The 266,908-nt window shown below is 40.6% G+C and overlaps 6 protein-coding genes across 14 annotated transcripts; 2 read left to right on the top strand and 4 right to left on the bottom strand.

Annotated features, from left to right (window-relative positions):
• Positions 1-587: 587 nt before the first annotated feature.
• On the bottom strand, positions 588-33,550 carry ep400 (E1A binding protein p400). 7 transcript variants are annotated; one of them, XM_084360562.1, is made up of 54 exons: positions 33,378-33,550; positions 30,329-31,686; positions 30,105-30,212; positions 29,899-29,983; positions 29,523-29,642; positions 27,447-27,841; positions 27,035-27,334; positions 26,443-26,628; positions 26,190-26,330; positions 26,028-26,106; positions 25,822-25,859; positions 25,672-25,729; positions 25,431-25,514; positions 24,939-25,052; positions 24,639-24,826; positions 24,369-24,546; positions 24,127-24,263; positions 23,863-24,032; positions 23,358-23,532; positions 23,114-23,250; positions 22,458-22,644; positions 22,040-22,209; positions 21,727-21,914; positions 19,785-20,069; positions 18,250-18,420; positions 15,851-16,003; positions 15,541-15,611; positions 15,136-15,425; positions 14,619-14,821; positions 13,997-14,166; positions 12,871-13,067; positions 12,675-12,786; positions 12,256-12,561; positions 11,503-11,577; positions 10,722-10,856; positions 10,588-10,632; positions 10,274-10,427; positions 9,848-10,080; positions 9,559-9,732; positions 9,421-9,468; positions 9,183-9,319; positions 9,009-9,065; positions 8,835-8,913; positions 7,277-7,453; positions 7,143-7,188; positions 6,956-7,062; positions 6,593-6,791; positions 6,369-6,508; positions 5,519-5,758; positions 4,444-4,618; positions 4,025-4,173; positions 2,988-3,146; positions 2,808-2,885; positions 588-1,591 (listed from the first exon to the last, which is right to left on the bottom strand). In XM_084360562.1, the coding sequence occupies exons 2-54, from the start codon at positions 31,649-31,651 to the stop codon at positions 1,277-1,279; spliced, it is 9,441 nt and encodes a 3,146-aa protein (XP_084216688.1). In that variant the 5' UTR covers positions 31,652-31,686; positions 33,378-33,550; the 3' UTR covers positions 588-1,276. The 7 variants fall into 7 exon arrangements, with proteins under 7 accessions (XP_084216688.1, XP_084216689.1, XP_084216690.1 ...); XM_084360563.1 differs by having other exon boundaries at positions 18,259-18,420; XM_084360564.1 differs by lacking the exon at positions 29,523-29,642.
• A 1,061-nt stretch (positions 33,551-34,611) lies between these two features.
• Positions 34,612-50,312, bottom strand: ulk1a (unc-51 like autophagy activating kinase 1a). Its single transcript, XM_084360355.1, has 27 exons — positions 49,852-50,312; positions 49,659-49,751; positions 49,531-49,572; positions 47,797-47,829; positions 47,670-47,706; positions 45,822-45,995; positions 45,652-45,725; positions 45,456-45,557; positions 44,374-44,432; positions 41,688-41,770; positions 41,550-41,600; positions 41,363-41,451; positions 41,099-41,255; positions 40,938-40,998; positions 40,631-40,720; positions 40,343-40,468; positions 40,112-40,251; positions 39,061-39,155; positions 38,729-38,850; positions 38,397-38,512; positions 38,025-38,132; positions 37,739-37,893; positions 37,475-37,650; positions 37,252-37,370; positions 35,870-36,027; positions 35,629-35,764; positions 34,612-35,477 (listed from the first exon to the last, which is right to left on the bottom strand). Exons 1-27 carry the CDS (start codon positions 49,939-49,941, stop codon positions 35,434-35,436), a joined length of 2,730 nt encoding a protein of 909 aa, XP_084216481.1. The 5' UTR covers positions 49,942-50,312; the 3' UTR covers positions 34,612-35,433.
• A 1,614-nt stretch (positions 50,313-51,926) lies between these two features.
• On the bottom strand, positions 51,927-98,611 carry adgrd1 (adhesion G protein-coupled receptor D1). Its single transcript, XM_084360826.1, has 25 exons — positions 98,247-98,611; positions 98,101-98,137; positions 97,473-97,589; positions 95,633-95,755; positions 95,353-95,529; positions 93,676-93,936; positions 91,359-91,426; positions 89,828-89,977; positions 89,627-89,677; positions 87,475-87,598; positions 87,038-87,145; positions 85,013-85,088; positions 81,501-81,642; positions 62,568-62,641; positions 61,899-62,022; positions 59,802-59,905; positions 59,007-59,118; positions 58,070-58,223; positions 55,836-55,902; positions 55,542-55,608; positions 54,730-54,821; positions 54,493-54,619; positions 54,357-54,398; positions 54,145-54,237; positions 51,927-54,066 (listed from the first exon to the last, which is right to left on the bottom strand). Exons 1-25 carry the CDS (start codon positions 98,319-98,321, stop codon positions 53,971-53,973), a joined length of 2,661 nt encoding a protein of 886 aa, XP_084216952.1. The 5' UTR covers positions 98,322-98,611; the 3' UTR covers positions 51,927-53,970.
• Positions 98,612-101,477: 2,866 nt separating this feature from the next.
• stx2b (syntaxin 2b) lies at positions 101,478-115,816 on the top strand. Of its 3 annotated transcripts, XM_084358933.1 has the most exons (12): positions 101,478-101,523; positions 101,611-101,786; positions 101,891-101,965; positions 102,053-102,152; positions 104,858-104,932; positions 105,049-105,122; positions 106,006-106,114; positions 112,451-112,524; positions 112,695-112,832; positions 112,997-113,107; positions 113,227-113,335; positions 114,622-115,816. In XM_084358933.1, the coding sequence occupies exons 2-11, from the start codon at positions 101,757-101,759 to the stop codon at positions 113,320-113,322; spliced, it is 882 nt and encodes a 293-aa protein (XP_084215059.1). In that variant the 5' UTR covers positions 101,478-101,523; positions 101,611-101,756; the 3' UTR covers positions 113,323-113,335; positions 114,622-115,816. The 3 variants fall into 3 exon arrangements, with proteins under 3 accessions (XP_084215059.1, XP_084215058.1, XP_084215060.1); XM_084358932.1 differs by having other exon boundaries at positions 101,486-101,786; XM_084358934.1 differs by lacking the exon at positions 113,227-113,335 and having other exon boundaries at positions 101,486-101,786.
• An 8,240-nt stretch (positions 115,817-124,056) lies between these two features.
• rimbp2b (RIMS binding protein 2b) lies at positions 124,057-240,049 on the top strand. The gene is made up of 28 exons (XM_084359010.1): positions 124,057-124,235; positions 125,091-125,222; positions 143,446-143,583; positions 184,922-185,005; positions 194,328-194,417; positions 197,804-197,926; positions 199,310-199,414; positions 202,994-203,044; positions 204,656-204,676; positions 208,085-208,289; positions 211,265-211,413; positions 213,239-213,318; positions 214,013-214,122; positions 214,670-215,542; positions 220,473-220,624; positions 221,400-222,083; positions 222,406-222,555; positions 224,330-224,491; positions 226,669-227,448; positions 228,557-228,665; positions 230,516-230,793; positions 231,699-231,867; positions 232,032-232,094; positions 232,323-232,426; positions 234,642-234,668; positions 235,193-235,264; positions 236,462-236,596; positions 239,653-240,049. The coding sequence occupies exons 1-28, from the start codon at positions 124,182-124,184 to the stop codon at positions 239,842-239,844; spliced, it is 5,292 nt and encodes a 1,763-aa protein (XP_084215136.1). The 5' UTR covers positions 124,057-124,181; the 3' UTR covers positions 239,845-240,049.
• A 1,979-nt stretch (positions 240,050-242,028) lies between these two features.
• piwil1 (piwi-like RNA-mediated gene silencing 1) lies at positions 242,029-265,108 on the bottom strand. Its single transcript, XM_084359402.1, has 21 exons — positions 264,998-265,108; positions 264,307-264,399; positions 262,348-262,450; positions 260,744-260,872; positions 260,427-260,641; positions 258,781-258,902; positions 258,436-258,516; positions 257,225-257,422; positions 256,960-257,068; positions 256,540-256,666; positions 255,357-255,474; positions 254,748-254,862; positions 254,461-254,642; positions 249,270-249,342; positions 248,930-249,130; positions 247,191-247,294; positions 246,925-246,995; positions 246,666-246,819; positions 244,614-244,739; positions 244,382-244,529; positions 242,029-242,844 (listed from the first exon to the last, which is right to left on the bottom strand). The coding sequence occupies exons 2-21, from the start codon at positions 264,373-264,375 to the stop codon at positions 242,728-242,730; spliced, it is 2,562 nt and encodes an 853-aa protein (XP_084215528.1). The 5' UTR covers positions 264,376-264,399; positions 264,998-265,108; the 3' UTR covers positions 242,029-242,727.
• Positions 265,109-266,908: the final 1,800 nt, after the last annotated feature.

Raw genomic sequence — 266,908 nt, 5'->3', positions numbered from 1 at the left:
CTTTAAAACTTTAACTAAAGTACTGTTCGTCTAGGTTACTGATTTTTGCCAAAGTAATATTTTAACACGATATCTTTACTTTACTCGAGATGGAATTCTGGGTACTTTTACATCTCTGTTGATGGTTAACCCGCAGCTCATCTGCCCTTTTGTCTGACTTGCTCAGCTGACATATTTTCCAGAGTCAGCAGCCGACCAGGCCAAGCAGACAGTGCTGAGCAGGGCTTTCTAGTCTCGTTGCATCTTCAGACTGTCGAACAGCAAGATGTGTAAAAATCAGGATTGACTGCATGCCAACGCAAAACTGTGACTGAGGAGCTACAGCTGCCTTTGAGAATAATTTCATGTGTTCTCGACACCTGAAACCGATAGCTCCAGATCCCGTCTGCCTCCAGGAGTTTTTAAATTAATGTCTGAAAAAAGCAGAAGTATTAAATGATTACAACCTCCAGAGTCTGTAAGAACAACTGGCGCACTGATCATTCCAGCTCAGTGTTGAAACTGTAACAAACCCAGGAAGCGTGTTATAAGAATTCACAAGATTTCCAAGGACTTACAACAGATTTAATGAAAGGAAAAAAGATGAATGTGTATAAAAACAAAACACTTTATTACAATTAGGCTGAAAAAACCCAATGAAAACACGACTACTTTACAAGTACAAATGTTTTTCATTGATATTTACAGTTTTTTTTCTCTTGACATCAATAAAAAAAGACAATTTATGAGAAAACACAAAATACTAAAGTACATGTTTACAGTGTATTTGCTGCAATAAAAAACAAATGACTAAAGGAACGTGCATTATTCTCCATTCAGTATCTATAGACAAGGGAATTAGACATAAAAAGGACTATTTATGAATACACTTACTCTAATCGACAACACAGAATTACCCATAAGCCTCAGAGATCTGTTAGGAAACAATATAATCATCACTTTGAAGGCATGTCTGTCATTTGTTGTTTTGGGTTGTGGTTGGGGGGGCGGGGGGGGATTTTTCAAGAAACATTCCACATTTCAAAAAAACAAAGAGTTGAAGTAAATGTTGACTCAGTAAAGCAAAATTTACGATCCCACCAGGTTTATTATTGGCAGCAGTGCTGTGATCGATCTGCCAGGCTAGTTGAAATTGTTCTGTGTTATGTTGAACACTGTTGTAATCAGGTGAAGAAGAGGTAAAGGTGTGGTGCGGTCAACAATGTGATGGGGAGTCTCTGGCATCAGCTGATGTGGGATCCAGAACTTCAGTACTGTCAGAAAATCACTTGTTTCATTAGCTGCTCCCCCCGCTGGGCTTGGCAGGAGTTTTGGCCCTGATGCCGCCCTGGCGAGCTTGACCCTTGATGGGCTGTTGGGGCTGAGTGGGCTGCTGCTGCACCGGGGACTCAGCAGCAGAGGGTGTGGCGGGCTGCTGGGCGGGGCTGTGAGGGGGAGGTGTCTGGATCTGGGGGGAGGTGGCTGCAGTCACCACCTGCTGCTGGATGATCTTTTGCCCGACAACCTGGGCGGTCGTCCCAGTGGGAATCATTTGCACCTGAGCAGGAGCTGACGTGGCTGCCTGGGTCAGAGTCACAGTCTGAGCCTGGATCTGAGGAGAAGCATTTACTAAATATTTATCTGTCCTGTTTTGCAGGTTTGATGTGATCTATTCCAGTGCATTTAAAAGCTCTCTGCTGCTTTTACAAAGAAGTGACACATACCTCAATAAATGTTAGCTTGCATACAATTTATTCCTCTTTTGTCATGATGTTATTTCAAAGTGTATTCATCTAATGTATCTTAAATGCATGTTTGATGCTTTCATATCACATTAATAACGCTTTCACTAACATAAGGTTGGAGACCTAATTTACCTGTTAGACCACAACTAGCAGTTAGTCTGAGATACCACTGTTGTGTAGATATTAGGGGTGTCACAATTTCACATATCTACAAAATGCAAACAAACCGCGAATTGTTTAACCTCAAGAGACTGTTGTGGTTAGCACAACGTCACAGTAATGCAGTCCATAGCCTGTATCTAAAATGAGTGGCATTGGTATCAGCTGGCTGTAGACATCCCGACCGTTAGAAATAAAAAAAACCCAAAAAAAAACCCAACTTATCTTATTTACAATAATGACTGAAGTTCTTCATCTGAACACCCTGGATGCAAGCTGTGAGAAGTACCCTATCACAGACCTCATTCGATATTCAACTCTCTTTGGCTGCTGACTGTACACGGCTGGTTAGCTAGTCTTGTTGTTAAACATACCGTCAAATTATATTTATAGGTTTGTCAACCTTACACAATGTTTCTGACTCTAAATATTGCTGAGCAATTATCTCCCACTGCTAAGTTGTATCTGAGGTTCGTCCCATTTACTACAGTAGTGAACAATGTTTTCATTGAAAAAGAAACTTATAGGATGGTAATGATTGTTTCAAGTATTAGTCAAACCCTCAGTTTTTGCCAGGGAAAAAAGGTTTTGAGAAATGGAGAAAATATATACATTTTAATTGAAAATCATGAAAATAAAAGGTTAATGGTATGTCATGTCCATAATCAGGAAATAATGGACACCTAGTCTGGCATTATCCCTGACTGAAAAAAACTATAGAAAGGCAGCATATAGTTTAAATGATGAATTGAAATGAAAAGTCTAAGCCTTGCCTCAAGCAGGGCAGGTAGCTACATTTAATCTTAAACTTGGAGTATAAAGACTCAGCCCGAGGATGTGATACAGCTTCAGGACAGAGTTCACGACATGTTCAGATGAGGAGGCATACAGAAGTTCCCTTCAGAATTCAGCTGAAACCCCTACCTGCTGAGGAGAAGACACGATCTGTTGGAGGTTGGCCACAGTGGATTGCTGCTGCACTATTTGTGGGAGCTTAGCCACCTGATAAGAGAAGTAAACAGGAAAACTTCACATCAACACACAAACCCCAGTGTTTACCTGCAAATATTTACTTTGCGGTATTGACTGCCAATGATGATGTACCTGGATTTGTTGGGCTCCGGTGGGTTTCTGAGCCTGGGCGATGGATGTAGTAAAGAACTGGGTCTTGATTCCTGTTTGGAGTTGGGTGGTTGCGTAGGTCACCTTCTGCTGCTGCTGGGCCGGTTGGGCAGCCTGCACTGTCACCTGCTGGGTGCCGATCTTAGGGAAATAGCACCGCTACAATTACTACAGGAACATGGTTCTCTTTATTTTTATAATCAATAAATATTTCCACTAAACTGATATAATTAAGCTAGACAAAAGATGTATATGCTGTATATGAAAGTGTGTATGATGTATATGAAAGTGTATATGCTGTATATGAAAGTGTATATGATGTATATGAAAGTGTATATGCTGTACATGAAAGTGTATATGATGTATATGAAAGTGTACATGCTGTATATGAAAGTGTATATGATGTATATGAAAGTGTATATGCTGTATATGAAAGTGTATATGATGTATATGAAAGTGTATATGCTGTATATGAAAGTGTTTATGATGTATATGAAAGTGTATATGCTGTATATGAAAGTGTATATGATGTATATGAAAGTGTATATGCTGTATATGAAAGTGTTTATGATGTATATGAAAGTGTATATGCTGTGTTTGTTGCTTTGAAATGTTGACTGCATGAGTCACTTTGCAGCCTTAGATCCATAGGTGGGGGCCCTTCTGACGGTTTCAAAGTCGAAGATTAAATGTAAAGGTGCAAAGGTATGCTTTAGAACAACCTACCTGAGGAGATAAGGCTTACAGCTTCTTTTAAATCACTCCTCAATACACATTTTTCTAGACTTGCCCTTATGTGATATTTGTTGTTTTATTCCTTTTATTCTTCCCATTGTCTAAGATTGTTTCTATTTGTCTTTTATTTTGTAATATTGCCTTCCTGAGTATCCTTCTTTTGCTGTGTCTGTCAAAGCACTCTGAAGACTGTTTTTAAAAGGTACTATATTATTGTTCCTAAGAAATTTGTTGTTAGTTGTTAACATTTGAAACTCCAGTGTGTGTTTCTGCAGTGTGTTCACCTTCTGCTGTACAGTGGTCTGTCCTTGCTGTGGCTGCCCTGCCTTTTGTTGGGCAGCAGCTGCTGCCTGAACTGCTGCCTGCTGCTTCTTCATCTGAAGCAGCTGCTGGACCTGCATCTGAGGGAAGGACGGCGTCAGCACAGGCCCACCTGACACAAAGGAGAAAGAATAACAGGAACTTTAAGACGCTCACATACAGTGGTGTATAAATACTACTCAAAATTAGTTAGGTTAGTTAGATTATTATATGTCACAGAATAAACAATCAGGTGAAACACTAAAATATCCTTATATCCCTGACGTATTTTGAGTAGTCTACTAGGCAAGAACAGACACATGATTAAAATAACAGCAAGTGATCCATGAGCAACATGGGGAGCAACAATCATGTCAAAGTCATAGAAAAAAATAAAACACACCTGTTTTCTGGGCCTGACCAATAGCCACACTGATGCCTGCTACAGTGACTGGCAGCGTGGTGACCCCAGCTGATGAGACCACAGCTGGCACAGAGACCACAGGAGGCTTGGTGAGGGTCACCTGGGCCGTCTGTCCTGCTTGGGCCTGAATCTGGCCCTGAGTGGGCACTCGAGTCTGTGAGAGGAAACACAACCAGTGTTAATGCTGCCACAACCTCCAACAACCTCCAACACCGACATGAACAGAGGAGAGAAAGGGACATGATGTTCAGAGGAGCCTCGTTTCCATTAACGTATTTTATGTAAAGGTGTCGCATTAGAAAAAGTTGATGGAAGCAGCTAATTTTGTCGAAAATGCTATGCTAGCTTGAACTTGTTTTTGCCTTTCCCAAAAAGAGTTAATGCGCTTAATGAGACACGGAAACAGGTTTTCTGAATAAATTCTGATGTAGCAAATATCAAACTCACATGAATGATCCCCTTTTTTCCCACTCTGAGAGAAGAATAAGCCGTTTGTTATACTACCATAACATGTGAAAACATGGCTAGTAGTAGTGACAGGTATCGATGAGGGGACCAAACAACTCCTCCATGATAATCCATCCACTTCTTATTCTTTGACATTTATTGCCAAATGGCAAACAACTGGTTTTGTTTCTTGTTCGCAGCCCTTTACTTCCTCTACTTGGTTTATTATAGTCCTGTGTAATTTAGCCTATTCCACCAACTGCTGATGAAACTATGCTTTGTGTAGCCTAGTTTATTCACTCCAAGTTGATGGAATATTTGATGGATTTTTTCTTTTCACATTTTTGCTTCAATTCCCATGATGATTAGATGGAAAAACAGCTAATATTTTTGCTGGATAGGTGAACAAAAATACACATTGATGTTGACATTGATGTTGTACATTAACAACAACTTTATTAGTTTTAATAATACAATTCATCTCATCTTTTCAATTATTTGAGAAAGACCAATAAGTGTAAGATTCCCAAATTATTTCCACAACTTCTTCTAAGTGTTGTGATATCTTTATAGATGTATAATCAATTTATTCTTATCACAGTCTTACCAGTCTGGCCACCTGCAGGTTGGCCACGGTTGTGCCGGTCAGCACAGCTCCAGGTCTGGGTGTTGCCACTGCTAACTGTGGGTTGGACTGGGCAGCCTGTGCAGGCTGCACCTGAGTGGCCTGCTGGGCTCCTGCAGCCTGTTGGCCCTGAGCTGCTGCTGCTGCCACAGCTGCTGCCACCTGCTGCTGCTGCTGTTGCTGCTGCAGCTGCAACTTGTGCTTGTGCAACTTTAACAACTCCTGTAAACACAGTTTACCAGTTAAGGACATGTTAACAGTACACATGTTTTTGCTACAATCCTTACCCTCCTTTATTTTGCTTACTGGGTATATCTGAAATATTTCAATCACTGTGATCATGCTGACAAAGAATATGTCCGATGAACCTGCTAATATGTCGAAGTAACCGATTCCTAGGGCTGTCACAGTTCTCTAAATCCCTGGATTGATTTGTGTATTTGTTTTTAAATTCACAATTTGATTTTATTTTCAATTTAAACAGTAGTCTTTCAGCTGCTATGCCATTGTAAGACTATCACATCTGGATTTGTCAAGATCAACAGATCATTGGTTTAAAGCCCTAAGAACTGTCATATACATTTAAGATTCTTCTTTTAAAAGACATGGGTATTTTACAAAAACAGCTTGACTTCATATTGCTGGCTTTTTTCAGGTTAAATGTAGGCAAGTTCAAATCATACTCACCTTAAAGAAACATTACAGAGTCCAATAAACTCATTGTTTGCTACAAAGTTTGGTTTCTCAAATCTGTCCTGAGTAAACCCTTTTCTAGAATAAATCAAAAAAGGACCTTTGAAAAAGAAGAAGAACCTTTTTATTGGTGGTGTACCTGTGGTTTGCCGACACCTTTGATCTGCGGGGAAGCCGCCTGCTGTTGCTGTTGTTGGTGCTGCTGCAGCTGCTGCTGACGGATCATCTGCAGGTGGGCTGGGGTCAGAGGCTTTGCTTGTGAGAGCGGCATACCTGTGGCTGGATTGAGGGCAGCGGATTAGACAGATCTGAGAAACACTGAATCGAAGGATGTCTTTCAAAGAAAAGTGTTGAGTTCAGAACCTGCTGTGACCTGAGTGACCAGTGGACGAGTCTGTGACTGCACTGGGCTCAGAGTGGTAGAAACTACTGCAGATGCTGTCACTGGGGTAACGGCTCGAACACCCTGACCCGTAGCTATGGCGACCACTTCGGCAGGGGCGGCAGCAGTGACGGCCCTCTGTTGTGCGTGGACCACCTGGGCTCCAGCTCCAGCTGCAGGCTGGACCAACAACAAAAAAAGCACAATGAGCAAAGGTTCCAACACTTGTAACGGCCACTCTGTCTACAGGCTGTAGTAGGTGTACATTCTGCGTCATGAATTCCTATTAGTCAGTAGGCAGCAGAGTTAAGCCAGAGCAGCAGTGATAAATGAGCATGACTCACAGACAGGGTGCCTGGGATGACTGGAGATGCCAGGCGTTTGTTGGCCTGGAAGGGACTTGGAGGAACTCCAGCAACTGTGTTCACAATCACATTCCCTCCTACAGTGGCTGGAAGAAACAAAGAGAAATGAATTAACTGCTGGAACACCAACAACTTTGTAATGTGAACCATATGTGTGTCAACGTACCAGCCTGGATGGTTGTGCCAACCGTGGCATTTTTTATGGCTCCAGCCTGAAAAACATTAGATGTGTGTGTAAGAGTCTTGTTTTGGATCATTCTATATGTAGAGGCATTTAAGTGAAGGATATTTAATTCTCACCAGAACTGCTGCATTAGGCACAGCAGTAGCTCCGGTTACAGTGGCAGCCTGAGGGACCTGAGCCTGAGCCTGGCCAGCAGCAGGAGCTTGAGCCTGGCCAGGTGCAGCCTGGGCCTGAGGTGCTCCGGCCTGCTGCTGCTGGGCCAACTGCTGAGCCTTCTGCTGCTCAGCAAGGGCCTGCAAACATACATACAATGCACAAAAGCAAACATGTCAGTAAATATAAAAAATAAGCACTTCTTGGATATGAATCCCTAACAGATGCTTCTGATTCACGCTTCTATTGACTCTGAAGAAACCCAGTGTAAAATCGATATGTGTTGGTCTTATTTTTTACTTTGGTACTTTAAAAATCAGTGTGCCTTGAATTATTGGGGAGATCCAATTTCTCTTCTTGTGGAAAGTACATGTCAGTACTCATAACAGTATTTACCCTACAACTACCTTGAGGGGCTGTATACGTCATTCAAAAAGGGAAACCAGAAGAAAAAACTGTTGTTACGATAAAGCAGCTTAAAGTCTCTCACTAATATAGCTGCTTCTAATCAGGATATGACTGCTAAAAAGTCGCAAAAAGCACTGGTAAAGAGGTAGAGGTGAGAAACAACACTAAATGGGTGAAATCATGGATACTACAGCGACAGACTTAAGGGGCATTCCATTTCCTTTTCTGTTTTCTTCTCATGCACTGATTCGGTTAGTTAAACAGCCAAAGTGATTTCTCTCACCGAACGGCACTGTTGCAGATTCAACAAGCTCAGTTTGCCAAAAAGCTGGCAACAAGGGCCAACTAGCACAACCAGTGGAGGGCACACTGTAACAACTAGGGCCACAGACAGTCACTGCTGGCCAGGTCTGTCAGTGCCCTTAAGCTAAATGGGTAGTCTAGCTAGCTTGCGTTGTATTTCCGTACAGTCATGCATGCATTTGTTTCTCTGTGCTTTATTTCTGAAACTGGAGATTTATTCACCACTGTGTCGTACAAGTTGTAGTACTGATGGTTCTGTGTACTCTGACTGGATCCCTGTAACTTAGCTGCTCCAAAGTTGTCAACCTCAGAGGAACACCGCATAATATAACATACAGGCATAAAACTGTACTTGAATGGAACAGTTGCAGTCTCAAAGGGACAGACAAATATGTGTACCATATTAAGTGAAAAAAGCATTGCACACTCTGGTGAGAGTGACTTAGATGACGTTTCTGCCCTCAGGCCTACTTCAAAATCTACCTACTTCAAGATGTTATCACAATCCAGAAAGGATCCTTGATGTTGAAAAAGGCCTGAGAATGTGCAACACTTTTTTTTATTTCTAGTCTGCTGTCAGTGATAAGCACCTCATTAGGGCCCTCTGCATGTGTGTTACCTTTCTATGATAAACGACTTGTGCTTTGGCATATCAAATGTGCAGGCTGTCACTCCAAGTGAAGACTATAACAACAGATTTCTCTGTTAACATTCAAACCAAATGCTATCTTGATTCACTGAAATAAGATGTATACTCCTCGAGAGCCATAGCACATGGTTGACTGTGTCCTACACATTGCAGATGATCACCTTTTTCTCCTTGGCAATCCTTTCAGCACGTTGTGATGCCACCTGAATGGGAGGTAGGGGCTTGTCGTAGCTGATCCCACTGAAGAGAATAAAAGCAGCTATTAGACTTTTTCTTTAATTCTGGATAAAGGGTTTAGGCGGCCAGCTGTACAAAAATGGCAACATTAAACACACCTTTCTGCCAAGACTGAGGCATGTTTGGGATTCTTCTGGAATGGATTCATGCCAAGCCTGTAGGTACAATAAAGTTAAAAGTTAAGTTATAAAGTTAATACATTTAAAAGGACATATCCAGTTACAGTGAGACACATTCACTGATAACAGACTCACAGAATCATCAGTACTTACAGTGGTTTGATTGGTGGGCTCCTCTTGCTGGCTATGATCTTCATGAGTTCAAAGCGGCTATTGTAGAGCTGAATGTGTGTGGCATGGTCGTCCTGTGTGTAGATCTGACAGGTCCTCAGAGGACGGCTGTTCTTAGACTGAGTGTGGAACCAAACATGAAACAAAGAAACAACAAAAGTGAGGCCACAAATTCAAGAGCACGGAAACATTTATTAAATACTAAGACCAGGTCAGGTACCTTGTATATGCTCTTGGTTTTCTTCTTGGGGTTTGCCTCATACACCAACTGAAAAAAAGTTAAAGACGTGGTTTAGACAAAACAGTACAAGGTGAGTAAGTCATTTTTACAGCAAAGCAGAGTGGCTCTGTCAATTACCTTGCCCTCTTCCCTGGGAATGATGACATTCTCGTAGCGGTTGCGACACTGTTTGGGGGAGCGGTAGATGCGGCTGCAAGAGTTCACCACATCGCTCACCAGATCCCAGTTAGGAGTGTGGGCAGGAGACACGATGGTCAGGTTCAGAGGCAACTCCAGCAGCTGCTTTACAGCCTGTCAGACACAGAGTGTAAACATGGAATGTAGATATCATAATGTACATTGTGACATGCAGTCCTAGATGTATTAATTTCCATCGCATGTAACTTGGAAAGAATGGATGCAGTACCTGAAGCAGAGCCCAGTCCTCACTGATAAGCCACTCTGGGTTGTCCTGGCCGGCCTCCATGGCAGGTTTAACCAGCGATGGAAGGGGCTTGGCAAAGGGTGCCTGCTGCTTGAGGGAGAAGTTCTTTTTCTGGTCCTTTCCCTCACGGCGAACTTTCAGCATGCTGGCCTTCTCGAAAAGGGAGCGAGGAGGAATGACCGTCTCTCCATGGCCCTTCTTCTTCTTTCTGGCTGCTGGTTGCACAAACAACCTCCAGTAAGAATAGACATACCAAACTCACCTGCAAAGACACTACACACTGCATGCATCTACTCTTAAAAGGTCTTTTAAAACTCTTCCTTCTAAAAAGACACATTAAGCCAGTAAAGGTAATCTGACATATTGTTGTCCGAAGGAGTGAAGACCTTAATGGCTGATCGGCCTCACCTGTGGGATCCATCTTAAGTCTCTTCTGCTCCTTGCGGATGTAGACAGGAGGTAGCTTGGACTCGGGCATGGGTGTGGTGTCGTACATCAACATCATCACAGAATCAATGTAAATGTCGTTGTCATCCTGTGGTGGTGTAGGTGGAGTCCAAACCTGTGTTGGAAAATCACACGTCAGAATATAGCCAGAAGACAGAGCGCAACTTGGTGATTAGGGACACTGGTGCTGTTCTTACAAATTACTTCAATTTCGTCACTCAAAATAAATGCCAGAATTAATTTTTTTCCCAATTATATCACATTTGCAGTCTTACCGGCATAATTTCTGTGTGGCCGTCCTCTGCATCAAACACATACTCCTGTTCAAACGCAGAAAAATGGTTAATGTCAACTCACATTCAACACACCAATACTTGTTAGATTAGCAGAGATCACTGTTTCCACCCACCATGTTGTAGGCATCTTCTCTGGTGTAGGTGAAGAGATCTTCATCTCCCTCCATTATCTGCCGCTCCTCCTCCTCCTCCTTCAGCTTCTGCAACTGCTGCAGCTCCCAGCCTCTCTTGGAGCACTCCAACTGCTCCTGATGAAAATAAACACAAAATATGTCAGTAAAAATGCACACTGAAATACCAACACAGCGAGAGAAATGATTAGTTGATTAATGGGTGTCCATTAATCAACATTTTCACATCTATACTGATCCCTACTCTACTGATTATCGGTATCAGTTCAGGTAGAGATATTTCAGTTACAACATCTATCTTACTTGGTGATGAAAGAAACGCTTAGAGAAATAATTCTGCTAATTGTACAAGCAACCCTCTAGCCTAGTGCACATGCATTTCAACAAAGGAAAAAAACAGAAACTTTCACATTTTAAACAACCTTTGTGGCCATGTGAATATAGATTTCAGCGTTTGCCAGGTGCATTAAAGTGCACTTCAGTCTGTGTGGAAGACAGCCTTGAGAGAGTTCCTCACTAAACAGAAAAATCTACCTGCATTTTGGCACTTGACAGGTCGGACCCTGACAAACATCCACAATAAAAGGCATATATTGAAATATCTTGTTATCAGATCTGTGATATCGGATCACTCAAATTAAAATGGATTTGGATCAGAAAATCGATCTCTCAAAACCAGTCCTTTATACTACAGTTAATATGTATCGCAAATATACATAAATAAAAAAAAGAAATTGTTTGGTTCTTTTACAGTTTAAGTTACCTTGAGAACAGCTTCATTGTCACTGATGTGGAGGTACTCCAGGTAATGTAGGGCATACCTTTCAATTGGTGTGAGCTGTTTGAGGGATAAGGAATGCAAATATTTAGTCAGCAAGACTAAACAGACAGACAAATAAAAAACAGCATTTAATTATTAATCTAATTCAGGGCCGGCTCTTGGCATAGGCCATATAGACGGTCGACTAGAGCACCACATGCTGGAGGGGTGTTGCTGATGATTTACTGACATGTCGATGATATTTCTTTTTTTTTTTTTTTATGAAAAGGTCCAAGCCTTCAGGTGCGCAATTTAGAAAATGGAGGAAAGAGGAGGAGAAAAATAAATCCCAATAAAGAGGAATGTCATCTTTCTTATCATTAGAAAAAAATACTGTGTTGTATAAAGAGGTTTCATTTCTACTAGCAAATAAAGCTTAACTAGCTAATAATGCTAGATAATTAAACTATGTTAGCTGCTAAGGATGTTTACGAATCATCTGAAAGTGAAGTCTGTTAACTTATTTGGCTAACTGTTGCTGCTGCTGGCTGTTTAGTGTTCCTCCTCCTACTTAGAATGTTAGACATTGTGCTGAAATTCACTGAATGTGGACAATTAATTACACATATTGTTGGGCATGTGTAACAATTTATAATAAATAGGCAAATCTCGAAATCTTAATCTCACCTAGGGTTTCCTAAGGTTTCTTGTATTTGTTCTCATTTCCCAAACAGTATATGAAAACAGAAAAGCTACCTGTTCCATGACTGCATTCAGCTCCTCTTTGTGAGCAGGCTCTTCTTTCACTTGGCTCTCTGACTCCTGGTCATCTTCTGTTGCATCTTTGCCTGCTAATTCCTCCTGTTCCTCCTCCTCCTTCTTCTTCTGCTGCTGCTCTTCCTGCTGGGCATCCAGGTTTATGCTGTGGAGAGCCTGGATGTATGGTCTAGCCACTCTGGGAGAGATTGCTTCAGAGGCCGAGGGCTCCTGGTGGAGAACCACAAACTCCTCCACTTTCTCCCCTGAGCCTGCCTCCACCTCAAACAGATCCTGGATTGTCCGCTACAAACACAAAATATCAGGTCAGTTACTATATGTTGAAATATATACATATAGGGTTATATAGATCAAATAAATGTAAAAAACAAACAAACAATTAACTGAGTTCATCTTACTTGTGTGAGGAAAGCCAAGGTGTAGTCAGTACCCTGGGCAGCCACCTCTCTGATCAGGTCCTTGGTGCCGTTCTTCAACAGCTTCTCTTCAATGGAGTTGCCACTCTCCAGCCTGAGAAACATACAACCAAAATTAGCACCAAAGTCTTTCAAAAAAGAATAACTAAATCAGATTATCCTGTGCTGATAATATCACCTGTATATGTGTATATCCTTTGAACGTCCGATTTTGTCACACCACTCCTGGGTGCGGGCATCCATGCTGGGATTGAGATCTGTGTCGTAGAAGATAATGGTATCTGCATCGAACACAGTCCCAACTGCAGCGCAGCAGCGGTTGGTCAGGATGCTGCAGAACACCTTCCTGTTCCTGTTAAATTTCTTCATACTCTCCTGCAGGGATACAGAAGCAAACACATGACCATACTGGGACAAAGGATACGATTTTAAAAAACATTTTTATTAAGATTTTCTTTGCTTACCTCAGTGCTTTGTAGCAGTACACTATTTTATTTAAATTCCCCACAGGGTCATTTAAGTTTAATCTCATCTTTATTATCCATGTTGATGTGACTGCTGTGGCCATTAGTTGTCTGCATCTTTATTTCTTACCGCAACACCAGGTCTAATTAACTGACCCAGAAACAATAGGGACTACATAATAGACCACAGGTTAGATGAGGACAGGAGTATTTAAGATTTCAATTTTACAAGTGAGACAGACTAGAAACATTTCACAATTGGAAAAGGTGTGTAGCAGCAAATAGTAAAGACTGTGACCACTAATGTCTGCATCTCTTAAGGCCCAGGAGGAACAAAATCCAGCTGGGAGGGAAGAGACCAACATAGTTTGTCCCTGACACCGGGAGGTCCCGGTGGTAGGCACTGTGAGGCACACAAATGTATGGTTACCTATCAAATCTGGATGTACCTGTCTGACTTTAGTGACAGTGGCAATTTATGTTTTTTTGTGGTTCAAAATAATGCTGCATGAATACAGAAAGAGCCATCTTAAGTATGACAGGGCCATTTATATAACAAGAATGTTAATGGTTTTATGTAACATGTGACCCATTCTTGGGTCTCATATGACTACTGGCTTTAACACTTGACCTGCTCATATGCAAGATAAAGGATTAAGAATGTTCTTGGATCACGAGGAGGAAAGACAGACAAGCTATATACTCTCTTGCCCTAATTCTACATCTCTTTCCAGTCTCACAACAGTACATTTTTTATGTTAGTAACACTGACTTAAGTTCAGCTAAAAGCTTGTTTTCAGTATGGGACGTCAGAACCAATTTGAAAGGTGGAGATTTTACCTGTCGTTCACCAGGAGTGAAGCTTTCATCAACCCGCACATAAGTGAGCTGCCTGTGATCAAGGAAGGCTTCCAGGATGTCAAGCATCTTCACCATCTGAGTAAAGATGAGGACACGACGGCTTTCTGACCGAAGCTTCTGCAGCAGAATGGCAAGAGCTTCCAGTTTACCTTTGGAAAAGAAAGGATTGGAAGTTATTCTTCTTTGCAGGGTGAAATGTTTCAGTTTGTGGTTTTCAGCAAGAAATCAGCAGCAGTAAGGTTTTTACAATATACTGATTGAGAATACAAGAGCATGGAAAAACCTAATCTCTAAACCTTACAGCCCCACTTTTTCATTGTATTTTTCCTACAAACTGCCCTGAAGCGCAGACAGAAGATGTCAGCACTGTTTCTGTTAAATTACATTGAAATATTGTGAGCACTGCAGTTAGTGTCGAAGAGACGGTTGTGTATGGAGAGCGTACTCCACAAAATGTGGGATGAATTATTCAAGCTGTGTAGGCATAAATATTACAGTGGTGTATTTTCTAACATGTAATACATATTTGGTATTAGCTATGTTGTAGTTATTCATAAAGGTTTTTAGATCTATACGTTTTTCAGTCCCTTGTTGGGCTAACCTGAATCCATCTGCATTAGCTGCATGTCAGGACAACGGAAGAGATGTCTGGAAGCCAAGTGGTGAATCTCAGCACTGTGAGGGGCAGATGCATCCTGTAGCCGGCGTTGAAGAGACTTCTTCTCAAGGCTGTAGGGAACCGGGGGATTGGCTGCATACAGGTGAGGAGGTGGGGCTACAGCTGGAGGCACCACACATACCAGCCTAAAACATGAGAATAGAAGTCAACGCTTATAAGTACATATATTTACATCACATAGCCATTACCTCGATTAAGAAATAAAACAGATGGAGTTGCAGTGTGATAAAACACTGTTAGGTAAGTCATTAAGATGGTGGAAGAGACGATTTACTAATACCGGATAAAAAGTGCTTGTTTCCCAACTAATGGTATGTTACTAAGGTATTTATTATGATGTCTAAATTTCCCCCTGGATCAATAAAGTACCTGTATATATTCATATATGCTGGATAGTTCATTAACGAATACAGGAGGCTTTTATTCTGGGCTGAAATACCTCTTGATAAGGCTGTTGGCAGCCTCCAGGCGGTCCTCCACAGAGAGCAGAGTGGACTGCAGTGTAGAGGTGGTAGCCACGCAGGTTCTCTGGGCCCTGATGCAGCTCTCTCTACCCACCCACCTCCAGCCTTCAGCTGTCAGGGCAGAGTGACCGGGCTCTGAGCTCACAGTGCATGCCTGCAGCAGGTCTGACCCATACAACACTCTACGGCTACAGCGCCGCTCATTTGCATCTAACAGACGTCTCAAACGCTCCTTCAGCTGCTGCGTCTTTTCTTCTGAAGACTCCTGGACAGTGAGAGATGTTGCACGTTATTAAAATTATTCATTTTTATTCAAATATTTAGTCTGTATGTTGTAAAATGCTTGTGAACATGATTCTGCTTAAAAGTAATGTACTGACCTGAGAGCCAGGGTGAGTTGTAGTAGTGAGCTTGGAGGGGGATGATGTGGCATTTGTAGTTGCACCCAGTACTTAAAAAGAAATGCACAATGTTAACAGAAGAATAAATTCCATCAACTTACAAAAGTTGTTTTTACAAATATGAGTGTTAAACCTACTGTGCGGGAAAAGGGTATAATTGTGAAGATTTTATGTCTATCAAAAATGCATTAACTTTCAGCATTATAATAACATATTGGAATAGGATGATGTTACTAAATAAAGGGCAGTTATTCAGAGATATGTAATATTTTCACTGAAGATGACTCACTTGGTTGGGCTGTTGAGAGCGCAGGATGAGGTGTGCCAGGTGTTGCTGAGGCATTGGTGGCAGGAACAGCTTGTGGCATTGTTTGCATAACCATGGAACCCTGGGGCCTGATGATCTGCTGCCCTGGAGCTGACACAATCTGCAGGATGTTGCCTAAATCCACGACAATTTAAACAACAAATTTAAGAGGTGCCTTCTCAAAACCCAACACTTGCTAGAATGGCTTTACAACACAAAATCTGAATTTAGGTTTGTGCTACAAAACAGAAACAGTAGTACATCAAAGAAAGTTCCACAACAATAAAACTACTGACACTAAAGTCCAACTACTAGGAATAATCAAATTTAGTCATTCCTTTTTGTAGTCAAAAATATTGTCATTGTCGTGTTTTAAACGTTAAATACATCATGTTTTTATGTCTGATATAGACTGATATAATAACAATAGTTAGGAGAAGGAAATAGGATCAAATAGGATCATTTAAAAAAAAATAAATATTTTTTTAAATGTAACACTGTTGAAATTGAACATCTTTGGTATTAACTTTATTGAACTGTTAAAGTGAACATAAGGGCCCTCTCTCTCTCCCCCTAGTCCCTCCCACCCTCTCAGTGATAAGTTACTGTGAAACTCGGGCTTTGTTACGTCAGTGAAATAGAGTAACTTTGGAGATGTGCACGACACAGTTACATTGTTAATGGCCCTCTTACAAACCATTAATATTTGTGCATATTCCCAGGGTAAGGAGGATCATAGGAGTAGAGAATGCCACATTGGTAAATACAGTATTAAGTAATGTAACGTTAACAGAATGGTTTCTTTTCCTGCCTGCCTGGCGCCCTTCAGTGCCCTGTCCCTATCGTGGACAAGGTGATGGTGTGTCGTTATATATTCGAGACTAGTTAACTTGTTGGGAGAATAAACTGACAACGGGTCAGATGAGAGGGGTCTGGCTATGCAAGACTAGATATGAATTGAATGCCACACTTGTCAGCCTCTGGTAAAATCAGCTGTTCCAACGTTTAACGTTACCCCGGGACCACAATGTTTTAAAGCTAGCCCATATTTTCCAACTCTATCATCAGAGTAATGCTTGGAAGATAATTTCATGGAGTGGAGAATTACTTTACGAAAAAAATACCTCTGATGTAACGTTAGTCTCGCCTAGTCTACATTGAAAAACGTGACATTGATTAAAGTCTGTTGCGCATGTATGGCTAACGTTAACTTACAGCAGTTACCTGTCTGTGTCAGTTTGTTTACTTTAGATTAAGAGGGAGATTAAGAGGATTTAGATATTTTCAGCTGAATGAATAAGCTGAATGGCTACTTGCCTCTAAACTCGAACTCAAAAGTTTTTACAGGTCCAGCACTGACATTCTACCTCATTTGAACGCACTACATTTTATGTTTACACAAAAAATGGCAAAGGCACAAAGGCAAGCCATCTATATTAAGTTTTGACAGTGTTTTTTATTTTTAAAAGCAGTGAATGTCTACTCCCTGCAACAGTGGGGCCAGCAAAAGAGCTGCAGCACAAAAGGAGTCACATTTAGCTGACTGACAAGACGATGGCGGCAGATTTGTTGTCAACGCGTAAAGCAAACTGTTGCCTGTTTGGCAACATGTCAGATTTCAACTCATAACAGGTAACCCAATAACATTGATGAGGGAGAAGTTGTTACCTTTCTGATAAGTTGGAGATGTGCACCGATGCCTGAAGCTCTTTATCTAACAGCTCCTTCTTGTCCATCACTTCCACAGACTGAATATAACTACTCCAGTAAAATCTAAATTGATCCGCTGGGGCGGAAGTGGCCCGGGGGCCGGCAGTTTGAGACCCCTGCACTATGGTAAAATGCTGTCTCACTATTGCACTATAATGCTGCTGCTGCTTCCACCTTGTGGTAATAGATTGCACACACTACGAATTAGGTAGTCATCAATATGACAGTCAAAGGGTAACACAGGACACGTGATAAACAGATTAACTGCTGTACTAGACCAAAAAATGCCATTTAAATTCAGTTGAACTTGTTTATCTTTCACTGTATCCAAGGCATATTACATTTAAAAAGGACATTTTTGGCATTCAGACTTTTACTGACAGCTGACAACAGAGGTCAAAAACATGGGGAGAGAGAAATGCAAAAATGTCCCCCGCCAGAATGAACCAGGGAAGTTGCATCGATATGGTAGGCTACCTGGAATCTTCCAATTACTTGAGCACTTTCAGACAGGTAGAATTAGCATCCATTGTAAGACATTAAGGTCTAAAAATTGGATACTACTATGTGACAATTATCAAAAAGCAGGTGAATAACACAGGAATGTCAAAAGCACACCAAGGAAAGAATGAAGAGAATTATGTTTAGTGTGACAATGGGATGTACATTACCGAGTGTACCTTGGAGCTGCAAGGGCTGCCCAGTGGTGAGCTGGCGAAGCTGGCTGGGGGACAAAGTGAACTTGTTACCCTGAAACTGCAGAGTGACAGGAGTCTCTGGTTGGGAGATACGATTCTGACTGCCTGCTATGTTGGCCAGCTGGGCGATCTTCACATCACCACCTTCAATTCAAACGAAGAACAGACACTTCATCAAAGACAGCATCAAGAAGTAACTGACTTTTTCACAGTTATTAAACCAATAAACTGCATCAGTTAGTTAAAGGGTGAGAAAGAGACAAAACATGCAGAACCAGGGTGGATTAATCAGAGGAACAAGCACAGCCGCCCTCCACAACAGAACCATAGCAGCTCCTACTTCAAAAAACCCTGAAGGGGAAAGAAAATGGCTACAAGGGTAATCCTCAGGTGAGACAGAGAGCCTGAAACATACATATACGTATATAAAGCACTGCAGTTGACTACCTTTTCAAGGCAACACACTGGTCACCAGCAAGTAAATTTAGGTCAAACATTGGCATAAAAAACATTGATAATATTCTTCAGTTTTCAAGCTGTGGACAATTGAAATGGTTCGCATATACCTCTGATATACTGCAGATTATGGTTGTTAAACAACGCAGTTTTTGACATCTCTTAATAGATTGTTTCTGTTAATTCCGTTAATTCATACACACAACTTATCAACTGAATTAAGGTATGTACAAATGGCTAATTATCGGTGTACACCTGCTGGGTTAAAAATGATATTAAAAACATATTTACTTCAAGAATCAATTTTGGTTCTGAAACGCAAAATTAATTGTTGGAATTACAAAAAATGTTCTCCTTTCTATAAATTTAAATAGTGTGTGTTGTTACTGAAAAGGTTTCTCTGTTCACATTTGAGGCAGAAAGGGTTTTCTTGAGACCATTTCCACATGCTTTGCAGTGATGCTCAATATCAGAGTGAAATCATAACATCAGCAAAGAAAAAAATGAAACAACCAAAGCTTTGGGATTTCTTCCTGCAGCTGGGCTGATGCAAGAGACAAAAGAATATTAGTAAACTGGGAGAAAAAATTATTAAAATGAAGGGGGAGGACATTATAATTAAGTTAAATAGTCTAGTGATATGTGGTGTAACATAAGTGGGTTGTTCATAGTGTGCATGCAGGCTTTGAGAAAGAAACTGGAGAATGCTGAGGGTGTGGAGATGCTGCTGATATGTCTACTGATCTAATATTAAAGGGACCTTAATTATGTTTAAAAAAATTTTTTTTTTTACCATGTTTTGTAATAATTATTGATACATGATACATGGTGACTCGCCCATTACCAAAATTGTTGCACCACCTAGTGCAGTGCTGCTACCACTGCACGTATGTACAAAGCCATTTCTCTGGAGGAATATAGACTGAACACATATCAGCAGTGCCCCAAGTGAAGGCCTCAGTGTAGAGCAGTCCATTCTGTTGTGCCAGAGGTGGATGGGGAAATACTCAGGAGGTAGGGGAGGGGAGGGGAGGGGAGGGAAGGCCACTTACTAGGCAACCGTGCCTGGGCCTGAGATGTAAGAACCAGCCTCTGGGACAGTAAGCTGGGCTGGATGGCATGGCTGGGGGCAAGAGCTGGCCTGGGGATCTGTGCTAGTCCAGGTTGGTTGATAGGGGCTATAGATCCCATAACTGTGCCCAAGGCCACAGAGGCAGCCCCCAGCACATGCTGCCCAATGCCAGTGTTCCCAGAGGAGGCTACAGTGGAGGCGGCAGTGTTGCTGCTGCTGCTGACAGGAGGGGTAGTCTGGGCTCTCTGAGTAGCTGTTCCAGCCGCTGTGAAGTACAAGGCAATGGGGGTATGGGACTACATGTTAGGGGTATCCCAAAATTTAGTCAAGTCATCAGTACGATCAAACAGTTTCCTCCATCTATTTCCTCAGCAGTGGTGGGCCGACACAGCAAGCAAGGGTAGAAATGTTATTGATTAGCCCACTGATAGATTAATAATAGCTAACAGTTTAATAACAGCAGCAACTACTACATTTTTTGGGGGAAAAATCCTCCCAAAAGATCCTCCTTACCCAAGTTCTCTGATTCTAGCTTATTAAGTATGCATATTTTCTGGTTTCTTTACATCTCTATGGCAGTAAACTAAATATATTGGGGTTGTAGACAAAACAAGACCAGTAAGGGACCTAACAACCTGGCATTTGCACAGGGGCAGCGCCTTATATCCCACATCACACAGAGTGATGCGCCACTGATGCGTGCTCTTGTCAGCTCACACTGGGTGTCTTGTCACTTGTAACTTTAAACAGAGATGATTTTTTTTTAATATTTTGTGATTATCCCTTTTTGTGTCCTGTGTGAAACCAACATTGAATGTTGACTTATCACTTTAATACAAATCATGATCTTTTATGAAAATTAACCAGGTAGTCTGCTGCCTAAACCTAACCTAAAAAAAATGTATACAAAAATTAATATATCATCTGACTCCCTGAAGCCTTTCTGGCAGAAAAGATCTGGCAGGATGTACTGCTACATCCTATAAAACCCCATTCATCAAGGTGAAATGTCATGTTTTTAGTGAGACGCATTTCCGGACATCATCTTGGGCTTTGGGAAACACAGATCATCATTTTCACCATTTTCTGACAATTTACAGGCCAAACAACTATCAATTAATTGAGAAAATCATCGACAGATTAATCGACAATGAGCCCCAAATTTGATGGTTGAAAAATAAATGACCTGACAATGAATGTCATTGCTGTGACAGTATTTAGTGCATCTCAACCAGTAAGTGCCTTTCATCTGCAGTTCTTCAAATTTACTATGTCTATTTCTTCTTTCATTATATCCTCCTTTGCAATTTTACCACTTGCATTACTTTTCAATCATTTTCAAATGAATAAGCAGTTACAGGAAATCACGGGGAGTGAAAGCTCTACCTGCCTAGCCATGAAAGCCTTACATATAGCTTTTCCCTGATGGCTGTGCTGCCATAAAGGGAAACACTGTGGCCAGCCCACCACTGCTGCATGGAAGTAGAAATGTAAGCAAAAGAAACCTTTGTGACCTGTGAAACCTGCAAATGAAGGTGTCTCAAACCTCTTCATAACATTTGGCAGCACTGTGCATAAATATGAACATACTGACTGTATATGTATTTAAAATGCACTGCAAAGACTAAAGTAAACATGACAGCATGGGTGGTTAATGATTTTTTTTCAGCATGACACAGTAAATCATATCCATTTAAATCCAAACAGCGCCACAATCATGCAGCATAACATTGTATAAAGCACACATCACAAGGGTAAAAATAGCATAAGCACATTAGGTAAAGGCACTGATAAATTACAAATTGGTGGTTAGGTTTCTCTTTTAAAGTTTATTGTTAGACAACAGCGTCCTGAATCTGTTAACCACTGTGAAAACAAAATGTCCTATGCTTTACTGAGTACTGTCCCAGAAATGGTCTTACCATGAGAAGTGGCTGTAGTGGTTGCAGTGCTAACCGGGGACTTGCCCCTGGGCTGGGCTGACTGGCTGTTGGTGGAAGCAGAGGTGCTCGTAGTTGGAGAGCTCGTTGGAGGACGCTGGCCTACCGTGCTTGTGATGGCAGCCAGACGACCTTCTGGCTTTGTTCCATACTGCACTGGCTGGAACAATCTAAACAGAAAAAAAAGTCAAATCAAATGATCATGTTGTTTAAATTTATATTTTAGAGCAATTCGTGAACGTCCAAAGATCTCCACATCAACCATGTCATATTACTTGGAGATTTCATTACTGACCTCATGGGTTTTATCGGGTATGGCTTGGGTCGTGGTGTTGGATCTGGACCAGTGTAGATTTCCTCTATGAGCTGCTGAGTGACCTTTAGTTTGGGAACTGCCTCTTCAGTCTGATACCGAGTTAGTCTGTTCTCGTTATTGATTAGATCAAATATGGACATGCTTGCAATCTAGGATAGAAGATAATCAGATAAAAGACAACCGCAGAAACAAATCAATACAGATTGATTCAACATATACAGGCAGGCAGACACACTCATGGATACATTTTCTGTTCATTAACTAACCGATTAATCCTTTCAGCACAGACATTCAGGGCCTTTACCAATTAGGCTATCATCATATTTGAGTTTATACAATTAAACAGGACCAGTGAACACTGTGGTGCACAACAGCAATGCAAAGCACAAGTGTATACCTTGCTTGAGTCATTCTTAAGAGCTTCCAACACCAGCATTGGGACGTTGTATTGTAGAGAGGAGCTAAAGTAGGAACTGCTGTTCTCTCTGGGTGCCACCAGTTCAGGGTGGTTACACACTCGCTGTAGCTGCATCAACACCTGAAGCACGCTGACAAAATGGCCCGTCTTCAGCGCCTCCTGGGCTCTATGGGAGCACACCGTCACAGAGGACATCATTACGAAAGACAAGATGACAAACAACCGAAAGAAGCAACGGATATCATGAAACATGTATTTTGACATTATACCAATTATAGTATGTAAAATGGATAATGAAGGTCTTTCCCATGAAAACTAATGTGTTACACCAAATTTTAAATACTATTTTGGTAGTAGTGGTAAGATCTGCACCATTCAAAACAAGTGAGGAAAAAATTAGAAAAAAAAGGATAATTATAGAATTGACTTTCGATAAAATTAAATGTGCTGTCTGTCACACAGCCATAAACACATTGTAATTAAGATTAAACTGCTGAAATTTCCTCATTTAAAGTAGAATTTAAAGTCCAGTATGTGTGTTAGGTCAGATTCAGCTGTGGTAATATTTTCAAACATCAGGGACAACCTTACTTGGATATCACAATATAACTATCCAGGTGGTGGAAATATCTCACCCTGGTTGAGTGAGGATATCCTCATAAAGGCTCTTCTGTCTGCTGGAGAGACGGCATTTTAGGATGTGCTCGTACTTCTTGGGCAGCTGTTTCTCCACATCCCGTTTGGAGCGCCTCAAGATGAAAGGCTGGATCATCTACAGTTAAGATTAATGTGCATTTAAGGACTGCAGGCAAATCATGCTTCTGATTTTAAATGTGACACAGTTAAATATGCAGAGGGATTTGCAGACACAACACCCACCCTGTGCAGGCGGATGACCAATTTGTGGCAGTAGTCCTGGTTCTGGTCTGTGCCAGCCTTAACCGGGAAGTCAGAGTAGGATCTGGTGATTCCTGGCAACAGGAAGTGGATCATGGTCCACAGCTCCTTTAGAGTATTCTGTAGAGGAGTGTTGATGAGGAGAATCCTCTGCTCACTGGAAGATAAACAGAAATATCTCACTTTATCAGACAACTTTCCTGTTTTACAAGCAGTCGGCAGGATATTAAAAATGATTTCATACAGAAACATAAGAAATCTCTGACGTGGAAATGATCCCATGGGTGAAATAATTTGGTAAAATAAAACTACTTATGTAATATCTGGACAATATGCACATGCATATCCGTCACTCCCTAACAGCTCTTAGCACTGTGATCATAAGAATCACACAATGAAGCATATAACAAATTAACTAGCAAGCCTGAAAAAATAAAATCCTTTTTCTTGAGAGACTAGTTAATATAGTATTCATCACGCAGCTCACCTTCTGAGAGCAAAGACTGTTTCCCAGTGTTTCTCAGTCATGCTTTTGAGAAGCTGCACCTCGTCCAGGACCAGGTGCCTCCACCTCCTCCTCAGAAAATGGCTCTGGTCTTTCATCAGCAGCTTGTAGGATGTCACACATACATGGAAGCTGTTGGCTTCCCCCCACCACTGTAGATCAGTGATCAGATAATATATTGTCACATTTAAAGCAATTTATGAAAAAAGGGCCATTTAAAGTGATGTCATCAATACTTCACCATACCATTCTTTTAGATCTGCGCTCCCTTCTGTTACCAAGGTACAAGAGGATCTTCAGTCCAGGACACCAGCGCTTGAACTCCACCTCCCAATTTAGCAACTTGCATGTTCTTACTACAATAAGGTGGGGTCCCCAAATGCCTGTGGACAACAACAGACTACGTCTTCATGGCATTCATTAAAATATAAGAATACCAAAAAGTTTCCCGATTAAAAAGTCACGTATATCTTTGAACAGAGGCATACCCTCTTGGCCAGCTAAGTGGGCCATGTAAGCCACTGTCTGAACGGTCTTGCCCAGGCCCGTCTCATCTGCTAGAATGCCATTGAGGTGTTTCTTGTGAAGATTTGCCAGCCAGTCAACACCGATTTGCTGATATTCCCGCAGCGCTCCATGCAGTAGAAAAGGGGCTGGGCTGCGGGTCTAGTAAAATAAAAGATCAGTTGAAAAATGATGAAAGGCATCTTTTTTTGTGTATGTTTGTTTGTGTTTGTGTGTGTGTGTGTGTGTCTTACTGAGGAAGTGGTCCTTAGACTGCCCTTGGGCAAGATGAGCTCAGTGGCAGCAGCCACTTCAGCTATGTCTCTGGCAGGCTTCCTATCAGAGTCAGATGATGTGGCTTTGTCAGCACGGTACTGATCAACACTGAGTAGTGAGTCAATCAACACTGCCTCAGGTGGACTACCTGCAGGACACTCCATTTCTGGAAAATAATAATAAACATCAACTATTTTAAGGTCACATCATTCATAACCATCAGGTCAAACAGGTACGACGATGAACATGACAATTTCATTCCTCAATCACAAAGTCACCTTCTGTCTCATCCATGTCATCCTCATCACTCTGAAGACTAGGGTGAGGCCACTCAAAGCTGTCAGCGTAGGCGCCAGCGTACTGCTTCATCAAAGCATCTAGAGGCATCTCGGCTAAAAGCCAAATAAAAAAGCATTTTAATTAGCAATACAGACACAAAGACAAGTAATTCTGCTACTTGTGATTTAATTAACCAGCAAATACTGAAATATTGTGTAATAATTTGTATTGCTTTGTAATAAGTTGAGAAAAGAAGATGATATAATGTCTGAGAAGAATTCCTAGTATAAACACCAAATGTCCCATTTATTTTCTTATTATATTATTTAATCTAAGCTGTATGGATTGTTGTACAGTGTGTATAATATCAGGTGATGAAAATGGATACCACTTAAGCCTTGTACTGTTACTGATAATATCCTAAAAATGGGGTTTGGGATTAAACCCAATACTCCCCCTTAAATCTCTCTCCAGAGAAAGCAAATACATACCATCTTTGGCAAGGTCAACCAACTCTGCTTTATGGTCTGTTTCACCCTCTATGATCTCCTGTTCCTCTATAGTGCTCTCTTCATCTGGGAGTACATTAAAGGTAGTCAAAGAATGAACAGATACAATTAATGTTTCATAGTTAAGGCAAATGTAAAACATAAAATGTACAGACTCTTAACATCATTGTCATAATTTTTGGGATTTATTTGGCCATATGAACCTTCATAGTTAGACACTTACCATCTTCATCAACCAAGGATGAACTTAATTTTCTTTTTCTTGTTGAAGTCGCCACCTCCTATAGCAAAAAAAAAATATATATAAAAAGTTTTGAATATGATGCAATACGTGCATTTGCATAGTCATTCATTACATTGTCAGTGCACCTACCTCTTTCTCAGCCTTTACTCCTGTTGACTGACCAGGTACTGTAACACAAGTAATTTAAGTTCAGTACCAAAAATCTGGTCATTACGAAAGCAGTTACAGGAGATTTAAATCAGCTGAGTTTAGCTTTGAATTAATGATAAGTAAAAGTTCATGAAATGGAGAATAGAAATTGTGTTTATTTTTGGTAGTTGCTCAGTGGGACGTACCTTTGGCTGAGGCTTTTTGTAAGCTGAGTGATTTGAGCCTCTTCTCATATATTTCAAACTGGAGTTTAATTTCCACAACCTGACGGAGAAAGACACCTCGTTCAACAAGTAATATTTATAAACCATGACATAATTAAGAAGCATAAATACATGAATGAATACCTGCTCAATGTTAGACCAGAAGAATTCCACCTCTCGGGCAATTGTGCTGGCAATGTGACGAAGATGAATCTCCCTTTCTTTCTTCGACCTCTCTTCACTTTTCTTCTGCTCTTGATGGTAGCGTGCACATGTGCGAACAAGCTGAGAGACACACGAGACAGTTTGGCTTTAGTTTCTGTAGTGACCGCTCCTTTTGTTGTGCTGATGTGTAATTTCATGTTTCTCTCTTTGATTTATTCAATCTCTGCCATACCTTCTTAGCGGCAGCCTCTTTCCATCTCCTTTCCTGGGCAAAGTCAGCTGCCATCCACTGCATCTCCTCGAGGAGGTAGTCCCAGTGGGACTTTGGACGTGAGGCTTCCACAAGCTTGGGGAGCCTACTGGCTGACCACTGGCCCTCCTTTCTTAGTTCAGAGATGCGTTGATGCACTTGACTCTCCTGGAAAATAGAAACCGCATGTGACATCAGAATAGAAATCAAGATTGTTTCAGTAACTACAATAAGAGACGGGGCGTTGAAGCCAAAAATTAAAACTTTACTCAATGGACATATTCAAATACAAGACAATGCACAAAAGCAGAACATATAAAACATCTGCCGCTTGACATTGTCAATAACCTTTTGAGAATTATTCACATTTATCAAATGTCACAATGTCATTATGAATAACTATGAGCAAGAGAATGCATCTATGTTTTCTTTGAGAAAAAATGAAAAAGAAAAAATACTGACAGTATTGAAGATTCAAAGGCAACACATATGTGTATCTGAGACATTTCAAGGCATTCAATTCAGGCCAAGATCATTGGCCTGATTGAAAACAACATGTGCTTAGTGAACTTACCAGTTTGGCCTGCTCAACTTGCTTATCTTGAGAAGTCTCCTGTGAGGACTGCATGGTCGCATTTTGACCAAAGCCCCCCATTTTGACTGTGGATATGCCATTGGTTCCAGTCAATTTGGACTGGGTACTTGGGTTGATGTTCGAGCCAAGAGGCCGGAGTGGATTTGCAGTATGGGGGGCTGGAACAGCATTAGGAGCAGAGAGGGGAGCAGAAGACATAGATGTCATGGATATTGAGTTGGTCATGATTCTCTGAACTGGCTGGTTTGACTCTGTACCGGGCCGAGCAAGTGCCACCGTCTATGAAAAAAGGAGAAAAAAAAATATTGTTAATAAAACAGTTACCAGTCTAACCATTTATTCACAAACAAACATGAAAACTATATTTATACGTTATATTAGGTAGACTGACCGCTTGTCCTGACTGTAGTATGGCCTGGGATTGTTGCTGCTGTGGCTGCAACTGGAGATGAAGACCTGGCTGCATCTGCTGCTGCAACTGTGCCTGGAGCTGTGCGTGGGGGTTCACTGTGGCCAGGACAGGTCCACCTCCCTGCACCTTCACCTGTGCCTGGAGCTGACCAGCAGGCTGAGCTGTGTTGTCCACTAACTGAGGCTGCTGAGAGAGTGCCATGGGCAGGCCTGTCATAGGGAGGGCACCTTGGGGTAACCTGCCAGGCAGCTGGGGAGGAGGGGTGTGCAGACTGGCTGCATTCTGCACCGGAGGACCTTTAGATGGGTCGTATTGTTGCTGGTTCTGCTTCTGTCCTGCAATCTGGACCGCTTGAGGAGTAGGCGGCATCCCGCCTGTACACATAGTAACCAAATTATAGGACAAACAAAGGGGTGGTACAGAAAGCAACACAAAGACAGACAGTAAAAATCAAGTTGTCAATCTTGCCATCTGTTTTGTAAACGCTTTTTTGTGCTCTCGTTATTAAAAAAGGTTTTAAATGCCATTAAGTGTTTGGCAGCTTCCTCTTAATATATATTTGAGAGACCCCTTTCAACAAGTTACATTTTTAAAGCAAATAAATGGATAATGAAATAGTACCTTGAAATTTTAAATGACTGTTTGAGCTTCAGCTATTAGAGCTTCTCAGAACCTTGCCTTAATGAACTAGATGTACTTTATGAATCAACAGTAGTGTACTACATCCTGATGATCAGAGCGGAAACTAATGAAAGTCATACAGCAAAATGGTTACAGAAGAAATGAAATCAATGTGAGAATCTACATGTCTCTCAAATAAAATACTACTTTGATTAATGCAAAACCAAAACATTGCATTTTAAATGCTGAGAGAATGTGGTTAAAAACATCAAAATTATGCGTGCAATAAGAGTTTTTTAAGAGGAAAAATAGAAATGTTACAAAGGAAAATGAAAAGAAAAATAACTTCTGAAAATAAAGAGACAGGGAGAAGAAAGGGGAAATAAAAATACAGGGCAGACACTCACAAAAACACCATATGTTTGGCATGCATGAAGCGATGTCATTCTAGCGGTAACCAAGGCATCTGGATGCCTCACATAGCGACAAAGCACAGAGGTGAGCAAAAGGACACACATGGGGTCTTGCAGACAGCAGGCCTGAGCAGAGCTGTGCACACTAAAGCAGCGCCTGCCTTACCTCCCTGCACGGCACACCACCTTGCCTAGACGCCATCAACACCTGGCCCTGACACACCCACACCACCACAATCGCAAAAACCTGTGTCGTGAACGCAACTCCTCCACATGATTCCCCTCCTACTTAGACTGAGGGAAAGAGGCCAAGTCAGAACAAAATGCCATGAAATAACATGGAAGGAAATTAACTAAATGTGAATATGAGATAAATAAAGACACTCTTGAAGATGTAACGAATGAATTTAAGACTGATGATATTGACTCCTTTTTGATGATACAAGGACGGACAATCGGAGAGGAAAAGACTTGTGAAGGAATGACAATGGTAAACCAAAAGGACGCATGACACGTGGATTCATAAAATGGGAAAACAAGCAAAACCCATTGGAAAGTGAATTTATTCCCACAGGGTTCCACCTTTCTGTGATCCACCTCCAAATAAGATGAAAGTCCATCAGCACGAGAAGGTCTGTCCAAATAAAGATGAGTAACAGGAACAAACTTCAGAAAAGAAGAGATGGATGACGACGGGTGATCAATAGATAAAACAAAAAAGGAAAATCATAAGACATGGCATCTTCCCATTGAGTGGCTACTCTTCTTCAGACTTGGATTGTCTTCGTCCCCATTTTTCCTGACAGAGAGAGCTGGTGCTGGTACAGCTAAGCCTGAACTTCCTGTGGACTGCTGAGAAAATCCAGCAGATGGATGAAGATCTGTTTGTTGATGCTGCTTGAAGTTTGTTTGTAGAAGATGAATATTGTGATTCACTTTTTAAAATCTCCTTAGTTTGAGAAGAGGGTTCGTCCAGCAGCATCGAACAGAACACAGAGCGGCCTGGTTGTAGCACTCCTACCTTGCGCAGTTGGCATAAGCTGCTGGAGTGGAACGCCAGGTGATCCTAAAGGAGGTACACCAGGATGCTGGAAAATCAGCCCATGGCGACCAACGTCAATCCGGGACCTCTTAGCCTGATCTGGGATTTGAAAACACACAATACCCTCATAACGCAAAACAAAAGCACTCGGCACAGAGCAATGACCTTCTGCAGACCTTACAGGTCACCTCTCCTTCCTCGAGTTAAGACTTCAACACAGAGCGCTAGTAGAGGATGCCAAATATCTAAAAGCAGAAGCAATTAGAGGGAGAAAAGAAAACAAACAGAAAACAAAGCAAACAGGGAGGAAACAAAGCAACATAACAGAGACAGGACTCTACGATCCTTGCCCTACCTGCTTGCACCATAGCCTGTTGCCTCTTAAAGGCATCCATGTCTCCAGGGTTTGTAATTGTGCCAGCAGCAGCTCCTAGTTGTCCCTAAAAAAACATCTCAAGGAATTAGTGAGGGATCTCCTCTTACAAAATAGAATTCACGAAGAAATTAAATCTATAGATAATTGCACTATAATAAGTGCTGAAAACAAGTGTTGCCTCTCACCTGAAGCTGCTGCTGGACAGAGAAAGCTGCAGAAACATTAGGAGGAAGCTGAGTTGCTATGGCAACTGGTGTCACTGCCTGGCCATCCTTTCCAGTAACAACCTTTACCTGAAAAAGACACAGATTTAAAAGAGGAATGATGTTCACTGGATTAAATGAATACACAGTTTTACCATTGTAGAAGTTCAACTTGATCTCACAGTAAAAGCGAGCAAATGTAATACCTCATCATTAATGACCTCCGACTGTTCTTCTTCTTCCTCCTCTTCTTCAAGGTCTAAGTCGTTTTGTCTCAAGTAAGTATACAAGGGAACACAGGGCTTCTTCTTAAATGCTAAGTAGTCCATCATGTTCCCTTGGAGGTGCTGCAGAAAGAAAAGCTCAATCAGGTATTCTTTGAACACTTCTTTCAGGCTCTCCATCTTCTTAGTGTGATGTTCCAAACACTGTTTTCTCAGCTGGGCAATCTCTGGCGTAGAAGGAGCAATTTCCTCCAACTTCTTGGGAACCTGCTTCTTCATAGTGCACATTGCCATGCTGGTGGGTGCAAGGGGATTGTTGGGCATCCCTTGTGTTGGACTGGTGAGAGATGGGCTAGAGGGTGGAATGGAGGAGGGTATACTGAATGTTGCTGTGGCCGTGGTTCCTATTCCAGCAACCACACCTTGCGACGTCTTCTCAAATATCATAGGGCGCGCAAGCTGTCCTTGAATGATGCTGCTGATCTGTGGAGGTAGGTTGGAGGTGGTGATGTGACCAGGGCTGCCCAGAGTGGGGAGAGCAGTACCGGTGGCCACAGGACTTTGAGGTCCGAGGTGGTGGATGGTGCCTCCAGTCTGTGAGTGAGGCTGAGAGAGCCGACGTTCCCTCACAGAGCCTGGTGCTCCTGGAGACGTCAGCTGTACCTGGCCAGGTGTGGCCTGGGCAATCTGGGCCAGTCCCGTCCCCTCCTGGTAAACAAAGTGTCCGCTTCCTGATGGACTGCCTAAACTGATTTGCCGCACTAACATACCAGCTTCAACAAATCGTGTTGGACTTTGCCCGCAAACACCCAACGTTGCTGCAGGTGCTCCTGGCCTTGTCACACCTTGCAGAGGGACCGGGCTGTGCTGGGTGGGACTTTGGGGCTGCATGGGCTGGGGCACAGGTGAGGTGACCTGGATGTAGGAGGATGGAGCATGCTCAAACCTCCACTGAGGTGTAGTATGCTGAAAACCAGGGGATGCTGGGTTCTGGATGGGGAGTGGGGTCAGGGTGATCTGCTGATTACCAGTCACCATCTGTCCCACATTTTGTAATGTGATGTTCATGTTCTGCCCAGTGACTGGGCTGCGACTCATGATAATCTGATAATTGGGCGACTGAGGGGCTGAGGGGCTGGCAGCAGAGGAAAATGTGGTCACAGGAGACTGAGGATGGTTAACTGTAGCTTGTTGCTGTGTAACTGCCATTGTGGGCTGCTGCTGATCCTCTGCCTCAGACCCACTGACAGACTTGGATCTCTGGAGCTGTCGTTGCATATTCTGTGATCCACTTCCATGGTGCATTGCGTGACACTGTTGCTACGTCTAAACACAATAATCTGTGAAAATAGCAAAACAAAGCATGGCAATAAGTGAATTTAAAGCATTTAATGTGATTCAAAACTGCTCAAAAGGCTTAGTCTGATAGGTCAACAAAGTATTGCATATACTAGTAATGATTACATACCCAAATTACATCTAATCTGGTCCCATCTTAATGAATTGTAGTTGCCTAATGTGACAGTACATAGACAATATAAATGTCAGCTGTGAGAGAGAAGGTCATGCCATTCATTCCATATAAATAGATCAATATCTTGACATTAAATGACATACACTGAGATAGAGTATTTTCTCCATATCACCCACTAGTAGACATTACCAGTCTTATACATACACACTACGGCTGGATAATATGTCAATATTATATCATGATCATGATATGAGACTATATATTGTCTTAGATTTAGGATATGGTTACTCTGTAATATGGCACAAGTGTCACAGTACAGTAAAATTATGTAATTTTCTGAACTTACCACTGTAATACTTGTCTTTACAGACTTAGTCTTTATATCCACATTATTGATGGTTTTTTTTATCAAACATCTCATTTGGTTATCATTTTATGAAAGTACCAAAAGTCGTCCCTACATTTTAATAAATCTGGTCAAGATTATTGTGATATTTGATTTTTTTCACACAGTCCTAACATTTATGGATTACTTTTAAAATGTCGAGATAGATAGTGTATTTGGATTTTGCCAAAATATATTGTGATATTAAAAGCCATATCGCCCTGCCCAAATAATCACATACACACCCACAGATCCAAATACATTTGCACTAAATATGTAATCTAAAAATATTTTTGCCAGCTGCTGGGCAATACACTTCAAGCTTGACAGCTGGCACACCACATATTACCCTCTTCAAGCTGGACAGCTTGCACATCACATACTACAATGTGACCATCAGGTAAAGAAAGTGAGTGTTAATGGTAAAAAATGGTTGGTTTTTTTGCCAGGGCTACTACATTTAGGCGCAGAACATACACCTTGCAAATTAAGAGTAAAGACGTTTTAACTGTACATCTTTACCGTAACGTAGCCACAACCCATCTTTGCGCATCTTTAAGCGGCGCCGGAAAAAAATAAGCCCAATGTAATATCGACAGTCCTGTAATGAAAATGATGGGCTTGATCTATTCTTATCTGCGGATCTGTGTATCAGCCCAAGCCTACCTGCATTTTAAACAAAGGTTATGTACCGATGCTTGTGATGGTGATGTGCACTGTTGCCATTAGCCTATTACAGTGAATTATAACGTTAGCGTTGAAAGATTAGCAAGTTAGCAGCAAACCACTCGTATTTACGCCGCAATAACGACATTATATTGACGACCAAAATGACCCACATAAAGCAATTTTCATTGTTTGTCATGGCGTTAACGTTAGCGCTCACTTCCAGTTTTGGTCCGGGGCGTAACGTTAGCTAGCGCTAGCTAGTTTGTAGCAATTGTCCTAATAATAAGGTATTAGTGTATGGCTGGGTAATAAATATACTGAAAGTATGTTACAAATATCAAACTGTAACATCCGCAATACTGCTGTCTGTGCCATTTCGTTAATTAAACTGATCCTTGCCACGGGACGCGTGATAGCCAATGCTAATGATGTTAGCTTGTTATTGCTAACAGGCCAGCTGCCAATGAATAAATACATTTTATCAATTCAACTGTGTTACTTACAGGGAATGGGGCTTCTGTAGAAGTTTCATAAATCCTAAGTCATATTTACAATAATTTTCGTGCTCTAACAACTGTTATTCCACGAAAAAATAAAATATCGATATTGCTAGCGGCTATTCAATGTTTTGGAGCTAATTTCATTCAGCAACATGGCGACCGCAGCAACCTTTGTGTAACCCGGATGTCGTTCCCACTCTCCAGGAAACGCTGCTAAGGCTGCATAAAGGCATTTGTTTCAGTCATAAAGTCGCACTTTTTGCAGTGTTTCCAACATATGCATCTAGCACCACGTCCGTTTCTGAAATGTGACCGCCGCTGCTGAATTTGTATTTCTTCACGAGAGGAGGAAAGTGGAGGAGAAGAGAGGAGCGGGGGGTTGGAGAGGGTTGTGTTTATCTTATAGTTAGCCGGTATTATTTTGCGCTACGGACGCTTCATATAGCTACAGGTCAGTTAACACACCTGCAAGTAAAAGAAGCATATCATATTCACCAACACCAACACTTATAAATAAACCATAGAAACGGAAGGGACTCTGTCTACTAATGTTGGATTTTTTCTCTCGCTACTGACGCTTCATATCTAGATCAAGTCACACGCACGAATAAAACATGAGGCATTTAAACGAGGAACGTTACGCTTACCTGGATATGGACTTACTGTGCGTGAGGGACACCGTGGTGCTACAGCTGTCAATCAACGACCTTTGATCCTCAGATAATAATGATTATTTAGACCATATTCATAAAAGACCGTTATAAATTATTATAGTTATTTTATCACTGAAAATGTTGATGGTTATTTAAATCAGCTCTGTTTATTAATACAACTCTGTAGTGATGCTAGTTAACTCTAGAAAAAAGGAGTTAAGAATGAATAACTTCAGACTAACGGACAACTAGCTAGCCACACCCAGTTCATAGAAACGGTCACTTAGTGAGTGACAGGCGTCACACATAAAATAATAGGCTAGCTTGTTTGCTAAATCACATAGGCGCAAATCCAAGACCCCCCATCCTGGGAAAAACATAATTTGAGCCCCCTGTCCTTACAGCCCTGATGCTATGACCGAGAGAAACACCGCTGCTACCACTCCATTACAGAGGGATTAGTTGGTCTAATGGTGACCAGAATGGACAACATTGTATTTCAAATCAGATGTAGCAAACTTAACTAGGCTAAGACATACTGATGTAATCATGTAAACTGAAAACGAACTGAAGAGGATCCAAACTTCTAACAATAAATATTATTTATTTTCACCACACAGTGTTTAACAACTCATTTTTGGCAAATGTGTCCAGCAGTCATAAAATAAAAGTAAAAAAGGCACTTTGATAAAATCTGACAAACTTCTGTTCTAACACACTGAAATGCACAAACATTGTTTTTACATGTAATTGTAATAACCTTGTGTACAGCCAGACAACAATCATGTACAAACTCATTCATAAATCAGCACGATATTTTGACATTAACCCAAACAGCTGAAAAATTAACTAATGTCCACACATATACACAAGCAGCAGATAAACATGATCAATGTGGCATGCTGTGATGAAAAATATACAAAAAGCAGGCAGTTTTACTGTTACTGCTACACATTGCTATATTTGGTCATCTCATCCAAAATATTCTGCCTCCTGTTGGCTAGTGAACTTTTCCTACACATAACACAAACACTTCAAATACAAACAATAACTACATAATCTTTGTTTCAAGTACAACAGATTTTAAATCGGTTATTATTTAAGCCTATTATTTCAAGTGCAGAACACAAAACAACTTGCTTACATAAACAGTCTAACAAAACAACACAAATACTGAAAACAATTTACCTGATCAGAGTTCAAACAATCATAACACAATCTGTCTTGTTTGTGCATTTATGTAAAGATTACAGACTGGGTGGTGGGAGAAGAGCAGATGCTCTAGTGGTCGTTTCCCTTAAGACAGATCAAAGTGCTTGTGTGTACTGACAGTTAAGGAGGATCCATCTACATTGAGTAGAGATGGATGAGGCAAGATAATGCAGTTGTGGAGCTTATGGATACTGTTAAGTCTGCAGAGCAGAAAGGCGTCGCTCGATACACTTCTTACCTGTAAGCAACAAAAAGATTGAAGATTGAAGTTTGGATTAAAATATAACAAGTCAAGATCACTTAACAAGTTCATTCATACAGTATGTGGTCTGATTCTGGCATTTTAAACTTTCAACCTGTGGTTTGTGTGTCAACATGCTACTACATACATTTATCTATGCTGTCAATGTCCTTTTGCTCTGTGATGATCCGGGACAGACCCTCCATCAGCAAAATGGCTTTATGGTAGCGCTGGACTGATGCTGTGCCATAGTGGAACATCTCATCTAAAGCAGCAGACTGCACCTGAAGGCATGAAGAAAACACACATTAAGATTTAGATCAACATGCAGGTCGGATAGAATCTGATTTTGAGTGAAAATCAACATCACTGCTGTGAGGTAAAGTCACCATGTGCACAGTGTGGCTGTAGATGAGCTTCTCAGCTGTCAGTCCATTGAAGCGGTCCATAAGCTTCTGTTTGTCAAGCAAGAAGGTCTGCAGTCGATGGTTGAGGGAACGACAGTATGTTACACAGTTCTTGTACAATTCATTCAGTTTCTTGATCACTGCATAAAGGAAAAGTAAAGACATTGAATTAATTTATATTAGAGCCCAACCAATACAGGATTTTTTCTTTTATAATCTTTTATTAGATATACACTGCTCAAAAAAATAAAGGGAACACTAATCAGACATCAGATCTTGATGAACTAATTATTCAAGTTGAAAATCTTTACTGATGTACATTGTATAGCTTGTTGAGAACAAAATGACGGAACAACGGTCAGTGGAAACCAAAATCATCAACCCACTGAGAGCTGGATTCAAAATCACACTGAAAATCATAGTAAAATATTGAAATCACAGACTGATCCAACTTGTTTGAATTTTATCACAGCAACTCATAATGTGACTCAGTAGTGTGTATGGCCCCAAAGTGCCTGTATGCACTACACACTCTGGCCACATGAGCCCGGGCATTGTCCTGCACCAGGAGGAACCCAGGGCCCACTGCACCAGAGGAAGGTCTGACAGTCGCTCTGATGATTTCATCCCAGTACCTAACAGTAGTCAGGGTACCGTTGGCTATGTCATGGAAGTCAATCTCTTGTGCTTCCTAAATGGACAGACTGATATCCCTGAAGTTTAACTGACTTGGTGTTATACTGTGATGATTAAGTGTTCCCTTAATTTTTTTGAGCAGTCTATATACACAGAATATATACTGGTACATGAAAAAACGTGTGAATTGTGACGTTTATGCAGCATCTTTCTCCAGAATCGCTTTAAAAGTCTGCCTACATAGTGTTGCCAGAAAAAAAAACAAAAAAACAACAACTTGCGTTTTATTTATGTTTTGTTTTCAAAATTTTTTACTCAATTTTTACAAATGGAGCCAAAGGTTTTTACAGCATGTGGAGAAGATTGTCTACTTTTGTCTACTCTTTTTACTACTAAAATGTCCAGCCAAATATACCTGGATGGCCGTCCCAAGTAAAGTGTGGGAAAGGCTGTATATGTAATGAAGGCAGGATATTTTACAGTTTAACAATAAACTTTCTTGTCCAAAAATGACGTACACATTACCCCACATTAGCCCCAAGACCCTATCCTTCAACATATGGGCCGATACGAATATGTCTGTGATCAATATATCTCTAATTATAATAATTATGATAAATATAAACCGACTCTTGTCATCAAGCTTCAACATGAAATGCCAGACTATATCTAGCAGACTTTCAAGTCTACATTAGGTGAGTATCCTAAACCAGAGGTCACTGTCTCACCTTGTTTGACTGTAGTAGAGGGACAAAGTTGGCCTTGTTTGATGTTCTCTTTAGCAGTGTGCAGCGCTGATGACAGAAACTCTTCAGCCTTCATGTACAACACTAACTGCTCTGCATAGCTGGAATATGCAAATAAAAAACACAAGTCATTCATGAGAAGATTTGTGAAGGAAGGGAGCTGCTGTACATTTTGAGAACATGTAAAAAGCTTCACGCATCTCACCTCCATTCTTTACTCAGAAGGCTGATCTGATCCGTCACCAAGCTCTGCTCTAGAAAAGAGACATCAGGACTGTTGATGGCACTCAGCCCCAGGTCCTTAGAAGAAGCCAATTCCATGACACAGTGGACAAAAGCCAAGGTGAAACGCAGCTCACTCAGAGCATCAGTATGAGCCTGCTGTGAAAAGATAAGATAAAATAATGAAACGTGTGGATTTTCAATTAGTCTATTCACCTCAAACTATCATCATAGTATTTGTCTGTACCTCCATCAGTGTATCTTCAGGGAGCGCTGGAGGGTTAAAAACCAGGCTGCTTTGTGGAGTGGCATCCATGGCTTCAGTCTCACTATTTCTGCGGCTTCCTCCCTGGAGACGGCGGCTGTTCAGCAGCCAGGCTGAGTTAATGTAGTTAGGTGAGCCTGTGTTTAAGACAAAGACAAATAAAACTTAACCCTCAACAGCTCAAATACAAGTAAAGGAGAGAGCATGGGGATCACTGATGACACATTTTAGGTTTACAGAAAATATTCAGGGTAGTTAGAAAGGTAACCTGTGAACACCGGAGGAGAGTCTCCTTTGGATGGAGAACCCATTGTGAAGATTGTAGGAGGTGGGCTGTCTGAGTACGGAGAGCCTCTATGACAACCAGTAGGAGGAGCTGTAGGAGCAAATAAGAAGAGTTGCAGTCAAATGTCACCTGAACTGCAGCCCAGTAAATTACACGGTTAAAATATGTGTTTATTTCCAAATTGGCATTGATTTCATTATTACATAATGCTTTCCCTCTGCATGACTTAATGGTGGTGTTAAACTGGCCCATACCAGTAGAAGCTTAACCATATTTGGCTATGAAATATATATACCCACCATAGTCTTGTGATGAAAGACAAACAGTATCAGTAAGAAATCATTGGACTGATACCTGTTATATCCATGCTTCTCTCGCAGTTGAGGCTCTCATCACTTCCCTCTTCAAAAAGGTGACCTCCAAAGGCCGCCTTCAGCAGCATGTCAGACAGCCTGCCTGTGCTCAACGATCTGGACATTCAATACAGCCACAGACACCATCGAGAGAGTTTAATAATTTATCAGATGGCACATCTTTGATACTGTGTGACAGGTGCCAGGTGAAAAGCATAGTCTCAATTAGATTTGGATTATTGACACACACTATTGTCATATGATTTTGCAGGATTATTATGTACATATGCTTGTTTTATTCCAGTAATATAAAAAATATTATACTGTTCTGACCTTTTAAAAGGGCCCTTTTTATTGGCTGATTTCCTGCTCATGTTTGTCTGGGAAGCAGGAGATGCACCAAGGGATTGCAGGTCTGAAACTGTCCTGTTTCGGTTTGGCATTCTTGACTGAACCTGTTGAAACAGAAATTAAGGATCAGAGATATATTATTGCTAACATGTATATTGGACAGTTAAAAAAAAATTCTACTGTGTGAGTTGCTTGTAGTTATCAGTCACTTTTCATGTTTTGAAGAGAGATGTGCACATTGTGAAACAAAAATGTGGACTGACATGACGCTTTAGATGTCCTGTTTCTGTAATAAGGATGTTTTAGAAGCTGACCTTGGGGCTTGACTGCATGTCAGGAGAGCCAATGAGCAGTCCAGTTCTTGTGCTGAGCGGGAGAGTCTGCTCCGAGGTCTTTGGGGTCATTCCCACTGAATTAATTAGAGTTTTATAAAGATTAAACCATTAGCAGAAACAGGCCTGTTTAGTAAGTCGTCAGTGCTCATAACAGTATCACTAACACTGAATGAAACAAGCTCAGGCATGTTCTCTGGGTGTTGTCATAAGGCTTGAATAAAAGGCAGAGTATAAGTGGTTACAGAGAAAATCAAACATAAACACTTCACCACAAAACAACTCAGAAAATTTACTGAATGTGACATATTTCAGATGGTGGAATTTGTGTTAACACCCGTAAGGCCCTGGTGGTCAACAAGTGACAATCAATTGACAAATTCCCATGTAATGTCTAAAGCTGTGGCAGTGAGAGCTGCGAAAGAGCTCTGCTTAAAGGAACAGTCCACCCAAAAATTAAAAACAGTCCATGCCCATGGAAAGTCAGGTGAAGTGTCATGGTCCAACATTTCTGGAGATACAAAGCAAAACAGCGTAACAGCATTCCCTGATACAACTGAAGTAGCTCGAGTGGAATGGATGATTTAAACATAAAAAAACAACTGAAAATAAACATAAAATGGCTTCATGCAGCTCATCCTGCAGTCCTCAGCTGAAAGCGTTAGCACGCACCCTGTCACCTGTAATGTGTCATGTAGTCAACCAACCCTTGGGATCTTGGGGCTTCCAGAGACTAGTATTTCATCGGACGAGCTGTTTGGAGCCATTTTATGTTTTTTCAGTTGTTTTTTATGTTTTAAAACAAGTCCCTAGCTACTTCAGTTGTTAAGGAGAATGCTGCAATGCTGTTTTGCTGTAAAGCTCCAGAAATGTTTTGCAGACTACAAAAAATAAAAACTATAAAACTATTGAAACTATAAAAAAAAAACAATGTTTCATCGACATGAGTAGATAATGACTGAATTTTCATTTTTGGGTAAATTGACCCTTTTACAAAAACTAGGTAAAATAGAAAGCTGATTGAGATGCCCACCTAGCGGGGAGAACTGGTGTGGGTGAGCTCCTCCAGTTACCAGCCTTGGGGAATTGAGAAGAAATCCTGGGCCTGAAGCTCTACAGCCTCCACATTGTGGGGAGTTTTCCCTGCTGCTGCCAGCACAGCAGAGTGTGACCCTGCATGACAGGAGACAGAGTCAGACAAAGACAGAAGAGAATAGTAAATAACAAGACACTGAGGCGGTTGCAGCTGAGGGGCTATACATGCCTGGTGGAGCCATGCAAGCCGGCAGGTTGCAGGTTCTGTTCCATTCGTTGGTAGTTTTGGATCTGAGTTGGGACAGGAATGGGCACTGTCTGGCTGCACTTACGGCCAACAAATTCCTCAGGCTTGCTGCAAGGATGAAAGAGGAAGCAAAAGAATAAGACACACAGGAATGTGCAGTTAAAAGTGATTTACACTTAGCACAATCACTTATTCTTAGCTTAATCATCTATCTCAGAACACTTTTATCTTCATCCCACCAGAATCTAAACCTGCTGGGGTTTCTCTTACCTAATAGGCTTGGAGGGAGAATGCAGTAGGGGAGAGGGTGGAGGTGTCTTTCCTGCAGCTCCGGGGCCTCTCTCAGCCAGTACTGAGCACCTACAGAAAGATATTTGTTAGCTCTGTCTACATAAATTAAAAATATTTAACAACATTAATTTAGCATTGGACTTTTAAACAACTCTGCATTCTTTGTACAAATGTGAGATGATTGTTTTTTTCTACAACATAGCAAGGAAACTATTTGTTTATTTTTTCAAAAATGAACACATTTTAAGATATATAACTGACGCAATATTGTGGTGTGACTACTCACCCACTGTATATCAGGCAACTCTCAAGGGGTGACCCGACTTCCACCTCACATGTGTACTCACCTACAAAGCAGAAAGATTGAAATAGTCAGACCCCTAAGTGCTGATGTGAAGACCTGCACAATAAAAAAAAGCCAGATATCTGTAGAGTAAGACGTCTTACTGGGAAACTGGGCAGGCACCATGACGTATTCCTCTGTGCATGATGAGGTGCTCCGACTGTCTTGATTGGGTATTTCTTTCAGCAGGAAGGCGGGGGGGATCTGTGTAGGGGAATAGCGTGCTTTCGGCTGAAGTTGGTGTATCTCTCCATCGGAATGCTAAGAGAGTTGAAAATAAACTACGATAAATTACAGGGAAACAAACACATTTGGAGTGTGCTGTATTTCACATCTTTTACAAATTCACAATATAAAGGTCTACCCACTTGAGGGGAGGCCAGGTGGGATGCGGAGGAGCTGCTGGAGGAACTCCCCGAGCCTGAACTGGGGTAGGAGAGCAAGGGAGCTGGAGAGCCTGTCAAGAAAAAAATAAATGTGGTTGTGTTAAGACCCCGGCTACATCATCTTTATTGATTCTAAGTTGCACTGAGACAAGTGAGATGCACTCTGTACTTTTCTTTGTGGATGAACTCGTCTCCAAGAAAGGATGGTGGAAAAACTCATCTGTAAATGTAAAGATTCAGATGTTAGGGATTGAATCAAACGTAGTTATGAAAAGAGGTTCTGAATGTTAAAAAGCAGCAGGCTCACCAAAGCTGATCCGCTCTCTGTGGTTTCTCTGTAGCAGCCCCATCAGAAGGTGTCTTAAGTTACAAGAAGTCTCCTTTGGGATGCTGGGAAAGTACAAAGGTTTCCTATTTAGACTGACTGTTTTGATTGGCCAGAATAATCCTGTTAAAATAAATGATGTGAAAAAAAACAAAATGCTGTTGACCAAACAAGATATGTGAGAGGCTCATCCCAAGAATTTTAGATAAACAATACAAATCCAGGAAGAGAGGAAAATCATCAGCTGGGTTCACCTCTGCAGCAGCTTTGTACAGTGTGTTGAATGTGTTCATGTTGATAGAGCACGCTAAGGGTGGGAAATATATTGATATTATAACTTTATTGTGATATGAAACTATATATCATCTTAGTTTTGTTATATTGTGATATGGCATAAGTGTGGCCTTTTCCTGGTTTTAAAAGCTGCTTTATTGTTTTATTTGGTTTTGTAAAGCACTTTGTTACTTTGTTTTGAAAGGTTTTTTTTAAGGTTGTCGCAATATCCCAGTATAATATTGTGTGACTAATCCAGCACCGATTTCAGGCCCTGTGGATCTTTTGTTTATAAGCTCATCTGGCTGCCTTTTCACTATTCATTCGGGGTAATTGTTCTTTATGTGCACTTTTTATACAGTTATAGTTGCAGACTCTCCCTCCACAACCCCCCACATGTGTATTTTGAATGTAATTTATATGCCAAAAAAAGTCAACAAAGTTTAAATTAGATTTGGCTGACATTTTTTTTTATCATAGATATCGCACTAATATCATTATTGTGAATTTTTTGTGAATTGTGACAGCCCTAATTCAGATATATATTGTGTATTGCTATTAGGGTTGCAGCAATATAGCGGTTTCAAAGTATACTGTGGTATGAAAACCAATGGTTTTGTCTGTCAGGACATAATGTTTTGTACAATTATAGTAAAGCCTTTGTTGAACTAAAAAAACCCTCTGTTTTAATGCCTTTAAGGGTCATTGAAACTGAAAATAATAATAATAATAATAATAATAAATGTGTTACACTGTGTAACATGATACCCTGAAACCCTGGCATTTTCTGACATGGTTATCATCCATTACAACCCTAATCAGGATATAGCCTAAAAATATCATGATATTATTTCAAGGCCATAGTGTCCAGCAACAGAACATGCTAATACAGTCCAGTTCCAAAGTGTGGGTAGCAGCCCCCTGGTTGGGCCGTGAAGGTACAGCAGGTGAGCCAACCTCAATCACAAAAATTTAAATTTTGTAATCAGGTTTGAAATTACTGTTAAGTATGTATGATTAAATATTAATATTTAAAAAGTACTTTAAAAAAACCTAACCCTATCCGGTGTGGTATGAAGTCTGTTTCATATTGCTATGTGTGCCATCTACCAATCATAACCTGCACCAATGGATGGCACTGCAGGAAAAACAATTCTGACTGGAGGGCAACATTATTTAACAGCTTCGACACAACTTATATTGCGTCAGTGAGGGAGAACTGTAACCGAATGCGTTTGTGTAATTTGCACTGCAATGTCTCTGGCTCATGTTCATACAGAATTGTTATGTTTTGTAACACTTTATCTTGGTGTGTTTATCAGTGTTTAGGTGCAATTTTTCCAATTTCAAATTGGGCTGCGTCATTTTTAAGCTTGTTGAATGGCTGTGCTAATATTTTGAACTTGCTGCTTCAGTGTGGTCCCTGTGTTTGCATTTTGTTGCAGATCTAAGTGGTGTTAAAGGAAATGATATTTAGGCCATTTGTGTATCATAAGCTCAGAGTGAGCTGTAAAATATGTGTGTTTTTAATCTGTTTTTATGGCTTTAGTGCAAAACCTCAGGGCGTCATGACACTCAGTGCAGACTGTATTTGTGTGTGTGTGTGTGTGTGTGTGTGTGTGTGTGTGTTTATGTCTGTGTGGAGCTATGTGGGCCATGTGGAAAATGATAGCCGTGCAGGCCACAAGCTAGCAGCTCAGGGCACGTTATATATAGAATGACAAGAAAACAACAAACCGTGGCTCCTCAAACACATGCACAGTCTTATCGTCTGGCTTTATCACTGTGAAAGATAAGTATGGCCACGAGCCAAACACAGGCTGGCAAAGTGCACCATGAAAACAGTGGAAAACAATCCATAAATTCCTTTGAATGCTTTCCAAGTCCAAGTTTTAAAAAGCCCCAGATGTCAAAATGACTTAAAATAGAGAACTAAAGGCATTTGTCAATGAAAAGACAAAGAGTTTCACATCACACATAGTCAGCATCTCATATATAGAAATATATGATAGGCAGGAGACTAGATATAGCATCATGCATCCGTTACATTTCTAAATATCATCTATGTGAGAGCAGCTGGTTGAGAAAGTTCTAGTTCTAGAGCCTGATCAGCCTGATCAGGTGCCTGTATCTGTTTCTTCCACATTAGGATTATTCTTAGGACTTATTGAGTGGTAATTATATATGCGTGCGTCTGTGTCTGTGGCATGTGATTCGTCAACCGTCCATGTGCACACCGAACATCATTCACATACACACACACTTGAGTGTGAGCCCAGAGAGATGACCAGTCATTCATCATATCTCCATGTAACACCTGTTTACACCTTCTTCCTGTGTGTGTGCAGTGTTTATGTATCAGTAGTTTGTGTGTGTTGGCGTGGGCTGCACTAACCTGGGTAAGAGGCTCCTGTTGGTTTCATAAAACAAACGGAGCTCCTGTGGTGTACTGGCCTGAACACAAACACAACAAACATGAGTTAAGCTGGAAATAGAACATGCATACGCAAACAAACAAACAAACCAGCAATCCTTACAAACAAGCATTTAAATAAATCATTGTGGAAAGTTCGATGGTTAATTTGATAATCTAATATAAAAAAATTGTTATGTCACAATGTAAACACAGATAATAAGTGGCTGTTTGATGAGCCCACTGAGGGCAACGAGGAATGCTTGGAAATGCCAGCTAAGCCAGCTAAGTAAACATCATCATCAGCAGCAGCAGCAGCTCACCTCACACTGACCCTTGGACTTATGTCAACTCACTGACCTGCCTCGCAGAAATAGTCTCTCCTCTCATTCTCAGGGAATATGTTTTCAAGGCAACATAAATAACCTCAATAGGTAGAAAAAGTCTAACAACAGAATGTTTCTTCCCCTTCAAATGCTAAACATGAGGATAAAAGTGTATTCCTGACCAAAGAAGGGACAAAACATTGGCACGTGCCTCTACATATATCACACCTGAGGCAATCTGCAAATAGCGGTGTCATCTGAGCAGCCACGTGAACAGTAAGAAGTAATACCCAGGGTTGTGAAGCAATATTTACTTTGGGTTCAGAAAAATGGCTCGCAGCCATTTCCACATGCCCCTCATCTGTAAACAAGACTCTTTCCTAACAAGTGGTCAGGCTGTTCCAGCTTTTTCCAACTAGTAACACTGGATATCAGAGAGTGTCACCCAGCAGGCAGGTGATGCTTAGTGCTTCTGTTGTGGATCATGTTCTTAGTGTTGTGAAAGGGGTGCATCATGTTCAGTTTAGTGTTGACAATAATGAGTCAACCCTTTCTAGGTATTAGGGCTGAAAAATAAATGGAAATGTTATTGGCCTACAAGTTGTTCTAACTATGTGATGGATCTTAGTGAGCATTTGTTTGGCGAATTGCTAAACCCATTTACTGAATCTAAAAGTTTAAAAAGAGTAAAGCTACAGCTTCTGTATCTGCATGTATGTGTTTTTAAGTTCCACTCACATGAAATGGAGCCTTTCCAGTCAGACATTGGTACACAATCGTCCCTATGCTCCACAGATCAGCCTTGGCATCATAGTGCTGGGACATGATGACCTCGGGAGCCTGTGTCCAGACAAACAGCTTACAGCTTAAAGAGACACTCTGACATTACACCATGTTGGCACATTAAACTACAGTGAGAGACCTTAATACTTACCATGTACATGGGAGAGCCACACAGCGTGGCTGCCATAGTGTTTGTCTGGAGATGACGGGCAAACCCAAAGTCAGCTGGAGGGCAAGAGAATAAGTGTGTGATGACTCCATCGTCTTCCTTAAACCAACACAGATGCTACATTCAGCTTTGTTTAGACTAGAGGTCATTACCTATCTTGATGCAGGTGTTAATGGGACTGGACCTGCGTCCCTCTGGGTGGCAGAGCAAGATGTTCTGTGGTTTGAGGTCTCTGTGGAGGATGCCTTTGCTCTGCAGGATCTTCATGGCCTGAGCAATCTGCTGTAGGAATACGCGGATGGTATCCTCGCTTAACGTGCCCTTAGCTGAGGGTCAGAGGGATGAAATACATGAGATGAGACTTGAGGGAGTGCATGGCAGCATATAGATGTAAAGGTAATTGTGTCATCATCCACTACTATTTTGACTATTAATCAGTTATTAAAGGGCAACTCCACCAACTTTCAGCACTGAAATGTGTTTACTGGTCTTAAGGAGTACTACTGCATATGTGGAAAAGTAGTATAAAGCTGTTTGTGGCTCCAGAGGAAGCTGCATGTAATCTGATAAGTTGCATTGTATGTAATATAATAAATTGCAATCACTAGTGACAATGTATCAGATATCCAGCTTCCTCTGGAGCCACAAAAGGCTTTAAACAACATTTGTCACATATGCAGTAGTACTCATCAAGATCTGTAATAACACTTTAATGTGTAAAATTAGTGGAACTACACTTTGAGTCACTACTTTTTTATTTGGATTTGGATTTGGATGTTTTTAACGCACTGGTATCGGATCAGTCCTCGGTATTAGTCGATATGCATGTTCCGGTATTGGAATCAGCATCGGGAAGGAAAAAATGGTGTTGGAATATTTTCATTGTTGGTCAGACAAAGCTCATAATGTATAATGTAAGCATGTCAACTGGGACTTTGGGAAATAATATAGTAATAAATAAGTAAATCGGAATTTTTCACTATTTTCTAACATTTTATGGACCAAATAATGAATTGGGAAAACAAAAACAGATTAATAATAATAAACTGTAAGCTGCAGTCGTTTATCTTACGTAAAAGTTATTTATCTCTAATATGATGTAAGGTGAAGAATCTCGTCACCTCGGCGTGCGTCACTGCTATCATACTTCGTGGAACAGAATTTTGTTTACGATGTGGCTTCATTTGGAAGTTAATGCTAACCCCCCTCCGATTTCTTAGTATTTATAGCTGCAGTGTTTTTCCACCGGAGGACAGGGGATAAGTGAGTGACAGATGGGTGAGGTCATGTGGGTTCTCCGTGAACTGGGCCAAGTGTGACTGTGAGTGTTGTGCTGCAAGTAGGTGGATGTTCCTCCTTGGCAGGGACACAGAATGGGCAAGTGTACAAAATAAGAGACGCTGGCACGGTGGCAGACGCTTCACATCAGCATTTAAATAGACACATTGACTCTAACGAGGTAAATATATCCAGAGAAAGAAAATCAACTCCATCAACTCAGCTGCGTCATCAAATTTTGAAACAGGGTTTGAAACTTTAGGAGGGTGAAATTTCAGTCTGACAGTCAAGTGAGAGACTAAATGTGGTGAAATCACAAGGTGCATGGTTTCAACATAATTTATAGGAAAATCCTCACAAGCCACTTCTAGAGGTTTTATTTTATCTGGGTTAAGCACTTGGGAGTATTAAGTGATAATTTACTCAATGGCCTGTTGGAAACTTAAACCTGAATTCTGTGGTTGTTCTGCTCTGTCTCCTCAAAATCCTATTACTCCTTCAAAACACTGAAAAAGCTTAGCCAAGCCTCTTAATTAAAAGCCAAACTGGGCAGCCAGTACAACAGTAAGCTGCTCCAAACATAATTACAAGCAACAAACTGTGAATTTGATCCTTTAGTGCAACAGTAAGGAGTGATGTATGAATGTCTCCTTTTATGCTTTGAAATGGAAAACTTTACGGTTGTGATCTATATTAAACCATGCAGGATGTAGCGCACTTACAGTGAAGGTACTCTGCCAGGTCGCCTCCATTGCAGTACTGGATAGACAAGAAAGATGAGCATTAATAGAAGCTTTGAGATTTGCCTTGTTAACAAAACCAGACATAATCATTTCTAACAACGCTTACCTCCATGACGAGATACACACATCCCCCCATTTCCTGTTGATAAAATCAGATATAATGCAAATTAGCAATGGAAATATGCAAGAGCTGTAATGATAAGGAAATTAGTAGCCAGCTTATTTGATATTCGATTCAGCCTTTATCAAAAAAAAAAATCAAATATTGTCTTGTTCCAGCTTCTTAAATGTGAGGATTTGGTGCATTTCTTTGTCTTTGATGACAGTAAATGAAGAATCTTTGGGTTATGGACTATTGATTGGACAAATAAAAGCAATTAAAACAAGTCACTTTGGGCTCTAGGAAATTTGACGAGCATTTTTCTCAATTTATTTAAATTGAATAGACTTAACATTTACTTGATTAAGCGTAAAACTGATCTGCAGATGAATGAGAGAATGAAAATAATACTAATAACAAATATCAGATCCAAAGTTACTTTTAAACAGATGTGCTTAATGATAATAATACTGTACATCACATTTATTTTGTGTAGGGAGATTGGGAATTAAAACTAGATTTGCATAGAGTGCAACAATTAGTCAATTAAGCGATTAGTTGAGCAAAAGAAAAGTATTTGCCGACTATTTTGATAACTGACCAAAGACATTTTGAGTTTTGGACTGTTGGTTGGACAAAAGAAGCAAGTTAGAGATACCGCTTTGGACTTTTTCACATTTTTTTTGACATTTTATAAAATAAAAGATTCCTTGATTAATCATGAAACTAATCTGTGAAAATAATCTACATATTAATCAATAATGAAAATAATTTGTTGCAGCCCTAATTGTGGTTTATACCAACAATCCTTCGATGCCCTAACAGATTGTGCCGTAGGTTAGTGACACCAGCTCATTTCCTAGACTGAGTTCATTCTTTTTTGGCCAGTCATCAGCGGTGTTTCTAGAAATTCTGGGCCCCTCCCCAATTTGGCTCCCTGCTCCTTTGCTATTGAAAAGGTCACTAATACCGCTTTTCCACCAAACTAGCGGGTCTACACAGGTTTTTAAACATGGGTGCACACGCTAAAAATCACCTATTGACCCCATTCGCACCTCCCGCAGTATTTGGTGTATGTATGTACCTAACGAGTGCCTTTTGTTTGTCTTTTATGTCACAAAGTTGCAGCCAGTAGGGGCTGTGTACTGGTGTGAAACTTAAACAGTGTTAACCACTTGTCCATTATGGCTATTATGACACAATAAGTAGGTAGGTAGTACAATAGGTTGTAAAGGTAAGCAGGTAAAGTGACACGTTGCCGTCTACAAAAAGCCCTTGCAGCCTGACCTGAGGTGTATCATCAGCATCTCACAGCAGACGCACACCGTGTCTGCTGTGAGATGCTACTCAGACTCTTTGTTTGATAAGCCACTGTTTGACCGGCTGCACCCTGCCATCTGTCTGAAATAGTGAGAGATCAGCTCACCGGTGTCTGGCAGGTGTCAGTAAGATGAGAAGCAGAGAGCTCACACACTCACGCAAACTCAGATACAAGCAAATGGTTAATGTCCTGTGTTACACCTTACAGAGGAATCATTATCATGTTTAGATTCAGGATATCATATTAGGTGTTCCAAAATTCTACTCATCTTTTAGAGTAATTTGTTTAAAGTATCTCAAAAGAAATCTTCTATACAATATCAATTATATCAAAGTTTATTGCATGCATGTATTGCTGTTTAGATGCTGCTGATGAGTGTGAGTGAGCGGGAAGAAGGAGAAAAACAAAACATTGTTTACCTGAAAGTCGAGCAGTCTAACAATATTCTCATGTTTGAGTTCCTAGAAGAGATGGGAAAACATTGTAGTTAAAGTCACACAGACAGATTGACACAGTGTGTGGCAAGACATGAAAGACAACTTCTTACCTTTAATATCTTGATTTCTTTACCAAGCAGAGACTGTGATTTGGCCAAGTTTTTCTTGTTGATACACTTTACGGCAACTTCCCAGTCACGTTTCTTGAAAAGGTTCAAATAAAAAATAAAAAAGCAGGACATGAACACAGCAGAGAAACAATGACCAGGCAGATACTGATTTGTCTCAAAAAGTAAAAGTTACCTCTTTATGTCTGCCTTTGAACACAACAGCAAAGGCACCGTGACCAATCAGGTCTTTCCTGTTGAACTCAAACTTCCCAACAGACTCCATGGATAACAACAATAAACGCTTCAAAGTATCCGAGCAGCTTCAGGACGATACTTTTCCGACTGAGACACACGTACAGTCCCACGAGACGTCCCTCGAACCGGTAAATCCCATTTCATTGACGAATAATACTGTCTCGACGCGTGACGAGCTTTATAACCGAAGGGAATATCGATGACAACATTACGAAGTTTCCATCAACACAACAAGCTAAAAACAAACAACTGTATTTAAACTAAATATTAGCGGCACCACGTGCTTATTTAGCGGTTTAAATGAGTCCCGTTACGTCTATAGAAGTCAAAAGCCCACGTTCGTGTTCCTCGCAGCTGTTTGTATTCAGACACTGAGCTCAGATATTACTGTCTGCTTCACCTTTCTGCAGTTATTCATATCTCACGGTGAGCATGCGCAGACGGGCTGGCAGATGTTTGATGATGGCGCTTTCAGGGACAACTCGTAAAGTCGTAATTCAATGCCTCATTTTAGCAAGGACTTATTTTTAAGTGCTACATCAAGAGGGACTTATTTTCCAAAAGTAGTGTAAAGGTTGTCAGCGTGCAACACATTTTGCAGCAAATTATACAGTGATGAAATGTAACTAAGTAGCCTTCATTTACTCAAGTACTGAACTTACACTGAGTACACCTTTGATAGAGCATAGTAGCATGTATTACCTTTTTCTACTGCATTGTGGAGGCAAAAATTGTGCCTTTTACTTAACTACATTATTTGATATTTTAGTCAGTTACTCAGAAGACTGCATGCTTCAACAGAGACCATACATTTTTCAATTAATGTATATTTATGGGCAATATTATTTAAAAATAAAAATAAATGCTGAATATTAGTTCTGATAATTGGCCAAGCCGATAATCGACCAACCTCTAGTATACAGTATATGGGCTACATTTAAATGCCAGAAATGTATTGCCAGAACATTACTTTTGATACCTAATCAAGTAAATTCAGTGTCAGATACTTTCAGTTGAAACTTTCACCTGTACCAAAGTAGTATTTAGCAATCTGCAATTTGCACAAATATGATTTTTGGGTACTTGTCACAATACTGAAAATATATATGCTCAAAAACTCAAAGCTCACACAAATATTCAAAAGTAATCAAAACAAACAGTATCCCACATAGAATAAAATCAATCATATTTACTGCCAATTAGCAACATATTCATGTACAATTGTACCTGCCAGTGATGGTTCCATTCTCATAAAAGAGTAAAAGAGCTCAGTTAAAGTTCCTTCTGAAAAACAAAATAAACTATTTTCATTCAGTCTGAGGATATCATGTTTGTATTTGCCTATCGCGCTCTGGACTCAAACAGTGCATTATATGCATTTATGGCCCATAGTCTCATAATCCACCAGTGTTTAAACATCACAGAAACGACCATGGACACCTGACACTTTTTTTTAGTGCATTTAAAGGATTGGTTTAGAACAACTTGGTTTGCAAATACGCCTGCCACTTAGCAACAAGATCACTGGGTCAATTTTAGCTCGGGACCTTTGTTGCCTGTCGTACTGCTTTGTCTCTGTCCACATTTCCTGTTTGCCTCTTCCCTATCATACTGTCCAAGAAAGGTGAAAATACCCTAAAAATGTTGTGAAAGGATAGGTTAATCATTCTTCAAGTATGTCTTAAAGCTATGTCATGTGCAATGGCTGTGTTCTTGCTGCAGCACTCCAGGGTTCGGTCCAACCTGTGGCCCTTTGCTGCATGTCTTCTGACCTCTCTTTCTCTCTCATCCCAATTTCCTCTCAATCTACAGCAGTTCTATCCAACAAAGCCATGAAAAAGACTAAAATAATAATAATAATAATAATAGTAGTAATGATAATAATAAATCTGTTACCATTTCAGTAACTTGATATTCTTCAAAGCCACACTTATCAAAAAATGGGTTAATAATAATGTGATTCACAGGTAGACGCACAAGTATCAACCAAATAGTAAAAGTTGTATTTGCCAGCAATCGATACAAAAGTGAATATAATGCGGAAACTCATGTAAAAAAGATACCACTGATTTTTTGTCATAAACATTTTATAGGTAAGATAATTGGAAGCACAAACCATAGTACCACAAGACAACAATCAGTTTTTGGTCATACAAGCATAGAAATACTGAAATATTAACTTTAAATCAGACATGAAAAGTGAGCGCAGAGTGACTTACAGTAAATTCTGTTTTAGGAAACTTAATGCTGGTACAGTGTAGGATCAATGACATTTTAAAATGTGTCATCTCCCTCCATTCTCACAGTATGTTAAGAAAAAAAAAGCAATAAGTCCCTCCATTTCAGAACATATTTAAAATTTTAGTGTATAAAAATGTATGAAAATTTAAAAGAAATTAGCAACAGAAAAACAGCTAAAGACACCATAAAACTTCACAGAATTGTGTCCAAACCACAACCGGTATTTATTCCACTGAGGCAATGTGATTGTGATTTTGGGCTATATAAATTAAATTGATTTGATTTGATTTGTTCCTCAAAAAGTGTAACATGGTGCAGCAACTCAGATGTGAGGTACTGCAAATCAGTTTATTTCAAGAGAGAAAGCACACAAATAGACACAGAATTTAACACGAGAACAGACGGATTGTTGAGCTTTGACATTTTGCGGAAGACATGATACAGAACTCAGAATCACAAAATAAATAAATACATTATCAGAATTACATTGGGTCCTTTTCACTGCTACACTGCTGGTTGTTGTGTCGTCCCCAAAGTTAGATTAAAGCTGTACGAATCAGGGGAATCATTGAGAAGTTCATCTAGATAAAAAAAGCAATTCATTTTTTGTGGAGATGATGTAAAGAGCAGGTGAAATGATATCATTATTTTAAGGCATACATCTAACGCCATACTTAAGCAATATATACTGCTTTCCACGCTTTTCTATCCATGTTTGTGAATTTGTACCCAACCATACTTAAAATATTCACCTCAAATGTTACCATGTTACATTCTCTGCAAGTAAATTAAAACTGATGTAACTTTGCTACTCTATTGTGTAAGACGCATATTACATGCCAAAACACATCTCTGTAATTTAAAGGAAAATCCTGACATTTAGGGAAATACGATTTTTTTGCGTCTTGCTGAAAGTTTGATGAGAAGATCGCTGTGAAGCTACAACTAGCAGCAGATTACTTTAGCTTAGCTTAGATTCAGGAATACTGCTAGCTTGGCTAGCTAGTCCAGCACATAACCGTAAAATCACGATGTGTCATCATCACACTGTTTTTGTAAATAAAATAAAGTTAGCCAGCATCAGAGGTGCTAGTAGGTGGATTTTTTTCAGGCTTTTAGGCTAAACTCTGCTAACCAATTGCTGGTGATAGCTTCATATTTACTGAACGAACAGGTAAGTTGTATCAATATTCTCATCTAACTCTCAGCAAGAAAGCAAATAATCGTATATTGCAAAATGCGGAACTGTGTTAAAGGCACAATATGTAATTTCTGCCACTAGGGGTCTCTCAATCAAAACAAAACTTAAGATGTTTGATGACTGTTGTGTGGGGGTGGGTCAGGCAGAGCCAGGAGCAGAGCTGCTGTTTAGCAGCTTCGAGCCAGCCCTTTGGAGGAAGAATTGATTTGCAGTAGTTTACTGATGATGTGTGTCGTTGCTTGCTAGCCTATGGCTAATGCACAGTAATCTGTTTTTTGGGGGGTTGAATAAACACTCACGCAAGTAAGGCGACTGAACACAAATGATCCCACAGTAAAACTTGGCGAGTAATGTGGGGATACAACAATTCACTTCACTGACCTTCTCAGAAATCCCTGCTTTTGTTTTGGGGACACAACTTATGTTTTTATAAAGTTAAGGCACAGTCCTCAGAGTCTGTTTGTCTTTAAAGGTGAAGCCACACCTCCTTTGGTATCACTTTCACTTGAGCGGAAGATTGTCCAATTTAATCCATTACAAATATTCTGGCCAGTGTTTGTCATTCTACACTAGTGAGTCTCAGACTGCCACAGAGCGAAGTGACCATCTGTGGCTCTACACGGCGGAGAGGTCGATACGATTAGCCGAGTTGGTGCTTTTGTCCCATGTGTTCATCTTGGTGGGAGTCACGCCCTCCTTGTTTCCATTCATCTAGAGGATAGGAAGGAGAATGTTAGACTCAGGCAGATAAGAGTTGTGAAGGTCATTTTTGTTAAAGCAAGCACTCACAATATCAGAGTTGAATGGCTTCACATTGATGTTTCGAATGGAGCTGCTGGTCAAAGACCACACCTTGGTTTTGTGTTTGAAAGCAGCTCTGACCTGTAGAAAGAAGTAAACCCATAACAGACAATGATGTCAGGATTTATCAACATAAATCAGGAAAATCGCTTCCAAGCAAATCAAGACATTAATTATGTGTGACATATTTTGCACCATACCTCAGAGTTGAGAAGACAGTGAAACAAGAAGACAAAGAACCCCTGACAACAAAGAAAAAATGTCAACTTTAGGGGATTTTTCACAAATGGCTGTGAGCATTTTAGAAAAATAAAGATCCTGTACAGGGGAACTTACTTGTAATGAGTTGAATACAGCAAAAATATAAAGGAACGGCAGAGAGTGTGTGTTGACAGCAAGAACGCCAAAGATCCAGGAAATGCCGAGTATAGGCAGGAGCACAGCCACTGCCTTTGCAGTCAGCCTTGAAACAAAACAAGAGACAATCATGTTTATATTATAAGCTTTTATTAAGCGCGAGACATTTAATAATTAAAAGTGCACTGATCTGATCCCGAAAGCGAATAAACTCACTTGACTGCATTGGCGTCCCCATGAACCTTGTAACTTTCTCCACTGATTCGTGATATGATCCTGGTCACAGATATCAGAATGCCAATGTTCACCTGGTAATCAGAAAGAGGGGTAACTAGATTGAACACAGTTAAACTTTCCTCCTCGAATAGAATACAAGTTTACAATAAATACAGATTGAAGGACGAGTTCACCTATAAATGAAAATTCAGTCATTATCTCTTCTCCCCAGTCCATTGAAAAGGGGGTGAAGTTTCATAGTCCACACAACATTTCCGGAGCTTCACAGCAAACCAGCATTGCAGCATTCTCTTAAACAATTGTATGTATGGTTCCGAACAGCTTGTCCACTGTAATCCAAGTCTCTGGAAGCCCAGAGATCCCATATTGATTTCATAAGACGTTTTTACATCCTACATCCTGCGCACCAACTTCAGACAGGGTGCATTCTAATGCTTTAAGCTTACTGTAGCAGCTACAGTGAAGATTTTGGCTAAAAAACTGTTGTAACTAATGTCTTTTCAAGTCAATTTAGGCCGTCTAGGCTTCCAGAGACCTGGATTATGCCCGACGAGCCATATTTTTCAGTTGTTTTCTTACATTTTAAAACAGGGCCCCAGCTACTTCCGTTGTTTAGGAGAATGCTGCAACTCTGTTGTGTTGAAATGTTTTGTGGATAAGGAAACTTCACCCGATTTTCAATCGGCACAGGAGCGAGTAGATAATGACTGAATTTTCATTTTGGGAGATCTTTTCCTTTAAATTGTAGATCAGATGACGCAACAAAATGGGAACTGTAACACATTTCTCACCACAATGACAAACAGAGCTGGTGCCACAAATGCCCAAATGGCTCCGTTCTTCAGTGACAGCCAACAGCTGGGAAAGAGTCAAAAATCAATAATCACACTGTGTTCCCTTCCAAATAAAATTCCATGATGCTGTAATGTAAATATGGAATGACATATGTGGTGATTGTTAACCTAAAAGCTTTTAAATAACAATGAACACAGTTGATAGTTCCAGTTTCTTCCGCAGGTGATGTCATTCTTATGCAATGTCACCAGCTTTGATGGAATTAAATTATATCCATGTGTCATACTTACTTGTCCACTTCACCATAACTGTCCAGAGCTGATGTCATGGACACCACACATATCACCAATGGAGAGCCTGATAATAAACAAAGAAAAAAACAAACAAAAGGCACATGTTACACATTCACTAAAAATGTCACACTGTCCTCATGACGGGATTAACATCTTATGGGCCTCTGCGGTAAAAATCTGATCTCTTTGCACTGTGCCTGGACCCTGTTGTGTTTACGTACCAGTAAAGTGCAGTGACTGCATAACGCAGCCTGATTATATTTGCTGTATTGATCCATTTGTGGTAATTACAGTATTTATTTATGGGTCTGCACCACGTCACTTTGTTCTACTGGCCTTGCGGTTAAAACGCATACTATATAGTGTGACTGACCTGGCTGATTCAGGCCAAGGAGCTTTGCTACATGACATCATTTCCTACCAACTCTCCACACTAAAATAAATGCAGCAAATGCCAGAGAAAAGCACTGAGTAACATAAACAATCATATATGCAATCATTACTAGATTCACAGGGCTGATATACAGTACATGTCAGGAACAAGTGAAAACCTAAAGTCTATAAACTCATGGAGACTGTTTACTGAGGTAATAAATCCAGTGAGAAGTAGGGTCATTTTCTCATAAGCCTTACATACAATCAGACTTCCTTTAATGTCGCCCCCTGCAGGCCACAATAGAGTCTGCAGGTTTGAGGCACTTCCACTTCAGACCAGGTAGCTCTGTTCATATTTTATACAGCTGATGGTCAGGGCCTCAAGATTAGGGCCTCTGTGGACAAAAGGGGTATGAGTAACACCGCCTCCTGTCATAATAATGTCGATCTGGCTAGCGTATGCATTTGTTTTGAAACCAATTGAAAGAAAGACGCAACTTATTTTTATTACTATTTTTCTTTCACAAGTATATCTGTTTGCAGGATGAATGATGAGGAAGTGATGTTTGCTTGCTATCAGTCTTCTTCCCCCCTGCTTTTGTCAGCACATTGCTATATTTTTTGGTGCATTATAGCCACCAACTGTCACTCAGCAGTATCGCGTAAAAAACAGGCAGGAATGTGTATTGCATCGCCTTTTTGCTTGTATCTGTGCATGTCATCATGTGAATGAAATGGGAACCCACTCTTTAAGAACACTGCTCTATAGCGCTACCTGTGGTCACAAACTCAACGGGGAACCTTTAATCAAAATACCACAAATAAAAGTTGACACACACGAAATCTGCACCCCTGTGGAGCTGATCACATAGATGACAGGGTTGCTAATGCAGCCTTGTCGCTAACAACATTCACACAAGTTGCCAACACTCATTTTCTTAAGTCTTAATAAGATTGGAATCAGCCCTAGTACACCGTCAGTCTTTTACCAAGGCCACAGACACATGACAGCTTTGGGCCGAACAGTGATAAAACATAATCCATACAGTATTTTAACCTCCATAGTGTTGTCCAAAAGTGTGCCTCAGTTAATTATAGCAAACAGTCCTGTGGCCCTCTTAAACACGTGACACTTTTTTCCATCCTCCCATTGTAGCACCTGTCTTTGCACACACTTTTAAACCCAGTGGTGGTTTTATTCATCTACTGTGCTGCTAATTGCTAATTTCCCTGGAAACAACTTAGATTTTTTATATTTGGCTCACCATGCCAAAGCTCAAGCATAACTACAACTACACTACAGGTGAACTTTAACTTTAAAGGAGGAAATGAAAGATAAAGTAGTAAACAGCCTTTATCACAGCTAATAGCAGCAGTACTTCATTATAAAAATGTTTTACTTTTTATGTATAACTGTCAGACAAGTCTCCAGCACATAATTTGCAGTTGGCCCCACAAAATGAAAAATTACTCTGGCGAGAAGAGAGGAAGTAATAAAAAAAAGGATCATTTTTCCACTAATGGGTTCAGCATGTGAAGGAGAGATTATGCATTCCTCACAGCAGTCAAAGACAGTATAATGTATGTCCCAGATTCTTTTTATCTGTCCATCAAACTCTGGTTCACTGAGAGCAGGAGAGACCATTGTTATACTGAAATGTAACTCAAAGCATATTTATTGAACAGGGTCATTGTTATTTACAATATTTGGCCAGAAGATGAGATAAAAAGTTACAAATATCAACCATGTTAACAACATTGTCTTGGTATGAGGTGGAGGCAGGGTACTGGGTGAAATTGAGGACAAGCTTTTTTCCATCTAAATTTAGTAATGAGAGACTGCAGAGCAGACCTACCCCAGCCAATGCCATAGTAGTAGAAGTGCTTGCTGCCCTCTGAGCCAAACACCTTCACCACCATACTGTAGAGGTGGAGGCCCTCCACCAGCATCCAGGCGAAGGCGCTCAGAAAGAAGAAGTGAAGCAGGACGGCCATGACCTTACAAGGCAGCTGGGACGGGGGAAAAAATCAGACTTTTTTATTATCTTCGCCATCATAATATGCAATATGGCCATAAAATAATATTACAATATTATAGACTACCTCTGGATACACTATATATGTATATCGATATTTTGAAATCGCTTCAAAAGTACTTCATAAAAGCTCACACTGGGAAACAAAATCAAATATCACATTATTGATCAAATACCTTGATATTGGTATTGCAACAATATTGTAAGGATGACTATTGGTACTTTTATTGATGAATAATCATCTATAATTGGGATATAATAACTAAGTGGGTAAAGGTAGTATAAGAACAAGTACAACAGTCTGGTAAGTTGAGAAAATGACATGACTTTGCTGTAATGCAGCCTTTAAAACTGACCAGTTGCTTTTAGTCGTCCCAGATCAAGGTTGAAACACAGAGAAAATTGCGCCTTTGCAGTTGCAGCCCCCAAACTCTGGAACGAGTTGCCTCTACAGGTTAAGCTGGCCTCTTCACTGCCTGTTTTTAAATCCTGTCTCAAAACACATTTTTTTGAGGGTTGCCTTTCTTCTTCTCATGTTTTTTGTGTTGTTGTTTGCTATTTCTGACTGTTCAGCACTTTGGCCAACTGTTGTTGTTTTGAATGTGCTATATAAATACATTTGGATTGGATTTGGAAAACCAGGAAAAGATAACACTTGACAAAATAACAACATCCAAAATCTAAAACCATATAAAGTCTCATATTATGAGAATGTCAACCCGTATGATCATCAATATAATCTATACTGTGTACCCACCGTGCCCGGGTCGAAGCGAGCGCTGATGAGCAGTAGGATCTCAGCCACCAGGATGGCAAAGGAGAGGTTGGCGTGGATGTGGTAGCGTTGGTTACGGATGGTGCTCACTGAGCTGCAGAGGACAACATCATATATCATCAGTGCTTTATAGCGCTTTAATCACAAGAACATGTAGCATTTAAAACATAAAAGGATTTGAATATTTGCATTTAATTTATGATCATGTAGACTTTATAGAATGTACATAGTTACATGGAATATAACAAAGTACATTTACTTAAGTACTGTACTTAAGTAACATTTTTGAGTACTTGTACTTTACTTGGGTTTTTCTATTTTCTGCTACTATATACTTCCACTCCACTACGTTATGGAGTCAAATATTGTGCTTTTACATTTATTTGATCATTTCAGTTTCTAGTTACTTTGCATATTTGCAGATTCAATAAAAACTACAAATGTACAAATATTTTCATCCTTCACATACAGATATGACCAAGAAGGTAATTGCACAGAATAACTGCCCTCATAATTGTAATATACTAAAAAAGTATAAAAAATGTCATTAATATTATATTAACATAATTGCAAATGAACGATGGATTGAATAGGATACAAACAGGAATTCCACAGGATAGTTGTGCAGTGTAAATAAAAAGGTTACTATACAGGCAGATATATATAACATGATTAAAATATGATATGTAATCAATGTAAAAATTGACTGATGAAGAGTGTGAAATGTTAACAATGTTCTATCAAAGGTTGTTAATGTGATGAACTGATAATACTCACGATAGAACAGCAAAAGTGACCAGAGTGATGGCGAGACAGAAGATGGAAATTGAGCAGCCGACATAACCAATGGTTGACAGTGCCACCCTGTGGCCAGTAGTGAGCTGTGCAGAGAGACACAACATTATCAACAATGGACAAGACCACATGTAATAACATTATTACTTAGCCTACATGGTGGGTCAGTACAGTGTACCACATTCAGCCTGTATCAGACACTCAGAAAGCTACAGTGTATGATGAACACAATACTGACAATACTCATTGTAGTTCTACTCTGAAAGTATGGGCATATTGTCATCAGAAATCAGAAATACTTTATTGATCCCTGAGGGGGAAATTGGATACACTACAGTAGCTCCTTCTAGAATAGAAATGTCACAGTAAGATTATAAGAACAGATAAATAGAGAAAAGATACGTTAAAATAAGAGTAAGTAAGAATATAAAAATATAAAATAACTGAAAATATGTGCATTAAAAAAAGGATATGCTACAACTATATACACATAAATAAAAATAAATACTATTAGAAATAGAGATGACACAGACACAGACGATCTCAAGATCTCATTAATGACAGTGTTTTGTCCCTGTGTTTTATTGATAACATTTTATGCTTTGGTCAAACTAGTTCTTTCTCAGTTCCTCAGTTTATAAGTTCCTGTTTTTTATTGCTTGCTATATATATGTGTGTGTGTGTTGTTTAAATTGTGACAAAACACTTTTAGTTACTTGATTGATTGATTGATTGATTTCAAGTAATCTCACCAAGCTAATTTTCACTTGTTGTGTCAGATTTTTTTTACTTATCAAAGGCAAAAACATCTTGTATTCATTCTTTCTCTACTTATTTTGAAGCTACATTGTTTTCTGTATGTACTTTTTTTTCCTTTTTTTGAAATTTAACAGTTTTTTAGGTTGTATGGAGTCAATGTAAAAGTACAGTCAATTACCTGTTTTTTGTGATTTTGGGATAAATGTATATATTGTCTAATAAGCGATACTTGTGTTTCTCCATATCCACATGGCATACAGCCCGCTGCATTGGTGTTGTTTTGGAGTTCAGGCTATTTTGAGGGTTTGGGTTTAATTCTCCATTAACAGTCTTCACATGTGCCTTGTCATTACGAGGGCAGAGGAGTCTGAGCCTCCCAGAAAAAGGGATCAGTGGGATGTTCCCTCGCAGCTGAGGGATGAGGCAGCCCACTAATTAGAGACTGGCGAAGGGAAAGTATAGCATCAAATAGACTTCTGCTCCTTAAATACAGCGCTGGCCCACTTAGCTCGTCTTTTTTATTTAAAGAAGCCATCGTGGATGCTGACCAGTCAATGCAATGGCATATATTCTTAGATAAGAAAGTACACAGGTTTGGAATTCAGATCGAGCTTCATGAGGAAAATGTACATGTAAAAGCGTGCAGGAAAGTGTTCAGAGAAGGGAATGGTTGAGATGTTTCATAGGGACAGTTGAAGGAATGGTTTCAAGTGCAGACTGTGGTCCTTAAAGGAATGGACCACTGACCTGTGCAGTGACCCAAAAAGAACCACACTTAATCATAGTTGTCTGAAGTGCTTCAGTATAAAACCACCAGTGAAACCGACATTGTGACTGTGTGGGTCTGCTTACAGTTGACCTAAGGGGTGGAACGATAAACTGTCCAGAGGCTGCAGTGGGGGCTTCTGGTTGATGGGTTACTGTGTGGTAAACCACTGTTTCCTGTCCAATTATGCTCCTGAAAATCTTATTAAAAAATCTTTCTTATTTTGTGACAAAGACACAGAGGGAGGGACACACTTTTGAATACCTAAAAAGGAGTGGGAGGTTTACTGTTCTTAAAAAATGACCTAGTAACAGAAAAGCACAGAGGTGGAAATCATCAACAGGCATTTTTCACAGAAGATATTTTAACTTGTCATAGTTACAGCCAAAGATAGCTACAACAAGCCGAAGTCCCGCCCATCTGCTGGACCCAATAGGACCTTATTTCAGACCTTGTGTAGTCTTTGCCATTACATATTTTCACAGTCTTTATTAGTTTTATGAAAAGCTACGACTTTCCTGACTTGGCTGCTTTAAAGAGTCGCCAAAACATACCTTTAAGGGCACCACTTGCATAAGTATGGCGAAGTTGGTGAGATGGTTGCACAAACACACGGAGTACGTCATGTTCCCATCTGAGCGTACACAACCTTCATTGGACCATATCCCCTCATTTGAACTGAAAAAGATGACAACTATTATTATTTACAGAGACAGTCAGGAGGTATATTAATATAAAGATAAAAAAACACACAAAAATTAGACTGCTGCAGGGATGACTCAACATGATCCATCGTGGGAGGCACACAGAGAGATTTCTTCGCTAAATGTACCAGGGCAATCTGACAGGGCAATCCAATAATTTACTTCAGCCTCAAGGCAGAGGGGAGTAAGGAGAGGAAGCCTTTGAATCCAACTAAAACACACTCCCTTTAGAAATGATTTATACTTTCTAAATTGTGTTTTGGCTCCATTTATCAGATCACCGGGGCTGTTGCTCAAGACACATAAAACCGAAACAGCAACACATGCAACACTGGATGTTTTTGATTTGAATGAGAAAAAGGAAACCCACCTTTTCCAAATCATTGGTAATTTCTTATGATTTAAAACCTTTAAGACTTGAGCAAAAGAACATGCAACAATCAAGATAAAATCTCTCTGGCTCTGCATCTGAATGAATAATGAGGACATGCCGCATCTGATTCACAAACACAAACCCACCTGTAGTCCAAGAAGGCACAGTAGAGGAAGACTTTGTTGCTTTGATTTAGAACTTGCTCCTGCTGTTCTTTAGTCTGAAAAAGAAAAGTGACATAAACCTGAGATCTTAAATTGTGAGAGAAAAGAATGCGATACCACATTAATGGCACATTAAATTGCACGCTTTGTTCTCAGAGAAAATTGTTTGGGATATTTGCTTTAATCAAGATGAATTATTATTTTATTTTAGACACATCTTAGCAGCATTCTTTCCACAATACTCTTTTGCTTTATTTCCATCCATATGCTCAACAAAAGCATCACATCTTGATATATTAGATATTTTAAAGGAACAGCTCAGCAAAATATTGTCATTATCTACTCACATGCATGGAGTATGTGATGTGTATGTATGGAGCCATTTTATGATTTTTTTCAGTCACTGGCTGCTTCATGTGTCAAGATAATGGTGCACTGCTGTTTTGCTGTGGTTTTGTGGACTACGAAACTTCGACCAACTTCCCATTTTGGGTGTGAGAAGATGATGACAACATTTTTGGGTGAACTGTTCCCTTAAGACTAAAAAACAGTTTTGTATTTAGAGAGGAGCAAACTGCTTTATTCCTTTTGCTTCTGATACAAAAGGGTGTTTAAATGTCTAGTAAGAAGACTTGAGCTAAAGTGCTGTGAGATCATACTTGAGGACAGACAAGACGTAGAGCGACACTCAGCAAAGGTGATTATTACACTGAGAGAAAATCCCTACTGTCTTCAAGGATCTTATTTGATTATAACTCACTTTTTCCATGTCATTCCTTCATATGAGATCTGGACTCCCGAGAGACAGTGAGCTAATGGCTACGGAGCAAGAATGCAGTAATTGGGGCTTGGCCCTAGTTTCAGGTCAGTCAACTACCCTCCTCAATCTGTCATCCGAAGAAAACAACACTTCCATTGGCTGCTTGGGTGTATACTAAGAGACTGCACACCTCTTCTCCTTCCCCGAGCCTCCACTCTTAGACTGAATAAGTGTATGATTAGATGGACTGCGTCTGCACTGTTTCCTTCTGGAAAAAGTGAGAGTGAGAGTGAAACTGACAGTCAGGCTGTCTGTTTCCTGGCCCATAGGCTCTGTGATTCATATTACAAAGCACAATACAACTTCATTCAATTCAGACTTCATTGTGTAACTAAATCGTTGCTCTCATTCTGTCTGTTTCACACATGCAGCTCTTTAGTCATCATGTATTGTGACCCTGGAGATGAATGCAATGGATAGATATTCATGTTGCCCATTAGAGCAGGCAGCACATCGGCTCCAAGAACCACGAGAGCGCTGTAAATGCATCCCGTCATCACGAGCCTGCCGCCAGCTTTGAGGAGCTGCAAGTAACCCTGTGGGTGAGTTTACTGCTCCTTTGTGGGCTAATAACTCACATTTCTTGTTGGGTGTAAATGAAAGCAGATGGAAGAGAGACAAACTGTAATTGGCACACTGTAAGGCTTGCTTTACAGTGTCATATTTGTTCCCTACAATCGCTGAGCCTTTAATGTTCCTGTGTAACGAAGGAAGACTAATTAATTAAGCATGAAATGTAAACTCTGGCTCACGGGAAACGAGCCATCATTATCGTACCATAATATGCATCAGACACAAGCTAAAATACATCAACAAACTGGCTGGCCACACTGGCTGCTTGTGTCATGTGTGGCGGCTGCGCTGCTGAGCTGCTGCGGATCACTTGCATGTGTGACTCCACATAGGCAGTGTTGCTCCTGCAGCCCAGCTCCTGCCTGCCCTTATCTGTGTACATGGAGTTTGCATTTGATGATTATCAATAAATATGAAAACGTGATTTTCCTTAACCCCATTGAAAGAGCCAGTAAGCAGGAGGGGGAACGAGAGGGAGGGAGGGAGGGAGAGAACAAAAAAGGAGTGCACAGGGATGAAACTGCCCTTCACCTGTTGTGTGTACTCTCTCAATGTCTGTGACATATTCTTCAGAGAAAGACTTTAGAACTAAAGTGAAACGCTGGCATGATGTCGATATGACTGTCTACAGGTCGTTTTCAGGTCTATTTTTGCTGAGAACCGTGCACGTGTTCCACATCAAACAGGTGAGACTCCGAATGTCTAGATGACCCGCTGCTGCAGCCTCAATTGACACGCGTGTGAGAAGCACGACTCAAGCCGGCAATGTGGCTGCTCTTACCTGTGGACGTCAAAATGAAAAGCAAGACATTCTGCCACGTACAGCTCATGCAGCCAGTGTTGCCAGCCTGTTACCATCATACATATAAGGAGAGCTGTTTGGCTGTGCTGTTGAAATATTTCAGGTGAGGTGAAGGACCCTGAAAGTCACTGGTGTGAGTGTTAAAATGGCACTCAGAGATCTGGCCGAGCTTTGCGCGCACTCCGTTGTTCCCTCGGTGCCCTGAGGCCTCAGTCACCATCCAAGACTGGAGCTGGTGCTCCAAATCTTTATTAAAGACAGAAGGCCGGCTTGGAAATCAATTTGAGCCCCGTAAAAGGAAAAGACGTAGAGAGGAAGAACAGAGTGAAGGATAGTGACAGGAGAGTGATGCAGAGTGACTGATAAAGGAGAGGAGTCAGAGAGACAGAGGCTGATAAATCATAGATAGTCAAGCTGTTCCTGGTCCTTCGATGTTTCTATGGCGCGCTAGATGCAGCTCCACCTACAGAGTTTACTCTAAACTCTTACAACAACTTAACCTTCAACGTAGTGAAACTGTCCAAAATCTTCAACCTCCAGGTTCACCAACAGCTATCAGTGTAACAATGTACAGATACTCCATTACAAGTGACGGTCCTGCATTCAAAACCCCCCTTAAATGAGAACTTTACAGATTTCCATTCAGATTTGAATCACTATAATGTTGGTAGTTTATTCAAATGAACAATGGTAAACTTCTCTTAATTTCGCTTGCTTGGGAAACATCTGCCCACCTTGCAGTATACAATGCATTTGGGGGTTTTGCAGGTGTTCTACCTTTTAAACAGAAGGGGATACCACAGCCATTTTTCTCTGTTTTCTCTGCTTTCTACTGCATAGACAGCCCACTTTTATGAAAGGGCATCTTTGCAGTGAGAGCATTGAGGTAAAGGTTCTGTGACTATCATGTATGACATAATGATGCTTAAGTTTAATGTTGTAGCTGGTGACCAAGCTATTTTATATAAAGTTAGTAGCTAGTTAGATGGTTTAATCCAGTAGTTCCCAACCTAGAGGTCAGGCATCCTCTAAGGGTTACAAGATAAATCTGAGTGGTTGTCAATAATTAATGGGGGAAGACCTTTTCTCAAATCTTTGCTTTTAGTGAAATATTAGATAACTTTACTGTCTTTGGGATTCAAACTGTTATTTAAATGTAATAATAAGTTTAGAGGTTGGAGATCACTCTTTGGTGGAACTACTAATAACTTATAGACACCTTAAACGTGACCTCATCTAGACACTGTCCCTTTTAAGCCAAAAATGTCGGAACTACTGGTTTCATTTTTTAATGTGGGTGTATTTTAGAAGTTTACAATTTTTTTAAATGTAACATCTCAATGTAAATGGCCAGCTACTAACTATATAAGAAGGTGTTTATATGAAGTCAATATTACAGGGTAAATGTTTCATATTTGAGATGTAGTGAAGTAGAAAGTGGCATAAGATGGAAATACTAAGTACAAGTATTTCCAGATTTTAATTAAATGTAAAATCTGCAGTGTTGTAAAAAGTACTGAAAAGTCATACTTGAGTAAAAGTCGAGATATTGTGAGAAAATATTACTATAGTAAAATTGAAAGTCACCCATATGAATAGTACTGGAGTAAAAGTCTTAAAGTATCTGATATTGAATGTATATAAGTATCAAAAGTACAAGTAAAAGTAAATTATACACATACTCGTATGTAATGTATGTATATACTGTTCTTTGGGTCGACTGATTATTTGCCGGGTTGATTCACTAATCCCATTTTCAGCATTTTTGTGATTATCAAAATCAGTGTTGATGTTTTTTTTTTATCTGATTGCCGAAAAATAAATAAATTTATCAAATTAATATAAAAAAATGTGGTGGAGTAAAACGTATGTAAAACGTAAAGTAGCAGAAAATGGAATACTCAAGTAGAGTACAAGTACCTCAAAAATGACTGTACTTTCCAACACAGGCAGCTATAATATGTGGTGAGAGTCCTGTGTTTTATTAACAAACATTTCAGTGAAAACAGCTGCAGGGGGACAAAATCACTGTAAATCATGATGCAACTATTTTGGAGGGAAAAAAATTAGTTGCCAAAAGTGATCATCATCAACATGAGAAGCACTAGCTGCAGTCTGAGGTGTGCTAACCTAGAGCACGCCTCGTCCTTCTGCTGTTTAATGAGTGTGTTGAGCCTGCTGGGTAAAAAGATGAGGGATGAAAATAAACACTCTCATGCTTCACAAAAGCATGTAAGTCATAGACAGAAAGAACCCAGCAATTTGTATGAATGCAAGCTTCTCTGTCCTTTGTGGTGTCTTTCAGACCTTCCATGATTGGCAGAGTTGGAAGCCAGAGCCTTGCTGTGGTCGAGCTAGCTTCAGCAAACGTCGACAGCATGTGTGTCTGCAAATCCCAAGACGTCGAGCAACTCTGAGCCAATTTAAATCTTAGCTTTTGACAGACGGTTCTCAAGCAAGGCGCTAATAAAGAAAAGATGGACAGAGCTACACACCGCCCATCATCCTTGTTGCAACAGTCAATTCGAAACAGACAGGCTAGTACTGGTAGTAATACAACCCAAAGAATTGATGCATACACACAAACACACACACACACACACACGTACTTCTGTCTGAAATAATTTAGGTAACACTTTACAATGAGGGACACAAAACTAAGTTGTTACTAGGGAACAAATAAGGAACTAACTGCCAGTTAACCATAAGGTAATGAGTAACTCCTGATCAAATTCTATAGAGTAGCTAATGATTAGTTAATGATGTGAGTTGAAGAAACAAGTGAAGAACAAATCAAGAAGGACTTGATGAATATCTGTGAATTGATCATATTTACAACTTTCTAGTTGTAATAGTTAATAGTTTTTGATTGGCTCTGAAACAGCCCGCAAATGTCACAAAACTCGTAACAACTTTTTTATTACTAATTACTTAACCATTAGTTACTGTCTGGGTGCAGGTGGTGATACTGAATACTAAGTAGTCCCTTATTACTTCATTATTATCTTTTTTGTGTCCCTCCGGGGAAAGTGATGCATCGTCCTGAGTGGTGACTGAGGACAGAATCATTTCTATGAGTACCTGTCCATTAGTTGACAAGTCTCCTTATCATTTTTGTTCCTGAATTATTCCTGACTTGTTTCCCAATTAGCTACTCATTAACTAATGCTTAACTAGAAGTTAGTTCCTCATTAGTTTCTGATTTGTTCCTGGTAACTACAAAAGATTTTGTGTCCCTTGTTGAAAGTGTAACTATAATGGATGTTTTTTTTTCACGTTTCTGAGGTTTTTAATTTTGTAATTTTATTTTTTAGTGGATAAAACATGTAAAAGCTCATTTAAGGTCAACTTTAGATACGCATACGGACAGAGCCTTCTGTCTGCACGATGCGTTCGTTCCGTCTGTATTTCTGCTCATTTTCTGAAAGTTTACAGATATGGACCAATGGAGCGTTACCTCTGGAAGTCATGGGGGGCAGTGTAGCAGTGTAGCCAATAGTTCAAGCGAGACATGACCACAGGTGATGAGGAAGGATTTTTTAAAATGGCATAACTTTTTGAGCATGCCAGTTGGTGAGAAGTTTTAAACATCTGTATGATGTTACTTTACCCGGGCACAGAGACAAACAGTTACTAAAGAACTGCTGGGAGGAGATTGGACAGGATTGGACGGTGGCGAAGGAAATGTGGAGGTCCGTGCAAGACCAATTTGACTCTGAGCAGTGGCCTCTACTGGTTGTATGGTCTTCTTATGGCTGATGTCCAGTCAGAGAACAGGAGCATGGATATGGTGCAACTCAGGCTTACTCAGCAAAAGGAAATCAGAGACTGCTGTGCGCATATCTTCACAGAGACGTGGTTAACCCTTAACATCCCGGATTAAACTATTTCACTGGATGGGCAGACCTTGTTCAGAGCCGACAGGACTCCGGTGAGAGGATTTATGTGCCTACATAAATAATGCTTGGTGCTCAAACGCAATTCAAGTGGATGGACAGTGGATTTTTCCGAATTACTGATGCAAAGACAAAGATGTCTGCGGCATGGAATAATATGAATTTTCAAAACACAGCAGACGCTATGATTACTTAATGCTGGAGGTGTCTACTCTGTGCAGCAGCAGGGCCAGCAGCAGAGTCACAGCACAGAGTAACAGGAGTCACATTCAGCTTTTAGCATGGAGAGAGTTAGGAGAGCTGACTGACAAGACGATGGCGGATGATTTATTCTCAAAGCGAAAAACAAAAGTGTCTGTTTGGCAAAAAGTTGGATTTAAATTCAGTGATGATAGAAAACCCCGACTAACCCCCCAGCCTGAGTAAGATCATTCCCCAACCATAAGGCTTGAATGTATTGAGAGGTGAGGGCTCTTTTCAGAGCCAAAAAAGCTGCCTTTCGGTCAGATGACAAGGAAGCATACAAGCAAGACTGGAAGCTGGCATCAAGGAGGCAAGTGGGAGACATCAGCAGAGCCTGGAGAGGGACTGCAACACCAACAGCACTAAAGCTGTGAAGCAGGTGATTCAAAATGTCAAAGGCTACAAAAGCAGGAGCGTCCCCATCATGTGTGAGACCACACTGCCGGATGAGCTGAACACATTTTATGTTTGTTTCAACAAACTATTTTATGTTTGTCTCAACATAGACTCAGTTGTGAAGTCTTCTCCGCCTCCAGCCGACCAGCCACTGTCTGTAACCACAGCGGATGTGAGACAAATCCTGTTGAGAGTGAATATACTGTAAATAAAGATGCTCATATACTTGGCCATGTACTGAAAACATGTGCTGATCAGCTAGCTGATCATTACATTTTTAACATCTCACTATAACAGAAGAGTTCCCTCCTGTCTCAAGACAGCCATCATCATTCCTGTACCTAGTCTTAAAAATTACCGCCCTGTGGCTCTCACCCCCATCCTGATGAAGTGCTATGAGAAACTGGTTCTCCAGCACATTAAAGACAACATCCCTGCCAGCCGGGACCCTCACCAGTATGTTTTCAGAACCAACAGATTCACAGAGCCATTTCTACTGCCCTTCATTCAGTCATCACACACCAGGAGAATAAGAACAGCTACATCAGGATGCTCTTTGTTGACTTCAGCTCAGCATTCAACACAATCTTACCTATGAAGCTGATTGGAAAACTTAACACTCGGATTGGCAGTCACACCTCCTCTGTGTTAGTGCTCAACACTGGAGCCCCCCAGGGCTGTGTGCTCAGCCACCTCCTAGTCACAGGAGCTCTGATCAAGGAGCTCATTGTTGATTTTAAAAAGGAGGCAAAGACACACACGTCTGTCTACATCAGTGGAGCTGAGGTGGATCAGGTGAACAGTTATAGGTTCCTTGGAATTACCATCACTGAGAATCTATCTTGGTCATCACACATCAACACCCTGGTTAGAAAAGGCTCTACTTCTACAGAAACTTAGGAAGTCTAAATTCTGGAGCAAGATTCTGGTCAACTTTTAGAGAGGACCAAAAGAAAGCATCGTGACTGGAAACATCACAAACTGGCATGGTTCGTGCACAGCCCAGGACAGGATGGCTCTACAGCGGGTGGTTAAAACTGCCCAGAGCATCATTGATACCATCTACAAGGCATCAGTGACACCGGTGAAGTGAGGTGTCTACGCAGAGCCCACAGGATACTTAAAGACATCACCCACCCCAGCCACAGTCTGTCCTGCTGCCATCTTGCAAAAGATACATAAGTATCCGCTGCCATACCACCAGATTACGGTGCTGCTTCCTTTTCAGGCTTTGAGACTCAAAGAAACTCATCCTCAACAACAACACTCAACACTAAAATATATATATAGCAGGACTCAAATTATTATTATTATTATTATTATTATTATTATTATTATTATTATTATTTAAACCCTTGTTCAAAAATGAAAAATAAATTTACCTTGTACCTTGAACAGTAGGGATTTAATGATACCAAAAACTCATGGTCCAATATCATCACAATATATGGTCCAAAGATAAGATAAGATATATAAGGTAAGATATTCATCACAATATTTCCCAAAAAAGAGAAAAAAATGACTTGAACAATGTCCTTTAATAATAAATGTGATGTGTACAGCATTTTTTATTCATATACAATTTGTTTTTACTTTTTACTTGATGTATTTCTGCCTTCCTTCTATAGTATAATAAAAGTAGCCAGCCATCACTTGTGCATGCGTAAAATGTCGCCATTGGTATATGTACAATTACAAAACATTACAACAGCCGGTATCCAGTAGCAATCCCTCCCTCTGATTATACTGGGGGACAAACAGGGCATCAAGGTGGAGGTTACACAGGAGGACAGCCGAGAACAGGCCTGCAGGTGGCGCAGCGAAAGCACAGGTTTTCCCATTCACTTTAATGAAGTAAGTCCGTTTTGGCTGGGGTGGTGCATGCCGCAGGGGGCTCCGGAAAAAGGGCAGCCGGCTGCGGTGAAAAAGTTAAAGCTGACTCATCTTTCGGAGAAACACAGGCCGAGATCACGTTGCGGTGGCTAATCACAAAAGCTGGTGAAAAGACTCGCAGCATTTACGACTGAAACCACAGTGGATTGTAATGTAGTGTGTCATGTGTATTCACTCAGTTTGGCTTTGTACACCAATTTAAAACACATCCGTGGATGCCGATCATCACTGTTGGACTGGCATGCTAAACCTATTGTGGCAAAGGCAGGACAGCAGATCAGAGGCGGAGTAAAATAGTGTTATGTTATTTAGCATGGCTAAATGCTACAGACAGAACATTTCTCTGTGTAGCGTGATGTTTTACTTATGATCACTCTGTTTGGTCTTGTGCCCCAGTTTAAAACACACTGTAATTTTCTGCCTCGCATCCTAGTTGTTTGCTGTTATTTTTAATCCATCAGTGAGGACAAACAGTCACTCGTTGCACCAATACAGCAGCTTCGCCTTTCGGCGGACTGATCAGCGGGGTTCCCAACACATCACACACACGGACCATGGAGTGACCCTCCCACCACCTGTGAGGAAACGCTGCACCACCGGATTTGGTCTGAATGTACTCTAACAGTTACACAGTCAAGTACAGAAAACAGACCGACAAAGCCAACCAATCAGAGGCAGAGTAGGGCTTTCATGACAATGACTGCATCCTTTGCTGTACAAACAGAGCAATACAATGACAAGGAGACACAGGAGAATGCATTCATACTGATTTTCCTTGTTAGTTCCACAAACTTTTCTCTCTATAGTGTGATATTTTTATTCCAGAAGAGCAACTGTTACATACCCAATGTTCCCCCGGGGATCAATAGAGTATTTATGATTCTGATTCAGATAAAGCATGCTGCAGTGAAATCAGTTCAACAGTAGGGTACTGTAAACAAACTTAAATGGAGATATATAACTTTCAGTCACAGCAGAATCAAATCTGATCCAAGTTCTGGTCGAAAGAATAAAGAACCTTTAGGGAAACAGTAGTTTTAGTCATTTTAAGAGCTTTTTCCAGAGCATTATACTAGTGTGAGAACATGAGATGCAGTTGAATGCCACATAACGGGCTCAAGAATGGACCTTGACTTAATATGAAATATCATTTGTAGAAAAAAGTCCTGCACACACCCACACATTCCACCCAGCACTGGTATGACAATATCCAGCCACAAGAGCAAAGGAGCAAAGAAGTCTAAATACAGGCTTTGGTTGTGCTAAATTTAAAAAGCAGCAAAAAAATTACAGAACAGTGTGAGTGCATAAGTAAGCAATCCTCTGCTTTTCCCTCAAACGTTCCAAATATTTGAGAGCGCAGCAAGCCAGGGTGTAATTTGGACTGTACTCTCTCAATTTGGTATAGATATCAGTTTTTAACAGTGCAGCTGCCAGCAGAGTCTCAAAACATTATTCAGAGCTTCCATCATCGTGTGTACAGTAAGTGAACGTGATAAAATCTGAGTCAACAGAAAGGCTGGCTGGGGTGGGGCCAGGTTTTTACAATGACTAAATTGTTCTGCATAACAACAGAGGCCATCCATGCATTTCTCAAACGCTACACTGCTGTTAAATTTAGGCAGGGAAGGAAACACTTTATTGCAAGTATGTCTGGGAAAGCACACTGAGGTATGGTGTCACTTTACTCAGTCCAGCAGGCTCAAAAAGACCAACCACAGCTCAAAACTTGACCTGGAGTTTGAGAAAAACCTGCCTGTTGAACCACTTTAAGGTCAATATATTAAAGCATCTGACTGACACAACCTGCGACTCTGATGGAGTACAGATCTCATCTGATCCACATGCAGAATGTGGAGTAACACAACTGGCCTTTAGTGAGATCATGCTGTCAGGGGAAATGTAATAAGACATGCAGCTGTGGTCTCAGCTCAGTATCTGAGATGAACATAGAAAACAACGAGACGTGTTGAGAGGTACGTAGGGTGTGAGGACAACTGGGGACATTTAAACAACCAGAAATTACAGAGTTGTTTTTGTTTTGTTGAGTGGTTGACATTCACAGAAACACTGCACTGTGGATTTTACTACAAAACAACACATACAACAAGCTATTTTTCCTTTTAGAACTAAACTCACATGACAGCAGGAGAGGTTCTCCATGCATAAATTCACATGTGTTCAATTCCCAAAGGCTTTCATATGAGGCCACTAAAATATTTCTCTGGTTTCTGGTCTGTTTCTAGAAACATGTTTGCACTCAGAAGTTAAGGGCTGTAGAGAAATTCTAATGTGGAAAATAGGGTGATAAATATATTCATCTGTTGTAACCATGAGTATTGAGTATAAAAGTCAAAATTCTTTGATTCCTGCTTCTTAAATGTGAATATTTTCTGGTTTCTCTCCTCCTCTATGACAGTTAACTGGATATCTTTGGGTTGAGGACACAATCTTAGGCTTTGGGAGACAGTGACATTTTTTACCAGCTTTTTTCTAACATTTTATCTCACTTTGTTCACATTTGAGAATGTCAAAATAAAAACTTGTTTTGTGAACATCTGTTTACTGAAGCAAAAAACTGTGAAACTCAAAGTTCCCACACTGTGTGCGATACTGATGTTACACATTAACATGCTTTTAAGCTCCAATCATGAATTTTGTTACTTCCTTCATAGTCATAAGGACCACATTAAACGGACTTTTCTTTTTTAAACTTGCTGCTTTAAATCTTACTCAGAAGTTCACAAAAGAGGGCTCTCCAAGAGTTCAATTTAATACGATCACACTGGAGTATGATCGTAAAACAGGTAGGAGTTACAGTTTAACTTATTCAGATGGGCATGTCCTATTAAGACTGAAACCAAAGATTAATTTCATTATCAGTTCATACATAATTTGGTCTGTAAAAACATCAGAAAACAGTAAAACAAATCTTAGCTCAGTTTTGACAATCACAGTTTTCTAAAGATGACCTTGTTGCTTCATATCACTTTAAGGACACAACTTGTTTTGTTTGATTAAGAAGCCAAAACCCAACCATTTTTATGTTTACTATCATAGAACATTATGAAAGCAGAAAATACCCATATTTGAGTAGCTGAATGTTGAAAAATGACATAAATGATTAATCACTTGTGAAATTGGTTGCAGATTCATCTGGGTTAGGTTTAGACAAATCGTCCAAGAATGCGCCTCTTTCAGTATTTCTCGGTCATAACTTGTGATGAAAGCAATTCAACCTGGACTTGCATAAGCAGCAGAATATGAATTAATGAATAAAATGATTAATTCAGTTGGGTTCATTTAAGTTTTTTGCAGAAAAAATAACACTTCTTCCTAGCTGCTGTAGCTAGCACGAGTACATGTTCCTGACTAAAACAAAGAAACAAAGGGCTGGGAGATATGGCATTTAAATAACAGTGCAAAATCTTTAGAATATAACGCGATACAAGATATACATCTCAATCTTTTTATCTTTTTATCAAACAACAAATTCTTTAATCTCGATAATGCAACAGTATTATAAGGATGACTATTGGTACTTTCACAAAATATTAACACAGTGAGATTTTTCAGTAATGTGTCTATAATGACTAAGAGGGTAAGTGTTTAACAAGTGGAACAGTCTGTTCAGAAAATTACATCACCTTACTGTAGGACAGCTAAAACGTTCTTGATGCTGCAACAACTGCAGGAACTGAAATTCTTTTTGCCTTTTCACAAGCTCTAAATCATTTTTTACCCTCCTGTGCTGCCATAGAAAGACTTTTCTATGGCAGCACAGGAGGGTAAAAAATTAAGATTTTGCATCTTGACAGAATCAACAGCAGGACCTTTTCTTTTTGCTTGACATAAGCTCTGCTCTGTTCAGAGCAAAGTGAGAGGTGGTGGTCGAGGTTGGAGGGGTGACAGAAAGGGGGTGTTGTGGGAGGGGCCCTGAGGGAAACTAAATCTTTTGGCAAGAGAGAAATGGCTCCATCTGTGATTGATCAGTATGTTGGCTCACACGGCTTGTATTTGTATGTGTGTTGGTGTAAGGATGGGTGTGGGTGTTTGAGAACGAGAGAGAGACGGAGGAGAGATTTTGCCCACAAGGTTTAAGCTGGGCGTGTGCTGGGAGTTATAAAAAGACTTGCAATAAAGAGCGATTATTATTGTGGCAGAAAGGACTGATACCAGCACCGGCCTACAGAGCGTTAAGTAACCTTTGCGTGTTTATTATCAAAGCTGCTGAACAATTAATCCATTATTTTCCACACGTATAGGAAGCTCCGACAAGTCTAGATGTCTTTGTTAACACAAACCACCCAGTTGATCCTTTCTGCCCCTGACCTCTTTACTCAGTTCCCACCACATGCTCCTACATGTTCCTTAAATTTTGGGTGGGAACCGATGAATACAGCTGCACAGAAAACTTAGTCACAACAGTTTTTCAGTCCAGTCACTTGGTTGTTATTTGGGTTGAAAGAGTAACGGTAATGTAACCTCAGAAAGTGGAAATGATGAATTCAGTGATCATGTTGTTAGCCCAAAAAATCATGCAATTATTCAGTGTGTGTAGAAAAGATTTTTCTACTTCAACCATAGGTGAGTAGTAGAGCCAGAACAACACTACATTTTTGGGCCGAAGTCAATACCATTATTAAACACAGTGACAAAGATAGGTAACGAAGGCAGGATATTTTAAAGTTTAACTATCTTAACTTTCTAAAATGACATTACTGAACTGAAACAGTGAATGTCACTGGGAATTTAATTATTATAAATCACCTCAAGCATCTTTTTCTGCATTATAATCTCTAAAATAGTTTTCATATGGTACCGATGTATTTGTGACTGTTTCAGTTGTGTTTATGTTTGTTTTTTTCCTGACTTTCCTTGCATTGTAGCCTATAGGTGTCACAGGGTGTTATATTTAGAAAATTGACTTCCTGCCTGTGTCGATCGGCTCTGTGCAGCTTTAAAGTCCCTGACACACCGGGTTGACGGTCGACTGTAAGGAATTGCGTTCATGGCTCTAGTCGTTGTGGTGTATCTTGCATCATTGGCATTAGTTGGCCCTTTGCGGGGGCTTTATAGAATTGGCGGCAGAGAAACCGCTCTGATTGGCTGTTCAGGTAAGAAAAGAAAATGGAAAACAAAAGGGAAAGCCCCTTGAGCGTGTTGATGTAGTATCTATGATTTCACCCATTTAGTGTGGTTTCTCCTTATTTTTCTCCTCTTCCTCTTCACCAGTGTAATATAAAACTTTTTATTGGACATATTCTCGATAAAAAGTGTCTATACTCGCAAGAGTGGTGTTTAAAAATGCTGCTTAATCATAACAACGATTTATATTTACCCGCAGAAAGGTATTTTCCCTCATGCACGCGCAGAATGTACAAGCTTGTTGGCCGGGTTGGTGGGGGATTTTGTTTTAGTTTACTTTGTACAGAGCCAGGCTGGCAGTTTCACCCTGTTTCCAGTGTTGATGAAGGTTCTCAGTCATCCAGGTCATGGTAATTCTAAGTGCTCTTTTGAAGGCAACTGGACTTGTTTCAGTTTGTTGAAGATGTTTCAAGAGGCTTCTTCAGTTCTAACTAACTGGAGGGGCGTTGCAGGCTTTTAAACTGTGTGGGAGTGTCCTTACAGAGTCGTTAAGGACACGTGTGAGCTCTGAGTTTCAGAGTCATTAGGGCCACTGTTTCCAGTGTTTAAAATAAGCTAAGCTAACCAGCTGCTAGCCATAGCCGTATATTTAGCATACACATATGAGAAAGTTGTCAATCTTCTAATCTAACACTCTAGCAAAAGGCAAATGATAAAGTGACAAAGAATTTCTTTAAAGGTAATGATCTGTAGTTCAAAGGCTACAACTTCTGGTACATTAACGCCTAGTGTCCGCGCTCCTCCGGCGTTTCAGATCCTTACAATGGAGCTTTTTGCAAAAGCTGCTGAGTTGAGTGACTTTTGGAAACAATGACACCAACACCCATGTTAGCTTCCTGATTGGTTCTTATCAGTCATGTCCTTCCCTGATTCGTCACGCTCCCAACATGTGACCCTTTTATGCATTTTTTTTTTTTTTAATTCTTGACTACCAGTGGTTAACTCAACAAGGACAACAAATTACAGCCGTTGATGACATCATAATCTATGCTAACAGCTGTTGTGCAGTGAAATGATGCATTTATAAAGCTACTAAAGCCTACATACTCATATCATATCATAATCATATATAAAACTTATTATACAAGTGAACTGAGGGACAAATACAGACCACCAGCGCTCTTCCAGTGCTGCCACTCTGTTCCACCCTTGCCTTGGCTCTTCTTATGGAGCTGCCAAACTGACATTCTGCTTTATGAGCCTGTAAAGTCAGGCCCTCTTGTCAAGATCTGTTTTTTAAATCCTCTCAGTTTTGACCCCATAAATCGCCTGCTCATGAAATCAATCTTTCCATTCATTCATCTCATACCAGCAGTGTGATGCTTTGACGGAAAAAAGAGGACATGGAGAAGGTTTCGGCCTTTTTATGTATGTATTAATGTTTAACTGCAGACCCCAACGCTTCCCACCCTCCTTTTTCTTCCCTTCTTCTCCCCTTCAGTTAGACAGCTGTAATAAATCACTGATGGAGCCAGGGTCCAATCAACACCCGGCCGAATGGCGTGAGAAAGCATGTGGGCCTCCAGCAGCCTTGATAACACCTTGTCTGGGTATCAAACCTGCTCCGTTATGCCACATAATGTGTGATGGCGGGACCTCGGATCTGACTGAGTCAGCTGGGAATGGCGTGACCTCACGCTTCTTTACAAGTCTGTGGCTCCATTAATCCACCGTAAAACCATTTTATCATGGCAGGTGTCAGGTAGTGAAAATGGATGACACTTGGGTCCGAGCCATGACAGTAGGTGATTGTTTGTACAGTACAAGAGACGGCACACTGGCCTTGTTGTAACCATGACAGCATGAAAAGACAGATGAGGAGGCTGACACACTCAGTCCTCCCAGGTTGAGGTTTTAATGAAGTTACTGGGTGCTTGTCTTGTTTCTGAGGATAAACAGAGAGGTCAGCTGCAAATCAACTAACTCCCAGCCACTGAACCGGTGCCATGTGAGGACATCTTTGAGGTTTAACTTGTGCAGACAGTAAAGAGCAACGTAAACAATGATGGAAAAGGTCTGCCACATACTGTGTGTGAGCTGCCCTCTCTGCCTCCAAGCGAGGGAGGTGATTATTATCCATCAGGTGCCAAACACATTAAAACTCCAAAAATAGTCACTTTTTTGACTAAAACCAGCTCCAGGTCTGTGCAGCAAACCAGTTATTTCAAAACAATCCTTTTTGTAGGAGCCAAAATCGCTGCGTGCCAAATTACGTTGCAGCTCCTAAATATAAATCATCGTCCGAGCTATGCAGCCTTAGTTAAGTTGAAAAGAGCTTGCATGGTGCGTTCCAATCAGTATGTGCTAGTAATAAGTATAATAGCTTATTTGTAATGTGCTAGAGAGGAAAGAATGTAAGAAACCTGATTTTACCTTGCATCAGAGATAAAGGCGAACAGAAATAGAAACACCTCGATTCAACAGACAGCAGAGCTGCTGAGCATCTCCAGCACTCCTATAACAAGGGAGATTATAAGCCCTCTCCCATGGTGTCAGCTCAAACAAACACAGTAATCATTGTCACAGGAACCAAGCCAGATAATTGCAGCATAAACATTTATTTCACCAGGGAAATGAAGGCAAACAAATAAATATTGCCATGGTTTCATGAAGCTGCCTGGGTTTAATTTATGTGTGAGGAGAAAAAAAATGTATTGGTAATTCACTTCAGAAGAAAGTGAATCACGCTTGTAAAACTTGTAAAGTAAACAGAACTACACTGTTCTGGTTTAGTCGGCTGGTTTTGTTAAGTGCCTTATTAATGCTACTGGATAATTGGCTGTCATATAACAAACCCTCATTTAGTTACACTGACATAATTTATGTGTACAGTGTGTAAAATTTCGCTTACTACTTCAAAGGAACAGTTCAACAAAAAATGTAAATTCAAGTCAAGTTACTTCCAAAATGTAATGTATTGCATCTTACTAGTTACTATCGTTTGAAAGTAATACATTTCCTTGTACAGAGTAATGGGTTACACTACTTGCGTTTTGCTGGGCATTATACAAATGGAAGAGGGTAATATTGTTTTGCTTCTATAGCCTCAGATTATCCTGGTCTCTGTTGACGATAAAACCTTTGACTATCATTCAAAACGTATTGTTTATCATCAGTTTGTTGTTTTGAGTTCAGCTGCGTTTCGAAAACAGACCTGACCAGGCATAGCTGACTTCCAAACTGAGAGCACTTGCAATACTCGCTATGGCTGATCTGGGAAAAAACTAAACAAAACTAAACAGAGAAACATGGGGGCTCTGTCATTTTGTAAGCAGCAACATAAAGAAAACAAACATACAACGGCACCAGGCAGGAAGAATAGAAAATATGTCTCCTGTAGAAGGAATTTATGTTTTTCTTTGACGAGCAGAGTTAGCAGACAGGGAGCGATGGAGCTCACAGGACAATATTCACAACTTGGATTAATTTGATGAAAAGCCCTTTTTGATTCTTTTGATCAGTGGACCCTTACGGACAAAAGGAATACAAATTATCAAGGTTAAGGACACAAATTAGGACTTTATGACTGCTTCAAAGGTAGGGAGTCACCACTTATCTGAATGAATTAATATTATTATCTTCTGGTTTCTGTTAAATGAACTGAGCAACTGAATTGTGGAGAGTATAATAGATCTAACCATGTATAACATGATCATATTGAAAAAAGTTAAGACATTTATATAGTTACACGTCTCATGATGAGCTTTAACAAGCTGCCAGCAACCTGTAGGGTCTTTATTATCTTTTCAGGTGGTAACGCGTTCCTTGGCTAAGTAACTGTAGGTATATTACCACAAATCCTATTAAAACGTGTAATATTACTCCATTATGCTAAAGGTAATATATTACTGTAACATAGTGCTTTTGTAATGCGTTACCCTTAACATTGTCATCTCTGAATTTTCACAGTCCACAAAACATTTGTGCCATTTATGTTTTTTTGGATCTTTTTTACTGTTTTAAAACAAGTCTCCAGCTACTTCAATTGTTTAGGAGAATGCTGCAACACTGTTTTGCCGTGAAGCTCCAGGAATGTTTTGTGGACTATGAAACTTAACCCGACTTTGGATATGCATTGGGGTGAGAAGTGACTGAAATTTCATTTTTGGGTGAACTGTTCCTTTAAGTTGCCGTAATACAAGGAGAAAAGAACAGAAAAGTGAAAAAACTGTTTAGATACATATCTCGGTCCATGCCTTCTAACAGATTTCCTTGCTCTTTTGTCTCCATTTTTGTTATTTATTTTGTTTTATAAAACATTTTTTTCTCTTGATTTGCAATATGAAGGTATTTCTGTTGTCTGCTGTTTGTGTTTGATAATGTTGCATTATCTTAACGAATGCTGTTAAATTGTATCCCTATTTTTGTGAATGACTCTTTTTTTGTTTTCTGTATTGTCCTTGTGCTGAATAGAGAATAAAAAATAATGCTATTGACTGCTATTGCTATTGACTTTTAACACAGTTATTCAGGTGAAAAGAATGGTTTCAAAATCCCATCAACGTGCAGAAAATTGAAAAAAAACCATACATGCATGTGAAGTCCACTGCCACATCTCTGAGTTTACAGGGAAACAAGCTAATGCAATACACATTTTAGTGTTAATTTTCATTATGAGCTTCAACTGCATTTCCCATGGAAAACTGGCACGGCCCCCGCCATAAAGCAGCAAAGAAAAAATATGTTGTTCATAAAAGAAAGTTATTGTTCCTTTCAAAGTGCCCTGAGCCTGCAGTTCAAATGTCCATAATCAGTTTGCTTTCTGGAAGCCACATGCTCCGTGAGGAAAAATTTAGGCAAGCTAATGAAAACCAAAATATGCTTTGCTCTCTCTGTGCTAGTGAGTGCCCAGCTGCACAGGGCCTGCTCTGTCAGTGATAGACACTCATCTTCTTACATAAGAGAACGCCAAAAATAGAGCTGACAGATTTCATGGGGTGGATCCGGCGGCTACTGTAGCCACAGGCAAACCGTGGCCCTCTTTCCTCTGATAAGGTGGGCGTCTCACACTCAACAACTGTGTCCGGCAACAGCAAAAAAGCACTCCAACTTCCCAGTATGACTGACTCACACAGAAAGTAGAAGGCTGATAATGACATGAGTCAAATGAGGAGAAACTGGGACATGTGTGTGTTGATTCTTACCAGGACATGGGTGAGGACGATCTTGATGAGTGGAGCTCCAGAGAGGTTGACTGACAGGGCCGGTGAAGGCTCCACTTTCAGGGAGATTAGACAGCTCGCTACTTGGATCTTATGATCCTTGAAATCAGCTGCTTCATTTATCCTAAGAGACAGAATATAATAGACAGGGATGCAAATTAAATCTTCCATTGATAGTCAGCTGCCGTAACAATTCACTATCTGTTAATCATTAAAAATATATAAAATATGTAGGAAGTTTTACTGATAGAAAACAGTTTTATCCTCTTATAAGCTCTTTGTTCGATGCAAAATCAGAGTAGGTTGTATTTGGAGTTAAAAGAAGAGATAAAGTAAACCCTGAGTTACTTGAATGATAAACTAAAAAAACATCAAATAATTGCTTAATTTTAATCGCGGGACTCCATCTGTTGTCATCCAACAAAATTCAACCTGTGCTGAGGCTACTTAATGGCTAAATATGTAATATTATCAGTTTTTTAAATGTTCTCTTCATTTTGATATATGACTTTTTTTTATCATAGAAACAAAGATTATATCAAATTTCTCACAATCAATAACTGAAAAAGGCGAGGGCTTATTTTGGCTTCTATCCTATAGCATCCTTGGAATCACCTAGAATATCAGCAACACCAAAGAAACAATCAAATAAATTAAATCCTAAATTGGTATCCTTAATCATTTTACATTTTGAGGATTTTTTGAAACCTGACAAAGAGCCACACAATTTCCAGAGGGCAGAGGACATCCTAGGCCTTCCGGTGTGCTGCTCGGCTACAATCCGCGTTCCTCAGCTGGTCATTTAAGAAATGGCGAATACCAACTTCTGCCCTCCATCAGGCAATTTAGAGTCCATTTAAACATAACAGGCTGGAGAATTATGTATTACATTATTATAATTACATATGTTTTATGGTCATGTGTCTAAGTCCATTCCATAGTTTGACTCCCTCACCTGTGTATGTAACATTGGTTCTCGCTTTGCTTATTTCAAAGAAAAACAACCCTCTTAAATTCTAATTCCCTTCTCTTAATTAAAAAAATTATGAATACAGACATGAAGGCTTTTGTTAGTAGCTTGAAAGAATGTCTACAATGTTTTTAAAGCAACATTATGTAGAAATTGTTGAACTCACAGTTCTTGAGTGCAACACCACTGTCGTAATACACAGCCCAGGTCTGTAATTTGTCAGATATAACGTAGGTGCTAACTACAAACAAAACTCATTACATCATAACAAAGTTATGTGTTAAAAACTTGTATGTTGACATGAACATGTATATAACGCTGTGATCCTACCCTCTCACTAAAGTTACATAACGCAGGAACAAGTGATAGGGGGCTGAGACAGAGACACCATTCACCCTGTTACAAGACACTGTAACATCAACATGACTTTGAAGCTGTTATTATAAGTTTAAAAAAGTTACATAATGTTTCTTTAAATATACGATATCTGGAAATGTTAAGGTGCAGGACCCTATAAAAATTTGATTCATAGATTCACTGTAGCAAACTTTATTCATTTTTATTCTAACAGCTCTTTGTATAATATATCCAATAAGCAGGTATTTCTAATTTGTAACACGATACTTTTGATGTATTTCTGCCCATCTCTGATTGTCTGGTTAATACACCTTTAATTAAATCATTTATTAAAAGGAATTAATCGATTAATCAATGATGATGATTATTGTCATCCTATTGTAAGAAAAGTAAGGTGACAAGAAGACAGAGAGTCAGAGACACAAAAAGAGGTCAAGAGTGACGTTAACAATACAGACAGAAACACTCACATAGACACATAAGTGCTACACACCGGCCCAGAGTTGTAGCATTTAAGTGGGACTTTGATCATCTGTCTGTATAATTAATCCTGCTGACAACCAGTAGTCTTTCAAGGCGATCTGATATGTTACAGTGGGATCACACAAGCATCACCTCTCTATCATAATACAGAGGGGTCAGGAAGCTCAGGACACATTAAAAAACAATCTCCAAATGTTCTGTCACATATTTTACACTTTGTACTTGAACCTCCCTGAAGTACAGAGAGGGGAAAACAAGTTGCTTAATCGCTGCTATGCCAGATTTGGTAAAAATAAACACTGCAGCACCAGTGGAACAAGCTGGTCCAGCGGTGAGACATTAACTGAGACATATGTGAAGCTAATAGCAGGGTGTATCAGTCAGTGGAGGTTGAGTGGTGAGATGAGAGATAAGCGGGAGGACAGATAAGGCTCTGGCCCCAGGCGGCAGCCGTTCCGTGCTTCAGGAAGCAGGGGCGCCTTTGCTCTTGTGGACCCCCCACACAGGAAGTACAAAGTAAGGCTGACCGATAATAAGGATAGTTTGGAGCAGAAAAAAAACAATAGTCAACTAATCAGTCGATGCGAACATTTCTATGCTATGCTTGCTAGTGTGAGGTGGGGTGTATTTTTGTGGATATTTATTTAATAGATTATCTTATATCTCAGGCTAATGAGAGAAATTGAATGATTTAATTAATGGTAACTACATATATGTTGTATTCTGTTCCGTTTGAGAGATTAGGGTCTACATGATATAGTGCATCATGCCTGTTATATGAGTGAGGGTTCAGATTGGCAAATTGATGTAATGAAGTGAGGTGGTATATCACATTTGTTGTCAGTCTTCATTTTCCTACTGTTGAAGAGCATGTCCTCATCCAGACAGGAGTTTTAATTCAATGACAAGTTGATAGCTAAGGCTTAATGCTCATATATGCTCCCTCTATGTCCGAAAATAGATGTCACTACCCACATACTTCAATGCTTCTGTCACATTGGCATAGATGTAATGCAATACAACCACTAGAGGGCACTGCTTTGAGTCAAATTGGCCTCGCATTGGACCACTTAACCTTCGCCATTGTCCAACTCACATTTAATGTACGGCGAATCTCCTCCTAGCTGTTCTGTTGTAGTTGTTTGTCTCTGTACCTGGGTGAAGTAACGTCATACAGATGTTCTCACCAACTTTTAAAACCGTGTCCTCTTGTCCTGTGGTCATGTCATGCTTTAACTATTGAACTATTAGTTGTTCAATATTGAACCCTGAAGCCCTGAGATCCCAAACAGATTAAAAAAAAAAAAAAAACTTTTTTGGTCACGGTCATGCTCATTCATCCACATCAGACGGGGGCTGCGCTAACACTTTTAGCTTAGCACCCACAGTGAAGATTTCAGCTTAAAAAGGGTGTAAACATCAACTTTTCAAATCAGTTTGGGATCTCAGGCCCTCCAGGGAATTGGATAACGCCGGATGAGCTATATGGAGCCATTTTATGTTTTTTTTACATTTTAAAAGTCCCTAGCTTCTTCAGTTCTTTAGAAGAACGCTGCAACACTGTTTTGTTTTTCAAATGTTTTGTGGACCACGAAACTTCACCCGACTTTCCATCAGCATGGGGGTGAGGAGATAATGACTGAATTTTCATTTTTGAGTTTTCAGAATCGTCCCGTCGTCTTACCTGGTCTTGACAGGGCTGATCTCTTTGTAGTAGTTGTGCATGTTGTGGTAGAAGAGGCCAACAATGGTGGTTTGAGCTGAGGAAAAGAAGACAGTAGTTGAACGTGGCAGTGGGCTGGGAATGTAAAGCAATGCCGCTAAAATGTCCACAGAGAAGGGAAGTTAATTAACGCTGCCTTGCCACTGCACGCTGGCACTGGCAGACTAATGGGACGACCGTAAACTCACACAAGGGTGAAAGGGAGAGGGCTGTACCACCACATGGATGATGGGAAATCTTATGAAACCAGCATGACTTCACCAGGAGAACAGAAGGTCTGCCCCCCTCCCTTAATCTGACCTATCATCCAGCTCGGTCCCACCTCAATACTGCAAGATAAACAATGAAATCGGAGGAAACCCTTAATGGTCCTGTTCCTCCTTTCAAAGGCCCTCTGCCCGGGCCCCGCTGACTGCGACAACAAAAGCTTGCTGATTTCAAACAAATGTGCATTACATGTGTAGCAGGAGAGTTTTGAGCTTTCCAAGAAATACTTTCGACAGAATGCCCTCCATTAAGTCCCACTAGAACTCAGTTATAACTCATAAGGAAGAGAGAGAATAAGGAAAAATATAATAAAGTATCCAAACACACCAATGTGTTGCATGCTTTTTACTAAATTAGGGTATAAAACCTCCCCTTGAAGCATTTCATACAGCCAGGTATTCAGAGTTAATTTGGTCCTGGCTCCAATGTGTCAAGCAATAACATCTTTTCCACTTCTGATAACAGTCCTTCAATGAATTATTAAAACAGTTTATTCCAGTGATTATACTAAAACACAGTGCTTGTAGCAGCCAGGTGGAGCCAGGGGAATCTGACCTGAACACAAAGTCAAACAAACAGAGTTTTAATGCCTGCCGTAATTACCGCTCCCCCTGACTCTGTCCATTCTTTTTAATGACAGAGGAAAGTGGAGAAAAAGTGCTCTCTCTCTCATTCTTTCTGTTTTGAATAAAAGGGTAACTGCCAACATTAAAGTCATAGCTGGATTTCTATGGCGCACCATAAAGTCACACAAAAGCTCTCATGGAACTCCTGTCCTTACACTGTATGCTATGTTAGTGGTCTTAAATCTTAGTATAATAAATTACCGACCAATAACAAGAGCCTCCCAGCTGGACAATTTTCTCTTGGCAGAATCAGAGCACGACAATGTGCAGGATTCACACTCAACCTGGAGAAGCTACTACATTTTATACAGAGAATCCCAACCCAGTCCCCATGTCAGCTAAGTGCGTTTCTGCAAAAGCACAGATAAGTTAACACGCTATGTTTTTGCAGCTTTACCTTTGTTTAAGTTTAATTTTCTGTCTCTCTTGTGACAACGCTGTGTTTATGCTCTGGTGAAGTTAAGGCACAAAAAACACTTTTTGGTCACCACAAACATGGCTGGAAATGTCCCATGGTCTCCTTAAAAACACTAAATTCTGTCGCCACAGCCACAGCTGGAAATAGTCCCGAATTCTCGTTGAAAACACCCGGTTTTCGCCGCAATCATCTCTGGAGATGTCCCAAGGTCTCCTACAACACACCCGGTTTTGTCGCCTCAAACGCGGCTGGAAATTGTCACAAGGTCTCCTTACAAATATCCAGTGGTGTCACGCTTACAAATGTTGAAACGCCATGGTCCCTCGTCAAAAATAGCAGAAATGTTAATTGCCTGCCGACTGGGCTGGAGAATCCACAAGTCTACCTCAAGATTTAAGGTTAATGTAATTGTCATTATGCAATAAAAGATGGAATTACAAGACATTTTCGTTACTATACAGACTAATTAGTAAATAACAATCAAGTCAGAAAAATGAACTATTCATGGTGGAGTGTTGAGGATGAGTTCAGAAGTCTCTCGGCCTGAGGAAAGAAGCTGCTCTGTAGTCTTGTGTTGTGGTACGGCAGTGGATACGGGGTGGCAGCAGGGTGAACAGACAGTCATGTCAGTATCAATCAGGATATGGCACTGTATTTAGTAATATTTTCACTTACACTGCATGGTAAAAGCCTCTCCAGGCACAGAGATGTAGCTCTTGCCCTGCATAGGGAAGCGGTAATGCGTCAGGTTGTAGTTCTGTGGAAATTTCATCAGAGAGTAATCTGTGGGGGTCAGAGGTTAGAAAAGCAAGAATTGTTGATGAAAACAGACTGAGAAACGAGCAACAAGACCCATCTGTTTTATTAGGGGTGGATGAAAGATGTGTGGGGACTCTTGGGAGAGCAGGCTTAGTGGGAAAAAAATTATTATACAAAAACAAGAAGACCCACACCCACAGAGACCTGTGTCCACTGCTTATCTGACCCGTATTTGCCCCCTGAATAAGAAAACTAATGATGTCAGCTGGATGCTCCATGTCCTTCTGCCCCAACTGTGTCCACACAAACTACAAACAGTGAGTCACCTCATGGAGAGCTGACAGCATACTGACCTGCAACAAAAGACGTTCCACCAAGGGAGATGAGAGAGTTCAGGCTGGGCTCCAGGTTAGTCACCATATGTTCCATCACTCTGTCCACTGTCTCGATCAGACCGCTGACCACAGGGGTGGACTGCTGTGCAACAATGAGCCAAAAGAGCCAAAAAGGTTTACAATCAGGTCAATAGCCACCATTACTTAATGCTGACCAATTGACGAATATAACATCTTTAGAATGATCGATTTTTTAGATTTGTCTAGTTTACAAAAATTTAAGGAGGTACTCATCCAATTGTATACACAAAAGTCAATTTACTTCTAAGAAAAAAAACGTGATGATGTTACACAGTAATCCAGCCCATCCTTATCAGAAAAACGGCTTTATAGGTCGACTGCGGAAGCCGCTTGCTACAACCAATATTTATATTTGTTGTTAGGCAGGGACCTCTTGTGGTCGTAGTAAATATTATGGCAGCAAAGGAGGAAGTCAGGTGAAGTAGTATAAAGAGCGACAAATTCTGCTTAGGAGGAGGTTGGGATGGGCGGTTGGATTAAAGAAGCCCAGGACTGTCACCGTAGGACTGCTCTCTGTGTCCAGTGTAAAGACAGAAATCAACAGTAATTTACTTCACTACAATACCAAGTGAGTTATGTCACATAACGTATGTCCATTTGAGACCGAAGTCACTTTAAAAGGGTAGTCATTTTAACCCAAACCAAAATTTTTGCCCAAACCCAACCAAGTCGTCAAGATTGCTGTCCTGTTCACATTACAGAACTGCCTGCCTTGTTATCAGCAGTCTTGCAGTTGTTGTGGTTTGCACGGGAGCCAAATAATACAAGATCACACATGCGGCATGGGAATGATGCCATCCATGCGGTCTGAGTTGTTTGTGAGCTGATTTGCAGTGAAAACACAGGGAGGAAAAAGAAAAGAATTTGGGTGAGGCAACAAATCCAGATATTTAGCCTGCCAGCAATTCAGCTGCCGTCCGTGACACGTTAGCAAGCTGTCCCCAAGCTGTCCCCAAGCTGTCCCCAAGCTCCTAGATCGCATCTTTGAACAGTTCACACATACCAATCACCATCGATTTTGCTTCTGATCTAGGGCTTTTGGTCTGCAATCTCCAAAAGAAGTTGGTGAGTGAAATATCTTGTAGTGTGAAGTTGACATGAACGACATCACCGGAGGTAATTGATCAGATTACATGCAGCTTCCTCTCGAGCCAAAAAAGGTATTATAACACTTTTTTCACATATGCAGTAGTACTTCCCAAGAACTGTATACACACTTTAATGTGGAAAATTGATAGAGTTTAAATTCTGCTAACATTAGCCACCATAGATTGAACTGAGCGATTGTACGGTTTGTTTCATATGAATTCAACTTGGAACATTCAACAAAGGAACGTTTTATTTGACCTCTCTAACATAGTCTCGCCTTATTAATGTAGCATGTGTTATATTACATAAACATTTCGATCCAGATGTTGTACAATGGTAATAAAAATCTAATAAATTGTATTAAATTTAATTAGATCAGTAACAGAAAGCAAATAAACTTAAAACAACAAACTAACAGGCTGTGTAGTTTAAGATTAAAACTCATACAGAAACTTAATAAAGAGTCAAATCTTCTGACAGTCAGCATGGATCTGATCAGAGAAGGTAATCACAGGGGGCTTTAATGAGCACTGTATCTACAGTCCAAGACTCGCTTTCTCATACATCAACATCTGTTTCAGCTTGTTGCTACAAAAACAAGCATGCTCGCTCTGAGCACTCACTGTATCCAGAGCACATGCTCACTCAGAATGTCTTTCTTCTGGCAACAATGTGTTTGTATATAAGAGCCTGGAGATATGGCCGAGATGAGTGTACAGTACAGGAAGCTGTGCATTTACAGTCAAAGCATTGGCTTGTAGCTCATAATCAGCAGTACTGCTGTATACAATCTGAACCTGTACTGTACTTGATTACACACTGTAATCCTGTTTGCCTACAATGCCAGGTACTGTTAGTGCTGCTTGTACAAAAATATACTTTGTTAAAATCTCATACTAATGGATCTCCTAAGTGCCTTGGATTAAACTATTCAGCAAATTGCATATGTTACATTATGTCATGTTTGAACATTGCACAACACCAGTGTAAACTCATTTACCTCTGGCAGGCCGGGAGAGGACAGCACTTCTTCCACACTTTTGAGAAAAGCCTGTGTGGAAGAAAATGGACATCACGGAACTGTTGCATCATGTACACATGGGTGGGCATTGTGTGTGTGTGTGTGTGTGTGTGTGTGTGTGTGTGTGTGTGTGTGTGTGTGTGTGTGTGTGTACTGGTTGTGCAAGTGTGCGTGAGTGACCTGTGTGAGATTGTTGGCAGTGTTGTGAGGAATGGTCCTATTGGGCAGCCCCTTCAGGAAGCCCAACACTGGCATGGACTGCGAGTCCTGGGAGCTTTGGACCTCCTCAAGCTGGCTGATGACGACAGGAGGACTCACTTCAGTGGCTCTCTGGGGAAACAACAAGCATCAAATGAAGTTACTATCAGGAGGCAAACGGTTCCAACATACACAGGATGTTTGGTGACTGATTTGGCGCCTGAGTTTGGGAAATACTCTTTTTCAGCCTGGTGCTCTAAAGGGAGCTATTTTGTGCGCAGTGTTGAGCAGCTGTCTCCACTTTCTTCTACTTCTCTATCTGTTCTCTACCTCCAAAGCCCATTAATAAACAGGACGAGTCCGTTCACATGTGCTCTCAATATCCTTTTTTCCAGCTATTCTATCTTCTAAAGGAAACAAAGGCTCAATAAGAAGTGAACTCTTTTCTGTTTATTCAAGCATCATGCCCATGTCTATTTTAAAGTTGTGCATATTTAAGCCCACAAACTGTATGCAATTTATTCTAAGTGAATGAAAACACTTCATACACTTAGGCAGTGTTTGAAAAAGTACCCAAAAGTCATGTGTCAAAATGTACTCAAAATATTTGGTCAAAGTAAAAGTCACCAATACAAATAGTACTTGAGTAAAATTAAATAAGTTTCTGATTTATAATGTACTTCAGTACCAAACGAAACATTCTGGCAATAAATGTACTTAAAGGAGAAATTCACCACATTTTATGTGGGTATCCCAATCGGTGTTGATGGTATATGTAGTTAATTAAGGCAATAAATTCTTCTGTGCATGGTTTCTTGGACGAGAAAGCTGCTTCATGACCACTTTGTGTATTCTTTTGTGGTATTTATAATGATTAAAAATAATGACCAAAATACACTCACTTACAGCTGCATTGTGCGGAGATGCTGCTTGGTTCTGTGCATGCTGGATTCACCTCTCTGCGTCTGTAGTGCTTTGAATTTAGAGGCTTTGTGTTTAGTAATTACAATAAGCTTTAGTGTGTGTTTTCCACAGACGCACACAGCTGTTGCATATGTTTTGAGAAGGTAAACTGGCGACCTATATATATTCTAAATATATTTAAATGTTAAAAATGTCATTGTTTTCACCATTTTTGTGATTATATTTCTCTGGAAATATATATATGTATTTGCATATTTCATATATTATTAATGATTAACTGATAATCAGTTGTTATTTGCTAAGAAATTGCTTAAAATGTGCAAGTAGAAGTATAAAGTAGCTTTAAATGGAGTTACTCCGGTAAAGTACAGGTACATCAAACTACTTTATGGTCCAACTTATAAGAATTCCAAACTTGTCAAATACGGATGCTCGGGGATGGCAGCCAACCCTGACCTACATTCCCCAAATATCAGTATTTGACGAGTTGGAAATAAGACTCAAACATCAACTTTCTAACAAAAGGAGCTTTAAGTTCAGTACTTGAAATGTCCTTAGTTCCATTCCACATCTGTCTCTGTTGACTTACGACTGTTGGTGCAGTTGAAGTGTCTTCTTTGGAGGCTCTGGGTGTTGTTGCAGAGACCATGGCCTGACCTAAATAAGAAAATACAAAAGGCTCTATTATTATATTGAACCACACTGCTTAAATATATGACATTGTGTTACATTTTCCAAGTTGGGAAATCCCTTGCTTTTATATCTGAGAGGCATTTTTTGTGATTTTGTGATGAGATCCTTTGTTGAACCCGACCAGGCCCTGCTGCTGTGATGTAGCTGGATTTTATCAACATACAGCTTACAGTTTATGAGGCTGAACCATGCCAAGTAGTGAATGGAGATAGATTACAACATCCACAGAACTGGGATAATCAACCACATAATACTCTGCCCCGAGCTTCTGTACAAGGCTAAGATACATTTTATGTCTTTGCTGTCATTTAATAAAAACAGCACTAACTAGCTACCAGACAGCAGCCATATATGGACGTACATTAGAGGTATAACCATTCCTGCTCTTCTTTGGTTCAATGCAACATTTTATATGTGTGCTCTGGAGGAGTAAAAATATTTTTCTGTAACCATAACAGTGAGGCTCTTTGCGCCTGGTAATGGTCTGTGGAATATATTGCTTTTGGTAACCACTTCTGAGAAGAAATCAGGGCAGTTTACGCTTCACACATCGTCACCAGTTGAAGCTCTAGCAGAACACAGAACTGTAAATACTTTTCATACTTTTTATATATATTACCCACACACTATGGAATGTATTCATGCACACTCACTAATGTTGCATTCATCAGGCTTCAAACATTTCTCAGACTACCATGAAATTTGGGAAGAAACCACATTTTCGCAACAGAATGATATTATTAAAGGGCCATTTCACCCCAAAATGAAGATTCAATCATCATCTTCTCAACCCCATGTGGATGGAAAGTCAACTAAACATTTCTGGAACGTGAAAGCAAAACAGTGTTTGTGGAAAATAAGTAATAAATGGCTCCATACGGCTCGTCTGGAGTAATCCAAGTCTCAGCACACTCGGCAGGATGAAATGTTGGCAGTTAACATTTCTGCAAACCACTGATATGTTCACATTTCTACATGTCAAAGGCCTGCATACTGTACAAAATTGACTTTTCCAGGAAAAATGTCATATCATGTTCACATCACATGTTTATGAGCATGACCTGGCTGTCATATCAGAAGGTGGAGGGGATGGTGGTAGAGTCGGCCATTGTGTTTCAACATTTTAAGTGTCAAACGACTGCATATTTTTAAGGCGACCTTGGGACAATTGGTAGCTGTGTATGTGGCGACCAAAACAGTTATTTTAAGCCAAAATATAATCTTTTACTAACCCTAACAGAGTGGTTCTTGTGCCTAAATCTAACCAGATCATGAGCACAGCATTTTAACTCTAAAGAAACGGAAAGTTGCAAAATAAAGAAATGCAAAGTTTCAACATATCCATTGTTTTGCTGACTTGATTGGTTGGTTCCACCCCCACGCACAGTTGAGCTCGTACACTCACTTCAGACAGAGTGAACTTTGAGCTTAGCAACTACAGTGAAGAAAAATAAGGGTGGAAATAACATCTGCTACAAAATTTTCAAAACAATTTAAGGTCAACTGAGAAGGGCTTCTGGAGATTGGAGTGTGCTGGGTGAGCTGTATGGAGCCATTTTTTGTGTGTTGTGTTTTATATTCTAATACAAGTCCCCAGCTACTTCATTTGTTTAAGAGAATGCCGCGACACTGTTTTGCTGTGAGGCTCCAAAAATGTTTTATGGACTACAAAACTTCATCTGACTTTTCATCTGCATGAGGTTGGGTAGATAATGACTGATTTTTTATTTCTGGGTTAACTGCTCCTTTAAAAACTGGTAGGTTCTCATAAATGTCAACAAGTTTTTAGCCTTTTATGGCACTCTTCTGACCAAAGGAGGTAAACACTTAAGAGTCTAGTGTTTTTGTCCTCGCGTCTTATAACCTCTCACATTTAATCAAAATGATCTGCCCCCTGCAACCCAGCATGCCTCTGCACTCTTATAAATACTTATAAGGCAGAACTATGTGAGCCTTACAGTATATGGTGGAAGGTCATGACAGTGTCTTTTGCAAGAGGAGCTGTTTGACAGGGAGCTGTGGTATATTTGTATAGTTTAAAATGTTGTTGTTATTCATGAATGCTGTGGGTGGAATGGAGTGTGGATGAGGACGGAAATTGCTTTTTAACCCCTGTTTCCTCAGAGCAGAGTCAAGAGGGAGGAATCATTATAATAGATATGCCATGTGCTAGAATGACAGGAAATACTTTCCACTAGAGCGTGATGTCCTACCTATGGCTGCGCTGTAGTAGAGCAGGATCTCTTTAGGTGGAAGAGCTCTCTCCCAGATGACAAACTCATCAAAGGCTCCCGTTACATAGTGACCATATGCCCTGTCGTTGCCAGTTCCAATGACGAGGTCAGGGTAGGGGTCCCCATAGTACTCTGTGACGCTGCCACCCTCTGTGTCCCCAGCAGTGAAGGTCCCGTTGATATAGACCTTCAGACCATCATTTTTTGTCCATGTAAACAGAATGTGGGTCCAGTAGGGCCCTGAAAGAAGAAATTATATAGTACTTGTGATTTATGAAGCGTAGCAGCTTCATAGAATAAACACTGCAAATGGGACAGTTCACCCTAAAATCAAAAATACACATTGGTGTGAGTTTGCATTTTGGAAAGAACACTGCTCACAACAAGGTCTGTGGATTATCTTGAGTAAAATCCAGAGGAAATATTTGCATTTTGGATGAACAAGATTAGGAGTCCTGCCTGAGGCATATCAGTGTTTTATTTGAAGCTAAATGCCAGCCTCGGTGTGCTAACATGCTACACAAACAATGCTAACATGCTCAAGTTTTGCAGGTATATCCTCTTGGATTTTTGCCATCTAATGAATGAATCCAGTTTTCTTTCAGCACTTTGTTTCATTTGTCTTTCTTATTTTATTCTTTTTAATTTTACAATAGTCTACATAAATCCTGTTAGCCCGTAGAGCATGAGGCCAGAGTCTGTTGCTCTGCTGCCAGCTCTTTCCAGTCAATTGTACAAAACAATTATCTTACTTAATCTTGTTTCTCTTAAGAAAACTGACCCAATAGGCATGACAATAACTGTCTCAAAAAAACACTTCTGCCAGAAGAGCAAAACAACCAAAACACATCTCATTTGTGGTTAGAGTATAAACCATATGTGCTAAAGTCCACCCCCACTTAAACATGTCAGCCCTCTCTTTCTCCTCTTCATGTATAATGTGATATTCTCAGCCTTCACTGACAATTATATCGGTCACAGGGCACCTCAAAGCTTTCCCTCACATATGTGGCACGCAAGAGAAAGAACTGTCCCGAGACTTTGACATGTCACACTGTATGAGAACCAGATGACGTTTGATCCTCTGTAACCTTACCCTCAGATCACAATTGAGTTATGACGCCCGGTGAACACAACCTTGAGTAATCGCAGCAAAAACAAAGATGACAGAAGTAATCCGAGAACAAAACACTCATCTGCAAAGGTTTCACATAATGTTAAGCCTTTTTCTATTTTGTCAAAACAATTTACCAAATCATTTCATCTCATTTAAATACACCTTTTTATTTTCAGAATTGAATTCAAAGCATTGGTCACAGTCTGACCTGTATTATGTTTCAAATGTCATCTAAATTAACCTCCAGTATTCCCCAAACATTATCGTATTAAAGAGGGAAATGACTGCATCTCATTACACATCCATGATAATTGTATGTTTTGTACAGCAAAACAGTTTAATGAAATGTATCCTTGACTTGCCAGAACAACACCCTGCAGCTACATCTGGTTTCAGTCAACCGAACCATGAATGCAATAACATAACTAACAATTTATGGTTTAAAACAACAAAAATGTATACTTCCAGGACCAAAGTGCATTCCTCATGGGTACTTATGGGAAATTTAACTAAAAGAACTATAAGATCAGCTGCAATACCTGGAACCTTTATGTTGACCTTCCATCTGTGGTTGTTGCCTCGAGTATAAAACTCCACGTATCCTACGAAGGGATTGGTGTAGACAGAGAAGCCATTGGAGATAACCTTTCCTCCAGAGGCTACAGCGAAACGGGACTCTGCCTCGTGGTTCTTCCAAAAAAAGGAGAAGGTAATCCCTGGAGAATGATTAAAAATCAATCAACGCAAGAGGCTGAAATGGTTTGAGATGAACTTGTGTTTTGCACAAATGATTGTATGCATAAAGTACAGTGCACTCACCCTCAGGACCACACAGAGTAGGGTCACTAATGCAAGAATTCTGGTAGTTTCCAAAGTGGAGAAAGGTGCCGCCGTTATCTCCGTTCAGATAGATGCCCTTGTTGACCATTCCTTCAACAATATCTGAAGCAAAGAAATCAACTGCATCATTTCACTGCAAAACTATAAGCGGTAGGTCTACTTTAAGGATAAGTTCACCCAAGAATGAAAATTCAGTCATCATCAAGTCAGCCTCATTCTGATAGAAAGTCAGGTGAAGTGTTGTAGTCCACAAAACATTTCTGGAACCTCACAGCAAAACAGTGTTGCAGCATTTTCCTAAAAAGCTGAAGAAGCTGGAGACTTGTTTTAAAACTTTAACTTAACTTTAACTTAAATGGCTCTATACAGTTTGTACAGTGAGTCTCTGGAAGCCCTGAGATCTGAGGGTGTAAAAAAAACGTATTTTCATAATACTTTCAGGGCTTCCTGAAAGGTGGCATTAAGCCAGATGAGTTGTATGGAGCCATTTTATGTTTTTTTGGTTGTTTTTCACTTTATAAAACAAGTCCCCAACTACTTCAGTTGTTAAGGCGAAATACTGCAACACCGTTTTGCTGTGAAGCTCAAGGAATGTCTTGCGGACTCCGCAACTTCACCTGGCTTTCCATCAGTATGGACTGAACTTGTCTGGGTGAACTGTTCCTTTAAGTGCTATAATGTTCCAAATGTTCAGTTCTATATTTGTTTAATCAAATCATGCAGCTTTCTCAGTATCTTTGTAAAATAATACAAAGGCATTAACAAGTGGCTTAAATGAACATTAATGATTTATTAAAAGGCCAAGAATTCCTCATCTTTAGTTATGCAGCATTTATTGTTTATTTCTTTGCACCACTTGTACCGTCATACCACACAGAGCAGTTGACTTGTATAGACCTTTATAGTGTTTTTTCACATGGTATTGTGCAGTGCAGGCCTGACCTTTCACTATTATTTAACTTATTTGTTCAGCTTTCTTGGTCCTTTTTCCTTGCTGTATGCCTATTTATGTATAAGTACACTGAGAGCAGCATAAAATCGGAGTCAAACTCTTTGCATGTGTTCACATACTGGGCCAACAAAGCCGATTCTGATTTTGATCTTTGGCTGAACAAGGAGAGAAGTGCAAAATACTCAGCTGAACAGATCCAGAGAGGACAACAGAGAGAAGTGGGTGATGCACACATGAATCTCAGTGAGCAGAAAGTGATGGATCCTCACCTACTGTTGCAGAAATGTTAGTGTAGGTAGAGTCATTGGTATACACATAGGAAGAGTTATGGGAGGAAGGGAGCACAGTGTGGTTGTGGATTCTGACAGCTGGACAAAGACAACGGAGATAGACATTGATTCACACCTATATTGACACATAACAGAAGAGAACAGTGAAAGGGAGACAACAGGAGGGACGTGGTGTGCAGGTATGAGACAGAGTGATGCTGAGCGCAAAGAGGATTTTCCTGATCTCAGAGTGACTCCACACATCATACTCAAGTCTATACCTGATCCCTCTGCAACTTAAACATTTATCTGAAAACTTGCATTAACCAATGTGGTGACAACATGGCCGCAAACTCAATGTGGAAGAAATTAACTCTCATTAGTACTAATCAGATTTATGATCATTCCCTGCATTTTGTCAGACTTTCACCACCTCCAGATGATCAGATACTACATAATAAATAACAGCAGCACATTCAAAAAAGCATGATGATGGCTGGAAGGTGGGTGGTGACAAACAGCTCGAGACCATGCAGACAGAGACGTTTAGGTGATGCATTCCCATGAGCGTGTGCAGTCTGTTTATGTATGCACATACTTATGTTGCTTCCGTTAACATAACCTGGTCTGTTTCCAATCTGGTCCCACAGCTCATGGATTCCGTCCACAGCGTCGAGAGGCCAGTAATGTGAGGCCGTGGCCAACACCTGCAGGCCTGGGCGGACAGAGTTCACGGGTAAACAAGCATCAAGAAAGATCATTACTTTAAATTTATTTTCCTGTTGCCCTTTTTGGGATTTTGTGGGAGATTGAAAGATTAATGAGTAGAGCCGTAAACAAATAAATAACATCCACTTATTTGAAACACTTGTACTGATCACTAGAGCTGCAACAATTAATTTTGATTTTATTTGTAGTTTTATAATCGCTTAAAAAAAATTCTTCGGTTCCAGCTTCTTAAATGTGATTATTTTACGGTGTCCCTTTCTCCTCTGTAACAGTGAACTGAATATCTTTTGGTTGTGGACAAAGCAAGACATTTGAAGACATCATCTTGGGTTTTGGGAAACACTGATCTACATTTTTCACCATTTTCTGATGTTTTCTAGACCAAACAACTACTCAATTAATCTAGGAAATAGACAGATTAATTGAAAATAGAAATAATAGTTGGTTGCAGCCCCACAGTTTGCAATATATTTAAAAAAAAAAAAAAATCATTTTACCTGGATGCTTGGCAGGTTGTACCACTTGTGCGTAAACCTGTAAATAAACCAAATGTATTTATAAAAGCTGCTATGATCAGACTCTAATATGAGAGGATAGGACTATAGTTGTCAAAATATGTGTTTGGTTTTTTTTGAGAGCTTACCTTAATACAGGAGACAAAAGCTGTAAAAAGGTGAATTCGCAAAGACAATTCCATAGCTTTTGTAAAATGTACCATACAAGTTTTTTTTTTCTTTTCTAAAAACAGCTGTTAAATCCCCAAATGAAGAGCCCAGGAGGAGTCACTCATAATTCCAAAAACTTCTGATCAGTCCATGTGTCCAGGCTTAGAGATTTAGATAAATAATGATGCTAACAGTGCAGCAGCAGAAGACAAAAGGAATCAAAGTTCTGGCATGAGGCAGACAAACTTCACAGTCTGCCCTTTCATGATACAAATCTGAAGCTTCCACTTCCACGTAGAAAATCCGTGTAATCCTACAGTGAAGCAGCCTTTGTTTCTTTGACTTTCTGTGCCTGCATCTGGAAACAAGGAGAAGAGGAGCTCCGTGGAGGCGTACTGACTTTCTGGACTGAACGTGGGAATTGCAAAACGTGATGTCATTTTTTGGATCTTCTGAGGAGGGGCGTTATGGAGCCGTGCGTAAATGGCATTATTTGTGCGTAATTGGAGATTGCGCCGGGAATGAATGAGATTACGATCTGTACAGTGCGGTCCAAATACTGTTTGGATAAAAGATACGTGTTAAACATGTGATCTCATGATTAGTTTGGATGTTGGGTTAAATTACAGGACTACACCCCGGAGAACAACAGGGATGCTGCTGAGATTGGGTGGTTACTGAAAGGCGGGCAGACGAAGAAACCACTGGAATCACACAGTTACAGTATCTGGATTACTTACTTTAACTTTGTATGAGGGACACGATGGATTGGATTAATTACGCTTTAACCACTTAAATGTTTTACCAAATGAGATAACTCACCTCACACTGTGCTACGATCTAAAAATCCTGCATGTGCCAAATGAGATGCTTCACAGTTCGTCTTTTCTTGTGCTACTTTCGCGTGCTCGTTTGGAGCAGCACGGGGTTCCCGACCTTTACCGTGTCCCTCCATTACATAAGTCAAACTGGGTGCTGTTCTACTACGTGTTGCTCATATAACAGTGGACTACAGTATCTTCATGGGCTGCAGCTGCTAGTGTTTTCGGTCAGTTTGGTCAGGCTCGCATTCGTGTCAAAAGCTCCTTGTTCCTTTTAGCCAGTGATGGAATGTAACTAAGTACATTTACTCAAGTACTGTTCTTGAGAACACTTTTCAGGTTTTTGTACTTTATATGAGTATTTTAAATTTCTGCAACATTATACTTCTACTTCACCACATTTTGGAGGCACATATTGTACTTCTTCCTCCACTACATTTACTTGATAACTGTAGTTACTAGCAGCAGACTGCGTGCTGCATCACAGCCAAAAAACGCTTTTTAAAAAAAAAAAAAAAAAAAAAGAGAAAATGCCACATTTTGGTCCGATAGTCGCTCGATCTGTAGTTTCCAGCATAGACATAAATGTAGGCTAAATATATGTAACTATAATTGTGCTTTTGAGACTAAAGTACGTTATTAACAGAAAATTACTTTTGACACAATTGCTTTACTTTTACTCGAGTATGATCTCTGGGTTGTTTTTACAACACAGCAATACTGCCTTTAAGAGCGAGTTAAAGCTATGTGTCATGTAACACCTCCACTGATTATTATAGCGGACTTAATATATGGATGTACACACATCATGTACTGAACTTCGCTCAGATTAGTTGAACTAATGACACAGACCCCTGGCAGCTGCAGGGGTGCCCGGGGTCGGGGCAGGAGGGGGAGCGGGGAGTCTCCAGGAGCGCTGCTCGTCCCGTCACAGGCTGCCGGGGTCAACCTGAATATATATCCAGGTAAACAGCGCCACCGTGTGGCCACATGACGAACAGTCTAGTGGCCACCCAGGTATGCTTATCCATAATTTATGAAACCCTCCCATATAACTGCTGCTGATGGTGTGTTTGCCCTCAGAGTCAAATGAATCATCTCATAGGCTACTGACTGAAACATATAACAGGAGGCTCAGGTTCAGCTCCGTCCCTTGATTTGTTCCTGTCGGTAGATGTGGTTGGCAGAAGAAGATGAGATTCATCAACAGCACAGACAATAGGCAGACATAATAAAACATGATAAAGGTGCTCATGACTCCTCTTATTAAAGATATTATATAAATAGCGACAGGAAGTCATGTTTAACCATGTGAGTTGGAGTAGCATGTCCCAAGCAAAGGTGGCAAGTCCCAAGCCTCCTCCACAGTTCAGTTAAATATCATCTTTGTATCTCTGTCATTTTGACATATGGGATCATACATTTAAAATGGCGGAGGATTAATCCGCAGGCTGATTTTAAATTTCAGAATATTGTACAACTGAACAACAAAGAGTCCAGCTTGTCCTTGTGAAAATGTCTTCTCTGATCATGTTGTTGTTAGTTTGCTGTGGTAACTTGTGCTGAAAGAGCTGTGTGACCTCAGTGGGACTAACCTGGTTAAATACAGGCTAAATGTAGTAATAAATTAACAAAAGTACCTGTGGAATAACTGTTGTGTTATTCTCAGAAAACCAGAGAGGTTAAAACATATTTTTAAAAGTAATAAAATATTATATTTTCATGTACATTTGTATTTTCTGTGACTGAAAATACATCCGTCCACTCCACTGGACGTTACGCACCAAACGGTATATTCTGTTTCTCCTGATTACCACCTTGTTCTGTATGCTTATTTTAGATTATGACCACATTTACACTTGAACAGTTTCGTTGAACAACAACATTTAATAGTCATCAGATTTGATCTAGAGAGCCCAGTAGACAGAATAGAGGCTACCCATTGGTGCATAACGTCCCTGAGTGGACAGATGTATAAAATCTGTTTAAAAGTATTTCTAACACCTCATGAAGTTTATAAAGGTAGTTGTTGTTTTTTTTTTATTTTATTTTTTTTACCTGTCTGGGTATTGTGATAATAAAATGACTTAACAGTTATTCCTGAATATCTTTTAGTTCTGTTAATGATTTACATTACTCCTTCAAAATAAAATATTGAGAGGAAAAAACGGTTATTGGCACGATTGTTGTTGTTTAAGAGGAAAAAACAAACGTTAAAAATAAAAAAATATGACATTGTGATTTAATCATTCAGATAAGAAAGGTTTGGTGTTTGTTTATCATGAGATCAACTTTAATTGAAGGTGGACTAGTTAGTGGTTTCTCCCCCCTAAGGCGGAGGGAGGCAGGGAGGGAGGGGGAGACAGAGAGGCTGTTAATAGGCGTGTCCCGCGGACAGACACTGGATCTGTTACTGAGCCTTCACGCTTGTGCGGTGAGTAATATCGACCCAGGAAGAGCAGCAACACAACCACGTTACATTTGACTTTCAGAGCAGTTTTAATAGCATTGAAACTTTTAGACCTCTTCCTGTTTCATCGTCTGCTGGTGCGAGCCGTGCGCAGTGAGGTGGCCTCATGTTCCTCTGCATGGACACTGACAGTGACAGGATGACCCGGCGGCTGCTTCTCTAGAGTTATCCTGGCAGGAGACGAGCTGATCGGTGGGATGAAGGATCGACTGGCAGAGCTGACTGCGGTGAGTGTCTTCTCTCGCTTTTTTTTTTCTTTTTTTTTTTCTACTACACCTTGACAGGTAAACTAAATAAATAAATAAGTGAACATTTGTTTTAATCCGTACAGAGCAGGACCCGAGCGGAAGAGGATGTTGCAGTCGCGGTGGACAGAGATGGCTTCATGGAGGGCTTTTTCAGAAGGGTGGGTATCAAGCTCAACTTGACATGCTGTGAACATGAAGGTTTTGGGGGATGATTGGAGAAACTGACGCGTTATTGGTTAAATCAGGTGGAAGAAGTTCGAGGACTCATTGATAAGATCTCATACCAAGTGGAGGAGGTGAAGAAGATGCACAGCATGATCCTGTCTGCACCCAACCCAGGAGACAGTAAGTTCTGACATGTCTGCAGTTTTCATTAGTCATAGTCAGTCATTTAGCAACACCAGGGTAGTAGAAATGAATGGGAGTTGTAGTCCCTTTACGCAGCATAACAAAAATGGTGGAGTGTTGAGGACGGTTCAGGAGTCTCACAGACTGAGGGTGGAAGCTGCTCTGTAGTCTGCAGGTACACCAGCAGATACTTCTGTATCTCTTGTCAGATTGCAGCAGGGTGAGCAGACTGTGGCCTGTGTGACTGATGTCTTTTCTACATCTAGCCTCACAGATATCACTGATGCTTGGTAAATGGGTACCAGTGATGTTCTGGACGGTTCTAATCACCCGCTGCAGAGCCTTCCCTGTCCTGGGCCGTGCAGTTTGTCTGCTTCCAGGGTTGTTGTTTCAAGGGTTAAATGGTGCTTTCAGTTAACTTGGCTGGAGTTTGACTTTTGAGGCACAAATGTCTCACTTCCTTTGTTCATTGTAAATGAATGGCTGCCTGGTCCGGAAGCCTGTGAAGGAAACAGCTCTGTTTGCCCCCAAAACTCTGCAATGGTTATTTTGTCCTGCGATATTAAAACTATCTGATTCCATATTTTTAACATGAGTACTTTCTGGTTTCTTTAATCCTCTATGACAGTTAACTCAGCTGGCATGTTTAGAGGGTTGAAGAAATGTTTTGACATTCCCTTTTGTGAAGGGTTCTGCAGATTACCAAAAAAACTGCATGAGAAACACAAACAGCAAGGCAGTTTATGTATCCAGAGCAGAGGTGGCAAAAGTACACCTTCTTTACTCAAGTAGAAGTACAGATACTTGTGTGAAAAATGACTGGTAAAAGTAGTTGTACTGATTCAACCTCTTTACTTAAGTGAAAGTAATAAAGTACAGGCTCTGAAAAGTATAAAAGTAAAAAGTATATCTGAAGGACATTTCTGCCAGCCATTCTGTACAAAGCTAACTGAACCTCACATCATATTAATATAAGTCAAGGACTATTAAACTTAAAGGTTGTATCAGTAGGGTTTGTCCCAGCTGTTTGTAAACGCACAACAAAGACAGTTGATTGTTGAGTCTCATTCCCAGGATGTCGTAAACCAACATTTTGGGATTTGGTAAATCATCCCGAGCGCAGCAAAACTCAAGTAATGAGGCTGTTTTGAAAATGTAAGGAGTAGAAAGTACAGATATTTGTGTGAAAATATATGGAGTAAAAGTAAAAACTTGTCAGAAAAATAAATACTTAAAGGTGCTATTTGTAAGAAAAGTTGATTTTTGACCCCAAAGTGCCAGTTTTTGACGAGTTGGGACTCGCCAAAAACACCTTTTAATAGCACCTTTAAGTAAAGTAGAAACCTGAAAAATCTTTGTAAGTACAATGAAGTATTTGTACTTTGTTACTTCCCCCTTCTGATGCAGAGGCAGCAAACCAAAAGGAATAAAGAGGAGTAACACTGATGGTTTATATTAGAATATTAATGGAGTCAGACAACTGCAAAGGATATCTTGAGAGAAAAAGATGTATGTGGTGTCCAAACAGTTACAGGCCCCTGTAGTTAAATTTACAACAGCCTGATTACCAAAATGTCAGATAACATGAAGTCTGAATGATAAAATAGTTCATCACATCCAGCAACAGCTGCAACAATGAATTAATTAGCTGTCAACTATTAAATTAATCAGCAGCTCTTTTGCTAATTGATTTATCGGTTTGAGTAATTTCTAAAAACAAAAGTTTAAATTCTTGGATTCAAGCCTAAATGTGAATCCTCTCTGGTGTCGTCCCTCCTCTGTGACCGTAAACTGAACATCTGTGGACAAAACGAGATGATTGGGGATGTCATGTTAGTGTTTGGAAAACACTGATCGACATTTTTTATACTTTGCTGACATTTTATAGAACAAACAACTTAACATTGAATTGAGAGAATGATCGACAGAATAATCATCAATGAAAACAGTTTGTAATTTGCAGCCCTAGTAGAAAATATATAGACCAAGGAAAGGTAAATAAGATCTTTAGCAGATGTTCAGTGATAATTTAAAAAGTCTGTGCAGCACCCTTTTGTAATCGTGTTACAAACTGTAACTTTGAGAATGCCAAAAGAAAAAAAACGCTTCTGTGAACATCTGCAGACTCAAAGCAGAAAAAAACCCAAAGTTCCCATGCTGTGTCGTCCCTCACCACCATTTTCTGACATTTTATCGCCCAAACAACTAATCAATTAATGGAGAAAATAATCAACAGATTCATCTACAAGGAAATAATCATTAGTTACAGCTTTACTTTTAACAGCCAGGGATTCAATCATGCTGTCATTTGCAGATGTTTGCAGGCTCCAGTGCATAACGTACAAATCAGGCAAAGTATTTCTAATGATTTAAAGATGTGCTCTGTCCCTGGCTCTGTTCAGTGCAGTGTGTGAGCTGAGGCCCGAGGACCCTGCACGACAAAGAGTCAGTTTACAGTGCCATGGCATCACCAGTGATTGTGTTTAATGTAACACAGTACAGTGTTTCAGGATCCCTGACGTGGAACTGGTCACCAGGGAAAGAAACAAAGGGCCTGTGCTTTGTGCAGTATTTTCTCAGGGTTGTTGCCGAGCTACAAGGTGAAATCAGAGTAACTCCAATATTTACAGGAGAGAGTCACAGTGATTAGCTGGATGACATTATTTTTCCTCAAGTCTGACGTCTTTCCTATTTGTGTGAAGGAACCAAGGATCAACTGGATGCTCTGACCAACGATATCAAGGGAAACGCCAATGTGGTGCGAACTAAACTAAAATGTGAGTCGAGCCATGAAGTGATTGTCACACTTTTATATATTTATTGACTACACCATACAATAGCTGATGTTGGCTGCTGTTGTGTAATGTTGTATTGTGACTCTGTCCATCTGAAGCCATGGAGCAAAGCATGCCAAAAGATGACACAGCTAACAGAGCCTCTGTTGACTTCAGGATCCAGAAAACACAGGTCAGAAAACAAACTGTGAACTGTGATTGTCATCACATATCTGTCAGATGTACTCAAACATCAGAAGAGAAGCTGGGATAATGTTTTTGTATACATTCCTCCACGAATATTATAGCTAAACTAAAAATTCTGTCATTATCTACTCACCCCCATGCCAGTGGAAAGTTTGGTACTCCACAAAACATTTGAGGAGCTTCACAGCAAAACAGCGTTTCAGCATTCTCCTAAATAACAGAAGTAGATGGGGACTTGTTTGAAAATGTAAAAAAACAACATAAATAAATAAAAAAGAACATAAAATGGCTCCGTACAGCTTGCATGGTGTAATCCAACTCCAAAGTCCCAAGATCCCAAATTGATTTGAAAAGACATTATTCACACCCTTTTTTACGCCAAACTCTTGACTGCAGCTGCCAAGCTAAAACCGTTAGCATGCACCCGGTCTGAAGTGGAAGCACTAACCCGACCGCACATTAAAGATGTAAATATTGTCTTTACTTATGAGTTTGGGATCTCAGGGCTCCTGGCTACTTCAGTTGTTTATGAGAACGTTGCAATGCTGTTTTGCTGTGAAGCTCCAGAAATGTTTTGTGGACTTTCCATCAGCATGTCGGTGAGGAGATAACGACTGCATTTTGACTTTTGGGTGAACTGTTCCTTTAATTCCCACTTTACTTACCACATTCACTAGTTTATATGTTTGCTGATTAGAATTGCATTTCTTTTGTTTGAGTATAATGTTGAACTTCATATAGAGATACAAATTATTATCTACTGTTAATGTAAGCATGTTGTGCAGAACTGCTTTGTGGATTATCCTAAAAGTTTGCCGCCTGAAGTGCCCACACTCACCCTCTGTCCTTGTATTCCCACTTGTCCTCAGCATACAGTGCTGTCCAGGAAGTTTGTGGAGGTCATGACACAGTACAACGAGACGCAAGTGTCCTTTCGGGAAAGAAGCAAAGGAAGGATCCAGAGACAGCTGGAGATAAGTAAGTGACACATAATGGACCTCCTGGACCCTCATGAGGCCAGGAAACAAATCTTTTTTCTGTTTCTGAAGCTTCAAAACAATAATTATGGATGTAAACTGCTGCTACAAGCATGAAATACTCATTTTTGTAAACAAATCAATGGCTTGGACTAAGTTGCACATTCAAAGTTGTAGAGATAAAAGAGTGACAAATAAAAGCCTGAAGCTGTGTTCAGACAGGATCCAGGAAACAGACCACACCGGTTTCCTTTCTGCTTCTATGGAAACAAACAGAACTGTTGATAAACAGACAGCAGCAGCGTGGTAGTTAGGAGTTTTTCATGTTTCTCCAAGATGTCATGGTTCTTTTTTTTTTCTAGTTATTTAATTAATACACATGATAGAAAAACTTAGCAAAGTCAGATTAGAGTAAATGTGACCCTTTACATTCAACTTGTGTAATAGAATTTGATGGAAAATGTACATATTTTTCGAGTGTATTGACAAACAAGAATTAATAAAAAAACAGCAGAATCGACATTTAGTCATTGTAAGATTTAGCATAATGAATTAATAATAATATTTAATAAAAAATAATTATAAAATGTAGGCATTGCTAATTTCATGCATTTAGCAATTTAAACAAAATCAAAGATGAATAAATGAAATAAAATGGGAAAATAGAATGGCACTCATACAGTGAATACCTTCGCCAAGGCCCAACAGTCACCTTTAATCAATCCCTGAGAAATAAAAAAAAAACGTCAAAAAAACACTCAATCTCCCAATGTTTATCCGTACCAAAAGTTAATTGGGTCTATTCTGGGCCGAGAGCCATCCTCCAGTCTAGTTTCCTGAAAATTCATTGAGTAGTTTTTGTGTATGCCTGCTGACAAACCAACCAAAAAAAGGGACTCGGGTGTTAACATAAATTTGGCAGAGGTGTAAAAGTGAATAAATAGGGGGATTAATAAAAAGATAATTAAATACAGAAGCAAAATAAAAAGAAATCATCATTATCTGTCACATTATGTAAATTAATTAATCCCTACATTTATCTTTAATATCATTATTGGCACATTTAATACTGTATAAATTATTTATTTAGCCATTTATTGAATTATTTTGATATGTGCACTTTCAATCCTCCATGTTCTGCCATCTCTGCTCAGAATTACAGTGACAAACAGGTGTAGGAGAAGTGTGTATCAGGTGCATTGTATTATGCACATATGAATAACATGAGACAATTGCGAAAGAGAAAAAAATAGGACTGTCTCACACAGTCCCTGAGGCCAGCATTAATGAGAGGCTCCAGTTCTCCACGCTGCACATGGAAGAGCCTGATACTGGAGACGGCTAGCTGTGTTTGTGTTGCCCGGGGAAACGGGCCTGTGTAACAGTAGTTCACCTGTCTTTGACATGGCCACATGAACCTCTGCGTGTGCTGACGTGGACTTAAACCATCCGTTTATATAATTCAGAAGTGAAACTCATTTTGTTGATGTGTATTGAGGAGTCGTAACAGAGGTGTGTTTTTCTGTGTTTGGCTCTGTCTCTCTGAGGAATAGCAAAAGGTGTGTGACATACAGTAAGCACCCGCATAGAGACCTGTCTCCCCAGGGAGGGTGTTGTACACCAGGAGGCATGGCTTCGGGAAGAGAAAGCTTTCTGTTTATAGAGTTTCAGCAGCTGTTTCTCTGTGAGGGATCCTTTGTTCCTCAGGCACTTGTAATCTTAATCTCGACCCTTATCCATGAATAAACTGACAACCACAGCAGGAAGTGACTACAATTAAACATCTAATTATCAAAATTAGCACTCCACTGATGAACGCTATGCTCATCTGTACTTACGTTGTACCAGCACAATGGCGGCTTGGGTTTAAAAAGGTTTGTTACGTATGTAATTACGTATGTGTTATGTATGTGACTTCAGTTTGCTACATTAGTAAGTTTAAATAAATCATTGTCGTCTTTCGGTTACAAACTGGACGCAAACAGCAGTCTCCTGTGTGAAAGTCCTGTGCTTTACTTTGTTGGCCTTTATTCTACTTCACCTGACTTCCTCCTTTGCTGCTGTAATAATTACACCTACTAGAGGTCGCCGAGCTGAATGTCAGGGAGTCTGGAAGTGGTTGGAAGCCTTGCTTTCTCACGTAAGGCATCTTGTAGGCTAGGTGGGTCTCCTGGAAAGGAGACACTTGGGGCCTGTCGGAGGTGTCGAGAGTCTTGGTACCCGTCAGCTCAGAAAAAATCTTTGGCTGGGGGCTAGCTGGCTCTGGAGCTGATGGGAGGCTATTTAGCTGGTGGCTAGCAAACACTGGAGCTGATGGCTTGGGCTAGTAGCTGGTAACCTGGGGCTGGTTTCTTCCAATGAAGTCTCTTGTAGCATAGCTACTTTGGACAAGAGCTCTGCTATGCCTGGAACTTCTCTCAACCAGGACTTAAAGATCACCTTCTTCTTAAAAATGGAAATGGCCTTAAGCTTCTCCACAAAGTCCATGTTATTATCCACACGAGACAACAAATTGTCCCATATAATGTCCATTAATTGTGAGCTGGTGTATTGGTCAGATTGTTCTGAGGTTTTGGTTTTTGGTCGGACCCGTAAGCAGAGACTCGAGGAGTTGTGCATATATAAATGATTTATTTAAACAACGGGGGAAATGACGAAGAGTTAGCAGGCAGCAATCTGGCAGACTGGAGAGGGTGATGGCACGGGAGGCTGAGCAGGTGGACGCAGGTAAAATCGGTAGATGCGGGAACCATCTGACACTGAAGAGAGGCGAAGACCAGGGTTGAGGCAGGTGATGTGCCTCTCTGCTGCAGCGGAAAACCACGCCCACCAGAGCACACACACACACACACACACACACACACACACACACACACACACACACACACACTGGAAGGCGAAGGGTAGGGAAAAGGAGGGGGGGAAACAGGTAGGGAGAAAACAGGAAAAAACAACAACAAAACAAGCTGCCACCGCACATCGTGACAGTTTTCTCGTAAATAAATTATCACGTCATCTTGAGAAATTGGCCTTCTGTTTCCTGGAGATAGCAAGATAAATTACCAGTTATCATGAGAAAAATTTGCTTTGTTATCATGAAATAACAAAATAATAACCTCACTATCTCAAAATAATGTCATGGTCCATTCTCATGAATCTTGTGAAGTCGTTTTGTCATGATGAATTATCTTGTTATCTCAAGATTTAGGCCTTTTATTTCTCAAGAGAGCGAGATAAGTTAACCCAGTATCACCAGAAAACGAGCTTTGTTATCTCAAGACAAAGGCATTCAAGAAAATAACTGCAAGCACAGCTATTCTCGGCTTCTGTAAAACACATTACCAGTTTTTCATATTTGGATCTGAAGCCTTAATTTGTTGTTTTACCCAACAATTCATCTCTGTACTTGGGGAAAAGTCAGCATTGTGTTTTTGCAGCAGCAGCGTCCCCATGGTGGATAACAGCGATGTTATTTTTCTGTCAGCTCAATCGATAGAGCAACAATGAGGCTTCTTCTCCTCACCCAACACTACCAGACAAATGTATTATCCTGGGATTAAACACAAAACAGTATATATTGTACCAGGGCTAAGCATAGACATTTGTTGTTTTCATTCTTGACATCAGTGCAACACTCACTGCTCTGGGAGTTTTGTCCATTATATGACAGAGTTTGTATTGTCTTTAAAGCAAGATGCTACAAGGATGAACACATCTCTAATTACAAGAGGGTTTTCTTAGTGCATATTTTAATGCCAGATACTGAGTCAGAGGTCCAGGGTTAGAACAAAGGTGCATGAGTCGGAGTGGTGTCCAAATTCGTGTTACGATTAGTGGGTGTTTGTAGCAGGACCCAAAAGCCGACAACCAGAATGGGTTTAATGAATTTATTGAACATCTGTAGAGCAGAGTAGAGGTGGCTGTGGATGGCTGGTGGAGAGGAGAGGCTCACGGTGGAAATGGTAGTGGCTCGGTGGGAACATTCATTCCAGAACTGGTGGGGATTGTGAGTTTGTAGATAATCAGTATGCAGTGAAAGGCCTCTATTCAAGTAGCTTTTCACAGCGCGTAACCTCTAATCAAATTCGGCTTGCATTTTCCTAAATACTATTTTCAACCCTCCCCTCAGATTTTTGTTCTGACTACTTAGATTTTTTTCCCTGCTGATCAAACTAGGGTTTGTATGATTTTCTTAAAACTTTATGCTGATTAATTTCTGCTTAACACATTTGTTTAATGCTGTATAGATACAGCTACACAAACTGTCATACCATACATCCAAGCCAATTTGGCTATTCTTAACTTGCCCCAATTGCTCAATAAAGTCCAGCATAATGGTATTACTTTGGTGAGAGGACAAAAATGAATCAGGGAGACACCTGTGTAATTCACTTTTTCATAGTTAACCATAAAAGTGAATCTGCCTCAACAAAACAAGGTCCTACTTGCATCTTTACCATCAGTAAAGAGTGGTCATCATCTACTCTTTCAATTAACTAATTTTGAAGTTAAATTATCTTTACCCAAAGGTATTCTATCGTTGAGCATTTTGCATGTCTCAAAAACTCAAAATAATTTGCCATAATTGTTAACAGTGCTATCTAAATTATTTCTGGTAGGAATGTTATCCACATCACTTATACAGTCATCAAGATTGCCAATACGACTATTAAAGTCCCCTCACACATAAACAGCATCCACTTCAGACAGGCTAGTCATCTCAGCTGTTAAATGTCCAAAAAAGGAATGAGAGCTAGATCTCATGGGTCCCTCTGGAGGTAAATAGCAGGAGAAAATAACAGTAATACAACAATACCCTGAAGACCTATTCTTAAATCGAAGTGCTAATATCCTACCACTGAATTGTCTGTTACTTTAACCTCGTAAACCTCAAACAGTTTGTTCCTAACTTTAGAAAAAAAAAAGAACTCTCCAAAGAGATTTCCCCTTCAACAGAGGAAAGGCCTTCGATGATGATTGACGCGTGCGAGTGGAATTTGAAGGACGGGCGTTTTGCTTCCTCCACTTTTGCCTCCATCCTATCCAGTCTTGCAGAAAGCTGTCCAATATCCAAATCTAGGTTATCTTGGATTTGCCTTAATTTAATGTCCAGCTAGGTTTTCAGCTCTTCTCGGTTTTCAGCGATGAGTCATTCAGGCCCTCCACTTTGCATTCCACAAGTTTTTTTAGGGACGTGTGCCTCTCATTAATAGTAATAATAATATAATCTTTGATTTAAGAGAGTTGCTCTGTGATTGAAGTGTATTCAACTGCTCATGGTGTGATCTGAGTTCCACCGGCATAGCATTCATATTGCTGTTTTCATCTTCTTTATCTTTTTGACTCATAGAGCGGTCTCCTGTAGTCTCCCTCAGTCATACTGTATACAAACATTAAATCATATATTTACTCTTGTCTCCCAGCTTGTTAGCAACTTTCGTCCACACGCTGCAACACCTGCTCCTATAATATGAATACATTTGTTTAAGGTTTAAAGATGAAGATGTAGTGCACATGGAGTGCCGACTCCATGAGCATCAGTAGCTACATTTTAGAATCAAAACTGGTGGAAGAAGTATTCAGATCTTGTAAAATTACTCACTTGTAAGTAGCAAAAGTAGCAATACCACACTGTAGAAATACTGATACAAGTAAGTCAATTTTAACTAATGTAAAAGCACAAAAGTATTAGCATCAAAATACACTTGTAATACCAAAAGAGCACATTATGCAGAATGGCATGTTTCAGAATAATATATATTATATTATTGAATATAATTGCAATGCACTAACTGAATATAATTATTGATTAATGTGTTCATCACTTTAAATCTTGCTGGTAAAGGTGGTTTAACTACTGTATATAGTTTATCTGCTGGGTAGTTTGTGAATTTCCCCTCAGGAATGAATGTAGTTGTATCTTTTTCTACAAAATGAATCCATCCGTTGATTATATTCTGTGTTTAACTATTTAAGTAGCTAGCAACTAAAGTTGTCATATAAATGTTGTGCCTCAGAATTGCAGTAGAGTAGAAGTATAGTGTTAGAGAAAATGTAAATGATCAAGTACCTCAGACTTGTACTTGAATAAATGTACATCTCAGCAAAGAAAACAACAACATGGCTTTTTTTGCATTCCCACCATTAACACAACCTTTATGTTAGTATAATACTTTAAGAACCAGGAGCTGACTGAGGATAAAATGAACAAGCATATCAGCAAACCAGGACCCATGTTTTCATGGCCACTAGTGTGTTTACTCATAAAGTGATAAATCAAATAGAGGTAGGTTTGGTTCTTTGCTGGATAATCACTGGATGCTGTTTATTATTTTAGCTGGAAGATTGACCACCAACGAAGAACTAGAGGACATGTTAGAAAGTGGAAATCCATCGATCTTCACCTCTGATGTAAGTTATCTCCTGCTTTACTGTGCAGTTTATTATTATTACAGGGTTTAAAGCCGTTACTGCCATCTAGTGGTGGATGAGGAGCACTATTTGGGGTGTGGTAGTGTCTTGCCTCACAGCTGAGAACATTTCTCTCACTTCATTTGCGTCTCTTCATCTTTCTCCCTCAGATCATTTCTGACTCCCAGATCACACGGCAGGCCCTGAATGAGATTGAGTCAAGACACCAGGACATCATGCGTCTGGAGTCAAGCATCAGAGAGCTCCATGCAATGTTCATGGACATGGCAATGCTGGTAGAAACTCAGGTAACAGCAGGATCCAACTGGAAAGTTTCATAGTAATGTCTACTTTGTGATACAAGTGTACCAGCATGTAGCCACTGTCTTCTTTATTATTTTACTACCAAGACAAAATCAAATATAAGATGGAGTAAATCTACTTTAGAGCATTCTGATTCTGTCATTTACAGGGAGAAATGGTTAACAACATTGAGAAGAACGTCTCCAACGCAGCCGAATATATTTGTAGTGCGAAGGAAGAGACCAAAAAAGCAGTGAGATACCAGAAGAAATCCCGGAGGGTATGTGTCTTTCTAATTATGCATCTCCAATAAAAACATTTGCAATTATGCAAGATCTCAAACTTCAGTCACGTGTGACCACTTGAAAGTGCCATAACAACCTGTTCTTCACTCGGCAGAAATACATAATCCTTGCCTTTGCTCTGTTGATCCTGCTTGCTGTCATTGCACTTATTGTTGGCCTGTCTGTTGGACTAACCAAACCACCTGTATGAGAACCACTGTGAGGTAACACTTCATCCACAGCTTCCATTCCTAAAACCAATTCATTTGTTCATTTGTTCATTTAACTGCTGAATGGTTAAAGGCTTGGCACTGCACACAAAAATGTCACACATTTTTCATGCGGTTGTACATTTTGAGATTTTGGGCTGTATTGCTTCCTTCGCACATCTTCCTCTGGACCAAGGAAACTTCCAAAATACACATTTAGGTGCTTATGCCTCATTTGCGTTTTAAACATGAACAAAATTCTGAAAACTTTTAATGGTTTTAAAAAAACTAATTGTCTGATGTAAGTAATCAACTAGGAAAGTTTCATGGTAATCTATTAGTTAAATGTTTTATCCTTTTTACCATTTTTATTTAAAAATATGTCAGGACAAAAACACTTTCACACACCAACCTTCTCACCTGCAATCAGGGAAATTTAAAGGTAAAAGAGAAAAGGTACATTTATGTCGATTTTTTTAAATCACAAGTGTTTGAGTCCTTTCAGTCCTACATCTACATCTTTGGAAAATGGTGTATTGATGATGAATTGAGGAGTCTCACAGCCTGTTGAATGAAGCCGATCCATAGTCTGCTGGTACGGCAGCAGATACTTATGTACTTATGAACACATTGTGTTGTGTGCTGGGATGGGTGGTGTCTTTTAGTATCCTTTGGGCTTTGCACAGTCTCCTCGATAGTAGCATTTCATTTCATTTAAGATAAAGGGACTTGTTCTGATCATTTTTTTTCATACTTATTTTTTAAGTGGTCATTGCTTTCCATTTTATTGAGTATTTTTTCACACTTTCAGAGAAACTTAGACTTCACTTTTATTCCTATCTATATTCTGAAGGTTCATATATCACCCACAACCTGATTTATAGAACATTTTATTCCTAAAAACATGGAGAATTTTTTTTTTTATGGCTGTTGACATTGTCAGCGTATTTATGGAGTGATAAAAGAAATATCCAAAATTCCCTCTGAAAAAGAAAAAATCAAAAAGGAAAAATAACCCAAAATTTTGAGCTGGCTTTATCCAATGTTCAGAATTATTTTCTGGAAATGTATTAAAATGTTTGCATATTTAATTTGAAAGTGTCCCATTTGCATATTTAAACATTCAGTTTCAGAAAACTTGTAATACAAAAAAATAATTCTCTTAATATATGTAATCAACTGGGAAAGTTTCATAATGATATGCTTTAGTTAAAATATCTACCCTATTCACCTGTAGTGTCTTGTAATGCATTTCTTCACAGTCAACAGTTCTGACCCCTCTGTTCTTGTCATATCGACAGAAACTTCTCTGCCTCGCCATGTGTGGGGCCGCACTTCTCCTCCTCCTGCTCATCATCATAGTTGGAGTCTTTGAATGATGGGTTTCAGGGTTCACAACCTCACAGCTGCAGTCAGCTCCCAGAGTGATGACACTCAGATCAACTTCAAAATAAGATAACAAGTCATTCACTATCCAACAGCATTACAGAGAGGACCACAGTGAAGTAAAACCTGTGTGATCCACTTTGCACCAGTAACATCTGACCTCATGATACACTGTTCTGGATATAGAACATTGACAGCACATCAGTTTTATACAGTTGTGTACGTTCTGTTTTGCTGCCATTTTTTCAGGTTGGGTATAATTTTTCTTGGTCTAATAAGTCTTAAGAAATAGTTTGACATTTTAGGAAATAAGCTTATTCACCTTCTTGCTGAGAGTTACATGAGAAGATACATACATCTCTTAATTCTGTACGTAAATGTCATCAGCAGCCGGATAGCTTAACTTAGCGTTATGACTGGAAACGAAGGGCAACTGCTAGCCTGGCTGTGTCCAAAAGTAATACTGGATAATGCTTAATGTTGGAGAATTATGTGTCAGATGAATCAACCTCATCAAACTCTTTCCAGGAAGGTTAATAAGTGTTTTTTTCTTCTCAAAATGTTGAACTATTGATTTTTATATTTAAAATATATTGTGACAATTTTAATGCCCTTTATAAAGTTGCATAATTTGTGTTTGCATGTGTAAGTGTATGCTCTGTATCTTCTTGTTCTTTTGTATATTTACTGTAATTCATGTGAATTGAATGTGAAACTGCTAAAGCCCAGGAGTCCGTTACAGATGGAAAAATGTGAAGAAAAAGAAATTCACTGGAAGCATTCCTCGTAAACTGTCTCAATCAGAAGAAATATTTTTAGATCAACGAATCAATGAATGGAATTCCTTATTTTGTCAATAACTCAACATCAGCGAGCTAACAAAAGTGCCTTCCTGACATTGAATATGAAACTGTTACTCATGGAATTGTATTTATTGGAATCATGGTGTGTGATGAGAGAAATATTAGTTGTGAAAGAAGTCTTGGTTATTTCGAGAACACGTTTTCATTTTTATTCGTTTGATTCATTGTTGTATCTTAAGTTATATCTTGTATTTTATATCGAAACAGAACAATTAAGATATGTAATTAAACAATAGTGTAAAAAGTCTTTGCAGACTGTGTTGTTTGTGTCCTTTCATAGTGGAGGTGGTAACATTGAATTTATTGGCGATGAATACAGGATCACTGTTGGCATATTAAATTAAAACACCTCAGAATTTGTCAGACTGAATCAAGGTTATTTTTGAACACAAACATTTGGAGGTTTGGTTTGTTTATAGGAAAACAGAAAGAAGCAGAGGGTGCTGTTTACTTGAGGACTAATGAGCACTTTGCACAAAGCACTTGACTTCCGTGTAATCAACCAAACAAGATTAGTGAAGAAAGTGGAAGAAAGTCCCCGAGGCCGAGTTCTTTTCTCTCTTTGAATTAGATCAAAGGAAACTTCAGAGGTGCACTTAGACTGAAATGCATGAGAATGTCCTTAAAATCTGTACATGGGGGTGTTTTCAGGTCACTGGGCAAGACACCCCAGATGTCAAGTCAACTGATATTATGAACTGTGACTGAACTTGGATGCTGCAGTTAATTTGCGAGACTAATTTCTGTTGCAGTTGTAGATGCTAAAAGGTTTGGTAAGTGAGAACAAATGTGTAGAAATCATAGTTTGAAATATTATATACTGGATTACATAAAGGGAATTGTTTCTTCTAATGAGTGTATTTTTGTTTTGAACAATACTATTATGTCATTGATTAGTGAACTTTATGATCCATACTGTAGTCTGTGTGACCCACCAGTCTGTTTGAATTTAACTACATTTTGTGGACATTTGTAATCTTGCATTGTTCACATTCTTGTCTTCTTCTTTGAGATTGTCTGGCAATTTATATTTATGCCTTCGTGCCGGTGACAGCTGTGGCTGGTGGCGTAATGTTTTGGGGTTGTCCGCCCGTCCTTACATGTGTCTAACCTGTCCAACCAACATCCACTTGGACTAAAGGATGAACTGATTGGAATTTGGTGGTCAAATGTCAAGGTAATTATGATCTCTCATCCTTCTCATTCTCAAACACACTATCTCAGGAATGCATTGAACAAATTTCTTCAAATTTGGTTATGTCCACTTGGACTCAAGGAATAGCTGGTTAGAATTTGGTAATCAAAGGTCAAAAGTCAAGGTCACTGATCCATCCATCCATCCCATTCTTGTGTATGCGATATTTCAGGATTGCCTGGAGGAATTTCTTCAAATTTTGGACAAAACATTGTTCTGATTTCGAACTTCAGGTGATTGTCGTTGCATCATGTGGTGTATTTCTCCATTAGTCGTCTCTACTCCTCTGTATAAATAGTCTCTAAGTGAAAACAGCATGTTTCTCACTGGAAATTATTCACTGGAATTATACATTATTACCTTCCATTTCACCAAAGACTACATTTACCTTTTATTAATTTCCTTCATAGTCTTTCTAATTTTCCTTTAACCATAGCCACAATGGCTGGGGGACAGGAATTACATACATTAGGACAAGATTAACCGTAAGCAATAAAGACTCCATTACATACCTCTGATATTTTCTACATGCGTGTAGAGGTGCTGAATAACTTACCCTGCAGTGACTAAACACTGAATGCTCTGCTTGCAGTGAATAACTTAAGCCAGCAATGGCTAGAGAACTACAATGGCCTGCTTTTGATGTATAGCCTTTAGTCAGCAATGGCAAACAAATTTAAGGACCGCCAACCAAATTGAAAACACAATGAGTGATGTATGTGGTTGCATATATTAATAGATAATAATTAAAGAAACGCACAGAAAGTGTATGTGAAGTTGTGTGTGTGATTTATCCCGGCTTCATATGGATTTAGCCAGAAGAGGTCAGCAGTGACCTGGATGAGAATGGGGACAGGAATTCCATACATGAAGAATCAATGTTACCTGGTACCTATAGCATTGCACAGATTAATGAGACATGTAATTCTCCACTGAATTAATTTAGCCCAAAAAAAGGACAGCAGTGACCTAAAAAGCTTAGCCAGCAATGACTAAAGGACATAAAACTGCAAAAATATAAAACTTGGATTTAGCAAATTAATCACCATTACCTACCACCTGACTATGACACGGTTGCTGAATCAGCAGTGCTTTATTTTAGCCAGCAGAGATGAACAGTGACCTGGATGAGAATGGGGACAGCAGTTAGCCGCATGCCTCAATAATGTAGCAATTAGTGGAATGCAGTGGTGAAGCAATTGAATTACAGTATTTACTGAAAAACATTACTGATGCCATTGTCAATGATTTAATGCTAAATTAGAGAACCTATAGCTTGTGAATGATAAACTTGTAAACTGATGACATGAGAAGCAATGAAGATGTAGCCGTTAGCAGATGTGCTGATTTTAGCAAGTGATAGACGTGACAGCAATGTAGCAATAAATAACGACAATGCAATGACTACGTGAGAGCCAATCCACAAATGATTAAGGCATACAACATTTGCTGATGTGTGACTGACATGGTTTGCAGAAGAAAGAAATCACATTGCAATCCTTAAACAGCCCCTACAGTTCAGTAAATATCACAGCATAAGTAAGCTTTTATTTGTTTTTGTCTTATGCCTTCCAATCAGAGGAGGGCATGCAGGTAGCTGGGAAAAGCCCTTCCATGGAAGGCCTACCGATAACTCAAATCTGATGTTAAATAAAAGTCAGAAGGGTGGATAACTCCTGTTGCAGGCAAGCATTCAATATGGTATTAGTGATTCCATCGCTTGATCTATAAATTTGCAATCAATTGGTATATGCCGATGTTGGGGGTCTTACTCACCTTAATTCTATAGACTTTTCATTTCAATTTGCATAGGTGTAGATTTTGATTACTAGCATGAGCATTTAACAAACAAACGGAATAAGATTGAAAAGTAGCTTTGATGCTAGACATGCAAACACATTTACTGAATGTAGAAATACCGCCTGTCTGGGTATGCCTTTAAGTAAATGCCTGAAACCCTTGCAGTTGAGGCAAGTCAACGTTCAGCAGCTATTATAGAATTTACGGCAATTTCCTCACCCCTTGAGATGAGGTTTAAAAAGATATTACAGCATTTATGGTAAACGTTTCAGACAGGTGGACAACGAAACAATGATTCAGTTCTGCCAAGTGCCCCGGAGGACACATGGATACCGGACTGCATGCGAGGGTTGAGACGGCGAAGTTAGTAGGCTGCGACAGATCAGATCGATGCAAACATTTAGTGATGAGTGAGATTTACATCAGGATTTTCCTGGGATGGAGTGTGAAGCCAGTTGTCCCTCGCCAGTGCACGGTGCACACCTGTGTGATGCTGAGCGCGGAGGCCGGAGAACGCTGAACGGCGCGGACATCAGGCGGTGTTGCGCGGCCGCACGCACATGGCAGCGTCAGGCACGTGGTTGAACTACTTCGAATGAAGACGTGTGTGGATGGATTGGATGAAATGAGTGCGGAGGCGATCAGGTTGTTGACCGCTGCGGGTGACCTGGAAGCCGATGAAGCCGTGCGTGAGCCGGAACGGATGCAGAAGAGACGTTTCTCCTTCAGGCTGGATGATCGGAAAGCAGCTTGATACTATGACGAGAAGTTGGGGGGGGAAGGTAGGAGAGTGTTGGATAATCGCGACGACTTGAGCTGAACTGACAGTAAAAAGTGTTGGGTGGACGCGCGCAAAACAGCAGCATGAGCGAACAGGAGGCAGGAAACAAGGTATTTAAAAAGACTGCAGCAACGTGATAGGCTGACGGTGAAGGTGTATCGCTGTGTAATTGGATGGATGTGCCTGCTGATTAGAGCAGCTGATATCAAATGATTAAGGAATGAATGAAAGGATGGTGTGAGAAGTTTACTAAGGACTGAGCGTGCCAAAGAGGAGTCTTCCTGTCTGAACCTTCACTAGAACTTCATTTCAAGATAAATCAGAAAATCAATATAGGACAGCATGTTAATGAGCTAAACATCTTTTTCAAGTTATTCCTGTGAGGATTATCCTGATGATGGAAATTCCCATTATCCTCATTGTCCTCATTGTTTGTATTGCAATCCACTCTAAATTCTTAGAGAAGGAAGGACATAAGTTTTGGGTTGGGTGTGGATTGATGGTCAAACCTGTACAACTGCGAAGTTTCAAAGTTTTGTGACAACATTTTGTTCACAGAGGTGAAGCTATCATGTTGACAAAAAAATCTGGCTACAAACAGACACAGACAAATAAACGCGTGACAAAGTTCTCAAAACTGCTACGATAGGTGTCTCCAGAAACACTCTTTGCCACGATGACACACACAGTCACAGACTCACATGGTGAAAACATTACCAGCCAAGACTGTCACGGCTGCTAATCAAATCAGTGTTTGCAAAAAAAAAATACTGTGCTTAATCTGAAACAGTTCCAGATCTACTCATGAATGTTTTAATACTCAGACTGGTCTGATATCATAGTTGGTCAAAATTCTATATCATGCGCTACTTATATCTTCTTGTGCCATACAATGCCCTGTCCGACTAAAACTTGTGTCTTGTTTCCTTCTACTAGCACGTCTTCCAGAGACCCATTCTGTTGGATGACTACCTCCGTGTCCATTTAGTTGTTTCTCATGAAAGCACAATGGCCTCTCTCCTGGCTTAACTTGGTGTGCACACACTGGTGGAGTTATTTCCATACTCTTTCAGAATGTAATCATACCTGAGTTTCTTTCTTGTGAATCTTTTTTCCACTGAAAATTGAAATCCCCCCTTTTGTCCCTCACATTTCAACTTGATCAATTCTGTATTGTATTATTGTGATCTTTCCATATTCACCAGCATATCAACACATATATCATTTATCATAACAGAAAATAGAATAGGACTTACAACACCCCCTGAAGTGTTCCACTTTCCAAATTTATGATATTTCTGATCCTGTTTTAACCTGAATAGTTCATCCTCTAATAACCCAATTGAAAACTTTCCAGCCGACTCCCGTTGAGGGTCATTTGATCAGCAGCCATCTCTCCATAACATGTCATATGCTTTATCAACAGAAAAGAACCACCGCTGCCACTGTGTCTTTATTTACTTGAGCTTTTCTTATCTCACCCTCCAGACACAACACTGGATCCATAGTGCATCTCTCCCTCTCCAATCCACTTTGGTACGTAGCCACCTTAAGTCTCCTCTCCAAGAAATACATTAGCCTCTCATTAAGCATCCGTTCCATCAATTTACAGACATGAGATGCCAGGGCAATAGGTTTATGGTTTGCCGGCTTACGAGCATCTTTCCCAGGTTTCCTTATTGGAGTAATGATCACTTCCTTCCAGCTCACTGGGATTCTTCCTTCCTCCAAAACCTTATTTAATAATAATAACTTCCTCAGTTCCTCCGTACTCCAACATTATATAACATATCGCCAGCGCTTTTCTTTAATTCTCCCATGCTAAATGGTACATTTTGTTAATCCTCCATGCTATTCTATCTCCTCACTGCCTCCATGTTTGCAGATTTGATTTTCTCTCCACCTCTTCTTTCCTCCTCAGAGAAATTATTGGAGCTATGTATTTTAATGTTAATATTTAGGATTATGATGTACGCCTTTTTTTCTAACCATCTTGTGAAGGGCTCATTAAATGGGTGGGATATGGTCTAGATAAAAAATGTAAAATGCAAGTCTCCTCCGAAAAACAATTCAAGGCACCCTGTAGGATTTGTGCAAAATTAAAATCCCTTATTTTGTATTTATTTAAGATGACAAGTGCATGCCCAAATTCCTGGCATTTAAAACAACTCATATGTTTTGGTAAGCCTGTGTTGTCTCTCTTTCACAACACAATCTCAAACTCTTTTAACTAAACTATTTGGCCCCCTCAGGTTCTCCACTCGTTTCCTCATAATAACTCAGAGATATTCCAATAATTACCTCCTTACAGCTACTGAACCTCTGCTCCCCATTCTTTGGTTACTTTGATGTTTCCTCCTTAAATCATCTTCTTTACCTTCTCCATCTGCACATCAATATTACACCCTAGCGAGTTTCCATCCACCAAGCCTCAAATATTTCACTTCTCCAACTTGTCCTCGAATTAATTTTGTCAGCTTCAGCTTGAATCTTACCATTACATTAAGCAATCCTGCCTTAAGGTCCTCCGCACCCTCTCTCCCCTCAGTCCTCATTCCACCTGAGCTGGCTGAGTCCTTTTTCTTATTCTTGCGGCTACTCGCCCTCATGCATTTACTCCCTCGTACTCTCCCTCCTCTCATCACTACAGTTTCTCTCCTGCTCACTAATCTCCATGGTGTTGCTGTCAACATCTGCCCCCCTATCTGCCATTCTGTCAGTTTGTAAGATACAGTGTAAGAGTATTGTTCCAGAACTACGCAGGCAAAACTTCCCCACACCTAATCCTGCATCTATAAGGTCCTGATGGCCGCCAATCCAAAGGCAAAGATAATTAATCAGTCAACAATTATGCCAAAAACTGGTGCAGCAACATACAACAATTCAAACCTTCCACAATGATGACCACTCTTGTCTAGCCAAGACCTTCGTTTGCCTTTTTGATGCATTACATCCACCTGTAGTTCAGTGGAATAGTGAGCAGCTATAGTGCTGCATAAATTAGACATGCAGATGTAAATTAGCTCTAAGCTAAATCTGGTACAATGCATCAAATGGCAACATTTATGTTTAATATTGTACATGGTTCCTCTACAATTAAAGATGAATGAGTCCTAAAACTTGCAAATAAGTCGGCATTTTGCACTTCAGGTTCCCTTGTCTCAAAGTCAGTGAACTTGTTTTGAGTGGGTTTTTGGTATGATGCCTGAAACAAACAAGAGTTTCACATTTTGTTTTGTGACATAAAATACATCAGTATGTACCCACTTGTGAAAAGTGTTTTGACATGCCTTTAAAAAAAAGAAAAAAAGGTGGCTGCTGACAAGTAGCTAAATGAGACTACAGAGGTTGTTGGGGACATTTAAAGCCATCAGGCCAAACACGGAGCCTCGTCTACTCACTAGTCCGTCTTCTCAGACTTTAATTGCAAACTATTCAAACTCTAACTCACAACTAAAAGACTGATCAATTTTATAGGAAAGTGTGTCTAGTAAAATGTAGTAAGGAGCTTAGTGGTGGTGACGTTATAGATGTATTTTTCTTTTATAGCCTAAAGTTAGCTTTTTATATCTGGTGATTGCACCTATGTCTCATGAATCATTAAAGAGTGTTTATTTGTGAAAATTATCTTGCTGAACAAAAAATGTAAGTATCATAAAGTTATGTTTGCCACAGAGATTATTTTCTGCAATAATCCAAAAACCAATTCAAAAACCATGGGCTTTTAGTCAAGAGAACCAGGGCGATGCTAACTCCCTGGTTAGCCTCAAAGAACCTAAAAAAGAGGAAAGGATCTTTGCGTCACTAAATCCTGCTTTGGGGCCGGACTGTGGTGATGGCTGTATTGAAGTCAATGGGTGATGCATGGAGAAACTGCAGAAAATGAAAGAACACTCTTCAGAGAGCAGGTTTAAAGTTTTTTAATGAACACGTTGCTTGTCCCTCAATTTCATTTGGGAAAGGCTCCTGTTCCAGTGTAATTGCAGTGTCAGCAATGATCTTTGGTCGGACCTGCCCCGTTTGATCACAATATTATAAGCCCTGTCAATCATCAAGGGAAAAAAATCTGTCAAGTGTCTCAGGCAGTGTGGACAGGCTGGGTGTTTTGAAATTGCCGATGTTGATTCAAAACAGCCTAGAATATGAACTGGTAACATGAGTCATATTTAAATGTCTAAGATTTTGGCTCTCATAAAGGAAGGGCTCTAAAGGAGGGAAGTAGCCTTTCTCAACACCTGCTTGTTTTATAAGTCTGTAAGCAGGGCTTGAATTCAAAAGAATGCATCCACTTGTTACGTTTCTTTTCAGACTCTTCTTTTCAGCGTGAAATACTGTTAACTATCTCATGTTCTGGGCTTTCTTACTGTACAAACCCAGTTACACTCTGACTGGGTCCCACATTAGAGCCTTCTCCTGTATGTGCAGATGTAATGTTCATAGGCCCGAAAAACTCTCCCAAGTCTCTTGCATAACACAATACAGAGGACTGTTTGGAATGACTAAACAGGCCCCAAATATCTCTCTGACCAATGAGAAGAAAACTGGACCTCATATTGCAGGAGGCGTCATACTACTTGGCCTGTGTAGAGACGACTCATAGCATTCGAAGGCAGTAGAAAGATATTTCTGTTCCTGTGTGCACTGTATGAGACATGTCTCTGCTCTTAAAATGATAACAGTGAATTGCAGACTACAATAGACTGCTGGGTGTTAGTGGAATTGGAGCTGACAGGGACGGAAAATCCAACATCTAAGAATTTCTACTGCAGTCGTTCTGGAGCACACTGGGCTGGATGACCCAGAAAACTGAACTGCAACTGATGACTGGACCTCTGGATGTTTCGATTGCAGTTTAATTTCTGCTGGAGTATGGCTTATCTTGCAACAGAGGTGGGTGGTAGTGAAATATTCAATGAATTTCCTGGAGTGTAATTAGTCAGTAGTTGAGTTGTAGCTCACAGCTACTCTTTTTACCTTTTTAAAAAACAGTTTGTAACGAGCTACGAGTATTCTATATTCTTTCTTCTTTATCTGGAACCGGATAAGCTGCCACAAAGTGGTTGCTCTTCTTCCTAGGACCCATACAAAAACATCAACAACAACAATTTAAGATCACATAGTATAAATAAGATGAGAAAATACAATATATGCCAAATGACTTAATCACCATCGCCACAGACACATGGCATCGAAGAATAAATAAAGCTAACAGAAGGTTCAAAAACAGCAATAAACAAGAAAACGTCTACATAGGATTCATCAAATTTTCTTAAGTGGCTTTTTGTAGGTTTATCACATGAATGTGACACAATAATCTCTTTAGTTACATGAACAAAAACTCACAAAATGAGATACTTAAAGAATAAATAAATGTGTCGCTTAAACATAGTTGTTTTTTTTTTTAACATGAAGGTCTTTATTAAATCCCCAAAATGTAATTGTAGATGGTTTTATAGTTTTACGTATCTCCTGTGGCAGCTGGCTGTCTTTTCTGTCAGTTTGCGCTGACAATAATCCAACATCCATTATTATGTAACTCTGCTGAATACAGATATTTATAATCTGAACATGCTGGAGAGTTATGACATCACCCGGCTCAGCTGACCATGACAAGCGTTTGGGGAAGCATGCAAACCGTTCTGTCATGGTAGGTCACTGCTTGTAACAAACAGGAAATATATCACTGAGATGTGATGTGATTGATGCGTGACCTAACTTGATATCTGTTTTTACTGTATGTACCAGGGGACAATGGGCTGTCAGAAGACTTGCAAGGTGGAGAAACTCCTGAAACAGTCTCAGAGGGACGTGGTGTGGAGCCAGAGACAAAGGTCAGCCGCAGTGAAGAAGAGCAGCCGGATGAGAGGCACAGATAAGGTGAGCGCGCCGCGTCGTTCGTCTGTGTGTTGTCCGTAAAGCTTTCGATGAATAAGCTTTGATTCAGCCGTGTCGGGGCACTAGCGGGATCATCACTTGTTGATGCCTGCAGCCATAATCTGACCTCAGCCTGCACTCCTCAGCCACGGCTCTTTACTGTCAACAAGGCTCATCATTAACAAGTGCAACAATATGTGGCACTCAGTGATTGTATTTTCATCTCTTTTCCAGATGATTTAGCTATCAAGCAGACAAGATATTGTAATGCTTCATTATTAGTGGTATTTTTTTAAAGCGATTACCCAACATACCATTATGTAATATGCATTTAACTAAATCAAGCATAACAAAATAGCTGTGGTCAGGGTGTTTTACATATTCCATGTTTTGCATTTGACTGTAATAGTAAGTACCCAGACCTAAACATGTATTTTAAAATTTCGTGGAAAACCTATGTACTTACTTTTTAATCTTGTTAGTTTTAAAAGTGCAATTTGTGAGATATGGTGAGAATTTTAGTTTAAAACATTCAAAAAATGAACTAACACTATCAATAGTCCAGGCAGACTCTAGTCAGCTTATAGTGCTTCTGAGCTGCACGACTAACTGAGCTACTTGCCAGCCCCTTCACTTTTGGAGCTACCTTCACCAGGTGGCCCTATCACCTTCACAACATTAGACCTTTAAGTAGTTCTGTTGTTAAGAATATAAATTCTTTCTGAAAACCAAACATAATACACCCACAAGGACAGACAAGAAGCGTAGAAACACTGAGATTTTACTTAGTGGCAATGAACCACCGGTAAGGGAATTCTGTGTACAATCGACTCGCAATTAAGAGTCAGTTTCAGAGAGCAGAACTAATTTAAGATTGCTGTTTTAAGCAAAGGTAGTACAGAAATGCAATGATACAAAATGAAATGCAGTTATGTCCCAGATGTACAAATGCAGCTGGGTTGATAAATAGCCTGAGTAGCTTTAATCAGTGTACATGTGCAGATTAAGTCATCAGTCTGTCCTCACATGTTCGGGCTTTTTGCTTTCATATTGTGTGACTATGTAAGAACCTGCTCGGGGCTGTGGCATTGGTATTTTGGAAAGGTACTCAGTAATCATATTACTGATGAATGTGCTTGCCATTTTCCTTTTTTTCTCAGTTTCAAGAGTCAGTTCTTCGTTTGACATGAAGCACTTACAGCTGCAGCTGCTCCTGTTGGAGCCTCTTCATCCTGGAATTAATACAAAGACAACATGTAAGGTTGTCGACAGTGACTCTGTTCAGTTACAAGTGTGGACAAGGAGTAGGTTCTGTGTCGTCTTGCTCTGGTTCTGGGCAGATATTGACGGAAAGTAAATGACTATCCTGTAGCTCGAGGATGCAGTGTGGAATTGTACAGTTTGAATGAGGTTGTGACACATGGTTGTGACAGAGGAACAGCGTCTTCTGTTTGGTGTTTACTGTATTTTCTCTTGTCTCTACTGTCTTAAAAGTGTTATTATTATCAAGCTCATTATTGTCCCTCATTGCGTCATATTGCTACTACATTGAACAGAGCATGATCAACACACATGCAACCATTTGCTCATATGGCCAATAGCAGAGGAGAGTCTGGTACCTGCAGAGAGAGTAGCAGGGATTTTTAGCTTGCTTTATAAAAAAAAAAAATCCTCAGTCCATTGAGAAATGCGTGTGCGTCATTTCAGCAGACTCGCCTCGCTCATGGATGCTTGGTTTGAAAACAGAGCCAAATTCTTCAGACAGGACTTTGATGTAGAAACACGAGGAGTGCAACTGCTCGGTGGATACTGGTACGGACAGCATCAGAGTAGTTCACTCTGCAGGCAAACAGCAGGAGGCAGGACAGGGCCTGCTGTACAAGGCGATTCATGATGACTTAAAGAAAAACTTCACCCCTGGAAAGACGGCCCTTACATAAAACTGGGCTGTCTATGCACTAGAAAGACATAAATTGGTGCTACATGACCAGAAAAAAAGGGAAAAAGGACTGTGGTATTACTACGACCAGAATGCACTGTGCGGCACTGGACCGATAAACACTCCTACTGATGGGTGATGTACTGTGAGTTGGGTGTTGCTTGGTTTTAGCCCAATTTCCGTTTTCGTTCATTTGCATATACTACCAACATTGTCATGATACAAAGCTGGTTGAAAATCTGAAAAAGTTCTAGTCAAAGTTAGAGCCACGTCAGGCGGCTTTTACCGAGGGCTGCAACTAACATTTATTTTCATTGTCAAGTAATCTGTCGATTATTTCCTCAATGAATGGATTGGATGGATTAGTGTTTCCCAAAGACCAAGATGACATCCTCAAATGTCTTGTTGTGTCTACATCCCAAAGACATTCAGTTTACTGTAAAAGAGGAATCAAGAAACCAGGAAATATGTTTATTTAAGAATCTAGAATCAGAGAATTTTGTCTTCTTTCTCCTTGAAAAATTACTTCAATTGGTTAATTGATTCTCAAAATAGTTGGCGACTAATCGTTGCTCTACTTTTATGCTTTTGAATGGTGAAGAAGGTGGATGTAATGAACTCCATATTTTATGATGACGACATATTATCTGAGATTTTGGTAATCAGGCTTTTGTTAATTTAACATGAAAGACTTTTACCTGTTTTGGCACCAAATACAGATTTTTGTCTCAAGTAAATCTCATCTGACTGCATCAATATTTCAAGTTGAAAGTGTTGCTGTTATTTATTCTTTGTGATTTGCTGCCTCTCAGTATATAAGCTGCTTTAGGTCTTGGTGTTGATGTTGTTGCACCTCACGCAGTTTTGTGTTAATCTGCACAACCCTTCACAAAAGGGAATGTCAAAACAGGTCTTCACACCTCCAAACGTGCCTCGGCCAGCTGATTTAAGGCAGGCCTGGAGCTCCTAGTCCGCCTTCTGACATCCTTTGACAGCTGTCTGAGCAGGTTTGGTTCCCTGTAACATTCGAAGGTAGGCAGGCGTCCTCTGAATCATTATTTTAAAAAAAACTGAACCAGCAGCAGCACCAGCTAGTTGATGCACCTTACATAGCTCTGTCCTCCCGAGTATCTCACTTAGCTCAGAAAATTTGCAGCTTGACATTAACAATGAATGATTTTAACAAAAAAAGACTCTGTCAGTCTTTTGTCTTTGGCCCGAACTTTAAAAGCACATAGTGACATTATTTGACCCGTGCAGTTTGAATATGTCTTGGAAGGGAAAATACAATACACACATTAAATCACACATTTGAAGGTCATTCATTACATCTGCAATCAAATACAGATGCATGAACACAGATTTGTTGTAGAAAATGTTTAAAGAAGTGTAATGTTTGTAGCTCCGCTTTTAATCCCGCCGTGTTATGGCGCTAGTTAATTTACTAATGGCCCTGAAGGAGATCTAAACCACAGTGCAGTTGCCCATAGCAGCTGGCGCTCTAGTGAAAACATCAGGTGTGCTTCCTGCTCATTGTCAGAGCTTAGCACCCTCCCCTCAGTGTTTACACACCAGGTAGAGGACATGGGCGGGAACAGTTGACATCGATCGTGTGTGATGTCGCGGTGCCTTGAGTCTTAAACAGCCGCTGAGCAATACAAGCTCTCAGTTGGGATTGCAGAGAGGGTCCCGCTGGAGGGGGAGGGGGGCTCTAAACAGAGGTAAGGAGCTGCTGTGGTTGCTAGGCATCCACGCTGAGGAAAGCATATCTGTTTTGGGCCCTGCTCCTCCTCTCTCCTTTTCCCACAACAGGGTGCAGCACCGCGGTCAGCCACAGAGGGCAGCCATACTGCACACAATGTGCTGCTCCCCTCCACATCTCCTCCTATAGTGAAAAAACCCAGGATGGCCCAAATAATCCCCTCTAATACCCTTCTGCACTTGATTTCCCGATCTCTGATTGGACAGTAATGTTGTTGCTGCTGTTTGTGGTAGCCGATTGGTCTGGCCCACCATTCAGTGAGTGAGGGTTTGTCAAGCTGAGCCTCCGGGGAGCCTCTGTGGCATAATGACCCATGACGAGGCGAGGCAGAGTCCCTGTATCAGTTTGCAAAAAATAGCTGAGAAGCACTGCAACCAAACTGGGAGCAAAGACCGAGGGGGGCGCCAGGGAACCTCACATGACCTTGCCAGCTTCAATCATGGCTGCTCATCAGTGGTGGTTAGGTGGGCAGGCGGTGTGGTGGAGCACGTGGCTGGAAGGCTTTATTGACAGGATTGTCTGTGACTGCTGAGAATAAGACCGAGAATGACCAGTTCTGATTAAGGAAGACGAAAGACATCCTGGAGAGGGAGCGCTGCTCAGTGCTGCTGCGCACTGCACTGCCTCTGCACTCCTGCGTGCCTGTGTCTGTGTGACTAAGCAAGTGTGTGTGTGTGTGTGTGCGTGTGTGTGTGAGAAAGTGAGAGAGAGAGAGAGAGAGAGAGAGAGAGAGAGAGAGAGAGAGAGAAAGGGGGCGTGTTGATGTGTGTGCTCTGCTGCACAGCCACGGTAGTGTGAGCTGAGTGATGCTCGCTGGCTGTCTCTCTCTCTCTCTCCCTGCGCTGTGCCTCTTTCTGCCGAGCATTGATGAACCATTTTATGCTACAGAGCTGCCATAGCCATCGTACCGCTCCTGCTGCTGGTTGCTTTTTTGTCCTTCCATTGCAGGAGGAAACAACTGCCACTGCATCGGTCCTTTCCCCACTGCTGCTAAGGTACTGTACCATCTCCTGCCTGCTGTCAAGCTGTTTTTCTGAGCCAGGGATTGTTGTGCTGCCTCTGCTGCAGGATCCTTTTGCTGTTGCTGCTGCTGCTGCTGCTGCTGCTGGGGAGATAAGGATGATCATCATAACATGTCTTAGTGTCTTAGACTCTTGGCGGCTAGGGTAATTGAAATGTACTCTTCTGCTTATCATACACATGTACTCCCCTGCCTTTGAATGCATTTCTTGAGAGATGGATCAGCCTGTTTTGAGCTGTCCTGCACAGGAGTGCAGAATATCCAGGTTGGATAGCACTGAGAAGAGCCAGAGGACATTGCACATCATTTGCATGCAGTAAGGATTCACTGTCATATTGTTTGAATGTCTCATCCTAACTGCAAACACGCTGCAGTGTGTTATGAGAATACTAGTTGCCGAGACGGAGCACTGTGTTTATCGTCTCTGTGTGATATAGCATGATTTGGAGTGTTGACGTTAGTTCCGGTTGTCACTGCCATGCCTGTCAGAAGGCGCTTCATGTACAGAGTCTACATGCAGAGGAGGTATGGCAGTTTTTAGTTGAGACAGATTACTCCGGTAAATGAAGTTGTATTAATGAATTGGAGGGATGAGTGCTAATTGGTAGACAGCAGTCATCTGATATTGATCAAACTGCTTGCGTGGATTTTGTCAAGCATTTGTGCAGATTATCCATCAGTGGTGTAGATCAGTGTTGACTGTGACAACAGCTGATGGTTGGTGTTTCTCACAGAACAGAAAGATGTCCTTGACCGTGTGTGTGCATTACAAATTGACACTGTGGGTTGCAGAGGTCATTAATGGATATGTAAAGGATGTAAGTGTTTCTGTGTGTTGTGTCATTAGCTACACAGCTCAGTGTGCAATGAGACTAGATCCTATAGGTGGCAGTCATGAGGGGCACAGGGTGGCAGTGGGAATAGAGAGTGAAGGCTGAACTGTGTAAAAACATGTTGTCTGTGTGTGTGCGTGCACGTGTACACAGGTATGGATGTTCCTGCTGCCTCCCAAGGTCACTCATTTGAGGAGTTTCCATAATTAGGGCTGTCAGTCTGGACCCACACCTCGAATATGAGCGAGTACTCTGGCGACAAACTCCATTCATGCCGTGGCTCCTCCTGCCCACCTTGACAAGCAGACACGGCCATTCATCATTTCACTGGTTATCCCTGAGCTGCCAGCAAGTGACTTTTATCTTCACTATGTACAGGAGACGGGGATTCATATTTCTTGCCTAAAATTTGTTTGCTCTGCAATGACTTGATTGCGAGAGAGGAGGTGGGCGGATGGTGGTGGGGGACTTCAAGGGGGGAGGAAGAGTGCTGTTGAGCATTTCTTAAATCCAGCCCTGGGTCAAATAATATTTGCATAAGATTCTTAATGTTTCTTCCTCCTTGTGGTTCCTTCCAAATGGACGGAGTTTACCGCAGCGAGAGTTCAGACATTTTGTTTTCAGTCAGCGTAAACTTAAATAAAAAAACGTCTGCTCACTCTATTTATACCATAATGAAGCCATCTGGTATTCACCCATATGTTCTATGAGGAAGACTCAAGCAGACTGGATTTTTGAAGTGTTAGAAGTGTTAGTGTAAAAAAATGCATATTGATGTATTGGCTGGTGTTTTGCAGCCTAGAAACAAATGCATAGTTTTTATATTTAAATTTGTTGTTAAATATTTGTGACCAATTGGGACATTTAAACTTGTATTACTGATTTTTTGGCAGCTTGTCCATTGGTAAATGGATGCATTTATAAAGTGCTTTTCTTGTGTAGCTGCTACTCAAAGCGCTTCACATCACTTACAGTCACATTCACACATTCATACACTAATGGCAAAGCTGTCATGCAAGGTACTGACCTGCTCATCAGGAGTGATACAGCGCTTCCTAACCTATGCTCAGCCCTTCACACACTCACACACCAGTTGAACAGCTATCAGAGGCCATTTGGGGTTCAGTATCTTGCCCAAGGATACTGCGACTTGCAGCCAGAGGATCTGGGGATTGAACCACTGACCTTATAATTGGACGAACCCCTCCACCTTCTCACCCCAAAGCTTACAGCACTTGGTACACCCATTCAAGCTTCCGAGATCAAACATGATTGGGCGTGTTTGGGGTTGTTTGCCTGTAAGCCACACAACACTGACAGTTATCAACCTTTAAGCTAATATGGTGAGCTTGTTAGCGAACAGTTTCTTATTTTTACACCCACCAGGTGCAGCAACATTAGCATTAATTTGGAGTGCACTTGGCAAACATAAATCTAACTTTCAATCTCCTTTTAGCTCTGTTGTGGTCTCTACCACAGCAGGTAGTTTATAACAGCGACCTGCTGTGTCTGGAAATGAAACTGAAAACAGTAAAGTTGTGTGGGCAATAAAACAAAACAATGAGCTGAAAAGTGCTAAAATGCTCAATAGAGGTGAGAGGAACTGATTCTGATTCTCACTACTGTACATGTGGGCCCCTTCAACATACACATAGACTTTTGATGACATTTGTTTATATAAAATTATGAATTCGGACAGCATTAAGTTGAAAAATAAACTTGGTGGACATTTTTTGTAGTGGAGGAAGTTTCTGAATTACTTTAAACATCTTTCCTCAACCTTTGCACACTGATTTCCACACACACGCAAATAGTGTTTAATCTGTGATAAGCTTAAATAAATAAGTATAATGACAACGGACAAAACAATGAACTGCCGAATATTAATTGTCACAGGGAATTAATGAATCGTGGTAAGGTGCCTGGACTCGTTGGGATCCCTATAGAGGCAAATCTGAGCTGATCGGTCTGATGTGTTTGGACACAAAAATACTTTGTAAAGCTTTGGAAAGAAGATTGGGTCCACACCTTATGATTCTTATGCAAAAGGATCAGGATTGTTTTGTACAAAGCTGTCAAGAATTCTCATTATATATTACATGACAAAACTGGTGCTAAAGATACACCAATAGTGTCATGTCACCTTTTTAAATTATTACCATGATGATGATTTTTTTTCTCAGATGGATTCTCAATACAAACCCAGTGGCAGGGATTTAAGTATAACATCACCACCATTGTGCATCAGTTTGGCTGCGAAGCAAATTCCCTTTCAAGCAGATCTATATGTTGGTATAAAACAGTGTAAGAGCAACATTGTGCAGCATGTAGTGTAGAGTTTGCATCCTCAAGTAGTGACACAATTAGCTACACACAACTGGGGATTGTAGATGGTGTGCACAGGTAGCAGTTGGCAATCAGACTGAATGATGGACAAAAATGTATATTGAGGTAGGGGTGTTCCAATATACTGGGACTGATGTAATCAGTATGTATCAGAATATGTTGTGTCAATAATACACTCATGATAATATTGTATAAATAAACCAATAATCCTCACTTTGTCATAGTAGATGGGGCTGGATTTATAAGAAGAACTAGATACCAGATGCAAAGACGGCGCCTTTTCAGTCCAGTGAGAATTGCTCACCTCGCATATACGCAAAGAAAGTTGTTTCTAGCTTCAGGGTCTACTTCCTGGTTAAGCAGCCCACTGAATATATGCAATAATGTCTCTCCCGCTGGCTCCGCCCACAACTTCCTGCCCATAGACTTGTGATGACGTCACAGATTATTAACTGGCTTTTCTTGGCTCAAGGAAAGTTGTACAAGTACAAAACCTCCATGGATCAAAAATTCATAATAGAAAGCGTCCTAATTGATCTTGTTGGCTGTACAAGTCCTGTCAACAGTTTTACAGAGGTCCTTTATAATGGTGGTTGATGGTGAAAACACTTTTTAGGCTGCAGGGAAATTTTTTTGCTGCAATACGTGGCCACTGGGCAAAATTGTAAGCAAGGCTGAACAGCTGCACTGTATCCAGGTCTAAAAAGTAGATTCGTGGGTAAGGCACCTTAATGCTGTTTGACACCACCACAAAACTGAAAAAACAAAAAATGAGGAAGACACATTAACTAGCTTATTACTACCACAGTGTGTGGCTTCTGCTACCGTGTGAAATCATGTAGGAAGCGATGACAGATGACAGATGACAGATGACAGATGACAGCATGGTCTGGGGTTTTTAGTTCAGGTATTTTCTGTTTTATTTTGTAGCTTTTCTATGTCGTGTCATGTTATGTTATTAGTTTCACCTGTCCCTTATTAGTCCTTGACTTTCCCTCAGTCTTTGCCAGTTCATTTTCGTTTTCACGTCTGTTCCACAGTCCTGCTTTGCTTTGTAGTTAGTTAATTTTTTTGCCCTTGGATTCTTGCATTTGTTTCCTGCTATTTATTCTCCCGCCTTTGCTTTTTGAATTCAGCTTGTTTATTAAATCTAGCTTTTTGTTTCTGCAACCCGCCAGGCTCGAGTCTTGCGTTCGGGTCCTTTTTTGCTAGAACATTGCAGTGACACGCTCTACCTGTAGTGCGTGTATAAATCACAACCATATCCTTATTGTGAATCCTTTTGGATATGATAATTGTGAAGTGAAATTACGATATGACAGCCCTAATTTGAAGATGTCTTTACACTACCATGCCTCCTTCAGTATGTGATTGGGTTGCACACGTGAAATCCCAAAAGAATGAATCGGTGTCTCCTGTGTGTACAGTGGGTACATTGCTTAGTAGATAAGCGGAATAGTATTGTTAGTATGAAGCATTGTCTCCAGTGTTAGAGAGACCAAAGTGAATGAATTAGTGCTGAACATGGCTGCTCAGTGGAGGATGCAGCAGCGGCAGTGTAAGAGGAGCATGGCTCGGCATGCTCCTGAGTGTCTGAAGCTAGGCTGTAGTAACAGCTGGAACACTGCTGCTGCTGGCGCCTGGATGTGGCCTGGATAAAGCACGTGACCCGGCCACAGTGTGAGGCATTAGTGATATGAACAGCAGGGTCCACGGCCGCCGTTACATAACACCATCTTCACTGGGAAATCTCTGTGAAGATGGCTCCGGGAGACTCAGTGACAGCGGAGTGAAAGTGCATTATCATTGTCAGTGACCGCATCACTTGCTCTGATTGTTGGACTGACCCATGCATGACAAAGCAAGCGTGTGTCCTGAGGGTGTTTTCATGCGAGGGCAGATTTATGTTTTGTGCTATATAAGCCTGCGGACTAGATCAGCTCTAAACACATGTTCAGTGTATTTGTGTACATACTGTCCATAGGTATACACTTGTGTGTGTCTTTACAGCATTGTGTGAGTGCTGCAGTTCTTATCTTTACATATGTGCGTGTATATGTTTACATACAGCACGTTTGTGTTACGCCATAGCTCCTGCAGCTCAAATGCAATGTGAGTAGATGTGTTGTGCCAGCTGTCTTCATGTCGGCAGTTTGACTGGCTGCTGTGTTCGTGCTCAGACGGCCAGGAGTGCCTGGCTGCTGACTTCAGTGGAGGTCAGAGGAGAGTAGCCAGTAATCACCTCGGGGATCTGACTGCATTCATAATTGATCGTTCCTGGAGTTGATCAGGGCTGTCCACTCAGTCAGATGGAAAACACTGATCTGGTGTGAACAGGACGAGATTAGATGAGACCCTCAGAAATTAGTCGGTGTGGTTTGTTGTTAGAGTAACTCAAGTTGAAGGAAGTGACTACTAGAGGTATGAATCTTCACTGGTCTCTAGATTTGATTATGGTTCAGCTGTCAACAATTAGAATGCAAAACGATTCTCGATGCGTCTCAGTGTATGGCATCATAAGTTTTCTATATTTATGCACACAGCATACAACAGTCTACAATATAAAAGCTGCATCTTTTCAATACTGGTATCTGTGTGATCACCTCTGTACAAAAACAAACCATAAATCCATCTGCAGTGCATTACATGTGTGCTGTGATCTACACTAATATTATTTTCACGTAGCAGCTCTAAGACACACATCACAGACACGACTCTGCTGCACACACCTCTCTCTGAGTTGGAAAGCAAAGTTTACAACGCCTCCTAAATTCATGGCTCATCAGCTGGGGTCGCTGGGTTTCTTTGGCTGCAGACATTAGCTTCAGTTGAAAATGTCTAATAACATGGTTCATAATTGTTGTGAGTCAGAGGTTAAACACAGCGTGTATCTCGTCCAGTTTGTGTTTTCCAGCAGGTTCAGAATGTCCGATACGTGCCCAGATATGCACTTTCAAAATACTGCGTCCTTTTTTTATTATTTAAATCACTTCCTGCTGAACTCTGCCTTCCTCTGACATAATGTTTGCCTCATGTCCGCCCACAATTCAAAGCATGAGGGTGACATAACTTTACAATGTTATCGGACAGTTGAAGCCGGACAGTCAACAATCTACATAAACTGCAAACCTAGAAAACTCTGGATTATGCTCTGTCTCTGCATGGGCACAGAATCTTCAACGGCCGCATCGGGATGCATCTTATAATCGAGACATTTCCACACCTCTAGTTACAATGGCTGCAGTTAATGATTATTTTCTTTGTTGATTTAGGTTTTTATTAGTTTCTCAAATAAGCGTTTAGTTCTCTAATCTATTAGGTGTCAGAAAATATTTTTTCCCCAAAAGTCCAACGTCCTCCAATGTCTCGTTTTGTCCACAACCCAAAGATGTTCAGTTTACTGTCATAGAGGAGGGAGAAACCAGAAAATATTAAGATTTAAGAAGCTGGAAACAGAGAAAAAAATATTTTTCATTAGTTGCAGCAACAAATGTTTGCATTGAAAGCTGCAGGCTCTACTCTGGTAGGATAAAGCTCATGCTAATGCTTCAGCTTCATCAGTGTTATATTGTTATGGTTAGGTCATTGATTGTCTTTGGTAAGCATGACGCCAAGACACAGCACCTGTCCTGCTCATCAGCATGATTTTAGCTTGCAGTAGCCTGGCTAGACAAACAAAACTCATAAAACTCAAAGCATACACACAAATCTTAACTTTTTCGAGATGTCTGTGGCTCTGTCTGAGCTGTCAGTCTGTGTTTGTGGTCAGCTCAGTGAGGTGGAGGGCTGTTTGGATCCATTCTGAAAGGTGGACAATGTCGCCTCAGGGCGGGGGCCGGGGATGATTATGTGGATCTTGCCAAAATCCACAGTCAGTGGTGATTATTTGTCTGGATTTGCTTTGTAATAAAAAAGCTTATCTCTACAGGTTCAATCTCGGTCCCTGTATTTGTCTCTGCCTTTCTCCTTACAGTGTCTGCTTATGTCCTGACTGAACTCAAAAAATTCAGTATGATGTTGCATACATTAATTTGACACAAATCTGCTAAATGAAATTATTTCAAAAAGGCGATTCATAGTGATGTGAACCCTGGTTGGTTTGATTCTTTCAGCTTACACTTACACTACAACAGTAGACCATGTAGTTCAACAAATATATCATTTTGCCAGTACTATCAGCTGATATTGGCCTAACACAAATATGTCAGCATTGGTGTATTTGTTGTCCGACATGCGCTCATATAAAACATTTTTTTAGAGTTGATACTGCAGAAAAAGATGCTTGGGCAAATTTATAGTTATTAAATTGGCAATAGACAAGTTTTCATCTTCAACGTATCATTATTAAGTAAATGTTGATTGCACAATAATGGATATAGATTAATGACACAATCTGCGTTTACATTGGTGCCCTATAAACCCTGCTATCACTACATGATTTTGTCTTAACTGGTGATCCATTTCTGTTATAGAATAAATGAATAAACTCACGTTTTTGTGATTTGTGAACATGAGGAAAGCGGTAATGATCCAGTTCTTTGCAACAGCAGCGCCAACAATGCGATGATGCCATTTTGAAATGCTACACAAGGAGAGTTGTCCCTTGCTGATTTTCAACCACCTTTGAACAACTGAACAATGTTGAACTTCCGTTTTATCTGCACACAGCGCACCTCTCATTCTGACAAATGACTGGATTTTGGGGCTGTTGTGTCAACTGCAGATTGTACTTCAATATTTTTGTATGCCTGCGTCCATGGACACAAAGAGTTTAGTTGGATCTAGGCAGTGTGATAAACTATAAACCAAGATTCTCACCTAACATGCTTTCAGCAACATATTTCAGCATACCGTTTAGCTGCAACGGAGAAAGTCTGGAACTGGAGGTGGCCGCCATATTGTTTCCTGTTTTGTGAAAAATTGAGGCTGAAGAAACGCAGACCACAACAAGGCAGTGACGATCAAATATGAAGCTGTTCATTGTCTCTTTTTCTCGCCAAACTCAAGCACTGCCCAACCCGCAGTATGTCACCCATCAGCAGGACTGTTTATTGGTCCGGTGTGCCGGAGTGCATTGTCCTTGTTGTAGGTTTTCTACCTTTTAAGCAAAAGGGAATACCAGTTTTATACACGGAACATCTGTCCAGCGGTGAAATACTTCATTTAGTTTTGTTGTAAAATAGCCGGTCTCCTTTACGTATCTTTGTGTTTGATAACCACATTAGAGCGATAATTGCCAAAAATGTGTGTATATTATTTACATGTGTGTATATCATTTTTTGCTCCATAATATTAGTATCGGCAATGACCCCAAGAATTGAGTAGCTGTCGAGCTCTGGTAGATAAAAAGAGTGGGATCCTCTGATGTCTGAGGTGGTTGTTGAACATCGTTGTCCAATGTCCATGTCGTTAATGTGGACACGCTCCACTCTGTGTATTGCCCACCATGCTGGAAGTTAATTGCGCACTCTTTGATAACATATTATTGGCAGGCAGTGCTACAGACACACTGTGCCAGTCAGTTCAAGGCACACTTGCTGTTTCTGCAGCACTTTTAATGTTGAGGATGATTAATGGAATGCTAATGTGCTCCAGAGTTAATGCTTTGTGTTTATGTGGGGATGTAATTGATTCTAATGTCCCGATCAAGTGGAATTTCACAGCAGATTACAAGTAAAAAAGCTCGGCTGTGCAGAGGGGGCTGCAGCACAGTGGTTCTTCTTTTTGAAGTGATTCATCTTTGTTAACTGTATGATGGGGCACGTTACATTGTTGCTGTGCTGTCCAATCCACTGCCTCCATGTTGGCCCATCAGTGAACAGGGGCACAGGGTAATTGCATGAAGAAGCTGTAATAAGGTGGATTAAATTAGCTTTGACCTGGCTAAAATGAATTAAAGAGGTCATCATGACAAACAGACTCCCAAACTGACTCATTATACCCGCTCAGTCAAATATATCATAACACAGTGTTGTCTTAGAGAGGATGACAGTTTACGACTGCAGCCCAACATGATGCCTGTGTGCCGGAATAACAAACAGTGTCTAATTCTACTTAATTAGACATGCCTGCATGATGCAGTATTCTGCATGGTCCTAATACAGATGAAAACAGAAAGCTTACCCTAGACCCTGACAATTATCACAAATAATGAGCTCATGCTGCTCTGAAATGTCATTCAATCAGATCCTGCGTGTCTGAGCAGGCCAGTCACGCACACACCGACAAAATGTATGTGAATGTCACTTAAATTGGATTCATAAATAAATCTATAACTAATATTTGATAAGTTAAACTATTTTGGAAAACAAAAAATACTGAACATCGCCTCGGTTGTAAGTTGCTTTTCTCTGACTCATAATTTAACAAAGAATATATGAAGTGTCGGCCAGACAAATCCCTAACCCTAACTTCGTGTAACCTTCTGTAGTACAGTATGTGGACTAGGGCAGAAGAATTTATTGAAATGTTATTGAAATCACAATATCCAAATCACAGAAGCTGCATTTTTTTTTTTACTAAAGGAAAAATGTGTGAAAACAGCATTATACAGAGATGTCCTGACCTACAAATCTTGTTCTCCAGATGTCTGAACACATGTTTGTTTGGTACAGACCCTGACAAAAGTCTCATCATCATCATCATCATCATCATCATCATCATCATCATCATTTGAATAGAATTTTTGTTGAAAATGAAAATTGAGATGAAAAAAATGACCATTCCCACTAATCTTGAATCACATCCCACATTATGGTCACTCCATGACAACTCACCTGGAATTCAGAACATTTTCTATGAAATGAATGGGACTATCGCTGTAATCTCCACTCTGAGCTAAATTTAGTCATTTTTGTGAGTCTTTGTGTGTATTCTAAGCCTCAGCAACTGCTTATTTTTCACTGGACTGGATGGAAATTAGTTCTGAACATTCAAGAAATGATTTGCAACATGTATTCATTCAGTAGTTGTTGCAGAATGTTTAAAGTAATCAAAGTAATATCAATATTTTTTATCAGGACAAAGAATCTTTCACTAAAAAAAAATTGCTCTCTCCAATAGTTTTCACTTTGTCGTTTCACTTTCATTCTGTGTAGTATTAATGTTGTTGTATCACATCTAGAAGTTATTTGGTCCTGCTTAAAAAAACAAGATTGATTAAGATGTCCACATACAAAGAGCCGAGAGCAAAACAAAAAAGTTTTGACTTAACTTAAAAAAACAACATGAACTGGGAAGGCCTAGGTGTGTTGGTATGGAATGGCTCAACTGTAATATCTGTCTCTGTCTAACGCAGCCCTGATGTGGCCCTTTGACAAACAAGTGTTTGAGCTTATCAAGGGTTAATCTGTGCTTGTATCTGAACACAGGACAGTATCATTTTCAGCCGATGCCATGACTCATTGCATGATGTGGTAAATAAGTTACCTTATTTCCAGAGCGAATGGCAGCAGATGTTTGGGAGAAGAGCTTCTCGGCACCTACGAAGGTCGAGGTGGATGGAGGGACTGTATGGCTTTAGGAGTGGTGCCTTGCAGCAGGGGTACAGGGCAGGACGGAGACAGCCTTTGTCCAGATGTCTGCTTGCGTTAGGGAGGTTATGGCACTGCCTCCCGCCATTAGGAAACAAACACTAATTGCCCATTGGCCCCGGGTTGGAGATGTGCAGCTGGGGACATGTGGCTAAAAATAGCACTGCTTGTTCCCATGAGTGGCGGGCACAAAGCACCATAGCATTAGTATTCAGCACTAAAGCATGGCATGGACAAAAAAGGTCATCTTCTGGCCATGGCCACAAATGTCAGGGTGGGGTAAAAAGCGACACCAACACAGGGTGGTTGAACTGCAGGCAGCACCTGAGGCTTCGCCCACATTTGGACCAACCTACTGAACCACCGTCCTCTGCCTGGAAATGTCACATGGAAACAGCCGAGCGAGTGTCATGACATCCTGTGTTTTGTGTGGAGCCCAGCAGCGTGCGCGCTTGTTCCATGAAGGCTTTACCTCCATGCAGCGACGGCCTTCCACGCTTGAGTCGAGTTACAGCTCTCCCTCTATGACACAAAAGCAGCATCTGGTTCCACCTGACTGGAGCCATGAATAATTTAATAGGGGGCATTATTATTTCCATCCAGCTCCACTAGCTTGGCAATAACAAGCAGTTTAGGTAGTGCTATCAGCATCGCTGGCTAAGTGGTTGAACATGGAGAGAGGATGTTATTTTACCTCGTTGGCATCTTATACTCGTGTGGGTTTGTAAGTATCTGGTTGAATGAGTGCTTAAGTGTTATTTTTCATTGATACGGCCCGTCAACATGTTGCTTGGTTTGTTTGCAGATTTTTGAATGTGAGTAAACAGAGATGTGTGAAGCATCTGGGTGACTGTGATAATACAATTAAGTCACCATTATACCAATCACTTGATGTCTTGTCATGTGCACAGATTGACAAGCAGGAATTTTTATTTGATTTTACAACAAATCCATCACAAAAAATAAAAGATCCCCTCCAGACATTGTGACACTGTTATAGAAACAGTCTGCTTGGAACAATAATGTGCATCTGATTTTTTTTCTGCAGAAAAAGTATCATTTCCACATTAAAATGTTAAAAGGATAAGTTCACCCAAAAATGAATTTCTGTCTTTATAAACTCACCCCTGTTTTGTCGTCCATAAAACATTTCTGGAGCTTCACAGCAAAACAGCATTGCATCACTCTCCTAAATAACTGAAGTAGCTGGGGAGTCGTTTAAAAACGTAAAAAAAAAACAACCACACCAAAACAACATAAAGTTTATGGAAGCCCTGAGATCTCAAGTGGATTTTCAAAAACATATTTCACTTGTGTACCCACTTTAAACTGGGTGCAGCTTAGTAGTTACAGTGAAGATTGTAGATGTATGGAGCCATTTTATGTATTTTTTTTTCAGTTTTGTTTTACCTCTTCCCTGGAGGTTATGTTTGCGCCTTTTGTCAGTTTGTTGGTTGTTTAAGGTTAGGTCTGGATAAAGGGATGGAGCCAGGATTTTTTTTCTCATTTTCTTTAACATTTGTGAAGTAGGGCATTTTATGATGTTTCCGTTAAATCCTCAGGGAACAATGCATGGATCTTGATGAAAAAAATCTGGCATGTTTAGGTGGTTGGTATCTATGAGTGAGTACAATTTGATGTGGATTCTAGATCTGTTGAACTTAAATAACGTTTTTTTAAGTTAAGGATGGTTTAAAATTTAGAATTTTATGTTGGATTTAGCTTGATTGAATTCAAGGTGACTGTGGGCCTTGGTGGAGGTATGCACTCTACAGAGTGCCTTTCTATTTTCTTAAGTTTTATAACCAACTAGTCACCAACTACTTCAGTATTTTAGGCAAATGCTGCAAAGCCTAAAGCTCCAGAAATGTTTTGTGGACTATGAAACTCAACCAGACTTTCCATAGGCACAGGGTTGCGTAGAAAATTCCTGAATTTTCATTTTTGGGTGAATTGTTTCTTTAAAATGACACCTACTCCTTCTCCCTCATTAAAATCCAGAATATATGATTATGCAAGTATTTCCATTTCATAGGTTTAACTGCTGAACACAAAATGTCTCAAGACAATATCTCTCCTCTTACTGTACATTCCATTCTCAGTGTATGTGCACTGGAGGATTCAGGTTTTCACATCACACTTGTGTTTGCTGAATATTGAACCAGGATTGGCTTCTGAACTATCTGTGATGTTACATATCATGCTCTTTGGCCCGCCTCTTAAAATCTGATTTTCAGTGAGCATGGAGAAAATGTACACTTGGAGCACTGCATATGAAAACAGTCTTCTAGTGTCAAGCTCCGCACATACATCATACAAATAAACTGAACTGAATATTCGACTGTAGGAACGACAAGCAAAACACAGTTTGGACTTGACGAGGATTACATGGTGTGCAACCATGTAATCAAAGTTTAGGCTGTGTTCATTGTGCGCTCACTGCAGCAGATGGGCAGGTAGTCCAGTGGGCTATTCCTTCTATTGTCAAACTGAATCTGTGAAGATCAGTGAAGGGAGAGCACTGCATGAGTGAGCTGTTAGCTGTTTTTCCACTCAGACCACCTGCTGCCTCTGAGCAACCACTCACCTACACCTAGAGATGGAGCGCTAGCAGATGTCATAACCAGTGGTGAAGGGTTATTTTGAATAAATAAGCCAAGAAATTGCACAAACAAACTGCCATTGTGCCATTTGTTTAAAAAGAAAATACAAAATACTATTGTCACTATATCTTTTAGACTGAAATACTTTCACTGACTGCAGCTTTTGTGTTCTTTTCCGTCCCCCCCACAGCTGAGAAATGAAGTTTCGCCCCTCCAGCTCCAAGGTGTGCAGCATTTGGACAGCTTTCGTCTTCTAGAGGACAACAGCCGAGCTCTCAGCCTTAGCCCGGACGCTCTGAGTCACCAAAGGCTAAAGCAGAAGTTACTGGTGAGTTGTCTGTGTGTGAAAGGGAGATAAAGTCTTGTTGATGCTGGACTGGACACGGACCATTTGGGGCACTTGAAGAGTGCTGTGGAGGCATTTGCTCTCAGCGGTTGTCGGGCTCTCATGCTGCTTCGGATTGTGAACTTGTGAGCCATGAGTTATTTTTCCTCAAGATGTTGGTTTAAATTTGAACTGAGCTGTGCACGCTTTTGCTTGCGTTCATTTAGAATCATGGTTGGGATTAATTGGAGTCAAAGAGGCAGCAGTGTTTCCCACAGGATCTTGTGAGACTGTGGTGTGTGGACCACGGATCCTCTTGGAGGGTCTCGGGGGAATGAACGACAAATACAATTTTGTGCATTTAAAAAGTGAAATGCATCAAACTGGTGCACTTTGAGAGCAAAATGAAGAGGTTAAATAATGACAACATTGTGCTCGGATAGTGGATGAGTGCAGTGGAGAGAGTGCAGAGCCGGTTCTGACCTCCCCGAGGCCCTGAGCAGAAATTTTGCTAATTCTGCTCTCTGACCCGTGAGCCATTTAAACCATTTGCTATAGCCACACAGTCCCGCCTGACACCCCAGTGCTCCCACTACAGTTCTCCTTCCTTTAAAACGGTTTGCTCCATCTGGCGTTCTCAGGATAAGTATAGCTATTCAGCATAGAATGATGAGGTATAAACAAATCTATTTATTGAGTAGAATATTTTCAATAGAATCTGAAGTGACATTAACATTAAATCACATCTTCAAATATAAAATGCAGTTTCTTTTCCTATGGCTTGGCTGAATATGTGATGGTTATTATTTACTGATAGATCCATATTGACAGAATGTGCAGCTAATCAACATTTTAAATTCAATATTCGATCAATAGCCCATGTCAATGGATTGCTTTTCCATCTTGCTGAGTTGTAACTAAACTTTGATGGAGAAACAAGATAATCATTGTCTTTTATTAAGTTTATGTCCGACTATGAAGAGTACCATGATGCCCATATATTGTCTATATTTTCGGTTCATCAATTTATTGGAAACTGGTGGCAGTTTTGTCTGTTCATGACCAATTATGTCAGGGAAAAGTCAGGAGACAACACCTGTCCTAGATGGAAACCAAGCTTTTAGGGCAGACTGGTTCATCTATTTAATATTCCAATATTCCACAGAGGTCATTTGAACCTTTAAGTTTGAGTTTGATTGTACAGATTTACGCTGTTTTCTAGAGAAAATGGCCCGCATTGAAAATCTTGATTATTGTCACATAAATCCCAGCCCCCTATCATTAGAAAGTTTGGGGATTCAGAAAGTAAGTAAAAGGGTCAGAGGACAAATTGTTATTCTAAGCAAAGAGAGGCTTTCTCAGTGTCAAATCATATCTAGACTCAAAGTTGTTAAAAGGGCAGTGCATGGAACTCTAAAGGGCGGCTGTGGCTCAGGGGTGGACCCAGCGTCTTGTTATTGGAAGGTCGCTGGTTCGATTCCCCTGGTCCTTGGGCAAGATGCTGAACCCCAAACTGCTCCTGATGTGCTGGTTGGCAACTTGCATGGCAGCCACCGCCATCAGTGTATGAATGTATTACTGTAAGTCGCTTTGGACAAAAGCATCTGCTAAATGTAAATCTAAAAAGAAAACTAATGAATTTAAAAAAATTGTATTACATTGGAAACAAATGCAAAAACGTATTTAAACTGGTGGTCTCTTATTTTGACAGGATAGCTATCATAGTCAGACAAGAAAGGGGGGCGAGAGAGAGAGGGGAAGACATGCAGGAAAGGGTCCTAGGCTGTAATTGAACCAAGACCTCTGGTGGGGCACAGCCTCCATACAAGGGTCACATGCTGTACCAGGTGCCCGACAGCAGCTTTATATACAATGAAATAAATGCTAGTCAAACTCAACTCATCAAGGCTGGATTACTATCAATGCAAATCATCTCCCCAGGTTCACTGTGTAGCAATTTTGATCATTTCATTCATCATATATGTGTTAATGTGCTCCACTCATGTTCAACATGAACTGAAATGTGAAGGGTCCTGAAGGAGCTTCTCTGCATTTTACCTGCAGTAATCTTGAAACCCTGTTTTGCACAGGGGCACTCAATGAAATGGAGTTTTAATACCTTAAGTACTGTATATCAGAGGATGTGCTTCAATAAATCTGAGTGTAATCAAATGATCAAAAATGAACTTCTGCAGGGAGGTGGGGGGTGGCACACATCTGATTTTGCCCAGTGGCCCCTCAGTGGTTTGATCCGGCCCTGCTGCTCATCTGAAAGAGTATGTTTGTACCATTACAGAGCACTGGAGAAACCCATCTAATGGGCCAATGTTAATTTATGTTAATATTTGAGTATTCCCAAAACATAGCATATTGCTATATAACGATCGTTATCTAGTTTGGTTACTGTTGAACCCGTTAAGTGTCATTTCCTCTGGAGTGAGGAGACCTGGTAGCCATGTTGTTGAAGCTGCTGTGGACGGTAAACAGCAGGTTTCCAGAGCGAAGCTGGGTTTGTCTTCCTCAGGCTTCCTCCAGGCTGCAATCTCACAGCAGAGGCTGCTTGTAATTCCCCCGGCTTCCCCCGACGTCTGTGGTTCAATATGAATGAGCTGCATCGATTAGACCTCAGTGTGCTGCTTGCGCAAAAGGGGATGAGTCTTGTGTGTGTGTGTGTGTGTGTGTGTGTGTGTGTGTGCGTGTGTGGCTGCTTGCTTTCTGTCCTGTGTCTCCTCAGCACCCACCAGACTGTTTTTCTCACTGAGGGCGACGTTATGGGTGACATCTTTTGGCTGAACCATAAACTGAAACTTTGTTATTAGCAGTTTCTTCTTGCGTGCTAATGAACAGTGAATGTGATATATTCTGCTGTAGTGATTTAAATAGGGATACGTGTTATTGGCAGTTAATGTAACTAGCACTTTACTGACTTACAGAAGCTCATGATGTTCTTGCACCACTTTCACAACCCTCAAATCTTCTGGCCTCACACCCTGAGAGCGTGGCCTTCTCGTGTCAAAGTCCGCCAGCTGTAATCTATAGGGGTGTGATGTTAGCACTGCTGACTGTGATTGTTTGCATAATGATGGTGGTGTGAACTGTATTTTTAAACCCTGCGCCTGCTTGTGAAAGTGCTGCTTGACAATTAGCTTGTCAACATTACCTTAAAGGAACAGTTCACCCAAAAATGAAAATTCACTTATTAACAACACATTATCATTTCTGGAGCTTCACAGCAGTGTTGCAGAATTCTCCTGAGCAAATCAAATAGAGTTTTAAAATGTGAATAAAATCATAAAATGGCTCCGTAAAGCTTGTCCGGCATAATCCAAGTCTGTGGATGACCCGAGTAGGCTTGGGCGATATCCAAAATTTGATATTGTCCACCAAATAAAGCGATAGATGATATTATTGCCGCTCATTGGCCTGGAGAGTCCAGCCGAACGAACTGCGCTGGATGATGGGCTGTGATCTAAGAAGTGTGTGGTGTTGCCCTCTTTAGTTAACGCCTGCTTCTGGCAAAGAAGACATGTAGGCTCATTCCAATCCCTTGGCTCGCCATTTTCTCCCACTTTAAACCTGAGATCCTTTTCTTTTTAGAGTCCTCTTGTCTGTATGTTAAAGCGCTGTATGCACGCTGCTACATCAGATCAGTTGACCTGTAGTGACCTGCCAAATATCAATGCCAGTTTCAAAATAAAAGCCTGAAGATGCTGTAACAGCTGTATCGCATAATTTCACAACATTTTAATAATATCTTACTGTATATCAGCCCAAGCCAAGCCCCGAAATCTCAAATTGGTTTTAAAAGACGTTATTTACACCCTTGACAGGCGGTTGAGCTTCTGCACCCGTCTTTCTTCTTCCATTGTCTTCATTTTGAATGTTCTGTAATTAGGAATAAACAAAATTTAACCAAGAATTAAATGCTGGTATCAAGATTTCTTGTCAATAAAAAGCAAATTGATTAAAAAGACGTTATTTACGACCTGGATGTGCGGTCAAGCTTGTGCACCCACTTCCAACGATATGTGCACTACCCCTTTTAGCTTAGCAGGGAAGATTTTGGCTACTAACAGGGTGCAAATAAAGTCTTTTCAAATTAATTTTGGATCTCGGGGGGTCCAGAGAGTTGATTAACGCTGGATAAGCTGTATGGAGCCATTTTATGTATTTATTTTGGTTGTTTTTTACCTTTTTAAAATGTCAAAAGTCCCCAGCTACTTTAGCTGTTTCGGAAAATGTTTTGCTGTGAAGCTCCAGGAATGTTTTGTGGACTATAACACTTCACCCAACTTTCCATCAACATGGGGGTGAGGAGATAATGAATCATTTTGGGTAACTGTTTCTTTGAAGGATCGCCTGCCATTTCACTTGTGCTGCAATATTTTCAAAGCAACGGAATGTGAAAAATGCATTTTTTTCAAAAGTGGAATGACATTTTTTTTTTCTTAATCCGTCAAACCCCCAAAAGATCCTGCAACTATTCTGCGGAAAGGATGTTTAATTTGGCATTGATTGCTTTTGACAAAAAACGTAACGTGATAAATGGAGTTTATGTTGTAACTTGCCAGGTGTTGCCTTTATTCAGTCCTAACTCACTGTATCTTCTGATAATTATAACATCCTTGAAAGAGGTCTGGTCACACAAACACTCTCTCCTCGTACCTGTTGTGGTTGCTGGGAAACAAGTGCTTTTGACGTCAAGGTGCATCCTATGGTGTCATTAAAATGGTGTTTTGCGCTGCTCAGCCAACAGAGAAATGGACTGGGAGGACCGAGGGTACTGGTGAGGGGGTGGGCGGGTTAGAGGAGGTGTTGTTAGTTCCCTCGAGTGGAAAAACAGCCGATTATGGATCCTGAAAGATTGGCATAGCATCAGTAATTACCAGTGCTGAATAGTCTGAGTGAAGTGGTTAATGAAAAACTGACAGAGCATGAGGCACTTCTTCAGCAAGCTCCATTAGCCTGCAGCTCTGTTATCTTATGATGGAGATGCAATCAACAAACCGCATTCACACCCTGGTGGAGGTATCCTCCTCATGTACACAGACGTCTGCAGCCATTAAGTCTCTCCGTCTTACGCCGAGTTATCCCTGTAAGTGATAAAAGTCACATTTTTTCACGTTTCCCTCGAGATCTTGTCCCCCTTTTTTATTTTTCCACCTTTGTTGTTTGTCCTCTTTTAGTCGAGCAGATTTGTGCTGAAGAGGGGAATTCACAGATACCGAGTTATAGTTGCTATTCTACAAAAGTTGACATTTACATAACGTTTTCCTCTGCCTTTTTAGTGTGTGACTGCAGGAATTTTCAAGATCAAGGAAAGTGTCAGGAGAAAGGAGCAGCTTTGTCTTCAGTCACTTTGCTGCCTATAAATTATGCATCTACAGTTGGAAACTGCATTCATAGGAATATAATTAAAGTCCTGTCTCATTTCTTAGACACATCTATACGGTGCTCCACATTTTGAGCATTCACTTGCTCATACACTGCCAATTTGATCTGTTGTCAAATCAATGCATCCAAATCAACAGAACAGAACATTTCAACTCATCAACTAGCCAGTTTTGTATGCTTTTGTATGCAGTTTGCAAGAATGCATGAGCAAAAAGCAACAGAACATAAACACAGGCCAGGCTCACCTCCACAGATATTTTCCTGTGAACCCTCTCTTTTCTAAAAAGCAACATTATTACCTCTTTCACACTGGACAAAAATCCCACAAACATCAACTCACATCTGGATGTTGTCTTTAATGTAAAAGGGTACAACAACATTAATTCCCAGGCGAAATGACTCCAATTGGCAGTGATGGAAATGACACCCAATTGAATGTGATTTAATTATTTTCTTCATGATGCTTTGATGCCCTTTGAAATAAAGGGTGTTGGAATATAAAAGTAATTCATCTGACTCCGTACAAGTGCCACTCCAACAACGTTCAGTCAGTGTTGGCTTTTAAAGAAAGACTGAAGTAAAAGGTATAAAATGTATAAAAAGTTAACATTGTCATTGCCCTCTTTGTGGCTTTCTACTGTTTTTCTATGCGTTTGTATGTTAAACGTGACACACAAGAAAATAAACAGTATTGCAATGTTGTTGAGTTAAAATGAAGACACTGCATGGCTTATCTGTGAAGAATTTTTAGGAAATGAAGTGTGTTTATCACCGAATTAGTGGAGCTTTGTTAGCAGCGATTCTTTGATAAAACTACTGGGAGGAAACGTGTAATCAATCAAAGACACACCTTCATGCCCCTGTTGTAGTGTAGATGCAAATCCCTGCCTCGGCTAACGTCAAGCCGAGCTAGCACATGTGTTGAAAAGCCCCAATACTGCAATCTACTGTTTAACCACACAAGCTAAGGTTGTACCTGCAAAATCTGTGTGTGAACTGAGCAAAGATGTGTTTTAGTGTTAGTCAGTTTTCATTTGTAAGAGGAAGAATGTTTTATTTCTCCTTTCAAGATTCACATAGTCCTGCTCTGAAATGAAAAATGAACAAGAATGGCTGCCTGTCGAACCGGGATGTTTACCTGATAAGTGGGCCCTCATCCATGTTTTCCTCTTGCTCTGCTGCAGGGGTAAACTTGTGAGGTAAATTGGCAGGCTTTCCAGGCGCATCTGTCAAAGACTGGTGGAAGGGAGGTGTGAGTATTTTTCAGCATTGATAGATGTGAGTTGCCTGAGCAGATGTGCTGTTTAAAGTGAAGGCTTACTGATTTACTGCAGTAATGAGATGTGTGATATTTTGGCAAATAGTTGCACATCACAATTCTCTCGGTAACTTTGCAAAAAAGACTATTTCTGTCTTCCTCTGCTCTGATTGGCCCATCTACATATTGAAAAGCTGAGGATGTGACCCATTACCCATCTGTTTTCTGAGAGTGTCTCATTGTTGCAGCTGGGATGGCAAGGGGCAAGACTTATTGGGGATGTGAGCAGTTTCTCCTTGGTTAACTCCTGCCCTCATAACTATTCATCAGTGGGAGCAGGCCTACAGTCAAGCCCACGGGTTCACTCGGGCTGCGTTTAGTTGGATGGTCAAGTGACTCATCAGTTCAAGGCACATCGGAGTGCTGATCATAAATAAGCATCACACAGATTGGAAACATCACACTCGCCTCGCAGTATGGATATCACAACATCATGTTCCTCTAAACAAACAGGACTAAAAATATTCCCTGGTGTCAACTTAATGTCTCCTACACCGACATCAATGCTGGATTCATATTTATTCATATTGAGAAAAACATAAGCATCACAGAAAGGGCTGAGAATCAATCTCCTTCTTGCTATGAGACGGCAGCATTAACCACTAAGACAACATGCTGCAGATTTAATGAAACTTTTAATAGCTGATGTAACCCAGTGTGGCTGTTATTTTCTTGCACCTCGTGATAATGAATAGTGTTCCTGATCCATCTTTATTACTTCCTTTAACACGATGAAAATGGACCTCCTGCAGGTGGCTCCCGACTGGTTGAGGGAGATTGTTTTTTGCATGATTCTGTTTAAATTGATCTAAAATTAAAACCATAATAGCTAGAGCATGAATTATTTTTGCAGCATAAAGCGTTATGCGGTGCAAAATGTGTTGACACCACACCTAGAAGTGTAGAGATGCCTGTCAATTTTTATGACACAGTTTCAATAATTTTAGTCAATCAGTCAATATAGCTTATTGACTTACACAGTCTTTAAAGGTGAATTCCTTTTTTTTTTAAATACCTGGACCCTTTTTTTCCTGTTTGTTGTGTAAATGATTCATATTTACCAAAACTTTTGGAATGGGTCCAGTAGATCACCTCAGCTGGCAGCTGCAACACAGCTGCAGTGACTGCAACCATCAGTGCAGCATCGCTCCGCCACTTTTTTCTGTGAGGAAGTGAGGAAATAAAACGTTCACAGTTTGAATAATCGCTTTAAAATCATCTCCATTTTAAGTGCTTCCAATCCAGTCATCACTAATAGAACAACGACCAAAAGAACCCCCAAACAAACTTAAAGGTCAAGGATGTCACATTGACATTTAACGCGTGCTGATTAATTCATGACATCAACGCAGGCTTTGAGTAAGAAAATGTTCCACCTTAAAAGAATGCCGGTAGTCTTAGTGAATTTCTTTTTTTCACACCGTTTATACACAGCACTCCACCCCTGGCTGCAATGTAATCCTTTGGGGCAACTCTGACCATCAAAAGTCCACTAAAAGTGCTTGTTTTTGGCACTGACATTACGTAAACGAGTGCTATGGAGCTAGACCTTTTTGTTAAATAATGAGATCCATTTTGTTACAAGAAATTCAAGGACAAGTGTTGCTCTGAAATCTCACAAGATGAGTTGTTACAGTTGTTGCCTCATCTAGATTGTAGAAAATCAGTTAAATATTCAGCCATGACTTCCTCGAGGCAAACTACTAACTCCTCTCTCAACTCTGACTCACCTTTCCACCGTTCACTTCCTGCAACGACTCACATTTTGCAAGATTTCAGAGCAAGACTCCTTCTTTGGTTAGTGCTTAGATTGCACAGGTTTTAAGGATATGAAGCAGTTTAACATAACATTGGAAATGTAGTTTAATTTATTTAGTTTAGTTTATTTTAGTCAGTTACCAACTTATACAACGCAAATACACTGGTAGATAGACAACATTACCTTAATGCTTTTCTAGCTTCAGAAAACAAATCAAACAAAGAAACAAAATTAAAAGAAATAATAAAACAAACAAAACATACAAAACAAATAAACAAAACAGGACTAAAAAGGTGTCGGCTGAAGCCTTAGGTTATTACACCTACCCTATTAACATTTGTTTATTTTATCAGCTGCCTTTAAATTATACAGAGTGATAAAAGAAAGCAACAGCAACTGGGAATATTACATTTTATATACAAAAATCCCAAACTCATTTTATGTACACTCTGGTGTTCATACTACTACTGTTGTATTTTGTAAAATCTGATGAAAATACATTTAGAATTTTGTATTTTTTTTTTATTAATGAGACAATTTAAACACTTAGGCTACATCAATTATTATGGGTAATTGACTTGCTCAACCTTTACAGTAGCTTAGGTTGTACAGATTTTAAGGATATGAAGCACTTGAAGGTACTCTAAGAAATGACATGACATGAACAAAGATAGCAGTGTAGGCGCTGACTATCTCAATTGCAGAGTTCAGATTAACCCCACACCTCTCACTGACACAAGCTGAGCTCTTTGTATGTTGATGAGATGTTACATGACACACACAGGTGTAGATTTAGTTTAGCAGTTTATTCAAGTGAGGATTGTAATTTTGTGTGTGTGTGTTTGTGTGTGTGTGTGTGTGTGTGTGTGTGTGTTCGTGCATATATTGATGTGGGAGGCCCCCGCGCTGAGGGCCAACCACATGTTTACATCACTTGTAATGAAATTAGAGCCACGTGGTGCCCACACTACAGGCCTCCACTGATCCTCTAATTCAATTACCCCCCTTATTAACGCTCAGATGCTGCTGGCTGACCCAGGACCGCACTGTGCTTTTGCTACACACCATTCACTCAGCAGCCCTTTCTGCTGCTCCAGTGGACTGACTAGTTATCAGTCATCGTCTCACTGATGCACAGGGGCCATCCAGGTTTCTCCCTGATATTATTGTGTTTGTTTATGACTGGTAGTGGCTTCAAGACAAAGATGGCAAACACAGCTTAAGGTGGAATGGTTACATGTCTACAGTAAGACTTGTATGTGTTTTCTCCACTTTGCCTTGTTTTTGTGAGATCTATTCTCGCTAGATCTGCAGTGATTATTTATAATATTGACTATAACAGAAGTAATTGTGTTGTTGTGTAGGTCTTAGATGTCAGAACAAGGAAGTACCCGATGCTGGAAAATGCAGGTTGTCTATACATTTTCAGTTAAATATTGGGACAATCAGTGAAGTCTTCACCAGACTTGAAGTTCGAGTGATGTTGCACAGGTGTTGTGTTTACCTCATGACCTGGTATTGACATGAAAATAATAAAAATCAGTTAGGGACTCTCTCTCTCCCTTCTTCTTCTTCTCCTCCTCCTCCTCCTCCTCCTCCATCTCCTCCTTATTCTCCCTTGTCATGGTCTTCTTCTTCTTCTTCTTCTTCTTCTTTTCCTTCTTCTCCTCACAAACCAACTTTAAAGATGCATAACAAGATTGTGTGCATGTTAAGTCAAAGAATCCAATATGTCTTCATATCATCAGCTCTGTTTCTCGGCTAGAATTTCACAAATATTAATGAATAGTGGATAATATACATTTTTGATTCAAGTCTGATATTTATCGTGCATCACTATCGACAATGAAAATATTCCTTAGATGCAGCCCTAGCTTCAACGCTAATCAGTGCACAGAGAAAATCCTTCATTAGCAGTGAATATGGTTCTGTCTGTGATACAAGACTTGAATGTAAACTGTTAGACGGTGTTGCTGTTGGAACGAGGCCCGTTGCCTCTGCTGCTGTAACAGGTCTGCAAGGAGCTGGCGGGGTGTATTGCACGATTTAACAAACTAGGTGTCTGGTGCCAGTATGCACACAGACAAGGGCAAACACACACATACAAACATACATACACAGCACTGTATGTAGTCAGTGGTTGGGCCTGTACCTCCCCAGATAACACTACACTTACGATGCTGTGATAATGTTTATCTCAGCCGTATCAGAGATAGCAGAAAGAGGCAGAGAGTCCTTTCCAGTCTCCTCCAGGGTCAGGTGTTTCTGAGCCTGCTGACACCGGCCACCTTCATCTGCAGTCTGGTCTGTCTTGATGGCCAAGGGCTTTAACATCACACCACCCTCTCTTTATTCATTCAGCAGTGGTGTGGTACCATGAAGGAAAAAAAAACCCAACCCAGAATAGATGTTTCTGCACACCCTGGATATGCTGAAACTTTATATTTCCTTATGTCGCATCTTAGGCTTCCTTAGGTCGAGTTTTTTCATGTGCTTATGGTCTGGTTAGGTTTAGGCACAAAGAGTACTTGGTTAGGGCAGCTCGTTCTCACTCAGTGCATCAAATAAGGCCGCCTGGTCAGTGGCCACACACTTCTAAGTTTGATGCTGCATTACCCCTCTTGCACATGTACAAACAAACACTCTGTATGAGTGTATAGACTGTATATCTCAGGAAATACATTTTTTTCTCTGAGAACATTCCTGCCCTCACGTTACTATTTTTTTGAAATTGTTTGCACACTGTTTGTTCTCTTGTGCTGCTATGTCAAATTGAATTTCCCCTACGGCGGATCAATACAAATACATCTTATCTTATCTGTAGTGTCACATCTTGAAGTGCCCCTCTACTGCAGGAGTATAAAGAATGAACAAAGTCAGAGTGGTTAGATTGGTCACACACCGGAAGACTGGGGTACATATCCTGTTTGCGTATTTTTAAGTTATGTTACATAAGTACGTTAATATATGTTAATGACGTAGGAAAATATTATGTAGACTTATGCAACCTCTGCCCGAGACTAAACATAGTTATCGTAGCTTAACCAAGCGGTTTCTGACCCTAAACTAACGAATCCGTGACCGTTTCACAACGTTAATAACAGTCCAAAAGTCATTATATTTCATAATATGTGAACTATTTGTAAGGAAGCTAACCAGACGTTATGTTAAGTAGTGTTTGTGCCCTACTTTACTGTGAAGCCATTCATGGACAAAAGTGATGCTAATGTGGTAGAGCGTCATTGTTTGAAGCTTAAGGCCACTGACCAAGCTGCCGTATATGACGAGTTGAGAGTGAGAACATGTTGGTCAGGGTTGGGCAAGATGTTTATTTTTTTTAAATATCGAGTTTTTGTCGCCACAAACACAGCTGGAAAATTTCCAAATGTCTTGTTAAAAATATCCAGTGGTTTCGGGCTCACAAATGTCAAAACGGCCCACAGAACAGTGGTGTCTGGCTTGGCATCTGCCTTGTCTCGCAACTGAGCTGAAAAAACAAAACAAAACAGGCAGATGTGAGATAAAAACAGTCCAGTACAGCAACATTAAATAAATCCTGTAATATAAATAAATGTAGTCCTGATAGTCTCTCACTATGCTGAACTAAGAGCGACTACATTAAAAATAGCAGTAGTAACATTGCTTCACATCTCAGATTAAAATGCTAGGGGAAGTGTCTGAAGTTAAGCCGGTTAATGGGTTTATCACAGGTTTGCACAATCCCCTGTCTTTTGACCCGCTCGAGTGCATGCATGATACAATGAGGCTAAATCATCTCGTGCCCACATTCAGGATTTCAAAGCTAAATCTCTGCCAAGTTCCTCAATCTCTAGCCACTGCATTGAGCTTATTAAAATTTCAATCTGCTACAGGCTCTCTTTCTCGCCTCGCAGGATGAATGTGCCCTTTTAATAATGTAACCGGTTTTAACAAGATCGTAAAATGTTCATCTAACTTTCATAAGCCCTGTTAGCAAAGTGACAAATTCATGCGATGGCAGGAATCACTTTGGCAGTCCCTCAGTTTTAGAAATGAGAACAGTTTTTTTTTCCTTTTCTCTCGGTGCAGCTCCGTGGAGGCCGGGGAGTCGTGCCTAAGTTTACAGCTGCCCGCAGGGACGGCTCAGCTTGTTGCTGTGTCACCCCTGTGGCTCTGAAATAGAAGTTAGTCATGATGGGGGAGATTTAGATTGGCCTTCTGGTAACTGATAGTGCTCCACTGAACACTCCCCTTCTCCTCTGCCTCATCTATAATGTACATGAGTTACACAGGGCTAAACCCTGAGAACACAGAGGCAGATAGAGCGCCTGTCACGTGATGACTTTTATAATCCATGTACTGTATGTCTGATGAGCTCTCTCCGTTTTTACACTCTTTAATACAGTGTGTAGTTCAGTGACATTAGTTGAACTGGGGCAGGGTCAGGGTGGCGTGGATGCAAAAGCTGCTGGCTGATTTAGTTGAGTGCGTGTGTGTGTTTGTTTGTGTGTGTGTGTGTGCGTGTGTTTCGCCCTCTCAGGCATTGTTGGAGTAATGTGACCTTCATAGGGAGATTAAAATATGTAGCAGGCGTGCATTGATTTTTGGACTGGCCACTGGTATTTATGGACTCAGCGAGTGCATAAATATTGATACCAGCTCTCCTAAAGAAAGATCTGACTTTGTGTATTCTGTGTGTTTGTGTGTGTGTTTGTGCACTCATGCGCCAGTTGAGATAAAGAACAAATGTATATGAGAAGATATCACCTGATAATAAAGAATAATTGGGAGCTCATGTGTTTTGGTAACCTAAATCTGCTCGTGACCCAGCAGCAGCTTAATAAGGTCATTCCCATTATGTGGTGGCTAATTACAATGCCTGTCATTAAAATCCCCAAGCTGCACAGTCAAGTAAAAGAGCAGTTTAAAGGGACAGTTCACACCTAAACACAATAAAAAAATGTGTTTTATGTCCTTTAACCCAGTGTGCCGTTCATCCATCTATGTACACTATGTTTTGGGCATTTTTTGCCCGGCTAGCGGTGTGCGTCTTTGGGTATGTCGGTTGGGTTGGTTTGTTGGTTGGCTGGTCCACCACTTTAGTCCAGACTGAACTTTTTTATTTGACCTTTATTTAGCCAGAGAAGTCATTAAGAGCGAATCATCTTATTTACATTGGCAGCCTGGCTACTAAGATGCTTTCCATGACATTTGGTGAAGTTATTCATAGTCGTTAGGATGAATATTAATGACTTTATTACGGTTTAAGTTTAAGTTGAATATCTCAACAACTATTCATGGATTGTCATGAAATTGATGAAGGCATAACATTCTCTGCAGTATGTATTAATAACTTTGGTCACCCCTTAACTTTTCATGTAGTGCTATCAACGGCTCAAAATTTAAATGTGTCCATTACACAAATTAGCATGCTAACATGCTAAACTCAGTTGGTGCACATGGTTAACATTAAACTTCAGTATGTTACCATTGTCATCAAAATCACATTCAGCATTTCAGCATTAAAGAAACAGTTCACCCAAAAATGAAAATTCTGTCATTATCTGCTCACATCCATGCCGATGGAAAGTCAACTGAAAAAAACAAAGAAAAAAACTCCATATAGCTCGTCGGATGTATTTCAAGTCCTCGGACACCCCAAGATCCCAAACTGATTTGAAAAGACATTATTTGCATGTGCACCCACTTCAGACAGAGTGCGTGGTAAGGCTTTTAGCGTAGCAGCTACAGTGAAGATTTTGGTTTAAAAAAGGGTGTAAATAATGTATTTTCAAATCAATTTGGGATCTCAGGGCTTCTGGGGACTTACATTAAGCTGGATGAGCTGTATGGAGCTATTTTATATTTTCTTTTCAATTGTTTTTTAACAAGTCCCCATCTGCTTCAGTTGTTTAGGAGAGTGCTGCAAAGCTTTTTTGCTGTGAAATTCCAGAAATGTTTTGTAGACTACAAATTTCCTACTACGATTTTCCATCAGCATGGGGGTCAGTACATCATGACTGCATATACATTTTTTGGTAAACTGTTCCTTTAAGCTTAGCACAGCTACGTACAGCCTTGCCTATGATACCCTGTTATAAAAGTCCTCTCATTAGGTGTGCGAATAATAAGAAACATTTGTTCCTGAACATCCCCTTAAATCCCCTTAAACAATTTATATTTTGGTCGCCAACTTCGCCGTCATATACACAAAAAAAAACAAGATAAAAGTAAACATTTGGTTGATGGTAAGAAAGAGTCCACTTTGTACCAACGTTTTTTGACATCTCTTTGCGTTTTTAGACAGGCAACAGAAATCGCAAAAAAATAAAAAGGCAGAGAGAGAGAGAGAGCGAGGTTTGATATACAGCAAGAATCCTGGGCTTGAATCAAACCTTGGCATGTTGTGGTCATTTGGTGTGTGAAATAATCACTCGGCCACCTTCACCCCGATCCATCCATTTAGTTTTGATACAATATATGGAGGTGTAGATAATGGTCTGAGCTCCAAAATAGAGTACACATTTGTCTCAGCTTATTTTTCTTTTTTTTCTTTTATAAAAATGCACATTTGTAGAACATGTTATCGACTTTATCTTGAAATCTTTGTGTAAACCATCAGGAGGTGGTGCTCAGTCTAGTGGCCCTTAATTAGATTGGTGCCTGGGTGGAATTAAAGGCCAATGATGGCTGCCAGCGTTTCTCATACAGCGGAGGAGCTGACTGATAAGCTGGCCACTCACAGTGTCAGAGGACTTGTGATGAGCTGTGTCTGTGTCTGGGATGTTGTTATTGTATCCCGCTCTAACCCTCTCTTGCTTCCTCGAGTTGCTCCTTTGTCTCAGTCGGGGGTGCTTGTTCATCAGAGCGTTTTGTTCACTGGTTAGGCGTTTTTTCTTGGAGCTTGTTGTTGACTGTTAAGCTCACACTCCTCTTGCGGCATTTGAGATGCTGTCCGCTGTGAGATTTTGTCTGTAGTAGGTACTTTGGGATGAGTGTAAGGGGCAAGTGGACCTGACAGACCGACTCAGGATGAGTCACATTGCTGACATGACTTTTCGTCCAATGAGTTCACCAGAAAAAGGTTGTTTTCTGGGTCATTTGCTTAGATTGCATCTCTCTTCGTCTCCTGTTCGCTCTCTTTTTTTTGGTTTATGTCTCAGGTATCACAAGGTTTCCAGTGAAATGAGAGCAAGCTTGGGAAAAGTCCTGTGAATGTGCAGATTAGAGCAAAATCAGAGTGAATATAAATCCACTTTATGTTCTGAATTTTATCGCATTCCAAAAAAGATAGCAGGGAGGCAATCTCCCAGTCCCCAGAGCTGCATCTAAATGTATCTGCAAACGGACAAAGCGTTGTCTGACAGAGGTCTTACAGAGCAAAGTATGGCACAGAGCTACTTACAGGGACTGATTTTTTTTACTTGCAATCCCTTAGAGAGTAAGTGAAATACCAGGGAACAGCTTGGAATCAAAAATACTTGTTTACATTGTCAGATTTTTTAACCGCTGCTGAAAAAACAGTGTATACCACATGTAGCTGTTATACCAGCATTAAGTTCATATTCATTTACTGTGTCGAACACACTGCCTATCAGTTAGAGTCTGTGATGGTGTATTATTGGCCGACAGGAGCTATCGCAGCATGCAGTAATTTAATCAGCAGGCTTGGATGGCAGCATGGACTCGAGCTGAACTTCAGGATCAGGTTGCAGACTTCTGCTGCGGTTTCAGAGTTCTGTGGAGAGAGGTTTGTCTCTCGCCATCTCCGCAGCAGTCCGGACTGACTCGTAGAGACAGACACCATTTGTTACCTGCTGCTTATCTGGACATGAGGGAACTAGTCTTTAAGGCTTGCACCGTCTCTGTGTGGGAGAAGGTAAGACTAAGCCAGTGGGGGTACTTTGGGGAAAGTGACCTTTGTACAGAGTAGGTGACAAAATTCAGGAGGTCAGTGGTTTGGGCAGGTGGATTGAACTGTCTGTTTGATGTTTTCACGACAGGACAAGTAGCCAGTATTGGTCAGTGTCAGACAGTCGTTTTTTTTTTTTTTCTTTTGAAGAGTTAGTCTTCAATTACAGTTGCACAAAAGCTGGATGCCTACTGATGCTACAGTTAACAAGACCCTTTTGTTTAAAATGTATTATCACTTGAAGAATTTGATGTTTAATTTTGAACAAGTGCTTATTCATCCAGTTTCTCTTTTCAAGTTCAGTCTGGGTAATCAAGTCATTTTTATGTAAACTGTTGACTTTAACAAGTTATATAGAGTTTGAGGTAGCTACTGCTCTTCCATCTCTGTCTGTGGAAATGTCTAGAAACACGCTTCATTACTTATTAATTATAAAACCAGGCAGAGAGGGGCGGATTCCTCCAGCAGACAGTTGGTATAATTATTACAAATAAACATTCAGCGAGCAATATAAAGTCACTTTGTTTGCTTTGATAATATATGATAAATGTTCTGCTGTATGCATATGAGCTGGGCTGCAACTTAGCATTGTTTTAGATTATCTTCTCTGAATCAGCTTTTAATCTTACTTCATAAAACTTCCTGTTCCTGTCTTCAAATGTCTTATTTTGACAGAGAAATGGTCAAATGTTTAAAAAGTTTACAATTATATAAATCAGAAAAAACAGCAAATCCTCATATTAGAGAGTGTAATCAGAGAATATTTGGTTGATTTTTCTCAAAGGGGCAGTTTGTAAGATATGGCCAGAATTATCAGCAGAGTGTGATGTAACAACAGTGTTGACATTATGTAAAAGACGTCTATGTACAGTGTTGCAGAGATGTCTGAAGTTAGCATGCTAACCAGCTAGCCCCGGCCTGTCCTGTAATACCACTTTGTACCTCAAAAGGTGATAGATGCTTCTGATGCCGACTCTCTCTCTCTCCTCTGCCACGCCATGCCTCTCCTGTCCCCGCCCGCCGTGGCTTCTCATCCCCGCTGTCAAAGTCCTGATCGCAGCTCCTGTAAATCACCTCCATACTGTATCTACAGTCTTCAAACTGGCATCTGTTGGTCTCAAAGGCTGTGTTCAGTCCCAGTTTGGTGTCCAGCCATGTTGCTGCAAGGCCGCTAAGGTCCATGGCTTACTGAGCTACTTGCTAATGGTAGCGAGTCACTATAGCCAAAGATAGCTACAGCAAAGAGTATAGTGAGCAGCAGGTAGCGGTTATGCTGCCCCCTATAGTTTTGCAGCTATACCTTTGAATTCTCACATCTTCAGTAATTTACTTAAGCAATAAAACAGTCATCAAATTTGTTGCAGATTATTTTCTCGAAATAGGATTAGGGTTAGATTTACCAAATTTGTTCTGAAGGATGTTTTACATTTACCCCTCATTCACTACACAGTAGCGTGTGCAGGGCCATCTTCATTACTGGAACATGACCACAGTGGAAAGTCACTCATTATTATTCAACATGAAGCTTCGGCTTCAACCCAGCTCGACGGTGTTCGATGCTCCGATCATTCAATATGCTCCACCCGTGCTAACTTGAGTTGCATAACACTGAGAAAGCATATACATTGAACAGCTGGGAGTCCTTTACCTGCTGTTGTTTGGTATTTGTGGAGGATTTGAAGCCTATTAAAGGGGCAGGGCACCTGGTATTTCCTTGCTGCATTGCTGCCATAAGCTCTGCCTTCGACTTAAAGAATGCCTCTCCCCTCTTCCTCTCTCTGCACTGATGATGACTCACACTCCAACACACCCTGCAGAAATCTCTTCTCATGCACCCGAGAGAGAGAGAGGGAGAGAGAGAGAGAGAGAGATGTGTTCTTTTACGTGGCTCTCATACACCTGTTTGTGTGTCCTGATCTACCTGCTCTGTCTGTCTGTTGACAGAAGTACCTGTATTCATCAGTATTCCCTATGGTGTCCTGCAGGGCAGAAATGCAGCTGGTGTTTTTACACTGCTCGACCCTTGAGTGTATTTTGCATTTTTCCGGGCAACCAATTCTCTTATCTGCAACCGAGGGGCTTCAGGAGTGAATTTACATTCATCATCTAAGACATCTTTAAAGGAGAAAGGAGCCCACGTTTTGAGGTCATTATTTTAGCAGAGGTAGTTGAGGGTGAGATCGAAGCATCAGCAAACATTGCATACATAAAGATTTGGGTGTAAAGGTGCCATTTATAGATTGTTCTTGTGATCCTCTCACCGTCGGCTGCCCTCCAGTGAGCGAGCTAACATTGTGTGACATTTGCAGTGATGCTGAAGTCCAGCCTGCACGTGCTGCAGTGCCGTAGGTCTGCCGCCCTCAGGCCTCCGCTTCTCTGGAAATAGAAAAAGAGCACAGAGAGACCGAGCGTGATTAATGGCCATATATTTGCAGCACAAAACACAACAGGCCTGTCTGCCGCCATTTCCTAACACACGGCCCCACAGGCTGAGAATTACATAACAGATCTGCAAAGTTGCTCATGCTGATTCTTAATTGCTTTAGTTTATTGTATGTGATTGCGGCTGCGTGGCCTTGCGTGGCACATGCGCGTCAGGTGGGATCACAGTCTCAGTGAGATGCGAGCAGTTTTAGAATCTGAGTGGTTTGCCCTGCAACGGATCGCTCTTCTCTTACTCACCATGCCCCCTAGTTGAGCTCTCAGGACTGTCTTTGGAACAAATGTTTTACCCCCCCTCCTCGTGCCAGTCTGGATTTGACTGGCACTCTCTTTTTTTCTATTAAGAATGTGCTATTTTTAGCGCACTGTGTCAAAACACGGCTGTCTCATCCTGTGTATGTATGTGCTCACTGAAATAACTTCCCTTCCCCAGAAGGCTTGAGTGGTCTCTTCAGCTACATGTGCTGAAGCCCTGTTTGCTGCGCTTCACACTGCATGCAGACCATTACGCAACCCTGTGCATCAGCCGTGGGGCCACCGGGCCAGAATGGCAGCCAGCTACCAATCACTCTCCCTCTCTTCTTTCATTTCTTTCCTGTTTTCATATTTTCCTCTGTCCCTGTTTGACCTGCTCTTTGTTCCTTTCTTAGTTCTTATTTCTGAAGGTAAAAGAGAATGCACGGTGGACTGATTTGCTTAAATTAAAGCAGTCTATGTTTTAGGGAGTCTGTAAAAGCTGTGGATTGCCGCTGGCATGCAGCGTGGTTCTCTTGGTGTACTGGAGTGTGAAGGCAGGTCAGTGGAGGCCAGCGGAAGAAAAGAGGATGATCTGTCCTTTGTTGTCAGTGGGCTTCCTGTGTGCTCTGCCTCATCTTAATGCAAAGTGGAGGGTCGTATTTTGTAGACGTATCAAACCTCTCAATGGATATAGTCTGAAATACTCCACTCATTGTTTGATCTGCCGTATTGCACAGTGCTCTTGGCAGCTTTAGCAGAGCCGTGAATGTGCCTTGAATTCCTAATATGTCATCTACTGACAATGATAAAGCGTAACTTGCAGATCATCATCACATTCTCATTAAAAAACATACTGTGGCTTGAAATTCACTTTTACCAAGACAGATTTCATTGTATATGCTGTTGTGATGATTTTGTTAACAGGAGAGTTGTACGTAAGAATCAGTGTATCCTCAGTAGCTCGCTAAGTTAAATCCCTATGAACATAAGTTCTGTACTTTTACAGAGGATGGACATCGAGAACCTAAACCATTGAGACCCGGTTCCAAATTGGCCGATCTATCTGAATAGTAAACCCCCGAGCTTGTTGGCTTGTATTTTCAGCTGTACATTACATTACAACAACAATGTCAAACCCATGCTGGAAACTTACAACAAGACAGTCATGGTGGAGAGCAAGGAATGGTCCGGAGTGTGGCTTCATTTCACAAAGAAAGATGACAACAGTACTAGTGGTAATATCTACAAAAAATAATAATGTAATCAATAAAAATATGAATATTTGAAGTTAGTTAAGGCTGGAAACACCAGTAACATGGTTTTGAAGGGGAATTCTAGTATTTTTAAGCCTGGGCACTATGTTTAAATTATTTGGTGTGTAAATGATTCATTCCTACCAAACGTTTTTGAATCTGTCCAGTAGCTCACCTCAGCTGGAAGCTGCATAGTTGTAATTGCTGCATCGTAATCCTTTGGGGCAACTCTGACTGTTAAAGTTACATCCGCTAACAGTGCTTGTTTTTTGCTACTGACAGTCTGAGGGTTGCTATTCTAAATGTCTGACATTACAGAAACAATTCCCACTGACCTTTTTGTTAAATAATAAGCTTCTTGTATCTAGAAAGTTCAAGGAGAAGCTTGCAGTTATCTAGATTGTCAAAATCAGTAAAATATTCAGCCATGACTTTGGATACAAATTCTTGCTGTCACTTTCCACTGTCTTCCTGCAACAACTCAAGATCAACAAAACAGATCTTATTATTTTTACAAAAATAATGATCAAATATTTTACAAACTCTGTAGGAATTATGTCTGTGATGTTGTCAGTCACTCAATATCAGCCTCAGCCTGTCAGTGGAAAAAAACAAGCACTTTTACTGACATAACTTTGACAGTCTGAGTTACCCCAAAGGACTATGTTGCAGCCATTGCAGCAATGTTGCAGCTGCAAGCTGAGACGATCCTCTGGACTGATTCCAAAACTTTTGGTAAGTATAAATAATTTACTCGTCAAAACATAGAATATGAATCCCCCTTTAAATTCTTTGAATGGCGTGAATTTGATACTCTACACACAAGTGCCACTGATTCCCAGCGGAGCATTGTTACCAAGGATAAATATCCTGTTGTAATAACATTAGAGCCAGAAAACACTACTACTGCTGCTGTACCAGAACCTTTGAAGCTCACTCATACATACATTGTAATTTGCTTGTTTAATTCGCACAAAAAGTGTTGAAATAACAAGTAGTGATTTTCCGGAATCAGCCAAGCTAGTTGTTTCCCCTATTTCTAGTTTTTGTGCTAGTCAAAGCTAATGGGCTGCTGGTTGTAACTTTTAATTTAATGGACAGATATAAATGGTATCCATCTTCTTGTCTAGCTGTTGACAAGAAAGTGAACATACTTATACTTGTTTTAAGTCTAAAACTATTCATTTAGGTTGTAGTTACTAACGAAACAGTGTCATTTTCTGCAACAGTCACATCATAATAACCTTTGGATTTGAAGGGAGAAATGATATGCAAATTATGTTCCACAAATTAAAAGCACATTATGTTCCACTCAGTGTGTGGCGAGTGTGTCTGCTTTGACATCTCACGCTAGCTGAACCTCAGACACCAACATTTAGCTGAGACTCTATTAAGGTGGTAAATGAGCCCGAGACAGACAGATTTGAAGTAGTTAACTAATGGACTGGGGTATCAGAGAAGTTATGTTGACCCTCTTTTACACACATAACCACAAACACACACACACACACACACACACACACACACACACACACACACACAGAGAGAGAGAGAGAGAGACCATGTTATTCTCCCTTTTGCTTTGACTTCAAAGCAGGAACATTTTATCTTTATGATGAGTGCTGTCACTCTCCATTTAAGACCGCACAGAAACACTTTTGATGTGGCTTTATATTCTGTATGGAGAATTGACAATCCCAGCACAGTTAAGTTCTGCTCAACTAGTATTTAGAATTAAAACCTTTCTCCAGACAGCATCCCTTCACTTTCAAATACAAACCTTTGCTGTACCAGCACAAATGTCATGGTACCTGCTGAGCACGGTGCAACATTTGCTGAAGTGTTCTGAATGAAAACATAATCAGCATGCTCCTGTGTTGACTGATTGTACTGGACTGTGCTTTGTTTGAAGCAACCATCACATACTACACATTGTATTGTTTAGAACTGTGTGCTAGCAGCTATGCAAAAGGATGGTACCATGTCTGTTAGAAGTTGGATGTGCTCGTTGTGTTTACATGCTAGCAGTGTTATTGTGGTGAGCTCCAGTGAGAATAAAGTGCTTGGATTAGTACTGATGTTGGCTCTGGTCCCCTCCAAACCAGTTCCTCCCTGCTGAGTGGAGTCTTAGTTTGACACTGTAGTTACCCCTCTAGTAGTATAAAGAGTAAAGAGGAGAGTCAGAGGTGGGTGGTGATTGAGTGGTTGGATGGGCCATACGCTGGACTTCACTTTACTCCGGTGAGCAGGCTTCGCATCTGTTATTGACCAAGAGTCAAGAGTGATTTGTTTTTAAGTTATGTTATGTAAATAAGTTAACGTACGTTAATTACATAACTTATTTTGCATAACTAAGGGCTGCACAATATCAAGTAGCGATTTTCTAGAATGAGCCGAGCTAGCTGGTTCCCCTGTGTGTAGTTTTTGTGCTAATCAAAGCTAATGGGCTGCTGGTTGTAACTTTTAATTTGATGGACAGACATGAAAATAGTATCCATCTTCTTGTCTAGCTATCAGCAGGTTGTGTCATGTCAAGTAAGGCAAATAAGCTCATAACATCATGCAAGAGAAGTCTGTCTAATATTATGTAATTTAGTCCAATTTAAGGGTTCTTGGATACATGGGAGTTTGTTGTTTGTGATTAACATGCAGGCTCTGCATGCACAGCAGCCAGCCAGTTTTATTTTTGTTCCATTTGTCACAGGAATCAGGGCCTACTTTGATTGTTTGATAAAACACACTGCCCTACAAAATCACCCCATCGTTCTAGCAGGATTATTTATTTCCAAATAGAGCTATTTGAGTTACCTGCAGGAAATTCCTGTAGTTTTTCATATCCAAAATATTACAATGTCAGTGTTTTCCAGTATCATGCAACCCAAGTAAGTAAACCTAACCAAAGTAGTTTTGTTTTTGTGCCTAAACCTAACCGAATGACAACGACAATGTCAATGTAAATACCATTCCATTCCAACATGCATAATAAATATGAATATCGAAAACATGTGAAACATATAGATTCAGGAGCAAATTCAGGTGTCACCAAATAGGACCAGAGCCACACAACCTCCTTTCCACAGGCAGAGAGGACAGGTCACACGCGTCCACCCAGTCTGGCTCCACCCAGACGTATATGTCCTCTGAGTCAATTTTTCCAAAGCGAAAAAAACAAATTGGAGTTCTTTTTTGTCCTGAATGTTAAAATTGGACTTCATGAGGATAGAAATGGAGAATCCAATGATTGACAGGGTGGAGTGCCGTTTTTCTGCTGTTTATCTCTCCCCTGTGAGCAGGAATCAAAGTCCTGACAGCCTCTCTCTGATTTCTGGATGAGGACCAGCGAGCATATTGACAATCGAGCCTTGTGCAGCAGCAGCCATTTACTCCAGCCTGTTGTTTATATGCTAATGTTGGACTCTATCACTCCTGACTCACTTTCTGTTGTGCTGCTGGTTGTGCACAGCGGGCTTCATATTAATCTTGACTCCTATTCAGTTTGACACAAATGTCACCTGTGATGATCTTTTGTCTGGAGCATCTGTGAGAACACAATACTGGCTAAATTTAGTCCACCAGCAAAGGTCTGTTGATCATAAAATTTACTTCACTGTGGTTTCTGGGGAGCCACAGGCCCCAAACAGAATTAGTTTCAGATTTGCAGTCCTCATTTACCCTGGAGTTACAGGGCTCTCTGCTGTAAAAATAAGTAATTTGTTTTCAATTGAGCCTCAGCAGGGACGCCTCCTCATTTGCTCGCAGCTACGATGTCTGTGTGACCACACTGTCTGTGTTTGTGGGTATTTATGCGTCCATTTTCTGATATACGTCCATGTAGTTTCTGCTCCGTTAATCAACCAGAGTGTTTTTGTTGCTATAAAATATGAAATAACTTGATATTAAAATTATGGTAAAACTTGTTTATAATCATGCATAACGACTTATAACAAGGTTTATGAAGCATTATAAGTGACTGGCATACTGTTTTAAAAGTTTGGTATTTTCAGTGCTTTATACCTCCTTGCCAAGGAGCATACTAATTTAATGAGAAGAAGCTGGGCTAAAAGCTCATGATAAGCATATTTACTGTACCGAAAGGAAACACAATTCCAACACTAAGCAACTAACAAACTAAATGAGCGCGTAGTAAAAACATGCTATGGGTGCATTCTCGCACAGCTTCGATTCTGTTGGCTCTGACGGTTCGATACAGGTGTCAATGGTTCAAATTGACCAATGGGCTCCCAAGATTTCCACCTGCATAGCCTGCACACAGCAGAGCATGTCCAGATCCCTTTGTATTTCAGTGTTGCTGTTTTCAACCAGACATTATGCCTGAACATGGGTAACACAAAAAATCCCTCTAACCTTACTCTGTTTCACTTTACTGTCACAGTATATGTTATGAAGTTGTGCTATGGTTTGCTGGAGGTTCAGCAACTGCATAATTCCAAAAGGGAAATTCACCCTAGAAGGTGGAAATGATATCTTTACTTCATGCTTGTATTCCATCTTAATTTATTCAGACCCAGTAACATCCACTGTGCTTACCCCTCACCCTCAGTAGAAACATCACACGTTACCTTTATTATGACGCCAAGATTATTCATAAAGACCTTGTAGTTGCAACGATAAACTCTATTCATATCCGTTTTTGAGCAGGGGCCTCGGTTTAAAGAGGTTGTAAACAGATGATAGCATTAAGTACAACCGCAGAGCCACTTGACTATCTTAGTCTCGTTTAGACAATAAGAATATAATGCGTTTATGAATGTATAATGCTCTTTAATTCACCAGTCATTTCTTTTAAAATGGCCTTTGCAGCACAGTGAAATAACTGCATATGCAAGCTCTGGCACCATGTGTGTCGGATCTATTTGTTTGTCGTTTTTTTATTGACCTCTTTGCCTGTCATGCACTGTATTGCAAACATTATGACGATAATAGAGCTGAATCTAATTTATCTCTATCCATTGTTGGCATTATTAAGCTTCTCCGTCTGACCACTTGTATGATTTGGCACTTGGGCGCTTCAGGCAGCAAGTCCGCGCTCAGGTAATGACCAGTAATTGAGTGTCCTGTAAATTGGCAGTGATGGTTAGAGAGCGTCCCCCAGATGGGAGCCAAAGGCGTCTGTTTCAGCTGCGATTGTGCCAGACTCCTGCAGGGTGAGAGCCTCACTATTCATCTCCTCCTGGGCACCACCTGTCTCCCATTACTGGACACAGGATCTCTTCACCCACACCCTAATATGAAAACTCGGCGCATCAGAGCCTGTCTCGTTTTGCTGAGGCCAAAAGCCAAGTCTGACACCTCATAATAATCAATTCACAGACAGGAAGCATTTCTAACTCACCTGTTTACAAGCACATGATCCTCTACATCAGGCCACGTACGACCTTCCTCTTCCATTTTCCTCTTGCTCTGGCATTAGAGAACCATTAATGGACGCCTCTGTGGGGCCAGCAGCTCTTGGCAGACGTAGATTGGGCTGAGGGAGGGATGTTAAAACTTGGTGCTGAGGTTGAGGTTAGAAAAAGCAACGATCTGTGTAGTCTCCGCCTGAATTAAATGGAAACAATCCAGTGTCAGAGCACGCATGCCAGCTCTCGACTGTTTACAGCAGCATTGTACAAACTATATTTTGCCAACATGAAGTTTGTTCCCCTTTGACCAGGGATATAAAAGTTAAGGTGTACTCATTATATTGCAATCTGGAGAGCAAACTAATTGCTCACCAGCTGTTGAAATGTAGTTAATGAATGGAAAGGCGATGGAGAGCTGTTCCCTGCATCCAGTACAGCTCCTCCCTGCAGGATGGAGCAGCATATGTCTGTGGCGCTGGCTCAGGATCAAAGTGGGAGACAAGCCACCTCAGCTGGTGACAGGCCCTGAGCCTGTAACGCCCTGAGCTCGCACTGTGTTGGGCAGGAAGATGGTTAAATTTAGCCGCAGACAGTGTAAAATTAGTTTGTAAAGAGTTTATCATTAAATTAAGTTGAATTGAGCTTTGAGTTGGGGCAAAGGATGGGGATGCACCATCAGAGCTTATGCTGGTTGGTGAAGACCGTCTGTCAAAGTCTGCTGCATGAACAACTTCTCCAACTAGCAAATTAATAACCTGCAGACGTCGAAGTCGTTGATGCCTCGTTGTTCACGTTGGAGGGTTCAACTCTCCATGAACGAGCGCATCACTGGCTACAGGCGTGCTAACATCAGCTGCAGCTGCTGCAGGGGTCCAGGCTTTCAGGTTATCAAACACGGTACACTCTTCATTTTCAAGAAATATTTTATGTTTGACCTGCATTCTAAGTATTGCCCTGACTCACTTGCTCTCCCTCTTACTCTCTATAACTTTATTTTAAAGATGAGCTCTCAGGTACCAGAATTGGGCACCAATTAATTGTACACAGATCAGTACTCTAGTGCCAATATAATTTGGTCGGTAATGAGCATCTGATGAGCATCAAAATATGCTTGGACTCCCTCCCCATTCCTTCAGGGACCTTTATATGGGACCTAGAAAAGGCCTACCTAATATATTGTGGAAGGCACTTGACTGAGGAATAATGTGTTATCTCTGAGACAAGGCTCTGTTGTCTGTGTTTTTGTCATTTTTTTTTTTACAATTTGTTTATTTCCTCATGACATTCCACCATATTTGTGATCTAAGTCATGCTGTGTTATGTTACACATTGGGCGGGACAGTGTTACTGCAGGGTTAGGGAGTTTTTCAGACGGATCTGGTTTCTCTGTAAGATAATGTAAAATCTGTGTATCTTTATTTAGTCTGTCTGATGCATGCACATCTAATTTTAAATCATAAGGTCCTCCCACATAAATAAATGATAAATAAATGGTGGGCATCTCATCTTCTTGTCATTCTTTAGTTTGGAACCATTAGTATTTCCAAACATCCGTTGTAACATTTTTTGTGGGGGATACTTTGGGCATGCTGAACCTTCAGCCATGGTGACTTAGCTTAGTGTATTGGAATGACTGGAAAGATGTGGGCGGCAATTCAAAATAAATCAGGAAATCGATACAAGACTGTACGTTAGAGCCAGACAGCTTTCTCATCTCATTCATGTGAGGATATTCACGATTATCCACATTTGAAATTCACCACGATCAACTTACCCTGAGAGTTTAATCGTGATCTGCGATAAAATCTTATATTGTCCCATCTCTGGAGGTGTTATCGTCTGATACAGTCGAACACAGGTGTTAATCCACTGGGTGGAGAGCGAGTCTCTGTGTTCCTGTAACTCTTCAGTCAGTTTTATAAATTACAAGTGTAGATAAATGAATTATTGTGCACAGTGGTCACAGCTAATGCTACACAGTCCTATGTGGGTTAAAGGCTGCACCAGTTTTGATCTGAAGGATCACCGGATATACCTCATAATTATCCATCTTAGTCTATCTTGACATTTCATAGGTCAGTGATTTTGCATTACCAGGGACATCAGGATAACACTGGATCAGAACAAATAGGACAGCATGTAATATTTTGTGTTATAATCAGCTTATCTGGTTGGGGCCCAAGTGTGCAGACAAACAGGCCGCCTGGTTCGATGTGAATTAATTTGATCGTGGCAGGTTTGTGAGATTCTCTCTCTCTGTTCGCTTCTGACTGAGAGGGGCGCAGATGTGAGAGCACAACTCCCTGCAGACAGGGAGTGAGTGATACTGGCAGGGTCCTGAAAGCGTGAGGGGAAAGATGGCTGCTCCTTTTACTGTTTCGACTTCCATCTAATCAAATTTCTTAACTGCTTCATTTATATTTAATTTCTATGTGCCACTAGCCATTAACTGTTTGGATAATGAGTGCAAAATATAACTTAAACATATTGTAGAGCAATGCACTTTATAAAGCTTTCAACATCAGATCAATGTTATTTTTTCACCGATTTGAAATGTTATATCTCGTGGTTGTGACCTCCGTCAATAGTACTCAAGCTCTAGCCGGATCCCAAAGGAACAGTTCACCCAAAAATGAAAATTCAATCATTATCTACTCACTCGCATGCCGATGGAAAGTGTCGTAGTCCACAAAACATTTCTGGAGCTTCACAGCAAAACAATGTTGCAGCATTCTCCTTAACAGCTGAAGTAGCTGGGGACTTGTTTTAAAATAGAAATACATAACGGAAAAAAAAGGTGAGATAGAACTTTATAGATCCTGAAGGAATTTCTTATGCTGGAGATTGCTACAAAAATTTACAGTACAATAGAGAAAACAGTAACGACAGTGACATGCAGTAGATGTGTGAACAGAACAGGAAAGGAAAAAAAACAAAATCACAGAGTATTCAGATTTCATTGACAGAATATCTGAGACAAGTAGATTCTTTAGAATATAAGTGAAGAGTTTGGATCCAGGAGGACGACTGAGCAGGCTGAGGCATCGCCAAGTGGTCAAGATGTCCCGTTGACTGTGGTGACCTGGAAGAGGACAGGTCACACACATCATAAATGTGATTGGAAATAAAAGTTCCAGCTTTAAGTGCACCTGCTCCCTTACTTTGGTGAAGAGCTATACATGTGACAGCAGAGTGTGCAGACTGAGGTACATCCTCCACTTCATGTCCCACATTCTATCATAAGTTTGTCATGGAGTGTGGGACTAGGACTAGAAGGGTCCTGGTCTTGACTCGGTCTCGCCCTGTCTTGGTCATGGCTTGGTCTCGGTTTAGGTGGTCTTCACTACATCACTGGTAAGCACACTTACAGAAGATCCAATTATTGATTAGAATTACAGACAATAAGAAGGCCGGGCAGATGTTTTGCGGGCACAGGAGAGCGATGCACAAGTTAACATTTAAAGTAATTTTGTTATTTGAATGACCAAATTACAGTCTGTTAATGCAAAGTAATTTTTTCTGTGTCTCTCTGTGGCCAACAGGCTGCTAGAAAGAATCAACACAGGCCTCTACGTGTTAGCATTGCCCCACAAGTACCCTGATTTCCTGTGTGTGCAGTTGCATCATATTAGTGAGTCCTGATTCATGGTTCATTTGTTCTGTTTGCTCTCCTGCTCAGTTTCCGATGTTGATAGTGCCTCCTGAGGGTTGAACACTCTGTCCGGAGCGCTCACAGAACAGTCCATCATCTCAGTAGCTCGTCTACCTGCATGGCTACTGGCCACTCTAATGAGACTGAGCCAGCCGTGAAACAGTTGTGTATTTACACCCAGGCCATCTGGGTACTTCTTCAGCTCCTCCAACCTAAGTGATGCTACACATCTCTATGAAAGGTTTTAACAATTACAACCCTGATTCTAAAAAAGTTGAGGCGCTGTGTGAAATGAAACAGAGTCATTTGCAAACGAACTGTATCAACGATTATATGAAGTGTTCCTGAGCCCATGTAGAAAATCATGCGTTTCACCAAGTGGTGAACCTCACTCCTTCCTTGCTTGTGATGACTGAGCCTTTCGAGGATGCCCCTTTCATACCTTATCATGATACTATCACCTTCAACTAATAAACCTGTGAATTGTTCCGAACAGGTGTTCTACAGTTCCCAGTCTTGTGTTGCCCTTGTCCCAACTTGTTTGAAACATGTTGCTGGCATACAATTCATAATAAGCAAATATTAACAAAAATCTACGAAGTCGATGAGGTAAAACATTAAATGTACTGTCTTTGTTCTGTTTTCAATTGAGTATATGTCAAATAGGATTAGCAAATTATCACACGTCTTTTTATGTTTTACACAGCATCCCAACCTTTTTAGAATCTGAGTTATATTGATTATTTTTATTCATTTTAAGGTTTTTATTCACATAAATCTGTCATCTTCTGACAGTAAAATATTACAGTAAACATTTTGACCTTCAGTTGAGGTTGATGGCAGTCTGGCAACATTGAAAACCTAATGTGAATGCAAGCTGAGTCTCGTTCTGCTACCTACCATATTTTGTGAAATGGTGCTTGGATATTATTTTGGCAACCATTGCATTCATTTCTATAAAATGCTTACTGGATTGTTGATACTGTATTTTGAAATTTTAGGCTCAACAGAATCACACAGTGCCTTTTGTGCATTTGGCCAAAAGTGATTGATTTTGCAGGGACTGTTGAGAAAAATTGCGAGTGATACCCAGCCTACGAATGAGCTCTGTCTGAGAAAGGTTTAAAGGGGCAGTTTGTAAGATGGTGAGAGGTGATAGTATGATACCCGTAGTTTCAGCTGGGAGATGTGAAAGCGGCAAGTTCACTACTTAGGCTAATAAGTAAGTAAAATAAACTCACAAAATGTCAGGGAGGGGAAATATTTTTACTTTTTACTTAACAGAAAAAATAAATAAATCCTACACCGTCTGAATTCAAGTTTCTCTCTTTTACAGAACTAAGACAAGCTCGAGTGCCTCGTTGGCTCATTGTAAAACACTAACTACATTAAACGACATTAATAATTGGTCGTAAAAAATCTTCGATTCACAAGTAAGATGTGAGAATATTACGGCAGAGTGAGATGTGGCTGAACCCTGTTGCCAGTGGTGACTCTGAAGTTGCGATCTTACCAGACTCATGTCAGCTAATAGGGCCACTTAGCCCCTCTGCTAACTGGGCTACTTGCTAACACCAGCTAGTTACCTCAGCCAAAGATATCTACAACATAGAGTACAGTGAGCAGCAGTCAGATTATGTTACCCCCTATAGTTTTTGAGCTACCTTTGACTTTTGGATGTTTTGATCCTTGTCTTAGAGCATTCGGCTTGTGTTTTTACAGTATATTTATGTGTAAGGCTGGGTATTGAATTTTGATTCCCTATGGCACTGACCAAGCTGCCTGGATACTATTGAGTATTGAAAAATGTCTTGTCATTCGAAGCCAAATTTCAAAAGCTATAGAGTTAATCTCACCAGCGTCAGTGAGCCATCTTGTTGTTCTAAGACCTAATAGTGTTGTTGATTGGCTGACTCGAGGCATGCAGGAAAAAGACTTGGTTATGTCCAGAGATGTGTGATGTAATCTTTTGTTAAAATGGATTTCATGAAATTGGTATAGAAAAAAAGTAGATCATTCAGAAAGTCAAGGTATCGCTATCCCTGTCGGTATTGACATTTTTCTAACGATACCCAGCCCTATTAATGTGACTTAGCCTGCTGTGAACCTCTGAAACTCCAAGAGCTCTGGACTATTGTATCTACAAGCACTGTGCACTGCGATCTCAGATGAAAAGGAATAACACAGGATTAATAACACACTACATCTTTGTTTGTTTTGAAGCGAGTCAATCCCCAAAGTTTACAGCCCATATAAATAATATAACTTGCTGCCCACACACACATCACCTCACGCTGTGTACTGTACGATTGATGTTTTGGTCGGATGAGTTTTCTCCAGACAGCAGCCACAATAAAAGCCGCAGAGGTGATCCGTTTTTACGAGAAGCTTCTTTTGTTACGAGACTGCGCTGCCATGAGAGATGAAGGTTACCATGTGAACTGAATGACAGTCTGCAGAAGCTCAGCCAAGAAATCCAGCTGGGGATGAGTAAGCCTCTGTGTCTGAGTGGGCAACAGCAGTGGGCTTCCAACATTTGCTTGGTTGCAGCAGTGATCATCAGATGTTCTCTGTGGGCCTTTAGTCAGCAAAATGGTTTCAGCTGCCAAAACACAAAAATAAGACCTGTTTATTCTCCAAAAATTCTGCATTTTCTCTACATAAAAGTGCATTATTGAATCCAGCGTTGTCATAGGGAAATGGATAGATATGAGAACACTGCACAGCACCCTCTTTTATCTCTGTAGGAGTCTGCTGTGGCTGGATGAGTCATTGTTTAGTTTCCATTAAGGTAAAAGTCTCATCTGACATCTTTGTGTTCATGCAGTGGGATTATCAGATTTACAGTCCTCTCTCCGGAGCCTCCCTTACACACTGAGCCTGCTCTTTCAAATTAGCCCCATATTTCAACAATCTTACATTTTATTGTAGATCGTAGGATCCTGTCTTTTCTGTCCTGCTTCTGTCACTCTCCTTTTATCACTCCTTTTATCACAAAGGACTGTGACGGTAGGGAAATAGTTTCGCTTTCGGCCTAGTTTTTCCATTCATTCTCACCTACAGTATTCCCCTTCCTTCTGTTCTTCTCCTCCCTCTGTGTTCGTCAGTGGTAGTGAGTCGGGCTCGTAAGACATCAGCAGGCAGGTAGTGTAGCGTTCGGTGGCTCAGCGAGGTCAGACCCCGGCGATAGTGGCAGCTTCATTTCTTATTCTGTAGCACGCCAATGCTTGTGGATCCTAGTGGGGAGAAAAAAAGAGTGACAGAAGGAGAGGAAGTGGAATCCAGACTAGGCTACTCCTCTTGCCTCTGCTGCATGATGTTTAATATGCCTGATAGAGGACACCTCGCTGAGGTCTTATACCCGGGACAAAATGCTGCAGAGCTGAGGAGCTTAGACGGTAAATCCTGCCTCCATCCCATTTTTCATTTTGCCCATTCTGCCTTCTTTTTCATTTGCATTCTTATCTAGGCCTTGCTGCTTTGACGTATCTCTCTCATGATCACACATTCATTCACTATCACCCCCCCCCACCTCACCCTTTACCCCCTCCTCATGTCATTTCTTTTGGTCTGTATGTGTGTGTGTATTTGCGTGGGTGTGGATGGATGTACACGTTGACCTCTGTGAGTTACACTTGTTTTTCCTGTAAATCTGTGATTCAGCAGTCAGTCTGCATGTTGCTGTGCATACACATGCATGCACACGCGCACACAGATACACACTTGCAGGCGGCAGACGAGTACAGTATTAGTGGAGTGCAAGCATCTGTGCCTGCGCGCACAGACTTAAGCTGTAGGAGTTATGTAACTTACTCTGCCATTTCAAATGATTTGAAAACACAAGTGCTTGCTGTGCTGGACTAGATTACTGTGCGTCTGGGCTGATAGTATGTGCAGTATACTCAATACCACATGATACAATGTGGAACTGGTAGCAGAGGGGAATCCTCTCCTAAGGACCCTGACAACACTCAGCATTGGTAGTCTTTCCTCCAGCCTTAATGGCCTTCCCCTTGTCTGCACCTCGGCTGGAAAGAAGAAACAAACATACACATAATAAGAGGCAAAAAGTGTCTCAGAACAATAGACATGTCTCGTGGAGCAGCACTGGCATTTTGAGAGCCGACAAATTAGCTGTAGAGCCACAGTATGTGCCACAGTTAGACGTGATATACTGTTCGTTTCTACTCCCAGAGAGGAAGTCAAATTCTTTTCCTTTCGGGTGGCCGATCTGTTTATTTAAATGTAGCTCAGATGCGTTGTAGAAAACTGCGCCTGCATTTTTCCTGAAGGATTAGCATCCAGAGTTGTAATTAGCTAAAAGATGTTTCAAGAAGAACAGAAGCTGGTTTAAAACTCATCCTGGAGCCAGTCTTACTCCTGTGCTTATCTGTCTATATTTGATATGCCCATCAGATGCATAGTATCGCCCCCTGGTAGAAAACGTTTGCATTTTTTTCCTTCAGCCATAGGCAGGATTATTACCCATCATTACGCATCATGCATATTCAACACAACAAGGGATGAAAGACAGAGAGAGAGAGAGAGGGAGAGAGAGGGAGAGGGAGAGAGAGAGAGAGAGGGAGAGAGAGAGTAATGAGGTTACCCCTGCTCGCCAGAGATTATACACAGAGCTTTCCCAACTACAAAAGATCAGAAGACCGAGTGCTGAGAATAAGATGGGGGAAGCCTTCCGTGTTAATTAGTCATTGCAGAAATAAAACTGTAGTATTTCATCAAGATGTTGCTGTGCACCGAACACACAGTGGAGAGTCAGCAGCGACAAAAATAGTTGCAGTAAACCGTGTATCATACACTACATGCTACTGTTGTGTTGTCCCAGGGGAAGTCTCCATGGTGCTGAACACCAAGACAGGCGTGTTCAGGGCTCACAGCTGAGCCTCGCCTGCTTTCACCTCCTGCTTTCTTCAGAAAAACATTTTCTGATGTGATTTAGAGATAATATAGTGAATGAGAATACTTGGTAAAGGCAGGTTTTTGGGTCTGTTTAGTGAGTTTGCTTGTTAAAGAAAGACGTTAGTGTGAAAAAGGGGTAAATAGCCACACTGGTTGTGTATCTTCATCAAGATTACTCCAGGTAGGGACTTTGTGTACAAGAATAGTGACAGATTAGACTAGGAGTCTGAAGCTGTAGTGTATTTTGCTAAGGCTCGACAATATATTGATATCATATGGTTGCCACGATATGAGACCTTACAGTATATTTGATTTTGGATATATTGTGATGTTGTCTGTGTGTCTGTCCTCTGATTTAAAGGCTGCATTACAATAAAGTGGTGTCATTTTTCTGAACTTATCAGACTGTTCTACTTGTTCTCATACTTGTCTTTTCCCACTTAGTCATTATATCCACATAACTGATGATTATTTATCAACAATCTCATTGTGTATTTTGTGAAAGTACCACAGTCATCCCTACAATGTCACAATATCACTAATGAGGTATTTGGTAAAAAATATCATGATATTTGATTTTGTCGCCTAGTTGTATTATTTATTAACTATGTTTGAGGAGATTTCAAAATATCGAGCTATATAGGGTGTACCATGATATAGCCTAAAATGTTGTGACATTATTTTAAGGGCCATATTAGTTATGCTGAAACTCCAAAATATTCACTTCACAATTCAATAAAATAGAAAGGCAACATTTTCTACGAAGTGGGCTGAATGTTCAGTTGTAAGTCGAAGCCACACACGAGATGTCACAAACACTTTGAAACTTAAAACCGGCTGTGATCAAAATAAAATGCAGAGACAGGGTTTTCTTCCCTGTTTGAAAATATACAGCTGCAAAACATGTAAAAGAAACCCTATATAAAATAAATAGCAGGGCTGTATGTTAACTTCTTTTTGCACATAGCACTGTTGCTACAGAGGCTGAAGGTTTTGCAGAACAGGCTGCAAAACAGTGTAAAATTAAAATGATAGTTTCAAGTACGTCCATTGTAGTTTGAGACAATTAAAATTCTGTATTTTGGGGAGTTAAAAAGTCATTTTCCATGGCCTTTTTATATAAATGTAGTTTGTTTTGAATATCTACTTATTAATTATTATTATTTATCCACTAGAGAGAGAGAGAAGGTGCCTTTGTCTGCACATACTGTACGTCTTGTGTATGAAACGTCTGTGTTGTAACTATGCAGCATTTGTATAAACACATCAGTAGCCCTCATCAAGGGGATGTTTCACCGCCACACAATAGACATCAACTTCTAAGCAGAACAGTGATATGCTATGAATCACCTCACACACAATGAAAGCACACAAACACTCACCTCACACAAACAAGCTGCTCTGTCTCGCAAACACACAGTGCAAAGCGACATTGCATGGGTGCTACTGTTATTTCATTCATGGCACAGACTTAGCATGTATCATATAAAGGCCTATGTCACATTGAAGACTAATTAATAGACTGATTAAAATACAGAGTGTCTCCCTCCCTCCCTCCCTCAGTGTTGCAGGAGAACTTGTGAAATAGGGAAAAGCAAACTGGCATCACTTTAAAGAAGACGCATGTTATGTAGCCTAACATCAAGCTACGTTGATAAAAATGGTATTGTCTCATTTGAAGATATATATTGATACATCTTAGATACATACATCAAGATACTGCCCAGCCCTACTGTGCAGGTTGTGTCTTTTTTTTGTTTGTTGGATGACCTGAGAATGAGACTGAACAATCAGCTAGCTTTGTTTCTTTTAAAGGAAAATCCTGCATAATATGTCTTTAATCAAATATCACACTTGTGGTTGACTATATTTCTCTCAGTGGGCTCACTGATTAATCACCAAATCTTTATAGGTACAGTAAAAAGTCTGTGTATTTAATGTTTTCACAACAGACCAAACTCTATTCGTTCTTGGAGACCTTGTACTATACATTAACCTAAAAAAAGTTTTCAAGATACTGAGTTTCAAAGATGTTCTCCCATAAAACAGAAAGGTAAATTCCTGCTCCATAAAGAACACAGGAGACAGGTAAGAGAAGCAGCACAGGTCGATGTGGATGCACCTCTTGTATGCATGCATTTGCATTAGTGCCACTGAGGCACGAATGCTAGATCCAGCTTAAGGGAATGGTCTTTCTCATCTGTCTTCATCTGCTGTGGAGTAAACGCCTCTTCACTTACACAGGAGCTCATTACTCACAATGGCAGCCATTTGAATCTTTTATCAGAGGGATTTTTAATTGAACATTGGCAAATGTGCTCCAAACAAATGGGCCTCAGCAAGCCTGAGAGCTATGTGTTTGAGTGTGTGTGTGTGTATGTGTTTGAGTGAAATATTCATCGTGTGTGTTGTTGCCGTCTGGTTCTAAACACTGTACACATTAGATTCCAGCCCACATGGGAGATGGCAAGCTGTCAGCGGAGGCTGCGTGTGATTCACTCAAAGGAAATCAGTTCGAATCAACATGGTGGTTTATATTGTGCATATGTGGACTTTTTCTAAGCAGGTCCAAGCTTTTTTGCTCTTCTTTTTTACACTTCTAACTCTCGCTAACATTTCATTCATCTTTGCATGTGCTTCTGTTGACTTCATGGTGAGCAAGAACTGTGGATTCCCATAGAAGTTACAGTTACAAGAGCAGCTAAAACATTCTTAGCTAAAGAGGTTAAAGAATCCTTCCATCAAGTGTGAATGTGACCAAGTTGTTATAATTATCTGAAACGTCAGCAGTGTTTTCTCAAACTGGAAGCTGTAAATCTCTCTTTTCTGGCTTTGGGTCGAACAGTCTGGTGAAAAAATTGCTTTAGAAGTAACTTAATATAACAATCTGACATTAAAATAACCATTTCAAAGTTATTTTGATGGTACACTGACTTGAGGGATAATGGTGTTTCTGTCAGTCCCACTCTGAGCCCTGATCACTTGTATTTGCACGATGTAACTTGGGCGGGAGGGTAGGGTCTCCCAGGAGAAGTGCATAATGCTTTCCAGCACTGTGTCACACAGCACCACCTTTGTCGGTGAAAGTGGATCATGTTTGATGGAGAAAATGTTATTTGGCTCTTCCCTCTGATGTCGTCCGGCTGCGCTGCCTCAACTCTCTTTCATTTCCTGATGGGCAAATAACTTTACTTGTTGCTTAAGTAATCGCTAACTGCTGCTAACTTAAGCTGCCGTTAGCTAGTTAGCTCATCTGATTTACATCTGGTAATATTGTTAGAGAAACCTGGGATTTGCACTTAGTAAACTTCTTTTGCTGGCAAAGATCCCCCTGATGATGCAAAACCTGTCATCTAGAGGATTTAAGGGCTGTTGTATGTGTTATAGATTTTACGTCCACATTTTTGTATGCCCGCATCCATGGACACAAACAGTGTAGTTGAATTGAAAGAGAGTGACGAAGTCCGATCAAACTGTCAAAACTAGGCGGTTCTGATAAACTCTAAACCAAGAATCTGTTTGTACACTGTCTATTTCTTAAAATGCTTTTAGAAACATACTTAACATACTGATCATACTGTTCAGCTGTAATGGAGAAAGATCGTGACGTGGATGCGCTGTAGCCGCCATATTGTTTCTTGTATTGTAAAAATGGAGGCTGAAAAAACTCAGATCACACTGTAAAACAGGGCAGTGCTGATATGAACCATGGTCCTGTCCATTGCTACCAGCTGACCACCTTACAGTTTCTTTTTCAACATGGATGACAAGCCAAAGCCAAGTACTGCCCAACTGGCAGTATGACACTCCTCAGCGGTGTTTATAGAGGGCCAAAGTCACGCCCTGTGCCATTACTCTTTCCAGCTGTGAAATACTTCTTTAATTATGAAATCTTCACTTCAGAGGTCATATTTCCAACACCTTTCTGTCCTTGTGAGGCCTTTAGTTCTTGAAAGGATAAAAATGCAAGAGCACATGCTAACTCAGATGAACAGTTGAACAGGGTCACTTGTGGTGGACCCGCTACGACGGATAAAGGTCAAAGATTTAATCACACCAACTGTCAGCTGCTTGGGGTGAAAAGCCTCAAGGTTACAGAACTAGAAAGGGTCAAAGCTAGTCCCCCCTCCTGCTCACTGTCTTATTAGAAACTGTCTGCACAGAGGAGCACCCGCTGATGTAGCAGAACAAAAACTGTCTTCCATTTGAATGGATCCTGATATATAGTCAAAGTCAAACTGAGCTGTGAGCATTTCTCTGATGAAGTGCACATTCATGCATTCTCACATGCTAAATGTATTGTGTGCTGTGGGGCCTCTGGTTGCTCTGCTGGTGCTTATTTTAGTCCTGCTCAGGGACACGTGGTGCCATGCTTCCAGTGTGTGCGTGTGTGTGTTTGTGTGTGTGTGTGTGTGTGTGTGCACTTGTAGCACACATTGACACAGATAAAATCCTGTTTAATTCTATACGCTAATCTTGGAACATCCAGCTGCACTTTCACTCCCATCCATAGCAAGGATGTTCCTCATACACTGATGGAGAGCTCAGTGTGATAAACAGAGGATCAGATGGTGATGTAACACTTTCATGTATTTTATACTGTAAGAGCAGCGCAATAGTCAGCTATGCATTAGATTAATGCCCTTAAAGAAGGTGTGAGTTCTTTGTTGAAACAGATAAACCCTTGACATCAGAAAGAGTTTTAACCTCCTGATTAAAAGATGTCTCATCTCCAGGGTAGAGCAGAACACACAGGCAGCTTCGATGGGAATATCCCATTTGTACTGAGAAGCCAGTGGCAATGAGTTGAGCACTGATAGACTAAACAAGTCTTTCTCCATGGAAAATGTGGCACACTTTAGTCATATTTTAGCTCTAATCGTACATTATGAAGAAAGCTGAACTTCTGTTCGTTGTAATTCAAGCCAACAACATTCAGCTGTCAGCTCAGTCAAAAGGCTGCTTGATGGAAACACAACAGGCTTTCAGGAGGGAAAATGAAGTGTTAGTCACTGGTTAAACCTTTTTTCAATACAAAGTGACAGAATGAAACCTACAGTTCATCTGCAAACACATTTAAATCTTATCGTTTGACCAGTTCAGTTTATTTATCCATAATTATTTGCGTAGGAGACAAAGTAGAACTTTTCACAGTGTCTCGGCAGAACAAACACAGCTGTGATTAATCACTTTAATTAGGGGTACACTGCATTTAGAAGTATCAGTGTCAGGGATCTGCTACTGTGCAAGCTGCCTTACACATGGAACAAAACCATTGTTAAGGTTATTAGGTACACCTGTGCTTTTCATGCCACGACGAGCAAAAACCTCAGACTCACCAACGAACACTTCGGAAAAAGACAGATTCAAGGCAAGGCTTGCTCATCACATCATCCATAACAGGCTTTAGAAAACCATCTGAAAAGAACATTGCAGTACAGTAGGTGTGAGTCACGTACTGTACTGGTTGAACCTGCAGGTGCATCTGACAAACAGAATGGGGACCCACTCATAAAACACTGCTCCAGTGTGTTACTAGAGGTCAAAAACTCCCCAGGGGGACCTTTGATAACTTTATAGACCAAATCATTTGCATTGTGGAGATGTGTGAAGTCAGTAAACTTGTTTATTTCTGTTGTCATTATCTGCCATACCTGTAACATTTAAAGATATATAGTTAAATATAGTTAGTCCAACCCCACTGTGCTTACTATGCCTCTGCGCTGACGATAGCTGTGGCCGGTGGCATTATGTTTTTGGGCTGTCTGTCAATCCGTAGGTCAGTCTTTCCTGGTCTTGTGAATGAGATATCTCAAGAACGCCTTCAGTGAATTTCTTCAAATTTGGTACACAATATCTCAGAGAGGCAATCTCTCTTTTTGGCCATTACTCAACCATTCATAAGATAAGTATGAAAAATAAATCACAGATATCTATTAGGATAAAATTATTTCTGCAATTCTGCTAAATTTGATCTGGCCATCATTCAATGCCACAGCTCAGGAACAGCAACTTGACTGGTGCTCCGAGGCATACAGCCACAATGCAGTAATACTAGTCTTTAGGCTGTGGCCCAACAGGTAAATTAGGTCTCCAAGCTAACGTTAGTGAAAGTGAGGCTATTAATGAGATATGACAGCATCGAACATTCAGTTTAGAGAAAGCAAATGTATACATGTTTAAGTAACACAATAAAAAAAGACAAATATGTATGTAAGCTAGTGTGTAATGCAGGGATTTTCTGCCCTGAAGTTGTTGTTAAAAAAACATGGTGATCGGTTCAATAGTGCTCCAATTAGGAGTTTCAGTTAAGCTCTACTAATAATATGCAAGCTACCTGCCTTGCAAAACCCGAGACCCTTCCATAGAACAGATCTGTTGTTAATGTAACCGGCGTCGCCTGTGCTTCTCCTGGTCCGACAACTAGACATGTCTGCCGTCTTCAGACTCATAAACAATATGTGAAGGATGGATTTATAAGAGAGAGGACCAGACAGACTTTTTAGCTGTTGGTTAAAGTTATTAGCCATGGGAGCAGCAACATTTTGATTTGTCCAACACTTTGATTTTTACAACTAAAGACATCAGCCTCAGCTGTCCGTTGTGTTTAGTCCTGATTAGCAAATGTTAGCATACTAACACGCTTATCTAATGGGAAACATTATAATTCATCAGCAAGTTAGCATTGTAAGTGTGAGCATGTTAGCATGCTGATTTATTGTTTGGTTTAAAATCACCTCTCTGCCGCAGTACAGAGAGGTACAAAGCTGCGAGCTGCTAACTCTGACTGGACGAACTGAGTTATGGCTTTTTAACAGATTTTAGTTTGAACCTTCCAACAGGACCACTGCCTACATCCTCCACATTTGAACCTGAGAATCACTGCAGCCTCCTGTCTGCTTTCCGACTATGAAAACATTTCGTAATATCTGTTAGATAATCTCTGAGAGTCTCTGTTGTACACTCAAATTCACAGTCACACACCTAAATGCTGCTGAATAATGAAATGCTCTCGCTCCCTCTCTCCCTGCTTAGTTTCGCTGAGTTCTCTGAGGAAGCTTGTGTTCCTGACAAACCATAGCAGCTGTCCTCTGCTTTTTTTCCCCTCTCCCCAGGAGACAGAGATCAGCACCAGAAGGAAGGAGTGTGAAGCACTTGAAGAAGAGGTGAAGAAAAAGAATCAAACATGTCAGACTTTGGTAAGTGGTCCAAAAATACACTCTGGCCTCTGAGCGAAAGGACGGAGGCTAAAATTGATTTGTACCTGAGAGCCTCGCCTGCTATCATCACACACAAATGTCCCTTGAGAAAATGAGTGACGGTCTTCTGTAATGATAGCTTGGTTCTCAGGCGGTGATGACTGAAATTGAAAAATGGGAGCAGTTAACTCCAAGTTGCAGTATCTATGAGTCAGGTTTGTTAGCACAGGGAATACATTTGTGAATGAGGGATACACTTTGTAGCAGTAATCATTTACAGTGTGTGATCAACACACAAGAAATACAGTGTACAGCGATGATGTGTACATTACAAGTGGTATCCTCAGGTGAGGCCACATTGGTTTCTTTTGCACACATTACTTCACAGCGCTCTTTACAACACTGCTGTTATTTAAGTACACAGCTGCACACAGGACCATTATCAAGTAGTGGTCGCCACAGTAAAAGGTCAGGGACATGTTGCACAAGTCTTGGAATGTCATATGGTGTTTGGTACCTTTTGAAGGACATTTTCTCACAATGCCCCAGAAATGTCATTCTGCCTGCTGGAGCGGCCTCGACTCAGGACAAAGAACGGGAAGAAAAGAGACGGTTGAAAGAACCTGTAGAGGAGGATAAACATGCTGCTTTGTTCCATGTATTGTCTTGACATTTGAGTGATGGGTTATTATCAATTGTTGGTTCAAGTTGAGCGTTACGTTTGTTTCTTTTAATGGTGGGAATGGCTCAGTGGTTAGCGATGTTACCTCACATGCTGAAGTGATGTTAACATCAGAAGCGACCAATGAATAAGCTACTACTTAAAGGTACCCTGTGTTCTTTACTATTAGTGTTTGATGAGCGGGTTCCCAGTATTGTTTGTATGTTGTGCATGTGGGTGGCGCTCTGCTCATTTTAACTGCAGAGACCTGCAAGAGTGGCAGTGATCCTACATAATTCCCTTGAACCACATGCAGAAACAAGTGGCTAGATGCACAGTATACAGACCATGTTAGCTGAACACAAACAACAGGATGCACAGCATATGGAATAACGTTTTACCAAAGTAAAACAAAATACCTCGTTGGCTGTGTGCTGTCAAAAGGGAATGGTCTTCAAGTTTCAAGGTTTCCTTATAGCCTTACACAATTTAAGTCCGATGTGGCGAGCATAAACTTTTACAGAGTCCAGATGTCCATGCTTACTGCTTGCTTATAAGTCTTCCTTACATAAGAGCCAACCAGTGAGACTTCTAGGTGACTTTCAGCTGAGACTTTGTCTTAGACAAAGACAGAAATGATAAAAATCATGTGAGACACAAGACGTTCTACTTGTCTTTGTAGACATGCAATTACGTTTTGTTTGGTCGCTCTCAGAGACCAGCAACAGTAGAGAACATGATAATCAAGATAAACAAGATACATAAATAAATAAATAAGATGAAGAAGACCAAGTTAAAAACAAGAAGAATAAACAGATAAATAAGTTCAGGCCTTCAAAGGTGATGGACCGATGTTAATAAATTCAGTGCTTGAACAAGTAGACTTAAAACAGCAGAAACAGCAGAAACACTACAGTTTGACTGAGAGCACCAAGCCGCTGCGTCTGTACGCGCCTCCATCTTGATATACTATCTTCAATATAATATGACCACAATTAAATGCACCAAGACGATACAAAAATATGTCTGGAAGCTGATGCAAATGATGCATGGCTGTTGTTTGAATAGTTGCAATAAGTTGAAATCATAGACTGTAGTAAACATGAATGTAGTCCTCGTGACATCACCCACAGGTTTCTGATTAACCATTGTGAAGCTCAGTGCGGTGGTACTGACTTCTCATTTGAAAAACTACAGCTTTTGGCGATTCTGTGTTGGCTTACTTTTTTTTCAGCCCTGGAGGTTTCCACTTGGTTAAAATGTATCTATTTCTTTATTTCAATTAATTTCTTCTGAGTGGTGTGAGTGATGAAGACTAAACATTTGCTACTGCCCCATGGCCGTCAGTGACAGTGTTGTCTATTGGTTTGGGCGGTTAAACAACCTCTCCACTGTGGCTGTGTTGGCATTTGTGTGGGGGTTTTCCTGAAATGATGGACTATTGACAGATCACATAATGCTGTGTGTATTCAACTGTTATTGTCAGAGTGGAAGATGAAGTAACCACTGATCAGCAGGGGCAGTTAGTAGCCCCCCTATGTAGTTATCATTTTATTTTGTTTTGTTAGGGAAATATACTGTACCTTTGATAAGAGCAGCAGACGATCAGTCCCTCACAGCAGGAAGACTTCAGAGTTGTAGATCACAGCATGAATAAGCTTCAGTGAATGGTTCTGGTCGGGCTGGTTTTTCCATTACAGTACTGGGAGCCCCACTAAACAGAATGACTAATCACTTTATATTATGTTCCACTGAACGGAGCTTCTGTTGTGGTTTACTCTTAAAGAGAACGACTCTTACCGCTGTGATGTTCCAGTAGTCGTTCTCAAAGAGAAGTCCCAGCGGGCTCTGCAGAAACATGTCGAGTCTGATTCTAGTGGAATTCACTCGGATTTTAGAGAATGTCTAAGCATAGACATGTGTAAGCCCTCGGTCTGTGGTTTGGCAGTGTTGTATGACTGATGTTGAAGTTGAAGTGCTTGGTTAAAATGTTACATGTTTGTAACCTGTAGAAGCCGACGTAGGCACGGAGCAGTGCAGATGGCCTGGAGTGAGATTTTTCCTATGAAAGGCAGGAGCTGGAGCGATTCAGCAGTAATTTAAATGGCACTGTTTGGTCCCAGACTATTTGAATTCATTCCCCCGTGCCCCCGAGCCCTCATCTTTAGATGAGCTGTCTTTGTGTGTGGCTCTCTGCCCCAAATAAACACTCCATTAGGGTTGTTTTATTTGCTGCCCTCCTCTCACGTTCTCTGCCCACAGCAGCACTCCCCTCCTCGCCCATTGTCAGCCTGCTGACTGCTGGGGAAGCTACCCAAAGGACAAACTGTCCCCAAATGGCGTGCAGAAATGGCAGGCTGGTCTCCACAGACTGCAGTGCACCTCTTATCTCCTCCCGCGCTGAGCTCCAAGAACAGAGACGCGAACACAGACAAGACCAATGAACACTACTGTGAGGGGATGGCGAGTTGACAGTTATGTCACTCCCTGTTTGGTCTTAACCGGCTTACCTCTCTGTCTCTCCTCTGTTTTTCTCCTTCTCAGGTTAAAGTAAAGAGTGCACATACAGAATTAGGTGCAGCTTTTAGTGACTCAGTGCAGCTGGATTTTTTAAAGTCTATTTACAACATCACTGACAGCATACACTGGAATATACGTTGATTTTTCTTAACAAATCTTTGAAATCCTAGCTGGTATCAAACCATGTCTCCTTCTCATCAGCTCAGCTGTCGTGTATATAAACACTGAGTGTGTGAGTAACTGCAAACACTGGCATCGCCATCTGTCACCTCCACCTTCCTGGGTATCGGATGTATAACTACAGTCCATCAGAGGAGCATGCCTCCACGAACATTTAAAACCTGTTACCATGGTGACAAGCATCTGCTGTGCCAGTGTTGCCCAAATATGTATCAGTGTTAATTGAAAATGAATACTAAGGCAGAGTGCAGGCAACAGGTTCAATGACTTTGGAGCTGAGCGCTCAAATTTAGCTCAATAGCAAGTGTGAAATGTCTGTCTTGTGGTCAGCGTAGCTCTCATTATGTACTATTTGTAAGGACAAACACCTTCTGTCAAAGGTTGAATCGGCAGCTTGGATAAATGGCATAAACAGTATCTGCAAAAAATAGAACAAAACAGGACAGGACTAAGAGTCTGCAGCCATGCTAGCAGCTCTGTGACAGCTTTCCGACTTCCTACTAAAAAAAAGTACGATGGAAACACCACTCAAAGTTGGAGTTCTTACTTATAAACTCGGGGCACATCCATCTACCTCGACGTCATGAGAGATTTTAGATTAGATTTAGGTAAAAATTTTTTGTCATTGCACAAAAAGGGGCAGCTGTGGCTCAGGAGGTAAAGCAGTTCATCCAGTGATCAGAAGGTTGCTGGTTCTATTTGAAGTACGGATACTGAACCCCCAAATCGCTCCTAATGAGCAGGTTGGCACCTTGCATAGCAGCCTGTGCCATCCATGTATGAATGTGAAAAGTGTTGTAAAGCACTCTGAGCGGCCAGTAGACTGAAGAAACGCTATAGAAATGTCCATTTACCAAGCCTGCAGATTGCAGGTGGGCCTAATGAGGCACGACAAAAAGTATTAAAACAAAAAGCAGTAAGTGAAGAAGAATGTAATGTACATATGTAAAGATATCTTTAAATTAGAGAACAGCTGATACTCTGTTTTTGGGGCCAATGCAAGGGCCGATAGAAGAAGGTGAAAAAAATCTAATCTATATATCGGTCAATATAGGCTTCACTCATTTTTGCAATGATCCCTCAAAATGCAGCTGACAGATAAAGATTTATAAAAGTGGCAGGATGTTTTACAGTTTAAAAAATACACTTTATTGTCTAAAATGACATCAGTTCACTGAAACAGTAAACTTCACTGGGAATTTAATAGTTATTAATTATGCCAAGCATCTTTTTCTGCATTATAATTTAAATAAGAGTTTTAACATTGGCACATATTGGTCAAAATATTAGCTGATACTGAATCTGTGATAGACCAACATCAGCAGATTATAACAGGCTCAAATTCAACGGGTATGTATTAATATGCTAAGATACAGTCTGAACAGTATTAACAGTAGGAACAGAGTGAAATGAATACACTCAGATTGATATATACAGTATATGCAGCAGTTACAGTTGGCAATTGTAGGTACAAGTGTAAAGAAACAGCGCAGGTGTAAGAACATGTAATGCTAATAGCAGACATTATATACAGAATATACAGAACTGCTGGATATGAATATGGTATATTAAAAAAAAGTCAGACAGTATGTTATTTCTAACTGTCATCACTTTATGATGTTTCTATTTTCACGTTATCAATGTTACAAGCAGCCAATTATCAGGAAGTCAAGGTTCAGAGCCACACTGCTTTTTGTCAGAGTGGAAGATGAAGTAACCACTGATCAGCAGGGGCAGTAAGTGGCCCCCCTATGTAGTTATCATTTTATTTTGTTTTGTTAGGGAAATACACTGTACCTTTGATAAGAGCAGCAGACGATCAGTCTCTCACAGCAGGAAGACTTCAGAGTTGCAGATCACAGCATGAATAAGCTTCAGTGAATGGTTCTGGTCGGACTGGTTTCTCCATTACAGTTTGTCAATGAACTTTTTACATCAGTTTCACCTAATGTCAAATGTCATCGAGGATTTAATGAGCTATATATATTTTTATTATTATATTTTTACTATTATCAGGAATGCTTATTGTTAGGATTTCATCCAAATAGATACTGCTTATCATATCGATACTCTCCAGTGGTCTTATTGATTCTGCTCTCCGTAAATCGGTTAAAAAAATAAAGAAATGACATTAAAAGATGTGAAACTATTCAACAGTTAATAACTCCTTTTTTTTTGTAGAAACAAGTTATAAGTTGTGGTTCTCTCTCTACAGTTGAAAACAATAATATCAACCATAACCAATGAAACATTTGTATTAATATAGCTAATATTTGGTTAATTTATGCTATTCTAGCTATTGGCTACTGAGCATACCTAAACTGACTGGCCTGCACTGTATTGAAGGGAGAACTCTTCTTCTTTGTCTAAGTTGGACTTGGATGTCTGACGTCTGCTATCCACTGACAAAGCTGTGGCTGCAGACTGACATTGTCTATGGGTTTCTCTTGGAACGTAAATTTGGAATGCTTAAAAACAATGCTAACTGTGTCCTGAGTTAACATCTACAGACTTGTTCATTCATAATGTTAAGGAGCGTTACCCTGACTTGGCAAGGTTGATACAGTCACATTTTTAGTCAGCATAGGAGCTGGGAGGCTGCACCAAAATCCTTTTAGGCAGGTCAGTCGGTCAGTTATTTCAGGCCAACAAGACCAGACCACTATCTAAATGAATGGGGAGAGAGCCATAACATCCATTTTAATGGTCACTGGGACAGAAGAACTGCATGTACCGAATCACCAGGCAAATCTAATGCTGGGCGATAGGACCTTAAAAAAATATATCAATAGTTTTAGGCCATATCGCTATACACAACACCTCGATATTTTGATATTTCATAAATGTTAACAACAATATTGTCGGGACAAAATACTAACACAATGATATGGTAAAGACAAGTATTGGAACAAGTAGAACAGTCCGATCAGAAAATTACGTCACAGCCAAAATATAAGATGATATATGGTCTCATATCAGGATAACTATATATCTTGTACAGTATATATTGCCCAGCCCTAGGCAAATCTGATATAAACTGCTTAAATTTTTATTTCATACTTTGCCCCAAAATAAGGTTTAAAAAGCTCTTTTCCCCACAGATTATATTTCAACTAAACCTGTGCAAGGTTTCATGACACCAGCTACTTAAACTGCTCAATCCAGAGTGCCCTGGCTCGAAGTCGCAATGTCTGAATTACCTCATCTTTCTTGGTAATCTTGTGCATCGTTGGGATATCTCCTATTCCTATAAGTCCTTCTGCAGCTGCACCAAACCGATTGAAACTGTGCGCTACTGTCGGTGCAACAACACGATTGGCTGACATGTGTTTGGGTTTAGATGTAATAAAGCAGACAATGAGCTTTTGGAGGGGAAGCGATGGGAAATGCGTCATAGAATCGGCATCTCTGGCGTTACAGACTTTACTGTCAAAATGCCTTCAGTGGTTTGTCTCTTCTAATGTCTCTAACGTCCTCAGTGAAGACATAGCTAACATTAGCTGCAGAATGTTGTATTGGTAATTCTTCCACAAAGTTGCTAGTGTTGGCCCCTTTACACAGAAGTACCATTCTGCATATATTGCATGTAGCTGCATTCTCATTAAATTTAGTGAAGTGAGTCCACACTGTTGAACGTTTTGCCCTGTCAGCCATGACCGCAGAGCACAGAATGTAAACACACATTTACACAATGCCTGATGATGGCAGCTTCATCATCATTAGGAGACCTTTAGGAATTTGAGAATGCCAGCTACAGTATGTTAGCATGAATTAACATTACATAAATACCAATAGCAGCAGTAGGAGCTTATTAATATTTCTGTACTGACCAATCAGGAACCGGTACCAATTTAATACCCATCCTCAGTGCTCATCCTTACCTATTATCCAGTGTCTACAGCATTATGACTCATCAATCAAACTATATTAATGCTGTATATGTTTGGTGCTCGTATTCAAAGCAAATCTCAAATAGCAAATCACACCTCAGCAGAAAACGCTTTTTTCTTTGGCTGAATGATGCTGGAAACAGCTCAATATAGGCCACAGTGCATTCTGCACAGAATTCTCTCTACCACTGGGCTCACATGCTCGCCATACAAATGTGTCTTGCCAAGGGATTATGACGTACACTGATCTGTTTAAAGCGTTAACACACTGACAATGCAGGACAAAGAAACAGCTGATTCTCTGTGTTCAAGACAATTTGGTTTGCAGCACAGCGTGTGTGTTGTCACGTCCAAATTCCAAAAAAAGGATTTAAAATGAGGATGGCAGACATGTTGAAATGCTTAAATCAACAACAAGCTTGAATTTCAAAAGTATTTTGTTCTGTTCAGTGTGCATACAGTCAAACGTGGGCTCGCTCTCTGTTTTTCTCTGATAGCTGTTTGTCCTTCAGAGTGAACACCTGGAGGCTCAGCCAGCCCACATTAGTTCTGAATTGAAGGATCAATGGATATGAATAGGAATGCCAATGCAATCTAGCACTTGTACGGGAAGGATTAAAATTGACTGGACACAATTGATGCAGGTTGAAATGCCAATATTTTTTTTTGGGACGTGACAGAAATAAAATTAATGGAAAAGATCTCAGATGTGACTTTGGTACAGTGCTGTCTTCAGGCTGTTGTTTACTTATCAGTTGTCCTTGACAGAATTTCTCCTCTATGATGTGCAGGCAGTACGTATCACTGCATGTATGCTACAGTACATCTTCAGCTTCTTCTTCCTCCTCTTTTCTTCTTTTTCTTACTACTCTTTTCCTGTTCTTCCTCTTCACCTACTTCTTATCTAACCTATTGTTCGTCTCCCTTCACCTCTTTTCCTCGTTTCCTCTTCTTTTTCTTCCTTTTTACTTCTTCCTCTTCCTCCTCGTTTCTTCTTCTTCTTCTTCTTCTTCTTCCTCTTCCTTTTCCTATTGGTAGGAACATTTCAGATTTTCTTAAAAAAATGTAAAGATGACTCTGTTCCGTTCATGTCACAGTGTGACAGTGAGACAGCATGCACAATATCAGGATACTGAAACTGAAGCAGCTAAATGGGATCTGTGAAAAGGGAGTATTTCCATGATGTGACATGTACCTATAATATTTGATGTGTTTTATTTACTGGAGAACAGATTTCACAATGCTTTCAATGCATTACTACAGCAAAGGAAATTTAACGTTTTCTAGTCTGTTAACATGTGTACACTTGCACGCACGTCAGTTTTTTATGTGTACCCCTGTCTGCATTTGCCGTCCGAAATATCCTTTATAATTAAAACATAAGGGAGCAGGAGCAGGCGCTCCATCACTTGCCATTAAGAAGCACTGTATTTACTGTAAATGTATCATGCATGAGCCAGTAGGTTTCTTAGCTCCTGACAAGACGAACACTTGGCCTACATGCCGCTGTAGCTGCAGTGAATTGCACGTCTCAGAGAACTCTCCAGTCGACACTGCAAATTGCATCCACAGCTTGATTGAATGTAATTAAGTTTTCCTCCTCTGCAATGAAGGGATTTTTTTTATACCCTCAGCTCAACACATTTGGCAGGAAAGAGTGGGGAACGGAGGCCATTATTGTGTGTGTGTGTGTGTGTGTGTGTGTGTGTGTGTGTGTGTGTGTGTGTGTGTGTGTGGTTAGGAAGGTATCAGAATGCATGTTTGCTCTACATCCATTCGCAGAAAACGGTGAAAAAGAAAGTGTTCATGGTTTCTTATCACATTTCTTCCAGTATGTTTTAGACATTGACATCAAAGCTAATATTACTATCATCGCTCTGCTGTGGTGGCTAAAATGGCAGCTTCTTTTAGTCATTCTTCCGAGAGCATACTAGAGAACCTCCTCAGCAGTCTCCTCAGATGAATAATGCATGGGCTATTGCTAACAGCACGCTGAGTTTGGGTGCTATGCGCCTGTCTAATCATGGTGACTTCTTGGCTTCTCAACACCGTTTTCTCTCTCCCTCTTTAGGAGAATGAGCTTCAAGATTTCCTGCAGGAGAACAAGCACTTGAGCCTCCAGTTGTTCAACAATAGCCACAAGGCATCTGAGTATGAGAAGGTAAGGGCACAGGAAAGAGCCTTGGTTTTGACTCTTTGACTGTATACTACATCGCAGTGCTGCTCCATTCACACTAATTTTAAGCTCACATGTGCATGAGTACACCTAACACATGTTTATAGCTAAATGATTATTAGATAGATTACCATGAAATTTTGACGGATCAACTTGTGACTTTTATTATGACCAGAGGATGGTGATGGACACTGACTTTTCGAGTTTTCCCCTGACTTTTTCATATGGCTGGGCAATGACTTGAATATTCAATTAAGACAATTATGAAAATTGTGATAGATAGAAACGTTTACTGTGCCCGATTCTGTTTCAACGTAAAGTTCTCATTTCCCTCTGTGTTATAAATTCAGCTCACCCCTTCCCTTTACAGCAGTGTGACTTCCACTATTTCTTAAAAGCCCAAACTCACTTTAGTTCAGCTCAGTGCGTCAAGTAAGTAATGCCAGCTGCTGCTTGGATTTGATGGGCTTCTACCTGTGCTGTTACCACACTGGTGTTTGAAGCAACCATAAAGGACGAGAGAGTCACATTTCAGCAATCCTTTCTCACACTCTGTTTAACAAACATTTATTATATTGTATTGGTGATGTCACAAAAATACTTGGAAAATGATTAATATTCAATACCATTTTTGATATACCACATTGAAATAATGACACTGATTGACACAATTAAAACTGACAAAACTTAAGATTCTAGGCTCTCACATAACAACAAGCTATAACTGTTTTTCTTAGCTAGTAGCAGAGCACAGCAGAATGAATGTAGTAAACCTTTTGTAACATTTTTATTTAATTTTTTTTTTTTCAGATCAGGCTTTTGATAATAAATAAATTTTACACTTACTGGTAAACTACAGCATGTTAGCATTGTCATAGCACAAGGCCCCACTGCGTATAACCACCCAGAGCTGCTACGTGGCTGTAGACTCTCAGTCTTGTTTCTTCGTAGGTCACAGCCTCTCTGGTCTTTACATTAATACTCAGATGAGCTTTCTGGGTCACACTAACTTTGCCATAACTGCCCTAAGATTTTCATATAATGAACAGAATATGAAAGCACCCTCACCTTCCGCTTAGCCCCAAAACATAAAGTCGGAGTAACTCAACAAACACAGAGCACCAGGCCTGTCTCTATGGACAGGAAGGCAATTTCCTGGAGGAGCTGATTGGCAGGTAGTTGCTGAAGGGCGGGATGCTGGTTATTGATGTCTTATCAGGACTGGGGTGGCTCTTGGAGCAGCTGTCCTGAACCGTTATCACACTGACGGATATGAGAGCAGCACTCTGCAGGGCAGAGCGGATATTAGCCCTCGCTTACATCCCCGTGTTCTGATCCCTATCGTCTCTGAATGAACTAGGAGGGGCAACAAACGGCACCTCCCTCCACTCAGAATAGACTATTGACCTGATTCTACTGAATCCAATATAGTTTGGTTCAATCCATCTACATTAAGTCTGACAGTTGCTCCTATCCATGCAGAGAGTTGGTTCTGTGTGGAGGCGGGCCATTCAGAGGCACAGTCGCTGGTTTCTGTTTGTGTTTTGCCTTGCTGATGTTTGTTGAAACGCCCTCCTCGAGGAATCATTAGTCATTCATGGCTGCTCTGAGGAAGAGGCTTTGCCACATTACGGCTGCAGGAACCAGTCGTTTCGCTGCAGATGAGGGACCTCTAAAAAGCTGATTGAAAAATACTGCCTCTTAAGTAACAACACACTAGTCTGTGGGATTATGAAGAATATGTTGGGATAGAAATAGTCACATTTTTCAGATATTTATTCATAGCGGCAGTAGAGACCTCATTGGTGGTGAATTGGTGTACAGTGTTAATAGAATGTGCAATTGCTCCAGTCTGCTGAATGTTTAGTGCTTGGGTAACAATGAAGCATGAATAATTTAGTCATGTTGTGGTCCACATTCTTGGGAGTCAGTGAAATTATTTTACTGTTGGATTATTATAATATTTAAAGGCTTTTATCACCGAAACCAGCCTGCTCCCACATCTGGCCCCAAACACTTTCTGCCTGTTTTAAGAGCTCAGATTGTTTTAGGTGCCATTAAAGTCAATCGTTCTTTACAGCGTAGTGCTTCAAATCAGCACCGACTGCTTGAAAAATAGGAACGGCTGTTTAACTGAATTCAATCCAAAGCAACGGCTCAACCTTTAGGAAAAATAAAGCGTTCAGTTTTTGTTGATATTGTATAAAAAATTTTACTCTATAGTGGTGTTTCATTACAAATGATAATATAAGCCTAACGACACAAGTGAAACATATCTTGAAAAATGTTCATGAGTTATGGACTGTCTTAGTATTTGGCGTTTCCCCCTGTTGGCTTTATTGATAGCATGCACCTGACATGACATGAGGGAAAGTGTGTGACAGAGGGAGTTCAGTCCAAGTTTTGATGTGTGTTTGGGCTCATTATCCTGCTGCAGTTCTAATCCTTCTCCACAAAGATCACACCAGAGGGTGGAGCATGTCTCTGAAGAATGGAGTGGTACATCTTCCTTGTCAGGGTGGAGTCAGTTCAGAGCAGGTGTCCAAAACACTCCCAGACTTGAATATTCCCACCACCATGTTTCACTGTGGGTTTGACACACTGTGGTTTCACTCTCTCTCCTGTTTGTCTCCCCACATACACCTTCTGTTGTAGGGTGTATGTGTATTCTAACCGACAGAAATCTAGAACTTGGATTCAACAGTAAATAGAACTTTTTTCATGATCCACTGTGAAGTTCTGGTATTTCTCAGCCCACCTCAAGTGTTTGTTCTCATTCCCTCTCCTGAGAAGTGATTTAGAAACTGCTTCTCATCCTCTGAGACACTACAGGACATCCCTCTTTTGACGGGAAGACTGCTTTTTTATCTCTCAGTGAACAAAGCTTGATGTATTGATTTTTCTGGTCCATTTTGCGCTGCCTGATTATGCTTTGGATACAACTGAACCAGTTTCTGTAAAGCGTTTTAGAGTTCCATGCACTGCCCCCTCAGAAACCTTCAGCCTAGTCATGATTTCACTTGACTTCATACTGCAGCCGGATGACAGGCCCAAACTCACCTCAAAGCTTTGACAGAACTACTTGAAGACCAAAGAGGACCAAGGAGTCCTGATGGTCGTTGACATGTCCATCAGGTGCATGCTATCATTAAAGTCAATGGGAGCACAAACAAAATACTATTTATTATCACTTGTAATGAAAACAATAGTACTAAATTCAAAAGAAATGCAAAATAGAAGTATTTTCACTAGGGTTCTCGGACTTCTCAACCCTACCGTATTTGAAAACAGTCTAGTCTGACCCAAATAAAATAAATTGAAGTATGGCTTCACTCTAAAACACCTTGCTCTTGCTTGTTCTGTCTGCACAGGTGAAGTCTGAGTATGCCAAGCTCAAAGAGACCCTTGGTGCTGTGACGCAGGAGAGAGATTTAGCCCTGTGGGAGAGGAACCAGCTCCAAGACAAACTGGAGAACCTAGAGCAGGTGCTCAAGGTGAGGAGGCCAGCTCCGAGGGCAGACTCAAACCCACTATCTGTCAGTACTGTGTGCATTTCCAGTTCTTTGAGTGCGTCTATCCCGGGATTCTAATTCAGGTGTTTTTATGGAGCCTAACCCTTTGCTAGTACCCCTTCTCCTACCTGTGCTACACTGCCTCCATCTGGTTCTCTTCAGCTATACTGTCTAATGTCCCTGACATGTCTGTTGCCTTCCAGTGTCGTGTCTGGAGGTCTGACCAGGAGCTGTGAAAGAAAGAGTAGAAGCTTGGAGCAGTCTGCCCCTCTTTCCTTTCCTATCCCACCCTTTCATGTTGTCCTCCCCTCCCTCACCTGTCCCTGTCCCCTCTCCCCCTGCTAGATTTATAAGGTATCACTGCTATGTCCATCTGTTAGGGAGCAGTCCTTACAGTCCCATTCTGAATGCTTTGTCCACCTCAGTGGCTGTGCTTATCTCCCCCCTTTACCCGTGGGCTGCTTACCAGACATATGAATGGTCACCTGGCTATATGAGCACAGCACTGTGGAATGTGACTTTTGCATGAGGCAGGACAAAGAGTTTGGCTTCATGATGACGGGAGGGGGAGGAAGCAGGAGATAGAGAGACTGGGTCACCCCTCATGATGATAATGTCACCTAAAGGTTGATGACATTACCTATCTTAGACCTCGATTCTTTACTGGCATGGAAATGTCATTTGCTTCTTTCACCTGACAAATATTCACATACAGTGGGAGCAGTGATGTGACTGGATGACACGGGCAGATTGTGTTATGAAGAGCCTAGCATTCAGTCCCTTGTATTGTATGGCTTCTTTTGTTGTTATGGATGACCACAGACAAGTGAGCACGCTACGGAGTTTGCTCACCCTTTTCATGTAACGTAAAACCCTGTATTGATCATGCAAAGACAACAGCGCTGAGGACAGCTTTTCAAACAGTCCCAGTAACCGGGCTTCTAACAGGTATCGTGTTACCTAAAGGGGGCAGCAAACCTGACTGTGGATTGATGTTAGTTTTTTTGTTCACACAGCAAAGCATCTCAAGTCCTCATCCATAAGCACCTTTGTGCACAATTAGATCTGATCTCTCCCGCAGATCATTCGACATAAACTGTTCTCACATTTGCTGTGGCATAGTTTATGTCTCTATTGTTCTTAAGGGTTTTAAAGGTCAGTACACTGTTAACCAGCCTCTGTATGTGTGATGTGTGTGCACATGTAACACCTGTGTTGTTTTCTGAGTGTGGAGTAGGAGACTGGAGATGCATTTTGTGTTGGCTCAGTGCCGTTGGATTTTAGTTCCACTAACAGCAGCCCTCTCTATGCTCCCCCCCACGACCCTCCCCCCTGGCTCTCCATCCCTGCACCCCCTGCGGACAGCATATGCGCGAGGCTGCGGAGCGGAGGCAGCAGCTAGAGTTGGAGCATGAGCAGGCCTTGGCTGTACTCAATGCAAAGCAGCAGGAGATTGACCTTCTGCAGAAGGTAAGGAAACTCAACACTCACCAGAGGTTTGGGCCTTCATGTTGGCCAAGCCTGTGTCCGCGTGATGGGTCAAAAAGCTTTCTGTTGAGCGCTGGTGCTCAACAGTCCAACAAAGGCTAAAGTCAGCTAAAAGACTGTATTAAAGAGAGAAGAGGAAAGAATAGTGCTCTCTCTAGAAAATCCAGGGAGCGATTTGTGTGTTACGCCATCCAGCATCGCCACCATTACTGCAATGGCAGCTCATGTCTAGTCGCACATACACAGGTATTTTTGGAAAAAACTCATAGAGGTTCAAAAGTATAATGATAATAATATTGATTAATCGATAAATATTTTAATATCGCCACCTCTGGTGAACATCTTGGTCCTCTGCACACCCTGAGGATTTATGTCAAGTTTGTGGCACTTTTCATCAAGTAAATGTATGCTTGTTTCGATTTTTTTCGACTGTTGGAGCGGCTGAGAGCTGCGCAGGATCTTCCTAATTTCTTTAACATTGCTTAGAAAAGTATATGTAAAGGTAGGAAATTGTTCACTTGTAGGGAGACGCCACCGCTGTCTACTACCACCATTTCCCCAGATTTGTGAATAGGCTCGCCTCTAAACATTCCCATCACTGGCACTACTACAGCTCTCCCAGTGCATCCTCTTCACCCCACACTTCAGCTGTCTATCAATCTCCAAACGGAGTGCTTAACATTACAGTAGCACTCCTCTTGTTTGTTACAAGCAAGCAAATCAAACTTTCAAACCCCAGAGTAGATATGACACTTTATAGAGGCTTGCTTAAACAGAAAATGCTGGCCCAGGCCATTTGATGGCTGGGCTTCCTGCTCTGTGCACTGGAGCTGCCTGTAATGTCAGAGCAAGCCCAGCAACGGCTGAGATTGCTGATAGTGTGAACGTGATAGGAATTGTCACCAATGCCTTCTCTTGAAACAGTGTGTGTATCCCAGTGTTGCTGTTGCTGCAGTGTTGCTCTGACTTCACAGTCAGCCTTTCACAGGCAGAGTTCTCAGCTTTTTTCTCTCATTAACAGAAGCTCATTACTGCCTTATCTTCCTTCAGACACTGGCTGCTCTCTGCATTCTCCTAAATTAATTGCCTGCACAGTAGATTTATGAAATTGTAAAGTCCACAGATGCTCTCATATTCATGTGGAACACTTGTTTTTTCTCAACAGATGTTTCTCATTCCCATAAGAAAAATGGCGTGTTTTATGCTGCGTTTCGGAACAGTTCAATGCTTCTGTAATACCCAAACCTTAATCCTCTTGAATGCACCAGCCTTCTTAATTTATTATGAAAAGAACATTGAACGTTTTAAATCTGTTCAAAATAACGCTGGTTTGCACAGAGCCTCAGTCTAGGCCATTTTTCGTCAATATAGCGTAAACAACCATTTAAACAACATGCTGGCAACATGTACACTTTTTGGATGAGCTTCTATGGTAGGTAATCATCATATAAGGGGAATAATGGGCAGATTCAGACCTACACTGACAACAGTGACATGTACACTTGTTGTCCACTATTATTGAGAATTTGACAGTATTCCAATTTTGCAGGTAATGTTGGTCATGAATTTGGTACTGAAATTGTAGCATTGTGGGATATGCTCATATTGCAGCATGGGAGAATTCTTTGGACATTATTCAGCACTTTCAGAATATGCATCTGAATTGGTGTTTTTACCACGGTTTGTAAAACACAGCTTCTTGCCTGTTTATGCTCAGCTCTGTGTGTCTCCTAAGCAACAGTTTGCAAGGCTGGGGTAGAGATGCATACACAAAAGAAAAACGCACATTACCGGCAATAAGAAAAATACACCTGCTTTTAGGATGCTTTCACACCTAACCTGTTTGGCTCCGTTAAAACAGACCCTGGTACCTTATATCCAGTTAGTGTGGGTCACTTGGCCTGGTCTGAAAGCTTTAAATCAAACCCTAGTGTGGACCAAACAATTGGGCCGAGACTGTTTGAAGAGGCGGGTCTCTGGTGCAGACGGGTCTCTGGTGCATCCTGAGTCCGCCACTGGATCCACAGTAATAACCCTCGAATCATGACTGTACAAGACACCCCGTTTTCTCCTCGTCTCTATCTGTTATCAAGTAGTGATAAATGTGATCGATTTGCAGCCTAACAGTACCAATATTGCTCATAATCAGTTAATTCTTTGTGAGCTCTTTGTGAACCCAAAGACATACACATCAGAAGCATTATAGTGCTGCATAAACTGCTGTGGACTTCGATTTTCTTTTACATGAGTATGCACTAATAATGCAGGTTGACAATATGACAATTACCAAAAGTGTCTGTATAACTTCATGTTTACTCCTCTTGGTTCATTTGGAGTTAGTGTGGACGAGAACCGGAACAGAACTGAAATGCAACAATACAAAAGTTTTCCTCCGGTTCGGATGGAATGAACTGAACTGAAGGTGTGAAAACACAAGACTTGGATATCAACAAGTTCTTGGATGTGCACAAATATCGCAACGGCGACCTTTTCAAGAGAGAGGTTGACAAATAAAAGAGGGAGAATGTGCTCATTAATCAGAGAATGCATGGCTGCATGTTATATTATGGGATATTAGTGGAATATTCATTTTCATGAACAATGTATACAGATAAGTAGGAATATTGTCATTTTTTTGGAATAAGGGCAAAAATTGTAATATTCAAGGAGTTTGCGTTGATAAGGGGTCTCAAACTCAAACTCTCTGGAGGCCAGTGGCCAGGTTGTTCTTTCCTCGAATTCATGAAGTGTTGCAGCTTTCTGCTTGTGGATCACACAAGAGGAAGAGCAGGAAGTCCACTTCCTTTGAAACTGTCTCGGCTCCAGGTTAGCCTGACTTTTAGCTTAAGAAAGAGCCATGTAGTTGCCAGAAGTGCTGTAAAAGGTGCTGTTGGTCATTGTTAAAGTGTTTAAATGTGAAAGAGGGTAAGACGAGAAGATCATCACCACCTGATACATCTGTCCTTTAGATACACATACGAATATACAAACAGCATACTTAACTGACAGACATCAGAGCGGTATTGATCTTCTAAAGGAACTCTCAGTCAGAAAGCGAAACCAGTTTCAGCTCTAAAAGAAATTAATGATTGTATGACCAAAATGTGCCAGATTTGAATTGTTCTGTGGCTGCGTCTGGCCTCAAGGCTGCTAGTTTGGGACCTCTGCTGCCGATGCTCTCAGTCTCCATATGTTTAGTAGTAAACTGACATACGAATACTCCCTTGAACATGAAAAACATAAAAAAATAAAAGGTGAAAATAGTGTAAGAAAAGCCACTATATCTTCAGCCCATCGTGGTGAAGTCAGAATTGGTTTCTTCTCAAAGCGAGGCACTGTTGGTAACCTTATAAATAATAATACTAATAAATAAACTGCACTTTGGTTTCATCCTACATGGCCTAGTGAGGACAGAGATAGTGGCTTTCTTTTCAACCATTTTCACCCCAAACAGCACTGAATGAAAAGGTGTTTCCAATTTTGTAAAGGCTTTCATTGGTGTTTTAAACTGAAATTAAATAAATGACAGTGAACTGAAACGGTGCACCCTGTGTTTCCCAGGCTCAGGTTGAGGCTAAAAAGGAACATGAAGGCGCTGTCCATCTGTTAGAGGTGAGCGTCTGGACTCTGGGGGGGTGACTGTGTGTGTTTATGTGGTTGCTGCTGGAGGACAGGGGGGTTAGTCAGCCCTGGGGCAGACCTGTGTATACCTAGAGCCATTTCCTGCTTTTTCTAGTCCCCACTTTTCTTTTTTTAGTTCTCATGTTTTGAAATATGAATCCTAGGCTGAGTATAAAGATTTCTAGTCACAATGATGTTAAAGGGACAGACCCAAAAGTGAAAATACAGTCATCATCTCCTCACCTCCATGCTGATGGAAAGTCAGGTGTAGTTTCATAGTCCACAAAACATTTCTGGAGCTTCACAGCAAAATAGCAATGCAGCCTTCCCCAGGACAGCTCTCAACGAGTGTTAGGAAGATCCCACATTGATTTGAAAAGATGTATGTACATCCTCAATACATGGTTGAGCTTGTGCACCAACTGCAAGTCCTCAAATGGCCACATGAGGCTCCAAAAGCAAGTCAGTCCCTATAACAGCATGTTTACAGCCTGGTACAAAAAACATTTTTGGTCTATAAGGCTAATTTCCCCTCTCATGACGACTCTACAGGCGGTGAATTTTTATTTAACTGACTCGTTTGAATTATATTTATGCCTAAAGTTACACAACAGCTAGCCGTGAGCTGCTACTGTGCTCGTCTGAGTTAATTCCAGTCACCAATCTTCACCTTTCGCCATATTGTTTTTTTTAACTTTTGGGATTAAGAAGTGGATTTATCTTCACTTCTCAACCAAACACAAGTAATTTGTGATCAAACACGTGAATGATGTGAGGTGAAATTCTCTTCTCTTTATGTGTGAACACAGATAGCTTGTTAGCCTTAGCTAGCTTGGTAGCTTCCAGCTAGGCTTAAGCCTAAACAAGCTTGTCTAACTAGGCTCACTTCAGCTCCACCCATGCTCCACCTTTTTGCCAATTTTCGATTAGCCGGGAGTCAGGCGGAGTCAAGTACAGCCAAGATGGCGACGGCCGGTAACACCCACTTTGAGCTTCATTCTGGCTCTTCAGAAACCTGTGAGTGACTGTCTGCTCTTTTGACAGTCTATGTTTCAGATGGGCTGTGCGCTAACATTGTAGTTTAGTAGCTATAGAGTGAAGATTTTGGCTTAAAGAAGGGTGTAAATGACATCTTTTCATATTAATTTGGGATACAGGGGGTTCCGGAGACTTGGATTACGCCAGACGAGCAGTACAGAGCCATTTTATGTCTTTCAGTTGTTTTTTCGAAGTCCCCAGCTGCTTCAGTTGTTTCGGAGAATGCTGCAGTGCTGTTTTACTGTGAAACTCCAGAAATGTTTTGTGGACTATGAAACTTCCCCAGACTCTCCATCAGCATGGGGATGAGGAGATAATGACGGATTTTAAATTTTGGGGTGAACTGGTTCTTTAAATTGACTTGTGAAGTGCACATTTGAACAAAGCTGTGTAAGAAAGGTGAATGAATCACAACAAATAAAAGGTCACAAAGTGTCAAAGCAGATCATAATTTCAAGAGTGTTGTGCTTTCAAGATGTGTACGAGTGCTCACATGTGTAATTGTGCTTTATTTCTTTCCAACATCTCTTTTTACTGAATGGGTGTGTGTTTGTGCTTATACAGAACCACTTGGACAGCATGCAGGTATTTCAGAATTGTTTTTATTTATTTACCTGATATTCTTTTTACACCTTTCCCAGTATAGTCAGTACAGTATATAATAGCCCCATGCTTCCTATGGCCTAGGACGTATTGTGATGTAACAGCACAGTACAAACACAATCATTCATCACGATCTCAGTTTATTATTAATGATGAACATGATAAATATACAAGTGGTATTCAGAGGGTAAAAGGTAACATTGAGCATTCGTCAGTTAAGAACTAATGTGATGTGTGATCTTCACTTTTTGGTTTTCAGACATATTCAGGGCTGCTTCTTCTGGGCTTTACTACCCGCTCAGCTATGTTTCACATTTTCCATCAAAGCAAACTCACAAGTGTAGTGCTTTCTGAAAGTCTGGGACATGACTGACAGCACAAACTGGAGGTCTTTCTGACTTGATCATAAAGAAATATTCAGCCACGCTCGCTTAACATTTGATGAAAAGATTCTACCCGTGAAGTTTCAGAATATGGATCGACTTCACTTAAAGACGAATGCCTGGGGCCTCACTGACCGACCTCAATTCCACATAATCAAAGCCCATCAGCATACTGAGGCGAGCAAATTTAACTTTATAAAACCAAACACGTGTTAGAAGTGTGTGTTTAGATGTGACCAAACAAAAGTATCAGAATACAATCAGTGAATGCTGAAAATCTATTTAATTAGAATTAAAGCTTCTTTTTTTTTCATCTAATGTGTTGTAATATGATGCAAATAGTAGATATTAGTTTTTGTATTGTAATCAAAGGATCACATTGATGAATGTGATCCTTTACCTTTGTAGAATTGCATGGGTGTTAATAAGCATGTGTTTTAAAAACTGTCTTCTTGCCATACAGAACAGAACTGTATGCTGCTATAAAAACTAGTATCTTAATTTACTAACTCTGTTTCAGAGCTGCAGGATTTCCTTTGTCGTCTGTCTGCTAAAAGCATGTGTTATCCAACAACAACCTGTCTGCATGATATTGACTCAACAGAGCAGCATAGACAGGAGTGTGTTAGCAGGGGTGTTGCTGTGTGTTGGGCAGTGCTTAAAAATTCCAAGTGTCCTCCAGAGCATCTCTGCTTCAGATTATCGTCAGTCTGAAGTGATTTTCGATGATCCATCATTCAACTTGAGATATCATGCTCCAACACCTGGAATTTCTATTATACCTGCCCACATAGTTATGCTCAGTTTTAGTATGTGAAGTGAAGTTTCTTGGTCTTAATGACTGCTGTTATTTTTGTTAATGTTATCTGATTCCATGAAAAGACCACTACCAACAATATTTTGTAACTTCCCTACCCTGTCTGTGGCTCCAACAGACACATTTCAATTAGGAGAGACTTCATTTTTGAATGAACAATATTTATTGAGGGCAGCTGAAGCCCTGACTAGTAGAAAGTAGTAGTAGGAAGTAGTAGTATTAGGAGATAGTAGGAAACCCCACTGATGGAGCTTAGATGCATGCTGGTGACGGTGCTAGGATTAGGATGATGGCTCAAGATCTGGATGTGATGCGATAGATTCTGGTGAGCTGGACCCGGGCACGAGATATAACTAAGTAGAGGTGAATGTGGTGGAGGAGGGTCGCAACCATTTTGCACTGAAATGACAGCTGACAATAACAGAGAGCAGAACAGATTTAGAGTTTGTTAGCAATGACGTGATTTGTTGGTTGATTTAATTTAGGCAAATCTGGTTGGTTTAACTGAAAGAGTAAACACCCATAGGCAGCTGGATACATGGAGAGAGAGAGTAAGATGGAGAGAGTTGTGAAACACTGAACATTGAGATAGTCTTCTGGAATGAACTTACGCTGAGCTTCATCTCCTGCATGACTGGTGGGTTCACGTGGTGGAACATCTTTCCTATCAAGAAGTACATGTATGCAAGATATTTGCACACCAAGTCTGCAGGCACAGTGGAAGAAGATACGATAGACTTTGGTTACTCAGACGGTACTTGTTAGCAGTGATGGAGTGAGTACATTTACTGTACGTAAGTACAATTGGGAGGTACTTGTACTTTCAGTATTTTCATTTTTTACTGCTTTATACTTCCTCTCCACAATATTTTGGAGGCAAATATTGTACTTTTTACTCAACTACATTTATTTGATAACTTTAGTTACTAGTTACTTTGCACATTACATGCTCCATCAGAGCCAAAATAGTGCATTTTAATATATTAATTTTATTGGATAAAAAATTAACACTGATTATGATAACCTGCCAGGCTGGTAATCAGTCAACCAATAGTATACAGTATACATGATAATTCTTTTACCTGTGTATTTTTGATACTTGAGTATCTATAATATATTACATTAAAACCAGATACTTGAAGACTTTTACTGAAGTATTTGGGGGACTTTTGCTTATACCAAAAATAATATTTTAGCGCAATATCTCTACTTTTGCTTAAGTATAACTATTGGGTACTTTTACAAGACTGATCGTTAGTATGATTGAATTAATGTTGGTTTTGTTCTTTTCATGGGATTACTTGACAATGATAGGAAAAGAAAAATACATACCACCTTGAAGCAAGAGCCTTTTTTTATTTTCAGTATTATTAGCATTAACTGTAGTTGTGCATGTGATTTGTATACAGCAATCCCGATACCAGAAACAGTTGGGACGCTGTAAAACATAAATAAAACAGAATGTGATAATTTGCTAATTCTTTTTGACATATACTAAATTGAAAACAAATATAAACAATATATTACATGTTTTTTGTAAATATATGCTTATTATGAATTGGATTGTTTCAAACAAGTTAGGACAGGGGCAACAAAAGACTGGAAAAGTTGTGGAACGCTCCAAAAACACCTGTTTGGAACATTCCACAGGTAAACAGGTCCCTTGGTAATAAATAGTATCATGATGGGTCTGAACGTGGTATCATTGAAAGGCTCAGTCGTTCACAAGTAAGGATGGGACGAGGTTCTACATGGGCTCAGGAACACTTTATAAAACTGTTGTTGGTGAACACAGTTAGTTTGCAAATGATGGCATTCTGTTTTTATTTACACAGCGTATAAACGTTTTTGGAATCAGGGTTGTGAACTGTAGTTAAAGAGTCATTTGAAGAGGTTTTTTCTCTGTAATGACTGATCCACACGTCTACAGTAAACCTCATTCCATGTTCTATCTTTGTGTACACAGTAGACGTATATCCTCATATACTGGCTACTGTACATATGTGTACTGTTGTATTTTTGTGTGCAGAATATTCAGCCCTGCATCCTGTGGTTTCCTTATTTTTTTCTCCTGTTGTTTTCCTTTGTTTCCCATCCTTTCTCTCCCTTTTTATCTGTCTGTCTGTCTCTCTTTGTCTGTCTGTCCCTCTCACTCCTCTCTCGATGACTCTCCTCCCTCGCCGTCATCAGGCCAAAGTTCGCGAGCTGGAGGAAAAATGTCGGACTCAGAGTGAGCAGTTCAACCTCCTGTCAAAAGAGCTGGAGAAGTTCCGGCTCCAGGCTGGGAAGTTTGATATCCTCAGCGCTGAACACTTAACTTTATGTGAATCTCCTGGGTCGCCTAACAAGTCCCTGTCACAGCTCCTTAATGGACTGGCTGCCCCCATAGGCAAAGGTACGTATTGGATCATGATTTTTTTCTTTAATATGTCTGATAAGCATACTGGCCAACCCTCACGATTTTCCCTGGAGACTTGCGTTTTTCATTGCCATTCGTTTCCAGAACGCATGAAACACAGTCTGTGAATCTCACATTTTTCAAGGGTAGGACTCCCAGAACCCCACTTTGGTTTCAAAATCCTCTCTGTTTTTTCTAAATTTCAAGGTTGGCAAGTATGCGGATAAGTCATACTGTATGTTTTGAGTGGTTGAATTAACAGAAAATAATTGATAAATGCATGTTAAATGAAAAATTTAGTGATAAATGCCAATTTAATGTAACCGAGCCATGTTTTATCATTTTCCCCATCTCACATTCATCATTTATTATTAAAGAAGCCACTTGTCAGGGTGAAAGTAACAAAAAACACCAAAATATAGGTGATGAAAATGCTCACAAAATAATTATGAAAGTAATGAAATGTATGTGAACTAAAAAGTAGTTACTTGATAAACTTGATATCTGTTATTCCACCCTAACAATAAAAAGATCTGGCCCACTCAGTGAACCACTGACATTTTCAGTGGAAAAAATATTCACAGTGGGACAAACATTATGACAAAAGCTACACTGCACAGCTGCAGCTCTGAGTAAACAATCAGCACACCGTCTTGCAGTCAAGGAGTTAGGCTGTCACCTACTCCAAAAGTGTCCTGTGCCAGGCTTTGCGCGAGCTTCACGGTGATAAATATGGAAACACATTTCCACAAGTTAAAGAAAAGCACAAGATGACAACCAAGCTTGATCAAAAAACTTCCCATGGTTAGTCAGGTGCATGTACGCGCGCATGAGTGCGTCTGAGGTGTGCTTTAGTCTTACTTTTTGGACTGCCATAAGATTTTTGTAGGATGAATTTGCAGGGCTGCAAACTTTTCAGAAAACCTTGGAGTGAGAAAAGGTGAGAAGTTTTTAAGGGGCCCTGTTTGGAGTACATTCCACTGCCATTTCACTACATCTAATCCTTACCCAGTCTGACCCCAACCATTAAAAAATGTACATAAATTAAACAGTTTTGGAGACCAGAGGGATCACTGACTTGGTGGGGAACGAACCCAACCTCAGTGTTTTCAACAATGTGTACAGGATGGAGTCAGTGAGTGTAAAATGAGTCCAGACTTGTCATGCTCCTTCAGGGTCATTCTGAACAGAAATCCACTGAAAACTTCTGCAAACCCGATTTTTAATACAGTTGAAATATGAGACAATTATTATAACTGTAATGCAGTTAGAGCTGACTTTACCTTTAATTATCTCAAGAAATGTACAGTTAATGAAGTCCAATGTTGTGGTGATTATAGAGAGCTCTCTCGGTTACTCAGTGGGTGTGATTTTTGATTGACATTTTAGGTGTAAGAAACAAAAATATGCTGCTGTAAATGATAAATGTCAGCTGAGTTTTGAGAACAGCACACTGTAACCCACTCAGTTGATTCTCAGAGCAAAATAAAATGTCTATCAAGTAAAAAAAATAATATTTGAGTATTTTTTTGTATAGAAATTGATTTACCGTCATATTTTGAAGTGGCTGAAACTCATTTGTGACTTAAATTAATCAACAGGAGGCCACTAAATGAATTTTACTGGATGTAGCCCACTCTTACTGAAGTGCTGTGTAGTTGAATGAATGCATCATGCCTGCCATGTGAGAGCTGCTGGCTGTTACTCCACAGCTACCTCACAACAAGTTGAAAGAATCCGAGGCTTCGGACTTAATCTGCAGAACACAAACTGTTAATGAAATAATCAATCATAGCGAGCAATAGCCTCTAGCTGGCTAAACTTGTTCTCTGCTTGTTTTTGACTTGTTTTTTGTTAAATACATGAATGCCTCACTAATTACAATCATATGTATCATTCAACTCTTGCTGTGAAGTTTTAATTTATTTCATATTTTTATACAAATATATGGAAACAGATGCATTGAGTACAGTGATATAGACACCCACATCATATCTGCTTAACAAAAACATGTGTTCAGTACATTTATTTAAATAGTGGTACCTTTGAAGAGAGAGTCAGTAGTAGTACAGGTACATGGCTATTATTACCTTTCGCCAACGAGGTTATCTTTCTCACTCGTGTTCCTTTGTTCCTTTGTTCATTGGTTGGTTTGTCAGCAGGATTACACAAAAACTGCTAAAGGAATCCAGATAAAGAGACAGATCCAGGAATTTGTTCTCACTTTAACATGTGAGATAGGACGTTTTTCATTCTCGTTTCTCAGGGAATTATGCCTGAATCTTGATGAAAAACAAATCAGGTGACATAACATAAAGATGGTACGCACGTCATATTTTACAAATACAGTTAAATGTTAGGTCTTTGATGCCTGTGGACAAAGTCCCCAGACTCCCCTATAAAAAAGCTAAATGTTGAGTCTCAGGAGAAACTTTCTAAAGTTTGTGAAATGCTTTCTGAAACAAATTCTTAACTATTCGGGCCAACTCGTTAATTCTCAAAGGTTATACATGAAGATATATATATAAGAGCATATATAAGAAACTTATCGGTTTGTTCCACTGATGTAGGCGTGTATTTGCGTACAGTGGAGAAGTGAGATCTGATCACAAGAGCTGACTCCAGACATACTGTATGTCGAGATGCATCTAATGCCAGGTGTGAATTGAAGGGCTTCAAGCTGTCGACTTTTGATCAAATCACTCAGAACAAATGGTAAAACGAAATGTGAACAGCCTCTATGAGAGCAAAGAAGGGGACTGTTGGGCCTCGGTAGGGGTACGCACTTTGGCAAAGTATTTGATTTATTGATTGCCGCCGGGAATACATAAAACAAAGAATGCAGCTAGAACAACGTTCCAAACCTAGCTTTGATGAACTCTTCTGTAATTTGAGTATTTGTCACAAGCTTGATGTTTATTCTGTTTTTGAGATGTGAGGATCTGATGAACAAAGTTCTGTTTGTTCCACAGGCAATGAGGCTCCAACAGGCAGATCTTTGATATCGGAGTTCATTCGACCGCTCCAGATCAGTGGAGACAAGCCGGAGCTCCTCTCTGTCAAGCCAACATTCCTCACTCGCAGTCGAGCCCGCAGCCCAGCACGGGCTTTCCTCTCTGAGGTATCTGTTTGCATCCCAAATGGCTTCTGCTTTATTGCACATTTCTCCATTTGCACTATGAATGACATCCATAAACAAAAAGGGAGTGTAATTAGCTCCAAGCTGCACAAACAAAGACTGTTTAAACATCCTGACATGATGACATGATGTGGGGCTGCAGTAGAGAAGAATCCCCAATCATTTTTTGGTTTCATTCCTCCCTTTCTACAATAATGAAATCCTGTTGTCCAGCAACAAGTGACTCATCTCACTAATGTGAGATCTGATTCCTCTCATACCTTTTTTGATCTTTAGTTTTGATGGCACTTTGTAACAATTCTTTGAAAAATGCTGCTTCATTGTAATGAATGAATCAAAAGCAATATGCTTGAGCAAGACTGAAAAGGAGAAAATCCTCGCAGCATCAATGCAGGAGGCTTTCTGGTTTTATTCCTGCAGCCTTACTATTTGGGATTTATCAAAATATTTTAATACACAAATTGTGCAAAATTGTTATTGATAACATTCAGCCAGTAAAAGAGAGTTTCCATCTCCCCACTACCATAGACCATATGTCATTTTCTTATGACATCCCCCGCTCCTCGATTGAACAGCAACTGTAAAGAAATAGTTTAATCCAGACCATAATTCAAGGTAAAACAAGTTTGATAACCGATTGGCTTCAGTTAGACAACAACTAACATTCAACAACATTCTAGCTAACATTACTGTTTGGTATGATAAGATTAGAAAAGGTGTAAATTAATTCATAAATATCAGCACACATCTTCGAGACATTTGTCTAAACCTGGAAGTCAAACACACAGGATGTAATCAAACGATAATGTTAGCTAGGAAGTTGTTGAATGCTAACATCGGCTGAGGAGTTATCAAATATGTTGTTTCATCATAATAATATTTTTTATTCTGCACCTTTCTACAAGCTATGCAGATGTAAAATGATTTCTCTACATACAAATGTTATCAATAAAAGAAATATAAAGTATATTGGGTGCTTTTTTGAGATATGCAATTAGTTGGCAGTTGGTAGGTTAAACCAAAGAAAAGCATCACCTTTTCGTCTACTTTTTTGGGAAGATTTCCCTGTATTTCAAAGCACAGCCACCTGGATTCAAAGACCCAGTTTTTTTGCTTTTGACATTACATACAATTTTATACAAAACATTCAAATCAGTTTATTAGCTTCTTCCTCCATAAGAAGCAAAATAATTTCAACTCACAAAGCTTGCCTCACTGGTCTACTGAAAATAAGGTGAAGGGTAACAAATAAGGGATGCACCGATTGTAAATAATGAGTTAAAATAATGTTTAAAAATAACATTGTTTATGTTTTTTTGTTGTTGTTTATTCCTTGTTTTGGGCCAGGGAAACAATCAAGTTTTCATTATAAAAAGCTAACTTTTTAAGAGTCACTCAGCCCTTCACTACCTTATCTCTGAAAGAACGATCATAACAATTCATGAAACAACCTTGAATTTCACCTTCTTTCTCATGAAAAAGATACTATTTTATTTTTAAACCCAACTGCTTTCTAGCCAACAACACATCTACATACTCAGTGATATGATGATATGATAATTTCTCAGTGCTTATAAAGTCTTACAAACTGATGGCAGGGATGTCATGAACCGGTGACTCATGAATGTGCCAGCACAAAACATATCATCGGCCACTGCTACTTTCAGTGGAGGACTTCTTGTTTGCCCATAGGCCAACAAGGTGAATACCAGCCAACATCATCTCTAGTGCATCCCTGGTGACAAAACAAAGAATGAGCATTGAATGTTTAAAACACTATCATATGTTCCCTTCTTGTGTTCTCTAGATGGACAAAGAGCTCGGCTCAACTACCAGGTCCAAACTGAGGTTCACAGGGAAGGTTCGGCTGTGTATTGCTCGGTACAGGTGCGTATACACAACACACAATCGCTTAATTCACGGTGTTACTTGTTTTATTTAAAACACTGAACACAGACAAATACAACAACCTCTGACTGGAATAAAACTGTTACTGTTTCCAACAAGTTCCTTCAAGTCCTTCTAAAAGGTCTGTCACTTTAACAGTATGTATATGGTTTCAGTGCATTTTGTGTCAAAAGTAGTTTTGTGGTCAGATTACAGAAACCCCCGAACCAAAGTGAAACAGTTGACCGTCCTCAGAGAGCTGGTCAGAAATCCTTAACAGTAAACCGAACTGGCTGCTCACTGTAGACAAGTCATGGACAAACCCTGCTGAGATAATTTGCTTTCTCTCACAGCGTTAGGCCTGGGGTCTTAAAGATGATTCAGTGTTTCTATCTCTAAAGAAAATTACCTGTCAGCACAAAAAATAATTGGAATCCTCAGAGCACAAATATGTGAAACAGGGCCAAAGCTTCAAACCCACAAAGTCCTCAGCTGCCTCATATTTGTTAAAAAACACAATAGACACAAACTTCATATTTTCAAAGTAACACCTTGCAAATTGTTTTCTTTGACATATGTATTATCGAATTGGAGTTTTTGACATAAGAAATAACCCTGGTAGAGAATAATTGTACAAATAATTGTGTGAAATAACACTGGCATTTGAATGGTTCAGTAATGTTTTTCACTGTAGTTATAATCCTTACGATGGGCCTAATGAGCATCCGGAGGCAGAGCTCCCCCTGGTGGCAGGGAAGTACCTCTACGTTTACGGGACAATGGATGAGGACGGCTTTTACGAAGGTTTGACCTGCCTTGTTATTGTTCAAACTACGAAAATGCAAATTCAGTCATTATACTCTCCCCCATGCCGATGAAAGGTCTGGGGGAAGTTTCATAGTTCACAAAACATTTCTGGAGCTTCACAGCAAAACAGCGTCGCAGCATTCTCTTAAACAACTGAGGTACAGTAGAAAGAATCAAGAAAAACACATAGAATGGCTCTGGAAGCCCTTAGATCCCACCCTCTAAGCATGGTCGAGCTCAGCAGCCACAGTAAAAATTTCAGCTTAAAAAAGGGTGTAAATAGAATCTTATCAAATCAATTTGGGATCTCTGAGCTTCTGGAGACTCCGATCATCAGTTGTTTTATTTCAGTTGTTTAGGAGAACACTTCAACATTGTTTTGCTTTGAAGCTCCAGAAATGTTTTGTGGACTATGAAACTTCACCTGACTTTCGCATGGGGGTAAGTAGATTATGACTGAGATTTGATTTTTGAGTGTACTTATCCTTTAATCTATTGTGCCTAACATCACTTCAATACCAACTATCTCCTTTCTGTTCCTCAGGAGAGCTGCTGGATGGACAGCGGGGACTCGTCCCATCCAATTTTGTGGATTTTGTCCAAGATGAGGAGACACCCTCTGTCCAACACAGGGACACAGTAGCTAAAGAACCTGGCTACCTCAACCACAGTAGTCTGGGGTCTCAGAGACTGGGGGTCGGCACTGGGACGGGAACAGGCATAAGCAGAATGCTGTCCGACAGTAAACTAGACTGTCTAAGCACCAGCAGCTTGGGCATGGACCTCCTGGGCTCCTCCAGCAACGGGACAGGAACCTTGGATGTCAGCATTGACGAGGTCGGTGAAGACATTGTGCCTTATCCCCGCCGCATCAACCTGATTAAACAACTTGCCAAGAGTGTGATTATTGGTTGGGATCCTCCTGTGGTCCCACCGGGCTGGGGCTCCATCAGTGGCTACAATGTCTTGGTGGATAAGGAGGTACGCATGAGTGTCCCCTACGGGGGCAGGACAAAGTCTCTTATCGAAAAGCTCAATCTGGCCACCAACACCTACCGTATCTCAGTACAGAGCATCACTGAACGTGGCCCGTCGGACGAGCTGCGGTGCACTATGCTCGTGGGAAAGGATGTGGTGGTGGCACCTTATTACCTGCAGGTGGACAGCATCACGCAGGTCTCTGCTGAGCTCTCCTGGATGCCCAGCAACAGCAACTACAGTCACACCATCTTCCTCAACGGTGCAGAGTATGACATGGTCAAGGCAGGGGGCTATAAGTACAAGTTCTTCAACTTGAAGGCGATGACAGTTTACAAGGTGAAGGTTGTGGCGCAGCCGCATCAGGTGCCTTGGCAGCTTCCGATGGATCAAAGGGAGAAGAGGGAAATCTCAGTGGAGTTCTGCACTCAGCCTGCAGGTCAGCCTCCAAAACATTACTCTCATTAGCAAGCTCACCTGTTCAGTAAATCACAACGATGCAGAGACTTTTTTTAACGTGTTGTTTGTTGTATGATTGTATAGCTACGGCTAGACTCTCTGGAATATCTTTATCCATGCTAGCATGGCAGGTGCTGGTCTGGTTGGTCTGTTGGTCCATTTCTGGGTTTTTTTTCATACGTATGTGCTAGCTCGGCTTTAGACTCGGCACATCAGCATGGCAGGGATTTGCAGTTCCATTACCACAGGGCTAGCTGCTGCAGCTCCTCTGACAGAGAGCCCAGATTGCGCTCCGCCACCACGAGAGTATGGTGTTCTGAGTGACCAAAAGGGATATTCCAACAGTGCTCAGATTTTAAAAACTGCCAAGTGCGTCGCGGCTCTCAGAGTTACTTTAACCAATGCACCCTGAAACGCTGCTGCAAAATTTAGTACATATATCAGTAGTGCATTGAGAAGTTATCCTAATGACTCTGGGGATCCTCTGACTTTTCCTCTAGTGCCACAGTGATGTTAGCATTTATGATTTGGGAAACACATTCCATCCACTTTGACAGTGTATAAGCACCAAGCCTCGATGTTATAAACAGAGCACACCTCTTCTCATTCTGCTGTAGTCCACTCAGAACAAGGTCTGCCTGTCGAGTGTTGCAGTTTGATCCAAGATGTTGTTGTGGAGACAGGTTCTCTGTAAAGATGTGGGCACAACAGTCTCTGATTTCACGTTTTGAGTGAATCATCCCAACTAATGTGGGATGGATTGCCAAGAAATTTCAGACATTCAGGTCATTCATATCCCCGTAAAGTATAAGAATAAAAATAGAGCTATGATACCAGATTTTCACTGCACGGTTCTTGTGGCCAAACAAATTCACAATAACGATATTTCCGTGGTATCTATAGAAAATTTCAATTTGTATATTGGGTGTTTTCTCTCTCTTTCTCTCTTTGTGGCGAATAAATTACACTTAAAATACAAATGTGGTGATTTGGAGCTGTATGAAAAGAACAGTTGCACTTAATGAATTGTTAGAAATAATGACAACCGGATGAACTGAACACAAAAGATCCACCATAACTGTACTGGATTATTCATGATAATATTACAGTATATGTGTAAATATCAATATTTCATTTTTTAATGCCATGGTTATTTCCAATACCAGTATATTGTGAAACCCTAGGTCATTTTTAAAAAATTGTTCAATAAAGCAAAGTTTATGACCAAATCTTGCCAATCTTACAACATTCTCACTGGTCTCAGCTCTACTTTTGTTTAGTGCTTAAAGTAAGATAGAAAGCAATGCTTAGTTACACTAAGCTAAGACGGAGAACATGGTTAACATCATATCAGCTTAATGTCAGCATCATAGCATTGTTATTGTGAGCATGCTAGCATGTTCTATTCATATTTTAGCTCAAAGCAGCTCCCTACCTGAGTACAGCCTCACAAAGTGGTTAATGTGGCTGTAGATCATTAGTCCTGATCTTAAACTGATTTTTAGGCCACCTGGGGGCCATATAAAGTTTTTGAGATGAACTTGTCAGCCACTTATTTAAACATCCAGCAGACACATTAGCATTCATCTGAAGACCTGTTTTTGACTACCTGGCAAATGTAAGTCCAACATTCAGTCCCCTTTTAGCTTTCTTTCATTACTTATGGGCAGGTGACATAGAGTGGGTTTATCAGAGCTTTTCATGGAAAATAAGTGTAGGCTGTGGTTAGACACGGTTGCTGAGAGCTCTCTGACCAAAGTCTTATTTTTCTTTCCACAGTCAGTTTGATATTTTTATGTAAAAGATGATTTTATGACAGAGGGTAACATTGTTCTCCTGTATCCTCAGTCTGATCGCTGGCCTTGTACTGTAATATTCAGTTCTGTTTCAAAGTCGTCTGATATTTCACAATGAAGGCCATCTGATAATTTATATCAAACACAGCAATCTATTTATTTACTCTACCAAATGCTTTGAGCCCTTTACACTTACAAACGTGACAAACATCTCAGGCATTTTCATTTTTCCCCAGCCACTTTTAGACTGCCCTCAAGGATTTTAGCGTGTATTACTGCAATACGACACATGCATGGTAACACACACACACACACGCACACACAGACACACAAAAAGTGCAACAAGAAAACATCGAAGAAGGGTTTTCTGAATAAAGCTTCACAACACTGGAAACAAGTCTCTTGAAGCCAAATTAGTGTAAATAGCGAGCGTAGGTCTCTGGGATTTCTTTTCCCATGAGGCTCGTTGATGCTTTGCTGCTGCCAGCACTAACTCAGGTCTCACAGCCTGACTGCCTCACTACAGGAAAGTGAGAATGTAATAAGAGTGATTCTCTCCACAGCCAGCTACATTTATGGCACTGTTTTGTCTGTGTAAATGTACAGGCATAGTGTAGTTAGCCAGTTGTGGATAAAATGTTGTTAGGCCTGACATATTGTTGCTTTTTATAGGTCTAAGTAGTCAAGCACTTATGGAACAAGCATATATTGACATATTCTGAAAAATACAAGTAGGGCAGCACGGTGGTGCAGTCGTGAATGTTGCCCCACAGCAAGATGGGCCTGGGTTTGAGACCTGGCTGGGGCAGTGCCTTTTCTGTGCAGTGTTTGCATGCTGTCTGCGTGGGTTTTCTCCGGGTACTCCGGCGTCCTCCCAGAATCCAAAGACATGCAAAAAGTCTACTGTCTAAATTGTCTGTAGGTGTGTATGTGAGTGTGAATGGTTGTTTGTCCCTATTTGTTATCCCTGTGATGAACTGGCGTCTTATCGGTACCCCGCCACACGCCCGATGTCAGCTGGAGAAGGATAAGCAGTAACAGACGATGGATGGATGAAAAATACAATGTAATATATGAAAAATCTGAAAAGTAGTCCAAATATATTTTACAATACATGACAATACTTATTTACAATGACCATGTTGTCATTATGCTAAAATAATACAAAACTGATTGTATGTTCACTTTGATAATATATTGGTTATATAGTGATATGAATTTAAACATCTTACTATTATAAATGTCTAAAATACATTTGACATGTATTACTAGAATGCAAAATATGTCTTTTTTTTACAATATATATAAAACAGTAATAATTGATATACTCGTGAATATATAGATAGATAGATAGATAGATAGATATGTCATTTTATAATCAATTGTACATCAATAGTACAAAACAGTTCTGTACTCTCCTCAACTGTTTATTCCTCCCGGTCCCGGGCTCTGTCCAGCAGCCGTCTGCCGGTTAGCGCTAACAGGGTTGCTCGTTATTCCAAAACACTGGCATCCAGACCTCCACTCCACTCTTTTAGTTCAATTAACTACATAGTGATCCATATTATTTGTCCAATATTCGCATTACAAATTTCTCTAAAAGACAACCGACACCACAAACATGGCGAGAGGTGAAGATCAGAGACTTGAATTAGCTGAGGTGAAGCCCAGCAGACTCAGGCTCGTGCCACTTGCTTAAAACATAAGCCTGTGTCAATACTCAATTAATTTAATATGTAATTACAAGGTGCAAATGTTGTCATAACATATAGTATACAGTATAAATATGTTTTCATTGCATAAAGGGTTGGTGTGATTGTGTTTATTTAGCCTTTATTTGATATGGAAAGGAGAACAAAACTCTTAAGGTGCCAGAACAAGAAAGAAGCAGTTCAGAAAATTACAGAGATAACAGAGAGATTATGAAGGCAAGTAATGAATAGAAGAAAGAGTGAAAGGGAAGGAACGTAGGGAGGACACAGAGAGTGAGAGAAAGAAAGGGGAGGACAGAGTGAAAAGCTGAAGTTTGAATTGACATTTTCTGTTGGCAGCTGACGAGCTAACATGCTGTGAGTTCATTAAATGATCCATCTATTGAACATGTTAATTAGAGGCGTCTGAAATAGTGTCAGTATCGGTGTGAACAACTGTTGTCAATAAAGAGGACAGCGTCTGGAGGCTCTATAATAGGCTCTCACACTCAGCATGTGTTCTTCAAAGCAAGTGGCTTCATTATTAGTGATTCAACATTTTTATTAATATTAGTCACAGCGTCCAATTCACTGCCTGGAAGTCAGTGTCCGCTGTTCGTGTCCAGTGTTAATGAAAGAGTCTCCACTGAAATGTTCATTTAAAGTCTCAGTTCTCTAGTTCTCTCTAGTTCTCAGAGGAGCTTGTTTGTGACAAGAGGAAATGAAATCTCCAAACAGACCCTGCTGCTGTTCCAAGACTGTGTGTGTTGTCTGCTGACAGTCGGCGTAGAAATGTGATTAAGATTGCATCGATGTAGATTCTCAGACACACAAACAGCTGCACGTTGCAGCTCGGAGATACTGCTGACTGCATCTGCTCGCCCTCTCTCCCTGTGTCACTGCAGGGGAGCAGCAGCCCTGCACAGATGGGGATGTTGTTTAGTATGCAGGCAGCACTTACAGATTGTGGAAAAAGCAAACTGTGTTTTTTTTTATGCTCCATAGAATATTTTCAGTGAGAATCTGGCATCAGGATATTGCTCCACACACAGTGATGGCTGAATGCTGGCAAAATGATACACGCACAGACTAATCAAGAGATACACGCCATAAACCTGACATGAGCATAATATCCTGCTGTCACTGACTCACACACCAGTTGTTAATTTCAGTTAAATTGAAAATGCTTTTAAAACACTTAAGTGTACATAATGTTTTTGATACAATTCTTAGCAATGCCACAAGGTTCGGCTTTATACAGTACTTCAGAGGTAAGATTTATGAAGCAGTTATTGAATGTGATTGCATAGTACTGACGTCAGCGAATTCTTTTTTTTTTTCATCAAACAGGCAGAAATGGTTCGCTGGTGAGACATCTTTTTTTCTCTCTCTTCTCACCCAGTGTGTGTGTTGTGCTCCCCAGGACCCCCTCTCCCTCCCCAGGAGGTGCAGGTTCAGTGTGGTCAGACGCCCGGGCTCCTGCAGGTCAGATGGAAGCCGCCGCTTCTGACGTCTTCAGGAACCTCCAACGGGGCCAGCGTGATTGGCTACGCCGTGTGCACAAAGGGACAAAAGGTACCTTATGTCAGACAAGTCATTTGTGTGTGTGTTACAGTGCTTAAAAACCTTTGCCTTCCTCTGTGTTCACTTCTGTGAGTGGTGCTCTATTGCCACCTCCTGGGGAAATTACATAATGCTGATATTCAGCCCCCAGGGACGAACATGATAGTGTCAACTTTAAGTTTAAAATAAAATCAGCATGCTGAGTTAAAGAAATAAAGTGGACCATTTTCCAACAGACCTGAAGCGGGGGCTGTAGCTGAGGTTTAAACGTGGTCCGTTTAATGCACTGGAGACCAAAAAATCTCTGTGTTATGTTTGGGGTTAAGTTTAATAATTCACCAAAAATAAGGGTAAAAATACCACCCTTTGCAAATTCAACAGTAAACAACAAAATATAGAATGTTTTCTTTAATCTGTCACAAGTAAACCCTCTTCTCAACACTGCTGAAGATTCCTCCAGTGCCACTCAGTTGATCGTCTTCATGCACACAGGATTAGTGTCTGGCAGTGTAGCTGCAGGCTACCAGTAAGCTAGCTGTGTCGCCCTTTAGTTGTTGTGTTTTTTTGTTCTTCAGATGCACATCACTGGTGGAGAAGGGCTAAATACAATCCTGCTTTTGATTTTAAAATTGATGGCTCATTTGATCGATTTTACACTTAAAATAGAAATTGTGACACCCCAGTAGATATGTGTATATGATGGGAGGGTTACAGAGGAAGTGTTTTTGCATGCTGACATTCTGAATTGCCCTTTGGTAAGGACTCTCTGCTTCCTTTGTGAATGCAGATAGCAGAGGTCTTATACCCTACGGCAGACTATGTGACCGTGGAGTTAAACAGGATTCAGTGTCTGGAGGCCAGGGAAGTCATTGTAAGGACGTTATCGACACAAGGAGAGTCCCAGGACTCGCCCGTGGCCATGATCCCGCACAATCTCTTGGGCTCTCCACACCTCTCCCGCCGAACCACTGCACCTCCCCACCCGATCCCCCTCCCACAGTCCCATCCAGTGCACTCACAAACCCATCCTCCTTATCCTTCAACGTACCCCCCGAATCACCCTCAGCCCCAGGTGCAGCCTCTGCCACGAGCCCAGCCCCACACGCTGCCCCACGCACAGCCGCATTCGCAGCCGCACTCGCAGCCCTCCAGCCACCCCCCTCCTCATCCCTCGTCCCAGCCTCATTTCCAGCGCCACCCCATGCCCAAGTCCAAACCATTAGTAAGTGCCAGAGAGCCAGAAACCAAAGAGCACGAGGTGGGCCTGCGATCAGCCCAGCCCTGGGAGCGTTCCCCCTCTCCGCTGCCTCCCATGCGCGGACCCAACCTGGAGCCACCACACTTCCCGCCACGGCGATCGCCCTCGCCTCAGAGGATCCTGCCGCAGCCTCAGGGAGTCCCCATCCCCAACACCATCGCCAAGGCCATGGCCAGGGAAGCTGCCCAGAGAGTGTTTGCTGAGGGCAACAGGGTGAGTGGGTATTTAATTATAGAACAGTACTTATCTCAGCATGTGGAAGAATCTAGTATTGATTCTGGAAATCGGATTTTTCACTGTGCTATGGATGAGATATATATATGTGTGTGTGTGTATGTATATATGCGTGTGTGTGTATATATATATATATATATATATATATATATATATATATATATATATATATATATATATATATATTTGGTGAAGATAGAAATATCTCACTCAAGTTTTTTTTTTCAGAAAGAAAACATGATTTTAGGAATATTACACCATTCCATTTGTCGATCTTAATTACTACAATGTGTTTTCTCAGGTTGAGAAAAGGAATATCTTCAGTGATCGAGGTAACGCCTTGCATCCACTCAACTCTGACGAGGAGGAGGATGGCTATGACTCTCCTCATGCGAGGAGGAGAGGAGCCTCGGTGGATGAATTCCTCAGAGGCTCAGAGTTGGGCAGACAGGTACTTTACAGAGAACACAACAAGCTTTGCTCAGCCAATCGATGAGTTTGTGTCACTTGTTTCTAGGAAGAACATGGACATGTAGGTGAACACAAATTCAGTCCAATCATATCACCTCTTAAATGTATCCGTGTACCTGGAATGCATCAATATTGTAGACTTGTTTTATTTTGCAGTCTTGTATAAACAAAAGAAATGTAAAGGACAGCACTCTCATCCAACTGTTTATTGTTGCCACATGGACGTTTCGGGCAAGACGCCCTTCCTCAGCGTGTATTCTGGCAAAATCACAGTGAAACTACACAGGTGTGCTAATTATAGGTTATCCAAAACTGCACAACAGATATACCCCAATAGGAGGAGCTGTATCCTTCTAAAGGAGAGCAAAGGACCACGCAGGGTCTCATACAAACGAAGCAAAATCTCACAACAGAATAGCGCCTAACTGTATCACAGCAACCACATAGCACATGTTTGTATCAACCAGTCTTTAATAATCCAGCTGTGTATGGAAATTTTACTTTGGCAAAGTACAACTGCACATTGCCAGCTATACAAGCGTCTGCCACAGTACACACAACAATATACCAATATATCAATAATGAAAGCTACAAGGAAATTGGAGGTGATGGCTGCTTCTGTACTTTAATGAAGGTGTCCGAGTCTTTAGGTGACATCTTTAGTGCTATTTAGGCAGTTCTCTGGTATTCTGAGTCTCTGTAGAGTGTAGACACTTTGTTTCAACTCTTTGGTAATCACCTACTGAGGATTTCAATGTCATCCACCTCCAAAGATGTCACCATGAACAAGTCCTACAGCTCCTTCTAATCTGAAGTCTAAAAGAAAAGAAAGAAAAGGACATTAAGATAATAAATTGTCTTAAATTCAGTACAATATTTGCTGTAGGTATTACATTTGCACATGGTGCGTTTAAGACTATTGGGTAAATTGTCATGCACGGTAGCCATGCAAAAAAATGTGATTTATTATGTCTAAAAAAGTTAAAGGTATATTTAAAGTATAAATATGACACCTAACCTAGTCAGATACTTCACTGCTGCTATACTGTAAATACAACTTAGGTGTAATCTAGTTGTGTACTTACAGTATTACTCTTACACTTAGTTTACTTAGAGGTACACTTTTATAAACTAAAAAATGGGCGAATTTAGTCCCAACAAGTATTGAGGTAGTGCACTTAGCGCACATCGAGGTTAGGGGTACTTATTACATAAAGTATACTTGGGAAATATACTTGAACTTAACTTAAATTCACTTGATAAAATGAACTTGAAGTATACTTAATTTTTGTAAGGGGAGCTAACAAGCAATGAGCCAAGATGGGAATATGTGAGCTTATGGTTGGCAGGAAATGAAGCAAGGTATAATTAATGCCCAAAGTACATGTAGGTCAGGGACCATAGGGTGAAAGCTGTTGAATCCCACATGAGCTGAAACAAGTGGGGCAATGCTAAGAGCTAAACTGTTTGCACGTAGCACACCTGAAACTTCCTCTGACTTCTTGGCAACTTCTCAAGAATTTGCATTTAGCAAGCATTTTGTCACTGCCAGAAACACAAAAGGCAGAGGGGCATTCATTGTATCAGAGAAATAGTTTGGATACTTTTTGGGTTTAAAAATATATTTGTTGAGGTATTACAAAGGCCTTAAATAGCACTTAATTTGACTTAAAAATTCTGCAAGAGCCCTGATAAAACTATGAACTTGTTGTTCTCTACCCAATATGCTTCTTTCCAACTTCCAACTCCCTTAGCACCATCATCACCACTACAGCCACAGTGAGGAGTACCACACAGAGAGCAGCCGGGGCTCTGACCTGTCTGACATCATGGAGGAGGACGAGGAAGATCTCTACTCTGAGATGCAGCTGGAGGAGGGTCGCAGGCGCAGCATCAACTCTCACAACACTCTTAAGGTACATACTGCACACCTTCAGTCGGTAGTGACCAGGGGGAGGACAGAAGAAGGTGGGGAAGACGGGAGGTCGAGGGAGGGAGGGAGGGAGGGAGAGGGAGGGAGGGTCTTGCCCACTGCAGGGGTAACTGCTCTCTCTCACAGGCTCCACAACCAGGCCCGTCGTGGCTTTGCCTGGCTGAGCTCCCCTGCCTTGCCTTAGCCGAATCAGCCTCCCCACTCCAGCCTTGCTCCTCCACCCGCCCCTCCAGCACCGCTTTATTCATTCAGGGCTGAGCTCATGGGAATGGCTGTGTAAACATAACAATACAGCATGCGAGAGGGGGAGGCTGTACTCTAGGAGCAGAGCGTTTTTTAAGGCTTGCATTGCATTTTGATGCTCTTAATATTGCACAGAAGGAGTGTTACAAGTGTTAGAGTCAAATGTTAGAATTTGATATTTAATTGCAAATTTTAATATACTGTACTGTATCAAAGGGTCATGGCATATGAAGTGCATATGGGAATCTCATTTAAGTGAGTACTTAAATGGAAATATTCACTTTTGTTTGTGTCTGTCATGTCCTAATGTTTAATTTTTCTATGGATGTAGAACATTGTCGGTACGTGATCCTGTCTTCATTTCAGTGGGGATGTGTGGATGTAAAGCCAATCTGCCATCATTATAGAAAAGCATCCTGTTGTGAGTGTGAGGTGTACTGTAGTGGCTGATTGGTCCTTTGTAATAAAGCAGACTTGCTTTCAGAAGCAAATCTCATTAAGTTATCTCTGTTTGTGTCTAGATATCTGTACAACATGGGGTGTAAAGTATATTCTTTGGTGTATTTACCCTTTAAATACACCAATACAGCATCTCCTTTTCATCATCGCCACCTATTTTGTAAATCACTGTTGCATTTTATCCTTCCCTTATATTTCTGTAAATAAATTACTTCAAAATGTGTATAGTAATGATGTAAAATTTGACTAAGATATTGTTAAGGGAATTATTAAAGGAATAGTCCTTTCATTATCTACTCGCCCCCATGTCGATGGAAAGTCAGGTGAGGTTTTGGAGTCTATTAAACATTTCTGGAGCTTCACAGCTAAATAGCCTGGCAGCATTCTCTTAAACAACTGAAGTAGCTGGGGACTTGTTTTTAAGCATAAAAAAAACAACAACATAACAAGCACCATACAGCTAGTCCGGCGTAAACCAAGTCTTCAGAAGCCCTCAAATAGATGTTATTACACCCGTTTTTAAGCTGAAATCATTGTAGCTGATGAGCTAAAAGTGTTCCACGTCTGAAGAGGGTGAACAAGCTCAACCTGGCATCGAGGGTATATATGACATCTTTTCAAATCAATTTGGGATCTCGGGCTTCTGGAGACTTGGATTTCGCCGGACCAGCTGTTTGGAGTCATTTTATGTTTTTTTAGTTATTTTTTTGTGTTTTAAAACAAGTCCCCAACTACTTCAGTTGTTTAAGAGAATGCTGGACTGCTGTTTTGCTGTGAAGCTCCAGAAATGTTTTGTGGACCACAAAATTCACCCGATTTTCCATCGGCCCGGGGGTGAGTAGTTAATGACTGAATTTTAATTTATGGGTGAACTGTTCCTTTAAAGTCAAATTTCCCTCTGCTTGTTTTCTGTGAGCACATGGAAGGAATTTGTGTCTGTTTGACTACATCTGAAGTGTCCTGATGCAGTGTGTCCTGAGCAACTGATTCTTCTACTCACTCAGCTTCATGTTGTCAATTTTTTTTTGCTTTTTTAAAGATTCATTTATTCTATCCACATTGATGTTTTCATGTATCCCTCACCTGTGGCACTAACTAAGCCTTTCATTTGTTTGTTTGGATATTTCTATTTTCTCACAAGCGAATTCTTTTTCCCACATTTAACCTCCGTGCCCACGCTCAGTTTATCAGTTATCACTCCATATTTGAGCCTTCACAGATTCCTGTTCAGAGCATGCCATTTTCTTCTCACGGAATGAGAATGCATGTCTTACTACATTGCCACAAATAACTAATTCTGTCTTTATTTTGTCTTTCCCCCCCATTTGTTCTATTCACATACTGTGTTGTTTCCTGCCTGTTCTAAAACCTTCGAAAAACTTTTCAACCCTTTGACCTTTTGAATTGACTAACTGAACTGTGAAATTGTGGAACTTTGCCTCCTGGTCATGACTGAAGGCATATTACAAGCGTCAGGACTTAGCCGAGGAAAGAGACTGCTGGGACCTCCAGAGGGAGGTTGTAAAGCAGAAGTCGCTCCGCAGCAAACGTCTCCACAGCATCCCTGAGGTGGCTGAGGAAGATTTGGACGGCATGGACGGCATGGGCCAGCGCCTGTGCTTTGAAGACGGCGGGCGGCCGGGAACACCACACACTCAGCGGAGGATGTACCCCCAAAACTCCCACATGTACGACCATCTCACCCATGGCAAGAGCTCCCGCCACTTGCAGCGCCAGCGCTCCTCCCCTCGTTTCACCGACGGCCGCTACGGCTACAACCCAGACGACCGCAGTCATGGACGACCCAACCGCCAGAACACCAAGAGTCCTGACAGTGGGTTAGACTGTGGCAGTGAGGAAGAAGGCTCTCTAGGCCGCAGTCATCGAGGGTACTATGTTCATGGGAGCCCCATGCGGGGGCCCGTGCACATCATTCACTGTGAAGGCCCGATAGAAAGGCGGGCGCTGGCGATGGGCCGTAAAAGAACTCTGACCCGCCAGTGCAGCGTGGAGGAGGAGTTCTCTGATGTGCCAATGACTGCAGCCAAGTCGGTACACACGGGTGACTTTAGGAACAGGGACCACTTTGGGCCTGGTCGGGAGGCCGGGCCAAGAAACTACTCCAGGGACGGGACCCTGAGCGAGGGTCGGCTGAACGAGCTGGACAGGGTCTATTACAGCCCCCACAGGGAGGCTAGGGCCCAGTCTTTGTCCAGGCTCAACCGGGACCAGCCGCTGGTGTGTGATTCAGACTTTCTGCTGTACTTTCTATCAGCAAGCTGCAGCCATTCTGTTTTATTAATGTTGTCTTTTTCTTTATGATTTAACCCCCCCCCCCCCCCTTTTTTTATTTGGCATTTTGTTTTTCATTTGTTTCAAGTATCACATGTTCATGGTTGGTCTGATTTGATGTTTTATTTTGTGTAAATTACTTTGCTCGTACTCAGACTGTGGGATGGTGGATTTTAAAGTAAAGCTTTCAATTACCTAAAGGCCATTTAACCAAGTTTTGACTTCTCATGTCTTTGAGGGGAAAGGTTCCTTTTAAAGGAAAGTGTCTGTGCAGTGCATGGGGACCTGCTGCTCCCGTCTCTGCTCCCCCTGCCCTCGCCTTCTCTCTGCCAGCTGCCAACCTCATTCGGTGCTCTCAGTGTCTCGCCCTGTAGAGCTGCAGCCGTATCACTCCACCCTGTGCTTGGAGCTTTATTTCCTGCATCTCATTGCTTCACGTACAAAAAAAAGGCCAGATCGAGACTTTTGCTGCCTGCGGTGATTCATCTAGCCATCAACCCATACACATCCTCTCTCGCTTGTCTCTTTCACTTGTTTCAGCAAAAAAAATTATCTTGTTCATCATCAGTTTTCATATATTAAATGTTTTGATTGCTGTAATGCAAAGCCCCAGGCTGAAGCTATAATGGCTTTGCTCATCTAACCACATCTTTGTCCATTCTCAATAAACACTTTTTCTTCTCATCCCCCCTTCTCTCTTCTTCACTCATCGTTTCTGTCTTTTATACCATCACTTGCTTCTTTTCTCATCAAGGAGCTGACATGCACAGAACAAAACAAACCAAACAAATGGTCTTTAGCTAAACATCTGACCCTTCCTAACTCCCAGTCCATGTTGTTGTGTTGGGGTTGATTTGATTTACTTGTTTTGATGGATGGATTTTTTTTTTCTATTGTTTTGCCTCCCTAAGGACAAATGGAAGCCACATCATTTGCTCTTATGGTTTTTCAGTTGTTTTAACAGGATGGTGGGATTCTTTTAAATGTTTAGTCATCTTGAAAACGCAGGCAGTTTGTTGTTTTAACGTCTTTTCTGTTGTTTTTCACTCTAAAGATCATTGGGAACTCACCATCACACGGAAGCGCTGATCGTCTGGACCACTCAGGGAGGAGGCTAGTTCACATCGGCACCCCCCCTCAGCAACGGCCCATCCCATCCATTGGTTAGTGAGGTCACCACATGAGGAGACGCCTCATCCCCACCTGCAGGGCCACTGATGTTTGTGCTATTTATTCCATGTGTTTCCCTTACCCATGTGAGCTGAGCTGTACATCTCGCCCATAGAGCTTAAACAACCATGTAGACCCTTATTTTATGTAGCTGTCCATCCTCACCAGCTGGAATCGCCAAATGTTCACACGCAGTTTTGCAGGAAAGTTATCCCCGATACACCCCCAATGCCTGTGTTTACTGTGGGTTAACATGTTGACATGACCACCCAATTTGATCTCCCTGCAACAGAGCAAGCATTGCTGTTTTACACCCAGTGACTCCAGAGTGAAACCTGTTGCCTTGTACACCCCTCCCCACCTCAGGGCAACCTCATCATCCTACTGTCTCAGCATGAGTGAATGGGCCATGGGGTAGAGCAGAGTGTGTGTGCGGGGGATCTCTGACCGTAATGCTGTGATTGGTGTCTTCTGTAGAGATCACCATGGACAGTAACAGTGAGGGGAGTGAGGGGAACCTCTCACCCGTCAAGGAGGATGTTTACTATGGCAGTGTAGCTCGGCGCAGGATATGGCGATCTATGTCCTCAGAGGATCAATATGGTATGTGGTGCAGCTTCTCTCCAAGATGACAATTCACCTTGACAAGGTCAGAAAAGGCAAAAGAATCGTTCTTGAACACATGCAGTGATATCACAGTGGTCTTTGTTCTGTGCTGGACAGTCAGCTGCTTTGTTTAGTCAGCTTAGCTTACCTTAGCTGAATAAAGCTGACGGGGGAAGACAAGACTGGCCACTTTTCCTGTTGCTGGAGAATGAAAATCCCTTCCCTGTATGTACTCCTTCCAACACCTTCAATCCCAAGAAACCCTAATTCACTCACTTTTCCTGTTCACCCTCCATATCCAGGCCACTCGCTCACCCCACTTCAACTTAGCCCAACCTCCTCTTCCACCTTCTCTTTTCCTTCTCCTCCCACCTTCATTGGCCAGCAGCCCGTCTTCTTTAATTGTGCATGAGCCATTTACAATACAGCGAGAAGGAAAGAAACTTGATGGGTTAGTGCATTCTTGCCTTGTTGGTATCGCTCGGTTGCACATTCATTAACTCTGCTACCATCAAAGTCGAAGCACATTTAACATCTCCCAAAAAGCACATTTCAGTTGCTTGGTTAGCACTGGTTGCAGAGTCGCTGAGCCATTCTTCAGACCTACAATCTGCCATTTAAACATTGAACATGGTGATCCATGAGAAGCATGGGGAACTGATATCAGGTTCATCCCTTCCCCCTCACTGTCCCTGATATCTGCCTCACTAGAACCTGCTGAGTATTTGATGTGTTATCTCCCTCAGGAACGTGCCTCCTTTGACCTTTTTGTTGCACATTGTTTCCGAATGTGTCCTATAAGCATGACGGTACACCTGCATTTGTAGGAATGCAGCCCTCATCGTGTCTGACTCCGGGAAAGCATGCATGTTAATCAGCCTCTGTGAGATAAGGCAGTGAAACAGCAATGAATAGTGCAGTGTTACTTGTGTCCTCCTGGTGTGCACAGTCATTCAGTATTCCCTTGCACCCCAACAACTGCTTGACATGTGTTTCCTGTCTGTGCTGTGTTGTTCTGTGTTCTGATGTTTGGTGACTATCACGCCAGCAAGCAGAGATGTGTGAACGAAGAACCCTGCTGTTCTACGATTGTGCAGAGCGTTTATTGTTAAATGCATCCTTTGCTTTTAGTGCGTGAAACAGCAGCAGAAGAAATTAAAAACCAAAAGGATAATTATCTCATTCGATTTCTGGCTCTTTTTTCACACATGCACCTCATCGCCCTCTCCCCTGTCAGCTCTAACAGAGAGACATCTTCTGCTCTCATTGCCTCTACAGCCAGCGTGGCTGTATAAGGCTGGTAGTAGCAGCAGAGGCCTCCTCTATGTTTCAGACGGCTATGGCGGGCGGAGGCAGGGGCGGGGGCGGCGTTCCCTGGATTACTATGACGAGTCCGAGCCGGAGGAGATGACCCGCGTGTTTGTGGCTCTGTTTGACTACGACCCCATGTCTATGTCGCCGAACCCTGACGCTGCTGATGAGGAGCTGCCTTTCAAGGAGGGACAGATCATCAAGGTGGGAACTTGATCTCTCTCTAAAAATGATGACCTAGTTACTCAAGATAATCCACAGACCTTGTTGTGAGCAGTTTCATGCATGAACTATTTTCTTTCTGCCGACCTGCACCTGCCAACCATATAATTGGGCAGGAGGAAATGTGCATGGCATCCTCCTCAAGCTGAGCTGTAACGTTAGCTAGCTAAGGCTAGCCTCTCGTCCATGAGTGGAAGCGCACTTGGAATTACAGTCGATGGGTGCTGTTCAGTATCTGGCTTCTACTAAAGAATATTTTCATTGTCTATTAAACATAAAATGGTGAATGTCAGTCAGCGTTACGTGTGACATCCTGAAATGTCTCTTTTGTCCATAACCCAAACATATTCAGTTTACTGTCATACAGGAGGAGAGAAACCAGAAAATAATCAAATTTAAGAAACTGAATTCAAAGAACTTTGATATATTTTTTCCTAAAAAATTCACATAGTACTCAAAGTAAGTAAAGTATCTGGTATTAAGTGTACTTAAGTATTAAGAGTACAAGTAAAAGTAAATGTAACATGTAATCTGTAAAGTAACTAGTGACTCAAGTCATCTAATGAATATAGTGGAGTAATTACTAGGATATTTACCTCCATAATGTAGTGGAGTGGAAGTATAAGGTAGGAAAAAATTGAAATACTCAAGTACAGGTACCTAAAGGTTGTACTTGAGTACAGTACTTGAATAAATGTACTTAGATCTAGATGGATAAATGGCACTACACGTAAGAAAAATGTGTTTTTGATTTTTAAGTGAACTGTCCCTTCAAACATCATCCTAGCCAGTGCCTTTAGAATAACATTTAAATATTAGCAGTGTTTTTCAGTGCTTGCTGCAGGTTTCATCTGTACCGGTTTCTTTACACTTTGTTGTTCCTTCAGGTGTTTGGGAATAAAGACACGGATGGCTTCTACAGGGCAGAGATCAGAGACCGGGCGGGTCTGATCCCCTGTAACATGGTCTCAGAGATCCAAACAGAGGATGACGAAATGATGGACCAGCTACTCAAACAGGGTTTCCTGCCACTCAACACTCCTGTGGAGAAGTTAGGTGAGACATCCTTTTCCTACAGGACCTCCTCAGCTTTTTTTTTTCACTTTGCTCTTACACCCTCTGAGTCTAACTTAATGCTCTGCTGAACTGTCTTTAGCTGACATATTTCTCCTGTCCTCTACCCTCCCCTCTTAATTATGTTTTTCTGCTTTCCTGTAAAGTGAACTGTGATCGTTTCAAAGATGGCCGCTCAATAAATCGCAGGTCCAGAAAATCCAAGAGAGGTCTGTGTCCAATGAGATGCCCTTCTGCTTCATCTTTACTGCTTTTTTCATTCCCCACCATCCTTATCCATCTGTGAAGTGCTTTCAGCTAGTTTCCACTGTCTTCCGTCAGCTTTCTCTTAATTAACATAGGAATAGCATTATGTACCATCCATCACATCTTTCAGTGACGCTTTTACATTACATTCTCACTTATTAGTCTTTTTTCTTGTCTTTTCCTCTCCACAGAGAGGAACAGGCGAAGTGGCCGTCAACATCCCATGTCAACGCGGAGAATGGTGGCGCTGTATGACTACGACCCACGAGAGAGCTCCCCTAACGTTGATGTAGAGGTACAGCCCTCCTGCGGCTCCAGCTGTTCACTTTGTCATGACCATTCTCTGTCACCACCATCATGTTGACAAAAAAGCAGTCAGGACAACATATGTTGAAATGAGGATGTTCTATTTGTGATTTTGTTAATTCAGATTTGAAAGGAATAGTTTGACATTTTAGGAAGAAAGGCTTATCACTCTGTTGCAGAGTTAAATTAGAAGATTGGTACCTGTCCGTTGAATATGAATCTGCAGCCAGAGGATGGTTAGCTTGGCTTTGCACAAAGACTGGAAGCAGGGGGAAACCACTTGTCTGGCTCTGTCTACAGCCTGCTCATGAACATGTTATACCACTTATTTAATCCATACAAAAACTGCTGCCCTACTCTGCCACTGATTGGTTGCATTCATTGGTTGGGTTGGTTAGGTTAATAGTACAGCCACACATGCGTAAAGCCAGGTGAATGAAAATCACCTGCCGATGCTTAATTAGGGCTGTGCACGATGCAAGGTACACAGAACTCACTTTGCTTGTTTGTGGTCCGTTTGTGGATCAACCACACACACGTCTTTGGCTTTTGGTTGTGGCTGCAACTTCGCTGGTCAAAGTTCAGCAAGGTTGAACTGCACGCAAAGCCAAGATGGGAATTTGCTTCGCCACCAGATGCAAATATTTTATTTGCCCATTTGCTCGTACAGAATGGAAGTTCATAGGAGGCGAATGCCACTGTTCTGTGACTGCTGCCTCAGGCATTAGGAGTCTGCTTGGTTAGGGTTCGGGTAAAAATACAGCAGTTCTTGTTATCAAATCCAGTTGGATCCCTAATACCGCAGCCAAGGTAGCTGCTTCCAGTCTTTATGTTAAATGTAGCTACGGGCTAGCTTTGTATAAAATGGACAGATATTAGAGTGGTAAACTTTCTCTTTAACTCACTTTCATTTATTCAATCCAATTTAACTAATTTTTTAACTTGACAAAACCTGAAAAGACAATTTTAACAGTTATTTCACAGTGCTGACAAGACTTGCCGTTAGTCTGGAACAAAATCCCTGTTTTTTTTACTTTTTCTTATGAGATATAAACATAAATTAATTGACTTTCGAGGTGCTGGTTGGCAGATTTTGTTACCGTCAGACAGCCAGGCTAGCTGATTATCCCTGCTTCCAATCTGAAGTCATTCTTGTGTTCGCAGGTTTCTATGTTCCCCAGCTCTACAGTTAGGGTTATTTGACCTGAAAACAATAGGAGGGTTCAAGCAAAATGTTATTTTCATTATTAATCCTGGGCCCTATATTTGCATGTTTCATTACCAAAAGTTTTGGAATCAGTCCAGTAGATCGCCTCAGCTGGCAGCCATGACAGGGCTGCAATGTAATCCTTTGGTGCAACTCTGACTATCAAGTTATATCCACTAAAAGTACTTGTTTTTGCCACTGACAGGCTGGCGACTGTATCCTTTTTTGTGACAAAAAAAAAAGATCAGTTTTGTGCTACACAAGTCTCATTCAAGAAGAAGACTCCCTCTGATATCTTGCACGATGCGAGTTGAGCAGACGAAGGTGGAAACGCCAGCAAGAATTTATTTCCAAAGTCATGACAATCTGGAGTTTAGACCATTGTAACAACTCACCTTGCAAGCTTTCAGAGCAAGACTTCTCCTTGAACAAGACTTTTTTTTTTTTTAATATTGTATTATTTAACAAAAGGGTATCTCTGTGGAGTCATCGTTTCCATATGTTGTCAGACACTCAGAATAACACCCTGAGCCTGTCAGTTGCAGAAACTAGCATTTTCAGTGAACGTAACTTTGATGGTCGGGGTTGCCCCAAAGGGTTATGTTGCAGCTGTAGCAGCCATGTCATGGCTGCCAGCTAAGGTAATATACTGGACCGATTCCATAACTTTTGATAAGTATGAATCAGGTTTAAAAATACCAGAATTCCCCTTTAATGTGTGTTAACATTATAGTGAATTAGGGAACATAAGACCTTGGTAACTAAGGACACTGTGCTGCCTCATATCTTGATGTTAGGCTAAGTTTACCATCTCCTAGATGTTGAACTATTCCTTTATGTGTGATTCAGGGCAATATGTGCACAGGTGAGGTTGAATGAGGGGTTTCAGTTAGCACTGTGTAAGCTAGAAAATTAAATTACTTTCGCGTTCTGTTTTTTTGCCCCTCCCCCCCGTTCACTTACTCTCACCTTTCTATTGGCACTGCCACCGACACAGTATGAGGGAAACAGACTGAATGAGGAGGTGAGTGAGGGTGAGGAGGGTACGGTACTGTCTGCTCTGTGTGTGTTTCCTCCCCCGTTTGTTGGAGTGCAAACGAGGAGGCGGGCTTCAGATGAGGGGCCACAGCCCTCTGTCCCTGGTGGTCATGATAATAGGCCCTCATGCATTGCCTGAGCCAGCATCTCCCCTCCTCGGTTTGGTCTCTTGTGTCGACCTGTCTCCTACATACTGTACATACGCTCTGTTTGGTTTGTGTGTTCTCAAGAATCCCGTAGGAGATATGTGCTCAGTGTGTCGCAGTCCTGTCTTCAAAGTTCAAACATTTGATGCATTTACAGTTGCAACAGTCCGTCTGCCGAGACTGAATTGAAACTCATGTTTAAGATGCATCACATTGACTTGGAGAAGGAAGCACAGCATTTCAAACTCATCAAACCCCAGTAGATTTGATGTAGTGGAAAGTCTTCGGCAAACTTACACTGCTGTAAACTAGAATCAAAGCACTTCAGGCCAAATGTGTCTCACGGCTCATTCTTCTCCGACAGGCTGAACTGACTTTCTGTGCCGGTGACGTCATCACAGTGTTTGGTGAAATAGATGAAGACGGCTTTTACTACGTAAGTACCAAACATTTCTGTCTTAGTGTCAGTTTCTGTTTTGTTCTTTTCTAACTATTTAGAGCACAGTGTATCCCTACAGGTGTCCTATGGAACACACAGATTTGCATTTAAAAAACACATACTAATGTAAGTATGGTGATAACCTTCTTTACAATTCCTGAAACTCGATGCTAACACATAATGAGTATTACCATTAACAGAAATTAGCAAGGGGACCTTGATTTTATTATCTCAACAAATGATCAATTTTATTTGACATGCTTAACACTGGTGACTTAACATTTTACACTCATGAGCTACAGCAACTTCAAAACTCCCCACGGGTTTACAGCCACCACTAGGTGGAGACATTGTGAGGCCAGGAGAGGGAAGCAAATATACTGTGTATATATTTCATTTTCTATTTTATTTATTATTGTTGTTGCCTGTGTTTACATGATTGTTGCATTCAACAGAGTTGTTCATGTATTGATTAGTCTAAAAAAAGCTAAGAGCCACTTAAAGCCAGGGTTGGTAAAGATTGTAGAAACCAGCAAGAGCTAAATTTGGAGGATCCAACTGAAAAAAAGTGTTTCAGAGGTTTGGCTCTGTATAAATGCACATTGCCTGACTTTCCTGTGGCCCCTAGTAACTGTGAGGTGTTTTTAGTATTGTACTTACCACTTTCATATGCACTATAGCAATGATTCTGCTGAAAAAATACTGACTGACGGTGATGTGTAATATTAATATTTTCATAATTATAGAATCTCAATACTATACAAAATACATCAAATTGGCACTTGAAATAGTTCACCACAGGAGAGATGGCCCTTGTATAAAACTTGGCTGTCAACAATGTCAGAGCAACACGTAGTTGATACAACACCCTTAAAGTCAATCAGATAAGGTGTTTCGCGTCATTTGTCAGACTTGAGACATGGAGATGAAGTTGTAACATAATTAATAGGTTTATACTACCAACATTGTAGTAATTCAAAGCTGATTGAAAAAGGTCAAAGTTCCCATCTATGTATTGTGATAGTATCAAACCAGGGAGAAGCACATTGTCCCAGTCATAATATAAACAAGTATGGGTAGAAATTGTTGAACTATAGGGAATGGATGTGAACAACACTCCACCAGCTGTCAATGGGAACTTTAAAGTTGATAAATACAGCAGGGAGAGGCTCACTGTCTTTCTGTACTCCACAGGGTGAACTCAATGGACACAAGGGACTCGTTCCTTCCAACTTTCTAGAAGAAGTGCCTGATGATGTCGAGGTTTTTCTCACTGACTCACCATCTCGTTACACCCAGGACACTCCAGCACGGATAAAGACCAAAAGGGTACATGCTCCTTTGCAGTACTAGCCCTCTGTCATCCATTTACTCTTTTCAGTTCCCTCTATCTCCTTTAGTTTCGTGTCTGTGCGTGTGTGTGTCTCATTGAAGTACAATGGGATTTCTGACTTTGGAGCATTACACTGTAAATAAATAGATGTCTAAGAAATCTATGAAAAAAATAAAACTTTAAGACTAATACTTGACAGAGGAACTTTTATTTTTCATGTTTACTGCTGTGAAAAGGGGGGAAGTTCTGCATTGTATAAAAATACATGGATATATTGTATTCATAAAGCATTCTCAATGAGAGTAAACGAGGGGGGGCTCCTTTGACTTTTTACTTGTTCTGTCATGTCTTGAAAACAGCAGTTAACACTTTTTGCACATGCATATTTAGCATTCTAACAGATGCTTTATGAATATAGTCTGTGTTTGATCTCCAATAATTTCTAATAGAGTAAATAGTTTTGTTGTACTGAAAGATGAACTATGTAGTCTGTAGCTCAGCATGCTCTATAGTCCAGATGCATGAATTCTCAAAAAATTTTATATAAAGAGAAGTCTAGTGTAGTACAACTTTTGTATCTGCTCCTGAACAACGCCTTGTTTTGTATATTGCTTTCTTGTAAAGTAGCACGCAAAGGTCACTTAGCCTATGTTGCCATCAGAGAATAATTTCAGAAGTAATTATTTACTAAATGTAAATATGTGATGTTATTTTCGTGTTTAACAAATAATGCAATTGTTGAAATATTAATAGGTGTCATCAGATATTTCTTTCAGTGTGTTCTAATTTGCCATTGTCATAGTGCAAACTATTGAAATGCCATCACCATATATTTTTTTTTATTTCTTTTCCTCACCCGCTTGGCAAAACAGAAGAAGAGTGTTCATTTCACACCTTAAAGGCTCTGTTTCCGTCACGTAAGTGAGCAACTGAGGATACCAAGATTACGCTCCCCTCGTCTAATGCAGATGACATGGGTACCCTTAGTTTCTGGTATGCAACATGTGTACTTTATATGACATTCCTTTATGTAGTGATAGGGTCTTCTTTGTTTCACCAAAACTCTCGATATTGTCTGTTGTTTGGAGATCGTAACCCTCGCCAATGCATTAGACAAGAAGTATGGTATCTTCAGTTGTTTCTCTGAGTGTTGTACATGACAATGTCCGTCTCCTGCAATAAGTCTCCTGCTGTAACTCATGGTAAGCTAAAAGGCCATAGTTGTACAATTGTGCTCAATTATAAATAAGTTCCAATCAAATGAATGGTACTAACATTTAGACTACCTTCAGTGCAGTGTGACATGCTGCATCCTAGACAGAAATCCTACCAATTCTATGCAAAAACCCAAAGAAAAGCATAAAATCTTTTTAATAATCGTCATTTGGTTTACCCTGCTCTAACCATATCTGGAACCCTTTTCTTTTATGTAAAGAATAATTAGAAATAAATGTATGAAATACAAATCAGTTTTTTTAATGAATTTTGGTTTTCAAATAAGTGCTAATTTTGTGAACCATCAATTCGATTGCAAGTTATTGATTTAAAGTGAGACTATGCACCTTTTTCTGAGCAGCAGCTACTGCAGCTACAATTGACCATTATGGGATAATGCTAAATTGCTACACTACTTTTTAGGATTTAGCTAAAATGCTAAGTTATTGGAATAGTAGCAAAACTGGTGAAGAGCCACAAAATCAGGAAAATGACTCAGTAATCTGGGTCATACAGCAATATTTACAGTTTTGCTAACATTTGCCACATAAACTACTGGTGTTACCAGACCAAGTAAGGCTTGAGCAGTAAGTCTAAGGCTCAATCCCATGCACAATTTTACCACTAACCCTTGTTTGTGAGTGCCGCATTGCCCCTCAGAACAGAGTTACAAGGGGAAGAGGTTGAAATCCCCCCTATGAAACAACTCTTCAAGACCCTCATACATCATCAGCAGTCGTTAATGGCATTTATGTAAAGGGCTGTCGCGATATAACAATAATGACAAAAAATTGTGATATTTAAAAATAAAATATTTATATTGTGTTAATAACATTTAATAAGTTTGGTAACTTTGCCCCAAAAGTCACCAGACTTTATGTAAAGGCGTTTTTCCCATAAATTGTGCGGCTTAAATACATCAATATGCAGGACTGTCATGCACAAATCAGCAACAATGATGTAACATTAGCTAGCAACCTAGTTAATAACCGGGACACCAGCAGACTAGACTAGTAACGATTGTTTTATGCTTGTTATAAAGAAAAGGAACATAATATATTGACACAACAGTGAATTCTAATAACCCTCAGTTTGAAGTCTGAAAACCCCCCGTTATCCCTCTATCCCAACAACGCATAGTCTCACTTTAAACTCATTTCAATAAAATAGCAAATGTAGCAGATTGATTTTGATATTTTACATGTTCTGGCTTTTAAATTATATTCACACGTACAATATTTATAGAAATATAGCCTCATATAATGGGAATCTTGAACCATCTGTCTTCCCAAAGTGCAATTTAAAGGAGCCTTTTAGCTCATGATTACAGAAAAGGAATAGTGACTAGTAGTTTCACTGTAACCCAGTTGTATCAGTAAATATCTATATATATACATATATATATATCAGAGAAAGGAAAGTGAATGTGATATTTATAAATATGTCCCACTTGTCCCAAAATGCAAATGTATCTGTTTATGTGAGAGAAACTGCCCTGCTTTTGATATTCATTGTTGGGAAATGTCACCTTACATTGATGTGGAAGTTAGTCAATATCATGCTTCTGTGTTGTTGTAGCTTATTCATAGCAGTTTGATTAAAAAAAAAAAAACACTGTTTCTACCTGACAGAGTGGGAGGGAGAGGTGGGGCGGGGGAGGAGGGAGTGTGTCTATACCTGAGTGCACAGGACAACTTTCAGGAAGGTAGACTTCAGATCTGTGGTGGCCCTGCTGAGACAGAAAGGACTTTAGGAGAAGGAGGGGAGTAGTGACTGAGGTGTGACAGACGGCTGGCTTTTTAACACCCTCAACTGTCCCTTACGGGTCTCCCATTAGGTTCCATTGGAAAAATCGGGTCCGCCCAGAAGAGCAGCCTCTCCCACAGTGCGTCCACACATCCCTGGCTCAGGCCCTGCCACCGTGGGGCCCGGCAGTGCCATCAGGGCCCCACTGGACATGTACTCCTCCAAAAAGAAAAAGGGACTGCTCTCCAAAGGGAAGAAACTATTTCAAAGACTTGCGCTGTAAAATAATATCTTGACATACTTGGAGAGTTTTATTCACTTTCTTGTAGTGTTAAAAGAAAAAAATCTATATAACACAGTGGACAGGTGGCATTTGTGAGCTTAGCAAATGCATTATTCTTGTACATCTGTTGTATACTAGAATATTTGTATTTTGTTAACAGTATCAACATATTTTCAATAACACATTTCATATTCTGGTCCCGAGACCTCGTGGTGTCGGCTGATTTAGTATAGAGCATCTTACCTCCAAGTCTGAAGCTGATTAAGTTCTGCTGTAGACAGAGACAGGACCTGGGGCATTCTCCATTTTGCACTCGGTCAAGTCCGATGGCACTTAATACACCACCACATTATGAGGCTGACCGCTGTCTCTGTGTACAGAAATCAGAATGTAATTCGAACACCGAGGGCTCAGTTAAACCTTGGAGTCTATTTTGAATCTGAAGAAAAAGATCACAAAAAAAGTCACTTAACCTGTATGAGAGGTTTGCATGCTTAACTTCAGCACATTCCCTCCTGATCCCCTGAGAGTGCATGCCATGTGATGGGCTCAGTATGGAACCTGGAGCATGCAGTACTACTTTAATACGGCGTGGCTGACACGCTGTGCAGTAAAACTGTGACAAATCAGCAGAATTCACTCCTATTCTAATGCCCTATTGCAACAACTGTGATAGAGCAGAGCATTCCCACTACAGACATGTCAGACACTCACAAAACAAGCACATACTGTACCTATGACAGGGTCTCTGCAGTAAAATCAGCCTGAATGGAAATGCCTAGTAGATCCAACCTCCATGTATTTGCCTTATGATCGCACAATGGTTAGTACTTTGTCCAGTAGAGCGTGCAGTATCATGCCTACTATTCATTTATGTTGTGACTTCATGAAACAAGATCTGTTTGCAGATGTTAATCCTGACTTGTGATGTGCAGGGTATTGTGTGACTGTCGTGATTTCCATAGGACCAGAGCTTACATATAACCGTCTGAGACTCCTGTATTGACTGTGTTTATCATTCTTAGTTGAGCCCAAAAAATAAATTTACAAAAATATATTTTAGAAAATAGTTCTGAAAAGGTTAAAAAACCTCCCTGCGTATGAAGGCACTTTATTTAACTGTTTTTGATGCCACACTGATGCACATCTAATTAAAATGACGACTACTCTACTAAGGAAACAATATTACATTAGCAGATAAAAATATAAATACAAATAGTTTATCTGTGTGATATAGCATCAGCAAATGAAGGCTTTTCATTGTACTGCATGATTCACAACATGAAACACTTTTGGGCTTCACCAGAAGACTAAAGGTTTGACTGTTTTCGCAGTAGTTAGCAGTGAGACACAAGGCTACCTCTTCACTGCCCCTCTACCCTTCAAACCCAAAATCTATTAGATCTGAAATGTTTGTTCAAGCCAATCTGTCATCGATGCCTGTTCAGTATGTCCCGAGTTATGTTGGTGCAGGATACAAGTACTGTATATCAATATATATATATATCTACACCTTAATGTAGAGTAGTGAATGTATGATGAAATGAAAGCCAATGTATTTTCAGAGCTGCCCAAAAGGATTGTGCAGATGTCCGTCATTGTGCGTGGAATGAAACAGTCCACGTTTATTTCCTCACACCATTCTGTTTTTCCATTTCATCCTCATGTCTTTTCAAATTGAGCTTATTTTTTCTACACACACGAGTTGAACTGAAACTGCCAAAAAAGAATGTATGCAAAACATTCTGTAATACTTTCTGTACAATTCTCGGCCAACAGCCATGTTAACCTGCGGTCAACTGATGTACATCTTTTCCTATTTATGGACCATGTCTTCAGACATTGCTTCAATTCATTTTGAGTGACTGTTGCTCTTTTTGTACTTTGTCCATTTGTAAAATTGTTTTTAAATGTTTATACTTGATTTTCAAACTGCCTTTTTTGTACATTTAACTTTATAATCCAACAGTGCAAGCTTTCCCCATGGTGTCTTGAAGACCATATTGTTTAAAAGTCTGCAGTTGTGTGCTAGCTTTATGAAAAGAATTATCAGCCTATATTGATGATTACAAATTATTGTGTGAGTGTGCATGTGCAATCTTTTCTAAAAAAAAAAAAATCTAAATAAATTTGATATTTTGTAATGTTTGCATGTTATTCAACATAAACACCAGTTCTTGAATGTACCATAGGAACAAATATTTATTAGAACCATTTGCATCACAGCAATAACAGGACAAAGATGTTGACCCATGAGAAACACTAACAAATTGGGACATTTCAGCACATTTTTACACCCCACTATGGAGAACAGTATCAACAAATCAACTGGAGGCTCACTGGCGTAACAAAAAGGTAAACAAAGATTTTAGGTTCTTCTATGAATAATAACAATAAAAAAAAGCTTTTCTTAGATATTTTTTACTTACTCAAAAGCCAGAATCCAAAATCATCTCATTTTGGTAATCAAGTTCTTATTAAATACAAAACATTGTCTCCTTTAACTATTTCTGCTTGGATCAACTCTCAGATAAAGTGACATTTCAGTCCGAACATCATCCACTTCAAGTTACAAATTTCCAACAGCAGACAGGGTGCATATTAATCACTTCAGCATACAGAATAAGACTTTTGACCTCCCGATTGGGGCTTTTTCTTTACATTAGACTTCAATGAGCACTACAAACCTCTTAAACTGTGTAACTTAATACACAGGGCTATCTGACTCAATCTGAAACTAGAAATGCAAACAAACTCTTAGCACCAAACTAAACTTAAAACTTACTTGGTGAAGTAGACATTTCAAACAAAGGCTTACATATATATGGTTCATTACAAGGAAACTTCAGAGTCGGAGCCAAACAGATTGCTCATCTTGTGTCCTTATAGGTAGAAGAGCAAGTCATCCAGGTGCACATTTGGCTCCCTGTGGATATTCTGACCCACGAGGAAAGCCAACTTGTGGGCGTACTGGCAGGGAGCAGGCACTCGGATGATCCCCTAAAGCAAATAGAGAAAATGAACTAGAGGATGGCAATTCAAAAATCCCTCTTTGACCTTTATTACTTCTTTACAGGGTTAAATGCTGTTGGATGTGGGTATGGGTGTCAACCATCTACCGGGTGTGCTTGGGTATCTTTTACACTTAATGCTTTTTATGACCTTGTAAAGGTCATGCTCAGATTAATAATCTTATCTTCTTCAAGTATTGCAGATTAGTATATAGGGTTCCATGCAGAGGGAGGTTTTATGTACTAATATGGTTATTACAGTGAGTTTGATTTACCTACATTTTACAAACATGTAACAAGTATTAAGTAAAAAGACGGTCTTGGTGAGAGGTGTGAATCTTCACTGGCCTCACAATTTGATTACCATTCAGCTGTCAATGATTTGAATGCAATTCTCAATGCATCTCGGTGTACGGCATCCTCAATGATCTATATTACCCCAGATGGCTACTTCTTCATCATTTAAATTCCCGTTATTCAGAAAGTCTTTCCAATAATCAGACTACAGCAGTCTACAAAATAAAAGCTGCATCCTTTCAATACATAAACATTCTCCCATCTGCAGTGCCTTACACGATGGTTATAATCTATAATATTGTTTGCACATAGCAGCTTTAAGATAAGGCATCTATAGGGGTGTAACGATGCATCGATCCAGATCGATATATCAATTCAATGATCAATGACCCAACAGCATCGATGCAAAGTGAAAACATCGATTCATATACGCCTTTATTATGAAATTCCCATGGCACGTCTGAGTCACTGTTTCCATCCATGTGCAACTCCTTTCTGAACAGTGCTAGTTAGCGCCTGGAAGAAAATGGCAAGCAGCCAAGAAAAAGATGGAGAAAAAGGCGATATTTACTCCCCTCTCTTGAACAAGTCAGCAGCAGTCATAGATGTTCATGGTTCACGTTTATAATTGAAAGGTCAACAAGGGCCCATTAAGTTAACTGAAACATTTGCATTTAAGAAATGTGGCACTTTATAGTGAACAAATGTCTATTTCTTTTCTTTTTATTAAAAAGAATAGATTGTTCTCCATTAAAATGTCTGGAACCATTGATAAACTATATTTCCACTCAAGAGTTCAGTAATAAGATTGTCAAATCATATTTTAGTTGCTTTTTGTGAGTTCATGTAAATGTAACCGATTGTGTTAAATGAGCATGTGATATTGTCTCATATTGATCACAGACCTCTGCACCACACCTCGATGCATCTTCTTATCGAAAAATGTCCACATCTCTAGTCTTGGTTTAGTGGTAGGTTTAAAGATTTGTAACATCAGAAAAGCAACTCATTTTGACAAAAATAAATTAAAAAGGATAAATGAAATTAGATGAATTGTTCATGGCAATTAAGTCAGCACACATACAAATTTAGGTATTGAATGACTTCTAAAGCCTAGTATTTATAAAACTGACATTTGATTCAAATTTGTTCACAAAACTTCTGTGTGAGAAATTGTGAGTGCATCCATCCTGGACAAAACGTAATTATGCACTTCAAAGCCAGCCTACCTGCCAGTTGTAGTACATGTGGCACAGCTTGTAAGTGAGTCGCTGCATGTGATCAGGCTTCAGTCCGCTGGTGTCGTACACAACGTTGTAGTGGGTTGGGGAGACGCATCCACTGTTGACATGCTGGCTCACAATGTAGAAGTCATACCTGGCAAACAAGGGTTGCAGCAGCTCAATACCACTACAAATACAGAAATACACGAAACTATGCAGGATCAGCTAAGTAGCATACCACTCTGGACGGGTGACCTCTGAGTCGATGACGGTGCCTGGAGGAGGGTTGGTAGTGTTGCCTGCCATGCGGGCAAAGAACCTGCTGCTGATGCGCTTCTTCACCACCACCACACTCAGCTTGGGCCTACCATGAGCAGACAGATTAAAAACTAGAAACCTACTGTATAATTTGAGCTGTATTTAACTTCTTTTGGTAAGTAAGCTCTTGTACCAAGCAACCAATATAAAAAGACAAACCAGAGTCAGTTCTCCGTCATTCACAAATCAGAAGACATGGAGGTGTTTATTACAGCAGATAATGTCATCAGCACTTTGGGGACTTAAAGCTCTGGTCAACGATCTGAGAAAGGTTTGAAAAAAGCATCCACCCACACACACACCCCTCCCCTCCAAGCTTGTATCGCTCTCCCCTCGGAGTCCCGCGACACACCCCCTCCGGCAACAAGCTTTTTTTTATTTTATTTTATTTTTTCTCTTCAACAAACTTTATACCTCCCGCAACAAGCACCAAGAGCAACAAGCCGGCAGAAACCAAATACAGCCCAGCTTTGAATGCGGAGTAAAGATGTCGGATTCACAGGTAAAGTTATTACAATGCACGTTGAAACGAACGTAAATCTTGGAAGTCATTACAATGTCCACAGCTAAACTCCACAGCCAAGCTAGCGTAACGTCATTAGCATGCTACAGCTACCTTAGCTACGTTACCTTACAGCTACGTAATAAGTTACAACAGCTAAGTTAGCCACTTCTAAAAGTTATTGAGGGCCAAGAGACTAACAGATGCTGCCGTCAGCTTTCATCACAACGAACGCTTCCACATTGTGGCTGAAAAACAAACCTGTGTGAGTCTCGGAGCAGCTGTGTGTGTCCCAGCTGCTGTCTGAGTAGCACCAGACAGCAGCTAGGACACACACAGCTGCTCCGAGACTCACACAGACCGCGACACAAACGTGTCCGTAAACCGTAATCTCTTGTTTATGACAGATAAGACACAAATACACACATCGTAACGCGTTTATGATAATCCATCATATTGATTTAGCAAAGGCTTCGTTGAAAACAAGCGGACAAGACCGGGAGGAGTGTTAGCAAAACAGTTGAGTAGTGACCGGGCGAGAGGTTGTGATGGAGAAATAAATCCGGACAAATAAGATAAAAATCCGGAAATAAATCCGAAACCCCTCCGCTTCGCGTTGGGATTTCATCCATCCCTTCATTCATCTTACTTGGTGCTTCATTTAGCTGCCACGAGCAAATAAATAGGCTGATTTGGTGTAAACATGTTAGCTTGTTGTTAGCTTACAATGCTAGCATAGCGGCTAACGTCTCCGTCAAACAAGTAAACAAGTGTTGACAATACTGCAGAGACAGACACCGTCTAATAACACAGAAACAAACTAACGGCAGCTTTCACAGTCATAAGCCAGCATCGGCATGAAAGTTATCTGTGTCACAACATCCACAATAAAGACGAAGGTTACCTGCTCAACAGAAACGCTGCTGTATCAGCACCGGGTCCATATCTTCACGGACCTTTCGCCACCGTTCAAACGATGACCCGATGTTTATTCGGTGTGAGCCCTCTTTGTTTCACATCTCCGCTTTGTGTCTTTTCAGTGACAGACTTTCTTTCTTTGACTCTGTCAGTGGGGCAAGCAGAGGCAGCTGAACTGCTCAGGGCAAAACAAACCTCTTGTCCGCTTGTAGTTTCAAATGCGGAAGTGGGTCGGGACCAGACGTGAGCAGGAGAGTGAGCGAGGATTGGATCGGAAAATTGATCCAATAGGAGCCATCCGGGCCGGATGGTTCCTATTGGTCAATTTCTTTTCAGTTTTACAGACACTAGAGAGAATGGATTTTTTTGGTTCCTTTTACTCTCCACATTGTGTGGGTGGTACTATTGGGTCATAACCACCATCTCAATGATGTTAATAATAATAATAATAACAAATCTTTCAAATCGTAGACCATAGCTTTAATGATAGATAAAAAAAAAAAGTTAAATAAAAACAAAAAACACTTGACAAACTTCACATGAAAAACTCACATGTAGTCGTGACCCATGGACTTGATGGAGTCCATGATCTGTGTGACCTCGTAGTTGACCACACTGTGCAGCTGGCCGTCTCCAACTCCGTCACGGTACACAATGATGCGCGAAGGCAGGCAGTCATTGAACTTCAGATAGTCCTTCAGTGCAGCTGGAAAACAAGATTATGATATTTATACTGGGACTGTTGATAAAGAATTAATGTGTACATTGAAAATAAAAGAAGAATTGTGTAAAATGAAAGAAAGCAACTCACCACTTAAGGCCATCTTCAGTCCATCCATGATTTCCTGGCCTTTGTGCTGCAGCACACACTTTGAGAACCACCTTGACAAAGACATAACATAAACAAAATAAACAACTTAAAAGTTGTACTATGACACTGCATCAAATACTGGACTTGGAGGTCACCAAAACATTCAGTGTAAAGCACAGAAGTGCACGTCTTAACCACAACCTAACTCTCACTGCAGACCAAGGTATAGTATATTAAAAAAAAAAGTCTGTGCTCTAGAAACTAACCTGCTCATGCCGTGGTTGAGGCTGGCCACCAGAGCTCCGATCGACCTTTTCCCAGCAGTCGTGTCATGATAGCAGTCAATGCCGACAATCATCAGATGTTTTAGCTGCACAAATCAGGTGGGACAAGTAAGCAGCATAGTGTTATGTTCCTGTTCTATTTCAAACAACATTAAGTTTTACCCCAACCCTCACCTTTGAACGGTCATGGAAACTATTGCATTGCCGCTTCCTCAGCCTCAGACAGAAATGCATTTCATTTCAAGAAGTTACAGATTTTTTCCACTAACCTACACCCATGGAGAAACCATGCAAGTAAAATTTGGTCTCAGGTATCCAGGTTTGTAAACTGGGGCTGACAAACACTGAGCACAAGGCTTTGGATGTATATTTATATATCTATTGTACATCATTATATATTCATGGATTAAAGCAAAAAAAAAAATCTTTTGACTGAAATGTTTTTTCGAGCTGTAGCCAAGTCATATTCCCAATTTGTAATTTGTGAAACATGTTACAGGACATTTTACTTGACACGTGCTAAAAAAATAAGATAAGATTTACAGCCTCACCCCACACCATGTTCTCTAATGCAGGCATCAAGTTTAAATATTTGACCAACAGTGTTTTACAGGAGGATGATCTGAACAGCTGTTCTATTCACACTTAAAATGTTTGTCTTTTCAATGTAATTTTCAATCTATGAAATCAATCTGTGCCTTTTTTTGTCAAGCTTCTCTCAAGTTTTACTCTTTCAAATAATCAACTATCTACAGAACTTTTCAGTACGCTATTTTTCTACTTCTCATCATCATTATCATTAATTATTATTATTAATAATATTGTTTAAAGTGAGCCTCTTATCGTTTAACAGAAAAATACATCATACAAACAGCAGCTTTTGCAGCCTTGTTATCACCTTTCTGTCAAAGAAGCTCTGAGGCTTTGTTCTATATGTTATAATACAAGATTTAAGCACTGAGCTACAATCAGGCAACATTCATGACTCTGTACAGTCAAACTAACCAAAAACTTCTTACTGATCATCATCAGAGTTCATCAAAGTTTCAGGGCGTTCCTGTAACCATGGTAACTCACAGTGCCAGAGGGGAGGGAGAGACGCTGAATGAAGCCATTTACACAGATACACTGCAGACAAAGTCCAGACTATAGTTGTTATTTCACACATGTAGCACGCAACATGAGACTCTCCGTGTCAGACGAGTTCTCACATGCTGACTAAACTCAATTGATAACGTAACAGCGCGACGAGTCCTTGCTAGCTAATCAGCTAAACTTTAGCGCCGCTCCGTGTTCAGATCCCGCCCTGTGTGGGTCACTACACTGTCATTGGTCAGGTGCGCACACGCTGTTAACGATACAATTGGCGGTAGAGTCTGACAATCTGTCAATAAACATCAGCCAACAGTTCTCCTCCGATCTTCATTGATCTCACAAGTCGCCTCTGTTAAGTTTGAATGACGTAGCGACGGAGAACTTTAATCCATGTATATTTGCCCCATATCTAACAAACCTGATTCAGACCCTGACATTGTTGATACACTTATACCGATTTTAAGAGTTCAACGCCACCAATTTAAATTACTGATATTGCACAGTACCATTTTCATTCTCTATCCGCTCCAAAACATCTGAATCCATTTAAAAACCACTCAATTTGTTTTCCATAACACATCTCAACTTTTATTTAAGCTATCCAACATTGTGTGCACAGGACTTACAGGGATTTCCACACTCCAGAGCTCTCCGCCCATCTTGCAAGCCATCTGCAGCGCAATCTTGGTAGCCACAGTCATGAGCGTTTGAGGCTTGAACAGAGTACGGCCCAACACGCACTGGCTGGGAACGGGGCAGTCCACACAGAGGTACTTCTTGACTGTGTCGTACTTGTCCTTCCTGTTGCTGGGCAGGACCACCACCACCTAACACAAATGTACTGCTTTGAAACGTGTCATACATACACAACATGTTAACATTAAACTTCACAAGTAATGTCACCGCACTGAGCAACAGTAAAAGCTAAGAAGATGACTTGCTCCTTTGTGCATCACAGTCACTCACCATCTGTATTTGGGGTCCAACATTCTGCTGCAGGGATCTGAGGAGAGACTCCTGATGATCTTCATACTGGATCCTGAATAAAGGGCAGCTTCCAGTAATTAATATAAACATGATCAAACAGGGCTGGGCATTAAAATCAACATTTACGGAGTTAGCTAACAATACACTGACTAAGGTTTATAAACCCTTAATACTTAACTTCCATGACTACATAAAAAAAATTAACTAACACGATGCCTGAAAAAAATTCACTGTTATGCATGGTTAGACATTCACCTGCCAGTTAATTAGGCACACTAAGCTAAAACTACTGTGGTCTAATACAACACTCCTTTCTAGGGCTGCCCCCAAATAGTCGACCAAGCACTCGTCGACCAAAAAATCATTAGCAGACCAAAATTTCATTGGTCGATTGGTCGCAGAAAAAAAAGCCAAAAACATTTGGAGCCGTGTCTTGTCAAATTTAAGTCAAAATCTATGTGACTGGCGGCTGGTCTGTGTATAAAAGGCTGGAGGGCTTTTAATTTGAAAGGCCAGACACAGGAGGTCGTGACACTCACTCACTGTCACTGGTTTTTTTTCACACGGCAGGTCCCTTCGACATCGCGGTTAGACAGTTAACAATTAATAGCCAACCATGTCGGGAAAGACGTCTAAAATAGGGGATCATTTTGAAAAGAAGAAGGATGTCGCCCCCCCCCCCCCCCCCCACCAGTGTGTACTTGGGAAGCTAACTTATCCAGCTCACTGTGTTTTACTTATTGTGTAAATCTCTCTATAGGCACATCCACTTTACTGCGGAGATATATTTATTTATCTTAACATATATATATATATATATATAAATATATATGCGTCGATTAGTCGACTAATCGCTCTAAATGACGACCACTGGTCGACCAAGAAAATCCTTGGTCGGGGGCAGCCCTACTCCTTTCATTGAAGTTATTCTCAGTTATTGTTCAAACTGTTTTAGAGAGGTGCTGATTCAGCTTTACGGTCATTCTGGAGACTGCAGCCTGTGTGCTGCTGAACTGCATTACCGACTCGGGATGGGTCACGACTTTCAAGTATTTGTTAAATTAGAATAATTCGGGTACGCTGTGCAACTATGTTTTTTTTCTGAAAACTTGTTTTTGTTGTTTTTTCCCTTGTTTTTACCCGCACCAGGAAATAAAGTTGCAACAGGCCTTTGTAGAATCTCATTCTTGCCAGGCTCTGATAAATGGTGTATGGTCTGTCCTGCACGGGGTCAGTATAAGCCCATGCCACTATATGCTAGTTAGGGTTGGGTACCGGCACAGTTGAACCAATACCCAACAGTACCTTTCTTCAGTACTTGACTGTCTGTGTAATAAGTGTTAATTCAGTTCTGCCCATGGGAAAAAAGGTCATGCACTGCTATGGACAATTTATCATATAACAATGCACATCACGTCAGTCACGCTTTCTGAGTTTTATTTCACCAGCGTCATTACTAAACTGTATATAAAACTGGTAAATGAAATATTTTTAAAAATGTCAACTGCTACATTTAGCTATCCCTGCTGCATTAATAAAATAACAGGCTAAATAAAATAAGATGTTGGACAAATATGAATAAAGCCCTGCACTCTGCACAAATATCAGCCTTTAAATATCCTTCACATATAAAATTTAACTCGAAATCTGTCCTTTTAAACCCCATGACCTAACCTCATAAAAGTGGAAAATATAATGTACAATAGAAAGAAACAAAACATATATATACACACTTCATTAAGTAAAATGTTACATTTAGCTGTTCCTGTTCATCCACTGAGTGCTATAAGAATAAATAATAGAAAACATCAAGATATACACTTTGTATGTGCTACCCTCTCCTGTCACGCAATGTCTCCACCAGTGGTGGCTGTAATTTAAACACGTTGGGTATTTTGAGTTTTGAACCTTTGAGCTTGCTGTAGAGAACATATTACTGTATATGCCTGTAAATATGGTCACACGTGACTTTATGGGAAGTATATAAATTAAAAACATTCAATCACAAAAAACATTTAAATATAGTTTTATTTTGGCCGCTATGCTAACCTTCGTTAGTGCATCAATAGGAATTCCAATTATGCGTTAGCATCGAGCCAACGGTCTAAGCGCTTGTTATATAAAAATCGATTCGGAATCAAAGAATGCATACGGTAATATTTCCTTAGAGGTAGCATGCAATTCACATAATATTGGCTCTCCAAAAGGCTCTCCTTAAGGAGCCTTTATGTCCCTCTCCACTATCCAGGTGAGAAACGAGCTAAGGAAGATGAAGTGAAGAAGGCTACGGGTACAGCTCCAGGCTCCTCAAGTCCTGTGCAGGTACCGCTTCAAAATGAGCCTGAAGCTGGGAAAAGTGCCAATGCTGTGGAAAACCTCCTGCGTGGTACCAGTACCAAAGACCCCTCACCCAAAGGACTTCAATAGCTACAGACCAGTTGCTCTCACTTGACACCTGATGAAGACCCTGGAGTGGCTGGTCCTTGTCCATCTCCGCCCTCTGGTGGGTCCTTTTATGGACCCACTCCAGTTTGCCTACCAACCTGGCATCGTGGAGGCCCCCATCATCTTCCTCCTGGACAGATCACTGTCTCACCTGGAAAAGCCTGGGAGCACTGTGAGGATCATGTTCTTTGATTTCTCCAGTGCTTTCAACACCATACAGCCTGCACTTCCAGAGGGACAACCAACACCTCACGTCCTGGATCCTCGACAACCTCACCAACCGGCCACAGTATGTGAGGACTCCAGACTGTGTGTCGGACACAGTTGTCTGCAGTACGGGGGCCCAAAAGGGAACAGTCCTGGCCCCTTTCCTGTGCACCCTGTACACTGCAGACTTCTCCCACCAATCACCCCACTGCCATCTACAAAAGTTCTCTGACGACTATCGTCGGCCTCATCAGGGACGGAGATGACAGAGCCTACAGAGAACTTTGTGGACTGGTGCCAGCGGAACCACCTCCAGCTCAACGCCGGGAAGACCAAAGAGCTGGTGGTGGATTTCCGCAGGCACAGACAACCCTGCACACAGGTGAACATCCAGGGAACGGACATTGAGATGGTGACATCTTACCAGTACCAGGGAGTTCACCTGAACAATAAACTGGACTGGACTGATCACACTGCAGCAACCTATGAGAAAGGTCAGAGCAGACTCCATCTGCTGAGGAGGCTCAGGTCTTTTGGAGTGCAGGGGGCACTCCTGAGGACTTTCTATGACTAGAAAGGTGGCATCAGCCATTTTCTATGGAGTAGTCTGCTGGAGCAGCAGTATCTCGGCAGCAGATAGGTAGAGACTTGATAAACTTATCAAGAAGTCCAGCTCCATCCTGGGATGCCCTCTTGACCCAGTGCAGGTGGTGGAAGAGAGCAGGATGATGGATAAGCTGTCATCGCTGCTGGTTAAGGACAGTCACAGCACTGGGCAGCTCCTTCAGCGATAGACTGATACACCCCAAGCGTGTGAAGGAGAGGTATCGCAGGTCCGTCATTCCTGCTGCTGTCAGACTCTACAATCAGCACTGCTCCCAGTAGACCTCACTTGTAAGGGTGTCATGATTTCGATTTTAAATCGAAATCGACCATAATTAAGTCATAATCTGGAACTTCAAATAAAAAAATGGAATCATCGATACTGCCACGCCCCCATGTCACATCCGGTCGGCTTGCCAAGGGGAAAAAAAACCATGTGTTGAAGTGCTGCGAGTCAACCTCCTCCAGCTTAGCTACTAGCTAAGCCAGTAGCTATAAGCTACAGCTAGTCAAACAATAGCATGGTGTTACACCATTCCTGTTCGGCTCCCGGACCATGGTCGGGAAGCACAGGGGAGATGATTTCCTCCAGGGCCGAAGTTTATGTTTACCTTTGGGGTGAACCCCCTTTCACGTGTTAAGCAGGTCGGGAAATAATACCAGGGAGCTTTGCTATATCTTGAGGAGCCGTTGCCTTTATTCACAGCCACTGCAGCCTATATTGTACACTTTATTGCTGTCTCTACTGCTCCTTCCTCTCCCATTCATTCACTGTCCACACGCTCCCTCACTCTCACTCGCCCACTCACACCTTACGCACACACACCTCACGCACCGCCCTATTCCTGAAAGGGGCTATGCCACTTTTACAAAAATTGCAACTGCAGATGCAGGAGACCCATCGACAGAACTTGAACCCCCTCCTCTATTTTTTTTTGTTTGTTTTGTTGTGAACTTGAATGTCATCTTCTGTGAAGAAGACTGCAGTTACAAAAGAGAAACTAGATGGCAGGTTATTTTGTTTAAGTTTCCAATTGACTGAAGATAGAAGTTATTGTTACATTATGTTGTTAATGAATGTTTTAAATTTGACAATGTAGTGTGGTACATTGCGAACAAAGGTCAGATATTATATTGAATAAAAGTCTAGTCTAAAAATGGCATAGCAACCTGTGCTTTAAAAAAAATAAATGTAAAAATCGAGAATCAATTCGAACCGTGACCTTAGAATTGAAAATTTAATCGAAGATTTGGAGAATCGTGACACCCCTACTCACTTGTGCACTGTGCAATAAAAACTGTATACATAACTCATTTTGGTTTGGACTAACTGGTCAATTTTCATACTTTTATTATTCATTATTAACAATACACTGCCCACACTGTTTATAATTACACTGTTTATATTTGTCCATATTATGTATATACGACTCCATTTCTATTTCTGTTCTAGCTCTTCTTCTTACCCTTTTATTATATTGTTTATTTTTTACTATTATTGTTTGTTATATTGAACTGTCCTTCGGCTGCCGTGACCCACAAATTCCACGTTTGCCGGACTAATAAAGGAATTTCTGATTCTGATTTCTGAAATTTGGTACCAAACCCCAGCTACAGTACATATAAACAGCAGAAACATGCAAAGACTACAACAGCTGTCAAAAGTTCAGTGTAGAATTGCTTCCAAAACAAAATCAACAAAATGAGGTGCAGTGCAAATTCAGCCACATAAAACTAACGTACCACAAATCAACAGTTGCAAAGTAATTTGAGAGTAAAGCACCCAGCAGAAAGTGAGGAGCCAGCCACAGATCAACAATCAATGGCTACCTTTGTCAGGAGGAGTAAGTTTGCTGATCAACGTGCAGAGCAACACCCTGGTTTGACTGCAGGATACCTTTGATCTTATACTCACATGACAGCTCTTTTTACGTGGATACCAAGTGGACCTGAGATTTTGTGGAGGGTCTGCAGGAGGGACTGGGCTTCATTGCCATTACGTCGGGTGTGAAAGATGATCCAGTTATCCAGCGGTGGAGCGCTGATCAGAGGAACCCCACGCATCTCTTTTGCCCACTCGGCTTTCCAGGGCTCGTACTAGATGACACAAATAATTTGTTAATCTCTCAATTAAGATAATATGAATAAATCCATTTAATGAATTCTAAAGAGCAAATGTATGTAACCAAAAGCATATTATACCGATCTTGATCCTTGGAAAATCTTCTCCGCTGGGAGGACTCTGCCATTCAGATTTAGGAGCTTCTTATCAAAGTTGAGTCCCCACTTATCCAATTCCGCCTGTGCGTCAGCATCCCTATGAAATAATTTTTAAGGATTTAAATCAAAGCCTGGGATTATATTGCCTGAAGATGTTGACAGGAATAAATGCCATTTTAACTTCATATGAAGATACTATTACACAAGCTGCTGAGATGTGGACAACTTTTAGGAAAACAGTTAAAAGCCTACATGATTGACTTAAAGAGAAGTATAAATATCTAGATAAATTTCAGTATTTAAACATGCAGGGAAAAGCAGTTGTGACAGATTTAATTAACATTTGAGAAAAAAAGAAATCACATGTGATGTTTACAACTCATCTACTCAAGGAGAAACTAATAAGGAATACTAATATTTTCAAGGCCTATGAGACCATCTACACTACCATGTGTTAATTAGACATTTTGCGGGGAGCAGGTCATGAATTACCATGTCGGTCTTATGTGGCCAGATCAAACTTTCAGCCACAACTACACCAATTAAACTTGGTTTACTGATGATCTCTGCAACACAATGATCATCACTTACTTCTGTATGTTCATGACAAATTTGTTTAGGCGCTCCTCCCTCTGCTCTGGGCTCAATTTGGTGTGGCCGTGCAGGTCCTTCATGATGGTGAAGTCAGCTCGCATCTTGTCAGTCAAGCCTGTTGAACACAATTCATTTCCAATTAAAGTTGTAATAAATTTCACCAAATGGTTAGTTTACCCTGGATGACAGCCAACAGACAAATGCTGCCGCCAAGCTCTAGACTGTAGTGTTGTGATCAGGAGATTGTCAAAACTCTCAGATGACAAATGTACAGTGGTGGAATGCAACCAAGTACATTTACTAAAGTACTGTACTTAAGTTTAAGTTTTTTTTTTTTTTTTAAATTGCACTTTTATGCCACACTGGTTACTTTTTAAAGATGTTTGCATACAAAACATGAAGTGCTTTAATTACACAAAAACAATTGACAGAAAATTGCTGACTATTTTGATAATCTTGGCCAGGATTACTTTCATTTAAAATCATCCCATGATTCCAGCTTCACAAATGTGAATATTTCCACTTCATTTATGTTTTTTAAATTATGTGGAGGTTTGGAGTGGACAAAACAAACACTGTTAGTGTCACTTTGGATGCAAGTTATTAATTATTTGTGACTACATTTCACTATTTTCAGAAATTTTGCAGACCAAGCAATCGAGTAATGGACAACATAATCATCAGAATAATCCATAATGAAAATCATCATCAGTTGCAGTCCTATACAAAAATGTTAATGTTACAACAGTAAAATACTGTTTTAACATTAATGCATGAGTAATAAGAAACCTGATGATATAATATCAGTAGTAGTATCAATAGTCACAGGGGCATTATACTAGTACTCTTACTCTTTATGCTTTAAGTACATTTCCCTGATTATACTTAGATACTTTTACTCTAGCAACAATTTCAATGCAGGACTTAAATTTGTAACTGGGAATTAGATAATGTGGGGGGAAAAAAAGTATCATACAGTGTGGCATTAGTGCTTTTACTTAAGCAAAAGATCCAAAAACTTTTTCCACCACTGCAAAGGTTTATTAAAAAAAGTCTCAGTTATAGTAAAATTACCTTTCAATATACATTTGATACCGATGCTATGCATAAAGCAATAAATGTCCAAAAATGTCAACATGTTAAAACGAGTGAATAGAGTGACACAGAATAAGACAGTAACCTGTCAGGTAACACAGCTCTGGGATGAGCATGGCTGGGCCAGGAGGAGGAGCTCCAGCAGGGCCAAACCTCTTCACATGGCTGACCAGCAGCACCTGGTTCCCGTCAGTGATATCCAGGTTGTATTGCTTAGAACAGAAAGTATGACAGGACAGGATATTTAAGTGCATCAGTCTGCTCGCTTTCCAAATTTAACCTAAAAATTCCTCAAACTTTAAAGAGGTGTAATTTCATTAACTGCCTATCAAGTCTCGAGTCTGTTTCCTTCTTGTTGCCCAATCCCAATACTCAAACTGAATGTGCCAATATAGAGCTCTATAAAACATTTATTGTGTGTGTCAGTGTGCATTTGTTGGGGCAGAAAAGTTGATCATTATTGTCCCTGTTGGACTAATACTTATGTTGAGTGTGTGACACCTACAGACTTGTAATAGTTCTTAAAGGAAATGTCAGAGTCTCCCCTCTTGAATGTGTTGTTGGGACTGTGATCCCAGGCAATATCATCAATCCTGTAGGTTTTGTTGTTGTACCTAAAAAAAACAAGTGAGAGGCCGCAAGAGAAGAGTTAGTCCAGCACTAGTATGAAATTAGGTGAAGTAGAGGTGCTCTGAAACAGATTAACCTTACTTCTGCATCCAATACCTCTACATATTAACCCAAAAATGTGTGTCAAATGTGCATCTTACTTGGTGAGGACTATCAGTCCAACAAGCTCCTTAGCGCAGATCTCGGGGAAGCGTTGGGTTCCACATTGCTGCCTCAGGCTGCCCATAAAGTCGAGGACTGTCTCACTGCGCAACACCCTGTGGCTCACATCAATACTCAGCATGATGGCACTCTCGTAGTGCAAGATGGCGGTGGTGTAGCCTGGCCAGACTGTCAGCCTAGGATAGGAGGGACAGGTGCACATTTTTCATTCCATACCTAATAAAACAGCACTGAAGACTTGTAATCAGCAAAACAGAAAACTGAATTTCTGCTACAGTTTCTCACAATCATTTTAGCCATTAAACACAAGGATAACTTAACAACCTTCTCAGAACCCAGGTAAAGCTGGATCCCTATATTGCTATATTCGGAGTCTCACCTGACCCTAAAATGAAGTCATCAGAAATATTGGCCTTTACTTCCCTTCTGGTGAGATGTTATATTTTTAACCCCCATCTATACCTCTGTGATTTAAGGATTAGAAAATATAAGTTTAACAGTAAAAGGCAACTCTACAAAGTTTACCCAAAAAAGAAGTCTTTCATAAACTACTTTAATTCCTTACCAACCCCCTCCCCCCTGCTTCGTCGTTGTTTTTTCTTCTTCATTCTATTAAATTCCATTTAAAAATTGTATTCATCTTAATTTACTTTTTTCTCTTTAATGTCACTTTGTTTGAGCCTGGTTAATCTAATTTGACTTTGTACACATTTCATATTATATTATTGCCTTGCTCGGAAAAAATGTAACATTTGTATTCCATTTACCACTATTCTTCATAAGACACAATGTTCATTGTTCCTGTTCTTGTTTAAAGAAAAACAAGGGGAATATTGTAATCCTGTACTTCTCTCATGTCTGTATCCCTAATAAAAGAGGAAAGAAAATAAAAAGATAAAGATAGTCCTTTGCATCTTATTTTCCACTAAAAGGGTAGAAAACCATCAGGTTTCACAGACTTCATTCCCTAAACAGTATAAATTTACAAGAGTTAAGTGAGCAAAAATGAAAAACTTTTCCTTTACAAATATTTTTAAAAGTTTGGCGACTTTATTAATTATTGCTGAAGGCTGCTATGCACATCAGATAATGAGGAACCATTTTTATTTTTCATTAAGGCCAGTTTGATAAAAAGTGAACCGAGTGTGCCCTTTATAGACTGAATAGCTCTAATGCTGCGCGTGTATACCTGTGCTGTGGAATGTTGACTGCAAAATCAGGGTTGTAGTAGTTGCGTCCAATCTGCTGCATGTTGAGGATTCTCAAGATCCTGTAGAAAGGAAATGACACCATTAATGAGCTGTTTGGAAGTTTCCAAAGATCTAAAATGCTGTGGTGAACTGTATTAGTGTCACAGCTGGTGTACTGATTTACTTCTATTTCCACAAGCAAGACCCATAACCTTAAGTACACAAGTCACAGGCAAATACAATTATTGGAGGATGTTTCAAGTAACGTGACTGCTGCATTACACAAGTACATTTTTATTTTGCATTACTTATTTTCAAAAAGACCTGAAAAGTGGAAAATCTACCTTCTGAATAGGATGTTGTAAAACTGAATGCACACTGGAGATGAGGGTGGCAGCTCATTTGTCAGGGTGACTGTTATCTGAACCTTTTCTCCATTCCTTGTCTCGCTGTGGAGTACAGTCTCCTAGAAACAGAGTTCGACATTGCAGCACAACAAAGGAAAACAACATTTATCTGGAGGAAACCAGACACACTGTCCCAATGAAGTTAAGAGTTGTTCTGATTCCGATACCTGTATCGGAAATGCTGCTTATACTGCCCAAAATGCAGGCATCAGCGTGTATGCGAGTCTATGCACTGATCCAATACCTCAAAATTTAAAAACGGGACCCTGCTACTTCCCAGTTAGCTCCATTAGCTCTGCTTAACATTACACATTGGAAATACATTCTTCGCTGCTCTAAAAGCCAACAAAGGAAGTTGCGCTGTGTTGCCCCTGGCAAGTACTGTTTTAGAGTGGCGAATAATTTGATTTCACCTGAGTCAACATGTCAGCTATTTGAAAATATGTTACTCTCGATAACCCCACCAGTAAAATGGCCACATGGTCAGTATGCAAGGCTGTCATTTTGAGGGGTTGCATGAGTGTTTCCAATTTCAACAGAAGCAAACTTATAAAGCATTTGTAGACGCATCATGCAAGAGAGCACAACAAAACTATTCTCCCCAAACTATATGAGATAGTGAGGGAACACATTTCACATAGGCTGAAAGATATGCAGGCGGACAGCTTTACTACTGACATTTTACCTCCGACGTGTGCCCCATGTCTTTGCCGAGTCTGCACACTGGGTGGACACAGTACCGCAATATCAACATTTGCCCTTCAAAGTGCCGCCAGTTCCGTGAGCATATTTTAAAGGGAATTATTTATTCCTAGATTTATTTAAGTTGCTGTTGGACTACTGTTTTAAACTGTTCTATTTGAAAAGTGGCTGCACTTTAACAGATTTTAAAGACATTTTTATTCCTAGATCTTTTTTTTGTTCTTTTTCGACTGTAGAAATAGATCATTAAAGAATATTGTACAGCAATCACTCTGCAAGGTTTAAACTGAGCCAGGCCATACAACAATGATGGCAAACATGCCACATCCACATAGGGTTAGTAATATATACAGCTTTTAAATGAAAATGTATTTTCCTTAAACAAGCACTGGTATTCGATCGATACTCGGTATCGGCTGATACCCAAAGCCCAGCTACTGGAATCGGGTAGGAAAAAATGGTTTAATCATTACAATTGGACCTTCAACTCAAATTACAAGTGATAGTATTGAAAAGTGGCCAGGCTTTAGCAAAATAACCCAATTTTAGCCAAACATCCAAAAGCTATTTCCTTTTGCTCACTTTCCACACTTTATCACATTGTGATAACTAGTGATTTTAAAAAGGTATAGCAACTCTCTGTACAGCAATGATCTTAGCTTTGACAGCATGGGGCTCTAACGATGCAATCTTAATTGACTGGTCAGAGTTAACTTGGATCTAATAGAATGCAAGCAACTCTGGGGACTTGTGGGCTCGGATTACATAACATCGATTACTATCCAACAGTCTGATAAGCCATAAAGATTTTTGTCTTTTAAACTCCTTATTTCAACAGTTGGTAAAAACAGTTGTGCATCTTCATTTTGGTATGAGATTACCTTGCTGTGCAATCTGTGGGGCAGAAAAAGCAGAGCCCCATCAAAGCTCCGCGCTGAGCCAAGTGCTTCCTCATGCTGGAAGAGGAGAGCAGATCTCAGACGACGAGACTCCATTGGTGGATTGTAGTCCACGTGGTACTGATACAGAACCCATTGAGGGCGTGACAGGATGCGAAAGAAGTTTGCAGTCAATGGAATGGGACTACCAGTACTTCCTGAAAAAGTACACACACAATTTAAGTGAGCAATTTATAATCTTCTGCACCAATTACAAAATGTATATTTGCTGAGTATGTCAGTTTCTACTAATTACAGACCAGTCTTTGACTCTTTAACGTGCTCCATAGCCTGCCTGGTGTTAACCCCTGAATCATGAAAATCTCTGCGGCGTCCACCTCTTTCTCCAAGCTTCACCTGCTGAAATCCAGCCGATATCTGCAGAACAGCTGATAAAAACAAAGTGAAGCTGCAAGGACGAATTTGAGTACCTCACAATACAAATGATAGACCTAAAAATATAATACATAGTAGAGGTCAACAGATAGTGGATTTTTTAAGGCCGATATAATAACGATAGATGGGAGAAGGAAAAATGCGACACACGCACGCATACAATTAAAATGGCGATTATTTTTTTGTTGGTGAAAACTGGACAGATACAATATAGTCATCTATATTCATATTTTAAATGGGTTTTTTGGTTTGTTTGTTTGTTTTTAAATGTAACACTTTCCAAATTGATTACTCTTTGGTATTAACTTTATTGAACTGTTAAACTGAACATTAGGGCCGTCTCTCTCCCACCCTCTCAGTGATAAGTTACAGTGAAACTTGGGCTTCGTTACGTCAGTAAAATAGAGTAACTTCGGAGATGTGCAGGACACAGTCTTTAATTTGAGTTGAAAAGCTAGCAGTGGCTGTCTGATAAATACACAACATCTGGAAATGTGATTTAGTGGATTACATCGTTGGAATCTGTTCTATTTACAATAGACAATGCAATGTTCTATGGCTGAACTGGCCAGGATTACTTCTGTTGCGCATCCCGTTACATTGTTAAATGCCACCCTTACAAACCATTAATATTTTGCATATTCTTGGAGTAAGGAGGATCCTGAAGTGTGTAATTTCATTTCATGAATGGATAGTCACGTGGCTAGATTGTTTGGAGTAGAGAATGCCACATTGGTAAATACAATATTAAGTAACGTTAAGAGAATGGTTTCTTTTCCTGCCTGCCTGGGGCCCTTCAGAGCCCTGTCCCTATCGTGGACAAGGTTATGATGTCACGTTATATATTTGAGACTAGATAACTTGTGGGGAGAATAAACTGACAACGGGTCAGATGAGAGGGGTCTGGCTATGCAAGACTAGATATTACTGTATCAATTTGTTTACTTTAGATTATCATTATCACATATTTTCAGCAGAAGTGGCCCTAAAATGATGATTGACTCAGCGTATCCTCCATGCAAAATGGTAACGTACTCTCCCATGTGGTCGGAGGAGGCTATGCAGCCATCGGAGCAAAGTCCAGCCGATAACAATAGTTTGTAAAAAGGTCCATCGGCGCTCATTAATCGTCCAAAGCAACTAATTGGTCGTCCTCTACTTTATTGCCCTAAGAGTCTACGACTGGCATAGGTAATACTTTAGGGACTGATCACCACAGTGAAGCTGGAGTATTTACTCCACAAGTACAGTGTATGCCTATTTTCTATGGGTTTTTGAAAAATATCCCCTGGTTTGAAATACCCAATATTCCTGCACTGCTGGAGTGGAGACAATGCAACTGAAAGATAATGCAATCATCTCTCTGGAAGACACATTTAAATTACATTTTCACAGACTTTCAAAAACAGGGATTTGCCAAGATCATTTGAAGTAAGAAACAAATATATGAAGGTGTGTTTGACTGTACCTTCTGCAGAAAAAGGTCCCGGAGCACCTTTCTGCCTCCCTCTACCAACCAGCTCTCCCTCTGTGGGTGGGGGGGCCGCTGGCGCAGGCTCTCGAGCCTGGCTCTTCAAGAAAGAAAAAGTTGGAGATGTGGGAATTATGTTCAAGAAATAATGCATTATTTTCAAAAGACATTTCAAATACTTTTATTAAGGGCAGTATTGAACAACAGATTTCCTGTAAAGTGGTGTGTCCTTTACTTGCATTTCCTCATTCAAGCAAGCAATAGCGTGTCTAAAAGACATAATAGCTCTCCATAGATAACTGACGTCTACGCTAGAACATAGCTAAATTTTGGCTGCACATTTAGTAGACATCTATTTAAAGCTGTTGCTTAAATGTTCACATTTAAACTATATTTCATCAGGATTACTGGCTTTCAATTTAGAAATTTGAAAAATAATAATCTTATTTGCACATTGTAAAGGATAACCGGTGCATTTATAGCCAAAACAAAAGAAACACTTGAGTAATAAATTTCACTAGGAGAGTCGGGGAACAAACCTCTTGAGTGGCGAGCAGCTGCTCTATCTGCTTCACTACTGTAACCACATACAATCCTTAGTGTTAAGCATCACATGCATTTCTTTGACTTTTTGCTCCACAAGTTGCATGCAATTTACAGCAGCAAGCACAATGTTTTTATTTTACATTAATGTATAGAACTGTTCCCATTATGGTTCCATACTTGCTACCTTTTATATGAAACAGTAAATGCATTGAAATGAAGTCTTCATGTAGACCACACTTCACCTTCCAGTGACTTTGGAGAAGTACTTAAAACGGATCAATATTGTCTTTCAGCCTACAAAAACAAATTATAAAAATCTAAATATGAAATATATTCTTTGTGACAAGTTGATGTTGTAATTGCAATTTAGCTGGTTGCTGCCGGTCTATAACAGGGCTGTAGCCAAGACTCTGTAATAATGTTCATTGTCTGAAACCTGATCACTTGACATCTGATCACCTTGTAATCACTATCGACTTGTCTCAGGTGATATAACATTTATCCTGCAAGCTGCAGTACCAAGAACTAAATCTAAACAATTTCAAGATCCTTTTGGCTAGAACTGTGTTACAGATAGTCGACTACATTGAAGCTCTATCTAGCAGAGATGACTAAATTACGTCCTTTGCTTGCTGGATACTTTTCTCAGTTACAGGGATAATTACTTCAATGTCCTGTGTCATTACTGAGCATCACAACTGCTGTTAAGTTCAAATTAAAGTGGATGGTAACACAAAACTGAGCAATTCCTTCATCCCTTCACAAGAGAAAGCAAAAAATATTGTACAGCTACACAATGTGCTATTAACAGTGATATTTGAAAATTGTGGACCTGAAATAGTCACACAAGTATCATTAAGGTATAAAAGGTTGACCAACACGTAACACTACCAAGACATTACAGTGACATTAGTTGACCCTCCTGTGGTGTTCAGGTCAAATCTGACCGATTTACAACTTCATAATACCATAAAAATGTTATTTTCCCTCTGATTGCCTCAAGGCCCTATGATATCCTACACCCTAGGCATTTGAACATATAAAATTGTTGATCACCACTTTCATTGAATTTTGAGTGGTCTAATCAGCTTTGTAACACCTGTGGTGAGAGAGAGAGAGAGATATGACTATTCATGTTGATTTTCTGATGTTCTGTGAATTTGGTCATTATTCTAATTTGCAGTGTCTATTCTTTGGATATTCACTGCAGTTATTCATGTTCACCACTAGTTGGATACATTATTTACAGCATTAAAAAGGTGTTAAATACAATTTGGTGATGATTATGTTTGAACGATGTTTTTTGTGTTAATCTAAGAGCAGTTAAACCAGACCGATCAAATTTGACCGGGAACACCAAAGTAAGGGGGGAGAAACGAACATAATACAAGGGTTAAAGACTGCTCATACTGCTCCCGGTGCTGTGGTCTCTTGACCCCGTGCTCGGCCTCTTGATCTTGCTCGGGCACGACCAGTCATTTTCGGATGTTTCAGATGGTAGAGCTGTTTAGAAAAAGAATAACGTTATTCTGGCATCAAAACAACATTAAAAAAGGAATCACCGAAAATTTTCATTTTCCGACCACAGTATCTTTAGCCAACTCGAACCAAAATTAGAAAGCTCAAGAGAATTCATTTATATATTAAAAAACATTAAATAAAAGAAAAAACACAAAAAACCCACCAGCCAAATAATTTGATACAAGTTGCTAAATCACAAAAACAAAAAGTATATAAGTAAATCGGGAGTGGTACATAATTACAAGCTTGAGCTGCTCGTGCTAATGTCGACACACGAGCCCACAACGCGTGCTAGTTGCTGCTCAGTGAACTAGCTAAAGTTGTGGCTAGCTAAGATAGCATGCTAATAAGCGTCACCGACAAATAGTAACTTTATTTCTTACTTTTGTAGGATACGACACTCACACGTTAAAATGTATCGTCATGCTACTCAAATAATTTAGCTAGTTAACATTAGCCAACAGCTACGGTGACCGTGACCTCACTGACTGGCTAAAAGTGATATCTCAGAGATCCAACTGACTCCAAATTTAGTGTCAATATTAACTTATGTTTCATCGATTTAAATAAACATACTCACTCTTGAAGAAAGATGTCGGGACAATTCGATGTGGGGAGATTAGCTAGCTAATCACCACAGGTGAGTCCACGATGGAAAAGACAAAACTCACTTACGACAATTAATTTATAGGTCTCTTCACTTAGAAAATCAATACGCTTGCAAGTCAGCTTTTCGTCACTTTTTCGGTTTAAACAAGGCATTTATCATCATCTGCTAAAAGTGCAATTGTTTAGAATTAATCTAATACATACGTCACCCAAGGGTTGCTGAAATTATTTATCAGACAAGCCTCTGGACTACTTTTTTAAGCGCAGTGATACGTTTGACCTAGTGCTGCTGTCATTTTTTTCAAATTCTGCGATCTCAACAATAACCACAAGATGGCAGCAACGCCCGTACAGTAAATATCCAGTCCAGTGCTGCCAGACAGAGCAGCACCTTCTTCACTGACTCATTGATGAAACTCAGGGCTTTGATAGACGTATCGTTGTTTTTTTTATAAATCAGAAATAAAGTGACAAATGTCCAGAGGTGCTGTTCAGGCCACAAATCAGTCTGAACCACAATTTTAACAAGAACCATAAGAACATTAACCCCAACATGTCAGTTTTTGTCATTAATCATAATCACTGATGAAGAGGTAAAATGAAAGGCTTAGCATGACTTAAACCTTGTGAAACGTTATGATTAATACAATGTTACATTTGCAATATACGTCAAGTTTAAACACTGTAAATCAAGTAAAGGTTTTAGATGCAGAAGAAAGTAGTCCTAATGGGGCTTGTTGGCCAGTAAGTAAGGCCGAGATGGATTCAGGCTGAGGCTTGCTCCCAGACCTTTTGAAGGCCTTGTCTGTTAAGCTGATCATTCCCTTTCTCGTGAAGTTTAACTTGATTGATTCAGACATGTAAGTGTTGAGAATGTCTTTACCAAGTCAAAAACTCTTCTTTTCCACTCCTTCGAAGAGGAAACTGATCACAAGCTATTATTTCTTCCCAAACTTTTCTTCTCTTCTCCACATCCTATGATTTGAAACAGAACTTGGCACCTCAGAGGGCATTTTTAGGAAGATGTACGCAAGTCTTTCATGTCTGAGATCTTAGAGTGATTACAAATTCAGACCTGAGGGACCAGTCTGAGAGGACCTGCTTCAGTCACTGTTTACCTGCTGGAAGAAGACTGAGGGGAGATGGAGAAAAAGGCGAGGACATCAGTGTCATCAAGCCTGACTGTGGGGTAAAAACCATGAGCTACATAACACACCAAAATCCACATGGGTGTGTGTGCCTATGAGCATCTGAACAGTGACAGATGTGATTCAACATTACACACATACACAAAGTAATATTATTTTGTCATAATGATGAACAATACGCATCTGACACAAACAGTCCAGCACTGTAGAGGCTTTGATTTAAAAAAAGAAGAAAGGTTTTTGCTATCTCTTAAAAAACAACAAAGGCCATTGAAATAGAGTAAAAATGAAAGAAAAAGACTAAAACTTGGCTGGGTAGATGGCTGCAAGCTGAGCGTTGTGCGGCTGAGAAAGGTGCACCCTGCCAGGGACGTTGATGAATGCGCTTCAGGCTTCAAGCTTGCCCCGCAGCCCCCAGCGGTGTGGATTCCACGCTTACGCTAATCATGCTCTGTGAAATACTACAGCCCAAAGCTGATGAAAGGAAACATGCAACACAGTTAGTATATCAAACTGGCTGCACTTTCACAAAACACACACCCTTTATTCTTTTATTATTATCATCACAACCAAAGAATATCATCATCGTCATCACAGGAAGATGTTTCTATATTAAAAGATGGTATTTGCATGATATTCATAGCCTTTAACCTCGTCTTTCCTGTTTGAAACGACAAAACCAGATGAAAGCTTTCTTCTACATGTATTACAGAGGTCCTATTAAGCTTGAACTC

This window comes from Pagrus pagrus (assembly GCF_965226575.1).
Source record: "Pagrus pagrus genome assembly, chromosome: 8".
Taxonomy (NCBI): Eukaryota; Metazoa; Chordata; class Actinopteri; order Spariformes; family Sparidae; genus Pagrus; species Pagrus pagrus.
This window is presented reverse-complemented; position numbering and strand designations above follow the sequence as displayed.

Excerpts from the sequence above, each read along its gene's own strand:
- ep400 (XM_084360562.1), bottom strand. The coding sequence starts at position 31,651 with ATGCACCATGGAAGTGGATCACAGAATATGCAACGACAGCTCCAGAGA. Across the intron at positions 11,578-12,255 it reads TGAATGCAGTCATGGAACAG|CTCACACCAATTGAAAGGTA; the intron begins GTAGCTTTTCTG and ends TCCCTCAAACAG. Across the intron at positions 10,633-10,721 it reads GAGAAGATGCCTACAACATG|GAGTATGTGTTTGATGCAGA; the intron begins GTGGGTGGAAAC and ends GCGTTTGAACAG.
- ulk1a (XM_084360355.1), bottom strand. The coding sequence starts at position 49,941 with ATGGAGTCTGTTGGGAAGTTTGAGTTCAACAGGAAAGACCTGATTGGT. Across the intron at positions 49,752-49,851 it reads TCAAAGGCAGACATAAAGAG|AAACGTGACTGGGAAGTTGC; the intron begins GTAACTTTTACT and ends AACCTTTTCAAG. Across the intron at positions 39,156-40,111 it reads ACACCAGTTCTCCCCGCTAG|TGGGAATGACCCCAAAGACC; the intron begins GTGGGCATCTCA and ends TAATTAATTCAG.
- rimbp2b (XM_084359010.1), top strand. The coding sequence starts at position 124,182 with ATGTTTCGATTGCAGTTTAATTTCTGCTGGAGTATGGCTTATCTTGCA. Across the intron at positions 143,584-184,921 it reads GGCTAAAGCAGAAGTTACTG|GAGACAGAGATCAGCACCAG; the intron begins GTGAGTTGTCTG and ends CCCTCTCCCCAG. Across the intron at positions 215,543-220,472 it reads GTTCTGCACTCAGCCTGCAG|GACCCCCTCTCCCTCCCCAG; the intron begins GTCAGCCTCCAA and ends TGTGCTCCCCAG.
- stx2b (XM_084358933.1), top strand. The coding sequence starts at position 101,757 with ATGAAGGATCGACTGGCAGAGCTGACTGCG. Across the intron at positions 102,153-104,857 it reads TGCACCCAACCCAGGAGACA|GAACCAAGGATCAACTGGAT; the intron begins GTAAGTTCTGAC and ends ATTTGTGTGAAG. Across the intron at positions 113,108-113,226 it reads ACCAGAAGAAATCCCGGAGG|AAATACATAATCCTTGCCTT; the intron begins GTATGTGTCTTT and ends TTCACTCGGCAG.
- piwil1 (XM_084359402.1), bottom strand. The coding sequence starts at position 264,375 with ATGACTGGTCGTGCCCGAGCAAGATCAAGAGGCCGAGCACGGGGTCAA. Across the intron at positions 249,131-249,269 it reads TTGGACCCCAAATACAGATG|GTGGTGGTGGTCCTGCCCAG; the intron begins GTGAGTGACTGT and ends CATTTGTGTTAG. Across the intron at positions 246,996-247,190 it reads CTCAACCACGGCATGAGCAG|GTGGTTCTCAAAGTGTGTGC; the intron begins GTTAGTTTCTAG and ends GTCTTTGTCAAG.
- adgrd1 (XM_084360826.1), bottom strand. The coding sequence starts at position 98,321 with ATGGTACATTTTACAAAAGCTATGGAATTGTCTTTGCGAATTCACCTT. Across the intron at positions 95,530-95,632 it reads TACTCTGTGTGGTCCTGAGG|GGATTACCTTCTCCTTTTTT; the intron begins GTGAGTGCACTG and ends ATCATTCTCCAG. Across the intron at positions 55,609-55,835 it reads AGTTATGGTGAAGTGGACAA|CTGTTGGCTGTCACTGAAGA; the intron begins GTAAGTATGACA and ends ACTCTTTCCCAG.